Source organism: Vicugna pacos, chromosome 22 (assembly GCF_048564905.1).
Source record: "Vicugna pacos chromosome 22, VicPac4, whole genome shotgun sequence".
Classification (NCBI taxonomy): domain Eukaryota; kingdom Metazoa; phylum Chordata; class Mammalia; order Artiodactyla; family Camelidae; genus Vicugna; species Vicugna pacos.
The window spans coordinates 18,779,290-19,067,647 of record NC_133008.1 but is presented as its reverse complement, the minus strand read 5'-3'; the positions used below and the strand labels follow the sequence as shown (position 1 = coordinate 19,067,647).

General features: G+C 36.5%; 1 long non-coding RNA gene and 1 other non-coding gene across 2 annotated transcripts; both read right to left on the bottom strand.

The window, feature by feature from the left end:
* Window positions 1-78,708: 78,708 nt before the first annotated feature.
* Window positions 78,709-78,782, bottom strand: TRNAT-GGU (transfer RNA threonine (anticodon GGU)). Its single transcript has one exon. It is a non-coding gene; the product is annotated as a tRNA-Thr (tRNA).
* A 16,802-nt stretch (window positions 78,783-95,584) lies between these two features.
* On the bottom strand, window positions 95,585-208,548 carry LOC140688437 (uncharacterized). Its single transcript, XR_012063131.1, has 2 exons — window positions 208,487-208,548; window positions 95,585-95,806 (listed from the first exon to the last, which is right to left on the bottom strand). It is a non-coding gene; the product is annotated as an uncharacterized lncRNA (long non-coding RNA).
* Between the last annotated feature and the right edge of the window lie 79,810 nt (window positions 208,549-288,358).

Genomic DNA, 288,358 nt, shown 5'->3' with positions numbered 1-288,358 from the left:
TTGTACAGAAGCAAATTCAAATTCCGACTCTGCTAACTTATACCTGTGGGAACAAAGGCAAGATACTTAACTGAATCTCTGTTATCTCAGTGGTTAAGAGAAGATAATAGAAATGCTTAGTACCCATTGAATATTCACTATTTACAAAGCACTATATTAAACATATATTATTTAATTTTCAGAAAAACACAATAAAGCAAGTTCTAACATGCCCATTTTATAGAGGGGGAAATTAAGGCTTTTAAAGTTTGGGTGACTTACCCAAAGTCACAAAGTTGATAGATGAGAGAGTCATTTTTATACCCAACTGTCTGGTTCTAATGGCTGTATATTTAATAACTATCTTAAAATAAAAGAGGTCTCCCTACCTCTTTAAAATGATTATATATGTGTGTCTGTTATTATTATATATGTCACTGGTAATTATATATTTATCATTATATTTATATTTATCTTATATATAAATTACATATATTATATATTTAATGTCTTTCATAGGTTAGTAATAAATAGCCATTAATAAGTGGCTATTCTTGCTGTTGAACTCTTTTAAAAAGACATCATCAGATGGGATTAGCAGATACAAACTACTACGTACAGAATAGATAAACAACAAGGTCTAATGCACACCACAGGAAACTATATTCAACAGTTTGTAATAGCCTATAATGAAATCGAAAAATAAGAATATATATATACATAAAACTGAATCACTATGCTGTACACCAGAAACTAATCCAACATTGTAAATCAACTATACTTCAATTAAAAAAAAAGAATAAAAGTTGGTTTTTAATGCCCCACAACAAAAAAAAATCATAAAATATCTTAACAAATTTAATATTTATTATTTCGGATACTGAACTATGACTTTTTCCTTCATTTAACTTATTAAACTCAATGAAAAACATTTTGAAGCAAATATAATTACCAATTAATTAAACAGATCAATTTTTTAAAAAGAGAGCCCAGGCGACTGAGTATTTCCTCTGGGTTACACAGCTACTAAGTAGGAAAGCTGGGATTCAAAAGTGGTCTTCCAGCTTGAATGTGCAGACCTCCTCACTATCTCACACTGGGGATTGAACGTTGCTCCACACTTGATAAGTGTATTTTTGACAAACATTTTGCTATCAACCTATCAGGTTTTTTCTTCACCTCTTTAAAAAAAAATAACTTTTTCCATCATTCTTTGAACATACACCAGGAGTATGATTAACACACACCAGGGAAGACGGAAGAATATCTTAGTTATCAGCAAACGTTTTTGTATAAATCCAAGCACATTTTTAATTAGGGATATGACAACACTTGATAGACATTCCAGTTTTCAAGTGTCTATTACTGAAGATATCCTGTAATCATAATTTTCTCACCTTATTATTGCATAAAAGGACATGTGTATAATACAGATGAAGCTGCCACAATCTCTGATTGCTAATGCAACATCAAAGTAAATTGGTGTGATCCTACGTAGATGAAGGAGAGAAAGGCAGGAATACTGTACATCACAATACATTTTGAGCTACTGAACTCATCTGAAAGTCAACGCTGTTTTGATTTGTGCAGGTAAACTGACTGAGACAAAGAATCAGGAACACAAAGAGACATTTGTCTTTCATTGTACATAACCGCAGGTTTGTCTGCATTGGTAAATATGCCAGCAAAGGCAAGAATTTTTGAAGTGGTTATAGACCTGGGTTCAAATCTGATACCAATCCCTGTTTAACTGAGAAAGCATCCATCCTCATTAAATAACTTTCTTCACTCGGCTTTCCGAACACTACATACTCCTGGTATCCCCCTACCTTGCCCGTCACTCTTCCACCTTTGCTCATCTCACTTCATATTCTCAACCATTAAGCAAAGCTCAGTTCTAAGTTTTCTTTTCTAACCTTATCTATGCTCATTACCTTATGGATTTCATCTAGTCTTGTATTAAATCCAATCTATAGACTAATGCCTCCCAAATTTAGTATTCTAATCCAAACTCCTTCTACGAGCTTCACCTTTAAATGTTTAACTGTTTTATCTGATATCTCCAACTGGATGTCCAATAACAGACATTTCAAAATTATTCTATTACAACTGAGTTATTAATTTTACCCCCACCATCCCACCAAAATCTGCTCCTTTCATAACCTTACCCAGCTTGGTTCATGGGAATGCCATTCTTCCGGCTCCTAAGGCGTAAAGCCAGGCTCCTAAAACCTTTGGATTCATTCCTGATTTTCAATCAACCAGCAAATTCTATTGTGTCTACTTTTCAATATATTCAGAAAACTCATCACTGACATTACCACTCTGGTCCAAATTAACAATACCTCTTGCCTGAATCACTGCAATAGCTACATAATTGTTTCCCCATCTTTAGCTACTGTACAGTCTCTTAACAGTAGGTAATCCATTATTTACACAGCAGTCTGACGATCATTTAAAATGTATGTCAGAACGTATTTCCAAACCTTGCATAACTACTATTTCACTCAGAGGGAAAGCCGAAATCTATACAGTGCCTCACAAGACCCTACATGATTTAGCTACTCATTACCTCTCTGACACTCTCTCTTCCCCTTTTCTCCATCACTGTACTCCAGCAGCACTGACATCCTTGCTACGTCTTGATACCTAAGGGTTTTATGTTCATTCTTTCCTCTGCTGGGAATATTCTTCTCCAAAATATTTAACATCCATGTATCAATTCTACTCTTCATCTCATTCAGGTCTTAAATCAAATATCACTCTTTCTTTGAGCACTTTCCTGCCCCCTTTTCCTAGGTTACATTCCTTTATAACATTGATCACTACCTTTATCTCTGTCTATCTATCTACCTACCTACCTACTTACCTGCTAATTATTTGTTTTCATGAAGGCAGGAATTTCTTTTTGTCTGTTTTGTTTATCTACTGAATTTCCAGTACCTAGGAGAGTCTGGCACATGATAGACCCTAAATGGATATTTGTTTAATAACTCAGTAAATAAATGAATGGACCAGTTTTAGTAAAGTTAAAATGCCACAGAGTATTAAAGTAATAGTGATACAGCAAAATAATAATCTTACAAAATTACTTGGTATAAACTATCAATGTCACAGTACAGAATAGGGATTTTAAGTCAATACAAAGCTTGTGACATATGCAAAACAGAACTGTGTCGCTGCCCAGCTGGGCAACAAAAGACTCATATCACTCTGGCTGTCTTTTCATTACTGTCTCTCACAGTACCAGCGGTAAGCCAGATGGCTTTACACAGTGGCTGGACACAGCATTAAATAGTATTGAATCACATCATGAGAAATTTTTATGTCCTTTTTATTATATCATTCTTCCTTTTACAAATCTTGCTTAACTAAAAGAGAGAGGATTTCTGACTCAGAATTTTAAGGAAGTAACCACATTTACAGACAGAATTCAATAATGTTTTGGTTTTATTACACCTGCCTAGTACGTATTTTCTCTTCAGAGCAAACAATACTGCCTTCCACTCCTACTCGTGGCATAAAGTCCTCCTTTAACATACATTTATTTAGAGGTCTTGTCAAAATGGTAGAATAGTAGGACCTTAAGTTTACCTCCTCTCAAGAACAAAACAAAGCCAAAACCGATTGCTGAACCACCATTGACAAAAGACCGGAACCTACCAAAAAAGCTCTCCTTCAACTGGAGATGTAACGAGGGAGCCACAGTGGAATGGTAGGAGGGGCACACTCATGATATAATCAGGTCCCACACCCTCCAGGTAGGTGACCCACAAGCTGGAGAATAAATATACTGCAGAGATTCACCCAGAGGAGTCAGAGTTAAGGCCCTACATCAGGCTTCCCAGCCCAGGGGTCCTGTATTGGGAGAAGGAGCCCCCAGAGCATTTGGCTTTGAAGGCCAGGGGGGCTTAACTGTAGGGCTCTACAAAACTGGGAGCAACAGAGATTTCACTCTTAAAGAGTGAACACTGAATCTCATGTGCACCAGGACCACAAGCAGAAGCACTGATTTCACAGGAGCCTGGGCCAGACCTGCTTGCTGGTCGTGGAGGGTCTCCTGGGGAGGTAAGGGATGGCTATGCTCACTCTGGGGGCATAAAAGCTAGTGTTATGCATTCGGGGAGTATTCACATGCATGAACTTTTCTGGAGGCTGATAACACGCTTGGCTCATTAGCCTAAGGCCTGGCCCCACCCAACAGCCTGGAGGTTCTAGTGCTGGGACAACTCAAGGCAAACAACTAATTGGTTGGGAACACAGCCCCACTCCTCATACTTTCTGAGTCCACAGCTGCCTCTAGACATGTCCCTAGACACAGCTCTGCCCACCAGGGGCCAGGGCCCAGCTCCATCCACCAACAGGCAGGCTCTGGCATATCCCTCCAGGAAACCTACACAAGCCTTGAAACCAGCCTCACCCACCAGGGGGCAGATACCAGAAGCAAAAAAACAATGACTCCACAGCTGTGGAACAAGTCCACAAATGATGGCCAGACTCTGCTATGGCACCAGCTGGCCTCTGGTCCTTACTGAAATGGGCATGCACTGCTGGGATGCACAGAACATCTCCTATAGAGGGCACTTCTCCAAGGTTGAGAAACATAACTAACTAGCACATACATAAAGATACAAATAGAAATTTAGAAAAATGCAGCAGCCAAGGGATATGTTCCAGGCAAAGGAACAAGATAAAATCCCAAAAGAACTAAGTGAGGTAGACATAGACAATCTACCCAAGAAAGAGTTTAAAGTAATGATCGTGAAGATAATCAGAGAACTCTGGAGAATAGGTGGACAGAATAAGAAGTTAGAAACTTTTAACAAAGAGTTATAAAGAATAAACAAACAGAGCTGAAGACTACAATAACTGAAACAAACAAAAAAAACACACTAAAAGGAATCAGTAGTAGACTAAATGAGGCAGAAGGATGGATCAGTGAGCTAGAAGACAGAGTAGTGGAAATCACTACTTCAGAACAGAAAAAAGAATGAAAAGAATTAAGGACAATTTAAGATATCTCTGGTACAATATGAAGCACACTAACATTTGTAGTACAGGGGTGCCAGAAGGAGAGAGAGAAAGGGTCAAAAGAAATAATAGCTGAAAATGTCCCTAGCTTGGGAAAGGAAACAGTCACCCAAGTCGAGACAGCACTGAGAGTCCCATACAGGCTTAACCCTAAGAGGAGCACAGCTAGCCATGTTACAATTAAAATGACAAAACTTAAAGATAAAGAGAGAATATTAAAAGCAGCAGGGGAAAAGCAACAAGTAACATACAAGGGAATTTCCATAAGACTCTCAGCTAATTTTGCAGTAGGAACTCTAAGCCAGAAGGAAGGGGCACGATACATTTAAAGTGATGAAAGAGGAAAATCTACAACCAAGAATATACTATCCAGGAAGGCTCTTGTTCAGATTTCATGGAGAAATCAAAGGATTTACAGACAAGCAAAAACTAAGAGAATTCAGCCACCAAACCAGCTTTACAACAAATGCCAAAGAACTTCTCTATTTGGAAAGGAAAGGCCACAACTAGAAAAAAGAAAACTATAAAATGGAAAAACTCACCAGTAAAGGCAAACATACAAAAAGGCAGCAAATTACCCACACACAAACTTGGAGGATGGTTAAAAAACAAAAGTAGTTTAAATCATCTGCATCCAAAACAAGCAGTTAAGGAGTACACAAAAAGTTAAACATAGAACATGTTATCAAAAACAGTAATTATGAAGGAGAAGAGGACAACTGCAGGGTATTTTAAATGCATTTGAAATTAAGAGATCAGCAACTTAAAGCAATCATGTATACATAAACAGACTGCTATGCCAAAATCTCATGGTAACTGCAAACCAAAAATCTACAAGAGATACTCACACACAAAAGAAAAAGAAACCCAAATATAACATTAAAGATAGTCACCAAATCACAAGAGAAGAGAACAAAAGAAGGGGGAAAAACCTTCAAAAATCCAAAACAATGGCAATAAGAACATACACATCAAAAATTAACTTAGAAAATGTAAACCAACTAAATGCTTCAACCAAAAGACAGATGAACAGATACAAAAGCAAAACCCTATGTTTGCTGCCAATAAAAGACTCATTTCAGATCTAGAGACACATACAGACTCAAAGTGAGAGTGTGGAAAAAGGTATTCCACATAAATGGAAATTTTTTAAAAAGCCAGAGCAGCAATACTCATATCAGACAAAATAGACTTTAAAATAAAGACTGTTACAAGAGACAAAGAAGGACACCACAAAATGATCAAGGCATCAATCCAAGAAGAAGATGTAACAATTATAAATATATATGCACCGACATAGGAGCACCTCAATATATAAAGCAAATGCTAACAAACATAAGGGAGAAACTGACAGTAGAACAATACTAGGGGGACTTTAATACCCTACTCACATCAAAGGACAGACCATTCAGAGAGAAAATCAATAAGGAAACATAGGACTCAGATGATGGATTAGACCAGATGGATATAATGGATATTTATAGAATTCCAATATTCCATCTGAAAGCAGCAGAATACACATTCTTTTCAAATGCACATAAAACATTCTCCAGAACAGAACACATGCCAGGCCACAAAACAAGCCATGGTAAATTTAAGAAAACTTAAATCATATCAAGCATGTTTTCCAACCACAACACTATGAGATTAGAAATCAACCATAAAGAAAAAAAAACCTGCAAAAAAAACATAAACATAAATATGTGGAGACTAAACAACATGCTACTAAGAAACCAATGGATCACTGAAGAAATCTAAAAGGAAATTAAAAAAAAAAATACCCGGAAACAAATGAAAACAAAAACATGATGATCTAAAACTTAGGGATGCAGCGAAAGCAGTTCTAAGACAGAAGATTTACAGTGATACAAGTTTACCTCGGGAAATAAAAAATCTTAAGGAAACAACCTAACTTTACACCTAAAGCAATGAGAGAAAGAAGAACAAGCCAACGTTAGTAGAGGGAAAGAATTTATAAAGATGAGTGCAGAAATAAATGAAACAGAGACTAAAAAAAAAACAGAAAAAAAATCAATGAAACTATAAGCTGATTCTTCAAAAAATTAAACAAAATCATAGAAAACAAACTTCTAGTTACCAAAGGGGAAAGGGGAGGGAGGAGGGATAAATTAAGATTGGGGATTAACATATTTAAAATAGATAACCAACAAGGGCTTACTATATAGTACAGGGAACTACAGTCAATATCTTGGAATAATCTATAATGGAAAAGAATCTGAAAAAGGATAGATTTATATATGTATAAGTGTGTGTAACTGAATCATTTTGCTGTATGCCTGAAACATTGTAAATCAGCTATGCTTCAATTTAAAAAACACATCTAATAAACCAGAAAATTGATTTAATGAGAAATACGAAGTAATCAATAAGCTTTCGACATGTAAATATGGCAAAAATAAATAAGGTGACAAAAGAATAAGTGTATATTCAAAAACTTCAACTGGATAAGCAAACGACTTAAGTATCAGACAGTGGTGATGCTTTATCCATGCCAGACTGGAACATTTACAGAATGATACTGTTTGGGCCTACCATAAAATTTAAGAAAACTTGACAGACTGACATAAAATAAAACCTCTTTAACCTCTCCATCAATCCCCAAGGCACAGCAAGTGGTCTTTTGAGTTAGTTAATATATATATCTAATTAATGAGGCTTGATACTTGAACATCTGCATTTTGCTCTCCATTTATTCTCCTTCTCCAATTAAAAAAAAAACCCTTCTGAATAGTCAAATTATATATAACAGGGCCAATTAGTAGAGAAGGAGCCTGAACATCTTTAGAGATGGGAGAAGACATGGTTGGTTTAAGATTAAACCTAATTTTCTTCCTTCATTTGTTCTCATTTCTCTTTATCCCCTTAAAGTTTAAATACAGTACCCATAAATTTCAGATTTAAACAAAGGAAAAAGCCAAGGTAAAGTTATGACTAAGATAATAGCACTGTGTTTTACAGACCATTTACTTGATGCCAGCCCTGTCCTTATTGGGGTGGTCAGGAAGCTTGAACAAAATTTTCAGGAATTAAACACACTTCCAGATGTCTCCTCTGCCAAGCTCCCCTTGGAGATGGATGGTTGTCATTGTCTCCCATTTTTCAATATGATCATGCTTTCTATAATCCTTTTCTGATACCATTTCTCCTTTCTGAAATTGCCACCTCCATCGTTCTCCACCAATTTGTGCTTCAAATCCCACATAAAATCCCAGCTCCTCATGAAGTTGTCTTCTTCTAGCCACCATTAGCCTCTTATTGAGCTCTCTTTAATATCGTTTAGCAATCACAAAATTCGAATTTTGGCTATTTCCTATTGTACAAAATTAGCAATTTGTTACATACAGTCTTGCTCTCAACCATCATTTCATATATCTAATATGCCTTTTAATGACTATAAGTTATATTATGCTATCTTTGCCCTTACAGAGCTTAGTGTATATATATTCTGTCTACCTACAAAGTTCATGATTTTGTAACCCCATGTGGGACAGGAAATGTCAATAACCTACATGCCCTAGTTATATAAGAGAATGCCTGCATGTATTTTTGAAATTCCTCTCTTTGCTGATGAAATGCTTACATTTAATAAATACCCAGCTGTGACAGCTAAAATTAATACATCTTTCTGTAACATTAAGTAGAAAGCTCTGTAAGCCTGCACTGGAGTGGAGTGCAGTATTTGCCAATTTCAGAACCTCTAGGTAAACAAAGCACTTTTTAACACAATTGATGGATGCATCAGTGTCCCAAACATCATAGGCTTTATCTTCCTAAATCTGTGAGTATTGTATAAATATGATCATAATTATCAAAGTTACCACTTACTGGTATGTTTACTGGATTCCAGACACTTCAGATTTTCACATGTTGTATCATCCTCCTGACAACTTTACCAGATAGGTACAACTGTTACCCTTGTTTTACAAGTGAGGATGCTAAGACCGACACAACACATAGAAGACCCAGAAATAAACCTCAGTCTGGTTCATTCCAAAGTTCACGCATTAAAGAATTAAGACCTTAGTCGATTAAAACAACAATGAAGTAATCTCAGTGAATGAATGTAATTCAGAATCACCTATCATGCTCAAATCAGTTTTCACCCTACCTTAAGCAAGACTACCCCTACACACAGCCTCTATCATCAGGAAGCTATCAATAACAGGGACAGCCTCCTCCTCTCCCTTGTCCTGCTCTCTGTTTTGAATATGCTTGCTCTTCCTTGAAAGATCCTATTTCAGTTCTCTTGTCTAGTACTTGATTTGCTATAGCATTTCTTGATCCCATCTTCATCCTTCTTGGCTAGTTATCAGCTATACCTTAGTACCATTCCTTACTGACATATCTCAGGAACATTCCTACTAAGTACAGATCAGTGCCTCCATATTTACACTAGCCATCGTAACCCCTCAGCCCACCATTTTTCCATAGGGAGACGCCTACTCATTACCAGCCCAACAGGCAATCACCAGATTTCTTCTATATATAAATCATAGTCCCAGCAACAGTGACAGCCACAGGACTTCATGCTAGAGGTCCTGTCATCATGGAATCTATACTATGTATTTGGATTTATGAAGGAGTGTTAGTTTTCTATTACTGTTGTAACAAATTATTACAAATTTAGCAGCTGAAAACAACATTAGTTTATTATCTTACAATTCTGTAGAAGTCTAATACTAAATTCAAGACATAGTTAGGGCTGCATTCCTTTCTAGGGGCTAATCCATTTCCTTGCCTATTCCAGCTCCCAAAGGCTGCCCACATTCCTTGGTTCATAATCCCTTTCTTCCATTTTCAAAGTTATCAGCATTGCATCTCTCTATGCCTTTCTTCTACAGTCACATCTCTCTATGCCTCTCCCCTTCTGCATCGGTCTTTCACTTATGTATCTTTGTGATTATACTGGGATCTCCCTGATAATCCGAGATAATCTCCCTAGTTTAAGGTCAGCTGATTGGCAATCTTAATTCCATCTGCAACCTCAATTCTACTTTGCCGAGTAACCAAGGATACACATTGGTTCTAGGAATTAGGACAAAGCCATTTTTTAGGGGATGGCTCTATCCTGCTCATCAGGAAGGGAAGGGGGAACAGCATCTAAGAAAATGGGATCTATGAGAAGAAAAGTCCAGAAAAAAGGAAAACACAGATTATGTCCAGGGAACAGTCTTGGAAAGAAATCCCACCTTATGTTTCATTAAGACATCTTGCAGATAGTACAGAATAACTTACAAGATTGCAAGAGTAGTTTTTTGTATGGTAGCCTCAATTGATTTTTGCAACTAAGTTATAAAATGTTCATAAATAAATAACTATGACAAAGAAGGGAAAGGAGAGGGAAGGAGAAGGAATGAACACATGAGGTAAGTCTCAAATGCTGTTGAAGTCAACAGATTTACTTCAGCCTAAACTCTCAGTCCTGACCTTTCCACCTGTAGTTCCAACACACTAGTTCAACACTTAAAAGGCGAGCTGTCTTCAACCAACAGTCAAGGTGTGTGCGTGTGTGAGGTGGAGGGGCGGGTGTTGCCTAGGGAGATGCCAGCTTCAGCCCTCTTGATGCCCAGGCAGGGAACACTTATTTTAAGCACAGCTAAGGGCGTTTGGCTGGAGTCAAGACATAGAGCGTGAGGCTCTAAGATGAAGACTATGGAGTCATACTTGTCATGGGCCATATGTTCGCTGAGCACTTTTGGTGAGAGATTATATAATCACTATCAGATAGCGCTAAACAGCTTTAAGGACTCACTTCCCACTGTTCAGAAGAGAAAGAGGAGAGAAAGAACTCTTCGGTATTACTAAGAGTTTAATTTTCTTTTTTTTTTCCTCTCTCTTTGAACTAAAATCACCTAAATTCTCATCAAACCTGAAGAGTCAAGCAAGCGTTATCTCTTCAAGGTAACTTTCCAAACTCTATTTTTAGGTATATTGTCTATATCTTACTGTTTAGCATTTAATTGTACATCAATAGCTGTTATTCTGTAATTGTTTTGCAAGCTCAACATCTTCCCAATTCAATTACACACTTTTAAGACCATTTAAAAAAAAGTTTTCACGTTTCTAGACATACAGATTAGTACATAATGAACATAAGTGAATACAACTGAAAGGTTCAGGCCAAAAATACTTCCCTTCAGTCAATTTATATTACAAATACAATTATCATCCCAATGTGTCTGAACTGTTTCATTAGGTTTTTTTCTTTTTTTTGGTCACTGCCACTAATGCAGGTACTTATGATCATATATATTATGCTCACATATGTTTAAGTTTCCCATAATAATAGCAATAAAAAAGAAAACAAATAACAGTACCATTTGTTACATAATTATTATGTGCCAGAAACCATTAATTTCAAGTATTGTATGGGCATTATCTCACTGTATCTTCATCAAAAGCCTAGATGATAAATTGTGAAAATTAAATGAAGGCATTTAAATAAAGTCTTAAACACAGAATCTTACTAATGATCAGTGAAGGGCAGCAGAGTATACATCCCCAAAACGTGACTGCAGGGATTCAGGGCATGGTATCCCAAAATACAGCACTTTGGTATATTGACTATTTTGAGCTGTAAGCACTAGAAATTCAACATCGAAAGCAGGAAGAGGCTTTCTGTGAACTACCCTTATCTGCCTAAAGACATCCTCTAAAAGGAACTCGACTGTCACAGATCCCTCCCCTAGAGTTTCATCAACCAAGAAAGACTGACTCACCACAGGAGCAGAGACTAGAAACTGACATCACATCCACACAAGCTCTATCTCACACTGTTGTACCTCCCATCTATTCTTCTAAGGTCTTTTCAATTTTCCTAAAAATGATTTACTCCTCTCTAAAAGACCTATATTTCCCCTTTTCCCTATTAAGATTCTACTTAATCCTGAATTCTAAGCCATCTCAAGGAGTTACTTATTCTTCCCTGGGTAGCTCCCTTGTGTACATGAGGTATGCATGTTAATAAACTTGTTTGTTTTTTATCCTATTAACCCGTTTTTTTTATGACAGGGGGTCTCAGCTAAGAACTCAGAACAGAGAAAAATCAGCTCTTCCTCCCTTACAATCAGTTTTCAAAAACTGTCAGCTACTTTTAAGCGTTTATATTATCTCTTTCACTAAAACAACTGGAATTCAATAATTTCAGCAGCCCATTTTTTTGGCATTTAATAAAAATTAATAATCCTTCAATCACTCAGAAGACATCAACAACAGCATAATTATGTTATTCTGACCTAGGGTGGCACATTTTCTTGCCCTTGGATTCTTCCCAGGAGGCATAAGCATTTGCGACATTTACCAGTGGGAGTAGACAGCTTGCTTAATTTTGTTCCTACAGCATCAAAACTATTACATAACTAAAAATTTTAAGTGAAAGGCTTTGGGTGACTGAATTATAATGACCAGACATTTCAAAGTATCCACTAAAGCAATCTGAGCTCTCAGAATAGCTGAAAGCATTAATGAAATGGCCTCCCTGTGGAGAGGAATACAGAAAGAGTGTGAAAATAAAGCATCCAATTTGCAGGAGTCCAGAACATTAGAGAAAGATGTTACTCTTTGGTTTGGAGGATGGAACAACTGGGTAGTAGGAAGCTACCAACATACCTCAGGTGAGCGCATGTCAGAGAGACCTACTTCAGAGTTCTAGAAGGGTGCGTGACGCATGCAAAACCTGAGGCAAACAGCAAATGAGTTTGAATGTCTGAAAAAAACTCTGCATACTGTAGCAAAACTTGAAAGAAAATAGGCGGTTCTTTAATTTTTGGAATTAAGGACAGTAATTGCCATCATCAAAGCAAGCTTGTGGAACGGAGCTTGGGGTGCTGTTCTTCAAAGCGCTTCTCTGTTTCTCAGGAATTAGCATTGCCCTTCAGTCAACGTCCCCATAAAAGCCCCACCTGCTATTTTAGGGTAAACTTAAAATATTAATGATGCTGAAGAGCAATATTGCCTTTGGAAAGTCATCTATCATCTGCAACCAGACTTTATTGTCCAGGGAATTGAGATACCTCAATACTGAAACAGGAATCAGTGGAGGAGAGAGGGAAGATGTTCTACTCTTTTCCAATCCATGTTTTCATGAAAGGTGAACCGTCAAACTCCTCCAGCCCAGCTTCTGTTAAGATTCCTCAGGCTTCTCCCTGAAAGGTTTAATACTAGCTTCTCCAATAGATTGAGAAGTGATTTTGACAAGCTGCAAAATGCAAAATCATACCCTTTGAAACTTACTATTTGTCTAAATTGCATGACTTAGTATGACAGGAATAGTTATTATTTTTGATATTCTGCAACTGGAGATTACAACTAATATTAATAACAAATGTATTCCTTAAAATATTGTATTTTCTTGCATGCTTTAAAAACTGGTAAATATTTATCTGAATTATATTTTTATAATAAAAATTGCTGTTATCTCTGGAAATTAACTTAGTAGTTTCAAAAGGTGGAAACAGTTAAATAAGAAAGTCAACAGAAAGATGTGGTATATTTATACAATGGAATACTATTCAGCCACAGAAACCAACAACATAACGCCATTTGCAGCAACATGGATGCTGCTGGAGAATGTCATTCTAAGTGAAGTAAGCCAGAAAGAAAAAGAAAAATGCCATGTGAGATCGCTCATATGTGGAATCTAAAAAACAAAAACAAAAACAAAGCATAAATACAAAACAGAAATAGACTCATAGACATAGAATACAAACTTGTGGTTGCCAAGGGGGCAGAGGGTGGCAAGGGATAGACAGGATTTCAAAATTGGAGAATAGATAAACAAGATTATACTGTGTATAGCACAGGGAAATATATACAAGATCTTATGGTAGCTCACAGAGAAAAAACTGTGACAGTGAATTATGTGTATGTTCATGTATAACTGAAAAATTGTGCTCTACACTGGAATTTGACACAACATTGTAAAATTATTATAAATCAATAAAAAATGTTTAAAAAAAAAGTCAACAGAAGTAATCTAAGCTGCACAGGTGCTACAGAGGTGGAATATTCAGTGGAGAGAAATTCCTAGTGAAGCAAGAACCATAAGGCTCTTGGTTTCACCGTGTCAATAGTCATAGTTAAATAAAGCTGTGGCTAATGACCACATTGAGACAAGGAGATTAAAGTTCTACAAAGTAGCTCTGGGAGTCTTTTCTTTCTTTCTTTTTTTCCCCAAATGTTGACAAGAGAGATGAATGAGCTACCAAGTCCTGCCGATTGAATCAGTCATCTTTTCAGTTTATCTCCAGAAGATTAAATGTAGTTCCAGAAAGTTAATCACTTTATGCAATCTACACATCTACACGTTGCCAAAAACGTTTGATCAGCGTAGTTTCATGATGAATTTGGAAAAGACTAAACTAACGTCCTTTCCTGCCGATTACTGAACTTTGACTTACTTAAAACAAGCACTTAACCAGACATATGTGCCACTGTAATCAACTTAATGACCACATCATTTCCTGAGAGGAACAAATATCTCATCAACAAGAACTAGACAGAGAGTGTAAGCACCATGAGCAAGTATGGGATTCCCTTACAGTTGTGTTTCTGGCACTCTTAAAAACAGAAAGTGTTCCTCGTATCTCATGCCTTTTAAATTAACACTCATTCCATGTAACAGCTTGCTAAACAAGACTAGAAGCCAGAAGTTACTCACCAGTTCACCATCTGCGGTCACCATTCCTTTTCCTGTTAATTGCAGAGTTCAGTATTGCCGTTGCAGATACGTGCAACTTGTTTTGAAAACTCACAAGTACACTCTCGAACTCTAGCCCCTGTTCTCTGTGAAAGTACTTACCTTCAGGCTCCGTGAACTTGAAATCACCCTAAGAAACACTTGGTGAGGAGGTCATTGAGAGGAAGTGACCACTGGCTGACTCTCAAGCTGGATCCAGGCGTTTGGAGGCTCCTCCCCTCCTCCCCGCCTCCCCTGTCCTTGGAATCTGTGTTCTGCCTCCATTCCGACGCTAGGAGCTGTTTCAAGGACATATCCTTGAGAGAGTACGTTGTTGAGACCACCTGGATGGTGCAGGTGACTGAACTCCACTGAGGCCTCTACATGAACTTTTCAGATTCTAGAGGCGGGTGTGAAGATTTCCTTGTCTTGCGTTGCGGCTGCCCGAGACAAGCGCCGTATGTCAGTTCCCTTGCTTATTAAATCTGCTGTAAACACAAACTGGCCCCATCCTGGTTCTAACAAGACACTGAGCTGTTTTTCAGAGACAGCAGAACAAAACCGCGAGTCCTGCAGCCGAAGCATGTGCAGAGGAGAGAAGTTTGACCTCAATACCCGGAATCAAACCTTCTTCTCCCCCGGAACCAAAGGACTGGGGCACGACCGGAACCGACTGCCGGAACCCTTTCAGAAAGGTCAGGTCTGTGGTCCAGGAAGACGTGGTGCTGAAGCCGCCTTCCCACACCTTTACCACAAATGGCCAGGTTCCAGAGCCCTCCCACCAAAGCCAGCCCCGCTGGGGCTTCAGAGCCTTTGTCCCCTAACTCACAAAAGTTTGACAGATATGAGCCCGGCTGCCTGTCTCCTAGCCCCCTGACCTCACAATAAAGCTTTTTCGTCTCTCAAAAGCCAGTGCCATAGCATTGGCTTCAATGGATATCAGACAGCTGGGTAACACCACCACCCAGCAATCTGGAGGGCTCTTCCTCTTTCTTCACTCTCTCTCTTTTGTCTGCACATATGGAGGCCGGTTTTCGAACCAACATACTCTCACTAGCTGCCCTGTCTCTTCAGGGCTCATCCCAACCAGGCAAGTTCATCCAAGTTTCGTATCAGTCAGACAGAATGGGATCAACAGCTGATTCTCAAGAAACGAGTCAGGCGTGGTTGTGGGTAATGTATTATTATACTGCTGCAAAAAGAGAAAATTTTCAGAAGAAAGGGTGAAGAGTAACTTCATTTGCTTACTCATGCTATGAAGTGAAAAGAAAACAGGAAAAGTACTTGGCCTGCTTGAAGATCACCTGGCACAGCAGACTCTTGTACTAATCATGCCTTGTTACTCTGGTCCCACCTCTCTATCGAGCAAGCTACTATGCCTGAAATTGCTTCCCATCAGTGCTGGCCATTCTTCTGCAAAAATTCCATTATATTTTGAATTTGGAAAAATCCACTTAAAATATGTAATCCTTATACAAATGCAAACTGTGCTTTCACACCAAAGCCCCAATTCTCTTTTCTTTAGCCTCTGATTTTTAATCAGTAACTTTCTTCCTGATTCCAGGAGGAAGACCAAAACTCAAAAATCAAGTTTACGTTACACCTCCATAGCCGTAGGTGCATTATGTATAATAGGATTATGGGCTTCTCCCCTTCAGAATATTAACTTCCAAAAGTCAGATAATGTGAGTTATACTCTGCAGAAACAGTCCGGTTTTCACCCTGGTACACATACGTTCACCCTAAATAACTTCCCATTTAAAATATCTTGCCAGAATCATGTACCCGTAAGTGCAGACTCATACCTCCCTATCCCCAAAGAGGAATAAAGTAACTTGGTGTTTAGCAACCAGCTAAGAACACATTGTGGCATATTTCCAGTCGAGTATCTCTCTGGAAAACAATTCTTGTGGTTCGTAAATAATGGCGTCAAACAACTGCCACTAAAAAAAGGTAACACAGTGATTGATATTTTTTGTAGAGTGACCAGGGGAATGGCTTGACTATATTTGTGAGCATTAAAAACAAATTGCAAGCTCCCAGTCTGTCCTGTCCTTATAAAGCGTCAATAATGTTTTGTTGTCTCTCAGTACCCCATTTGGTGCATCTTAACCTGTTTTTTTTTTTATGTCTTAGTTTATTAAAATAAATGCTGTACATTCTTGGTGAGGCCAAAAATAAATGATGGCTCATATTGTGCGTAGGTTCTTGCTCTTGACAGTCCAGACTGCTAACAGATTGCTAATATGTTAACAGCTCTATTATAAGACTCTTAAGTATGCAATTTTTTGGTGCCACTTGTGAAGTCAGATTCTCCATGTTGAAGGAATGCTGCACAGGAACACTGGGATAGATGCCCATACTCTTTCTGCATGCAGATGTCCACGGAAGGTGTAACAGATCCAGATGGCTGAGCCTTTTACGGTAACATTCTTCAGGGTGTGCTTCTTATTCAGGTGTGCCCACTCTGGGAGCCAGAATACTGATCTGAAATACTCAGATAGGATCTTTGCATCCTGGTCCAGATCTACATATAATAAAATTATAGATTCTCTAAATGCAGAAGTTTCTGGGAAATGATGGAGGTTTAAAAAATTTAAGAATGGCTAGACTCAAATAGTAAAATTAGATACATTTTCAGTTCCTCCTTCCAAAGATACTGGTAAAAATCTTTAGGAAGATGTGATCCACAGGGTCTCTAGTTCTTGCATGATCCAGATTTGTAAAAATATATATTATGTGGTAATGTCCTTTTATGAATTTTATGTTGTTTGTCCCATGGAGTCTTGGTATTGATATCGTCAAGGGAGAGTCTGGCTTTAGCTTGGCACATGGATGGTAGCTAGGAGCATGAATATATATGATACATGGAGTGTGCCCCATAAATGCACCTCAGTGACATTTCTCAAGATCATTGGTTCTAACTTTTTCAAAATCATCTGTTCTGTTTCACAAAGGTGCTCGTTAGTGCTAGGAAAATATTCTGTAGAAGAGCATCATGGTCCCTCAATCTTCAGTGTGTAGTGTCAGTGAGGGTCAGCCATTGATGTAGACTGAGTCAGATAATACACAAATTCTATTGAGTACTTGATAGGCACTATAGCAAGTATGTACTTTATATGCACAAAATCCCTATAAGGAGAATATGAATATTATAATCTTACTCTGTGTATTCAGCACTATTTTTGCAAATAATAAAAAATGAGATTTATGTGTTCTTAAAATTGAAAAGGGGTGATTTGGCTTCAGGCAAGCAAGATTCAGATAACCCAACAATATTGTATGAATTCTCTTTTCTCTCCAGTTGTTTTCCACCATGCTGACTTTATTTGGAAGTAAATTCTTTAAAAACAAACAAACAACAACAACAACAAACATTTAACCATCCCTCTGGATTCGCCATCCCAGTAGATTTTGTAGTAATTTCAGCTATGATCCTGGGCTGTTGCCTGCTCATTGCTTCTCTGACTGTGGCTAAATCACGTGCCTATCTCTGAACCCACACAGCACATTTAGCATCCTCTGAAACACGGGCATTGAATCTAAGGGAGGGTAGTTCACAGGAGAAACTCAAGAAACTGTTATTAGAAAAGCGTTAGAAGGATGTTGTGCTGACTCAAACAATGTGCATCCACTATATCCTCACCTTACAGATAATTACACTGAAGCTTCGGTAATGGATCAAGTAAGTAAAACCAAAAATCACACTCAGGCTTAACTGGCCCCAAAGTTACTTTTGACAATTATCCCATATTGCCTATCAGTACTAACTGGATGAGCTCTGATATCAAACTTAGGGAGGACTGTTTATCAGAATTCATTCTCTAGAACTCAAATGACAGGAATGCAACACGTGAAAGGAGATTTGTTTTCTTCAAAAAATTTATGTCGATATAATATTTTTCTTAAAATTCAGGTTTATGTATGAATATGAAGCACTTCAGAGATCTATACCTCTAAGACCCTTTCCTCCTGTAAGGGCATATTATAAGGGCCTTTAAAATCTCAGAAAAGATGAGCTATTAGTCAAATAAACTATAATTTTTTGTTGTAGCTTGGAGGTGTTTTTATTATTTTAAATATGAGTAATGAACTCAAAACTGATTTTCTATGAGCATAGCTCTGAAACATGACAAAACAAAGAGCTTCAACAGACAAGGCTGAGGGTGATTCGAAGACTCTCCTTTCAGTCTTATTTTTAAAATCTCTGTCATTCCTCATCCTTTTTTAAACCATTGACAATCATTTTTAAAAAGGCTTTCTGAGATCGAAGAACAGATCAAGATTCATAGAAATGGATCTGTTCACATAGGAATGCAGTATTCAATCTGCGTTCTATGTCTTAGGCTCCAAGGCAGCTAACTAGCCTCTCACTATGACTTCTATTAAAAAAAATTCTCATTATACAACAGCATGCTTGGCAGAGCTCACGCTGCTTTACATAAAACATCTTCAAAAGTGAGGAGGCAAATACCCACTGCCTCACATGGGATTCGTGTTGATTATGATATTATCATTTTCAAGATGAGAAAACATAGAAAGGTTAAGTGACTGTGGAAGGTCACACATTTCCTCCGTGTGAAGGAGGGTGACAGTTTTGTCTGCAAAATTTGGAGAACTGGAAACAGCCTTATCTAAGCAGTCACAGATTGACAGTCACTGCACCCTCCGGGTGTAGCGTACCCTTAGACGTGCACCTACCCTCATACAGCAGGCGTCATGGTTGTCTTGCTCCTGTGTGAGTAATTAATTTTCACAGTAATGCCTAAGTTGCTATATGTTTTCAGTCTTCATTTAGTTTACCAACTTATTTAAAAATAATTCTCCTAAAACTCATGAAAAATTGGTATCTCTGGTATATCAGATAACTGAAACTCTATACCCTCCATTTTTTAGTAATTTAACATGAGAAAGCATTCAGATATCTAGGTGATTCAACTAAAATCCGGATCCTTTCAAATCACTTTGTTTTTTTTGTTTGTTTGTTTGTTTGTTTTTACTGATTTTTTTTCCCCATGGCACAAATCAGAATGTCATTAACAGCGAGCCTACCATATAAATCAACAGATGGGTTCATGTGAAGAGTGAACTTTTATGATTAGAAGCCCAGTCAACACTAATTCCTTGATGTAGACTTCCAACCTCAGGTGCTCTATCGTCACATCAACCATTTTTCTTTTCTTAACTGTCACACTGACAAATTTTGAACTTCTATTTTCTGATGCTTTACAGAATTCCAAAATTCCTAGAAGCTATTCCAGCTTTCTTAGTACATGGAGAAATCATCGTTAGAAATGAGTTGGTCAAAAACCCTGTTCATAGAACATAAAAGACTTCACTCAAGATTATAATTAAAAAAATAATTGTTTCTATTTAGAAAATATGTATTGCTTACAAATGAATTAAAAGGCATGGTGCTAACACAAAATAAATTGGACAAAGTTCCCAACTTTATGTTGTTTTCAAGCTAGTTGTGTTGGTGAAATGTGTACTAGGATGTAGTCTGTCATTCGAGAAATGCTATCTTGACCAAATTTTAGAATAGAAGTGGTCACTTTTATGTATGATTATATAAACAAGACAGAAAGAGATGATTCAGTGGAGCAGGAAACACCTGAAGAAGATCTCCAGGGATGGTTATAATTTTTAATGCCAAGATGAGAAGCAATGGGCATAGAGAGAAAAAGACACAAAGCTGCAAAGGCACATGGATTATTCAGGAAGAGATTGGAACCAGAGAACAAAATGGTCTGAACAGATGATTACAGAATTAAAATATTCTAGAGATCTTCATTCCCCATTCCTGGAGAACCTATTTAGTCCAGAATCCTGGAGGAGTACAGTTTGTATTATACATGACACTGGCTACAGCTGAGTTGACTAGGTTGAACAAAAGACCAAATTCAGAGTAACTACGTCTTCCCTTCTGTAAATTTGGGTTTTGGGAGGACAGGAATTCTGCATAGTCTTTGTGAGTCCTTGAATTTGCATAGCATATTGAACAAGGGTTAAATCAGACAGTTTTGAGGGTGGATGTATTTGAATTAGAAAAAGGCAGTCTGAGAAAAGAAAAAATTATGCAGACACAGAGAAAATAGACCATGCAACCTAAGAAGGAGAGAAAGATGAAACAGGAAAAGGTACCTTGTTTCCTGTGGATGTTCTAATTCCCAGCTGTGGTCCACCAAGAGCTTGTCTGCATGTTATGCACTTGCTATGTATGGATTATTCCTTTGTCCTCCTCTGTCAATCTTCATTGACAGCAAGTTAACAACAACAACAACAACAACAAAAGTTTCTGGCTAACCTAAGCAAAACCTGAAAATACTGGAGATAAATTAGGTAGCGTGGGTAATGACAGATGTCCCACAACCAGGAAAGAAACAAGGACAGGGCTGGAAACAGAAGCTGGGGTAGTTTTTGGTGTCTAAACTGCTGGAGTTGTAACCATTCTGACTGGATGTTGCCACCAGGTGTATTAAACTCTAATTTATCTCTTTTTCCATCTCTGTAGTCAAGATTCAAAGTCCTAAGAGACAGAGCCTAACTTGACTAACGAGATCATATATATTCAGTTAGAATGTTTAGACTCATCCATTGGCCAGAGGAGAGCAGGGCATTTTGATTTGCAGTCTACCAAAAAAGTGACATATATGAGAGAAAGGTAATTTCCGAAAGAAATTGGAGATAAGGTTGGGGAAGTGGATTGGGTCCAGATGGTCACGGAGCAATAGAGACCTACCACAATTTCCTATAAACTTACTTTCATAGCTTACACTAAGGTGAGTGAGATTTGATTTTCTGTAATATGATAAACCCTGGATAAGATCCCACACTAAACAATTTTAATTTCATTTGTTAGGCAATGAAGGGACGTTGACAAGTTTTAATAAGTGAGTGACATCAAAGCTGTATTTTTTGAAAGGTTGCTTTAGACAGAACAAATGGTGGGAGCAGAGGATGTTCTGAATACCTAAAAATAGAGCAGGATGAGATCATTCATCAGGTAACTGTATAGTCTACATGAGAAGTAATGGAAGGGTCAACTGAGAGAATGTAAGAGAGAAGTACGGATATTATCAAAACTGCTGGAGAAACTGACACAGTTCTACATTTGACTGATGGAGTGATATGTAAGTAAAACTGGTGCATATGGTAAGAGAAATTGTTACACACATGCATACATGCTCCATTTATATCACAGACTGAAAAACAATGTCACTGGCGCCACCATTCCTGAAGTAGGAAAGAGAAATAGTCTTTTATCTCACTGCCCGTCCCTAGGCAGAGAAGAAAAGGGTGCACAGCTTCTCAGTACTGCCTCAGACACACGTTAGGCTTAAAAGTCAGAGCCAGGGCCCTGTTAATAGCGTAAATAACATTTATTCAACATGAGGTAAGTTGTTTTGCTCAGATAAAATTTTATTTTAGAGATACCTGTTACTTAATGGTTCAAGTATTAAAGTTTCCAGCAAATCCATAGATTTTATCTGCTGGGAGCTTAAAACAGAACAGATGATTCTATTCATCCTCACTCTCAAGAGATATAAATCCATCCTCCTTCCTTCCCCTTCCCCTTCCCCTGTCAAAACAGGACAGAGAGAATATCAGGTACCTGGTTGAAGGATGAGGTGTTACTCAAGATTACAGAATGTATATGGATGCAAGGCAGACACCAGGAGGAAATCTCTCTCTGTGAAAGGAAGTTGTATGTTTTTCTGTGGGAAGAGATGAAGTAGTAAGTAGGTGAATTCTGGGGAAGGAGAGAGAGGCCAGCAGGAAATGGGGCTTCTACAGCAACAAAGCTCAACTTCTGTGCCATGAAATTAGCCAATAAAATTGGAAGAATAAGAACATGAAGATGCTTGGCTTGACTGCTGCTTACACTGATGAAGGCTTAGCTTGCTGGCAATCAACAGGCTAAATTGTTGAGATGAGCTTGAGCAACTAGACTAGCTGAGATGAGCTGAGAATCATTAGAAAAACTGTCCAAAATAGAAAAAGACTTATCATTTGAAGGCAACTGGGAGATTTCAAGGCAGTGAAGATCTGAGGGCCAAGATCATGGGGAGAAAGAAAGCACAGAAAAGTGAGCCCCATCTGCAGGGCCACTTCTCCACTGTGGAATTCAAAAATCAAAGCAGCAGCTTTGGGAATCTGATCAGAAAGCGAGGGCTCAAAGACTGAGAAGATGAGCAAAACTTTAAGCTTTATCACAGAGCTTGAGGGACAAACATCGGAATTCATAAAGCCAGACACGAAAATATATTCTTATGATTTCATTTAAATAAAGGCAAAACTAAGATGTTCCAGGGAGAGTTTTTTTTCTCTTTGATGAGTAGGGTAGGGAGAGAGATGTGGAAGCGTTAAGAATAGTTTTTAGTATGCTGGAAATATTCTACTTTTTGATCTGTAGGGTGCATTACAAAAGCATGTTCATGCTGTGATAATTCATACAGTTGTACAGTTATGATTTATACACTTATGCAACTACATTAAACTTGTATTAAGAGTGTGTTAAAAATAAAATAAATAATATAAAAAATTGACTGTATGCAGCCTTGATTTCTCTTACAGAAGCATGTTAATATACTCTAGAATGACAGTAAATTCTTAACTATATCTTTATTTAATAATTTCTCTTGTCTCTGAATAATTCAATACACTTTGTAATCTATGAACAGGCAGTTGCAAGCCACAAAAAGGATGTACTGTAAGCATTTGAAACAAGGGTAGGAAATATCACTTGTAGAAACAATAAAAATCTGCATAACAAGGGTCAGATTACCTATAACGAAGCTATTCACAACCAATAAATAATTTTTATCTAAGTCATTGATAAGCCTTCAATGGTTTTTAATATAGATGTCATTTAAAAATATTTCTCATTGAATTGTAAATCAATCAATCAATCAATCAATCAGTATTGCTTACAGCCTCAAAAAATAAGTAAAATATTTCTAATGGAAGAAATGGCCAAATTTAGAAAACTGTTAGTATTTCAGGTGGGATGAGTTATTACAGTGATTTTTTTTTAATGGCTAAGTGAAACAAAAGATGATAAAATATTAAGTAGAATTTCCAGTCGATAAGAGAGTGATTTGATTTTAATAATTGTAATATTCATCAGCAAGGTAGAAATTAACTCCCTATATTGGAAAAGAAACTATCAAATCCTTGTGGCAATGCACCGTCTCCTTATTCTTTCAGTAACTTTCTTTACTCATCCAAAAAAAAAAAAGCTATTTTGTTACTTGATTTCTTGAGTGGTCCTGCCTATATAGAGCAATGTCCTTCGTTAATAATTAATTTTTTCCAAATATCTATAACCTGCCAAATATAAAATTCATCACCTGTCATCCTGGATCATTAATTAGTGTTCTCTGAGCTAGTATTGATCTGACTAGAGTAGGCTATGGATAAAATTAGATAGCATTTTAAGCACACCCAGAAACACCTGGGACATTTCACTTGCTCATTAAAAGTTTGTCATTATACTAGAAATTAGAACTGATCACTACCCAGTAGAAGCTTACTGCTTTAATATCTTATTAGAGTGTCATAAGAAGGTGCTTCTTAGTGTCTTTGAAGTACACTGAATAAATCTGCCATGCAAAGCAAAAGTTAATGCTTATTAAAATATCATAACAACAATTATTACTCCTTTCATATTCTACAAATGTTTATTGAGTGCGTTTCATGTGCTGGGTTTGGGCAACTCAGTAGAGGTTAGGTCAAATATCATTTTTGCCTCATGGAGTTTAGTCTAGAAAGGCAAACAGGCAATCTCTAAATGTAAGTGGGATATGCACTGCCAAGTGTGTTGTGAAACTGCACAAGGAACTGAACCTAGTCTTGGGTTTCATCTGAGTATTCCAAAACTTAAAGGATGAGAATTAAACTGACAGTCTAATATGGAAGGAGAATGTCTCTTCTAGGCAAAGAGAATACCACATGCAAAGTTTACAAGGCAGGAGGAAGCTTCTCATGAGGCATAAAATTCCATGTAATTCAAGGAGCCACCAGAGAAGACTGAGAAGGTATAGCAGAGAAAGAAGAGTGGGTTACTGGTAAAGTTCCTGCATACATGCAGTATTGGGGAAATACTTATATACTAAAAACTATTCATTGCTTCTCTGAAATTCAAATGTAACTGAGAATCTTTTTTTTTTTAATCTGCTAAATCCGGCAATCCTTATTATCAGGGATGTCAAGAGTAGAAAATACTTCAAGGAAAGCACAACAATTATAAATCCTATTTATGGAGCATTGTGCCAACTGCTTTGCATGAATTATTTAATTTCACTTCCTTGACTCTGCCAGTTCCAGTGGCCACAGTTGGGTCTAGCGATGGTCTGATTTAAATTTCTTGGTACCCTGAATCTGTAGTAGGTGCCAGAATAGAACCAGAAAGGTTTAATACCTTTCTCCGTCTATCTCAAAACCCTTCCATATTAGACTAGCATTGTATGACCCCTACTTTGCTGACAGCAGAATTATTCGAGAACCACAATGCCTTTCTAGGACCAAGACCCTGCCCTCAAGCCTTGTCTAATTCGATTAGGCAAGTGCTAGTTCTTCCCTGAGTAACAGGGTCTCATTCTTCAAATTCCCTTAACCCTCAGAATTCTGAATCACAATTTGCTATCACCATCTTAATCAAAGTCGTTATAATATTGAACATTTGCTGAGTTCTTATTACATATCAGGCATCATCTCATCACATTTCACAACAGTTCAATAATGTTAATTTCATCAGTTATTCTGTATACACATGAAGAAACTGACATCTACAGTTAAGCCACTTGCCAGGAAGGGGAAAATGAGGCTCTCAAAAGTGACTTGTCCAAGTTCAAAGTGAAGTCCCTTGATCAAGATCACTCAGCTACTAAACTGCGGATTCAAGATTCAATTTATAATTGACTGTCAGCGAAGCCTCAGGCTCTCGATAAATATTCTATGCCCGCTTTCCACCTCCCCACATTCTCCCCCATCAACTTGCTTTGTCATTTTTAAAGCCTGACTTTGGCCTGTTGACTTGGCCATTTGCCCAAATGTCCCTGTAAGAAACAAGGAATTAGGTTTTTCACAGGGTGGTCCTTGTGTCAGAGCTCCCCCTTTCCTCACCCCATTCTACAAGCCTTGTATGCAAAGCAAGTCTCATTACCTCAGACTTCCCAGCTCTACTATACTCTAAAAACTTCTCATAACATTTGGGTTTAGGATTCTCCTTTGTATCTCAAACTGATTGTCGAATTAAGGGCAGTAAGATGGACCCTGTACCTGGACTGGATTGTGAATATACAGAAGCATTGGTTTGTTTCATTTTAAATTACAAATATAATTCAGCAGCTTTTTTGTTTCATCTCTTTAGATCTGTCTGTTAACTGCCAGGATAGGCTCTGCTTCACTAAACCTCCTCACTGTGATTATATTAGGACCTCCATTTCTGTTTCGGCTAGTTTATCAGATCAATAAAGTACAAAAAGAATTGCTGATGAAACTATTTGAAATGGCAGATCAAATAACCTGGAAGATTTATGGGAGATTATGTAGGCTCTAGGCAATCATTTAAGGGTGTTAAATCTCCAACGGCTTTAGAAAGATGCAAAAATTGCTTAACATTCTGGAATATCAGTTGAAGGACATAACAATGTTTAGAGAATAACCAAAAAAAGATAATGCTAAATATAAAATATCTATTGCAGGACAGCATAGAAACTGAAATAAAACTTTTTTCCCGGTAAAGAATTTTTTAACAATGATTTGGGGATAAACATAAAACTTCAATATAGCATATGCATTTATTCTGAGGTACTGTAAGTTCCAGATTAAAAAAAAAATAGGAAGCTGATAAAATGGGAGTATTTTCCTGTTATAACCAAGAAAAAATGGTTAAGTCAAACATAATGAAAAATTCTCAGCTTGGTTCATTAAGACTAAAGCTACCTTGACATGCTGTTGAAATTAACCTGAGAAGCCCTAGAAAAGGCTGATGGTTTAGATTCAGACCAAGAAAAGCTCCCATTAAACTTTACATTATTCAGGATGCTTTCATTGCAACAACGGACATCCCACTCAAGCTGACTTTAGGTAAAGCTTACTTTATGTAGCTCCTGTAACGGAAAGACATAGCTTGGGGTAGGACTTTGCCCAGAGGTTCAAACAATGTCTCTACGTGCTGGTAGTTTTCTCTTCGTCTTTAAGCTCTGCATTGTAGCTCACAACTAAGAGTAGTTCCTAGAATGAATTACAATGTCTTGCTTCTCTGAGTCTTTGCACAGGCCAGTTCTCACTGCCTGGACTCCCTACCTCGCCCTTATTCACTCGGGGTGCTCTTTCGCATTCTTGTTGCATGACCAACTTCATTAATTCCCCATTTAAATGTCAGTTCCTGAAAGAAGCCTTGGAGTAAAGGTCCAGAGACTTTGACGTACCCGTTGCCCTGTGAGATTCAAACCAAATGAAAGCCTCTGCCCCATGGCACATGAGAAAGCATTTGCATCAGTGGAGACCAGAAGCCCAGATCTCACGAATGTGCTATATTGCAGCATAACCAATATTCAATGAGAAATGTACTGAAAGTGGAGATGGGCAGAGAGGAATACAATCTGACAAGAGTGAGTTATTATGGCTGGAGGGCAATAAATAGGAAAGTTTGCTGGAGAGTGAAAAGTTAGAAAGGCAGTAACTCCACATTGGGTCTTTGTCTATTTTACAGTGTTCTATAGCTGCACAGAGCCAAGTATAAGTTGACATTTGAAAATTCAAAAAACCCAACAGCAATCGAACCATGACATCAAGAGTAACTATATAAATTAAAAACAACAAATTTAAGTTCAAACAACAATCTGATGACTATCTCTAAAATATCTTCTATTCTCTTTTAAGAAATAATTTTTTAAAAAAGAAAGAAATCAAAATGAGAGAAAAAAAAGCGATTTCAGGCTCCTTTCCTAACAGTTTCCAAACCATCACTGTTGGTTGTGTTTTGAAGTTTTTTAAATCTTTTTTTAATTGAGGTATAATAGACATGTAACATTACATTCATTTCAGGTATAAGACCCAATGATTTGACATTTGTATATGTTGCAAAATGATCACCACAATAAAGTCTAATTAACATCTGTCAACATAAAGAGGTAAAAAAAATTTAGTCTCCAACTATTTTTTGTAACTATTCATGGTGTTCTGAAATTCTCAACTAATAAAATATTCAGTGAAGGCAATGATTTAAAAACTTTTTGTTGTTGTTGTTCATTTCGGGATTTGTTGGCTGTTTTTAGAGAAAAGTTCTTTGCATAAAATAAAGGGGCTTCTGCTTTTGCTTTCTGGTGCACTTTTCTCCTTGTCTTTGTTTAAAAGATAACTTGTATCCCACTTCAGGTGTCATCTCAAATACCATTTTCTCTAAGAGAGGTTTTCCCTGAGCAATTTATCAAAATGTTGGTCCATCTACGATGCTCTCTTACAGCCTGTTGACTTTTCCTCACTTACCACATATTTTCACTCGGAGATGATTTGTTTTATGCCTGCCCGCCACCCCCACCCCTCAGGCCGTGAGTTCCTGATGGCAGTGTTCATGTCTGTCTTGCTCCCCCTCAGTGTTTCCAGAGTATAGCCTAGCTCCATAAAAGTCACTCCATAAATATTTGTGGAATGGATAAATCCAGCTCATCCTCAAGACTCAGCACAATTACCTCCTACTCCAGGTAGGCATCCTTGGTGCCACCAGCCTGTAGATGTCCTTGTTTGTATTTCCAGAGCAGTCCGTGTGTATACCAGTATCACAGCCCAGAGAACACTGTAGTGAATCCATCATCATTATTCTCCCTTGCCTTCTAGAGGGTGCACAGTCCCTGGAATACAAAGAATACGAGAGTGAACATTGCTGAGGAATGAATGCATAGAAGATCAAAATGCTGAGTGTGCCATACACCCACCAGTCAGCCTCCCAGGCAGCAAACTTGGCGTTACAACCTGGCTGAGCATCCAAGGAACGGCCATGGTGAACGCCTGTGAGGTGCACTCTTCCCTTGAGAAGGGTATTACCCAGAGAGAAAAGCAATCAGAACAGCCTCATCCTTCAAAAACAGCTTTAAAGGTAAGCATTCCATGTCCTCACTCCCTTACACGGTAAGAAAATATTTTTAGCCACTTCGTTCTGAAGTTTTTCAGTGTGACAATGTAACAGTATCATTAACTACACTTTTCATCATGTGGCTGAAGACTAACTAGCTGACACATCCCTCGTGAGGCAACGTGATTCCAGTATGATTCAGCTGCTTTCCACATCCATCAGGTGACAATGACTCACAGCACCTGAGCAGTGGCGTGACCCCTCTTGAAAAGAAATACCAATGGGATATCCAAATCCAGGAAGGCCTCCGGGTCCATTTCAAATGAAAGGGATGAGGCTATCTATTCGTAACTACCAGACTCTCTTTGCATTTGGGATTTAGAAGAGATTGCTCTAACTATGAATACAAGAGAATTTGCACAACCAATAAAATGCACTTTGATTAGCATCTAAGATACTACACATACACACATGATTGTGGTAAATGCCAATCTCGTATGTGGATATATGGCTTACATATACAATCTGTACATAAACAGCATATACGGACATAATACCCTATCTACCATTCAGCGGATATGAGCTGAACACCTATTATGTACCTTCCACTATTCTAGCTGCTAGAAGTTCAGTGGGGAACACAGCATAGAGAGTTCTTATCGGAGTTAACATTCTAGTAACAGAAGACATAATAAACAAATTTTAAAAATTGAATGTTTCACAAGGGCTTGAATAGGATAATATGGTAACTAAGGAGGGGGAGCCACATGAGATTTCATTTGTATTTGTATATATAAACATATGAGTAATTTACAAAATTTACAGAGTATCTTGGTAGAAATTCAGCACATTTTTTAACACAAGAGTATAATAACTTCATTTTTAAGGATATTGTAAATATTAAAGTTTGTTCCATGTTTAGGCATTTAAGAAGTCAAATATTTTCATGAACTCCGGTATACTAAAAAAAAAAAAAATTCAGATGATTGCTAAGTTCAAATTTTCCCAAAACTGCAGAATACTAAAGATGAGACCGCTATGAATGTGTTTTCAGAAGGTCATTCCCAAGTGTGGCTCTGAGAAGAATTATCCGAGGTGCTTTGTAAAATAGGGATTCTGACTGCCCATCTTAACATTCACATAATTACATTTTTACGGATGGAACCTGTGCCCACAAGTGTTTAAATGCTCTCAAGGTGATTTCGATAACAGCCAGGTTTGAGATCTGTTCACCCAAGATGTTCAGTGCATGCATATCAAGAAAATTTTCAAAACAGTACTTTCCAAATTCAGGGAGGTAAACTTGCCCAGTAAGGTAAAAATGCAGCCTACAGTTCCCAACCCAGGGATTCTGACTCACTAGATTTACAGAACTCTTTGTCCAGCTTTCAGCAAACTCCCTAGAGAACTGTGATGTGCAAATGCATTTTTAGAAATCACTGTTTTGAATAAAATACATTAGGCAGGAAAACTGCCTACAGGTACAAGTATGGTAATGCTTTAAACAGACCTGGGGCAGATAACCAGCAAAATTTCAAGTAACTTCTTCCTATGAGGAAATGCTATATAAACTATGTCAACAACTAATGTGGCTTCATAAGAAAATGCTGCTTAGGAAGAAACAAAAATAGATGTGTATGATAAATGAGAGAAAAGTGTGTCTGTCTGGTTTTCATGAGTACCTACTAGTTATTGTATTTAAATGAGAGCAAAGATTTTTATTTATGCATGAAAGAGGAGATTTCAGGATTTATCTGACATTATTCCTTCTGATAATTATTGAGCATGAAGACCATAGTCATGGCATTCATTCAGACAGGAAACTTAGTCTGCTTTAATTTTTTTTCAAGTCTGCTTTCCTATTATTTGGACAAAATAATTCTGCTCACCACCCCTTTTCTGGCCATTTCTTGTTCCCTATTGAATTTTTATTCTTCCAATTAATGACTCACATCTACTGGAACAAGACACTCTCATCCTGAGCTGGGAAGTATGGGAGAAGGAACAGGAATGAAAAGGCATTCTCATTAGACCGGGTCTAAGAAATGATGAAGGGAAAACGTACAGATGGTTAGGGAAGCTGTGGCTTCCTTACAGCACTCCAATGGAAGTGATCTGAGTGGGACTGTATTATCATAGTGGCTTATTGTGAATGTAAGTAGCTGTGTCACACTTTGGGTACCAGGCTTTGGAACAAGCAGGTGAGTGAAAGGGGTTCTATGAAGAAAGAGAGAGTGTAGTGCAGCCTATGTTCACTGAAAATTAAACATATTATAAACCCACAGTAATTTGAACTGTATGGCATTAAGAATTGACCTACAGCTTAATGAAAGAAAATAGAGCCTCTAGAAGAAGAAGCAACTCTGGGTGAAAATACAGGAAGCATTTCAATTCAACTTAACATAGAATGTTGTGAGCATCAGAAATTGGGTGACTAAAACATAGCAACACTCATCAAGCTGTTGCTATTATTAAAAATATTAGCAAACGTAACAAAAATATGCAATCAGCCCTGGGAGATGAACTTGGAGAAGAATTTGGAAACTGTGGGTCCTTATCCTATTCTTTCATCTTGGCTTTGGAAGTATACAACTTGAACTTGCCCAATAGTTCACATCTTTGATGTCATCCCCCTGCAATTAGCACTTTTTCTTCAGGCTTCCTTCTTTCTTCAAAGCTCCATCCTGGTAAGCTAAGAAGTCTCTACTCTGGGAAGCTCATTGGTTTCCTTGATACAGAACCAAAGAAGAGAAAACGACATAGACATTAAGGTACCATTTCTCATTACACATTTTCAGGGAAAAAAAGTTTGTATTGACAATTATTAATACAGCATATCTCAGATTGTAAATACACCCTACATTTGGTTAAAAAAAGTTTTTAAAAATTATTATGCACATGAAATCAGTTATCAAAAAGCCATTCCATAGATATCACCTGATAATATACAGCATGCTGGTTGATTTCTACCAACCACAGCGTCTTTAGTTTTGCCCTTACGCTGAGCACAAACTGAACTCGATGTTGCTTAGCTTAAAATAGTAGAAATTTCCTCGCATATCCAGTCATGTTGAGAATCATTTCATTTCTCGGACATAATTTTGCAAAATGGCAAGAGAATGATTTTTCTAAGGAAGATCCCTTTAAGTGGCTCTGAAGCAATCACTATTTCCAGTTTTGAACTGAAGGGAAGCCAAAAAATACAAGTTTATTATAGGCCTCTGCCAAATGAATAGCAGAAAATAATCCACTGCAGAAAATGAGGAAAACAAAGCCTCGTATTTGCTTATGTTCCTATCACATCCTATCAGTGTGTCAAGTGTGACACATTTAGATATAATGTTTTCAGCTGAGCGCTTACTCATTTCAGGCACCTATAAATATGTGTAAATAGATTAAAGGACAATATTTATCCTAAATTGTTTATTTTTGGCAGATGCAAATATAACAAGACTCTTTATAATTCATGTTCTTATTTCATTTATTATTTGATTAAAAAAAAAAGACTCTCTGTGGTTTGTTGCAGGACACTGCTGTGAATAATCAGCAGTTACTTAAAAAATTATTCAACCAGAATGTTTTTAAAAAGGTAATTATTAAATGAATCTATAATTGACTTTTCCCAAGTAGCTTAATGACAAAGGAGAACATTTTTACAATTAAATAAACTGTTGTTTTGAGAAGTATCCTTTCTTCCCAGCCTCATTTCTCTAGTCATAACAAAGATGTTTCTAGTGATAGTGTTCTACACAATTCAAGGTTGAACACATCATTCAAATATAATTTCAAACTACTGCCCTGTTCTATTTAATCCTCTCATTTTTCCGAATATAAAAGCTGAATATATTAACCACATAGTCCTTCTATCTGATAAATCCAACAAGTAGATCAATCTTTCTGAAAACCTCCTTACATATGAAAAAGGATCAAGCCTTTCTTTAATAAAAAATACTTTTTCAATTTCTACTTGGAAAACCTTGACAATTTTTAAAAAATTATTTTCTATTTGACTTTTTTCTCACTCCTTCGAAGCCCCCTAAAGCCCAAGAATGGAAAGTGGAAATCTACCACATTAACTTGTGTAACTCTCAGCTGTAACTGTCTATATGGAGGGACACTGCTTCATCTTTTTTTTTATCAAGTTTACAATGAATTGAACATTAATTGAAAAAGCATCTCAGAAGAAAGAAAGTGGCAAAAGGTCAAATAGATAGATAGTTTCATATTTTTTTATTGGAACAGATGCCCAATTCAGGAAAAGTTTTCTAGTGACTAAAGAACACAGAGAATTATTTATCTATGTAAAACCTGGCTATAGTGTGGAAAAATTAAATAAACCTTCTGTAGTTCCACTTTATTAAGGAGGTGAAGAAGCATTTGTGATGACAGCCTTCAAAGCCCTCTGCGTTAGCGTCATCTATTGTTTAAAGTGCACTTCGTAACATTCTTCGCTTACAGACTAGGACCTCCTCTACTCTTGTTTGCGTTTTTCTGTCTATTTTGCCTTTCTTCTCACCTCCATGTTCTAATATACTCCACATCTACTCACACCATCTCAAAGCCTTCCTCCCTCAGGGCACCGTCCCCAGTTAGCAATTCCAGGTGCACAGGAAAGAGCAGGTTACTGGAGCTCATACCGAATTCTCTGAGTAACGCTGAGCTCAGCTTCCATGAGACTGTCCGTGCTACCTGGGAAGTCTGAGACCCAGAGAAGCATTAAGGTGCTAAGGCAGCTTCCCCGGGTACTTTCCTTTCTGTGTCCTTGTCAGACATCCACGACAACAAAGACAATCTGGGCTTGTCTCATTTTGGAAACCACAAAGAGTCTAAGCAATGAAGTTATGAATTCCTTTTCTAAGCAGCATGTTTTCAAAGGCTGGAATATCTGCATGTTCATTAGCCTAGATGTCCTACAAAAGTATAGCCTAAGGATGCTGCACTTTTAAAATGGTGTTTCACAATTATATTTTCCAGGACGGATATCCGTGTATCATTAGTTGGAAAAAGATATCTCAGAACAAATGATAATCCGTGGATTCAGAAATGTTATGAATTGTGTTGCTCTTCTCACTTCCAAGCTTGTGTGTATGTGTGTGTTTATATCAGAAACTAGAACTGCTGTTTTCTCTTTTCACAAGAAAGCCCTCTTTATCTTTAAAAAGACAGCTTTGCAACTAAAAGGACCTAGAAGGACATGTGCTTCTTAGCATACTAATTGCTTCTGCCCTGAAGTAGGAGGAATACCTTGTAGCTGGCTTTGCATTTCCTAAGCTACATATGTAGATACCCCACATCCAGGAGGGAAATTCACTTAATGTGCTTTGTAACTTTCAGAAATGATTACACAGTGGACCTGCAGGTACCACTGTGCTTTCAGCGTGTAGCTTTGCATCTGCAGTAATTATTTTTATGATATGTGACTGACTGCTCAGTTGAAAAATACTGGGAGAAGGAAAAAGAATTCAAGGTTTATGGGCCATGGCAAGATAGAAAATTGATTAAAATTGTTTTTTTTTTAAAAAAACTTTTAATTAATAGTACTAGGTTTCTTCAAACATTCGGATAGAAATTATAGATGCCACGTCCTCATTAAAATGAGTCTAGTGGGATTGGAATACAAAGTTATCCACAATGGGAAAACCATTAAAAATTTAACACCTTACTTTTTCTTTGTTTATAAAAAGGATAGCACCAGCTTTAGGAAATCTTGAAGTTCTCCTCATACAGGACATTGCAATTGTCGACTGAAATAAAATCACACAACGTGAGACTTGTGGGCTAAGTTTTATTTGGGGCAAAATAAGGACTATAGCCTGGGAGACAGCATCCCAGAAAGCTCCAAAGGGGCAGAGGGGGAACTCGGTATTATATAGGATTTCAGTGAAGGGGGGCACGTGCAGTCGAGCATATATCTAGGCAGGGACTTGCTGCTCGTCACGAGGAGCAGATGTCACTGTAAATGATTTTAGTGCTTTTCTAGATATTGGAGATGCAAGAATTGGGGTCATAAAATCTTCTCCTGAAAATATCCTAAGTATCTGAAGGCCTCTTCTGCCAGTTTTCCCAGAGCAAAGAGTGCCTTATTCCTGATCTCCACCCTGAACTCCTTTCAGGGTGCGTTGGAAGTCGGCGGCTGCAGTGGTTTGTGATTTAATCCAAGCAGAGTTAGACGGCAAGTGCCAATGTGATCCGATCCTTGTAGAGGCAGATGGCAAGCACCAGACTTTCAGTTAGCAAAATCAAGAACACGGCTGGTGCTACCATCCTCAGGTAACTGATCTACCAATGCTGCCTGCTGTGAATGAAAATACTGCAACCATATCAGTAAAGAAAGAATGCTGAAACCAAGTCATCAGCAGCTGCCGCCACCCCCTAGTGAGGACAGGCCTGCAGCCCAGCCCCTGCCGCCACTCACAATGGTGCCCTCTGAGGGGACTCAGAATAAGAAAGGACAGGATTCTGGCCCTAGATAGCTAGGTGCTTGTCAAAGGAATGAATTCAATGAGCCCAAGCGTTTGCTTCCTCCCATACAAAGAAAAGCACTAAGTTCTTTAACTTGAGATGCCTGGTTTTCTTTAGATACCAAGTAATCTTTTATTGTTCCAACTACCTGGTCTTTGTTGTAAAGCTCCTAGATATCCTAGCTCCTCCCCCACCTCTTCGGAGCAGTCCCTCAGAGCCATCTGGAGGGCTGGCATCCCGGCTCCAGTCCTCCCGCCAAATAAACATGACTCTCAACTTTCAGGCTGCGCATTTATTTCAGTCATCACTGCACAGTACCATTCCCTCTGCTACTGGTCGTAGAGCTTTTTTTTTTTGAAAACTGTCTCCCTGACCCTCAGTTCATGTAATTTAATTTCTCTGGCAGAACCTCTTGTTCGAGGAGACAGTATGTGACCAGGGCTTGTAAATCAGAGCAGCAGTGATCCCCCAGTATAAATGGTTAGTCCAGGTATAGAAACATAATGCAACTCAGACTAATGAAGCTCAATTACAAGGCATCTGTTGCCATAAAGAAGAGAGACTCCATGATACCTAAAGCTGGGAGAATGATCTGACTGCAAGTGAAGCCAAAAGACAGAGACAGAAATGGCCCTTGATAGCACCTGAGCCCCTAGCTCCAGCTACTACTGGACTGGCTGGGGTTTTTCAGTGTCTATAGGCAATAAATCTCCCCATTTTGCTGAAGTCAGTTTGATTTCAGTTTTAATCACTTTTATTTGTGTTTCAGTTATATGCAATAAAAAATTCTGGCCGATAAAACTATGATGACTACCATGCTTTTTCAGTAGGATCTGAAATGAACATGCTCCATGTCAGTCAACGTCTGGAAAAGGCCCATTGCTGTTGCTAAGGCTGATTTCCCTTTTGGATTGCCCTACATGGTCCACCTCCCGTTTCTCTTTCATTCATGCATGGAGGAAATGTCTGAAGTTCACCGTGTGCTAGGTTCTTACGCTATCACAAGTGGGATAAGCCTGTGAACATCTAAAGTCCTGACCCTCATACAGTTTTATGTCTAGTGAGGGAGGCAGAATATGCGTCATGACAGATAAAATTAGACAGCAATTGGTGGTGTGGGAGCAGTGGCGCACACAGCAGACCACATAACTCAGATTGAGGGGCTCAGCCAAGGAGGAGGTACCACATAAGACCAAAGGGATGTGTACAAGGTGTCAGGAGGTGAAGATGGACTTAGCAACTGTATGCATGAGACAGTTTCACGGAAGGAGAAGACAGGAAAGGAGCAGCAGGTTTAGGGGGTGGGGAGGCAGGGAAGGAATAATGATATAGAAAGATATCTAAGAGTAAACAGTAGGGATTTGGCTCCAGAGTCCTAGAGATGAAGATTTGGGATCAGCATGTCTTTGGAATTTGAGGCCATGAGAGCAAAGGAGTTTTCCTAGAAAGGGTTGAGACTGGAAAACAGTAGGCTTAGTGCTGACCACAGAGGAAGACTAATTAACATGGTCAAAGGGCTCTGAAAAGGACACAGAGAATTATCCACAGCAGGAGATAGAAGAACAGGGAGTCTAGTGTCACAAGGGAAGAACATGTGTCAAGTAGGAAGTCACTGTTCTCAACAGTGACAAACAGCGTAGAGAACTCAAATAAGACCTGAAAAGTGGCCACTGCATTTAACATCTAGAGAATGGTTCATATCTTGGTTGAGATCAGTTTCTATGGAGTGGTAAATACAGAAGATAAATGATTATGTGCCAAATGTTTGCTGAATAGGAGGTGAACAAGAAAAGACATTCTTTCAAATAACTTGACCCTAAAAAGGAAGAATGGGAGATTCCTGATGTGGGTATCATATTGGGAAAATTAAATACGGATATATATTTGTATGAGTTGATAGATATTTGAGGATCTTTAAATTCTTCTTTTAGGAAGGGTTCAGCCGAAGGAAAGGTTTAAGATCCAGAACAGGAGAAAAATAGTAGATAATTAGGCACAGAGAACACTAGACGAAGATACATGGAAACTAGTTTACCTTTTTCTTTGTATTGAAAAATAAAAATCAAGGCATTGCCAAGAGCAGTATTAAATCTTCGTATATCTAAATGTTCTAGGTCAGTTCAGGTAACTGTCCCTTCCATGTATTTTTTGTCTGCAAAATTCCTGAAGGATTCCAGAATTAGATGTTGGAATAGTCATGCATTGAATGGTTTTACTTGTTACATTAAAAGTAAAAAAAAAAAATCTAGGTAAACATACATGCGACTTTCTCATCATACTTTTAGAATTCATACAGACACATCTCCTTTCTATAGAAAAATAAGTGAGGCAACGTGCAGTTCCAAATTGCATGATTTTTTTCAACTTTGTAAATTACTGTGAAAATACATACACACACCACACAAAAACTTTCTCCCTCTTTTTTTTAATCTACTCTATTTACCAGTCTTTCCAACTAACATCTACCTTCATCCACTTATTTTCTCCTTCTGATAAGAAAATTAAACTCTCTAATGCCTCTGTATTTAATATGTGTATCTTGTGCTTCTTCAGTAAATCTATATTCCATATATTAAAAATAAAAATGTGGAAATATTTCTTCAGTTAAAAAGAGACGGTCAGGAATGAATCCATCCACAGATCCTTAAAAATATATTTGAAGAAGTTACTCTGTTAAAAATATAAATAGGCAGATGTCCTCTGTAAATACAAGTATTCGACTGATTTTAGATATAAACTTTACTCTCTAGGCAAAAACATTTGGGTTCTGAATTAAAGCATTCAAGTACAGATGGATTAAATTCAGCAGATAATTGATTAGCTCTTGATACAACTATCTCATATTCCAATCCACAAAAAATTATACAGTGTACAATGAACATTTAATTTATGAATAGCTCATTAATTCCATTGCTATTTTAACCAGTGCTCAAAGAGAATATTTAAGACATTGCTACAGTATGGCTTAAAGCCAGAGGAATCTTCCACATTCAATCTAAAAGACATTTTATGACAGATGGAAACAAAAATGACATGGATTTACAGCAATCTGAAAATGGCCTTATAGTTTGGTACATTTATAAGCTATTCCCACTTAAAACAAGGAACTTTTAAAAAGTAATAAAGACATTATTAAATTTCTTCATATATCTTTCCTTGGGCAGATGGAAGAAAGCCAAATAATTACTAACAATCCATCAACCATATAATGGAATTTGTGCTTTAACAAATGGACTAAATAATGGCTCACATTTAGGAAAATGGACATTTTAAATGGCCTATTTATTGTCTTCATTTATATTTTAAAGATACTTCTTTCAAAGGTTTTAAACACTGTATAATTGGTTGGATAGGTAATGCATTATATCATGCTTTTGCTTTAGGCAAACACAGCGAACATCCCAACTAGTTTAGGAACAAGAACTCCCAAGAAGAGTGAGAAAGGAGGAGACTGGTACACTTCCTAGAAACAAAGTGAATCTGGCATATTCCGGCCTCAGGCAGCCAAAGAAGCCATACAGAAAATCAGCAACGCTGAGGACAGGTGGAACTCAGCTGCATAATGACTACAACTCCACCTACTTCGAGGGGAATGTAAGTTAAACTTTTGTCCTCACAGGCAAAAGTAAAAGGCATTGCAAAAGCAGCCAACAACCTCTTCAGGCTCAACCATATTATTGGATTCTGGGAGGCACTATGTCCATGAAACTACCCACTCACAGAAATGGAGAAATGAGACTCAGTATGGCAGGAAATGTGTCCGTGGAAAGGAAATTAGAACATATGGTAGTAGCCAACCCTACTATTCTGGAAAATGAAAGTTTGTTTTGATTACGAGTTAATCTAACCCTCTACCTTTACCATCAAAGAAATACAGTGACTTAAGGCTTGTTTCATCCCTCGTGGCACATTAAGTCAGAGAAAACAAAGCACAAATCCTGTATTTTAAAAATAAGTTTTACATAAACCATATAAATTATTACAATCATCTTCCACTTTGCTTTTGAAGGTGGAGACTGACCTTCCTGTAGTAGATTTTGGTTTGGTTTCACTCTCAGCAGCTGCCACTTTGTAAATGACTTACCAGGCACATCATTTATCGTAACAGTTGTTCAAAAACAGCCTTGGCCTTAATGATCAAGGGTACAACTCAGTAGCACATGTAGTAATTTTTCTAGAAATTAAGGTTTGACATCAACTAAAGTAGAAAAATCATCAGCATTAGGTCAGCCAGATTCACAAGTTAGCAAAACAAAAGACGAATTTTCTTTTCACAAATAGGCGTTGACATAAGTAATCGATAAAGAATCAATAACCATTTTTCAGTAATAATTTTTATATCCATACAGATTTTACTCTAAACTAATATTATAAAGCTTTATGTATATGAAGCTTAAAAAAAAGTCAATAATACGAATAGGACAGAATTTTACTGGAGCTAAACTGAGGACTAGCCCATAAGACCACTTCCTAGATTATTCTCAACCACTGCTCTGGAGAAGCATGGTTTCAAGCACAGTTTTGTAACTTGTCAGAAGAAACATTAATAAATCAGGGATACAGCTCTTCAAGTTTTCAAAAAAATAAAAAATAGAAGTAAAGACCACCACCTCCACGCTACAAGACGAGTCAGTGTGGCCGTGGCACCTGAGAAGGGAGTCTTATCATCTAGGGAGGAACAGCACTGGCGTCCTGGGAAAAGGGACATTTAATCTTTGTTTTTAACATAGACATTCTTTACTTCTGGTCAACGTGCCCTTTTCCTTAATAATTAAAGCATATGGACAATGTAGGCCACAAACAGGCTGTTTTAGTTTAAATTCAAGTTAATTCATGTATAAGCCAGAATGACTCTGTATCTCAATATGTGAAAATTTCTTTTATCATAGGTCATCTTCCAGAATTAAATGCTTTCTGTGATTGTGCAAAAGTAATCCATGTATTCATTTGTTTATCAATTTTTGTTTGTTTGTTTTGAGGCAAAGGGATTGAGAAACCAGTGATGTTTCTTCAACATGGCTTATGCTTATGTACCATGCCCACATTTGGGGAGACATTATAGAAGGGTTGTTGGGTAACTATCAGTAGAAAGCAACTCTAGCAAGGTAAAGTAAACTGACACAGGGAATTAAAAAAAGAAAAAGAAAATGAAGCATCAAACGTTACAAAGGGCAGGCACAAGAAAACCTTGAGGAATCTGGGGAGCAGAAACAATTGGATAATCGCTTTAGGCTATCCTTCCATGAACTGCTCAAGATTCAATTTCTCAGGAGAAAAACCTGATCTTGGGTTTCATGTCCATCGCTTGGCTGGTCGAGCAGGGGGTACTTTATCTAGAAGTCCCCCAGTGAATACACATAATGAAGAGAAGCAGCAGGGGAGAGAACTTATAATTGGTTATCTGGTCTGTAACTAACAGACATTCTTGGATAAATTTATTCTCTACTAAATCATCCACAGTTTCTTTTCCTTGAAATTTCAAAGACAACAATCAACATTCACACTAGTACGCCTATATTGTGCTTGCCTACAATGTAATACAAAATATAAACTGAAAATTAAAAATTAAATCAAATTAGGTTGTTAAACTCAAGGCACTGCTAATATAAACAGGTAAGGCAACTAAGTTTACGGCACAGTAAGAGCTATGCTAGATGCATATGGTTAACAGGAATTTTTGATGAAGCAATTTGTGATATTCTACAAGAAAGGGCAAACAGACCTTTAGGCAAATGTTATGGGGCCACCATGCATGCCAGTTGGACTGTTCACGATGGAAGGCAGTGGTAACTGTGAGCTGACCATGAATTCAAATTTAAGCTTGGCTACCTTGTACTGTCATAATATTCTTGGTGCACTCACTCCTCCTGTCCTGTCAGATTATTCCTCCATCCACTGCACAAGAGAAAATCACTTTATTGCTAAAACATGGAGGAAACAACAACAAACTTGAACTTAGAGGACACTGACGAACTCCCTAAGGTGCAATGGTACGTGTGTGTGTGTGCGGTGCATGAAGGGGTATCTTCTCCCATGTGTCAACAGACACTCTGAGATGTCCCTGAAATAATCTAGCTATGCAATGCCTCTAAATGTTTGAAAAACAAAGTAGTTACAAACTCATGAAACATTTGAAAATGGATTTCTGGGTTACATGCTATGAGCAAGTATTTAGATCCTTAAAGAAGTAATATTTTGATATTTATAGTGCAATAAAGGAATCCACAGTCTATTAAACTTCAAAACTTGCCTCCAATCCAGGGCATCCCCTGTGACTTTTTAAATAAATTTTAATGTATATTTGTGATTAAGAGTAATAAAGTATCAGAGCTTATTTAAAACACAATAAAAGGCTTATTAAACGTTGGTAAATTGCTTGGGATTCTTCAGGGAGATTTCTTTTCCTTCTCCTGAAAGAGTGCTCTCCTTCTTGGCAGAGTTTCACAAGCTTTATACACCTTGAGTGGGATTAGAATTCCTACTGCTACAGTAGGGAGCTACTCTCAAAGTGTTTTTCCATAAATGGCTAGTATCCCAATAGAATAAATTGAAAAGGTCACTGAGAAACCTTTAGAATCCTAGGAGAGCATAGCAGAAGTGAGGCAGCGAATTCCTAAGAAGAATTTGACCATTTTGTGTCCATGCTGTTTTTCATCCATTCTATCAGGAAAATTAACATGGCAACAATATTTTTTTTTCTTGGAGGCTCTTACAACTCCTCTCCCCAGGAGAAACACGTATTTTCCTCCTGAGGAAGCCAGTTTGTTAATCAGCCAAGGTGCACGGAAAAGTCAAGTGCAATCAGGTATTAAGAGACAGGTGATTAGGGAAACTATTTAAGAATCAAAAGCAGAAGTCATATTAAATGTTAATGCTTCTGTTTCTAAACTTAGAAAGTTTTGCTTTGTGACATTTAATTTCTGTTCTCGCCTATATTACCCATCTGCTTTTCTACTGAACATTTTGCATTCACTCCCAGTATCAGCCTCTCCTATTGGTTTATATCAATAGGAAGCTGATTCCTCTCCAGCAAAGTAAGTCTTGAAACAGTTTTAGCGAATCAAAGTGGAGTCTAAAGAGATTTAGACTCTAGTCTATGCTTTTTGTTCAGTTTCTTGATTATACAAAGAAAACAGCACTTTTAAACACATGACTTTTTAATATGGTCAAATCAAGGCATATTTCATGTGAACTGATCTATGTTCCAGTAATTTTTCATGCCAATGCGTGGTAATAATGATTAAGGCAGACATATTCAAAGACTATTCTGTTACTGACCCATAGGAACTAAACCTGGATCATATTCAGAGACATTAAAGATTCTTCCAAACAGAGTATCATAGGTTTAAGATGGGCATTCATCGTACAGACTTTCCTCTGCTTTGTATCTGACAGTGTAAAGTGTAGAGAAATAGAATTCATCAACACTGGGAAAGATTTCAGAATTACAAAGCTAAATGAAATATGTTTTCCCCTAATACAGTGTTCCTCAATCATAGTAAAATATTATTTAAAAGTGAGAATTTTTTAAGAGTACTCATCTTCAGACCCAACCCAAACAAACAAACAAAAGTTAAGGTTTTCTGGAGATGAACTCCAGACACCAGTATGTTCTCAAAGCTCCCCAGGTGCTACCAGCATGCTGCTAGGACTGAGATTCACTACCCTAGAAAGTACAGACAGACAGACACACACACACACACACACACACACACACACACACACACACACACAGAAAGTAGTATTTTCAAGTTTCCAGTCAAAGGGATTTAAATTGTTTTCCTGATTTTCTAAGAATAATAGATATAGATGTACCAAAAATTATAGCGAACTTTCTCATCAACATTCTGTCGAATAAGAAATGCTTACTGATTTTCCAAGATGCATTAAGTGGCTCACATACAAAGATGAAAAAGTCTCTTTCTTCACAGAGGACAGAGTAAGCACAAGCATTCCTCAGTTTAGGACTGCTGGGGGAAATCCTGGTAGGCCCTTGAGAACCAAGAAATTTGTGTAGCAGAAATATATTCTTTAATATTATGGTTCCTCATATTTTTTCTTAACATTTTCCAAACATTTCTCAAAATGCTACTTGAAAACAAAGCGTTATATTCTTGGAGGACATTGGAAATATGTTAAAAATAAAGTTATTCTTTCATGGAAAGGAATTAGGATATTAGCTTTTACTTGTTATTCTTGTTGGGTTTTTTCCTTCCATCATGAATTTGTTATCAAATTAAAGATTGTCCTGGATGTAATTTTTCTATTAGCTGAGTTCATTCTTCATCAACTTAGAAAACCTTTTTCAGTTCTCTCTCTCTCCTTTCTCATGACTGTACTTTGTATAACATTGTCACTTGAGTCTGTGGTCTTTCCATTCACTATTCCCCCAATTCCCTTCCAGAATCTCAAGTCCTCTCCTATTGATCTGTGTTGGGATCTTTTGTGCTTCTTGGTTTGGGTCAGGAAAACAGGAGTGGTTCAGATTATTCATGGCAGACCTGCCAAAAATGAATGTCTAATGTTGTTCAAATACTAATGGAGACGATGGGCCCCAAGTGGCCCAGGTTGACATAATTCACAGTAAAGAAAGTCACAGGTATCAATGTGAAGATAAGAATGCAACTAATTAATCATTATACTTTTTTGCTCCTGTATTATCTTACTGTCCCCCATATCCTATCTAAGCTCTTGAACACACTAACCGATTTCTACTGGCTCTGAACCCCCTTTCACATTCATGGGAAACAGAATTCCTTGCAAAATCCCTCCAAAGTAATTTTTGAGGTTTCCATATAATTATATTCACTGAAAAATGGTTTTTGGATTTTGATGCTGCTGATGCCCCTCATTCTCATATTCCACAACAATTCAACAATCTCTCATTAAACAAAGATGCTCTTCATCTCCTCCCACAGTGAAGTGGTCAGGGCACCAACGTGTCCCTGGATGATTAAGATCTTTTAACTAAGAATCTCTATTTTCCTCACAAGATGAAAAAACACTTATCATTTTTGTTAATCAGAGCAGTATCAGTCACCATAACATAGCCCAAAACTCTGCTAGCTTCTGAAGATAATGTTCTGTTGTGCAATCTAGTTGAGGCAGACCACACGTTCTCTGATGTCTCCTTTGCCATATGAACAGCATGGTCTCCCCTCTCCCTTATCCCCAGTACAACAGTTAAACCCATATCTGCTGAAAACCTGGTCACTGCCACAGTTTGAGTGGTTGTCTTCACAGAAGTCAGTGGATACAAATCACTATGAGAGCGTTTGGAGGGTTTGGCTGGCTCCACTTTTGAGTTACATAAATCTGCATCATAGTACAAGAAGTGCTACGTGTGATTTTCTCCCACGCACAACAGGAACTTCTTGAGAAGAAGGATTAGATCCCCAAAGCTTGGCTCCGTACTGCAATTCAATAAAGATGTATGGGATAGCAAATGGAATATTATGGGGTTACTCAGAGGTGGGAAAAGGTTAGGTCTATCTGACACATGCTTTTCTATATTCTATAGCATTTGTTTTCATTGAGAACCTGGGTCTTCCACTAGTCGAAAAAAAGGCCGAAGATATTTTTTAAAATCTATAAAGTCCTCTTTACTGCCCACAAATTACCTCAGCCAACAGAGTGGGCAGTGACACTCTTGTCCCCTTGGAAGAGCATTTCCCTTCACTTATCCCAGTAATAAAGGGAACTCGGTCTCAAGGGGCAGCAATTCTGCATAAGTAGGGCCATACTGAGCGATGCCTTACTGCGCAACAGTTATCTGGGTCAGAAGAACACGGGAGGTGTTGAGGTGACTGTTTTGTTCAGACTGATTTCTGGATGCTAAAGCTGATACCCTGAAAAGTACAGCCTCTCTTCTGAGCAAAAGTATGATTCCTGAAACCACATTCAAGCTCCATTCAGTTGGATTTATTCTTATGTATTTTTTAAGGGGGAGGGGGAAATGGTATCTTTCTGGTATTATGGCAAAGACAAAATTGGTTTTTCACTTCTTAATATGCTTTGCAGTGGCGGGTTTCCACTTCACACTCAGCCAGAGTCATTAATCTTTTAAAATGCAGGGCCTAGCCTAGCACAGGGCCCTGCACATCTACGTTTTCTTTTATTCAGTAAATATTTATTGAGTTTCTACTAAGTGCTCCATGAATATTTATGGTATAACTCAAAGTGGGAAAGAAGATAAAGACTGAGAAGGATAAATGAAGGATAACATCACTCAAGATGAGCTCCTTCAGGGCAAGGACCATCTTTAAGTACCTGGCAAGGTGGCTGTACTCAAAAACATATTTGCAGAAGTGAATTGTGAAGCAATCAGAAAATAGGACCTAAACTAAGAAATTAAGAGAGCAAACTTAATTTTGTTTGGAAATAAGTAAAAAGTAGTTAAGGAATAGAAACCTTTAAAGATGGATATGGAAGACCCAACTGGAATCATGTGCTTTCTCTTCTTGGAATCCTGCATCAACGTGAGGAACTATGTCCCTCCTTTTGCCCATCTTACAGTCTAGTCATAGGAGCAAGACATAAGGAAGAGTCTGCTTTAGTTAAACAGTGAGCATATTTGCATAGGGCACAACTGGAGAATTTAAGACTCAGTGTCACATAAAAAATGCAGGCATTGTTAAGTACATCGGATTGTTTCACAAAGATGATTAAGACTTGAGTTATTATCATTTAATAAATTATCTAGGTGTTTCTCCTAAATATAGGTTCCTGAGAAACTTCCAATTCAAACACAAATAAAACATTCCCCGTGAAAGACATCAACTCTGCGTGTGTGTCTGTGTATGTGTGTTTCAGAAGCACCGAATATATTTTATGTGTTGATCAGAATTTATTTGCCAAGCTGTGAAATGTTTTACACAAGTATATGCTTGTTAAAAATCATTGCTTTAAATATCTTGACACAAATTGACTTGTAATATAGTTGGTAACTTCTAGAAGAAGCCCTAATAATGCTAATCACTCAGATTTATTTCACCTGTAATTATTTTGTGACCACAGCTATATTGTAAAATATCTGAATAGTGACAATATTGTTAGATCCTTCTGGCTTCCACAACAGTCCCTCGCATGATGCTTAGGGATTTACTAATTTACTTAAAGACATTAATTGCTGGAGAATCTGAAGCCATATGATATGATTTCTAGGTAAGCAGATATTAAGAAACCTATCTAGAAAATTTGGAAAAGGGAATGTTTAGTTTTCTATAATTAAAATTTCAAAGAATATTTATTCATAAGTTGACTCTGAAAAGATTCTAAAAATGTAAAGCTTCTGCTGACCTGGAAAACAACAAAAAGTTAGAAATAGGTATTATTCAGTATTCTCATATGCTTGAAATTTATTAGATTATTTCAAACTCTGCTTTTAGCAATTAGGCCTTTGAGCTTACAAATACATAGAAAATTCAGACAATTGGAGGAATGAATTTTTTTAATGCTTTAAATGTGGTTGAAGTAAGCAATACTGAATTGATCTGCTTCATGACCTTGGGGGAAAATAATTTTAAATAAAAGGGCTAGGATTAAGCACTGGGAGAGTTAGATGAGTCACACAGGACTTAGTTAAGTCAGCACAGAAGTCAAAATCAATTATTTAAAAATTGCCCTTAAATTACCTGTGAAATATAGTACACACAATTCTGCGTACCCAATTGAATTCAGAAAAGCGTTTGCACACTAGAATTTAGGAAACACTGAAGCAGAGCAAGGAAAGAACAACAACAAAAAGTTCTATATATCATTCTGCTTTAAACGCAAAGATGAATTCTCTAGAGGTAAGCTGGGGTGAGCGGGGACTGTAAAATGTTTGTCCTTTCATGTCAGTTTAACCAATTTTAACATTAAGCCCTTAGATCTTAATTTATTTTAAGAGATTTATTAGTTTTGAGAGGTTAGATTCTAAAGTTAGCACATAATATAAATACACCCTAATTTATGACTCCACTGATCTTAAAAGGGCCTCCTGCCCTCAAACTCTCTCTTCCTGCCACTCCAGTGTGCCTGACTAACTCACAGGTCTTACCAAGGTAGAAGATGTTTTGAAGACCAGTCAAAATGCAAATGCTTTATGGAAACGGTAACGGCATGCTCTCTGGCAAGGTACCTAACTTTTCCAGATGGCTTAATTCACACTGTCCAGGGAGTTCCATCAAGGATACTGTTATCCACCTGCACCGTCCAATATTGAAGCCACTAGCTACATGTGGCTGTTTCAATTAAAATTAACTACAGGTAAATAATATTTAAAATTCAGTTCCTCAGTCATCCTAGTCACATTTCAAGCGCTCAACAGCCACATGCATGTAGTGGTTGCCACATTGGACAATACAGATATAGGACATTTCCATCATCACTGTAACTTTTACTAGGTAGCACTGGTATAACTGTGTATCTAATTGCCTCATGATATTAATTCTATAGAAAACTCCACAAGTAACTGGGCTAAGTATTGTACTATAACCAACAGACTAATAATTTAATTATCTATAACAGATTTAATTACCTATCATTTACTTTGAACTACTTGTCTTTATGAACAAGATACCCATTTACAATGAATAATTCCATTTTGCTGATGAAAGAAATGTCTTACTTGTAGTCCAGAAACAGAAATACTGTGCTCTAACATTATGGAAATTTCAAGATACATCTAGCATATTACATGTTATAAAACATTTATTTCTATTCTTTATATACTCTTTTGGGAACAGGAGATATTTTCTATGTAATGCATTACTCTAAAATTGACCAGAGTATTTGAGCCAAAAATAAAATTAAGTATGGTGTCTGCTACTGATGGAAATTACACGGCCCTTTATCCTTCACCCTTGGTTGTTGTTCATTTCTCGGAAAGTGAATTTGGGTACAAATGTCAAAAAACATGCTAATCTCTACTGTAGAGAATTTATTTTCAAACACAAAGCTTTCTTGTTTGATTTTCATATTGAATGTTTGGGTTCAAGGAGATAGAACTACACAAGGCAGGCAGTCGATTGCCTCTTTCCCAGCCAATAACATTTCCACAGTGTTCTGTGGCTCCCTTAGTTGGCTGGTTCCCCACTTATAACCAAAGCAGAAACATAAATTTATAAAAGCAGAAAAATAAATACTAAGAAATGGACTTAAGTCAACTTTTCATGCTGGTTTCCTTAATTTTTATTCCAAATTGTGTTCATTCATTCAACAATTATGTCTGGGCACATACTGTATGCCAGACACTGTTGTATGCAGAAGGTGGAAACAGCCCCTGCCCCTCATGGCATTTTGAGTCTATGGAGCTTGAGTAAGTGAAAGGTAAGAAAGATGGGAAAAATTTTTAAATAAATGCATAACTAAGATAATTTCAAATAGTCACAGATTCTATTAAGAAATTAGAACCAGTTAATGCGAGAAAAGTAATTACTACAGAGGGCTGCTTTAGGTAGGGTGCTCAAAAAAGTCCTTCATGGGGGGTGATGATTGAGGTGACAACTAAATGATGAATAGATATGAGTTGTGCAAAGACCCAGAAGAGAATTCCAAGAAGACAAAACAGCATGTAAAACCCTTGAAGCAGAAAAAGCCTCGGTGTGCTTAAGAAATAATAAATCTTTTTTTCAAGTCCAGGATTGCTAGAGTACAGGGGACAGGGGGAGAAGAGTAGAAGGTGAGTTTATGCACAGGTAGAAGGAAGACACTGGAATCTTGCAGGCATGGTAATAAGCTAGGAATTTATTCTTATTGCAATGTGGAGCCATTTGAATCATTTTAATCAGGGAAGTGATATCTTCTGATTTCTATTTTTAAAAGATCATGAAAACAACTTTGTGGTACTATCAGAAAATGGTAACATGACTAAAATGGTAACAGGGGAGATAAGGAAATATAGATCCAGGGTGTATTTTGGGTGTAGTGTAGACATAACTTGTTAATAGCTATGGGAAATAAGAGGGGAAAAGGTGCTTACTGATGAACTCAGTTTTTGCCCTGAGCAAGTGGGTGGATGATGGTTCCATTTAATACAAATGCAGTTGCCATAAACTGTGCTACCCAATTAATCCTACATGGGAGATGACTAGCAATATCCACTCGGCTCAGCAAGCCAAGGAGGTAGGCATTTCTGAGTCACCAATATGGCCATGGCTTTTGCACCTTCTGACCAGAGATGAAACTCCTTGTCAGGATTGATGCAGTTGCTAATATATGACATAAAACCACCACATGATACACAGTCTCATTCAGTCTATCATGATAATATTAACATGTGCATAAACTAATATGTATACTCTTAAGATCTCAATACTCAGAATGGAAAGAGATGGTAAATATAGGCCACCTCTATATCCCACAGACCTCAGTTCAAATTCTTGCTTTGGCACTCTGTAATCTGAAACAAGTCACTTAATTGCTTTGAGTCTCACCTGAAAATGGAGGAAAAAGGATTTGTGTGAAGATTACATGAGATACTGTATGTAAAATTCTTCATATAGTGCCTGGGGATATAACAGATGTTAATAAAGAAGAGAGTCCCTCTTTCATTTCTTCTTACTCTTCCACTTCCAATACTTGCCAGGCTGTCACTTAACCTCATATATCCCATCAATTTAGCAACCTTAGCATAAAAGTAGTGTCTCTCTCCTGGTAGTTCCAGCAAAAGTTCCAGATTTATCTATCTTCATGTGTGCCTACCAGTCCTAAGTTCTGATGGCTGAGAGGTACAATATGTTAACTGGCCAGATATGTCTCACCTGACCCTTCTTGGAACAAGCAGGTGGGCTCAGAATTCCCCAAGCCCTGTCTAGTGAACATGAGAGAATGGTGGTCCCGCAATGGAAAATCAAAATGAGGTTACCAGAGAGTAATGAATGCTTATCAGAAGATCATCCACTACAATGTATATACATTCATTTCTTGAAAAATACTTAGAACTATTAATAATCATTGCCCCTATTCTATTTTTAAAATGTTAACTCTTTCAAGCCCCTCTCACCACTGAACTTCTCAAAGGAGTCACTATCATATGGTAGGATTGGTTGTAGACACAAAGTTACTAGTGTATTTCTACTCCTACCATTGTTCCTATAGGCTCGCGAAGTCCAGGCCATAGAAGATTTTGTTCACTGCACTCTCAGGATGAGAAAACAGCAAACTTTGAGTTTAAACAGATTCCTTTCAGGCATCTTCCCTTTAAAATAGAGAATGACATGGGAGTCTCATGCTTTAGTTTACCCAGCTCTAAGCTCACCTAGTATAACTTTCATTTGACTATTATTATTGTTGTTGTTGTTGTTGTTGTTGTTGTTGTTGTTATATTGGGGGAATCAAACTTCTACAGGCAACGTGGAGTGGAAATTAAAATGAATTCAGTTGAATTCATTCTTAAGCCTTCTCTAATACTGTTATTTTAAAAGGATCATTACCAGTTTTGAATGCTTATTGACATTTGAAAGAACATCCTTAAAAGTACTCAGAATCAAATAGGCTGGAAGATTAGATTCTATCTCAGCTCAGCTACTTGCTTGTGCAACTTTAGGCAGGTCACTTTACTTTTCTCAGGCTTGTCTTCTCCAGCAGCAGATGGAAAATGATTCTGGAGTCACAAGTATGATGGTTAGACAAGACTATTTTGGAAGGTACTCTCTAAGCTCTGAAGGTGTATGCACGTGTGGCAGACGCTCTCATTCATCTACTGAACAGACATCCCACCTATCTTCTTTGCTGAGAGAATCTTAGTTATGTTCTGCAAGGCAACATGCCCAGTTCTAGGAAACAAATTACTACTGATCTAATCTGGCCATGGATAGAAACTAATTTCCTAGCATTGCTTGCCCCCAAGGATTTTCATGTTACTCTCTTCTGACTAAACAAACAGAACAGGAAGTCTGCTGGGGTGTTAATGGGAAGGAACTTGGCTCTCTAACATGAAGTGAAAGAAGATAAGGTCCTTACTTTCATAGCCAAACATTGTTTCCTATCTTTGAATGAAGCCATACAGCCCAAAGTCAAAAAAGGGAGAGAAGTTAGTTGATAGGGGTTGTGTCTTGGGTAAAGTCATCGGGGAACTGAAGAAATGCCAGTGATTTCCAACATCTACAATTAGATTTAAGTGAGAAGGACAAAACCATATTCAGGTGATCCAGTATTAGTTGAGATTTCTATTATCTACTGCCAAATACATTCTAACTGATAAAACAAGCGTTACTATGAGTAGCCTTGTATCCGCTTTAGGAATGAGAAAATGGAGGCAATAATACCCCTATGCCAAGGAATTTTAACCAAGAATGCATGAATCTCTAGGTCTATGAACTCTGTGGAACTGTACGCTAACTTGCATATGCATAGGTGTATGTTACAGGAAATTGTTGAGTTAATATTCAAATAGGTATGTTAATCAAAACAGATTACTATCTTCTTCCATCTGCTACATTGGCTGTGCCACCACACAGAAGATACTCAAGATTAAGTATTTGATGACTAAATGAATGAATAAATGAATAATATCAACATTTTGCCTTTTATGTGCTGGCCAGATGCTAAGATCTGAGATTTCAGTACTGCCAAGTCATACTCCCTCTCCTCAAAAAGCTTGCATTCTAGAGGAGAAAAAAAAGAATGAAATAATTTTTTTTTTTGTAGTGGCACTTGAGATAGATCGGTGCAAAGATGCTATAGAGACAGGGCTCCGTCCCCTCACACAAAAAAGCACAGTATACTTCATATGCTCTGGACTTTTTCAGTGGTAAGAAGAAATCCACTTCCGAGAAATGACAAGAGGCTGAGTTTTGTTGAACTCTGAAGAAGAATCCAATACACAATGTAGTAGTTTGAACGATGTCCCACAAATTCATGTACACCGGAAACCCCATAATATGGCCTTATTTGTAATTAGTTCAGATGAGGTCGTATTGGGTTAGAATAAGTCCTCATTTCAATGACTGGTGTCCTCATAAAGAGAAGTGAGGACACAGAGAAACGCACAGCAAAGAAGGCATTAGAGTGGCAAGGATCAGATTAATGCAGCTATAAACCAAGCAATGCCAAGGATTACTGGCAACCACCAGAAGCTAGGAGGGAGGAATATGGCAGATTTTCAAAGGCTCCAGAAAGAACTAACCCTGCTGGCATCTTGATTTCAGACTTCTATGCTCCTGAACTGTGAAAGAATAAATTTCTGTTGTTTTAGGCCACTCGGTTTGCAGCAATTTGTTATGGCAGGCCTAGGAAACTGATATAGATGTAGGGCCAACAGGGAGGTTTGGTAAAGCCCTTGTAAAGAAAAAAAAAAATGTAAACTCAATTTAGAAGTTATTTTTAGATGTTTGTATTGGTTCATTAAAAAAAATCTAAAATAATACTTCATACCACTTTATATACGCTACACTTTTCCAATGGTCATAAGAAATCCACACCAGAGTCAAAAACTAAAACAAAAACAAATATTGTCAGGGTTTGAGTTTGTTAAACTATGAGGGAAGAGCTGAATACCACGTGTGTCCACTGTTGCTGCTCACTGTTGCTGCTGAAGTACAAATTCACTACTCAAACTGATACAACTGCTACGAATTTATTAAAAAGCAAATGTTGTGCCTTCTCTTGTTCTCAATTCAGTAAACCTCAAAACCAGCCAATGAGTTCAAATAGCTAACAAGATCTGGGAACTCACGGAAGAAAAATACTCATCTCACTAAGAGTAACATAGCATATATATCTAGGTAAGAAAGTTTGTTTTCCACATGGTTTAACTTTCTATTAATAGCCAAGAACATCCCATTCTTAGTGACATGCACATTATATTTCACATTAATTTCTATTTTTACATTTGAATATGAAAAAGTTAATTTATATACAAACATACCCTATATAATAATTACAAAATGAACATAAGGAATATAATCATTGAGCATTACATGTTATGTACAATATTTTCAATAATAAGCTCCTGGATCGTGTACACAGTGAAACAATTACATGCCAGATTTTAAATTTAACAAGATATTTTAAACAAAAATGCTCAATATCACTAATTATCAGAGAAACGCAAATCAAAACTACAATGAGTTATCACCTCACAACAGACAGAATAGCCATCATTCAAAAGGCCACAAATGATAAATGCTGGAGAGGATGTGAAGAAAAGGGAATCCTCCTACACTGCTGGTGGGAATGTAGTTTGGTGCAGCCATTGTGGAAAACAGTACGGAGATTCCTCAAAAAAATAAAAATAGACTTACCACATGATCCAGCAATCCCACTCCTGGGTATATACCCAGAGGGAACTTCAATTCAGAAAGATACGTGTACCCCAATGTTAACAGCAGCACTATATACAATAGCCAAGACCTGGAAACAAACTAAATGTCCATTGACAGATGACTGGATAAAGAAGTTGTGGTGTATTTGTACAATGGAATACTGCTAAGCCATAGAAACGAATAAAATAGTACCATTTGCAGCAACATGGGTGGACATGTAGATTACCATTCTAAGTGAAGTAAGCCAGAAAGAGAAAGAAAAATATAACTCGTATGTGAAATCTAAAACAAGTAAAAAAGAGGACACTAATGAACTCATCTACAAAATAGAAACTGACTCACAGACATAGTAAATAATCGTATGGTTACTGGCAGGGAAAGGGGGTGGGAAGGGATAATACATTTGGGAGTTCAAGATTTACAAATATTAACTATATAAAAATAGGTAAAATGACAAATTCCCCCTCTATAGCACAGGGAACTATATTCAATATCTTGGAATAACCTTTAATGAAAAAGAATATGAAAATGAGTCTATGTATGTATATGCATGACTGGGACATTATGCTGTACTCCAGAGCTTGACACATTGTAACTGACCATACTTCAAAAAAAAAAAAAAAAAACTGTGAAAAGAGCCATTTTAAGACATTTAATGGGCTACTTTTCCTCTAGAAGTCCTGCATTCTGTCCTGGAAGGTGAAATTTAGTTCACCTTTGTAATTTACAGAAGTTACCACTAAGTGGCCAAATTGCCTACCTTTCTGCATTCTGATATGTAATTATCCATATTCAACTAAAATAAACAAACAAAACCCTATGGAATAGCAAAAGCACCAGCCTGCAGTGCCCAAACCAATATGAAGTGACATTATAGATGGTTTAACTTACTTACATTGGAATTTTTCCAGAAACTTATACGCTTACAAACTAAAAGAACTATGGCATTTAAATAGCCCTGGAAGGCTATGTTCTATCAGCAAGACAAACAAACCAAAACTTATAAACATCAAAAGCTTTTATTATAGCCTTTTTCTCTTAACTTCTGGTTATATTCATATGCTGTAATGAATATATATGTTGTATGTATTCATATGCTGTAATGAATACATATGAATATATACATGTAATGTTATAGCTATGTCAAATTGCTCTAGTGTTGCCCTTAGGGGGCACAAATGAGATGAGTTGTTAAATATATTTGTTTCATACCCAACAATTATACCCACACATATTTTCTATGCTAACTATACTTATTTTTTATTCTCGTTAGAAAGTTTGAAAGTAACTTTTTCTGCCTTTTTCTGACTTAAGGACTTTAATTCAGGTCTTCTCAAGTGGCCTATTTTTCTTCATGTGCTGTACAGATTTCTTTAATCATTAAAGTTATTTCTTTTGCAAATGATGTCTAAGAAGTTCAGTCTTTAAATACAAATAAAACAAACAACTTCTCTTATTCTGAAGATGAGGAAACATTGAATGTTCACAGAGAAATTATCTTACACCTGAATTTTATAGGCAATTAGCTTCCAGAAGATATTGCTGAAAGTCTTTCAATGATGTAAAACAGTAGTAATAGGTAATTTAATATAGCCATTTGCTTTGTTTATTGTCTGAAGTTAATTTTATTCTGTCAATGCTGTTTTAATTAAATTTACACCGCAAGTAGGTCAGTGTTGTTAGAAGTTGGGTCAATACAGTTATGAGCCAGTTTTATATTTATACTGACTCTCTCGTTCCTTTCTAGCAAAATTTAATGAACTATAAATTAAAACATAACTGAATCGCCTCTTAAAAATAGGACAAAGAATTCTTTTCAAAAAAATGAATATTCAAAGTACGTTAACACCCATGTGTGGCACTGTGAGCTGGTTTATCTCATATATATTTAACATGTGTGTACATGTGTATATGGATATGTCCCGTGTTTATGTATGTATTCATACCACCAAGCTAACCTAAGTTAGATGAAGTCAGAAAAAGAAATGTCCTACAGAACGTCCCAGGCTTATGTTTTCCCACATCAAGAGTAAACATCATCAGAGGTGACAGGCACTTGGCGTTAACAATAATGAGTTGAAAAAGGAAATCCTCAACAGCCACCAAAGTTGTAGATGAGTCTCAAAACCATTATTTCACTGCAGTGGCCTGGACCCTCTCGTAGGTCCAGAGATAGTGTCTCCAGATAAAACCTTGAGGTTCCACCAATTAGAAGGTACTATCAACTCAACCATCATATTTTAATCATACAACTGAATATTTGACAGACATGTAGAAATATTCAGTCAATCATATTATGACTTCATATTTTTGATCATTCAGGAAAAAAAATGTGCCTGAGACATACGAAAGGATGGTTCTGCCATGTAGGGCAGAACCTGAGTATCTCCTTGGCTACTCATAATAAAAGATACTCTCTTAAGATTCCCAAGTGACAATAAAATGGGTAGATTTAGATTTTCTTTATCAAAATTAAAACCAATGTCTTTCTGGGATATCGTAAACAATAAAAGACAGCCTCTTCCTGCACAAATCCCTTTTATGAAATGTAAAACTGACTTTTAGATCTATTGAATCATCCTTTTGTATCACAGGTTTCTATTTGAATAAATGCAACTAGGATATCTCATGAATTATCTAATCATCATCTAAAATATATCATGATGTCTAAAATTCTAGGAAACAAAGTTCTTGAAATTTGTTTATTTACTAAGCACATTCTGCAGCCCTACACTCTATCAGGTATTGAGAAGAGTTGCAGGGAACACAGTAGAAATAATCCAGCGCATTTAAAACAGACATGTCTTGCTTTCATGGAACTATCGGTCTAGTGAGGAAGAAAAGAGATACATGAAAACAACTGTGATATAAAGATACAAATGTTCAAAATTAACAGAAAGTGGTCACAGTGCAATACAAATTTAGGTCATATAAAAGGCATTTCTACTAACTTTAAAGTGCCCACATATGCCCCAGGCATCCATCACAAATATTTTGTACATTCACATTTTGGTATGTAAGTCAAATATGTTTTACCTTGTGATACACAAAATTTTTAAAATGTTACTGTTCTGACCAAGGAAGAGAATAGTATGAAGAGAAGGAAGATTAAGCCAGTTGTCTGTTTTTTAAGGGCCCCAACCCAGAGGAAAAAAAAGGATACTCTACAAATATTAGTTACTATGTTTATTATTATTACTATTTCTAATATTATTAAGAACCATTCCTTAAACCTGTACCAAGTTATAAATGAGACCTCTATATTCTGAATATAGGTCAACATTTCCCAAAATTGTATTTCTCAGAATACTAATTCTGTGAAACATTTGTGTCAGTGTGGTATTTAAAAAGAAAAGTTTCTTCCAGCATCAAACATATTTCTAAAACACTAGGTTAGTCCTTCAGGGAAAAATCTGCAGGACTTTTCTGAGCCTTTAATGTGATTCCCCAAGAGGACACAGCCATTGCCTAACTTATTAGAGCATAGAATTATTTTTCTCTCAGTTCATTGAAAAATAATCTTTCCAAGGTATGCAATTTGAATTCCAAGGGACTTATGTTAAGTCTAAGACTGGCTAGAATTCACTCTATTACCATGCCTGGACAAGTCTATTTTAAGCCAGTAACTAACTAACTAACTGATAAGGAGTCCAAAGTCATTCTGCTCACTACACAATAGGCCAATAACTCAGAAGATGAGGTGGTGTGGCAAGGAATAACTACTTTATTCAGAAAGCCAGCCTACTGAGAAGATGGTAGAATAATGTCCTGGAGAATCATCTTACCCAAGTCAGAATTCAGGCTCCTCCTATACTAAAAAGAGGAGGGGGTGTGGTTGGTTGTTGCAAACTTCTTGGTGTCAGAATCCTTTGTTCTCGCAGCTGTCCACGGGGGTCAGGTCATGATGTTCCTGTAAGCCTCCAACAAAACAAATGCTATTCTCTGTTCTGCATCTTTTTTATCTCTATGTGAATGGAAAAGTGTTATACCCTTAAAAGATCAGAGCCTTGAGAATGGGCTCTCCTGTATATTTCAGGCTATAGGCAACATTCTTTTATAAAAGGTGCAGAAGCAGCATGATTAAGCACAGGAAACAGCATAGGGTCAGAGCTAAAGGAATGGATCTAATATGGAGTCAGATTTGTTCTTCCCTATTATATAACTAACTAACTGCCTGCCTTCCTTCCTTCCTATATTCCTGGCCAAGTCTATTTTAAGCCAATAACTAACTTTCCCTTCCCTTCCGTTCTCTTTCTTTCCTTTCCCCTTCCTCTTCCCTTCCCTTCCCTCCTTCTTATATTGCTCTGTTTATAAAACACATGGGAAAGGCAGATGGCATAGAACCAGGTTGCTTGAAGTTAGGACAGTTAGAGTTTTTCCAGAAGATCCAGTATTTTGGGCATTAATGTCATTTTTCTTAGGACAGGCATGGTCTGAGATGATGATCGGTGTTCTGAAGAGGAGAGAAGAGGACTAAAGGAAGATACGAATTGTGGATTATGTTTAGATCCAACATGACCCCCTTTAGTTTGTTATTCTCTCTGAAATAAGAAATTAATCCAGTGCACTTTATACAACACATATAAAGAAATACATGATCAAGGTAGTAGTGTGTACTTCTTGAAGGAGAGAGAGCAGCATTCCAAACAGGCTGGAAGCATAACTTATTGCGCTATATTTCATTATATATCAGACTAAGCATTCTGCACAGCTGGAGTCTCTACTGGTGATAGTCTCTCTGAGTATTGACTCTATCTTCTATGCCCCTGTCTTTCTACCTTATCCCTCTTTTTCTTCTGTTGCGGTGACTCAACAGGATTTTGGTTTGAGTAACTATCAGGATTGGGATCAGAGTGAGGAGAGTGAGGTACTAGCCTTAGGGACAGAACTCAAGTAGATGGCAAAAAACAAAGCAGTAATCAAGATAAATAATATTTTAGTGAATACTTTAAACCAAAATTAATGTCAAAAATCCATGATGAACAAAACATCAAAATTCTAAATAAAGACAGAATCATAATACTGAATTTTTCTGTAACCCTGGGCCCCATATGACTCTGCATGGCACCGGTAGATGCCTCTTTAATCAGAATTCCCCTCGGTTTGCACTTTGTCACTCTTGCACATGAGGACAGAGTTTGCAATAGTTGATTTTTACATAACCCATATGAATAAGCACATTTAAACACAAATGGATTAATTCCATCACTTAAGATATTTTTGTCAAAAATCATTCAGTACGTAGTAGCTAGATTAAACTGACTGTTTTTCTTTTTCTCTAAACTTATTTGTGAACAAACATACCCTCTGTGACAAGATCAATGGAAAAACATAAATATTGCTTATTAGAGTTCTGATGGAGACTTCAAAGCCCAGGGAAGTTAACACAAGGTCAAAGACAGAAATGCTGGATTCTGATCACCTCCAAGCTGCCTTTTCCTCTCTCAGGAAAAAAAAAAACCAACACATTATTTTTGGCAAACAGAAAGCAAAAATCATGACTAACTTGCCTTCTTTTATAAACATGTTAGAACTATTTTGATCATTTTTCTAGAGGTTAGAATGAAGGATTTGGTTACTTTGGGCTAAAATAAATTTATGAACCATTATTCTACTGCCCTCTATTGTTAAAAAGTGAGTAATAGTGTCCTTGAACAGGGTGAAATATAGAGTGAAACAGCTTTTACAAAGCAGTCATATATAATCTGTCTTCTATTTATTGATAACCTAGAGTATTCTCTAGAAGGCAAAACTTTTGTACTTTGTCTCTGGAAATCCAAAATCGATTAGGAAAAGTTTTTATTTCGGCTTGTATAATTCAGTACATAATAGAATATATTATTAAGTTTTATTAAAATTAACTTATTTATTTCAATAAAAATAATACACACATTTAAATATAACTGTGCGATGTAGGAATGTTCAAAGAGGAGAATAAGTCTCCCCAGTTCTATAAATACTACAGATAAATACTAGTGACAGCTGATACACTGCTTCTAGAGTTTGCTGTACACAATTCTACTTACAAAAAAAAAATCACAAGTATCCTAAATAACCTTTTGCTTTGACTCAATGTAAAAGGCATTTTATCTTCTTCTTGATTGGTTCTTTTTAACATCTTGAGACTTCAATTGCTTGAGCACGTCACCCATGAAGATTCAATGAGGACTGGTATAAAGATGGTACCCAGTAACCTTGAGGAACATGTGACAAGCACACATGAAGCCACCAGCTACAGAACATGAATGCAGCATAATGTTGTAAGAATAAGTTACAGCTAAAGAAACGAAATGCAGAGCGGTCAACGCAGAGGCGCTCATGTCTGTATGAGAACGGTTATGGGAGGTTTCTCCATTCTGGAGAAAGCGTAAAATGTAGAGGGGACAGAATGACATTAATGCAGACGTCAAAGGAAGGCTGAGTAAAGGTCATGGTGGGTTGTACCACAATGAGAAAAAGCACGAGTCTTACAGAGGATGGTGAAGCAAACAAGCAATAAAACAACAACAAAAGCTGACCTGGCTCACTCCAGACTGTGAGCTCCTTAAGTGCAGTAACTATTCCATAGAGTTTGCAGCACGCTCAGATCAAGATGGCAGTAGACAGTAAACAATAACAAATTTTAAAGAGACAGAGGAATAATATAGGAAAGGAGAGGGGGAGGGAGGGATGAAAGTACTACAGGAGGGATGAGGGAGAGAGAAGGATGGGGAAAGCAGAGAAGAGAGAAAAAGTAAGGAACAAAGAAGAAAGGAGGAAGGGAGGGAGGAAGGATGGAAGGAGGAGGGAGAATCATAGGCAATCCTGGAATACTAAGTATAGGATTCTTATGTTCACATATGTGTGTGTTGCTTTATTGGATAAAGAGCACAGCTAATACAGATGCCATAAATGCAAAAAATAAAACTACAAATTCAATCATTAACACAAGCAGGCAGACACTGAATTCTGAGCAGGTGAATGATAGGATGAAAATATAATTTGGCCTTGGGTGCTATGTGCAGGTGCACAATACATAAATGTTGCCATTACCTGATCATACAGAATGGTATTTGTAATAACATATTATTGCTAATGATAATCTTTCTGTAATTGTAATGTATGGGCTAATATTTCCAACACTCCCTAGCCTGCTTCATCTGGCTGCTATTCATTCATCCATTTATTCATAGAAGAAACATCTATTGTATGTATTATGTGTGAGGGGCATTGTTCCAGATCTAACAAGAAAGTGAAGATTATTTCTTAATATAGGTACTTGTGCTTCACCTTATTCCAAAAAGGATTTAAGGCAACATTATGTGATTTATATATGATTACTTCTCTTAGGAAGTATATAATCTCAGTAGTGATTACATGCACACATAATAAAATAAAGCAAAGTAAATTAATCATTCTAGGAAAGCTCAAAGGAGGCTAAGATGAATGGTGAATTGCTGGATTGGGGAAGTCTTCATGAAAGATATGGTGTAAGAGTGGAGACATGAAGGATGCATCGAATTTTAACAGGCAGAGGAGACATCCACACACTCGGAACTGCCCATATAAAGTAAGGTAGTTCACCAGAAATGATGATTGAAGGAACAAAACATAGGATGAGGCTACAGTCCAGGTAGACTGTAGGGAAGTAGGCAGTAGTGGTGCTGTATTTGCAGGTCTGGAAGGTGTTGGAAAAATCAGAGAGATTCAAATTACTGACAGTTAAGAATATTGTGTAAGAGTTGGATTTTCTTTTCTGTGAAAGTAGGGTTTCTATTCAAGCTGGGGGAGAAGAATTAACCAGATTTTATAAAGTAGAGCTGACAAGAGTTCAAAAATGAATTACAGAAATAATGAACGCCAGACCACAGAATACTGTAATATTCCAAAATATCCATCATCAAGGTGTTAGTTGAAGTTTTTGTGATGGAAAAAATGCAGAATTTAAAGAATCCACTAGATTTAGTGACAAATTTCATGAGGGAGAGTGAGTATAAGGAGGTGGTAAAATAAGATGGTTCTAGCTTTAGTGACCAAGAGGTCAGTGATTTCAGAAGAATCTTAGATTTCAGAAGAACCACACAATTAAATTGTTTTGGATATGGTGATTGTTTTGGACCAGAGAGAAATTGAAAAGAAGATATTACACACAGAACTGTAAATAGAGATAAAAAGATATCAGGACTGTTGGTATGGATTTAGAAGTAATCTTCAGCAAGGAGATTTTAGGTCAAGCAACTGGACTGAAAGAGATTTCCCTGGGAGAGGATACTAAGCTGGACAAAATTAAGATGAACATACAACCTGGAGAATACCTATACTTTAAAACCAAAACAGAGGAAACAAAGGCATGAAGAAGATTAAAAAAAGGTATGGTCAGCCATGCAGGAGGTACAATTATGATATATTGCTGATCTATCCTGCATGTTATTAAAGGAGACATTTTATTATATTAGACATATGTATTAGATTATTCTATTAGGAACAAATGTGACCCTGAGTAGCTAGCTATATTTTATCTGTAGGCACTATTATATTCCTTGTCCAAGGGAAGATTCAGAGGCAAAATTATGGCTTAACCTTCTAGATGTGAATGTTTTTTAAATTATTATATTTATTAAGCTATCATGCAATAAAATTGACTTTTGGGTATATATTTCTATGTATTTTAAAGTATGTATGTGTGTAAGCATCACCATAGTCAAGATACAGAACAGTTTCATCATCCAGAAAACTTCCTCGTGCTACCTCACTTTGTAATCAAATCTTTCCTCCACCCCAACCTCCAGCAGCCACTAATCTGCTCTCCATCACAACAGTCTTCTAAGTCAAACCATCCATTGCAGAACCTTTGAGGACCGGCTTCCTTCACTCAGTATAATCCCTCTGAGATACACTCCTGATTCTGTATGCCTCAGTAGTCCATTCCTTTTTATTTCCGAGCAGTATTCCACTGTATAGATATACCACATTTTACCTGTTCACTTACTGAAGAATTCTTGGATTTTTCCAGTTTTTGGCAATCACAAATGGAGTTGCTATGACCAAGCATGTACAGGATTTTGTGTGCTTATAACTTCATTTCCCTAGGGTACACACCAAGAATGGACTCACTGGGTTGTAAGATAAATGTATACTTAAGTGTGTAAGAAACTGTGCAGCTGTTTTTTGGTGACAGTTTGCATTCCCACCAGAAATGTGAAAGTGCCAGTTGCTCTACATTTTCATGGATATCAGATATTGGCTATTTCAGACATTTTAATGAGTATGAAATGGTATGGCATCATGGTCTTAAGTTTTATTTCCGTAATGGCTAATGGAGTCAAATATCTTTTCATTTGCTTATTTGTCATGTATGTATATTCTTTGGTGAAGTCAGGTGTGAGGTTAAAGGGCATTTATTTTACACAGTTTTTAAATACCTGGTTTTATGTAATTTCCATATCTTTTTTTTTGCCTCATTTTTTAGCCTGGTTTAAATGTATTCATTCTTTATTATATGCCCTTTAATAAGCCACCTTAAATATTTGTAGAATAGGTTTGGGGAGTTGGATGAAAGAAAGGAAAAAAAGAGTTACATATAAATAGTGAAATATGAAAGAAATAGAATCCTCCTGGGATTGAAAACTAGGAAAAATATTTAATTCTCTCAAGGGCATTTCTAGTTTATCAGATCAGATTTGTAATTACGTAGTCATATGAAGGGAGCTTGGGTGAGAGTTAGTCAGGAACAGAAGAGGTCCTGTTATTTTTCCTCTCTACCTTTTGATTGATAGAATTATTCTGATGAGTATCAAGGCAAAAATGAAATCTAGAATATGTTAATCAATGAAATTCACATTTGTACAAAAGTGCTATAAATTCAAACAGAATGCTTGGTTTTCCTTTCTAGGACAAATCTGGTTTCCTGATTTTATTAAGGAGACCTGAAAGCCTTAGGTTAAGAGGTGCCTTGTAAATAAATATTACTATTCCCCCAGGCTCTGAAGAGAGGTTCTGGAACATCAGCCAGAGTTTAATTAAAGAGTCTCAGCACTGCCTACTGTCCCTAGCAGCTTTCAAGGGTCGCTTGAAGAACTGTCCAGCAAATGAACTGCTGAAAACCAACATGGCATTTATGCTGTAATTAGCTCAAATAAACCTGTAATAACTACGGCAGACCTTATGACTTCCACTTCACATTTTGCTTCATAACACTGACTAATCCAGAGCAATGAAAATTTTCCAAAAAGATGATAAATACTAAATTCCAAAGGCATGTCTTTTTTATTTCCTCAAACTGACATTATGTATCTTAAATCCTAAAAATCAGGCACCTCAATCTATAAAGACAGTATTTTCTACAGAGCTAATCAGATAATAGCTTTGGAAATTATGTAACAGTAAGTGCTATAATTTCGAGGGACAAAATAAAATACAGGTCAGAGAACTGGACTGGAATCATGAAATATTTCTTAGTCAAATTTTGATAGGTTTCCAACTCTTTCATGTGTAATTTAAGCAGAATTTTTATCACAGTTTCATCTTGTCTTTATGCAGAGAGAGGCTTTTAAGAAAAAAAATATTGTAGTCAAAATTTAAAACATAATGATAAAAATTTGTCTTTACAAATAAAAATATTGTCTTTATTGTGTCTATGTTTTTGTGAAAAATAATGTATTTTGTTGAATTTATTTAAATTATCTTTATGTGGAAAAACATTTCTGGTGGCTTTAAATAAAACTTTAATTTGGCATCTATAAAGTACACATTTTAAAATTGCTTGGTGACATTAACTTCTTACATCAACTAACTGCTTAATTTCCTTTAAAATACCTTATTAATCAATATTTAAATGAAAATGCCATTTCACATTAATATCTTGCCTGTGGCTAAAATTCCAATTCTCATTACCCATGTTATTATTTGCTGGAGATAATTAGAGGAAGAACGAGGTATCATATAGTCCTTCTTAAAATTCACAATGCACTTTACAATAATGACTTCAATGTTTTTCCTTGCACTAGAAAGCTTATGCAGCAATTATTCAGTCTCCTCCATTTTCTGGTGATGCTTCATCATTGCAAAATGGAAAGAAAAGGGAACACAATTTGGGCAAGAAGGTAAGGCTTTGCATGCTTAAAAAAAAAAAAAAAAGAGAGAGAGAGAGAACAAGAAAGGAAAAAGAAGTTCTGGGCTCTGAGCTATTGTGAGGGAAACCAAACCAGGCAAGTCAGAATGAATGATCTCAAGGGCAAACTTGATGCTTGCAAAATGTCAGAAGGCAGTGAGCAAGGGACATGACATGAGACTTAAGAGTCTGGGGTGATTGTAATCCATGAGATCTGATTCAGTGACAGCACTTCTTCCCTTTCCTCCTTTCCTTTCTTTAAGGCAATAGGTAGGTAGGTAGGTAGGTAGATAGATAATCATACATAAATATATAAAATTTGGATAATAAAATGAGCAATAATTACACATGTATGAACTCCATACTCACAATTGCTAGGTGATTTCCTAAAAACCAAACCGTAAGTGCCAGACAAGTAGGAGAATTAGATAGCTTGAATATTTCCTAAGAGTTAGCACTAGCCTTTCAGTATCATCTCTTTTTTAAAAAACTGAAGTATAGTCAGTTACAATGTGTCAATTTCTGGTGTACAGCATAATGTTTCAGTCATCCATATATTCGTTTTCATACTCTTTTTCATGATAGGTTTCTATAAGATACTGAATATAGTTTCCTGTGCTATACAGAAGATATTTGTTTTTTATCTGTTTTATATAGAATAGATAGTAGTTAATATTTTCAAATCTTGAATTTCCAATTCATCCCATAATGTAGAAAATATCCACAAAACATAGAAGAAAAATGTACTATGTACATAGCTTTATGGCTTAAAAAAGGAAGCATTTACTCCATTCACCTCAAGCTAATGGATATCTCTCCCCACAAACTACAGCAATAAAATGCTTGACTGAAAAAAAAAAATTAGCCCATACATTCTGTGATTAAATACATTTATTACTATAGGTCAGTTCTCAAAGTGTAGTTCCTACACCAGTGGCATCAGCATCAGGAACACCTGGGAACTTAGAACTGCAAATTCTCAGACTTCATCTCAGATCAATTGAATCAGAAACTTTGCACTGAGGAGTTAATCCACCTTCACTTTCACAAGCCCTTCAGGGCTTTCTGATGCACCCTAAAATTTGAGAACCACTGTTCTAGATAAAACTATGGCATACTGGTATAGTCTACAGATACCTGTCATTCATTTGGCCATCGGTCTTTTGGACATCTAAAATTGTCAGGCACTAGGGATATGAACAATGTAACATGGTCCCTAACCTTGCAAAGTTTATAATCTAGAGACAGTAGACAAACAAAAAGTAAGGAAATAAAACTATTAAAGTTGTGATATAATGGCTATTAAGAAATCAAGCAGGGTATTGGAATAGGAATATCAGGAAGAGAACTACTTTACGAGAATGGTGATGGAAGATCTTTCTAAGGAGGTGACATAATGCCTGCTTGTCAAAATATGATCTGTGGATCCACAATGTCAGCATTACTTAGGAGCTTCTTTGAAATACAGAATCTCAGGGTGAACCCCAGACTTAATGAATCAGAATCCACCTTCGAACAAAGTCTCCAAATACGAAACTTCATTAGTATAGTGAGAAGCATTTATGACAAGTAAAAAAGAAAATCTAAGTGGAAGGATTGCTTGCTCCAGTCAGGTACATTTTCATGGGCAGAGGCCCTGTAACCAGAAAAAAAATTAAGCGTTGATTTTGGAGACTTCATGGAATTTAAACACTTACTTCCATGCAACCAGATTTAGTCCCATCAGAAGCAGACAAAAAAAGCTACTATGTCACATTATTATTAACATGGCCCGTCCTCATTTAATTTTTTCCAGTGAATTCCAGAATATCTGTTACAAGAAATATCTGTAAAGAAATTTAATTTTCTGATCTTTATTGACAGCAGGTGTGGCCACATGCTGATTAGCTTTGTGACTTAACTTATATATGATCATTCATAATTAGACTGACTTGTGATAAGAAAAAAAATTACATGATTCAATTAAACCGTTTTTAAGTTAATTTAAATAATTCATTTGACTTGAAATTTTGATGCTGCAATAACTGTTAGTGTGATAAATTTTATTCCCATAGTAGAGCCTAACCCGACTCAGAGACAGAGGTTGGTGAACTCCAAGGAGTGAGGCTTTTTCTAGTTCACTTAATGTGATATTCAATTTTTGATATAAACATTGCCAATATGAGACATGGAAATTAGAAAGAGAAGGAAGAGCTGGAAAGTCATACTACTAATTGCTCTACCTACTTATGACTACTGTGTGTCCTACTGAATAAGCACTATACATATATTTACACATATAATAAAAAAAATCCTGTAAGATTTGTATTCTCAGATCCCATTTTTTAGGTGTAAATACTAAGAAATTTATGATTTCCTGAGATTATACAGCAGAACAAAATGGTAAGGACAGGTCACAGGGAGTGAGGGGGGTGTTGGACAGAGTGACAGAATTTAAACTCAAAGTTGTAAGATTCCAAAAAACCCATTGAAATAGAGTGTTTTCCAAGCTTTCTGTATGTTTGTACCTCTACTGGGATACTGTTCTACCCAACTGTAACTTATGTCACTATAATTCTACTTACATAAATGCATTTCACTTTATATCACTCCCATAAAAATTTTTATTGATAGAATATATACTAAAATTTTTTAAAGTACTGCTTAACTCTATCTAGACACTGTTATTTACCTGATGCTGATAACCACAAATTAGGAAGACCACTCTAAAAAGTAAAAATCATCTTGTGTTCAAGAAGTTAGAGCGATGATCACCAGACTCATGCTTTCTCCTGGAGATAATTCTGGTTGAACAAGAGTGGAAAATGGAGTAACTCTCCCACCTTCAAAGTTATTTAATGCCAGTTCCATAAACCACTTAAAACTATCTTCTTTGGTCAGAGTTAAACATCCTATATGCTAAGAACTATTAGAGAATATCTTATGTTCAAATGTTGGGGGGAAAAAAGCATGTTTCTCACTAAATTGCAAGGAATAGGCTTACTATTCATCATACTATATCTGGGCAGTATTTCACAGAGGTTGAGAATGGAGTCCTGAGATTAGTCCTGGCCTGCCACATGTTAGTGGGGTGACCTTGGATAAGTAACTAATTTAAGCCACAGTTTCCTAAGGATAACTGAAGATATAAAAATACATAATTGATAATATTACTGAAAATTACTACTAAATGAATAATAACAGGTGAGATTTACTATGGTGACTAGCCTGTGATAAACGCCCAATAAATACTGCCGTAAACGTAAGTGTCATTATTACCTGCTAACAGTAGGAAAACAGGCAGGAAGCTCCAAATTTTTGAGTGTGTGCTACTATTCATCTGAATATTAAGCTATAAAATGACAAGTAAGGACATGTTTTTGCTGCAGATTTTAAACGTGATTTCCATCAGAAAGGTCACTGTATGGAAATGGGTTATTTAACAAATGCATGCTGAATTTTTGGAGTGAATTTGGACTCAGATCAGTTTCAAGGATACTTAAGAGTTATCCGACTGTCTCAACCTAGGCTACTGTTTTCTTGTTTGGATTTCTGCTCCCTGCCTTCGCAGTGACTCTCTGCCACTGTCATCAGAAGGAGACATTGCTTAGGTTGATCATCATGATGATGTGGCTCAAAATTTGTCAGCTGTATTTTTAAAAAGTATTTCTAGTGCTTGGGACATGCTCAGCCAAGCAGAAAAAGAGATTCATTTTGATGAATATCATAAATCTCAAAAAAAATTTTTTTTGGTCATTAATAAGACTATATGTAAGATCTACATTATATAAAAAAAATTATAAAATTTCCTTACTAGATATGATTCAAATTATAACCATTCAAATGGGGTCTTGAGTAACCCAAATAACATATCCTGAGCATCTGTCTTCTATGTTCTGAGCTCTAGTCTTGGGGATAAATAACATATTGGGGGAATTTTTTTTAATACATATTTATATCATGACATTAATAGAAAATGGCAACAGAAGGAGTGACTTGCACCATTTCACTCAGTGATGTAATAGCTAACATTAAATCAATACGGTGCACTTGGGCTCTGTTCTAAGCTCTGTTGTATGTATTAATTCATTTAATCCTCTCAGGAAGCCTATGAAGCAGGTAATCTGATTATTGCTTTGTTATAGATGAAACAGATACAAAGAAGTAAGTCACATAGCTAGTAAGTGGTGGTACACGGTTTAAACTCAGATATTCTGGTTTTAGTGGCTGCACTCCTATTGCTCTCGTGATCTTCAATAATGGCAGTAGCAATACTTTTCAAGTTTTCCTTTGGAAATTGGATGTAAATGTAGTATCAAATTTTACAAACAAACTTGTTATTTTTGTCCTATTAATCCTGTAAGTCATATATATTATAACGGATGGAAAAGCTGGAAACAATGGAAGACCTTCCTAAAATTTATTCTCAAAACTTATCTACTCCAGACCTGACTATTGAGTCTAGCCTGTGTTCACTGTGATAAAGCTTTTTTCTATCCAGAGTATTTAGTTATCAGGATTCATGCTCCTCAAAGCAAATTTCTTCTAGATTCATTCAACTCAAAGTACCCCTACTTTAGTCTATACTCAAGACAAGTGACTTCTCTGAAGTCTACTTGGGTGTCTTCCTAAACTGAAACCCATCTGTATTTTTTCACATGGGAGTTTCTGTGCTTTCTTCCTGACCATCTTGACTGACTGATGCTATCCTAATATCCATTCCTTTCAATACCACCACCAGTAGAACTACGGGCTCTGGAACTAAACCACCAAGTGTCATCACACCTAGGTCAGCGCCTGCTGTATTTTTAGTTACATGTAAGCCGAAATACACCATATCATCAATTACCAGTAATATTCCGTGAAGGTGTCAGTGGAAATGGCACAACACTTGGGGATGACCACAGCACTGGGTTCCATTGCCCTCTTTCTTCTCCGTGAACTCGTCCCTGCTAAAGGAGGTCTGTTACCTGATTCCTCTGCCAAAGTCCTCTGACCATTTCTAAAATTGTGTACATTTCATAAAATAATCTTCTCTAAAATAAAATGTGAAAATAACTAGAAGTAATGATGGAATAGTCAAGGAAACAAGAGAGCAAGTGAAACTGAAGAAAAAGAAAACACTGCATTTAGTATTTTCTATACGCCACTCACTAGGAAAAATACTTCTGAAGTATTATTTCATTTAATCCTCACAAAATCCCTACTCCATGAATACCATTAGTGTGTTTATTCTACAAATTAGAAAAGTGAAGTTATTTAAGTTGAGGGCCTAATGCAATACATTTTGTGAATATCCAGACTGAGATACAAACACAGGCCTGTCTGATTCAAGAATAAATTATTTTAACTCTGCAGCGAGTAAATAACAGAACTGAATGCCTATAAAAGTAACAGCTCACAAGACTCAGATATAAATTCGGTTTGTTTTTTTTAAAGTTATGCCATATATTAAAATTAATAGATTAAAGTTACAGTCGTATCAGTACTATGTTCTATGTCATAAAAAAAGTCAATGGAAAATTACACTCATGATCAAGAAATTCAAATTATACCTGGCAGAGCGATGTGAGGTTGAATGCAAATGAGCCTCACTTTGCGAAGTGTCTACTGAAGAACTCAGTGTCAGCAAAGTGAGATGCTCATCATCGATTAGAAAAGATCTTAACGTTTGTTTTGGATAAAAATAAGTTATCAGCCAGGGATGAGGTCAGTGCTATGAAGTAAGCTATTTTCTCCTACTAGGGTGAGAAGTCAAAGCAACTTAAAAAGTTAGCTGAGCAAGTATGCAAAGTTCATCACATTTTTCACGTTCAGGATGATGGTGGCTGGTAACTAAAATCCAGCCCATACTTGGGAAACGTATTTCATTAGCAATGATGTATAAATTCTAGTATTCATTAACGCAGCTGTAGTTAGGTGAGTACTACGTGCTGTGTCCATGGGACGCTGTCCTTGCGTGGTTGCTACTATTTTTTTAACTTATTTTATTTATTTATTTTTGGTGGGGGGGGTAATTAGGTTTACTTATTTATTTATTTTTAGAGGAGGCACTAGGGATTGAACCCAGGACCTTGTGTATGCTAAGCATGTGCTCTACCACTCGAGCTATACCCTCCCCTGGGAGGTTGCTACTATTAATAAGATACGTGTGCAAAGTGCTTAGCACATTGTTCAGTGAACACGAGCTATTAGCATTATCGACTCTATTTCTCCATTTCCGTTCAAAATACTTGGGTGCTCTTTAGCAAACAACATGAAAGGTGATTTGACTTGTTTTTGAGGAAGCTGACTCACCTGGTTAAATCTGTCAAAATAATTTGTGGCTGTAGATTCAGTCTAAGTTGCATATACCCTAATATTTGGTCTCAGTTAGGCCAGATAATTAGATTTTCTGACAGCTGCCCCACTGGGCTATTTAAGATTAATGGCTTAATAGCCTTATTCTCACCTTAACACCCTTCTTCAGGAGAACTAACTCTTGCAGGAAACTCCAATGGCACTCTGTTAAGTAAAAGAGATCTTTGCAAATTCTTCTAAGTAAAGGCCTAGTATAAGTAGCACTTTTTACTTCTACTCCATTCTTTGCTTCTAGTTTCTACTGGCGTGTTAATGTATCTCTGAGTAACAAATCTTCTCAAAGCTTCAGACCACCAGCACAGAACATTAATATCTCATTACAACTGGATTTCAAACTATTTTCTTACTTTCAAGCCCTTGTTCATCTGTCTTGAGATATAATTATTAGAAACAGTCAAGTCATAATCACAATGAAGCTATTTAAGTGATCATTCTCGGCAGGGATGCTATAGCAGATTTTGAGCAAAAAGGGAGGAAAAAGAGCTGAAATCCAGCAGACAACTCATGCAATCTTCCTGATTCTCTCAGTGAAGCATATGTGAGCTCTTCAAATCATAACTTCTTTTTTTTATTTTATTTTATTGAGTTATAGTCAGTTTACAATCATAACTTATTTTCATACTAAGAATTGTTCCTGTCTAAGAACAGAATTGCCCAAGGGAACTTCTTGAAGACATTACCTGGCATAGAAGAACAGTCAGTCACATTCATATTCAATTTACTTCTGTCTCAGGACACAAATACAACCATGGCCAGTTACAAAGTCAGAGGTCACTGTCTTCAAAGTCTGCAAGGTCAGACAGGAAAGTAACTTCTAACCTACAGTTGCCACCTGCCATGGAGGAATAGAGTCTGGTGCTGCAGTATTTTGCCTTTTTCTTTCACAAGAAGAAAGAAATCTGGACTAATTGAATTTCTTTTAACTATCAGCAATGAATTCACACGTTTAAAATATATTTTGTGTGTCACACAGAACTTTCAGGCAAGACCCAGCAAATGAGCTGCTGGATTAAGACTTCTGTGTTAGGTCCTGAATGATTGCCTAATTTCATTCATTCAAAGATATCCTAATCCTGCATAAAATAGTGCTAGAGATAGTATGATACTACATCATTTCACAGCTACCAAAGGCAGTATGTGTGCAGCTGATCACAGTTCTTCTGTTTTTATTAACCATTGGCTTCATGGAATCCATTGTAGGGAGGCCACTGTGAGCCAAAGGAACTGAGCTATTTCTCCCCATTGGTTGAAAAGTACACTCTTTGCTAATGCCATGACAATGAGCCAAAGAGCCATCATCCTTTAAGGTCTCCCCTTGATCTCTCTCCTTTAATTGCTCATAATAGGATGATAAATCCTTCTAGAGGGGGGGTTTAAATGTCTCTTTCTGTGATTCCATTTCATATTATTATAGACCTGCAAGTATCATAAAGAACTATCACTGATAAGTGTTTGAACCTTTATCATAGTTCTATCTTATTATATTAGGGTTTTCTCCTCATCCTAAGAATAAATTACCAGCTCCTGATAATCTTCCTGGAAATTATTAATCAAGAACAATGGTTATCCAATCACTTTTCAAAATGAGTAACTTTTTTCAAAGTAAATGTTTCACAGAAATCCAGTGTGTCCAAAGACAGAAAGAACTACTCTCGATGAAGACAAAATTCTCTCTTCTTTCCAGTATATCTTTGGGTATTCACAGAGTCCTAGAGCACAACAAAGAACAATTCGAACCTTGAACATCTCTGTATAGAACGTTATTATATCACTTGCTTGAATTTATGACTAAACTCAGAATGTACAAATGTCCATATGTGTTTACTTATCAAGTTGGTTATTATTTATATGTAATATTTTAGCTGAACTGACAAGTTCCTCTTCATATTGCTCTTTTCTTCTTAATGTGTCTTCCTTTAGGATTTACTTTTTACTTCTCTTTTTGCTTAGAAATAGAAATGTTCTTTATGCTAGTTTCTCTCTTTTACAGTTTTCTCCTAGAACTTGTACATTATACCCCCAGAACTTATTCATTTTAGAACTAGAAGTTTGTATTCCTTGTACACCTTCATCCATTTTCCCCTCCCATCCCCTCCAGAGAAAGGGATAAAGAGTTTATTTAAACCTATTTCAGCAACACTTTTAGACAAATAAATATATCTTATAATGCATTTATAAAGCCAACTAAAAAGGGTTGTTTGTGGCAGGAAAGACATTAAAAAGTATTCATTTTTTTCACACCTTTAGAAAAATAAGTAACATTTCCATTTCACATTGTTTGGAGTTATATTAAGGGCTTTGGCCAAGTCATAGCTTTATTCATTTTATACAAAAGCCATGATATTAAAAGGGAAATAATATCAAGCTAGAAGAATAGGAAATGAAATGTGAAGTTTCTGGGCCTGAAGGAAGCAGATAACATACTATAATGAGGCTCTTGCTGTTGACTGGGCAATGCTAATCTAAACAAGAATCTATTTTGAAAGCAAATGGAAAGTGCACAGGGATAGGTGGAAGAAAGAGAATTTAAAACTGTGAAATATGGGGGCTGTGTGCATGCTACCAAGATCTTGAGGAAAACCAAAACCTTCAGAATATTAGAATGCAATGCATTATTTGAAACATAAGAATAAGGAAAGCTGAAGACACAGAGAGAGTTTGACCCTGGGGTTAAGTTTTCAGTTAAGGCTGAGATGCATATGAACATTCACAATTTCCTTGCAGTATACCACTCACCACCTCTGTACAGTAAGGAAATAAATAATTACAGAGTCAAATGTATTCCAGTCAGAATTACCTTGGGGGAGAGTTTGAGCAAGTATCTGGGAACAATTAGTTCCTCAAAGTGAGACTATGAGAGAAAGAAGATTAAAAAAACATTTAAAGTGAGCACCTGGGGTAGTATCAAACTATTTTTTTCCAGTATACTTGGCCGTATCAGTGGTTAAGATCATACAGTTGTATTTCTTCACTGCCTCATTCTTTTACTTGTCATTATTTTAGGAATATGTTTGAGAAAAGGTGTATTCATCTGGATGAAAATCACACTAAAGCTAATTCTATCATCATAAATGATGATATTTAACTCTTTCATAATATATTTACTTATTATTTAATTTTCTTGTCTCATTACATAGGCTAGCATTTTGAAAACAGTTTTCCATAACATATTAATAGTTGGCATCTTTATCTTAGTACTTATGTTAGTAGAAATATCTCTAGGGTTTCATTGTAATAGTTAATGTTTTCATTTGACTTAAAATAGAAAACTACTTATTAACCTTAAAAATGTCCTTCTGGAGTGAGTTTAATAGGTGTATGTATTTTTCAGCCATTTGTATTTAATTCTCTCTAATGATTTGTAGTAGCTCCAAGGTAATTTTGTTCTGTTTATTGATGTGATTCAACAGACAGATGTAAACCAACCTGACGTTCCTGAGATGAAATCAACTAAGTCACAAAGAGTTATGTCTTATACTATTAAATACCCTTTGAAAATAACACATCCAGTATACCAGTATCCATATTCAAAAGTGAGCTTATTCTTAATTTTACATTTCAGTGTTGCTTTATTTCTGATTATGCTTCATTTACTTTTTTTTTTTAACTATACTCCTTTCTATTTCTAAGATTGATAGTATTTTAAAACCAGAGGGGGGAAAATGCAGCAAAAATGACAACCAAGAAACGGGATGCTAAAGACAGAAAACGTGCTGTCACTGAGAGAAAGTGTTCATGCAAAGATACAGGGGACATCTTTCATTAAACCTCCAGAATAAGAATTACCCATTAGGCAGCATGGTCTGACAGTATGTCTATTTTTGTATCTATGTACTATCACTAATGAAATGAATGTATGAACCAAACTTAGTTAAGAACAGGTGAATATTAAATTTAAATTCTACTTTATTTTTAAACTTGTTACTTGTCACTTTAGCATACAGCTTCAAATGTCTGAGTGGTCTGTTTTATGATATTTTAAAGGGAAAAAGTACCTAACGTGAATTTCTTTATCCTCAACATATGCATTTAATAATTAATCTAGCAATCTAGATATGTTCACCCTAAAAATTTGGGGCTTATTCAAATACTGTGCTTTTCTAAAGAAAGGGAAAGTTAAGGAAGAAACTAAAATTTTCTTTAAAGATCATAAATCTATTAAAAATGTCAAAACATCTTATAAAGTTTAATTGTTTAAGCTTCACTGCAGCTCAATAGGTAGAAATCTTCTTCTGTTTAAATAACTGCGGTTTGTCACTTTATAGACAACCATAATTAGAGATTATATAGTAATTACAATGCTGAACTTTTTAAATGTAATGCAATTACTTTCAAATGAATTAAAAATACACACATATAACTATTTACAATAGCCAAGACATGGAAACAACCTAAATGTCCATCAGCAGAGGACTGGATAAAGAAGCTGTGGTATATTTATACCATGGAATACTACTCAGCCATAAGAAAGAATAAAATAATGCCATTTGCAGCAACATAGATGAATCTGGAGATCATTATTCTAAGAAGAAGTAAGCCAGAAAGAGAAAGAAAAATACCATATTATATCACTCATATATGGAATCTAAAAAAAGAAAGAAAGAGAGAGAGAGAGAAAGAAAGAAAGGAAAGAAAGGAAAGAAAGAAAGAAAGAAAGAAAGAAAGAAAGAAAGAAAGAAAGAAAGAAAGAAAGAAAGAAAGAAAGAAAGAAAGAAAGGAAGAAAGGAAGGAAGGAAGGAAGGAAGGAAGGAAGGAAGGAAGGAAGGAAGGAGATACTAATGAACTTATCTACAAAACAGAAACAGATTCACAAACATAGTAAACAAACTTATGGTTACCGAGGGGGAAAGGGGGTGGGAAGGGATAAATTGGGAGTTTGAGATTTGCAAATATTAACTACTATATATAAAATAGATAAAAACCCAAATTTTTTCTGTATAGCACAGGGAACTATATTCAATATCTTATAATAACCTATAATGAAAAAGAATGAAAACATATGCATGTATATGTATGACTGAAACATTATGCTATCCATGAAATTGACACATTGTAACTGACTGTATTTCAATTAAAAAAAATACATGCATATAAAGCGACAATATCTATTTGGCAAGAACATAAATAAACCAAAAGAAACTCATTAAATGTATCAGAACAGATGTCTATCATGAAAGAGAAAAGAGGTAGAGTATAGGTATAGAAGACAGAAAAAAAGGAATTATGTAAAAGCTTTTCATTATTAAGCTACCTGAAGTAAGTAAACCAGATTTTTTGAGTGCTACCTGAAGCTTTTAGAGCTTAGTTAGATGTTGACTAAAACAGTTTTCTAGTTGTCCTAGGGCAATACAACCTCTAAAATTAGCTGGTTAAAAAACCAGGGAAAGATGAACATGCTTGGGTAAAATGACCCATTATTTTTGTCTGATTAGGGATATTAGATAGTTCTGATTCAGAAATATAGAAGGTATGCATCATGGAAAAATCTCCTCAACCTCCTGTATCCACATTCTTTTCTCCAATAAGATAGTGAGTTCACTTTCTACCTAAATAAAACTGTCTACATAGAGTTTACCAAGTGCCAAAGACTGTGGGTCCTACTGAGTCCATTTAAATTAAAAATAGAATTACTATATGGTCTAGCAACCCCCTTCTGGGTATATTTCTACAAGAACTGAAATCAGGATCTTAAAGATATTTATACGCTATTATGCTTATCACAGCTTATTCATAATAGCCAAAATGTGGAAACAGCCCAGATACCCATCAATGAATGAATAGATAAAGAAAATGTGGTATACACACACAAGAGGGTATTACTCAGCCTTGAAAAGAGAAGAAAATTCTGCCATTGTAGCAACATAGACAAAACTGGAGATAACACATGAAGTGAAATAAGCCAGTCACAAAAGGACAAACAGTATATGATTCCACTAACATGAGGTATCTAGAAGAGCCAAACTCACAGAAACAGAGAGTGAAATGGTGGTTGCCTGTGGCTGAGAGACAGGAAATGGGGAGTTGCTATCCAATGGGTACAAAGTTTCAGCTACGTGAGATGAACAAGTTCTGGACACCTGCTGCACAGCATTGTGCCTGTAGTTAACAGCATGGTATTGTGCACTTAAAATTCTGTTAATAGGGAACATCTCGTATTAAGTGTCCTTACCACAAAAAAAGTTTTTTTTTAAGAAATTATAGATGAAAAACTCAATTTCTAGCCTCCTTTGTGGGAAGAGTGGGAGCTACAACACTGTCAACTTCACATTACATATGGCCACATTTGGCAGGTGTGGAGAGCAGGCTCTGCCCGCCCCCCTCACCGGGACCGTTTCCTGCCATTAAGACAAGACAGCACTTCAGTTGCCACAATCTCTCTCTCTGCTTCCTAACACTGAGATGGAGGTTCTGTTCATAGTCATCATTGTGCTTGCATTGCTGTTTTCCCAGAACCAGAAAAAAATGGCATGCATTATCTGTTCCCATGTCCCTGTCAAAGGTGGAAAATTAATTATAAACTGAAAGGTCTACTTCAGTATAACTGGAAGAAAACAATTTTCTGCATAGAAATGAAGATTCCATTTGACCAGCTTCATCAAGTTACCAGCCTGGACCATTAATGTATTTGAGTTTGGAATCCCTGCTCTATGAAACTGAGGTACAGCAGATAACTAAAGTTAACTACTAGAAGAATTAAGACTTTCTATTTTTCAAGATGGAATGGATGGCTGACCACTACTTCGTAAAGGTTCCTAAGCTATAATATTACCCATTTTCTTTAGTTTTTTGTAAATTGACTGAATTATGCAACTAGGAATAAAATTCTAGGAAAGAAATATTATTAGCCTTTATAGATCACTGTCCCACACTTCAAATTCAGAAACTATTCTGACTGCCTTATCTCCAGGGGCGCAAAATGTATGGTATATTTAGTCATTTTCATAAAACTTCAGTAAAGCTTAATAGTGTTCACTGTGTATATTAAACATTCTTTTTTGTTACTACTGTTGAAAGTTTCCGTGGATTAATTAGGAGCATTATATAGATCTGAGGATCTCAAACTTTTTCATCAAAATCACCTGGGAAGACTTACTAAAACACACATTCTTAGCCCCATCCCCAAAGTTTCTGATTCAGTCAACCTGGGATGGGGTCTGAGAACTTTTATTTCTTAAAAGTTCCCAGGTAATGCCATTGTTACATGGTTCACATATTAAGAACCATCAAAATCATAATGCAATTGTGATGTAATATATTAAATTAAATTCAAATATTATTAAGAAAATTTTTGTCATGGTAAATACTTATACCTTCAAGTAACATTTTTATATGAAAGTTAATAGCATAGACCTATGCATTAGCACTTCCTAATGGATAAAAACCTCTCTCTAAGGATTTTTTCAATACTTTTATATGCATAAGTAACATCTAGTTAGCATACAAAATAGACTTCCATGGCAAATATCATTTTTTGATATATCTTTAGAAAAAATATGGAGGAAAAAATATTAATACCTCAAAACTCTGCAAAAAGGAATGATATCTAGCTCAGAATTTTATGCACATTTATTGATTTTTTAAAAACTGGTCGATATTCAGGATTATAAAAAGCATGAAATTTTTTTTTAAATTGCAAAGGTAAGCTGTCTTACTGAAAATAAACCTTTAAAAAATTAAACACACACATATTCTCTAATATCCATTAATATTCATATTCAAAGTTATATATACATATTTTGGGAGGGCAAAGGTAATTAGGTGTATTTATTTAATTATTTCTTAATGGCAATACTGGGGATTGAACCCAGGATCTCATGCACACCAAGCATGTGCTCTACCACGTGAGCTATACCTTCCCCCAAAGTTATATATTTCATGCAAGTCTATGTACTATATTATAACATTTTGTACTATATTGTAACATTTTGAAGAATTAATATATTCAGCATGCATTTGAAAATATTCATGCACATTAACATGTCCATAAGCTGAACTTATATCTTCTATGGGATAAAAATAACTTAGGTATCATTTCCACAACAAATTTTCATTACTATTTAGCTATTTAAACAACCCTTATATCTTTTACAAAAAGTATAGCTATCAATAATTCTAAAAAATAAAATTAGGAGAACTACTTCTATTAGAATATTTCATTAAAATACCTTATTTTTGTAAGTTTTAACACTTAATGGGCTCAAATAATTTATTATTACCAACTTGCACATTCTTATTAGTCACTCACATATGAAAATAAACAAAGACCACCCAAATGAGAACAGAGGCTATTCAGAGCTTGCAATAGCAAAGAAAGTCAGTATTCATCACTTGCACTTAGCAGAGACCCAAAGGCAGGCAGAGAAATGAGAAAGCTTTACAATGAAAAAAGTAGGGCTTCAGATATATTCACACTGGAAATAGTTGGCAGGGAGAAGCCAATTGTAGGCTCCCTAAAAGCCAAGTACCTTATGTGAGTGGTTTCAAAAGCTTGTTTGGCTTTTCTGGCTGGTCCTGAGTTGGAATAAGCACAAAATATAGGGAAACTATTGAACAAATCCTGACCATTCTGCACTGATTGCTACACAAGACATGGTTTGGCTTCCTAAGCCAGTTGCTGCAGAAATGTGTTGTCATATACTGTCTGGCCATTGTCTATTTGCATATTCAATAACTCATCCATAAAATATTAAAAAAAAAAAACAGGAATCGTACATCTTCACGTAAACCTGCCATTAGTAATAGATGAACTCGGTGTGAACTCAAAGCAAATAACATTTTATCTGTTGATATTCCACAATGTAAATTCTACTTAAATAAATAAGGTAAAGAGATGTCCAAATAATTATTTTTAATCCAACATCATATGGTCATTATATCTGCTGTACACACACCACACTGATCTGAAAAAAAGAAGTTTTTGTTCACTCAGCAAACATTCATTGAAATCTATAGTGCTTGGTTGTCAAATCCCAAGAAACCTGAAGAACTTCCGTAACATTTCCTTCACCTTCCCTTGGGGTCCCCTGAAATTCTCTCAATTGGTGGCTGTTTCAGTTGCCATATCCTAGACCTGGAGGTGGGGTAACTCATCACTTTGCCTCCCACTGCTGCATTCAAACCACTATTCCTCCCTTCTCCCTAGTGAACACCCCCAGATCTTAGCGTCAAACTGCGCCATGTTTCCCAATCTGTGCCGTCATCAACAGACTGATCTCATTCCTTCAAGATTTTAACACCTTGCTCATACTTTTCTGCATCCTCAATTCCTATCATTTTTTATTTGTGATTTTACAACCCAAAGAAACAATGCATCCAATGCCTTAATTTTCTTGCTTCAAATGACATCAAGTAATTCCTATGTGCAGCTAAGCTTGCAAACCAGTCTCATAAACCAGTGGGTCTCCATATCAACAACACCTGGGAATGTTTTTTTTAAACTTCAGCATTCTAGTTCTACAGCCCACACCAATTAATGTCATAATTTCAGAGAATAGAGTCCGGAAATAGTCTTTAAAATAAAGAATGGAAGCTGGCAAGCAAGCAAGAAAGAATACATAGATGGATGGATTAAAAAAAAAACAGACAAATTTTCTGAGGGATAACAATAAGTTAGAGTTTCATTACTAATAGCGCCCCTGCCTTTGAAATTCTTTTTTGTTTTTATTAACTGTACCTCTAAAATCCCATTTCCCTCAAATAGCCTGACATTATCAATTCCTCAACCACAGACACTTCTGATATGTTGACCTTCCTCCCTTATATTCACATACCCCTCCCTAACCAATGTAGATTCCAAACTTATCATTTTAATCACAACTTTACAAAAATTCTCAAATCACTTTTCCCATTCTCTTTCCCTGCGGTAACAATCAATCAGTCTTCCTCACTTCTTTGTACCATCCCTCTTTGCTCACCATAGAACATTATTCATCCAGTTGTCTGCTCTATCTCAGTCACCACTAATGTCTCTTTCACCAGATCATTTCCATCATCAAAAACATTTTTATGATAATTCTGCATTTAACAGTAATCTCTGATTTCATATTCCTCTTCAGTTAGCACCGGTTCATCTTCTTTTTAGGGCATAACTCTTTGAAATGCTAGTCTCCATTTATTATCTTTTCAACCCACTCCAATCATCAAATCCATTCTTGTCAAGGTCAGTAATGACCTCTACATGAAGGAATACAATGGCTAATTTTTAGTTCTTGTATTATTCAACTTATTAACTAGCATCTGATGTAGATAATCACTCCTTTCTTCTCGTCATTTGATTTATATAATATCATATTTCTTTCTTGCCTCCTACCTCACTCCTGCCTCCTACTTCATTGTCTTCTTTGCTGAATTTTTATATCTTCCCAAGCTCTAAATAAGAGAGTACACAAGGATGGTCTGTCCTTGGATATCTTCTTTGACCTATGTACACTCAGTCTCTAGGTGACCTTAGTCTGTTTCACTGTTTATATGCCATCTTTATACTGATGACTCACAATTTAATTTCTTCAGCCTTGGCTTTCTTCTGAACTTCAGACTCCTAGGTTCATCTGCCTCCTTAATTTATCCTCTTGAGTGCGTAATAGAAGCCTCAAATTTAACACATCCAAAACCAAACCCTTGATGTTTCTCCCCAGCTTTTTCCTCGCCCTCCCTCACCTTAATGAATGACAACCACATTCTTCCAGTTCTCAGGATAAACACCTGGCATCTTGCTGTTACTCCCTTCAGAATATATCCCATCTTGACCACTCTTACAGATAGTATTACTCCAACCCAGGACACCAACATCTCTCACGTGTTCTATTCCTGCAGCCCTACTGTCAGTCTCCTCTCCACACATCAGCCAGACTGATTCTTGTACAATATACATCAAATCAACCATTATTCTCTCATGCTAAAAAGAAGTGAAAACCTCTCCTTACAAATAAAATTGCAGAGTTTTACTTGGTCCCCAAACATCTCATCTCCTACCATTTTAATTTGCAATCTCTTCTACAGGCTCACGTGGAGCTGGCTGGCACTCTCTGGAGTCATAAAACCCCCAGCTTGTGGGCTCTCCATGTGCCTGGAGCCATAACACCTTAACCCCCAATCCCCACTGCTGGACCTACGCATACCTGCGTTTCTGCAAGATAAAATCGTGTGTTGATGTTTACCCTAACAAACTCATCGCCCCAAGAGATAGCCCATCTCACAATACCTTAGGCATCCTGCCCTTATCAAAGTCATAAAACCTATTGTTCAGAGAAGTCCTCAAAAGATCTTACAACCATCAGGTACCCATGCACAAACTGATCATGTAGCCCCCTACTCCACGTATGCATAGCCGTCTCCCCCATAAAAGACCCTACACACCCACGCTCAGTGCTCACATGGGCACCTCTTGTCTCCGTGGCCTGCTGCTGCCTATAGGAGCATCCCTATTAAACTTTCCAAAACTCTTCTCGGTCTTTGGTAATTCTTGTACCAATCCGTGTCACCAACACGGACAACGACCCCGACACCGTGGTGTGCCCACCACAGCTTACTGAACTTTTTCCTGTTATCGGCACAGGCTAAAACCAGTACTACTTAAGCGATTATGCACACGATTCCCTCTGCCTGCAAGGCTCTTCTCCCTGATGTCGCAATGATTTCTCTCTCACTTAATTCACAGCTCTGCTACAATATCACCTCCCCAGAGAAACTGTATCTGACCACCACATCTAGAAGAGCACCTTCCATCACTCTCTGATCTCTCCCTATTTTTTTTAATTTTCTATTTTTCTTATTATTCTATTTATTTACTCTTGACATGCATTATTTGTCTTCCCCTCATGAAAATTTAAAATTTAAAGAGCAAGGACTTTGTCTATTTTTTTTTTTCCACTGGAGTATTTTGGAGTCCAAACCACGCCTGGCACATAGTGAATGTTAAATGGATGAGTGAATATTTACTGTAAGCCAGGGTTGTTTTTTTTTTTCTTTTTTCTTTTTTTTTCTTTTGGTCCTGCCTTCAGGCAGAAAATAAACAAACAGAAAATAATCAAACAACCAAAACAAAACCAGATAATTACAGACGGTAATAAGTGCCCTGAGAGAAATACATGCAATGATGTGTTGTATGGCAACTCAGACTACCTTAAGCCAGGAAGGCTTTTCTGAGGAAGTGATATTTAACTCAATACCGATAGGCCGAGCAGAAGCTAACCTTTGAAAAAGCTAGAGGCAAAACACTCCAGTAGAAGAAACTGCAAATATTACGTTGCTGTATTAAAAGAAAAATGCTATGTAACTGACAGAAGGGAATAAGAACACCAAAAAGGAGCTGTCTGAATAAATGCATGAGTAAATCAGTGAGTCGAACAGCAAGAAAAGAGACGTTACTTAAGAGGATTTGTATAATAACCTGGGTTGACAGTAAGATTTAGTTTTCTGATGACCTGCAGCATGACCAATGCCCTGTGGCCTACATATAACCCCTGAGCAATGTCTCAACAATAGCTAATCTCCCTGCATCCCATGGGCTAAGCTATTTCACACCCATTCTAATCAGCATCATACATGTTGTCATTCTTTCAGAATACAAAAATATACAGCCTGATATCTATTTAAACAACATACGACTTTTTTTTAAAAAAATGATTACATCTGTAGCAAAGACAGAAAAATAAATTTCAGTTCCAGCTCTAGCAGCAGCTTAGAAGGGAGAGTTACATTGGCGACGGCAAGTTTCTATCTCTGCATAATAATGAGGTTTGACTAGATCATTGGTTGTCAAATTGTGTGCAGAGGAACTGACACAGGGGTCCCCTCAGGGAAGGGCTAGCCAGAGCAAGTGGACCTCTGGGCACTGAGCTCTAGTGTGACCAGAGAATTGTTGAGTTTATCTACTTGAGGAAATGTCAGGGTTCCACGAAAGATTAAATTCTAAAGTGGATGTTTCTGCATCAGTGATAGAGTTGTGATTAGAAAAGTGTAGTTAAATTTTAACAGTGCACTCTGGATGCTGTGAATAGGGTGTTCACCGTGAAGTTATTTCAGGTTTTCTCTACATTTAAACATGTTCCTGATAAAATGCTGCCAAAATGGGTTCCACTATAAAAAAAAATAAAGTTATAGAAACTTTAGGACGACTTAATCAAAGCTTTATTAACTCTTATATCCTATGAATTAATAAAGATGCAATCTAGCCTTTGGATTTAAGGAGTAACTTTCAACATACTACTGTCACATCAATGTTTGTGCTGTTGAGAAATCACTGAATCTACATAATCTTCTAGATTGTATGTGGCTTTGAGGCAGAAGTGCTACTTTTCTAGGTTTGCAGGTACTAGAATAGGGGCAAGCTCATTGGAGACTCATAAATGTGCGTGTGTCTGTCTGTGTGTGTGTGTATGCATGTGTGTGTGATATTTAGTGAAAGAATAAAGAGACGGCATAATAGCTCAGCAGTCATTCTGCTAAATAATCTGAGTTCATTTTACTATGTGCCAAAACTGGTTTGTAGAGCTGAGTTTACAAGGTGGATTTTGTATAGGGGCAATATTTCTTCCTTTCCCTTCTTCGGCATATGTTAAAAAAAATAATACAAAGCAAACAGACTAAAGAAGTCTGAGTTCAGCAAAGCACCTCCCATAAAAGGCCCTGTGGGCTTTTTCAGCTATCATTTCAGCAAAGGAAAAAAACTAACTGGCATCATATTGCCCGAACACCTCGCAATAATTAGCAAATCCCTCTTTCCCCGATGCCCAGCGAAGAAACAGCCTTTTCTTCTTTCCTTTTTCAAAACATTATAGATTTCACTCAATCTCACCACGTCAAGCCTTTGAAGACAGACTTCAGGTTGTCTAGTTTGAACTTTTACTACAAACAACTAATTTCCTTGCATTTACTCAGCACAGAGTTTGGGATATTAACTCCTTCGTAGGCAGCTCTTAAGCACATCTTAGAGAAACCATACAAAACAGAACAAGCAATAAATACAAAGCTGACGCTCTAATATTCATACAGGAGAAAACAAATTATAAAATATACAAAGGACTTTCACACCAGCTCACAGGTTGTGACTCCAAGCACTCAGAGATTTCAATGAATGTTGACTACATTTTAGGAGGTACAGTTTCATTTGCGATCTGCTGACACGTTAGTAAGTTAAGTGCTTCTCCCCAGATGTCTTCCACTAAGTGAGTAAACACACAGAGAATTTTACTTGGGGTCAAACGGAATTTTTCTCCCATACTGAAATGAATTTTAAATGGTGTGTGCTCATTTTACTTGTTAATTACAGTCATGTGCACGCCGAAGCTGATGAAAATCTAATTCACTTGAATTAGGACTGAGTGGTATATTTCCAAATGTCTTCACTAATGAGAAGGTAGTCCACCAACAGAGCAAATTAAACAGTTTCAAACAGCCATCTGGGGAAGGTTATGCCCTGAATTGCTATGGCTTAGAAGTCATTACCTAGTGTGTTCCAATAAGAAAATAAAGAATGACAATCTGGATGCTCATTTTGCACCAGGAAGTACAATAAACGTTTCGACGGCGTAATCCCTGGCAGTCTTCGGAAGGAGACCATCTGATCTTCATTTCAAAGATGAGGAAACTGAGGATTGGTGAGGGGAATTACTCAAGATCACACAGCTGGTCAGTGATGAAGCTGTGACTCAGTTCGATTTGATTCTAAGGCCCAGATGCTTAACCACTGCTTTTGATGGCCCTTGTTCAATGACACCTCACTGTGGCCCAGCACCCCGACTGGATTGCATGAAACTAATTTTCACCCAGAGCTCTTTTGTTTGCATAACAATTCTAGCCTGTGAATAGAGAATATCGAGGTGTCAACTCTTATAGACATGTCCTTTCTGAATTCTCTTCTCAGCATGGTGAAAGTGAAAATTGAAATGTAAAATTAATAAATAAATAAATCAAATAAAAGCTTCCAGAACATTGAAGAGTACATTTTGGCAAGGAATTGTTTGAAAATTACATATGAAAATATGTAATGACTAGTAAAAGTAAAAAAGAGTAAGTTAAATAAACTTCACTTTAACTTATATTTTAATTTGCCAATCAAAGTGATGACCTGACATTGATTATCTATTTTGTTAATACTTATTCTTTATTTACAACCTCTAAAGGAAGACTGGGCTTTGAAATACTATGATCAATATTATTACTCACAAATATTTGCTATTTTGACCTATCAAATATGATTAAATGATTAATATCCTGTTTTATCAACTTGTGTCTCTCAAGGAAGTATCTCTCGTAAAATTACATTTTGTCAGAGTTCAAGGAATGATTTCATTGTTTGAGCACAGTCAGTATCAATTTTTCCCTTTTGCTAATTGGTGTCTTGGTTTTCTTCTGGTGTGCCCACTCACCTCATGCTCAGACAATGTGATTAAAGGTGACTGAGAATAGTCCAGGGGTTGAAAGATTGCCATATGTACTCAGAGCTATATATCATGGTTCAAATATGGTCCAACGATCTGATACACACCAATGGATTCAAGTCTAGGACTCTGGGGTTTTCTTTGGTCAAATTGGGAAGGAGAGTATCCCTCAAAGAGGGTTACTAAGCTGGTAAAATGTGAGTCTAGATCTCTTGGTAGTCCTTCTCCTACCTTACTGAACAGGTTACCAGAGACTAAAGTCAACTTTTAGGAAAGTATATCCAAGAAAAGGAAAGAAAAAAATTCCTGAAGACATTCTGAAATACCTGGATCCAGCCATGCCAGAAGATTAGAACTTTCCAGGCAGACTTTCATTTCCTGAGCCCATAAATTCCTTATTTTGTGCAATCTGTGTGAACTTTTTATACTCCCAAAAGTCCTAATACTTTTGACCCCTGAAAAAGAAATATTAACAAAGATGTGTCAACATGCAAAATTGGGAGCAGTGTTTACTTCTGATTAAAAATAGCCTTCCTAGAGAATTTCTGTTCTCTGTGGTAGAAGACAATTAGGCAAAGTATGGAAGTTGTATGAAATGGATTTCTAGCCTTAGTCCTCAAAATTGCCACATAAACCCAATATAACACAGCTAAATATATCCACTTAATCTACAGTTAACTCCAAAGTTCTATAAATTCTTTTTGATTATGAAAGTATAGCAGTATTAACTGAAAAGACATAGCTTCCTTACAAGGCAAGGAGATAACTGTCAAACAGGAGACAATGTGTAAAGGTGAAGATGTATCAACAAATCTGGTTCTAAATCTCTATGACCTTTTCCTCTCTGGTTGTCAATTTTCTCATCTATAAAAATGAGGATAATAAAATATTTTCTGTGTACTACTCAGCTTTATTGATAATATAACAGAATATCTACATATAACCAACTAGAATGCATAACCCACATAAAGAGCAAAGCTTTATTGTCTGGACTAGTTTAATCACTAAAACCTATTTCATAACAGAATGCTGACTTTATATCATAAACCTAGATCAGTTTTTACCATCCCAACAGAAACATCTTTTGTGACAACTTTTTAAAATGCATTTTACTTGTATAAGTCATGCCTCCTTAGTTTATCGAACACTTGAGGCTTAAAAACAGGGATAAAATTAAGCATATCTGTCTTCTATGTGTTGGGAATCATGCCTTTCTGAGCCTCTAGAAGCAGATGTCCCAGATTCCAGTCTTGAGGTTGACTACTGATGTTTTTCCAATGATTCCTGCCATATTCTTATAGGTTACTATAGTTGTCCTCTGTAAAAGCTATTGACAGTTCACCTCCATGCCTGACAGATGTGGCTCCCTTCTGTTGTCCCACTGATACTGTCACTTCTCCACATGTGCTTTAGCAGCAATTGAACTGACAATGCCCTTTATCCCCAAATGATCTCTTATGCTTTGCCCATAGTCTGGGAAACTAAAGGCCAAAAGCTACCCCACTGACCACCAGAGGCAGTCTGCCCGAGCTTTTCAAAAGAGATTATGAAGAATACTTGATTTCACTGCGATACACAAATCATCCTTCTCACACCTCCTGCTGTGTGGCTGACAGCACAGGGTGCTATGTTCATAAACTGACATTAATTAGAAAATGTAACCAAGGGTGATTATAATTAATTACATAATTATGAACATTTCAAGTTTAATCCCACCAAAATTACTTCATGAACAATATTATGAATGATGCCTGGCTAAAAGTAAATTGATATGAACACCTTTAAGTCATAAATAGGCAGAATTTTGATTACGCTCTCCATTACTGATAAAATATTAACATCTCTAGTTTTCCAAAGACACAGTTTGAGCTTCATGTTGACTTTGGCATTCAGTATTGCTTTGCGAACTCTTAAATAGAGTCACATCCCATAGTGGTATAAGTTGCTCTGGTTAAGCCAAAAATAAGCTCTCTCTCCATAAAAGATACACTTCCTTCCTCCCTGGCTCCTTTATTTCTCTCTCTCCCTTTCTTTATTCCCTTCTTCTTTTCTTTACTCCTTCCTTCCTCAGTCTTCACTGAGGTCTTTCTACTTTTGAGACATCATACTATTATGCAAAGGATATAATACTGAGCAAGACAGAAGCTCATTTTTCTTCAAGGATACTAAAATCCAGCAGGAGATAGTAAACTGGAATAATGAATAGATTAAGAGAAATGATGAATAGATATGATAATGTAAATATAGCAAAATATTAATTGTGAAATATAGGTGGTAGAGTTAATAGTGATGCTCACTTGCAATTGCTTCCATTTTTCTGTGTGTTTGAAAATCTTCACAGTAAAACTTTGGAGAAAAATTCAGTAGAAGAGACAGAAAATAAAACAAGCAATTTTGTAAGTATAATAATTGCTATAAAGAGAGATGTACAAAATACTGTAGGAGTTAATCTTGTCTAAGAAATAAAGGAAGATGTCAACGATCTCTGGATGAAGATCATAAGGCATTAAGACTATGACTCCAGCAACCATTGTGTAAGAGCCATGTGGTTTGTGGAGGTGAACTCCATCCTCCAGTTCAAGACTGTATTTTTTCATCTAACTAAGGCCTAAACCAGGGAGAGAGCAAGAAATGTGCATGTGACTCAGTTGGAGCTAAAGCACAAACAGTGGGTATCTTCTAGCGAGACGGAGAAATTTCTTTACTTGTACTTCTGAAAAGTAATACCAGAAGTCATTATGTCTCTCTTTCTGAATAGTGTGATATGATTTGTTTGCCCACTAGGACTGCTACATTCATTTTTCTATGACAGAAATAAGACTTAAGTGAGGTTGACAACTTTGTCCTTGATGACATCTTATAACCAGCAATGCAAACCAAATATAAGGCCACCTTTACCCCTAGATTTTCAAATTATGGGAGCCAATAAACTCCCCTTATTTTAAAGTTATTTTCAAGTTTTGTTTGCAATGACTGCAGCACAGAATCCAAGCTTGATGAGAGGACTAGTTTTGTTGCTCACTTGTTTGTTTTGTTTCTAATATATACGGTTCCTACTTTCTCAATTTTAAATGACCAGTTTTTCCAGGCTGTTGCAACCCTTAATATGCTGCCTCAGGTGGTGAGTCAAAATATAATACAAATAAAAATACATTGTTATACTAAAATCCTACCTCTAGACCAAGGAACATATGGGAACAAGGCTGGTACATCTTGATCCTCCCTCCATGGCTCCAGCTTGCTTATTAGCTGTTGTCAACCCAGGTACCCTAATCTAACTTATCCCCAATATTCCAAAACTGTCCATTTAGTCATATATTAAAATGAACAACAAACTTCTGATAACTGTTAGATTCACTGGCCCAGAATTCTTTATCTTCTTATCACAGGTAGTTTTTAAAAAGTCTTTTTGGAAGAAAAACTCAACCATCTGTAAGTATTTTGTTTCTGTGTTTAAACCAAAACCTTCTCATGTTTATAATCACAGAAAGATAAACAAATAAAAACAAATGTTGGCATTGTTAAAAAAAAATTCAGTGTTTGGGAAATGAAGAATTTCTCTCTATGCATTAATTGAGTATATGACACTGCCTTACTTTTTATGCCCATGCCTGCATATTCATTGAGAGGAAAATTCTAAAAAAAAATTCTGAGTGTATTTTGAGGTTTATGGATCAGTGCAACATATTTCATCCAAAATATTGGACTCACACAGTCTACACAGGGATGCTTCCACATAAATACAGCCCTTATGACCACAGTAGATAACTGTTTCCTGTAAATTCGCAGAGACAGAGAAATTTCAGTAAAATGAAAAACCAGAGGATCTTCTCCCAATTAGAAGAACAAGAGAAAACCTCTGAAAGAACAATGAAGCAGATCTCTCTACAAGACACCGAGTTCAAAAAGGAGGTAACAAAAATGCTAAAGGAATTAAGAAAGATTATCTATCTATCTATCTGGTCTATCACCTACAAAATGAAACAATGTTACTTTTTCCTTTTCAATTTGAGTATCTTTTATTTCACTTTCTTGCCTAATTGCTATGGCTAGGACTCCCAGTACTATACTGAACAGAAGTGGCAAGAATGGGCATCCTTGTTTTGTTTCTAATTTTTGAAGAAAAACTTTTAGTCTTTTAATGTTAAATACTATGCTAGCTGTGGGCTTGTCATATGTGGCCTTTAATATGTTGAAATATATTCCTTCTATATCTAGAAAAGCAATAGAAAAAAGCAACAAAGAGAAGATCTGGTTTTTTGAAAAGATAAACAACATTGACAAACCTTTAGCTAAACTAAACAAAGTAAAAAGAGGAAAGACTCAAATAAAATTAGAAAATAAAAAAAACTCTACAACTGATATCAAAGAAATACAAAGGATTATGAGACTATGAACAATTATACACTAAAAAATTATATAACATAGAAGAAATGAATAAATTCCTGGAAATAAATAACCTACTAACACTGAATCATGAGGGAATAGAAAATCTGAACAGATCAATAACCAGTAAAGATATTCAAATAGTAATCAAAAACTTCCTAACAGCAACAAAAAGACCAGGATTAAATGATGCAATTGGTGAATTTTACTAAATATTTAAAGAAGAACTGGGGTGCATCTATCTTTCTGAATTAGAATTACCTCTGGATATATGCCCAGGAGTGGGATTGCTGGATCATATGGTAAGTCTATTTCTAGTTTTTTGAGAAATCTCCATACTGTTTTCCATAGTGGTTGCACAAAATTACATTCCCACTGACAGAGTAGGAGGGTCCCCTTTTCTCCACACCCTTTCTAGCACTTATCATTTGTGGACTTTTGAATGATGGTCATTCTGACTGGTGTGATGTGATACCTCCTTATAGTTTTGATTTGCATTTCTCTGATAATTCACAGTATTGAGCATTTTTTCATGTGTCTATTGGCCATTTGTATGTATTCACTGGAGAATTGCTTGTTTAGGTCTTCTGCCCATTTTTGGATTGGGGTGTTTTTTTAATTAATAATTTGTATGAGCTATTTATATATTCTGGAAATTAAGCCCTTGTCAGTTGCATTATTTTCAAGTATTTTCCCAATTCCATAGATTGTCTTTTCATCTTGTTGATGGTTTCGTTTGCTGTGCAAAAAGCTCATAAGTTTAATTAGGCCCCATTTGTTTATTTTTGCTTTTTCCCGTTTCTAATTATAGTAAATGTGATACAACACATTAACACAATGAAGGATAAAAATTATATGACCAGTTCAGTAGATGCATAAAAAGTATTTAACAAAACTCAAAACATTTTCATGATAAAGATGCTCAACAACTTAGATTAATATTTAGTTGTAAAGTAAGGGGATGTTTATCTGGAGAATAAATAATCTTTAGAATTTTGACTACGCAGCTCCTCCATTCTTCAAAATGTAGTTGTCATAGATTTTATTCTGTAAACTAGGATAAAGAACTTAAATTTTACTGAAGATTAATTGTTGTATGAGCTTGATAGAACCCTTCTTCCAAATCTGAGTTTAATATACACCATCAAGATATTCACTTTAGATAATAGAAAGGTTGATAGGAGAAATTTCTTCAGGTTCACTGAAGCATGTCATAAAATATTTTATCTATAGTTATAGTTCTATTTTCTGTCTTCCTGTGAATACCCTGAGGGTGATAAATTCTGTATTCCAGTTTTTAGTTACTGAACTTCTTTTCAATGTTTAGGGAGTTCCTCATCTTATGAATGAGTGCTTCCCAAAATAAAAGCTAGAAAATGCCAGATACTCATTTTCCTAGGCTTCAATGCTATGACCCAGTCATGTGACCTAGATTCAGCCTGTTAACTGCATCAGGACTACTGATCAAATCAGCAAGGGTGGTAAGGACCTCTCTTCTCAAAGCAATAGTAATAGCTTCTGAAAATAAGAGGTCCTACAAAAACTGCCAGTTTTATTAACAGACTAGCTCTACGATTTAGTTTTAAACATAGTTTCTGGCTGCATACCCTTAAGTCTCGTCTTCCAGCACCCCAACAATTTTATGAACTCTCAATATTCTTATAACAAACTCTTTTTCTGCTAACTCAGCTAAAGTGTGCTATAGCTGTTTTCAACCAAGAGGAATGAACAGTACAGACAACATCAAATGTGCTAATGGAGATTCTGAAGGAGCTAATGGCACTTCACAGGAGACCCGGTTTACTGTGAACCATGGGTCAGATTCTGAGAGAGTGGAATACAACCTCACCCCTGATGCACTTTTCCCACTCATTCAAGGATTTTCATTTGAAAGAACTATGCATTTGGAAATTGCCAATTTAATTCCTACTTTGTTTTTGTTTTGATATCAAGTCACTTTTTTTCTCTGTTTACATGACTAAGTGTTCAATGAGTTATAAGCAAAACAAAAACTGTCAATTTTGACACATTTGCATAAGAAATTAGTATAATGATTTTAAATTTCATTCCAGTGAAATAAATTCATAGTCAGAGTAATTCAGATGGAAAACCATGCATATTTTTCCTTTAATGAAAAATGAAGTCTTTCATTTAGAAGACTAAAATTGAACTCTGTATTTTCTTAAGCCTTGAAGGTAATTTCAAACAAGAACAACAGAAACAATAAAAAGTCAGAGTTAAAACTTATATCTAGCCTAAATGGTGCATTTGGCCAAACCATGCATTTTTTAATTCTTCAATTTCTCACTCTTTCTTCTTTTGCTATAGATCACTGGGAGCTAAAGAGAGCTCAAATATATAATTGTGGCAACTTCTCCAAAAATGTGAATGAGTAAAACTGGAGATAGACATCTCTTATAAGTGAATGCCAATGAAAAACAGGAAAAAAAAAACACATCAATATTTACTGTTCATTGATACAACTTCCATTGTATTTTAGATAATGGCTAGAAAAGTAAATAGTCAAGTTATCTAGAATACATTTTTGCACTCTCTATCCTACCTTAAAACAAAGCCTGGTTCTGAGTCTGGATGGCAGAGGTAACTGACTTGATTCTCCTTACGTATACTTGGTTTATTATGAGATACAGTTTTAAAGGTCATGTTAATACTAACAAATTCTTTAAAGCGTGACATTTTTATGAATTATGATTCTTCCCCGGCCTTTTCAAAAGAAGCTTTTCACCAGAAGCACTATTCATTTTCTGTCAATTTAATATTCATAGAAAATAGATTCCAGGACTCCCTCTATAAGCTGTGACTAGCTTTAACAAGTCTTTGTTAGTAAGTCATTCCAGATGACTGTTTTGCTAAATTAGATTCATTTAATCGTACCCATCTTGATTGCAATAATGAGCAAGTATTTTCTGAGCACTAAGTGTATATGTTTCAGGGTGTGTGTGTGTGTACATCTGTGTGCCTGTGCGTGTATCCAGTGTTCAGTGCCCCTCCTCCTTGAGAGGACTCCTACAAGGCAAATACAATTGCTGGGGTACTTTACGTCACATCCCTCTAACAAAGGTTGGTCAGGAGAGGGCTGCAGAATCTTTAACCCTTATTCCGCCCACTTTGCCGGCAGCCATATGCAAGTACATGGACTAGGTCACCAATCACAAGTTCCCGGCTTACTCCTATCCACTGGAATGTGAGGTGAAGAGAAAGAGCACCTGCCTCCTTAAGCATGGCGTATGCTTCCTACCATCATATCAGCTTTCTTTTATACCTCCTGCCCACATGCACACTTTACAAGTCTGGTTCTCCAGCCTTTATTCTACTCTGTGAATTCCAAAAAGCTTTGTGTTAAAATTTTCCCCCCTTCAGGATATCTAGAGATGGTTTCAATTGTTTGCAATAAGGTTATTAAAATCTCAAGAGCCCTGACAGATACACCATCAGATATAGAGGGTGGTACCGACTACTCATAACAGTGTCAGGTGTTCAGAAAAAGCAATTGTATGTGTAAGTAAAAGGGATGGAAAAGAATATTGATGCTGGGTTTGCAAACACTAACTGATTATCTTAAATCCCCTGCTTTTCCATCCCCCTTTTTTAATAGCATTAGAATGACCATATGAAAATACTAAGTATTCTTCTTTCCACATAAGATCATCCCATTTTTTAAGGTTAAAAAATGTCAAGTTTGAAGCATTCATTTAGCAAATACATACTTTTTTTAAAAAAAAAGTAAAATAAAAAAGTAAACAAATGTTTTAAAAATCAGCTTTGACTGCCATCACTATTACATACACAATTTCAGAACACTGACTATGCTTGTATCCCCTCCCTGCTACAATTGAGCTTACATACTTTCACTCTCTACATTTTATTTGACATAAATGAGAAGGGAAGTAAGTAAAAGTCTCTTTAACAAGATCTGCAACAAGCATCATTGTGCTAGGGTTGCAGACAACCAACTCAGACTCACGAGCTTGCCTTCAGATTTCATCCTAGATGTCCTTTCTCTCCTGAACATGTGAATAAATAGGAAAATGATTTCTGCTAGCTAGATCTCTAGTTTAAGCAGAAATGCAATCATCATGATTCCTAAGTGTTGTGTGTACACTCTCTAACTCAATTTTCTCAGCATTATTTAGACACACTCACTGCTTAAACCTGATAGGAAGCCTTCCCACCCATACCAATTAACCTAACCCTGCAATTTAGTTTTACCCAGTTGTCCTTGAATCCTCCCTTGTTCTTCTTTGTGTTGCTTATTTGAATTGGTTTGAATACTTTCCCAGAAAGTGTTTGTAATCTAAAAATTGTCTTAATCTCTTCGGTCCAATTTCTCCTGCTCTTTAATTTCCTGCAGGGCCCAAGTGGATTTCCAAACTTTTCCACATATCACATGGAACACTGTTTTTCAAGTACATTTTTTGTGTGTGTTTTGCCCATGGAAAATGGCACTCTAAAAGCAGGTCATTGGCCAAACCACAAGAAAGAGCTTCTCTTCCTCCAACTGTCATAGGATTTCTAGATGCTTCTCTCAGTAGGATCCAGGAAGGAAAGAAGAGACAAAAATGTGCTTTAACTGTCAAGCTAATGCCACTTTCAACAGGTTAGGCATTGGAAACCATAAATCATTTGAGAGCTACAGAGTCAACTGCGCCCTCAGAATTACTAACTGGGACTAGATTAACATAAATAAATAAAACTTAAAGACATCTCCAATTCGGCTCAAATAGAAAATTAGTTATTTAACTCCGTATCATTCAGCATCATAAAAGTAAGATATAGTCATTAGAGGGATAAGTACTCTGAAGGTTTCATTTAAAACTTGATTCTTTAAGGTTCTCCCCTTTAGATCTTCTGTGATTACCCATGAAATGACAATACGAGTTTATGAATTTAATTGGCTTAGTTGAATGCATAAATTCATGATTTTCTACAAAAACACTGATAAATATTCATGTCACTCATCACGTGTTCACATTTTTCTTATATTTCTCCAGGTGGGAATTTTTTTCTCCATTCAGTAAACAAATTGAGCCCCATAATAATATGTTGTAACAAACTGGTTGACTTTGGATCTACCATCTCCACAAAACAGATTTCCTATAAAAACAATAAAAAAGTAACATTAGATATATGTCTTAATGGTTTTAAATGGCATCTCCATAGAATTACACATGTTAAGGAAAACTAGTTTAAATAAAGAAAATTCCCAGAACTCTTTACTTCCTCTGTTTCCTCAAATAAGCTCCTCCTTGAATGTTTTTCTCAGCAAAATATGGAACAAAGACTCTAAAAATAATAACTTATATGCTAGACATTATATGTGCTCATTTCAACTTGTCCTCAAAATAACACGCCAGGGATTCACATTACTTCAGTTTTACAGATGGCGTGACTGAGGCTCAGGAAGAATTGTTATCTGCTCAGAGCTGCATAGCGAGCAGCTTGCAGTGCCAGAATTTGAACACAGGACTACGTGGCTAAGTAGTACAAATTCTTAAGCACATCTTCTCTCCATGGAGAGCCAACAAATGTTTATATCACACATGCAAATCATACAAACTACAATTCTGAGATTAAATCTGTGCTTGGTAGGGACAACTGTACTGTGCTATCTATTGTCAGCAGTGGGAGGAGAAGCCATTCTCATATATGCCAGAATTTTTCCATGTGTGCGATAATGATCTGAATTTCTCTTTAAAAGAGTAGAGAAGAGTTGAAATTTACTCCAAAGAACATGACATGAATACCAACCTATACAGAGCTTTTTGCTTAACCTGCAATTATACTAATCTTTGTGTCCAAAAGTTCTAACTATTAAGACCAAACATACTTGTCAAGAGTGCGCCAGTGATTTTGTCTTTGTCTAGAGTTATACAATGGACCAGGACAGCACATATCCTAGATACACAGGAGGGGGGAGTGGTTCACTTGGCTTGTTTTAGCATGCACATGAATTTGTGTGGGAGTTTGCATATGGTGGACAAAGAGAAAAAGGAGAGTACTCAAAACCATCTAGTCTCACAGGTTTATTTTAAGAGCCACAAATGATATACGTCTTCAAAACATAGAATATTTTTAATCACTTATTTAAAAGATCCCATGAATCCTGTAATTCATGCATTAGTTGAATTTTCTTTACTATTCTGAACATTTTTATTCTTTAAAAGTATGTAGCCAAAACTATCTACTCTGAAATTGTCTTTCTTGAGTTTGATTTACTGCTCTGATGCTTACTAATTAGAAATATACCAGAAAAGGCTAAAATAAATAGATAACCACATTACAGCTAAGCTCTCATAAGCCTAAAGCTGTATATACTTTGTATCACCACGTGTTAGTAGTTTTTAGATTAAAGACAATTTATAAAATAACATTTTCCCCCCTCAGGACATTTCACCAAGAAACACTTTTTTCTTTATTTATATTCTAATATAATAGAAAGGAAAAAAGTAAGCCTGGTATGTGTGTGCGTTATAAATCAGAGACCACACAATTAAATCCCACAGGCTTCTGTTAGTCCACAGAAAGGTTTTACGTGAGTATAAATATGAAAATACAGACTCTGGATGTTAGCACTCTTCCATGTAAAATACAATTTTTGGACAAGGTGATCTCTGAGCTCTTCTTATTTGAAACCATCTGAAATGCTGAATGCTAAAAATTGCTACCTGCCATTTTAAACTGAGAGGCAGACTGCCAATTCCCATTAAAGCAATCACTTTCCACTAAGGTGAGACAGCTGGAGAGGTGGTTGGTAGGCGTGGATTGCAATGTTGTTTCTAACTTTCTGAGGTAGTGCTTTTCAAACTTTACAGTGTGGAAGAATCACCCGAAAACCTGAGATAATGCAAATTCTTGAGTGATACCCCCAGAGATTCTGACTCTAGGTCTGAAGAGGAAACCTGAGTATTTACGTTTCTAACAAGCTTCCAGGTGATGCCGATTTTGCTGGACCTCAGACATATTTTGAAGAATAGTCACTGACCTGAAGAAGAATCTCAATCATTCAATAAAGCATTCAACTCACAAAAATCAGCAAAAATCAGCTCAAAATGGAGTCAAAGACCTAAAGGTGAGAGCTATTTAAAAAAAAAAAAAAGCTGGAAAATCTTAGAAGATATTAAAAAAAATCTTAGAATAAAATGTAGGCATAAATCTTCATGACCTTGAATTATGCACCAGAAACAACAAAAACATACATAAATAGACATCATCAAAATTAAAAGTTTTGCCTCAAAGAACATCAGTAAGAAAGTGAAAAGACAATTCATGGAATAGGAGAAGAATTTTGCAAAGCATGTATATGATGAGGGATTCTTACAATACACCACCACACAGAAACTTGCATGTAAATGTTCATAGCATCATTATTCATAATAGCCAAAAAAGTGATGTAACCCAATATCCATCAGATGAAGAATGGATAAATAAAACATGTTCTTTCCATGCAATGGAATACTATTTGGCAGTAAAAAGGAATGAAGCAGTGATACATGCCGCAACACTGATGAACTCTGAAACATTACGCTAAGCAAAGAGAATTCAGTTACAAAGGAGCACGTGTTGTATGATTGTATTTATATAAACTGTCCAAAATAGGCAAATCTATAGAGACAAAAAGTTGCCTACCACTGTAGGTCGGGGAATATAAGGACTGTGCGGGTGTCTGCTAATGAGTGTGAGTTTTCTGGGGGGAGTAATAAAAAATGTTCTAAAATTGGTAGTTGTGATAAGTGTATAACTATGAGAATATATTAAAAACTATTGAGCTGTACACTTTAAACGGGTGAACTGCATGCAATGTGAATTATATCTCAACAAAGCTCTTTTTTTAAAGGCATTAAAATATTTACTGAGTAACCACTACACTTTTGAGCACTGTTGTCTTCCTCTTTTTAACTTCCAAAGTATCAGATTACATAGCAATTTCTCTGGAAAATGTTTCTAACCTTCACTTCTCCCAATAACTTGATTTGATGCTTTGACTAAGTGCTTTCAACACACCCCCTACTTCCCCTCAGAGCACGTATGACACTTTAATGTGACACAGTATTTAACGTTCTGTCATGTTTCTCAGATTCTAAATGCTAGCAGCCATGAATGCTTTGTGTGCTATGCTATCTTCATAACACAGTTTTTGGTAGAGCTGTCGCTTAATGAATTATTCTGTAATAACTAATGAAGTGCTCCTATGGGACAGTAAATCTTGTTTACAGTCTCATAGTACTCCAGTAACAGGAGGTGAAGAGAAAGGTAGGCACTCCCTAGGCTATTTGCAGCACACAAGCATCATTACTGCGGAGACAAAGCAACTTTTGTTACAATCAAAGAATAAACCAACTGAATAGTTTTAAAAGTAGTTATCAGATTACAGCAGATTTAGATTAAAATCTTGACCATGTTTTTTGTTATTGATGGTGTTTTTGTTTTTAAGCTGTGCGGCTCTGGGCAAGATGCCTCACCCAGCTAAACTTCAGTTTGCTCATCACTAAAGCACTGATAAAGATAATGATGAACTTATTTACAAAACAGAAACAGACTCACAGACATGGAAAACAAACTTAGGGTTACCAGGGGAAAAGAGGGTAGGAAGGGGTAAATTGGGAGTTCGAGATTTGCAGATACTGACTGGTATATGTAAAACAGATAAGCAAGTTTATACTGTATGGCACAGGGAACTATATTCAATATCTTGTAGTAGCATATGGTGAAAAAATATGAAAACGAATATATGTATGTTCATGTATGACTGAAGCATTGCGCTGTACACTAGAAATTGACACAACATTGTAAACTGACTATAGTTCAATAAAAAATAGAAAAAAAAGAAAAAATGAAAATTAAAAGACAATTCTTTCCTCTGTGGGTGGTTTTGAAGAACAAAGATAACTCACATGTTAACCCCTTGCAAAGTTGTGAAACTATACAAATACTGTTTGCTAATGGTGTAGCGTTAAGAGTAAAGAATTAAAAATATAACAACTAAAGAAGGACATTGTTTAGATCGGAACCAAGTAGCAGACATTCTTGTCTACACAGGAGCCATTTCTCCTTCCTTCCTTGGTAAAAGAATTCCAATATTGTTTGGGCAGCCATGTGCCCTCCTTAGGAAATAAATTATAATTGGTCTGAGCAAATCATTAAAATTGTATTTCCCTTACCTAAAATTGGTCTTGGGACAGACATTAATTCATTTCTGGCCAATGAAAAGTAAGGTGAATCTATTCTGTGCTCCAGAAAAAGAGTTCCCTCCTTGCAAAGAGGCACACAAGAGAAAATCCTTTTACATCCACCCATCTGACTACCTGTGTGACATCATGTCCTGTCAGAACCTCAGGCAGAGCTCTGCTGCTGTCAACTATCAGCCACAAATGAAGAGTCAAGACAGTCATGGGGACACTGCACCAAAAGCTGCCACCTCCCACCAGACTTTTTCACCATGTGATTAGAACAACTACCTTTAATATGGAAGCCACTCTTAGTGAGCTTTTTAAATAGTTGTGTTTGAAAGCATTCTAACCAATACTGAGCTCTTTGGGGAAGTACTGAGGCATGGTGATGGGCAAAGACTAGGAATCTATCCACAGGACTTCCTTTGTAAAGCAGTGACAGTCCAATGTCTCTTTTTTGCTACATTAGAGCTGTAACAATAGGCAATTAAATTTCTGAAAACTGGAAAACTTGCTCCTGAAATTAAGCAGGTTAATTGAAATGATAAAAGGTATTTTAAAATGTTCATGTCTAAGTACTTGTCACACTTTAATTTTGATAAAAGAAGAGAAGACAAAGCATAGGAGAAAAGAGGGTGAGTTTCTTTAAGCCTGATGGATCTGCTGATCTCCAACGTACATTCCTATGGGTTCATGACACTGTTTTAAACAAGGCACGATGTATAGTTGAAGACTACTTATGCAATTTTCCGCATGGCTTTTGTAGCCTTTCTGTTTCAGCCAACATCTGTCTCTTTTATTAGTGTAACTATGCTGAAGCAGCTGTGAGGCCCAGGAATGCATAAGCCAAAACACACACACACACACACACTCTCTCTCTCTCTCACACAATTATTTATGACAATTCTTCTTTTTTCTCATTGAATTAAATGAGAGTTAATTTCTACCCACTTAGATTTCTTTTGGGGGTATTTTCACTGAAAATGCACAAGTGCTAACTCTTAGTTAAATCAATCATCTAGTGGAACCCAGACAATGGATCTTAATGCTTCTTAACACTTTGTCTGAAAGGAATGCCTGTTGACACATATTTTTCAATGAATTTATGCCTCTTCCCTTCAAAGATAAACCCAAGGCCTTGGCAAAGTATGGACAAAGCTGAATGATTCTAAGATACGGTAACAAGTCATTTGTCTGACAAGCTCATTAAGAGTGAGGCCCTTTGCCTTACTCATTATTGTGTTCCCAATGCTGGGCAAAGTGTCTGGCACGAAGAAGTGGAATAACTGCTTGAATGAATGAATGAATAAGTAATTCCCCAAATTTTACCACTATGTTGCCCTTTCATTCATTTTCTAGATCATGGACACTGTTTTTTGTAAAATATCTTTCAAACTCTACGTATCATGAGTTTTTTGAACCATGAGGACATACATGGCACTACATAATTTAGATTATCATGAGCTAGAGTGAGGATGGCTGTATTTTAGTTTTATAAATGTTATGCATTTATAAACTGAGAGTGGGTAATATGTGGTTTCCAGTAGGGATTCAGGACACTGGAAATATCTCACAGACCCTGTGATACTTGAGAAGTCCACTAGGTTTATGGTCATCGGTGCGATCAGGGCCTGTCCTAGAGAATATATTTTGACCCAAAAAATGATACTCTTGCATTTGTAAGGGTGTCCTTTTCACACAAGCCCACAGCTTCAAGTAAGACTCCTAGGAAGTCATAAAAGGGGATTTCACCCGTCTAGACAGACAGTACAGCTTACTCAGTCCTGGGATGGAAGATCTGTACCCAAAATGACCTCGGGTCTCACCCTCTCCAGAGAAAGAAAGTGACCTAAACAACCTCAAATACAACCTCCCAGACCAACTACATTGCTGCTCTATTTGATACTGCCCTTCACACACACCCTGCTCATTCCTGCTTCTAATTTCCTAGGTCACCATGACCTCGAGTATCCTCCTCAGCTCTCCTGTGCTCACTGTAATGCCCTTCCACTCTATTACAACGTATGCAATCAGTCCATTCTGAAGTAATCTTCTTTTCTGAATTCCTAAACCATGTATAACCTGCCCTGTATCATTTACCTATGCGTGGTCTGTCCTATATTATTTCACTATGTATATCCAATTCCATAGCATTTCAGCATACGTAGTCTGTCCTTATCATTTCATCATGATCACTACTATTTTTTTAACAACAGATACGTGTGTGTGCGCACGCGTACATAAATATAGTGGGTTAGGTGCTAAATATGTGTCAGGGTTATAGCTCAGGTATCTCCTGAGAACAGTCTTCCCCTTCTCGCAGCCTATGTCAAAGTAGAAACAAAGATTCAAAAAAGATGCTGGCATCAGCATACATTCTTGACTAAAAAGTAACTGTGTCTCCCCTTGAGTACCACACAAAGCACTCATCCCTATGCTTCCCTTTCATTTCCTTTCTTGATCATGGACTCTGTGCTTTTATAAAAGCAGGGTTTGCAGAAAGGTCAGGAGAAAGAGGAAAAAAAAAAGTAGAGTGTTCTGAGTAAACCAAAGAAAAATGTTTACATTCTGGAGGCCCAGGAAGTAGAGTAGAAAGGATTCTCCCAAATGTTCTGCAGAATGGAGGACCCACTGTCTAAGGACAACCGACTATCCGAGCAGTCCCAGTCACTTGTAAGTCCCCGAACTAAGGGTCTCCCAAGTTTAAGAATTGTTATGTAGTTTTTCCCACTTGCTCTGAATTGGGAAGCCTTGGTCTATATGATATTTGGAAGTCTCATGAAAGCTATTACCATGTCTATATATCCTATAATTTCACCTTGATTATAAACCTCTAAAGGATGAGGACCGTATTTAATTCACCCTGAGGGTACAGTATTATTCTATTAATCAATATACTCAATTACTCAAGATGTTCTATTCATCAAAAACATACTTCATAAATGGAAGTTCGTTTAGATAAGAGAAAGCACCGGCTTCTGAAAGTCCAGTAAACATCCAGCAGAGCAGTAAGATTAAGAAACGTTTACAATCCATTTCTGTCCTCTGCCATCAAAGCAAACATCAAACTCAAACTATCATCCTTTTGATCCTAAATCATATAAAATGCTAACATGGCTAATGACTTTAAAACCTAAACAAAGCACAAAGCGCATCTGCTGTTAGGGAGTGAGACAGACCCAGAAACGTAGGCCTTTCTTATTAGTTAACCTGAAGAACTGAAAAATGATTTCTATCATTTTTACCCCTCCCTCTAAAACATAAAGTACTAGTTTAAAAGTGTGTCAGGCTTGCCTACCACATAATGTGTGACTTTATTAATCATGAAGGAATTGATTACTTTTGCCACCCAATTAGTGAAACAAACCTCCACTTAGCACCTTATGCTGAAAACGTGTCAGTTCATCATTACACAGATACTGGAAGCTGCAATCTTGCTGCTATGGTAACAAAGATCCCGTGGGGATTTTTGTGTTTAGCTGACATATCTAGATCAGACAGAACACGATTAAAAGGTAAGAGTCTAACTTGGAGCACTTTGGTACTCAAAACACTGCAAAATTGTTTTTGAAACTGCCAATTTCAAATAAAATGATTGCATAAGTCTCCATAGAAATGAAGAAACTTCTCTCTTGTATTTCATTATCCTTGGACCTGTATTTCTTTTCCCCTTTGAAGAAAAAAATCATTACTGTAGAAACACTCAGACCATAACCCCCATTGTTTCAAGATTGTAATGATTATAATAATGTATAAATCACGTTTGAAGTCACAGAGTTAAGCCGAAGCAAAGAAGACATAAGATGTGTAGCCTTAAAACAACAAATAAATCAGAAACAGAGATTGCTTTATGTTAATATGATTCTGTGACAGTAATTGGCAGGGAAGCTTGTTAAAAAGCCAATTCATTAAAAGTTATAGCTTTGGTTGGATGCCAGATTTCCCCCCTATTTATCCTTTACGCTGTGCCTCTGCCATCATGTGCAATGCTTGATTTGTACAATCTGACATATACATTATTCTGGAGCTCTTGGGTCAATGTTAAAATATAGAAAATATTCCAGTCAGCAAATAATTATTGAGCTCTCACTCATTACAAAGTAAATAAAGCACTTTATAATTTTTATACTTTAATCCTTCTTTTACAATGTTGGTTGATCTCAAAGTATGCAATACCTGACTTACACTACCCAATTCATCGCCTAAACAAAGAACAACCCTGCATAGCCTTTGATAATCAGGACCTGTTTCTGTCAAGACTAAGGTGCCATTATTGACAGAGAAGGCAAGACCCAAGAGACTAAGAGAGGACGAGTGTGGGCATGGCCTGTGCTTAACACGTGGACTCAAGAGCCAGTAGCAACAGCAAAGTGTAACAAGAAGAAAAGTTGCTTGACAGTTGGAGCCCCAAGTGGTCAGTGCCCAGGAAGTCTCTTAGCAACAAACAGAATTTGAGATTTAATTGCAGCAAAGATCTCACCACTGGAAAACGTAAGATATTGGGCAGGAAATCAACACATTAGCAAACCTGCAACCTAGTTTGGGAAGCTGTTTTAAGAAGTAATTTTTGCTGATGTAGAGTCAACAGGAGGCAACAAGTCATTACTAAAGTCCCACGTGACACAGAATAGCTAGCTTTGCCCTGGACATGCAAGTTTGAAAATAGAAGTGATAACTCTTTTGAGAATCTAACCATATAGTACAGTACGTTATATTGGTGAACATTGACTCAAAAGAGTCTTGAAATAAATATAAAAGGGTGTTCACAGAAAATCTTTATACAGAAATCATTTTGCTAGTCTGAATAATGAATTAGCAGGATTATAAAGACTGGAAGATCCTATTCACACAACTTCAACAGCCGTGAGCAAAGCCTTTAGCATAAATTAGCTAGTTGACCTCAACTTCCCTGGAAGCACAAATGGTAAACAGTCTTCTATAAAATAAAAACAGGAAACCAATTTTTTATAACCTATATCCCATTTACTCAAGGTAAAATAACATATATTAAATTTTCTATATTTCTGTATAATTCTTAGTTATTTTAAGTCAGTAGTAGCCAGGTATATTGGGTATAATATGTCTTTAGGGCTACTTTGAGTGTCAAATTGATGGCTTCACTTTTTGTTGTCTTTATGCTAGCTGCTAGCTACAACCTCTGTGAGCATTATACTGAGCTCTCAACTCCGTGATTGGAGCTGTCATACACAGGCTTACAGCTGTGGAGAAGATTTAAGTTTTGTGCATGATTTATAAATAAGTGTCTGTGCTTTAAACATTATTGTTAGATATTTATTGAGTCAATTTCTACTTATCACTTTGGAAGATGGATGACTATGAGTTACACAAGAATTTTCAAACGTCAGTCTACAGACAAAGATGAAAGGATACATTGCTTCTTTTCTGTTTGTTTTCTATAGACAAATATGTAAGGATACACTGTATTTTCTGTTTTATAATTAAACCTTTTTATGAAGTAATTTTAAATTCACGTACAGTTTTAAGAAGTAATATAAGATCCTGTGTACCTTTATCCAGTTTCACCCAATGGAAACATCTTATAAAACTATAGTACAATATCCAAATTAGGATATTAGTACTGATTCCATCAAGTTACAAAATATATCCATCACCAAGTAGCCCACGTGTTGCTTTTTTACAACCATATCCACTTCAATCACAGCCCTAGCCCCTCTTTAGTTCCCGGTAGTCACTAATCTGTTCTCTGTGTCTGTAACCTTTTTCATTTCAAGAACATTATGTAAAGAGAATCATACAGTATTTAATCTTTGGAGATTGGCTTATTTCACTCAATATAATTCTCTGGAGATTCATTCAGGTTGCATGTATCAAGAGTTTGTTCCTTTTTATTGCTGAGTAGTACTTCACAACCATTCATTCACTGAAGGACATCTGGATTGTTCCCTGTCTTTAGCTAGTATGAATACAGCTGCTATAAATATTCATATGCAGATTTTGGGTGAATGTGTTTTCATTTGCCTGTGACAAAGCCCAAGGAATGCAATTAATAAGTCATATGGTAGTTGCATGTTTAGTTATTTAAGAAACTGCCAAACTGTTTTCCAGAATAGCTGTAGCATGTAACATTTCCAAAAGTGCTCCAGTTTCTTGGCATTCTTGTCAGCATTTGGTGTTGTTACTATTTTTTATTTTGGCCAATAAGGACCAAGATATGGTCCACACTGTTATACGTTCCACTGGCACTAGAAAAGAATGTGTATTCTGTTGCTTCTGGTGCCCTTGATCTTGAAGTGTCACCCAGCAGATGGTCTCCCAAATTAAGCTGGTCCATCAAAAACAGGGTAAAGTCCTCTGGCCATGCTGAGTTCTCAAGGAGAGATAAGGAAGCAGTAAGAAGCTGGTAAGGACCTGGAGAGACCTCTGGAATGGGTACCCAATTAAATATGATGAAGAAACACTGATGGACTGCCCCAGCCCAAGTAATGTGCCTTGGAGGTGAGGTGTGATTCTGAATCAGAGGATCTCAAAGGGAGTGAAAAAGCTGCATGGAAACCTCTTTGATGTCACAAGATGAGGAACACCAGATTCAGCAATAATGAAGTTGGTAACAGAGGTCCAGAAGGGTGCCAAGCACAGGAGCTTCTATCCCCATGGAATGTGGAGCACACCACCCTCCTGGCACATGGATTCATGTTCATGAACCCAGAAACTCTTCAAACCCCTTTGGTTAGGATTTTTAATGAAGGTTTCATTACCTGGGCATGAGTAATATATATATTCCTCTATCACAATATATATATATATATTCCTCTATCACAATATCATACTTAGAAAGACCCAAAAGATCTGATCAGAATTATCTTCATTTCTTCAGAGATAGTATTCTCTTGAATCAAGCATATTTTTGGTTAATTATAATAATTTTTGGCTAAGTTGCTGGTGATTAAGTTTGTATTACCACTTATAATAATTTCCAAATAAACCTGACCTGACAGGGATAGAAAAGATCATATAATCAGTCCCAAAAAAGAAGAATCAGTTAGTGTTTTTGAACAAGAGACAGCTCAATTTATTGATCCATTAAATAAAATTTTAATATCTATTATATTGAAAGTCTAATACTAGCTGCTAAAAATCAACAATAATTAAAACAGACTGTACTTGTTTTCTTGGAGTACATAGTGTGGTGGGGAAAGATACAGTGGGCTGTGTACCCACTTCAGATTATACACATCATATAAAATGACAGAATATTAAACTTGGGATGAAAAAAAATCTAGTATTTCTTACTCATTAAGAATTTGAGGACATACACGTTTTTACTAAGAAATTATTATTTGAGAAACAATTAAAAATTGATTGCCGAATAGACACTTCTCCAAAGAAGATACACAAATGCCCCCAAAGCACATCATTAGCCATCAGAGAAATGCAAATCAAAATACAATGAGATGCCACTTTGTACCCACTAGGATAGCTATAATTAAAAAGACAGATAATAACAAGTGTTCTTGAGGATGTGGAGAAACTGGAACGATCATACACTACTGGTAGGATTGTAAAATGGTACAGCCACATTGGAAAACAATCTAACAGTGTCTCAAAATGGTAAACATAGAGTTATTTGACCTAACAATTCCACCGCCACCGGTATACCCCAAAGAAATAAAAACATGTTCACACACACACAAAAATAACTTGTACAAAAATGTCACAGAAGCATTATTCATAATAGCTGAAGGGTGAGGAAAACCCAAAAGCCCATCACCTGATGATCTGATAAGCAACATGTGGTATATACATATAATGGAACATTACTCAGCAATAAAAAGAAGTGAAGTATTGATGCATGCTACAACTTGGACCAGCCTTGAAAGCATTATGCTAAATGAAAAAAGTCAGTTACGAAAGACTACCTGTTGTATGGTGCTATTTACATGAAATGTCTGAAACAAGCAAATCAATAGATATAAAAAGTTGATTAATGGTTTCCCAAGACTAGAACGTGGGAGTCAGCGAAGTTGGTGGGTAACAGGGATTCAAAGCTAATGGAAACAAAGTTTCTTCTTGGGGTGATGAAAATGTTCTAAAACCATGTTGATGGTTGCACAATTCTGTGAATATGCTAAAAAAAATATTGAATGGTACACTTTAAATTGGTAAGTAGCATGTTATGTGGATTATAACTCAAAGCTATTGTTTAAAAAATGTCAGTTGCTATTATTTTCTGTACAGACTTCTTGTCAATATGATTGTAAACAAAATGAAAAAATAGGCACTAAAGTATAACAACCATTAGTGATATAAGGTGATCAGCCAGACGAGATTATGCTTTTATTCTTTACAATTTTTATCAAGATAATGGATCAGCACTGGCCAAGTCAGGTAAGGAATTGCATTCCTCTAATGCTCAATGTTCTTCCTATTGTATCACTGTTTTATCATTTTCCCCTGATGTGGTGCACAAATTCAAATGGTGCTACTGACAAGAAAGTACAATGAATGGCACCCCTTGGAGTTGTGCAGTGCACCACATGAACAGCAGTACACAGTGATCCTGATTGAACCACTACTCCAAAGAGTAACAGATAAGTATAAAAACTATTAAGTATATGAACTTCCCAAAGGTAACACACCCTGATTTATTTACTGAGATTTACCATGCATTTTCCATGCTATCATCCTTACCCAGAACCATGAAATCAGCACTAGGAAAAGCAAGGCATTCACTGACATCTGAAAGATAGCTCTCTGAAAAGGAAGCAGTATGCTGGTAGGAGTCACGGCTGCTGCCTAGGTGAGCAATCTCGTCTCGGTGATTTTCTACAGTAAAGCAACCTTCAAAACAAAACCTGAATCATTTTAGCTTTAGAGGAATGTATAAAAAGACTGACATAGAATAGAATTTGGCAATTTAATTTGTTTCCCTTAATTTAATTTTCACATGCCAAAAGTGCAGACTGAAGAGATGTTAAAATGCAGGGAAGAACTTTATAGCATTATCCTTGCTCCCTGTAAGAGGTTATGGAGATGACACTGGTAAGCATTTCCCTGAACCACTCAATTTTAACGCACGGTTGATTTGGGCATTTTGAGATGAAGGGTGTAAAGGGCTGATTTCCTTGAGATTTCACTGTGTGCAGAGATCATAAATGCACATCCTTGATATTTCCCTAAGGTTGTGTGATGTCTGGAAGGCAGTACATTATACAACTGAAATGCTGTGGTCAAGACCACTCTGTGCAGATGGCAACTAAAATTTTTCTAGAAATGTTGATTCTTCTTGAAAAGGTACAATGAGTTGATGAAGAAATACTTTTAAATGACAGATTGAAACACATATGTCTAAGAAATGGTTTGAAGAGAAGGTAAGGAAACATGTCTTTCCTCAAAAATACAGATAAAATTATAAAGAATGTTACCTTATTCCTTAAAGAAAAGGTTGGACAAAGAGAATGTTTTTAATACCTCATGAACTGCCATCATAAAACAATAGTCAGAATCATGGAGAATCTGCTCTCTGAATTGAAACAAAACAAAACAACACACACAAACAGTTGAAAATCCACATTGTACTATCTCTGCCTCAAAGACAAAGGAATTGAGAATCTCTCTAGGGAAACAAACAAAAATGTTTTGGGAAAATGGCACTTCTCCTGTAAAATTAGTCAATGTTGAAGGCAGAATATGATCCAGGTTTTTTTTCACTCCAAGAATTATCATTTTAACTGCTCTACTTAAAAAAAAAGAATATTGTTATCCTTGTATTTTTTTAAAGAGCTTTACTTACAAAAATAAACCTCTAAATAATAGAATACTCAAAGGATTCGTTTTCAAGCATAAACGATTCCTCTGCTTTTCTTCCTAGCAAATTGCCTGTTTCCACTACACTTATTCACTTCACTCATTCCTCACATGTCAGTTCTTACCAAAGTGGTTTTCTCAGATTTTATTAATCCTTATTAACCCTCCAATTTGAGGGACAATTTGAAACTTTCCATTAGTGATATCTGATGGAAACAGAAAGACCAAATTAATTCTCATGATTAAATATTAACCAAAGCAATGATCACTTGAGAAGAAAATGTATTTAACTACAAAATATTTATTTTTTAAACTTTAAACCTGTAAAGTTAAGGAAAACACAGAGCTGTCTAGTTCACCAGATATTATCATTTGGGTAACATGGAGCATATAGTCCGTGAAAGTCTAGTATCCCTGCTGAGTAAGTTCTGTTGTGGTTTTATTGTTATTGTTTTTTAATACTCACTTCTTTCTCCCACCACTAGATCTCAGGGTAGTATGCTCCTCAATGTCTCGTTCCCTTTGACATTTGTTTTCCCTATTTCTGGAATTACTTTTCTTTCTCTTTTGCAAGTTATGACTTGTCAGTCTCTAATACTCAGATCATATGATGCATACACCAGCACTCTGCCTCAAAGAATTATGTGTTTATAGAACTACATACTTCTTGATTTTAGTACTTGCCGCAATATTTTCTGTCCCCAAACACTGTGACTTCCTTGAAGCAAGAGACCATACCCTATTCAACTCTGAAATCTTCCTTTCCCCCAAAACCCATCACAGTTCCTGTCTGAGAAATGAGTGAACAATGTTTGGAAGAGAATGAGTACAAAAATTCATAACTCTCAACTCCCTGAAAATTATTCCTCTCCCTCCAGCCCTACATCTGTTAATACCCATACGAATATAACAAGCAAGCTCTGACTTGGTACGTTAACCTCTATATAGTTCCGGGAAGTCTATGTCTTGCAGGATGCTACAGCATGGAAGGATTGATTCGTGATGACTCGTTCTGATCCCTGTTAAGCAGGACAACAAAATGTATAAACCTTTCGCATTCTCAGAGTCTAGCTCTTACATGATTTACTGGAACAGAGATGTGGTTTTTTACAAGAAAATCAAATTGGCCAGCCAGCTCTTTGGCTATTTGATAACTCCACTCACAAGGGGAAATATTTTGATTCAGTCATTCAAATTCGTGACACACATCTATGTGTAAGAAAGAAAATTACTGACAAAATTTTAAACTTAAAAGCTTAGGAATATCTTCTTCTTAGTTACTGGAATTGACTTTATAGAAAGTAGACATAACAAGGTATTCAGATGGTCTGCTGATTTAAACCATCTACATCATGTTAGCTTTAGAATCACTTTTATATGATTCTTCAATGCTCTTTGTTTCATTCCAGAAAGAAATTTGATCCATTAACTTGGTGCCAGTCACCCTTGCTCTAGGTAAGGAAGAAAGCCAAACAGAGCATCATCCTTGTGAGCCTTTATTAGAAAATGCCTGGCAGAAGGTTTTAAGGAGTGTCTAACTTGTGCTGTGAGGCATTAGCAGGAGGAGGCTGGCCACAATTCAGGCATTTGTGGGAACAGTGGATGCAAGGTGGTTCTGGGGAAAAGGAGGAATTTTCCTTGTAAATTACCATTCAATGATTGGACAATGTGGATTTTATCAAGAGGGATACAGAAGAACAGTAAGAAGATAAAGTCCTTGCAAGAGGGAGTGAAAACAGCTGCAAGGGACAAGGACATGCATTTTAATGCCCAGCGATGAGGATATGAGGCACTACAGAAGACATATTTTTGTCACCAGCAATGCCGAAACAGACTACTCATCCGGAAAACACGAAGCACACGAATGCCCCCCCTTCAATCCTGACACATAAATAATAACAGTATAAAAAAGCATAGTTAAAAGTTGTGTTCATCACATGAAAGGTATCAGAGATTTTTTTTCCTTCCATCTTACAGTATCTAGGGGAAAAGCTTCACTTTAGTCTCACATCCAGAAAAATGTTGTGTTCCTTCTAATGCACTATTTTATTTTTATTACATAAAAAATTATTATATGAAAATTGAATATGTAATTGATCACCATTCCCTCTTTATGCCGATCATTAAAAAACTCAGGACCTAGTTTAAAATCCTTGTAATGCAAATGTTGAGACCTTAAAGGGTATAATTTTGTTATAGATACCATCCCTGCATTTATCATATTTTTCTTGCACTGCTGGGATATCTTGATTATAATTAAAAACATATCATATGTATTTTTGCAAATGACCTTAAATTATCCTTAGAGATTTGAGGAATGAATGAATAAACAAATGAAAAGTGAATGAATAATAAATAAATACAATCTACTGCTCTAGAACATTTTTATAACTGGCAAATGCAAGTTCCATATAACACTGCATTAAGTTGAACACTAAAAACAAAATTGGCTATTACTTAAAATTTGATGTTGGGCATTCTCCCAGCACACATTTTTCCACACCAGAAAGTAAGAGTTTTACTGGCCTTAATTCCTGTCTCTAAACTCATTTCATATCCAAACAAGCTGTTTTATTCAATAAATATTTATAAAGCTCTCTCCTGTCATGCATTCAAAGTTGTTCTGTCAAAGAGAAAAGGTTAGCAAAGCTCAATTAGACCAAATGGAATGCTTGACAGAACAGAACTGTCTTTGGCATTTTTTGAACATGAATACTGAGTTAGTCGATTCTATGTCCTTGGACAAGGAATTCTGTAGCTCTGGGCTACAGTTGACAAATCTGTCAGTAGTACACCTGCCCACACCAATCTCTATAAATGGGGATGGGTAATAAGCCATCACATCAGGGTTAACATGATAGTATAAAGAAAAAAAATATTTTCAGGTAAGCATTTCCCAGCTGTTTCATGATCTTAAATGAGAGGCTGTGCTGTTGCTTTGAGACTGATAAAGAGGCACTCTATTCCACCTCAGGGGATGGTACCATTTAATACCGAAATAGCTGCAGAAGAGACAACCAAGCAATAGATTTTGGGAATCTTCTGGGGAAAAAAAGGAGATGCTACACTCAACTCACTGAAATTCTATTTTCTCCTCTTTTAATTGTGCTTCTTAAGTAAAAGTTAAAATATGCAGTAATTCCCAGCTTGGTCACCAGAGAATCCTCATTTAAACACTGGATGCGAACAGTTAAAATTGCGATTCAGACTGAGCAAATATTGGGTTTAGTAAGACAGGCACATGTTATGGCTGTAGATTTGGAAAGAACCACGTGGATCTAAAATGTAACGCCTATGTCCCTAGGGGACAGAGCAGGAGCAAATGCCGATCTTTTCTGTTCCATGACTGATTTGTGTAACTGGATGGAGGAGAATTTTACAGTTAATTAAGGAGGTATAGGAAAAACAAAGGAATCTGACAAGAATAAAGTAAAAAATGGGAAATGGATTAAATAGCGGCAGTTTTATGTCTCTTCTCAACTAAGTGGTACCAACAGAGGTTATCACGTAAGTGCATTTTTAAGTCATTAAGTCAACGTTAGACATTTTCTCACCAAATTAAAAACGCATAAGTTCTGCTACTTAACTTTGTCACAAAACTTGCCATTTGAGTTTAGGCAAGGTTCTCTGTAAGACACCATTTTTTATCAATAAAAATGAAACTAATAATACAGTTTCTCCCCATCTCCCAAGATCATTGTAAGGTTAAAGTGAGAGTGTAGCTAATTGTAAAGTTTGGCGTTACTGTTCAAAATAAATCAACGGTCCAAATACAGGATAGGAGAAAATATACTTAAAACTATGCTGTTACAATTAAAAAAAGAAAAACTATACTGTTAAAATAAGATTATAATCTCCCGTGAATGGACATTTCAATTGACTGACTGCTGAAAAGCTACTGAAATCCCAAGACCACAAGAACAGAACCATTGTCTGTTTCAAAGGACAGAATGGTCACATCAAGAAGACACTGCTTAGAACTTTGAGGGCCTCCTAAGAAGGGATGGGTGAAGAGTTTGGGAAGTATGCCATAGGAACAAACTTTGAAACCATCAGGGATGATTACCCAAGACAAGTAAGTTCTCAGAAGGGTTGTCGATAGAACATTCCACTAGAAAAAGGAACCTGAGCTGACATATGCTCAGCAATTAGAGCTGTCCATCAATGAAAATACTCTCTGGAATACAGTGAACTTTCCGTCCCTAGGAAGGTTCAAGCATAGGCTGGGAAATCAATCAGCTGTCAGCGAGCTACACAGAAGACAGTGCTAGACATGCTCTGAAGTCTCTTCCAACTAATTATTTTAAAATTTTGAATATAAGCAGTGTTCTTTCCTACTGCATGGAATTATTTTCAGTTCAGCACTTGAGGGCTAACCAGAAAAGAAACATAGATAAGAGTTATTGCCAGGACATCAGCACATTCAGAAGAGATTGAAAGCACGGCGTCTTTTGTTTGCAGGACTGGGATTGGGATTCGGACACCTGAAGAATTAGAAACAGAATGTCGACAGTGTTGTCCTGCTGGAATTGTGTAAGTATTAAGAAGATGGATGTAGTTTTGAGTCGGAAGATGTAAAGAACCTGGCACTTTGCCCTTTTCCATACATGTGAGGAGTGGGAAAGAAGAAATGAGAGGAGGAGGAACAAAGGTAAGGTCAGGAGTTCAGACACAAGGCACACACAGCAGTTTTGGAGGTGAGCCAGGTTACCAAAGTTCACTGCAGTCCTATTATGAGATGGCACTTTCTCTACACCCAGTGACAGCAGCCTCTCACCTGGGGAGTGAAGAGCTATATCAGGTTCCGACATTCACAGCAGACCTCTCCACTACCCACAACGCGCCCCTTCCATAGCATCTCCCTCCTTTGGAACCAGGCAGTGGCATCTGGCACCTCCCTGGTCCTGGGGAGTCAGGGCAGAAAAAGAAACATTCCAACGAAGATAAAGCAAAAAAGAAAAAAAATTTCCTTTTTCTATGGCTAAATCAAAGAAGTTACTCAAAGGAGAGTATCTAAAGATGCATTTATATGATAAGAGTGCAGACTGGTTCCCTTGTTCATGAGAGAAAATGAAACAGCATTTAATTAAGTACCTACAGCATCTTGTATGAACACTAACTTGTGCTGTTTATTGTTTTTATCCTTGCACTGGCTTTCCCAACTTTATTGTAAGACCCATGGGGCAGCATTACTATCACTTGCCTCCAAATATCTCCCGCACTGTGTACAGTGAGTTACAAACAGTATATGCTTGATGAATGTTTGTTGCTGATAATCAGAACTTGTGAATATAATAACAGTTTTTAAATTAACAATATTATGCAAAGGAGAGACATTGTTATCTTGTGGAAATAGGTTCCTCCAATGGAAAAATCACTGAGTAATATGCTAATATAGCATTACTCTGAAGATGATGGTTCTGAATGGTAAAAAAGGAGAGAAAAAAACAATTAGCTTTTATTCACCGTTTTCACAGTGAATGCTTATGATTTAGATGCTACTGTCAACTGCATGATTAAAAACATACGTTTCCTCTAGATATATGCCCAGGAGTGGGATTGCTGGATCATATGGTAATACACGCAACCCAATGTTCATTCCAGCACTATATACAATAGCCAAGTCATGGAAGCAACCTAAATGTCCATCAACTGGTAAAGAAGTTTTCATATATTTATACAATGGAATATTACTCAGCCATAAAAAGAATAAAATAATGCCATTTGCAGCTACATGGATGGACCTGGAGATCATCATTCTAAGTGAAGTAAGCCAGAAAGAGAAAGAAAAATACCATATGATATCACTTATATGTGGAATCTAAAGAAAAAAAGAGGACACTAATGAACTCATCTACAAAACAGAAATAGACTTGCAGACATAGTAAACAATTTTATGGTTACTGGGGGAAAGGGAGTGGGAAAGGGTAAATTTGGGAGTTTGAGATTTGCAAAGGTTAACCACTATATATAAAAATAGATAAAAAACATATTTCTCCTGTATAGCACAGGGAACTATATTCAATACCTTTAATGAAAAAGAATATGAAAACGAATATGTATACACATACACACATATACACACACACACACACACACACACACACACACGACTGGGATATTATACTGTACACCAAAAATTGACACACTGTAACTGACTATACTTCAATTAAAAAAAAAACTTTCTAACCTGAACATGCAACTTGTCTATTATCTCTATTAACAGAGGCATGATTTGATTCTACTTTGAAAATAAACTTAAAAATAATTCTTCTCAGAAATAACTTGAAAAGAGAAAAACTGATTTTATTGAGAGTTAATACTAGGAAAACAATATTGAGATGTATTATAAAGATGAAAACAGTTTCATTAAATAAGGTATGGTCCAATATGAAATGACTTGAGTGTGTTTTTTTATTTAAAACCCTCTTACTCATTCAGCCTGAAACTGCTGGCATAAATTTAGGTAAGTTTTCAGAATGTATAATTTTCCATGAGCTATGTTGAAAAGTGTCTTGTTTACATTTTCCTGAGGTTACACAGAAACACATTTTTGTAGACATATCTGGGGAAATTGGAAATTCATTCTAAAATCATACTTGAGTATATGATAAAATTAAATATATAATTTGGTCCCCTAGTCCTTTTGCTATTCACTTACATTGAGTAAGCTCAAATGGGGTTAGCTGGCCCACTACAAACCTACATAGTTAGAGTCAGAAGATTTTGAGACCATAGCTATCCCCAGGGAATACCTCCCGAAAGAAACACAGAATCAACTGTCTTCAAGGACCAGGCAGGTAATAGAAAGGTAAGACATCGGAGAGTGACAGAGTTTGTGAAGGACGGCAGACTACTCCCAGACAAAATGCATCAGATCAGATTCAATGTATAAAAAATAGATGAAGATGAAACAAGCATTTGTCTGCACTAGATCTGACTCAGAGTCACCTAGGTGAAACTCCAGGTCTAATGTTCAGCCGTCTTATTTAATAGATAGAAAACTGCAGTGGATATTAGGTTAAGGAAGTGACTTAAAGTCATTATAATAAGTTGTGTCAAAGCTAGATCTAGATTCTAAGTGCTCTTTTGGTTGTAATAACTTGCTCATCATACAATTGATTCTATTTCCAATATCCAGAGCCTATCAATCTGGCCTTTAAAATATTTTCATGTATATAAAAATTGTGTTTAATTGTGCACTGATGCCTTCTGTATTCCTAATTTTCTGTTCTTTGTTCTTTTCCTATTAGCAAAAGATTTAATGTGAAGTCAAATATAGAGAACAAACCTTATAGACATATTTAGGTTTTGGTGGGAAAGTCAAACTACTTTGTTAAGTTATAACGAACCAAAATTTCCTATTCTCAGAGGCAGACTTAACTAATAATAAAAACTGAGCTCACCATAGTCCTTATTCATATATAGTACTGCTGGATTTGCATAGATATTTCCTGGGAGAGAACAATAAACCGTTTTATAATCCCCTCTGCAGTCGGCCTGGCATGGGTCTTCACAGTCTGCTATTAATAAAAGAAAGTTTGTTAGGACAAAGCAAAGAATAATGAATGTTTGCTTTCTCTAGAAGACATTAGCAAATAGACTTTTTTTTTTTTTTTGTATAGCCTAACCATGTGTCATTGCATCTTGGGAAAGATTTGTTTTTGCTTATATGAGACAAGGCAGGCAACTGAAGCGCTCGGTCTGGCGATCTGCAAGGATGACATCGTGCCAGGAATGATCACCATATTTACGCTGGTTATGTCCATCAGGACATTAAGCAATTGTTGCTCCTAAGTAGGCCGGAGAAGAAGAACAAAAAACCTAATGAGTATCATTATTGAAGTGGCTCCAATCTCTTGAGTACAAATTACACTTATTATTTGCCTCTAAGACTTCCGATTATACAGGAATTCTTCAGTAACAATTTATCTCTTCTAGAAATTTTCGTTCTTAAAATAGAAGCATAGCTCTACCTTGAACACAATGATGAAAGATGAGAGAATGCAGCCCAATCTATGTGTATGAATGAGTTGGTTTGATTTCCTTTTTGGCAATGGCAAACTCAAGCATTAGGGTTAAATGTGTTCATTTAACAAAAAATGTGTCTTGTTTGATTGAAGAATGCTCTTATCCAAGGAAAAGAGTGTTAGAAAAATGGAAAAAATTTGTGAGGAAGTGAATAAGACATTTTTATCATAATGGAAATAAAACAAATCACTGGAATTTGGTTAAAGACATACTTAGACATTCTCATCTAGAATATAAGAATGATATACAGCTCTTTTCACTGACCCTTAGTTGCAAAACAGCGATAGTTATTCAGTTATTCCCTGGTCACAAGACTGTTTATCCAGTCTCCAGTATTAGCACCAGCCTCCATTATCCTCTGTCAGTTAGGATTTGGGTGGTTGTAATCGACAGAAATCAACACTGAATAACTACAGACAGTATTAACTACAAGGCTGTTATGTAGCACAGAGATACAAAGATAATACTACTGAGCCAGACTCAAAAAAAAAAAAAAAAAAAGACAAGAGTCTGAGAAGCTAATCGAATCCCTAAAGGAAAGTATGTGATTGGTCTTATTTGGGCATTCTGCCAAGGGAAGGCACAATGCTTCCATTGGCTATCCCAACAAAATGCATAGAGAAAAGGTGATTCCTGGAAAGGAAAAGGGGATGCTATCATCCAATGGGAGAGAAACATGTTCAGGGGAATACATTTGAACTGAACTGCCCTTCACATCTTGGCATGGATCAGGATAAGACTGAAAAGGCAGACTGCAACAGAGGCCGAGAACATCAGTACCGGTTTCTGCCCATGCCTCTCTATTTCTGTCTTCATATGACTCTAGTCTTGCTATCTGACTGCAGATATATTTTCAATACTGCTGATTTGGGACCAGGTCTGCACATGGGGAACTCTTGCTGTTTTGCCCTTCTTATTGCAAAAAGGAAACTCAACCACCTGCCAAAGACCCTTCCAGCAGGAATCAAGTTGAAAATTCATGAGGTTCTATTTTGTTTCACTTTTTTGTAGAAAACATTACTGCTTATTGCCAGTAGTGCCTGGGTATTACTACATATCAGTCTATGAGTTTAGCATAAAAGAAGCAGCATTAAAGAAGGAAAAAAAAAATCAGTTTTATGTAAATCAGAGGTAGGTAACCAAATTCTTTTCTGCAGATTAAAAATCTTTCAAACTTCATGTGGAAATAAGAATTGAGCGAATATTTATTTATTTACCAAGAACACCTAAAAACAGTTGTACAGGCCCTGTATGCCACAGTGAGCATTCTGATTGATGAATATTTTATTACGGCTTAGTAGGCCTAAATGAAATCCTTGTAATTAGCAGCAGTAGCAGTGGCATCAATTGCTACAATTTGCTCTTTCATCTCAGTGATGGATGCTTTGCAAACAAGTCACCGATGCTTACAGCCCCTTGTGAGAATGGTACTATTTCTATGGTATAGATAAAGATGCTAAATCTTAGACCGGTTAAGCAACATACTTAAAATCACTTAACTAGCAAATGCATCGAACTGGTGGTTAAGGTTTCTTGGACCTCCGTTTTTATCCACTATGTCATAAATCTCCAAAAATCACCAGGCAGCTTTGAATATTCTTTAAGAAAAATAAATCTAATTTATCCTTATCAAGGGTACTTAATTTAATTGAGTTGACTCGGTCACGGATGGTGCCTATAAAATTTAATAAAAATTTAAAAGGAGGTAGAATTCAGTATAGACAGTGTCAAGAACACCTGTAACACTCAAAATTCACATTGTCAAAACAAATTATAGTAATGCTCTAATGACTTAGCTAATTCCTTTTTACAAAATTGTCCATTATTTAGACCTTCCTAGGAAGTAGACATTACTAGAGACACAGTTTAACCATATGATTAAAAAAAGCATAGCTGACACTTCTTGGGTGTTCACTGTGTGATTAACATTGGGTATGAAAATATGCCCACTTCTTGCCCTGGCTTGTACATGGCAGGCTGTTTAAAATGATCCTTGGCCTCAACCCACTGCATGCCGGTAGCATGGCTTCCCCAGTTCTGACAACCAAAACTATATCCAGGGAGGTGTGGGAGGAGAGGGTAAAATCACTCACAGTCGATAACCACTGCTCTAGAGTTATTCCCTTCTGTACCTGTTTCTTTTACTCATCCTTGCCATTCTTTTTTTTTTTTTTAAGAATCTTACCTTTTCTCTCCCAAATCTTTAAACTCTCTCTTTTAAATAGATTACTTCCATTGACTTTTTTTGGGTTTTTCGTTTGTTTGTTTTGGGGAGGAGGTAATGAAGTTTATTTATGTTTATTGGAGGTACTGGGGATTGAACCCAGGACCTCATGCATGCTATCACGGAGTTATGCCCTCCCCTACTCCCATTTACTTTAAATACACAAACCACCCCCTTTTAAGAATGCTAATTAATTAATTTAAAAAATTCCTCTGGCCCCTATTGGTTGTCCTAACCCTGTCCTGTCTCCCTCCTCCACTTCGTAAGCCAAGCTTCTCGGAAGAGCCATCTGTTCTTGCTGAGCCATTTATTCACTCTCCTTCCCTTCCTTACTCCACCTGTGGCTTCTATCAGTCCCTCTCTTTCTTGGATTCTGTGCATAACAACCTCCCACTTTTCCTTCCTTCCTAGAAATTTCTCTGTCTCTCACTCTCTTATTCTCCACTACCTGGTCATAAAATGGCACTGCTTCTCAAGGGAGATTCCTAATTTACCATTACTTTTTGCTCAAGACCCTTTGCCTCAGTGATCCCATGGCTTTCATAGCCATATACATGGTGAGCGCTCACAAAATTCCCAGGTCTCTCCTCAGAGAACCAACCGCCTGTGTCCACCTGATCATTTGACATTTCCTTGTGCAGGTACCAGAGCACCGCAAAATCCACGCGTCCAAATCAAACCTGTGACCATGGCATCTCTAACCTATGTCTGTCCACTTCTCTGCACAGGAACTGGATCTTTGACTTATCCTGTTGTGCTGTTGAGAAACCTAAATGCTGTTCTTGAAACCTCCATTTCTTTTGCCTCTATATCCATTTAGTCACAAAATTATGTAAATGTTGCCTGTGTCACTCAATTCTACCCACTTTTGTCATATTCATCAATTCCAGCCTAGTACATGCTACTTTTTTCTCCTGCTCAGAGTGATGACAGTGGTCTCCCAGTAAATCTACCTGAGTCCACTCTGGCCTGCTCCAGGCAGAGTATATTTTAAATGGAGATCACTGATTTCACTATTCTCCATGAATTTGAAAAGTTTAAATGACTCCTCAATGTGATGTGAAGCACACATTAAAGTTTATACTACAGGCAAATTACTGTTCAAAGCACTGTAGCTAACTCCTCATTAAGCCATACAGCAGTGAAGTCTATAACACAATAGTAACAACAATAACAAAACAGCAACCAAAACATAAAACCTTGATTATGAACCATGTACTATTCTAAGAAATTTATGTACATTGAATAATTTCATCCTCACCATAGTCCTAAGAGAGAATTATTTGTATGCCCATTTCATAGATGAAAATACTGAGTCACAAAGAGTCAGAAGTGATCTGGAAAGGTCACACAACTATGAAAGTTCAGAGGCAGGATTAAAATCCATACAGTCTGGTTCCCAGTTCACACCAGGCCTTAGACAATCATACTATTTTTTCTTTCAATATTGTAAGAGTTTTAACTACTTCACAGAATACTTCACCAGGACTTTCATTTAACTGAACTTTCCTTGCCACTTTTATAGTGATAACTACTGTAAATTGGAGGAGAAAAATGGTATTCAATTGCTACCATTTAAGAAACATTTCGTTCTTTTCAATCAAATGTGTATGACAGTAATGTCCCCTTACAAAGAGCTTGGACAGGAGAGGAAATGGGATCACCTGGCTAACTACGAAACAAGGCATCAGGGAAGAGCATGAGAGAGCCTAGCCAACAATATAAAATGCTCTCAGTGACACAAAGCTGGATTAAATGCATTACAACTTCTAAAGGAAAAGAGGGTGCTAATCAGAAGAAAAGGGGAAATTCACCAAGGTATACACTTGCCATCAACAGCCACCACTAAGAACATGGGAAGGATTGATATTTACTGAACATTTGTTATACGCAAAAAAAAAAAAAAAAAATTTGAGTAGAACCCTTTATACGCAGTAACTCATATATTCCTCATAGTAACTGTAATGAATATTATTACCTGTAATTTACAGGTGAGTCAACTGAGACTCAAGACCACAGAACTAGAAAACCTCAGGGCTGGAATTGGAACCCAACCTAGTCTAACTTTAGTGACCACAAAAAAACCCCAAAACCACTTCTTATAGAGAAAAATAAAATAATAAAGCATGCTCATGCTTGGCATGCCTTGCCAAGAAATGACGGAGAAATGTCTGTGAAAACCTCTTGTGGCTTGAGGAAAAGGAGCCGGTTTCCTCATGCACCTGCCCCCCTGGCCTGCTCAGCTTCTGCTCAGCTCTGCGAGTTCGATAATTGGTTTTTAAAGGGAAAGCTGTTCTCTAGCAAAAGGCTTTTGGTCCAGCCTTTAGGTAGATTAATTTCCTAAGCTTTCACAGCTCGTTCTTCAAACACGACTCTCCAGCACTGCCGGAGGACGGCGGTAGCTGAAGGCTGCGGACACACAGCCAGCACTGCAGAGTGAAACTGGCTGAACAACAGATGACTAAATTCGAACAAAAGCTGAAAGTTGCCCTTTGTTCCCCTGACCTCTGGAGAACCTGCCTGAAAATAACTTCTCTTAACATGTGCTCAGAATGCCTGAATCAGAGACTGCCCTTCTGATGTACACAAAGCAGAAGAGGTTGAATCTTGCCCAAAGACTCCTTGAAGTGACAGACCTCCTAATACAAGGTTTCACGTAGAATTCCTTTCAGGATCTGCCTGACCAGAAGCTTCTCTCTCGGAGACATCTGTAGTAGTGAGATAGCTTTTATGCATTATGAAAAATTAAATTTCCAAAGACCGATAGGAATTTTAAAAGAACAAAATTATCTGGTTGTGAAAGAAAACATGTTGGCTAGTATTAGGGGACATGTGTAAAAAGAAGTGTCTTTTCCTTCAGGTGGATCCACTGAAAAGCACATCTCAGGCTCAGTGATTAAGCACATGCCAAGACTTTAATAAACATCCATTCATTACACCATGGACCATAACATGATAAAGAAGAGTGTGATCAAAATTTCCTCTGCTCTTTGAAGCAGAAAACAGTCTGAGTTGAGGATGCGGGCCACACTTCACAACCCAAACCTAAATCCACACCGTAAGAGAACTTAAGATGATTTCTACGTAGCTTGCAAGAATATCTAAGTCTCTGAGCATGTTCTATGAAAGATAATACAGAATGTTATTCCACTATGACTATTTTAAAATAGAACCCACTTTACTGATGTAGAAATGCTAGTAATGTCAGACTAAAACACTCTGAACACAAACCCCAAACTCTAATGTTGCAAGCACAACAGTTGCTCATTTCTTTCTCAGGGCCAAGCAGGGGATGTTGGCAGGTGGCGCTTCTCTGTGATGAGAAGTGATCTGGGGCCCCTAGTTCTTCCACTCTGTCACATACAGAACCCTGTTTGTGCCCGCTCCTCACCAGTCGAAGGGGTTAAGAGCACATCTGCTTGTTAAAGGCCATAACCAAGAAGAGGCACCCAGCAACTCCACTCCACATTTCATTAATGAAAACTACGTGTATGGCCTCTAGATGCCGAAGGGGCTGAAAACTGTGGTCCCTGTCTGGGTAACCACCATATGTGGCTTCTACTGACAAAGAAAAGGAGAAAGGGTTTGGGTTGTCACTTAGCCATCTCCACCGCAACTCAACAAGAGGACACGCGAGTCCAGCTTGACTGACAACAGGATTTCAAAGGCAGAATATTACTAGTTCAGATACTGAGGACCAATTATTCAAAACCAATGTAAACATATCAGAAAAACAGCAAAACAGCAACGTAAAAATATACCCGGGAAATAGCAAGTTTTAAAATAGAATCAAAATGTTGTAGGAGAACTCAAAATGCTTCCTTAGGCTGTTTTATTTCAGAAAGACAATAACGGGAGAGTCAGACAGAGCTGGCTTAAATTAAGGCTCTGTGTATTTCTACCTGTGTGAGCTTAGGAGAGTCAGTTAAGTTCTCTGATTCTGTTTCGTGATCTCTAAAATGGAATTAACACCATCTACTCATAAAAGTTTTAGCAATTAATTAATATATAAAAATAACTTAGAGTTTACAGTGCAAACAAATACGAAAGGCAGTCAATGAGGCATAGATTTGACTATTATCAATAATGGGATATTAAAAATACCTAGAAAAATCATATAAACCCTAGGTATAAGTAAACACTTACTGCCATGGATAATAGATTTAATAACAGATCACAGAAGCACTGGGCAAATGAGAAAATCCTCAAGCTGAAAAACAGCCTTAAAAAGAATTCCTTAGATTCAGAATTTAGTGTTAGCAGATGACCAAATAAACTATCTAGCACCAAGATACAGAAAACCCTAAGAATCCTAAGGAACATACCTTCAGGAAAACAGAGGGAGAAAAAGTAAAACTTGAATCTATGTGTGTAAAGTCAGAAGAAGATGGAAAAAAAAAAAAGAATCTCTAGGGTCTTCAGTTTGATGGTTGTGGAAGTGGTAAGGATTTGTCTCCAAATGAATAGCCAAAGGGATCCGATCCCCTTGACCAGGTTTCTGTTGCAAAGTGGGCTTTATAGATTTCACTGTGATGGTATGGCCATTATACTAAAAGTAGGACAATATTAATAAAATCCTCTTTAACTGCATGTGCACTGAGACCATCAAAACGTGGTGAAGGCCTGACAGCACCATCTGTTTATCTTTTTCCTGATCCTTGAACTAATGTGTTTTATTCATGCAGCAGTTACCTAATGAGCATCCTATCATTTAAATCATAAATTGGTCTTTTTTACCCTAGTTGGTTTTTTTTTGGAACTGCATGTTCCCATCAAACAATAAGGTGTATTTTAATTTTTACTGCATGACATGATACATTCAGCTCCAATGACTTGTGTTGAGTCACTCAAATGATAAACAGCAGTTCCAAAGCAAAAATACAAACTAGGTCTGGTCATGTTTCTGTAGTTTAAAACACAGGGGGAAAAATAGCAATTGGAACAACCACTGTTCGGTGTCTTGCAGAGCTTTGTTTTTAGGCAATGCCACAAACTGAACCACAGATTCAGCACGGTTCCTTTTAAACCAAGTGATCAACAGCTTACCATAAAGACACTATCATAGTGCTGGTAGACTCAGTAAGCTGCGTATTATAATTTCCAATTTTTTGGAACCTCAGCACTTTCTAGCTCGTTTTTACAGAGTTGACTTTAATATGCATCAAAGGAGGCAGCCCTGCAGTTCTGTTCCCTCTCGAGTCTGTGCTCATCAGAATATCAATCTGAATAGCAGAAATCAGAAATGGAAGAAAGAAAGTGTAAGAAACCTGTCTAAGAAAAGGCAAAAGACAGGGTTGCTTGGGTTGATTTCCTCCCTTCAGCTGCGATGCTCTGAAGTGCCAAATTAAGGGGCAAGTATCATCGAAGCACATTTATGTGGTGCAGGACTTTGGAATGGACATACTCTGCCAGGCAGGCCTACCAGGCAAACCCCCACGGTGCCAAATCACAGGGCTGAAATCCACTAAGTAAGCCCAGGTTCGGGGAAATTGTAGAAAGAGTCCCACATCCTTTAGTGATGCAAAGAACAGGTGCCTGGAAATCATCAAGGGAGGCGTCAAAAGTAAGAATGAAGTATCATTTATATAGACACACCAGTCACAAAAAAAACTCAGTGTAACCCAGATGTCTCAAAGTCCTCTGGCCTCTGAGGGTCTCACTTGCAATATCCAGATAAGGTTAATCCATTCCATGCACAGCAGGAAAACATCCGATATCTTTCTGGTCTCCCAAGGGGCTTTCATTCCTCTTGATCCATTTATAACATAGTCTAATTTCTACTATTACTCTCATCTTATTTCTCTTTCATGACTTATTTCCTCATTCAAGGATAGAGTGAGCAGAGTAACATATGGAGGAAAAAAAGGTTGAGAGAAGATCAGGGTTCAAATATCTGCTCTGTGACTTAACAAAATTCAAAGGATTAAATGTTGATTAAAATTGATAAAGGTTTTAATGTCCTGGCAGGAAGTTCCTCATAACTTGGTATTATTAGCTGTCTTAGGATTTCTGAAGTATGAGTTTTATTAGCAATTGTCTTATCTAATTTTATCAAACAAAAAATGCAGCATTATTGCAATTTTTTATTTGTTTAACTCATGAGCTACCTAAGAGGTATCCAAAATTTTCAGAAGGCCTCCAAGGAAATATCAGAGTGCATATTTAAAAGCACTATCTACTTTTCTAGCACTAGCAATTAGCTTGTCCCGTTTTAGAAACGTGGAAACTTAAAAAAAAAAAAAAGGCATGTTAAGTATCGATCTCCAAGTCACAGATGGAAGTGGGAGCCCATTTTAAAAACGTGCTCTTCTGACCAGTCGACTGTTTCTTTGCTGCACAGAGGGCCCCAGCGTTCGGAACCAGCCTTGAGACCTCCACCTTCCTCCCAGAATTTACATTTCACTGAAGTCTTTCAGATTCTTCTTGATCTCTAGGACACTGATTCCCAGTCAGACGAAAGCCAGCCAGGGGACCAACGCAGAAGCCTCTTCAGAGGAGTGTCTCCTCATCGTGCCTGGGCACAACGGAGTGCCATCTTGACTTTCAGCCCTATGACCTTTCTACCGAGAATTAAATGCATGTGGGGACACTATAAGGACAGGTTGCTTCCAAGATGGCAGGGCTTCCTAGCAAGTATCACTTTTACACCAAAATATTGAGATTTCATTCTTTTACTGCTATGGGGGCTAAAAAAAAAAAAAAAACCTGGAAATTTCTTGGTGCAAAGAGAAGACAGGCTTTACAATTATTCTTGTTGTTATTGTTCTTGTTGCTATTTCAGAGTTTTCAAAAAAGTAAAGCTGACTCATGTCCTCAAATCTGAGTGGCAAAAAGTATTTTAAAACAGTTACATTACCAAGATATGTCACCAGTTTAGAAGTCAAACTTTTGTGTGTGTGTATATGTTTGTGCGTATGTGTATGTGTCTATTAGATAAACTATGATATATTGATCTTTCATTGTGGTAAAGAATACATAACATGAGAGCTACACGCTCAACAAAGTTCAGTGTTGTCACTACAAGCACAAAGTTGCACAGCAGATGCCTAGAACCTTTTCATTTTCCATGACTGAAACTTTACACCCGTTGTACAGCAAATCCCCATTTTCCCCTCTTCCCAGTATATTTATCTATTTTCAATTTCAATTTCTCCCCCTCCTCTCCCAATGAAGGAATATCTACTTATTTATTTATTTGTTTGTTTATTATTGAAGTCTAGTCAGTTTACAAATGTTGTCAATTTCTAGTGTACAGAGTAATGTTTCAGTCATACATGTACATACATATATTCATTTTCACATCCTTTTTCATAAGTTACTATATAAGATATTGAATATAGCTCCCTGTGCTATACAGTAGAAACTTGTTTATCTATTTTATATATATTAGTTAGTACCTGCAAATCTTGAAATTCCAATTTATCCTTTCCCATCCCCTTCCCCATGATAACCATAAGTTTGTTTTCTGTGTCTTTGAGTCTGTTTCTGTTTTGTAAGTAAGTTCATTTGTGAGTTTTGTTTGTTTGTTTGTTTGTTTCAGATTCCAAACATGAGTGATATCATAAGTATTTTTCTTTCTCTTTCTGGTTTAATTCACTTAGAATGACAATCTCCAGGCCCATCTATGTTACTGCAGACGGCATTGTTTTATTCTTTCTTATGGTCACAGAAAGCTCAGAAACTTTGCAGGGTAAATGAATAGCAGGTATGGGATTATTAGGAATGTAACCTAACGTCTTTGGTTCAATTAACTAATGGTAATAATAGTCACTGTTTTTTGAGTGTTTCCTATTTGCTAAATTGTGCCCTAACTACTTTACATCAATTATCTTTAATTCTTACAATTTTTTGAGAGATGAGCTTAATAAGATGTTTTTGGATAAAAAATGTAATAGTGTCAGTCTAGCATGACCCCTCCCTTCCTATAGTTCTCTTGGGATATCCTTCCTATACTCCGTGTGGTCCTCTGGATGTGTTCAGTCATGGTGCCCTACCATCTTCAACCAAAGGGAGGAGTACAAACCCTAAACTGGCCATCGAGAATACCTTCATTTGCTTGACCACAAGAATAAGCCAAGCAGATCCAAACAGATAACTGCCTAGACCTCTGTGAGCAACAGTTCCTCTGGGCTTTCTATTGTGGTGATAGAAGTGGAGATGAGAGAGGCCTTCTCTCCTGATCCAGAGAAATTATGAGATGAAGCTGAGCAGAGAACAAGCAAGCCAAGAGGTGAAAAGAGAAACACTATCTCAGTAACATCTTTTGAAGCCAGAAGTACCCTTGGATTTTGATTAGATGACCAACCAATCCCCCTTTCTGGCCAATGTAGTTGGAGCTGGATTCCTGACATGAGTAGCCAAAAGAGGCCGGACTAAACTTTATGAGTGGAACCCATTTTACAGATGAGAAAACAGAGTCTCTGAGATGTCAAGTAAATTACTCAAGGCCACTTAATTAAGTGGTGAAACTGAGGGTTAAAAATAGGTCTCTAGACTCTACAACGCATGTGCTAGAAGTTGGTATCAGAGTCTGTTGTTTGCTGTCCTTGAAGGCATCATATACTTAAGAGTTTTTGTTCTAGTTGGAGATAATCTGTCAGTTGTACTCTAAGTCTCAATCCTCCTTATCACTCATGGAGCACAGTTCTGAGAGGGTGGCTGAGACCAGCACAATGAAATTAAATGGTTACCAATACCCAATTTGTAACACTGTATTAAACAATGGATGGTTGGCTTTATCCCTTTGATAACTATGTAAGTTTAAAACGCTAAAGCTCTAATCTGTTCTTAGAAACAACGATCAGCACATATATTTAAACTAAAAAAAAAGTGTAGCATATTGTATATATGTATTTACATGCAATATAATGTATATGTGCAAGCAAACTGTAATAATTCTAATAAAACTGAAAAAGAAAAAATAAAAACAGAAACAATGAATGGAAGGGAGTATACGGATAATGGAGAAAAATCCTGCCCCCAAGGAGAAGTGAATTAAAGAAAGTGCAAAGAGACAGATGAGTAAGTGATGGCAATATAATATTCTAAGTATTAGAGTTCTTTATGCAGTGAGCTATGAGGGCAAGAAAAAAACATGAAAAGATAAGTAGAGGACGTGAGATTTCCCAAAGGGATACTGCTTAGACTGAGAATTAAAAGAAGAATAGAAACTTGACCACGAGAGAAGATAGAATGTTCCTGACCAACAACATATTTTCAAAGACCCACAGAGCTAGTCACTTATAGTTAGAAAACGGATTTTGATAAGCATCAAATCCATGAATCTAACTTCATTAGGGCTGTTCTTACATTTCCTTTTGAACTGACTAAATCAGTCCTTGAATTCCAGTGCTTTGGTTACTTTTCTAGGATATTTTATGGTAAACGTATTTCATTCAGTTCAACAAATTTTTATTGAGCACTTTTCATATCCAGGTTCTATGCTAGAGTAGATGCGTGTGAGCAGGAGTGGAGCATAAGCAGGAGGAGTTACTGGGGAACAGAGCTGGGTGTGAAGGATACATTCAAAACAGTCAGGTTCTTCAAGGAGTTCATCCAGAGATGGAGATACAAATAGAAAAGTCGCAATACAATGGGATAAGTACTGATCTTTTGCTGTAAGAGCACAAAGAAAGGGCTCACTGGAAGCTACCTGGAGGTTATGACATTTGACCTGAATCTTGAAGGAAGAATTAGAATGAGATTGATTGAAAAAAGGGTGAGAAGGGCACTCCAGGTAGGAGTAATGTAAGCAAATACACAGAGGAGTAAAACTATGCAGAGTATGCAAAGAATTCAAGATAACGTAGTATTATTTCAGCAGAAAAATGGCCAAGAAGTACATGGAGACTGGGACACAGAAGACTGAAAGATCTAAACCTTCATTCCATAGGCAATAAGGAACCACCCAAATGTTTCAGGCAGAAGTGTGACAGTTCCATTCTTGTTTTAGCTGCAACATGGAGACTGGAGCTAAGCAGGGGAGAACTGAAGATCAAGTTGTCAGTAAGAAGGCTAGTGTAAAATGTACACCTCCTGGATGCATTTTTTAATCCAGTTTGGACAACAGCTGTAATTCAGGAGCATTCAGATCCCATTCTCGATTAGCCAAGGCATTGGAGCAAAACTCCTTTGGCCTCTTCAGATTATCAAAGCAATGTAATTGCACAGTTGGCTGTGCAGAATGCAGAGGAAAGCCATATTTAAGGTTAGCTGTTAAAAGACACCTCTCCATCCTTTAAATAAATTCCTCTACCCAAAAAAGGGATCTTACTGAGTTCATCCTTTGGCAAGCCTAACCAAACGAAATATTGTTGGCAGGGAAACAAATTACATGGTTCACTGCTGAAATCAATGCAATAAAATCAACTTGTTTGGATGGCCTTTTGTTTATTCTAAAGTCACATTGTAGCTCTTATCATAAGGGGTAAATTCCAAACACAGATCACTTCAGGACTGGGCTGGAAGAGATGAAAAAAGTACATTTAGACATTAATCCTAGGTTTTCTTTATAATACGATTTTTTTTTCTAGAAGTGTGAAGTTTCAGCACGCAATCCATAATCACCACTACATTAAACAAGAAAATTAATCCAAAGATGGTATTCTTCGCAGTTACAATATGCAAACTAACTGGCATTTTTCAGAGTTAATATAAGCTAGGAAGTGGTGAGGAACTGGCTTTTTGGAGTATTTGAAATGTTTAGAAATTTTAGAAGAAGCCCCATATAAATTCTGTATTTTGAAGGCAATCTGTGTTCATGTGGTACAGTCATTTTCTGAGATTCTTCTACATCCTAAAGCTTATGAAGTGAGAACCAGTAGTACTTAACATTAGAGCATATTCATCTAAATTGATGAGTTTTAATTTGAGAATTCAGAGTTCGGACTTAGGTTAGTCTGTCACGTTGACAGTGACTAGAAGTCAATTGCATTTTTTTCACATTTGAAGAATATTGGTATATCCTATAAAATCCAAAGAAAACAGAACTAGGTATAGAAGATACAGACGATGTGGAATTACTGGTGGATCAGACAGGTGCTAATTTTACTATCCCTCTTCTATTCTGTAAACAGAACATCTATTAAATGTCAGATTTGTGAAAACCGACTCCTTTCTTTTCACCCCAGACATGGTGATCTGATAATAAGCCTCCTCTCCAAGAAAAGTTCTGTGCCCTGTGGCTCAACTACTCAGCATACTTTATTCTTTCTACAGCAGTGATTTGTTCAAGGATGGAATTGTGGCTTGTAACAATTATAACCATAAAAACTCACATCCAGGAGTTTTTTCTGAACTATTAGTGAAGCTGACTATCCAAAAACCTAGGGTAGATTATGCTCTATATCGGCGAGGGGCCTCTGCCTCATGGAGTGTCTGCAGGACTCAGGTGGATGGAAGCGCCACCTTTACATGATCACACAGCTGGGAGAGAGAGAATTTGGCAGAAAGCATATGTCTCTTCCCCTTTCAATTTATTGACCAAAAGAAACCACGTGAGTTCTAATTTGCACTTGTAATGCAAAGCCCATCTCAGTGTTATCTTTTACCCAATGGAAGTGAGACTCAACTTCCAATCAATCCTCTTCTAACCCTGAAATTCTGAAGTCCTAGATTCTTTCCTGTCCCTTTTATTCAGGCTTGCACACTCACCAATGATTTTCTGAGTTATCTGCTTTTTTTTGCAGCTCCCTGTTAAAGGCAAGCAATAATAAATAAACATCCTAATAACATTCTGTTTGCTAACTCTTCACCTAGAACCCATGATCATTAGGCACATTAGATGTCTAATAACAAATGATAAATAAATATCTACTAAGTAATAAACACTGACTAAATTAAAACTTTGAACTATTTAAGCATTTTATCATTGGATATAATCATAATTAAGTAACCTCCATTAAACAATTTAAACTATATTGTACATTTGATGTATTTATTTTTGGTACAGCAAATTACCATAGCACTTTAAAAAACACAAATACATTCTCTTTCGGTTTTGACAGTAAGAACTCCTGACACCGGCTTCACTGAGCAAGATCAAGTTGTCAGCAGTGCTATGTTCCTTTCTGGAGTCTATCAGGGAGGGTCTGTTTCCTCTCCATTTCCAGCTTTTAGAGGATGCCCACATTCTGTGTCCCATGGCTATCTTTAGAACCAGCAGTACTGCACCTCTCTGCCTCTTGTTACGTAGTCACATCTCCCTCTGACCACAGCAGGAAAATGTCCTCTCATCTTAAGGACATGACTGGTTTGAGCTCCTCCATATAATACAGGATATTCCTCCAATCTCAAGGTCTTTATCTTAAGATCACATCTGCAAAATCCCCTTTTCTGTGTAAGGTAATATATTCACGTGTTCTGAGGGTTAGGAAGTGACATTTTGGGGGCAGGGGGGCATTATTCTACCTGCCACTGTGTACCTGATTCTTTTGGATGCTTCAAACCTTATAAAGTAGACAAAACCACACAAATACAAGTATATACACGTTAGCTCTACACTAAGACAAACCTAAAGATAGCAGCAAAGGTTTAAGAAATTTGTCTCTATTTTAAACCAGTTTTATGTGATCCAGAAATAATACATAGGCTTAATTTGAGATCTCTATCAGGAAAATCATTGTGAAACCCTTTTGTAAGGGTAAGATGGGCTTTTAAAGCCCAACTTTCAAAGTTTGCATGACATAATGCATTGTTCTGTCAGTTTGCTATACTGACCTGATCTGTTAGAATTATTCAGAAGTTGACCTGATCTGTCAGAATTATTTAGAAGTTGATGTGGCTCTTATTAACATAACATTGTAATTAGCAGGGCCACGTAGAGGTTTCATCTCCTAGAAAGTAAGAGATTGAGTCTATGCAGGTAGCTGTCTTTTTTGAGAAATTTGCCTAATTTATTATCCAGGGACAGGCTGTATAACTTTTGCTACTTGATAATTGTGTAGGAACTTCTCATTTCTTCCCATACAATAGAGTTCTTAGATTTCACGGACTCCTATTTTACAGCTCTCTGTATTCATTCTTCACTGCTTATACAGACAGAAAAATAATTTTGTTATACATAATATACAGACAAATATCTAATGAATATAATGTTTTAAAAATATATGTATACACACATATACATACATGTGTGTAATTTATATACATGTATGAATAATTCATTATATATATAAAATGTATCTGTATCTCCCAATTCATGAAAATAAATTTGAAACAAGGGATATTATTTAAAATTTAGCAATTGGAAGAGTTCAAATGCCAATTCATCAAAACAGATGCCAGTCCCAAAAGAATGGATGCCGGCTATAAAGAACCAATGGGCCCTCCATAAGAAGTCATACTGTTTGAACCTTTTTAATACTATGTAACTTTTTTATATTCTATATTTTCTTTTCTGTTTGAAGTATTGTTATGAACATATGAACCTTACACTAAAATTATTTCAATGAGTCATAATAGCTATGGTGTTTTTTGTTGTTATTTTTTAACTGACATTGAGCTCAAGTATCTTGGTCAATGGTAACCCTTTAAGTTAGCTCTTTTTTCTTCCAGCACTGTCCCTTAAGGAATTCTGACCCCTCTTGTTAGAGAAGAGTTTTGGACACTCATATCAATGGGTGAGAAGCATGAGAGTTGGTGGTGCTCAAAATTGCCTCTGTAGTTGGGCCACACTTGTGAAAGAACTGTAAAAAATATATATATTTTAAAGTCATTCATTATTCCAAGTATTCCGATAACATAGTGTGATGTTTTATCGTATTATTTTTAAAGAATAAGGTTCCATACTTTAAGAACTTTCTACTCCGTAAAAAGCTCAGAAACATGACTCACTCCAACTCTTCACTCCATTTCTTGGGGAAATAATTCTTATTTTCTTCCAAACGTTTTAACAACCACACAAATCTTTTAAATTTGAGAAGTGTGAGAACTGCAAACTTACACATTTATTAAAATACGTATTACTAACACTAAGGGTGTTTGGTATTCATTTTAGTTAGGTGATTGGAGACACATCACAAAAATGGGGTGAACTGTGCTGAATACCCATCCAACCTGGTAGACAAGTCATGACATTTACGAACAATGGAATTATGAAAATACCCACTTAAGTGAAATAATCATTTTTTCCTGTTTTTCAAAAGTCATATAGAAAAAAATCAGGTCAACAGTCATCAGAGGCTTAAAAGATTAATAAATGGCATGACTTAGGTTTAAAAATGCATAACCCTCTTTCAAAGTTCATGTATTTAGCCTCCGTATTTTTCAGAATTTAAAAGTTCTCATGACAACTACATTTACCATTATGGCCAGTCATTGAGAATAATATATTTTGAAAATATATTCTCCAAAATGATTATGTCTTTCGGAGAATCCCCTAGTTGGGGAAAAGTGTTTTTCTTCTCTTCTCTTGCTAACATGACTATGTGGCTATTAAAAATTGCAGGTGTACTAATTATTCTCTATTTAGGAGAGTTTATGCCCCTCCATTTGGCCTTGGATTCTTGAAATTTACCTGCCCACAGCCAACAGAAATGTATCTATCATTTGTTGTTCTAAGTACTGGGAACAAAATAACGAAGAAAACAAACGCACTTTTCCTGAAATCCTGTTTCGTCTTTTGCTCTCCCACCCCAGCCCGTTCCTCCTCAATGTTTCTTATCAACACTTAAGAACTCTGCTTAGGTGTCCTATTTTCTGGAAAACCTATCTTGGTTCCCCAAGGCTGAAAGATGCTCTTTCCACATGCTTCCGTAATGCTCTCTATTTAGTTCTTTTGTAACATTTTTATCTCGGACAGTTATTGGCTATTTTCTTGTCTGGACTGTCCCTGCCCCTCCGTGTCCTACAAGCAATCACTGTGGCATTCACCGTTGTGTTCCGTTTGCCTAAAACGTGCTTAAGACAATCAGATTTCCATAAATATGTACTAATTAACTTAATGTGAGCTAATGCGGGGTGGTATCCCTACCTTCCAAACATTTATTCTTAAATGAGTCTAGTAAACAGATTTAGGTACCGCAGGAATATAAATGCACCATTGTAGTAGTTACAGAGTGTGATGAAAGCATGAAGGAGGGGCAATTAATTGGGACTTGGTGACCCATGGTCATCTCAAGGGAAAGATGACATCTACAGCTGTCTGCATCTAAAGGGCTGCGTAACATGCAAAGGAAACTTGATCCCTGCATGTCCAGACCAATTGCTTTTTCTTTTTGAACCTTGCCAAAGCTATAAATAGCTTTTTCCTGCTTATCTTTACCCCCCAAAATATCATGCAATGCCTTACTCTGAAAGACAGATGAGAACAGAGTGTCTCTCCATTTCGGGTTAATCAATGTTTTCCTGTGAATTGAATGAGTAAGTAGGCAAATATTCCACACCAACAGCTAAATGACGTAAAGACATAAGCTTATCTACTGTCACTTCCACCAAACCGCCCTAATTTCACACTCTGGCACTTTTCCTATTATGAAAGGGAGAAGGTACCAAGGTGGAATTGCAATCAAGAGGACTGCAGACTGAAATGAAATTGGTTTTCATAACCTGTCGTCAAAACAGATAACTAAAGGCAATGATTAGAAATTCACATTAAAACAGAGAGAGAATGACATCTACTGGTTGAGAGAATTTGGCCTACTAAACAGCCAGCAATAGTTTTCCCTATAAAGTTTAAATAGTTTCCTGTCTTCTTACACATAAAATTCCACTTAGTGATAGTGGGAATTATCTACATACAATGGAGGAGGAATTGACCTGTTACCTGTGCAGGTCTAATAATAATGAAAGAAAATCAATCCTTAATTGGCTAGTGTTGCAACTGGAAATAATTTACAAATGCCCTTTAAATGCCTTTGACTTTATTTCTGTACATTATAGAAACAGTATTTCATGACCATCTCTGGTACAAAAGTAAAAGTCATCATTTTTCTTATTAATAAAATATAGGGACTTGAGTGAGAATTAGAAAAAATCATGTATTATAGTTATCATAGGAGCTTCCTGCACTAAAAATTATTTGCACTCTTAAAAATAACCATCAGGAGGAAATCTGTGTGACCTCAGGTTTAGCAATGCATTCTTAGGTACAGAACCAAGGAAAAATTTCTGCGAAGTATTTGATAAAATGGATTCATTAAAATTAAAAACTATTATGTGAAGGAATATAAAGACATGTCACAGACTGAGAGAAAGTATTTGAAAATCAAATATCTGATAAAAGGCCTAAAACTCAACCACAAAACAAATTTTAAAATAGCCAAGAAAATTTTAAAAATAGCCAAAATTTCTGAACAGAAAGCTCCCCAAAGAAGATAGATAGATAGTAAATAACATGAAAAAAAATCTGATATATTTGTCTTTAGGAAAGTGCAAAGTAAAACAGTAATTGGATACCACAACACACATATTATAATAACAAAAATCCCAAACACTAACACTACCAATGCGCACAGAGCAAGAGAAACTCTTATTCTTTCCTGGTGAGAATGAAAACGCTACAGCCACTTTTGAAGTGTAGCAATCTCTCTAAAGCTAAATAAAGCCTTACCATACAACCTAGCAATCATGCTTTTAGGTATTTACCCAAAAGAGTTGAAATTTATGTCCACGCAAAACCTTCATAAGAGTGTTTAGAGCATTATCATCAAAAATAGGAAGCAACCAAGACGTCCTTCAACAGGTGAAAGGACAGACAAACTTGATGTGTTCATACAATGGAGTGCTATTCAGCAACAATATGGAATGAGCTATTCAACCATGGCAAAGACAACGAGGAATCCTGCATACGCACTGCTAAGTGAAAGAAGCCAGTCTGAAAGGGCTACATTCCATACATTTCCATTTGTAAATGAGCATTTTGGAAAAGACAGAACTGTAACAATGGTGTAGTTGGTGGGCGCCTGAATATCGGGTGAAGCACAGGGGATTTTTTAGGGCTGTGAAATTATTCTGTATAGCAATGTAGTGTTGGACACGTGATGCTATGCATTTGTAATACTCAAAGAGTCTTAGAGTACAAAGAATGAACCTTAACAATGCAATTAAAAAATCAGTTAGGAGACTGAGGAGCCCAAGTTGCAACACAGACACTGGCAAAAGTATCTAACAATGTAAAAATGTATACACAACACATGAAGTAGGTGGGATGAAGAGTGCTGCCCAAGTAACACTGGAAACAATGTTAGACTAAAGACAAAAGGAATTGTAGGTAAGCACTGTAATGCACTGTAGTTGGTGAAGTCGTTTCCCACAGGCATACGGATTAACAATTCTAAAATCATAGTACACGTGTACTGGAATTAAAGAATTAGCAAATGGAAGACAGATGGTAGGGGCCAGGGTTCTCACTGCTGGAGTGAAAGGTTACAGATAAGCAAAGGAGGAAGACTAGAGTAATCCCTGTAGTACTGGATAAAAGTCAGAGACATCAGAATGAATACATATTTAGCTTAACATTGGCACAGATGAATATTAGATTATCAATAATTATATAAATATACATATAACCGCTGTTATGTGTGCACACACCAGTTAGTATACACACATCTATTTCTTAGCTCTATCTTCTGAGAGGGCATAGAAGCAAGGATATTCCATAGCAAAAAGGTCCTTTTGGCCCTAAATTCCACATTACTTAGGACTTATCATCACATCGTGTCCCATTTAGTCACGTGTGTGTTTTACAATCTGTCTCTGACTTCACGACTATACAAAGAGGATCCATAACTCTGCTAACGAGCAGCGTCAGTGGGATGGTTAAAGGCATCACACGTAGTTATAACCCAGGGGGAAACTCCCTATGACATTAAACTTAAGAATTTAGAGTTACACACATTATTCATCTATTCAGGCCTTCTGCAAACTTTTAATGAGTGCCTACTATATTCTGGCAAATTTAGTAAGTACTGGAGGTACACAAAAGAACAAGAATAAAGCTTCTCTCACTGGGACATTGGTTTCAAGAGACAAAAAAAAAAAAACCCAAGTAAAATGGACTATACTTCAATTAAAAACACATTAATAAATTTTTAAAAAACAAGGAAAATGTAATAATACCAAGAATATTAAACTTGTGACAAATGTTAAAAAGCAAATTAGTCAGGGTGATGTACAGAAAGAACCTGGGTTCGGTCTCCTTTCGATGAGGAAACGTCTCTCTGAGATGACATTTGAATCGGAGACGGAAGGAGGTAAATGACTGACATTTATTCTATTGTTAACAGCTGAAAAGTTCAGAAGAGAGATTGACAGAAAGAAGGAAAAGCAGGTCCAAAGGAGCTGTTCGGTGAACAGAGAGGACCAGTGTGGCAGGGGGCATAATTCCAGAGGGAGAGCCAGGGTGGCATCAGCTGTGACCGCAGGGGAAGGCAGTGCAGGGGCCCGCAGGTCGTGGTAAGAGAAAGCACTGAAGGGGTTTGACACTGGGGATAATTTGATTTCTGTTTTAATACCACTACTCGGGCTGCTCTGTGTAAAATGAATTGTGGTAGATCAAAACTGGAATCAATTAGCATGCTACTTTAATAAATAGTCAAGAGATGACTACGCAAAGTTTGATCAGCATAGGACTCTAAAAACAAGCAGCCCCTAGCTCTCATTTAGCCTTCTAGTAGGGAGATACCATAATTACCCCTTTTTTGAAAACCTCTAAATTCTTCATTTTACCCAGTTAGCCTTCTGGGAAAGCCAGTTCCAATTCAACTCAGCTCTAAGAACACAGACTGACACCTTCCATACTTTGGCAGACGTGTATGACCCGAGGTGTAGGAACCGATCCCTGCCCACAAGGTCTAACAGAGGAAAATGACTTGGGTACAAATTAAGTCAGGGAATCCGCTATCTGCTGCATGAAACACGATCTCTAATTGCTTCTCTTAAAACCACCTCCTTCACACTTCAGAGGATGTTTCCAGGATTTGATAATCAAGTCCTAACAGTTAAGATTTTTCTCTCTCCTTTCTAAACTCTAGCCACCTCTTTTTTTTCCCAAGTGAAAACCTATTTTTACCTTCAATCCAAAGAGAGCTGAGCCTTCCAATGGCATTTAGATATACCCTTGGGAAGTCATAGCTAAAGGCAAGGATGCAATCTAAGCAGGCTGTTTAATTATTTTTATGTATAAAAGATTCAGATTAGAAGCAAAACACTCAGAGACTAACAGTTATTCTCTCAGCTAGGAGAGAGACGTGATGGAAGCAAATTCATTTGAGTAGATACTTTGCTTTAAATATTTCAGAGCAATTTCATCTCAGGATAAAGTGGACTCCTCCATATGCAGGTGATATTATAATCAACTTAACCATTTAATTTTGACCTTTCCAGCACTTGCTTTCTTCTCATAAATAATACTTAAGGACACCTATTCGAATCAGTAGTGCCGCCTTCACCTAAATAAATCTAAGTAAAGCATCACTGCACCCCGACTAATCCCCACTTTCTCTCATTAATTCTACATGTTTCAGGTATTAGAATTACACTTCTTTAGTACTTACTTTCTTCAAAAGTCACTTGGGAAAAATAAACACAATCTTTTAAAAATCACAGCAGAATAAGAACACATAAACTAACTGGATGTGGTTAGAAGAAAGAAGTCTTAGTCCTCTCATAATCATATTTGCAAGATATTTGACTTATGGGAAATGATATGAATCTTCTTAAGCAGCAGTATGTTCACAAAAGAAAAAAACTTATCCTGAATTCAAGTATGTAAACAGAGACATGGACGACAAAAGGACTAATTAGAAAAGTGAACTATACCACAACAGATTTAGAATCTAGATTTCAAGCAGAAAGAAGAAAACTTAACATGAAAAAAAATTTAACTTGTAATGTGGAGGATAAATACAAAGCTCTCCAGTCATAAAGGTATGAGGGGGCTTTCTGCTTTCGGTATCTTGATGGATTAGATTCCCTGAAGTGGTTTGTAACTAACGTATAACTAGATCCTTGAAGAAACGGAACGCATTTCCAACGCAGGGAGGGGAACACAGGAAGAGAAAGCTGATACCTGTGAGCCATGAATAATCCAAGAGCCAAGTGCGAGGCAATGCCAACGCCAGGACAAAGATAAGAAGACGAAGCCTTAAGTTGCACAACAGAAGAATGCAGAACCAGAGACTCCCCTTAAGAGAACTGCAGGGGTCCCAGGGTGTTAGTAGTTCCTGACAACCAAAAGAACAATTACAAATCCCAACAATAAAAATTGTTCCTAATTTAGACACTTGGGATTCTCACGGATTCAACTCAGCATGTAAACTAACATTAAAAAATAATGTACAAGGAAACAAAAGTCTCTGCATGAGACTGACACCAAACTGAATGTATAAGCGCTAACACAGAAATACGTATTGAGGGGATGGAATAACAAGCAATAGAAGACGATTAAGAATGACCAGCCATAGCTAAAAAAAAAATTCAAAGACGTTTTCTATCACTTAAAAATATAATTATTGAAACAAAAAATCTCAGCGGACAGATTAAAGAGTAGACTAGAAATCAACTAAAGAGAAAATAATTGCCAAAATATGCATCTAAATAAATTGTTCAAAGTAAAGCACAGAGAGACAAATGAGAAATATGAGTTATTAAGGGAATATATAGAATGTGGGGGAGGGTGTAGCTCAGTGGTAGAGAACATGCTCAGCATGCACAAGGTCGTGGGTTCAATCCCCAGTCCCTTCATTAAAAAATAAACCCAATTATCTTCCACCTCTCCCCCCAAAAAAGAATTAAGAAATAATAAAAGAGAAATTTTTTTTAAGAAAGAGAATATATAGAATAAGGTTGAACATATACAATTAGTGTTCCATCAAGAAAGAACAGAGAGGGTGGAGGGGAAATAAATTAAACGAATAACGGCTAGGAATTTTTCAGATGAGGAAGGACATAAAAGTAAATTATATACTGAATACTATAAATTAAACGAGAACCCAAATTAGAGCCACTATAGTGACACTAAAGAGGACAAAAAAAGATATTAAACAGAAGCAGAAAAAAGGATTCCTTGAGTGGGAGCAAAAACAGTAATATCAGATCTTTTAACAGCAAAAATGAAAACAATGAATACAATAACATAATATGTTCAAACAGCTGGGAGAAGGAAGAAGTCATCCTAAAACTATATTTCCAGCAAAACGACCTTCCAAGGACAAGGGTGAAATAAATGTATTTTTGGATAAACAAAAAAAGTGATTAATTTTACCACCTTATAAAACTTAACTACAGAAAATTCTATTAATATACTTAAAAAAAAAAAAGGAAATGACCTCAAAAGAAAGTCTCATGATCTAAGAAGGAAAATGAGAGTAAAATCACCCATGAAGACATATGTCGACCTAAACCAGTTGTTTTCAAACAGGAATGGTACTATCCCACTGTCCCTCTCCCAGGGCATCATCAGAAATGTGGGGGTGAGGGGAACATTTTTGACTGTCACAGTCATTAGTGACTGTGATTCTGGCAGTTAGCAGTGAGGCCAACAATACTGAGTATCTCTAAAGAGAAATGGCAAGGTTACTTTCAATGCATGTTGATAAATGAAGCATTTCAGTTAGTTACTACTATCCATATCTCACTATCTGAATCCCATTTTTTCCCAAGAAACATTTACTTTTATCTCTCTAAGCATAAAAGCTATTTGTCACTTGGAAAATATGTATGTCCATATATTTTAAAAAGGATACATAATCTCACCACACTGGAAAGAAAGAAAACTAACATATCAACATTTTAAAGGAAAACAATCCTAACATTTTCATTTTATGTGTATTTTCATACTTGAAAAAAGTTAAATTGTGGCTATATTACAAGTGCTAATTTTCATCCAGTTTATTTTTTTTAATCAGAATATATTTATAGTCATGGGTTTTTCTCCTAGGTCAATGTCACAGTTCCCTGTCTCTAAGGACGCTTAGCATTCCAGCGCTCCATGTATCACATTTTATCTAATCAAGTGTCTAGGGTCCAACATCTAGGCTCTTTCTGACGTTCACTGTTACAGCTGATACTGATGTCTCTTGCCCTCGCTGGTCCTTTTGGCCATGTGAACTGCATTTCCCTTGACTGTATCTTCTGCAAAATTTCAGAAGTCTTATAACTGGCTCAATTCCAATAGTGGTTACTTTTGCTTTTTTTTTTTTTTTTTTTTTAGTAACCAACATATCGGTTCAACCCATGTAGTTCTAATGTATGAAAGATGTTTTCCTATATGTATATGTTAACTGGTTTTAGTTCCCACTCTCTGTCATTTTCTACCACAACTTTCCCATGACAGAATGCATTTACTGAAATGTACTTCAGGTATTACAAATTTCACTCTTTTAAAGTTTACAACTTTGGGTTTTTAGTATATTTTACAGAGTTGTATAACCATTACCACTGTCTAATTTCAGAATACTACCATTTTCCACAAAAGAAACCCATACCCACAACCAGTTATTCCCTTTGCCCCCTCCCTGCAGTGCCTGAAAACCACTTATCTATTTTCTATTTCTCTCACATAAACAGAATCAAACAAGCAATAAAATATGTTGATTAAAGAAGCAATGCCATGCAATAAATATTTATGAAATTACTACACTGTATACTTATTTATTAATATAATCCTAGTTCTCTATGAGGCCTCAAAGATTATTTGCCTGTTTCGCTTTATAAGTAAGGAGAATTATGACTGGAAGGTGAGATGCTTGCCCCAGACCACCCAGAGCAAGGGGCAGGCCTAATCCTCTGATTCCTATTTGAAGTTTCCTTTTTCCATACTGAGCTACATGCACCTGATACTGAGACCACCAAAAGACACACCAGGACACTGCAGATACTGACCTAACTAGCTCTTTTGCTCGATGACAAAATTCATCAAAGAAGGCAGAATTAAGAACAGAGGAGTGGGAGTTGTATGCATGCCGGTAAACCCACCAACACTATTAAGAACCAAGATACTCAGAGTCACTAAAAATTATTGCCAAAACTCTCTATTTTATATCAAAATACTTTCTTTCCAGGTGCCTAGTATGTTTTATGTGCACTTACTATGTGGAATTCACTTTCACTTTTATTTCAGACACTTTCCTGTGTCTTTATTGGTTAAGAGGCAGCACATAGGGTGACAAGATCCCTGGCACTGCCACTTGTTGTTGGGAGAGGGTGGTGGTGAGGGCTTGAATGTCCATGCCCAGACAGAAAATTGCATCTTAGAGGATTCTATAAGCAACAAACACTGAAATATGAAAAAAAAATTTAAGCGGCAAGAAAAAGCCCTCTTGCTATAGATCTAAACTATTAAAAATTGCATATCAATTCATGCAGAATAAAGTCTCCCCAAATCTCCAGGCTTATATTAAAGACTAATTCCACTTTCATTGGCAGCCACAAGCAAGGTTTCTTTTGTATCCTTCTGAAAGGATTCATTAATTTTGTATTTCTAATTATAAGCTGACTTGTTCATTCCCTTCCCTTTCCATCTTTTCCATTGCCTTCCTTTCCATTTCCTTAACTTCCTTAATAATTAATTCTTAAATCCATTAAGTACAGCAAAGCAAGATAGGAATTCACACACTGGGAAAGGAAGAATGTGCTGGTCTAGAGAGATGCCTGAGACATCTCCACGGAGGATCACATAGTATGGGAAGGTCTTCCACAGGGTGGGGGAGGGAAGGGAGATGCAGTCAGGAGCTTTGGGTACCACTTGAGTGTAAGGAAAGGAAGGCATTCCCATGAGGGATGGTGGGAGCCCACGCAGGGTTGGTGGGAGCCCATGCAGGGTGAGAAGGGTGTCTACACAGTGTGAGCAGGCATCCAGGAGCAGGGAGTCAGAGCTGAGCAGAGTGAAGGGGGCATCAGCACACAGTAGGGGTGGCAATGGCCACAGAAGATGGGCTGCATAGAAGGTGTTTGTCAAATAAGTAAAAAATAAGGATAGAGCAAGCCAGTCTTTCTAGTGTCAGAAAACAGAGTTACAAAAATGCAAAAGGAGAATTCTATTATGACCCATGTGATGGGGAAGTGAAATTGACAGTATAGTGTGAATTCATGGCTTCCAACATGTATAGATAGATACAGCAATAAACATAAAAGCAAATGTGTATACACCTATGTGTGCATATACACATTGTGTTCACAGAGATGGTCTAGGGCCAGTGGTACCCCAGAAATAAACACACCTAATGCCCACCTCTCGGTAACTAAATATCATTCTTCAACAAAAGGAAGCAGGACTTTTTATAGAAATGACTGCTTCCAGAGCTGTGGCAGGGAAAGTAGAATGAGCCAGAGACATACTTTTTTTTACACCTAAAAGCAAACATGTAGTCACAGGATTATTAGATCATTTCAAAAAGGCATAAAGAACAGCATGGAGGGGCTCTTGTTGAGCAAAGCTGAGTATCAAAATAAATAAAGTAATAGATTATAAAGCACTGACAAAAATAGGGAACCATGAGTCCATAATTTGATGAGTAATGGTTAAAAAGTATGATCCCACAGATATTTATTCATTTCAAAAGAGAAAACAGTGACTGGCAGACACCAGCTTAATTGAGGAATCAAAGCAAACATCGCTAGTAACACCACACATCAAAACTGCGAGCCACCTGGCAGGATGTACAGAGAAAGACAAGCCATCACTTCTGCAATATTCCTCCTCAAAATGCAGAATTTAATATAATCATGAGTAAGCAAAAGACAAACACAAATTGAAGGACATTTGAGAAAAAGAACCATCTTCATCTTTAAATGGGTCAAGGTCTTGAATGTCAAGAAAAAAATTGAAAAAAAAATCATTCTGAAGTTCAGGAGAGGAAAGATCCGTGACAACTAAATGCAGTGAAAGGTTCTGAACCGGATTCTTTTGCTATAAAAGATATTATCAAGACAACTGGTATACCTCAAATAGGATTAGAGGATCAGATGAGAGTAATGGATCTGTGTTAGCATTCTGATTTTGGTAGTTTATCGTGATAACATAAGAGAAGTGGGAATGTATTGCACGTAGACCAATGTTCTGGTTGTTTCAAAGGGATAAAAGACAAATTTCAAAACCACAGATACCATAGGAAAAATTCTTATGTAATGTATTAAGAAAATACAGTAAACATACACTAAACCATTCAGTGTCTAGGAGGTATCTGGTCTGATCTCCTCGTCTCAAATGCTATGGTAACAAAAAGTTATCTGTAGTTTCCTAATTCCTAAAAATCTGACATTGTTTTGAAAAGATGTAGAATTCTAGTAAAAAAAAAAAAAGATCTGAATTTTAGACAAACATTAACATTCAAGTCTTTTAAGCATATATAGAAGCCAACATATGACAGCCCATTAGACTCAGCACAATTGTCATTTTTTATTTTTCACACTTATGAGAAACAAAACAGAACCACCAAAGAATCATGCCTTTTTGTCAGCTGAAGAAGAATATTTGCTGACTGAAACATGGTGTTCTTTGTGCTTCTTGCATACAATTTTGTCATGTATATTTGCCAAGTATCTCCTGAATTTAGAATCTAGTATATTATTTGGTGTACAGTATTAACAAACATTAGTAATCATCCTAGCAAACACTCCATATTGCTAATTATATATGAGGCACTGCTTTTAGCACATAATATCCATTAATTCATTTAATTCACATAGCAAGCCAATAAGATTGTGCTAAGATCATTCCCATTTTAAAAAATAGGACATCAATAAACAAAGAAATTAAGTCAATTACTCAAGGTCAGACAGCTAAGTAAATATCAAAGCTAGAATTTAAAGAGGGGTGGTGTATTTGACTCCAGAGTCACAGAAATAAATATTTGCTTACTAAAACGTAATACATTTCCTATCTTTAATGAAATAACTTGTAAAGGATGAAAAGGCTAATTCACTCACTGGATTGCTTTTTGACTTCACCCACGACATTATGTAGCTCTGGTTTCTTAAAAAAAAAAAAACAGGATCTAAGAGGAATAAAAACCATATATATCATATTTACATTTATATACACAGTATGAGTCATATCTCTAGTAGATCCATTCTTTTTCTGTTACTGTATAAAAGTCATCAGTTTTAAAATAAATAGGAATTTTTAAGTTGAAATATTTTATGCATATTCTTTTCTAAGGGTAAGCTCATAGATTGAACTAAACTATTCAAAACTAAAATTTTGAAAATGTCATGACATATTAATTCATTGCTTCAACAAATATTGAGCATACAGTATACGTCAACTCTGTTCTAGGCATTAGATAAATGATACCTAAGAGGAGAAAGCATCTAATTAAATTAATACGATTATATAAAGGTCTCACTAGTAAATCCAGTTTTTTAAAGTAAGATGCAAAATGTTTCCTTCCTTCATTCATTCATTCAAAATATACTTATTCTCTACTATGTTCCAGAATATAGTTGTAGGTATGATGACACAGGTAACAGGGGCAAACAAGAACAAGCTCAAGCAAGGCACTGAGAAAAAAATACCCAAATTGTTGTTACAAAATGAAAAAACCCAAAAAACCAGAAACAAACTATTTTAGCAACTACAAACAGGAACACTTAAAGTCCAAGTAAGAACAAGAGGGAGACAGAACCACTATATTAAGACAAAATAACAATAGCTAACATGTTTCCTATGTGTCCATGAAATTATATATTATTATATCCTTAACTCTTCACTTTGCCAAAATGGTAAGGTAGGCATTTAATGAGTCCTCCATCTCAAAGGAAGTAGAAATGTTCAACTCTGTGTCCGTGTGAACTGCAATAGAATTAGAAAGAACAGCGCCAATAGAAAAATTAACTGAAGTAAGGAAAGGTGACAAAAAAGCTGTTTTTTTAATTTTAAGTGGTTTTTCAAGCACAGGAAAACTGCTTTTCAAGCATGATTAATGTTACTGATATTGTCTGAGGAATCATGGAAAATTTAGAATGAACTGCATATAGTTCAATGTTCTGATTATTTCCAGAGGGATACAAAAGACAAATTTCAAAACAGAACTCCTAGAAAAGAAGTTCAGCCATTTACTATCCAGAAAATTTATGAGCATTTTAAAAGTAAACTAAATCAGTAGGTCACTAAAATAGTAACACAAGAGAAGCTGACATTCACTGAAGACTTATTATGTGCCAGGCATTATTCTAATGTCTACATAAAAACTGACACTTAACCCCGCAAATCTTCTATGGGATGTGTGTTATTAGTATCTGCATTTTACAAAGGGGAAACTGAGACTTACACAGATTCAAAGACTTCTCCAAAGTCTTACAAATAACAATTGGCAGTCAGAATTTAAACCTGACTGGCATAAATTCGCGTCTGCACTTTTCACCTACTTTTGTTAGGAACAGGGACAACTGAAATGCCACTGAGCAAAGTGCGGAGTTTACCTAGTTTACTCCAGACTTACCCTAGCATGGCGCCTGGCACATACTGAGAATGCAACAGATATATGTTGGGTGAATGAGTAAATAGCCTTCCAGATTATACCTGCCTCAGCATCTTTACACATGTCGTTCTCTCTGCCTAGAATATTTTCCCTTTTTTTTTTTTCAAGGGAGCTCTTTGTAAACAATTGGATCTCAGCTCCACATGGAGAACCCCCTGACTGCCCTTCCAAAAATACCAATAGAGATGCCAGCCACATATCCAGACATATATCTATAGACATCCAAGTATGTATCACTTTGAAACTATGGAACTTATCTACTTTAATTATTTACTTACAGTTTGATTTTTTTTTCTCAGTAGATTATCAGCTATAGGAGAATAGGGGCCCTGTCTGCCATGTTCATTACTCGGTTCACCTACTAGGCTTTCAATAAATGTTGGGTGAATAACTGGATATATAGATAGGTGGGTGGATGGATGGATGGATGGATGGACAATGTATCTGGATTGCAGCCAGGCATTTGGCCATGATTCTTTTGATGTCTAGGTGGGCTATATATATTTCCAGGTGGTTAAATGACTGGACTCCAAAAACCTTGATTTTACCAAAGTAATAATAGCCTGGAGAAGTTCTCTAATTGCATGATAGAGAGTATCATCTTTGATTTAACACTTTTCAGAGAGTTTTTTTTTTTTTTCGTCAAAAGCATGAACGTGAAATATATAAATTGTAAGTTTGGACACAAGCACTGCAAAATATTTGAGTCAATCATTTTACTTGATGTTCTAACATTAATAGACAACATATAGAATCATTTCCAGGCTCAAAAATATTACCATTTCAATGTACTACATAGTAAGTCCTCAGCTATACTTTTGTTGGTGGTGGAGGGTATGTGTGTATGTATGTGACTAAAAGATAAACAAAAAAAACATAATACACACATTTTCACAATTGTTTTGCAATAACCATGGAAGGCTAAGTTGTTACTTTATTAATAAACAAATCCAGAAACATTACTTAGGAGGATGTTGCAATTTAATACCATTTATTAATACACAGCAAACCCTACATATACAAAGGATTATAATATATCAGAGCTTCTGCTTAAAAATGCACACATCAAACAGATATTTAAAAGGAAGTTCATTCTTCCCTAAACACCAGAATGTCCTCTTAGGTATAGTCTCATAAGACCATAAGAATGTGAAGAAGCATGAAAATGTGGGTCTTTTCCTCTTTCCATTCCCTACTTTCACCATCACTTGGTATCCTTTCCCAAGGACAAGGCAGGACCCTGGGTCTCAAATCTTCTATTCTCATCTTCCAAACCACAGCACGCTCCCCTCCATACACACACACATTCAACATGTTTTTTCTGATACAAAGCCATTCCAATGGATTTAATGAATGGAATCATTTTTAAAGCAACAACTAACTAACCAGGCAATGTGAGTTCCCATTCAGAAAACAATTTCCAGGCAAAGATGATCTTTCAATTCCCCAACTCAAACTACCATGGACCCTTTCCCTGTGCCTAACACCAGCCCTGCCCCCTCTAAGCCTTGGTGTATTTCAGGTCCTGGGTTCAGTCAAAATGAAAAGACTGCCACCTACTGAATGACAGCAAAGGCATTTGGAATCATGAGGCATGTTTCATTTAACGCTCTGGAGTCAAGTCTATTCTCCACTGAACGTACCGCCTGTGCTAAGGCATCATGGGAAGAAGGCAAGGAGATGACTGGCACACGGGTGGTGACTGGCAGTTGATTGGGAACAGTTCCTACAAAAGCCACTCCCTGACTGACAAAATAAAGTGACAGCAAGGTAATTCTCAGCTCAATAAGAACTAGGATAACAAGTTCCATGGGATTTTTCCTAACATTAACACTGAGACTGTGTTTCCCTAGTTACTTTTTCTGCCTGCCAAGGTTGTTACCAACCTTTTCCTTGCTGAAACAGTAAAATCAAAACGGTCAGCTAAAGGGCTATAAAAACTACCAAATTAAAGGAGGACAAATCATAAAGATTTCTTTCGTCTTTCTGTGTTTCTATCTTCATTCAATGTCATCCCTACCTCTACAACTTCACAAATCTCATCCCATAGATAAAAGGGAGGAGTCTTCAAAATTCTGATTACAGCAAGCAAGTGACAACCATATCACTGACAGTGACAGGGATTGGTTTTTATGGTCCGCAATAGAAAAAAAAACACACTTTTTTTTCTCCACTAATCATAATTACTTTTGGTTTAAAGAAAAAATAATGTTAAGAAATCAAATATGAACTCATTAAGAGAAAACACTAGATCACCTTTAAATTCACTATTCATGAATGTTGGCCTTCATTAGCTAAAACAGAAAAAGCACAGATGCAGAAACCACATCATTTAGAGAAAGGTTACCTGAATGATGCCAAACACTCTCCAAATACAAATAAAAGCTTGATTAATGGCTTAACAGCCAATGAAACTCATTTAAATTCACTCATGGGGGAAAACGTAATTTTCAAAGTAAACTAATGAAAGTCTCACTGCTTCCTGAACTAAATTAATTTTATTAACTTCATTGCTTAAATTCATGATTACTTAACATTTAAAATGTTTTTACTGTTAAAAACTGAATAATTTATTTCATTATTTTAATTATTCATTAATCAAATACTAAAAAAAAATCTAAATTGTGTCTGTCAACTGTTAATGTGTGTTTATTTGGAAATAGCCTGATTCCTGAAGAGATAGATGTATATATACACATATACGTGTGTGTGTATATATGTATATGTATATATTTTTGCATATACATATGTTTTTCACTACTATTTTGACTTTTCAACAAGTACATAAATTTTGTATACAAATAACTCAGAATCCTCAAGTTACATCTGAAGAGCCAAAGTACTGTATTTGCTACCAAATCTTTAAGGATTATACTCTCTCAGAAAATGGGATACATATAGATATGGAAGTTCTCTTTTTGAAAGAAATACTAAGCTATTGAGATCTAGTAATCTTTTAGAAGATGAAGACCAAAGAATTTCAAGAGAAAGAATTACAAGTTACACAATTTATTTTTAATGGTTCAGCAAGTGAGAGAGACAGACAAAAGAAATATGTCAGAATATTTGCTGAACCACCACAATCATAAATAACAATAATTATTAACTCTAGATGTTATTATATATATGTTCATTTTAATATCCATCTAAATATTCTGTATGTTTGAAAGTTCTAATAGCATTTAGGGGACAGGAAATAGCAGATAGCTCAAAAATAGCAAAATTTTGTTTGATGTCTTTGAGCAATGCCCAGCCTCCAGGATGCCATTCTTGAGGGCTATTGATGAGTACCTCAGTCCAAACAAGTATCTTTGTCATCATGTTGTAATATCAGAATGATGACACCTACAGGATAGGTATGTGTCAACAAAGATTTGCTATCCATAGGTATTCTGGGGTCTTATTAATATTGCGAAGCCCAAACAGACTGAAAGTCTGGTGAATATGAGGCAAAGTAGAACATCAAAATGAATAAAGAAGACTGAAGAACAGATATTCAAATTACTAGTCAATGAGTTGAGTAAACATGTCCCTACTAAGGGAGCATTTTCATCCCTTTAAACTCATTCTAATCATTAGACCCTCAGGACTAAACCCTGGAAAATAAAATACAGGAGTCCCTCAGCACATTAATACACACGTAACCAGGCGAGGCTGGATGATCAATTTAAAAAGTGGTCTTGGGTCTCACTTTCAAAGTGGAAAAGGGAGGAGGTTCTCCACACAGACCTGCTCCTGAGGAAAACTGGAGGAAATTATTTGAAAAAATGATTTAAAGTCTCATGAAAAGATGCTCAATATCATTAATCAACAGGGAAATGCAAACCAAAACCACAATGAGATATCACCTCCCACGTGTCAGAATGGCTATCAGCTAAAAGAACACAAAAAACAAATGTTGGCGAGGATGTGGAGAAAAGGGAACCCTCATGTACTGCTGGTGGGAATGTAAACTGGTGCAGCCATTATGGGCAACAGTATGGAGATGCCTCAGAAAATTAAAAATAGAACTATCAAATGATAGAGCAATTCCACTACTGGGTATTTATCCAAAGAAAACGAAAACACTAACTCAAAAAGATTTAAGCATCCCTATCATGTTCATTGCAGCATTATTTATAATAGCCAAGACATGGAAACAACCTAAGTGTCAATGGATGAATGGATACAGAAAATATCACCCATATATATATATATATATATATATAAAATAAAGTGTTATATATGTGTGTGTATACATACAAAATGAAATCTTATTCAGTCATAAAAAGAAGGAAATCTTTTTGCTATTTGCAACAAATAGATGGACCTGCAGGGGATTATGCTAAATGAAATGTTAGACAGAAAAAAATATTTTGCTTATAGATAGAGAACATACTGATTGTTACCAGAGGCAGGTGGTTGGGGGAGTTGGGGGTGAGGAGGTGAAATGGGTGAAGGGGGTCTAAAAGTGCAAACTTCCACTTACAATATAGAAAAGTCACGAGGATATAATGTACAGCACGGTGTCTGTAGTTAATAATGTCTTGCATATTTGAAAGCTGCTAAGAGAGTAAATCTTGAAAGTGCTCATTTCAAGGAAAAAAATATTTTTGTAACTATGAACTATGCATGATAATGGATGTTAACTAGCCTTATTGTGGTGATCATTTCATAATGTATACACATATCAAATCATTATGTTGTACATCTGAAACTAACATAATGTTATATGCCAATTATATCTCAATTTAAAAAAAAGAAAAATACAAATTAGGCAAATTTATAGAAACAGAAAGCAGATGAGCAGTTGCCTCGGGGCTAGAGGGTTTACTATGTATAATATGTGTTGCTTACAGGGCAGAAATTCATGAAGCACTAGGAAAACTCGTTACTTGCAGTTTATATTCAATGTCTCTGAGATGCCATGTTCTCTTAATATCAAATGTTTGTATTTCATGTTCAAACCAAATCATCTGGTACCATTTCCTATATGCGTCTTATCACTATTACTTTTTAGGTTTTTTTTTCCTTCCTGTTAAATATAACTACCATGAAAACAGAAAAACTATCTTTCTTGTTCAGTGCTTCATTTTCAGCGCCTACAACAGTATATGAAACATGATAGTGATTAACAAAGCTATGTAGAATGAAAAGACACTGATTAATTCCCTATTAGTTCCCAACTTCATCTATCTGCTTGAGCTAAGAAATTTTGAGATTTTTTAAAATGTTTTTATTCTTACTTTTTATTGAAGGATAGTCAATATACAATGTTAGTTTCAGGGGTACAGCAAAACAATTCAGTTATACATATACATAGATTTTTTTTTCAGTTTCTTTTCCATTATGGTTCATTACAAGAAATTGAATATAGTTCCCTATGCTATACAGTATGTCCTTGTTGTTTATCTACTTTATACATAGTCATGTGTATCCATTAATCCCAAACACTTAATCTATTCCTCCCCCTATACTGCCCCCTGGTAAACACTGTTTTCTATATCCATGAGTCTATTTCTGGTTTGTAAATAAAATTTGTATCATTTTTTTTTTAGATTCCACATACAAGCAACATCTTATGCCTTTAATTTTGTGTGTGTGTGTGTGTGATATCTTCATCTGGTTTTGGTATCAGAGTGATGGTGGCCTCAGAATGAGTTTGGAACTATTCCTTCTTCTGAAATTTTCTGGAATAGTTTCAGGATAGGTGTTAACTCTTCTCTAAAAGAAAAATATCACATGATATCATTTATATGTGGAATAAAAAAAAGACAAATGAACTAATTTACAAAATAGAAACAGGCTCACAGACATAGAGAACAAACTTACAGTTACTGGGGGAAAGGAAGGGAGTGGGAAGAGTTATATTGGAAGTTTGAGATTTGCAGATACTATTATATATAAATAGAGAAACAACAAGTTTACACTGTATAGCACAGGGAACTATATTCAGTATCTTGTAACTTATGGTGAAAAAGAATACGAAAACGAATATATGTATGTTCATCTATGACTGAAACATTATGCTGTACACCAGAAATTGACACATGATAAACTGAATATACTCCAATAAATAGATATATATACCAAAAAAGGGAAAAAAAAGAGGCTACTATGAGCAACTATATGCCAACAAAAAGGATAACCTAGAAGAAATAGACAATTTCTTAGAAAGCTACAATCTGCCAAAACTGAACCAGGAAGAAATAGAAAATATGAATAGAGCAATTATCAGTACTGAAATCGAATCAGTAATTTAAAAACTCCCAACAAACAGAAGTCCAAGACCAGATGGCTTCACGGGTGAATTTACCAAACATTTTGAGATTATCTTGAATCTACAAACATTTACAAATACTTCCCGTGATGAAAGAGCAATTGGTGAAAGGGGAGGGGCCAGGAAAAGGTCAAGAGACTGATGCTTTCCTCACACCTTAGCTTTTTGAAAGATAGGTATTTTTCTTGAGAAAGCCAAGAACGTAACAGTGACTGTCTCTTCAGTCTGAAAGAGTGTCATCAAAGTACTGACCTTTGGAGCACGTGTCACATATAACTGATCTTCCCAGGTAAGCAAAAATCCAAAGCTTCATCTGGATTTTCTGTTTTCCTTGTAATATTTAGTTTTAAGAAACCTGACTTACATGGTTGCCATGGAAATCAGCACAATGGTGAAACATGAGCTTTTAGAAGGAAAAGTGCTGCATAAATGTAAGGAGGGATTATTTTTATTAACTTTTAAGTTGGCAAATCTCAAGGTTAAGGAAGATACTATAGAAAAAGAGAAGCACTGATTATTGTCGTTCTCACCCAGGTTATGTTCTGTAAATGCTGTGAAAAAATAAAGACATTGCTGCAATGAATCAAAGCAAGTACAAGATGACTACTTGTATATACTGATTTATTATTTTATAAGCATATCATAAATCATAAGCCCTCTGAACCAATAAAACCAACATAACAGTAATTCATTTATACGTGTATATGGGTTCTCTTGCCCAATCTCAGCCTCATAACGCATGTCCTCTTACTTTCCGCACGCAACTCTTTCTTTAAAGCCCAATATGGAATAAACAGTTAAATAAAAATTTTAAGTAGAATAATTAAATGGGCAACTGTGAAAATAAACCAGTTTTATTTTTTTAAAGCAGCTTTTGCTTCTGCTGCCTTATGATGTAAAAAGAGACAAGGACAGATGTATGAACTCACCTAAGGTAACTGTAGTGGGAGACTAAGTACCGAACAATTTCAGGACTACTGCATGAAATGTTTACTGACCAGCACTTGGTACAATGTAAAAAGCCTCAGGATATAATCAGACTTCCCAGATGGAAAATGAACATCAAGGAACAACAACAATAGATAGCCCTCACCTTTTCATAAGGTATTTTTAATTACATGTTCATTATTTTGGGCTTACTTAGAAATTTTCCTTATCAAATTAAATAATTTTAAATTGGCCTTATTCAGCATACATATAATAGCTTCAGTCAATCAGTGGAATGATTTCCCACCAGGATTAGTAAGGTAGTAGATTGTGTTTTTCTTGTCTCTCCTAATTTTAAACTAAATGGTCTATTTATTGTTTTTTATGGCTACTGCCATTTTTAAAGACTATTAGCATATCTGAATAGTGTTTACTGAGCATGTATGTTCTCCTCTTTTGTTTCAAAGCTAAATTTTGGAATTCTTTCGTCATTTAACAAATGGATGCAACCATGAGGTCTGGTAAGTGAAGGTGAAACTTAGCTACTATTTACTAGTTTCCTGTATATTCAGGGATATTTGCCAAATGGCATACTTCCCCTTAGGATGTCAAAGAATATAAAATAAAATCTCAGTTTAAATTTAAATTTTAAGTCCTGATAGTGTTCTGGAAGAACTTTCTATAAGAAATGGAATTTTTTTTTCTGCATGAAGTATAGGAGGATTTAAGAGTTAGCTTTAAGTTTCCTATAATTATAACACTTTTGAACTTAATTCCCACTTGCCCTCCCTAGAATATTAAAAGATCAATAAATAATACAAAGTACATTTGCCTGTTACGGAAGGTCAAAAAGTAATTCTCTTCTAGAGATAGGGAGAAATATTAGGAGATGAAGGTAATATTCAAAAGACCGTGTGTGGTTTTGAAGTTACCTGCCATGATAGAATAATCAGTAGCTAACTAGGAGGACCTTCATTTGATCATTCATGCCTCATTGCTAAGGAACATTATTAAATATTCTCTTGGTTTCTCACCAGGTTGTCTTTGAAGTTGCCACATGGAACATTTTTCTGCACAGAGAATTATAATTCAGAAAAATGTGATACTGATGTATAGCTACCAAATAAAAAGAGATATAAACTTGCACATAGTTCATCAATTGCTCCCTGACCTTGGGTTATAAGATTATTTTTATCAAAATATGTCTGTCTTCTTCTGAGAAGTCAGTTTTGCCAAATGGTCAGCCACATTCTGTGGACCATGTGTTCATATAAGACATGGGAAAAACATGTAGACCATGACTGTTACAGTATGTGTCAGAATTCCATAAAGAAGCAAGTCATCTCTCTCTCTTTTTTTAACATTTTTTATTGATTTATAATCATTTTACAATGTTGTGTCAAATTCCAGTGTTCAGCACAATTTTTCAGTCATTCATGGACATATACACACTCATTGTCACATTTTTTTCTCTGTGAGTTATCATAACATTTTGTGTATATTTCCCTGTGCTATACAGTGTAATCTCGTTTATCTATTCTACAATTTAAAAATCCCAGTCTATCCCTTCCCACCCTCTACCCCCCTGGTAACCACAAGTCTGTATTCTCTGTCTGTGAGTCTATTTCTGTCCTTTATTTATGCTTTGTTTTTGTTTGCTTGTTTGTTTTTGTTTTTGTTTTTTAGATTCCACATATGAGCGATCTCATATGGTATTTTTCTTTCTCTTTCTGGCTTACTTCACTTAGAATGACATTCTCCAGGAGCATCCATGTTGCTGCAAATGGCATTATGTTGTCGGTTTTTATGGCTGAGTAGTATTCCATCGTATAAATATACCACATCTTCTTTATCCAGTCACCTGTTGATGGACATTTAGGCTGTTTCCATGTTTTGGCTATTGTAAATAGTGCTGCTATGAACATTGGGGTGCAGGTGTCGTCCTGAAGTAGATTTCCTTCTGGGTACAAGCCCAGGAGTGGGATTCCTGGGTCATATGTTAAGTCTATTCCTAGTCTTTTGAGGAATCTCCACACTGTTTTCCATAGTGGCTGCACCAAACTGCATTCCCACCAGCAGTGTAGGAGGGTTCCCCTTTCTCCACAGCCTCTCCAGCATTTGTCATTTGTGGATTTTTGAATGACGGCCATTCTGACTGGTGTGAGGTGATACCTCATTCATCTCTCTTATCCTTATACTTTTTTAATCAAAAGTTAGTGTAAATTAAAATCATTTTCTTCAGGTGTGTGATATTTGCCAACAAAATTATTAATGAAAGCATTTGATGAGTCAAAATTAAAATTTAGAAACCCTGTGCAGTTAGTATTGATACTTTTCAAAATTCTAAATATGTAGCAAACATGAAGCAGAGCACAAGTGTTAGCCCACAAAGAGGGATTTTATGTACAACCACAAGGGAGATGTGACCAAAAGCATTGAAATGATTTATGTTTACAAAAATCCAAGACCCTACAGAAAATTCTGTCATTTCTGAAGGAGAACAAACCCTGAGGTATGAGTGGATTTAAACTAGCTTCATGCTCCCATATGTAAAACTCACATTCATTCATTTGGAAAGATCTCCAAGACTCATTCTAAGAATAGGAGTGAGATGAAGAGGAGTTACTATACAATCTCTCAATAATGGCAAATCTTTCACTCTAAAACAATGTTTCCTATTCAAAAGGCATTTATTAGAATCTACTACGGGCTAAGCCATGCAATAGGAGCTGAGAATACAAGGATAAATAAGCCACATTTCTTACTCTCAAACAATGCAGAAGCTAGGCACACAAACAGATTGCACTACCCTGTGGTAGAACCATGCTCAGAGGAAGTATGCCTGGTCTACCTGCGAATGTCAAAGAATGTCCATAGGGAAAGTGATATTTTAACTTACTCTTGAGGAATACATTTGCCATGCTAAGAAAATATCAGAAGACAATCCATGGAAAGAGCACAGATTGCGACAAGCATTAGAGTTTTGAAACTTATGGGTGATCTGGAAATTGTGAAAAATTCAGTGTTACCAGAGCAGAGGATTCAAAGGATGAGGCAGCTAATAGAGCTAAAGAAGGATTTGCTACCAAGTGTTGGTACTTTCAATAGTTAAAACAAGAGACAGCAGTTTGAATTCAGATTCAGTTATAGAAGGGATAACATTAAAGGGCCTAATCTATAAACTTTATAATTGATTACAGTGGAAGATGAGGGGAAAGGCAGAAGTTAAGGATAACATTAGTCTCTCTTGCATAGATTTAAAGTCAACAGTAATGTCATTAACCAAGACAGGAAATACAAACAAGGAACTAACAGAAAGATAGTGAATTTCAAGTTTGAATTTCCTGAGAAACATCTATTAGAAATGCAAAAAGTCTGCTACAAATGCAGAAGAGGATCTCAGGAGAGAGATCAGGTGCACAAGACACATAGTTGGAAATAAACTGCTCTAGATGGTACTTGAAATTTTGAAAGGAAATGTGATCACCCAGGGAGAAGAGGAAGAAAATGAAGAGAATCAAGGATAAGAACTCAGATAATGTCAAATGTTAAGGAATGAAGGAAAATTTTAGAGGAAATCTCAGAGCATGAAGGTAGGGGGAGTGGCTAATGGTGACACACATTTTCTGGAAGCCAAGAAAAGATTACATCAAGGAAGAAAGGCAGGAGCACTTTGTCAAGGTCAAGAAAAACTAAAGAAAGTTCAAAGAAGAAACTAAAATTAAAGTCATAGGATTCAGCAATTAGAAAATAAGCCACTGGACTTTGCAAGAATTTCTGTGTAGTAGAAATACAAGCCAAGTGTCAGTTGGCTGAAGAGCAGGAATGAGGGGATGAGATGGGAACAATAATTATATACTACCTGATCTAGAAGTTCCAGAAGGATGAAAGAGAGTGATAAAATAAAAGCCAGCTAAGAGCAATGAAAAGTATGAATGCACATTTGTTGCTGGTGTTTCATTTTATTTTTGCTCAGAGAGGGAGAAGCAAATTGTGTGCTTTTAAACAAAAGGGCTCTGAAATAAAGTGACCGAATAGAGAGGCAAAAACTAACACAGAAAGTCTAAAGAATTTGCAGTAGATAAGAGGCTTAATCTTCTTTAGAAAAGGTAAAATGCACCGCTTACCCTCAGATAAGACAGCTACAATGACACATAGACATTTTAAGGTATATTTAGCAACAGAAAGAAGAAAAGCAATAAATATTGTAAACTAATAGATTCTATTTTCCTTGGACTGTATACTTCTCATCTTCTGAAAGGTGCATATCAGAAGGGAAAGACTCTACAAATTATATTGCAGCAATAATTAATTTTGTGAATCTGGTGATTGGAAACACGGTGATAAACTGGCTATGAAATCTATCACATTCAAAAAATACACAATGTGTCCAAAATAGAGTGTCAATATCAATAAAAATGGATCATTTTTTACACCAGACATGTATAACCGTCCCATCACACACACATGTATTTAACTCATTTCTTTGCATATACTCAACAAAACAAAGGTGTCTGTGTTACAAACTCAGAACACAAAACCTCTCAAATCAGAAATGTAAGTTGGTTGAGGGCATTAACAGATCATCAAGCACTGTGTTGCATTTGTATTGAGTCATATCATACTTAAAATAATGAGCATATATAATGAAGAATTCCTAGCAAAACTAAGAGCTACAAATTTGTATATGGACTTAGTGGCCTTTTGAAAAATATTGTCATCTCACTCATTTTTGTTATTATTGTTTCACCTCAAAAAGCAAATTTGGAAAACTAGTTCATTCAAACTTTATTCCTTCAAAAAGCAGTTAAATCACTTATGTCAGGAAACACTGACCAAAACTTGGAAATGGGCAATAGATAGCTGGGTGTCTTTAAGGAGTATGCTCCATGTTTTTTAGTGTGCCCTCTGGGAATTATCTGATTCTATTAGCTGAACATCTTTGTCTGGCTTTCTATTGAGTAGGTTATTTTATCTCTCTCTAGTGGCAGAAGATAACTTGAAATCTGATAGGAATGCGAATTATCCTTACCCATAAAAATGCAAATGAGAATTGTCTAGTGGAGAACCAATTATCTGTGCCTTGTAGAACAGATAAACATATTGTTGTTTTATTGTCCTATGTGATATTAACCAGTTTTACATCTGTTAGCAACTTCATTTTACATTCTTACACATATATGTAAGCATACACGCATGCACATGGACACACAGAATCACATACATCAGTTCTTCAGTTTTTCCTTCAACCTAGTTTTAACATCTTATTGGTTCCCTCACTAATGAATCAAATAAAATTTTGAGTAAGAGTGCTTTTATATTTTTGAGAGAATCATGGCTTTACCTTTTTAAAATTGAGCTTTAGTACAAATTAATTAAGTGACCTGGATAACTACATTTAAGAAGTATCTGTCCAGAAGCTTGCCCTCCAGATCTGCCAAATAAACTTCATTACATCAACCTCACAGCATCAGTAAAATAATTTTAAAATCATAGTCTTCCATTTATATGGACTCACCACTTGAATATATTCATTTCTGCCAATGATAAATGAAGTAAAATATATCTAGTCAAATTAGAACTATACATATTTGTATAGTAATAGAACCTCTATCTTACCGAGAAAGAAATGTTACACAAAATAAGTATTAGCCAAAATGTTGAAGAGTATATCCTTAGTCACTTGTGGAGCTATTTTTGCAATAAAACCTGCACTTTGTCAAACAAGTCCCCTCAGGAATTCAGAGAAAAACATGTTGAAATGGTGAAAAAAATGCAGCTGGAAATTTTAGCCTAACAATTATATGGTCTAGCTTCACATCTTAGGGTAAATATTCACAGCATATTATTAATGCTCTAGACTTTCATGTAATAAAATAGAATAAATTATTCATTCCTTTAATTATATCTGTAAAATAAATTTCACATAAAAATGCATTATTTTCAAAAGTAGGTATAAATTAACAAAATGTGAACCATGATCCTTTTAAGAAAATAGGAATGGATTTACTGATTTTAATTCACCAATGCCATGGAAATGACTTATTTTATGAATTCCATTTACCGCAAAAAAAATTTTGTCACAACTAAGAGAATGCATTATTTTGATTACCCATAAGTGTTCACCTTATCTACTTAGTGATTCATACAGACACACTAACCTTTAAATACAAAGAAAAAGCCATTTGTATAATGACCATATTGAAAAAAGCAAACACACCAAGCCACACTATTATATTACTTTTAAGTACATGACTGTGCAGCTGGAATTTTCTAATTCAATCTTGTAAGAGACAACTCTGAGTATTAGGTCAACATGCTCCATATTTTTTAACACTGCGGATTTGGTCTCCATCTATGTTTTAGTATTTTACTATAGATTAAGTATTTGTAATTATGAAAAAGTAGCCAGAATATAATTTGAAATGAAAAATATTAGATAAAATGTCAAATGAGTAAAAATAGAAATAAATTATATACATGTTTTATACACACACACACTTACATAGGCATATATAAACTGGAAAGAAATCTCCTAAGCTGTTAATAGTAATATATTCTGAACCAGTTTATGGTTGATATATTGCCTCACCTTCTTCACAATTGATTGTTTTTAAATTTTTGACTGTGAAATAAAAAATGACTAAAAAAAATCCACACTTTTCCATTTGTCACACAACAAGGTACACATTTCCTTCTCTTTAAGGTTTTCACTTGTCATTTCTTCACTTAAGTGTTTCAAAAACTAAGAAGAATCTTGGCTCCCACATTTTTAAAACAGAAACAATTGTTTCTGTCTTGTTAACTGAGTTGGATTCACGGAATATGGTTCATAAGCTTCCAGCAGGTTTACTTGTTAACACCTTGCCCCTGATGCATATAAATGCTTTACATCCTTTTGTGCTCATTTTGAGTAAGTCACATGGCCCAACAACTTTGCTGTTACAGAAAGAATCCACTCTGAAGTCATACCCATGACTAACTAGAAGCATATTGCCTAGACATTTGCAAAGTCAGCATGGAGTTGATTATTTTCAAGGAATTAAACAGTATATTTTCAGGAGTAACTGAACTAGAGGCAAATAGCCTTGTCTTAACAGACATTTTAATTACTAGTTATTATGTTCCTTGAGTTCTATATGTTTACAAAATAAACATGTAAAATGAAAATGGCATTTTTAAAGGCAGTTTCTGTATACTCGAATGATCAAAAATTATTAGTTTCCTCTAGTAGCTACTAAAGTTCCACGGAAATGCAGTATCATTTCTGCAGCCCAGGGATTCTTGGAAGATGGTGACTTGAATGACTCTCACCTTGGTTAGCTTCTCCGTTCTCCCCTGTTCAGCTTTGCTAAGCAAGCAGCTACTGAGAAGAACAGGTAGGCAGAGCCAGGGAGGATAAAAGTGAGTTTCCAATTTTGTCTTCCTCCCGATAGAGACAGACAGTTTCTCTGAACCAGAGGTGAGTCTGGAGAACAGTATCAGAGAAGCATGAGACAGGAAACAGACTGCCAGAACAGGCCTGCTCTCCATGGAGCCCCAGCAGCTAGTATCTGCTGAAGAGGTCAATAGAGTCCAACCTGTCCACTGAATTAAAAAACTAAGAGAACAGGGAGCAGAGACATTTCCTCCTGTGCATCTAGAGGTGACTGACAACTTGTCAACTATTATAACATCAACCCTCGTGTACGCAGAGTCCTGCATCGTACAACGCTTATGGACTGTCAAGACTTAAGGTACCCAGCAACTGGCATGCAAACGAAGATTACCACAAGCTCAGTAGCATCCCATCACCATCAAAGAGGAAATGGACAAGCAAAATGAGCCCTTACAGATGTTAGAGACTCTGGAGGGGAAAGAGAACAACATGACCAAACCTAAAAAGAGCACAAGAGCACATCAATACATTTAAGAAAAGCACAAAATTAGGTTCTGAAAATAGAGCACATCAATTTCAAGCTAAACAAATGTTCTAAACTGAAAGAAAACTTATTGACGACATCTGAATTTAACAGAGCAACACGATGTGCTCAAAACTTCCAATGACTTCCCGTCTTGCTCAAAATACAACTGCAATTTCTTACCATGGCTGGTAAGGTCCACTCTGATCTTGCATTTCACTACTCTCTGACCTAGAATCTAACCTGACTCCCCTTACTGTAATCCAGACACATTTCCATTCCTCCTTAACACTGTCAGCATAATCATGCTCCCAGACTTTTGCACTTGCTATTCTGCCTCCTATAATATCATGTCTTGTTCCCTCATTTCATTCAGGTCTTTGTTCAACCATCTTCTCATCAGAATATCCCTGGTCACCATATCTAAAGCTCCTGCAGCCATATTCCCTCAAAATTCTTATTCACATTTATTTTCTTTATAGTATGCATCATCTGGCATATATTAATTATTCATTCTTAAAATATTGTATCTCTTCCCCAGTAAGAATATACTCCCCATAAGCATGTCTGTTTTATTCACTTCTGAAATTTTAGTGCTTAGAACAATACTTGGAACATGGCAGACACAATAAATTTGTTGAAACAGTGAACAAATAAATGAATGAATAATTGGTGAGAAAGTTCCAATTAAAAGGGGCCTCTCAATGGACTCAAAATTTTTAAATAGAAGTTTAAATTTAAAATACTATGTTAGTTGCAGGTGTACAACACAGTTGTTCAATATTTTTGTAGATTATATTCCATTTAAAGTTATTACAAACTAATGGCTACGTTCCCCTGTGCTGTACAATACATTCTTGTTCCCTATCTATATTTTTGCATTTAACAAATCAATTTTTTAATATATATATTTTTATTGAAGTACAGTCAGTTTACAATGTGTCAATTTCTGGCACACAACACAATGCTTCAGTCATACATGAACATACATGTATTTTATACACAGTAGTTTGTATCTCTTAATCTCATACTTTTATCTTGCCTATGCTTGCCTCTCCCCACTGGTAAACCAATAGTTTGCTCTCCATATCTATAAGTCAGTTTCTGTTTAGTTAAATACATTTATTTGTTTATTTTGATATTCCATATATAAATGATAACACTGAATATCTGCCTTCCACTGTCTGACATTTTACTAAATATAATACTCTCTAGGTCCATCCATGTTGATGCACCTGGCAGAATTTTATTCTTTTCTATGGCTAAGTAATATTCCATTGTATACATACACATCTTCTTTATCCATTCATCTGTTGATGGGCACTTAGGTTGCTTCCACATCTTGGCTATTGTACATAATGCAAACATTGGGGTGCATGTATCTTTTTGAATTAGCGTTTTTGTTTTCTTCGGACATATACCCAGTAGTGGAATTGCTGTATCATGTGATAGTTCTATTTTTAGTTTTTTGAGGAACCTCCATACTGTTTTCCCTCATGACTGCAATCAACTTACATTTCTACCAACAGTGAGTATGTAAGGGTTCCCTTTTCTCCACATCCTCACCGTTATTTATTAGTTGTCCTTTCATGATTGCCATTTTGACAGGTGAATGCATGAAAATACACAAAGAAAATGATAAATATGGAGGATGCACAAATCATATCTGAAGAAAAGTCCAAAAACGCACAAGAAAAAAAATATTCAGGATATAATAAAGCTCTCCTTGAAATCAAGAAAGATAATGAGATGTAGATTAAAAGAGCATCTCATATATTGATAGAGTATTCCAGTGATAAGTTGAGACATCATTACTGAACATCAAAAATGAGGAATGATTCTCATATGCATCTAAGCAAGGAAATTGAATAATAAAAATAAAAAACTAATAAAAAACTAACTGATCTCAGATTACTCTATGGCAATACCAAATGCCAAAATAAAGTGGATTCATGTGTGTAGTAGGTTGCATAATGGTCACCCAAAGATATCAAGTTCTAATCTCTGAAATCTGCAAATGTTACCTTTTTTTTTTTTTAGAAAACAAGGTGTTTGCAAGATTTGACTAAATTAAGATCTTGAGATGAGATTACCCAGGGTTATCCAGGTGGGTTGCCAGTGCGATTATAAGTGTCCTTGTAAAAGAGAGACAGAGGGAGCTTTTACACAGATATACAGAGAAGACAAAGGCAGGCAACCGAATGATAGAACCAGAAACCCAGGAATGCTAAGACAGCCATCAGAAGCTGAAAAAGGCAAGGAACAGATTCCACTCTACACCCCCTGGAGGGACTGATGTCTTGATGGATTTCAAGCTTCTACTCTGTGAGACAATAAATATCTGTTATTTTAAGTCACTAACTTTGTGGTAATTTGTTCAGGCAGCCACAGGAAACTATCACAATGCATAAGATACGCTGAGAGAAAGAATATTATGCCCCAACCAACATGTTCAAGTATGCAAGCAACTAGAAAATACAGTCTATCTTAGAAAATGAAACAATCCCCTGAAAACCCATTTGAGTATGAAATCCAACCAAGACATAAAATAAATAATTCAGAAACCGAAGGGACTGGGAAAGAAGAAGGAGAAGAAATAGTAAGTCACTTTGAATACAGAATCAAGTCTTTACAGCTGTAGGAATTATGGTTACAAACATTAAGATACATAGTAACACATGTATTTACAGACATAAACCTTAACAAGATAATAATAATATAACTAAGATGAACTGAGGGAAAGTAGAACAGGGGGAAATGGGGAAAATAAAACTGCACCAATATACTATCTTTTGTGAAAGGGATGAGAAAATAAGTAAAAATACGTATTACAAATACATAAGAATTTCACCTTATAATTTTCTTATAATCTTTGTCTTAAGTTTAGTATCACCTTTTAGGAGCACATAAAATGTGTCAACTTGGATAGGCACTGGCACACAACAGGAATTTAGTGCATTTTTTAAAACTGAAAGGAAAGAAGCGAGGAAGGGAGAAAAAAGGAAAGGAGAAAATATGCCAGTATGTTAAGAGAATTATCTAGTTATTAAATCAAACACTAATCTCAGTGTTGCTGTGAAAGTATTTTACAGAAATGGTTAACATGTATCATCAGTTGACGTGCAGTAAAGGAAATTACCCTCAGTGATCAGGAGATATTCCTCAAAGACTCTTTATCCCATCAGCTGAGGGCCTTATGAGCAAAGACTGAGATTTCCCAACAAAGAAGAAATTCTGCCTCAAGCCTGGAGCATCAATGCCCGTCTGAGTTTCCAGCCTGCTAATCTGCCCCACAGATATCAGACTTGCCAGTACTCAAAACTGGGTAAACCTATTCCTTGAAATCTCTCCCCCTCTCTCTTTTTTTCCCTCTCCCCCATCTACCCACCCACTGCTTGTTTCTCTGGAGAGACCTGACAGATACAGGAACTAGTTCCATTTTTCTTCAGATTCTTTTAAAAGAAAATTTAAATAAACCTTTAACTGAAAAATCTAGCCTGTATAATTAAACTATATTTGAAATGTTTTATTTTTTCCTTATACTTTTGTTTTCTTTTTCCCCTTCCTTCCTTCCATCTTTCCTATTTCTGCAGATCAATACGCACACAAGGAGAAATGACTACTAAAATGTTCACTAGCAGTTATGACAGTCATTTCCAGCTAGTGATATTTTTTTTTCATTTTCTTTATTGTACTTTTTGGTGTGCTTAGAAATGTAACAAGTGATCATACACGTTACTTTTTTTTTAGCATTCAAAAATAAGTAATCCTGATATAAACAATTATTTGGGAGAAAATAAAACTGAAACCCTTTCTCTCTTGCATACACATACATATATGGACACATATAAATACGAATTTTCAGTTCTTTAACTATTTAAATGTGACAAAATAAGTCAGTGTAAAAGAAAATAAATTAAGCCCTAATATGAAAAATAGAAACTACTTGTGGATAATTTACTAAATATCAGAGTGAGGTAGTACTTTCTCACATAAAATCAAGAAAAATTAATTACAAAGAGTATTTATCAGGGTTTCCAGGAGCAACAGAACCAACATGATATAGATATAGATATAGAAATAGAGAGAGAGATCTCATGCAACTCTGGGTCCTGGCAAGTTCAAAATGTGCAGGGTAAGCCAGCAGGCTGGAGACCCAGGGAAGAGCTGATGTTGCAGTTCAAGTCTGATGGCCATCTGCTGACAGAATCCCTCCTGCTCAGGGGGCTAACTGCATGAAGGGAAACTAATTGTTCTTCAACTGATTATATGAGGCCCACTCATATTCTGTCTGCCAAGTTGACACAAAAAATTATTTCATCACACAAAGAGAATTGCTTAAAGTAATAACATAATAGTAAAGGAGAAAAATAAAACCCAAATATGTCACGGAAAATTAAGTGGCAGACTATTTAAAAATGTATTTGTATATCTATTCCATCCATGAGGAAAAGGGGTACTTCTGTTTTGTCTAATTCTGGAACCTCCAATTCTTAGTACAGGCACTGGCATACAGCAGGAATTTAGTGCATTTTTTGAAACTGAAAGGAAAGAAGTGAGAAAGGGAGAAAAAAAGGAAAGGAGAAAATATACCAGAATGTTAAGAGAATTACATTGTCCTCTTTATTTTTTCTCTATTTCTTATCTTTTTTTATAGTGAATATTCTACTAAATATATAATATTTGTTTAAAAATAAATATTCTTTAAAAATTAAATAATATGGAATTAGATGCACTGACATATTCCTTCATTTCTAATAATCTCTTTAATAAAATGTGATCAAAATTATATATATATTTTATAACTTATCTTCAAAGGTAGCTTAAAATATGAATATTTATAAACTATGCCTCTGAAAAAATTTAGCTTTGGTCTTACAGAAAATGCAACTCTTTTAATTATCTGTCTTTGAAGAATTAAATTATAAACTCATGCTGATTATTATTCTAAGTATTAATACAAATTTTCCAGACCCACACTTAGTATAGTCCTCCCTCAGTATTCACAGAGGATTAATTCCAGCACCCCCAACAAATACTAAAATTTATGAATGCTCAAGTCCCTTATATAACTTACACACATCCTCCCATATACTTTAAGTCATCTGCAGATTACTTATAATACTTAACACAATGTAAATGCTATGTAAACAGTTATAAATACAATGTAATTGCTATGTAAATAGTTGCTTTGGGGAACTTACTGGATTTCATTTTAATATTTTTGATCTGTGGTTGGCTGAATTCACGGAGACAGAACTGCAGATGTGGAGGGCCTACTGTAGTTGTTGGACCCTGAGCAAGCATACGAAGTACTGGTCACAGTGTGCGGGGGGAAAAAAGGGCTCAATAAAAATGCATCTATTAAGCTGGATCTAAAGAAATTTTCAGTATAGAATGAAAGTATATCAGTGGAAGAACCATACCACAATAATAAAAGCAAATTCACACTATCAAAAATTATCTTATTGCCGTTGCAAAATATCCATTCATAGCCTCTGAAAATAAAATCTTTTTTGAATGACATTTTTCATAGATCTGGAAATTATTATTCTAACAGTGAGTGGATGAAACTGATAGTCTTTTTTGTGAATGTGCATTGTTATTATTTAAACTCACAGCTTCACAGGGTAAATTACTTCATCTCCCTTTATATGCCTAAACATAGATTTATTTTTACTTAGAGTAGTTTATATAGGAAAACCAAGGAAACAGGGATACTTGGCTCCAACCTAAGCAGTTTTATTACTATAATTACTACCTACTTACTTATATGAAATTGAACCTTTTCTTCAAAAAAAAAACTTAACTGATTCAAGTAAAATTTATGTCTTATAAGAGCCACATAATGAAGATAAAAGCCTGAAGGGAATTCCTGTAAATGAAGCCTATCCAAAGCCACTGAAAAGAAAACAAATAATTTCCCCTTTAAATACCTATGGCCACCTAAAACCTATCTAAGGCAAAAGAGTCAGTAGAAAGTAAATTTTTATCAGCTTCAAGTTCAACTCTACAAGTTTAAAGAATAACATAAGAACCACCTAAATACAGCAAGAAAAATCAACTTTCCTTCACCAGAAACAATTTCATAAATAAATATTCTGCTATTACAAAAATTATATCATTGCTCATAGTACGAATCTCTGTCTTCAGGATTTATTATACATATAATTATCATTCATTTTCATTTCCTACAGCTAACCTTGGAGTCTATAGCAGGAATAGTCATTCAAATTCTTATGAGTCAGCTGTAGTTTGTGGATACAATAATAGCGCTCTTTAAATAGAGAGACTTTAACAATCAAAACACTTACGGTACTTTACAAATAATATTATCTCTATAGATTAGGATAATGGGCAGGTTTAAGTAACTGAGATCTGTTTGGTGGCCAAGAATGCATAGTATTTGCTGAATCCCATCTCCTCCATGATACCTTCCCTGATCACTCTAGCTACACTGGTCATCTTTCCTTTCCCTATTATGCTCTTCATCATGGAGCCACAAAAGGATTAGCACCTACCTGCAAGGTGTGATTTGGTCTGGTTCCCCAGCCTGAGAAAAGCCCTGGAAATGAAAGCATCATGCTTTTGTTCCTTTAAACGCATCGTATTTCCTTTCCTGGTTCATTGTAAAAAGAGCTTGCTAAATGGCAAACACCTCCCTAGGAGATTTTACATGTAGTGCTTCATTTAAGGTGCACAAAGCCCTGTGAGATGTGCATTGTTATCATATGCATTTTCCCAAAAGAGGAAACAGAGTCACAATCAAACTAGAGTTTAATCCCAAATCATCTATTTCCTGAATCTTTCCTCATCTCATTATTGCTTACAACTACATAGTAGAGGTCCAATAAGCCCTTGGGAGTGGAAGGAAAAGACAAGCAATCTTAGATTCATATCCTAATGACTCAACGTTTCCTTATTCATAAAAAGTAATGGGTATAAAATAACTAAAAACATATAGAAGGGAGTGGAATTAAACTAATTCTAATCAAGTCTATGGAAGGTAAATTTAAATTCCTCTACCTGGCATTCACACTTCTTAGGAAAATATAAAAAACTTTAGGGGAATAATTTTAGACTCAGAGCAAGTTGAAAATACAAGACAGAGTGTCGATGGAAATAATCAATAAACAACCTATAATAGGAATAGGGAAGAGTTTTATTTGAGCCAAACTGAGGACTATAGCTTGGGAGACACAGATTCAGAAGCACTTGAATTGTGTTCTGCCAGACTACAGAAGGCGGGAGGCTGATGAAGGCAAAAACTGAGAAATTAGATAAGTTGTTTGTCAAGAATTATAACTGAAGCTGACAAGAAGCAGGGGTGCTTGTTAAATAAGGACTGGTCGGGTTCTAAAATGGTTCCCTAGTTTCAAGGAGAGACTATAAGATTGCACCTGGCAGCAGCTAGCAGATATTATTTTGAAAATAGCTGCTAGTGTCTTTGAGTCTGATGTAGTTCAGAAAATTCAAGTTCTCAGTGATGCAGGAACATGTCTGAAACCATGTCCACAGTGGCCACCCTACTCCACTTTGGATGCTGGAACCACAGTTACTCCATTGTGATTTTTGAATGCATTTTCTTTAATGATTAAAGCAGATGTCCATGCATATCAGCAGGCCACAAAACAGGCTGTTCTAGTTAGCATAAAGTGTAGGTTAAATCCTGTATAAGCCAGAATGACTTCCTCATACCTTAAAATGTGAGCATTTCTTTTATCAAGAGTTCTTCAAATGTGACAATGAGTGTGTATATGTCCATGAATGACTGAAAAATTGTGCTGAACACTGGAATTTGACACATTGTAAAGTGATTATTAATCAATAAAAAATGTTAAAATAAAACTAAAAAAAAAAAAAAGAATTCTTCAATAGCCTTCACTCAGCTTTCCCCAATGTTAACCTCTTACCAAACCACATTCATAAAATACTATGTTATTTCTGGATGTTATGGTTTTTGGAAATGTCATTTTCTAAAGTTGTTTTGAAATTTGTGGATGTGCCAAGCTTTTGCTAAGGAATCATTTCTTACAACCACTAGTAAAATTCATTCAAGAGAAAGAATAAGAGACTCACAAATACATTTTTGTTTTTGTCTTTGTAATTAGGCCACTGTAACTGAAGAGTTGTACAGCTGGAAAAAGACAAAGTGTCATACTCTTGCATCCGCAAACACGGAAATGCTCTTAAGGAATATTGAGTATAACCCTCATTTTACTAAATGTTGTAAGATGCTAGATTTGTTCAACATCACACAGTGAGTTAGTGATTCAGTCTGGATTAGAACTCATGTGCTTCCAAGCAGCATACTTTCCACTATACCTCACAGTTCTTTTACAAGCATAAAGAAAGATATATAGACTAACTCTGAAAAGGGGCAGAGTGCCCCAGAGGAATCTAGCTTCAAAATCAGACCAGGTTTAGATCAAACAGGGACTGATAACATTTAAAGATTAGTGAGAGGTCATGGTTACCAGGGGGTTAAGGAGGTGGGAAGGGATAAAATGGGAGTTCGAGATTTGCAGATTACTAACTACTAAATAGATTTTTTTCAAAGTTTATACAGTATAGCAAGGTAATTATATTCAGTATCTTGAAGTAACGCATAATGAAAAAGAATATATATACATGTATATGTATGACTGAAACATGCTGTACACCAGAAATGGCAGATTATAAACTGATTATACTTCAATTTTTAAAAAAATTAAAAAATAAAGATTAGTGAGAGAGTTGCCTCATCAAACATAATATTTAAAACTTCAATTTTTCATTTTAGATTTGATAACATTTAAATTAGCTGTTTTCATTAAAACTGATTTCTGATGAGTAAGCTGAGTTGCATTAACTAGATATGAAGTCTGATAATATTTAAACCACAGGGAATCACTGAAATGTGGTAGGTGGATATACAACATACTAAACCAATCATTTAAAGATTAATAAAATTCATGAAAATTACACGTGCAAATCTAAATTTATAAGAATCATCCCCTTTGACCCAAAAGTACAATTCTGAACCTGTTTCAGTTCCTGTTTTTCTCTTGTGCCTTGATTAGTTCATATTGATCTAAGTCATCTTTAATCTACCCTACGACTATTTATAATCTGTATCAAACAGTTTAATTACTGATTAAATCCTGTTATATTATTCTGCTCTATGTTTTCTCACTATGAGGAAGAGGCCTTTGGGAAGGCACTTCTGTTTAATGATTATCTTGTCTAGACTGTACACAGAATAAGTGTGCAGTAAATAAGTCCAAAATCATTTTGACAAAGATAATGCACAGAGGTTATGTGTTCAAGCATTGAGCACTTTATTCCATATAAACTGAAAATCTTCTTTGTATTAAGATACTGACAGACATGAAAATTAATATTCTGATAGGGTTGATAAAATAGGACTAAGTACCTGACAATGAATCATGAGTCATTTATGCAGAGAGCAGCTTCCTAAAAGTTACTGTGACTGCACACAGCGCTTTCCTTGAGAAGGTTGGGGAGGAAAGCTCTGGAGTAAACTTAAGAGAAATATGTTTCCAGCCTGGGCTATTCTTCCAGCAAGCTACATGACCTTGGGGAAGATACCTAACTTCACTGGGCCTCAATTAGGATTGATCCCTAAAGTACTTCTAGCTCTAAAATGTTATGATTTCATTTACGTTCTAAAAGCATCTTTTGTTTATATAGAGTTTAAGAGGAATGTAACTCATAGCTGAGCTTAGAAAATCAAATGTTTTGCATTATCTCTGTTTCAATATCACATAGCTCTTATTTTGAGTTAATTTGTGAAAAGTTACTTCAGACACAAAAACTAACTAGGAAGAATTCTGAGGGTTTCAAAAACATAAAAACTGTTGCCCGCTAACTGGAAGTTGAAACCCTGATTGACCCTTATTAGTTATTAGAACTTTAGGATGCTGTTTTACTCTGTTTATTTTCTTATCTTTAAACAGATTCAGGTGCTGGTGGCAGTGGAGGGGGGATGTTATTACAATCAAATCCTCTCTAAAGACCTTTCCACATTTTTCACTATACCATAGGGAGAATGGTGTGACATTTAACCACCACTATATAAAGAAAGGAGGCTAAAGAAAGCAGAGAATTAAATAGTATGGTAAAAGGAAAGAGTGTGGTTGGAATCAGTCACAATTCCAAATGGAAAGGGTGGGGGGTGGAGGTGTTCTATGGTCCCAAGAGAAGAGAAGTTTGAGGGCAAAGCTGGAAATGCCAGAGAGCCAGGTCACAGGAAGGAGATGGAAGGCACTCCTAAGAGGTCAATCTTTGCAATAAATGTCAACTTAGCTCTTGCTGTAAACTGAGTACAGGTTTTTCCCCGATTCATATTTGCAGCTCTAATCCCTACTATGATGGTGTTTGGATGTGAGGCCTTTGGGAGGAAACATGGTCATAAGGGTGGAGCTCTCATGATGGAATTTGTTCCCTTATCAGAGAGAGAGAGAGAGAGATTGTGAGAGACAGAGAGACACAGCAAGACACACACACACACAGAGATCTTCTCACCATGGAAAGATACAGCAAGAGGGCAGCTGTCTGAAAGACAGCCCCTACCAGGAACCAAATCAGCCAGCATGTTAGCTGGCCTTGAGATGAGTTAAGGCCATGGGACCCAAGGCCATGATCAGAGCATGTTTGTAGTGTGCAGTAAATAATGGCTGTACACATATGTCAATTATGTAAGATTTGGACAAAGAAAACAAGTACGCATGAGCTAGAGATATGCTATAAGCCTAATGAACAAAGAAATTCAAATTGCACATGTGCTGGTAGAGAACAGATAAAAGCAGGACAGGTGCATCACCCTGTGGCAATAGAATAAAGTGTTGTTAACCCCATGGTGTCTCCTGCTGAAGTCTGTCCGGTGGTATGGCAACTCCTCATGCATTTTTTTGTTTGGGGCACTCACCTTCTAAAACCCCACATCAGACCCCTCGGCTAACACAACACCTTGAGCTTGGTCTTCGCAGCCTCCAGAACTCTGAGAAATAAATGTTTCCTGTTTGAGCCACACACTCCATAGTATTTTGTTAAGGCAGTCTAAGCTGACAAAGCCACTCCTCCACAGAAACAGCCAATTATTATTTTTTTTAATCTAACACCTCCAAATCTAGCCTAGACTTGGATCCATATGCCTATTTTCACTTAGCTGTCTTACAGCCATTTCAATCCCAACATGTCCCAAATCAGGGTGACTTGATTTGTCCTTTCAAAGTTATTCTTCTAGTGTTACAATTCACCCAGGTGCTCAAACCAGAAACTCCTGATTCCTCCTTTTTTCCTACCCACCCTCAACATCCAACCCACAACAGTCATCATAGCCCACTTCTAGGATGTCTTGAATGCATTCACTTTTCCCCATCATCACAGCTATTCTCTAGTCAAAGTCACTGTCCGCTCTTGCCTGGACTGTTCTAGTAGACAGCTTCCATTTCTTCTTTACCCAAACCACAATCCATTCTTACTCTCCAGCAGTCAGAATAAACTTTAAAAAATAAGCAGGAGTGTCATTATTATGATTAAACCCTCCATCCGACTCCCAGTGCAGACTGTTTACCACACTCTGCAGAACTCTTTACGATTTATCATGGGCCTCACTCCACCTTCACCTGGCTGGCTCTACCCCCCAAACACTTCTTTCCCAGGAGCCCCAGATCCTGGAATAGACCAATCTCATTTCCCTCTTTAGGTTTTTGCAAAGCTGTCTCTAATTCTTCTGCCTGGTGTGCTTTTTCCTTTTCCCCCTCTTATACCTTAGCCCATTCCCCTTCATGTGGCTCGTTTGTTTTCCTCCTTGAGGCCTCACATTGGTGACAATAAGACAGAGAGGCTTTCCCTCAACACTCGACCAAAACCAGCTTCTCCTTAATTATTACCTAAGTCCCTTATTTGTTTCCTTCATGGCTCTGATTAGAATGTGCAATTATTTAACTCGTCCGTCTGTCTGTTTTCAATCTTTCTCCCCACCCCCATCAGAATATTAGCTATCTGAAGGTGGAAAACCTCATTCACCCGTTTCCTCAGTACTTAATATGACGTTTAGAATATGATAGGCACATGGTAAATATTTGTTATATAAATACATTGTGTGTTGAGAAATTTTCCCATCAGGAGACGTCAAGTTTTCTCATGGAAACCAATGATGAAATGACAGTCATTTTTCTCTAGTTTCCTTTTTGCCAGATTTATTCCACAAAGCAGGGGAAACCTGGAATGAGATACCTGAGAAACTGCTATTCAAGTGTTTTCTTGTCACATTGCTGATTGGAACTTGTATTTTATTTCTTAGGACTCAGCACTTTCTTAAAACTATTTCATCTAGATAGTAGACCATATTTTGTATTTAAAACTTCGGAAGTATCCAACATTAGCTTCCTCAGTACTCCTTGTTAATAAGTACTGGAGTTCAGAATTGCTGATTAATGTCACCTATTATACTGTGAAATCTCTGAGACTATTATTGGATACTCTGAACACAAATATATATATATATGGCATTACTAGACATATATAGGACCATGTACCATTAATATCTCACAGCACTTACCTTCTAACGTGCCATATAATTTACTTCTTTAGGATAAAAAAAATCAGTTTTCTAGGAAAACTGTGCAAATTAAACTTGCTTTAACTTAAATCTTAGGTGATTTTATATGACTCAACAGAATCATGTTTCCAGCAATAAAAAGTGGAATTTTATTAAGTAGTGCTTTGAATCAAGCTGTATCTGCATTTATAAGTTATCATAATCCTATCTTAGACAACTTTTATTTTCAATGGCTCCATTTTTGTACGAATCCTTCTGAAAATTAAAATCTAGTAGAAAAAAAAAGTGAGAAAAAATTTAGCCACTGGTCAAAGCAAGGAACTTTTGCTTGATCAGTATTTCTTTTGCGGCAGGGTTTCAAACCAGTCGATTGGATTTATATAACATTTTCACCTGAAACAAGAGCAGCTGGGGTCACATCAAATTCTATTGCATGAATTCCCTTTAAAAAAGAACCTAACATTAAAAAAAAATCTACCAGTTAAAACTAGTACTCAGAGCAACTTGCAAAAAACTGTTAAGAATTAATTAACTCCTATAGTTTAAGTAGGAACTGATTATGAACTGGAAAAACAGGGTAGAACGTGCAAAACCTTGCCTGAGGCATCTCAGAAAAAGAGTGTGAATAAGTAGTCAGAGAAAGTTTTCTTAAATTAGTCAATTTATATTTGGCTTTGGGGATGAGAAATTACAGTTACCATTGTTCTGAGTACCTTCACTATTTTAAAATAGAAAAAAGCCAACATGTTTTTAACCATATATTGTGAAAGGCTCAGAGGTAAATTTGATCATAGATATATGCAAAAAAAAAAAAAAAACATGAGATTCTAGAATGTAGCATAAGACTGGATATAATACAAGGTAGAAGGTACTCTTAGCACAGCAGCCAGAGCGATCTCTTTGAAACTGAGTCAGAGCTTGACACTCTTTCGCTCAAAATCTTGCCAAGGCTGCTCCTCACTCAGAGTCAAAGCCAAAATACTTGAAGGGAACTTCAAGGCCTCCTGTGAGCTGCTCCCCTACCACCTCTCCCCGCCGCTGACTGCACCTCCTTCTCTCTCCTCCCCTCTCATTCCCCACCAGCCTCCTTGCTATTATTCTTTGAATGTTGCAGGCATACTCTGACCTGAAAATCTTCGTATCAGCTGGTTCCTCTGCCTGGAACACTCTTCCTCCAATACTTACAAAACGAATCTCACACCTTCTTCACATCTTTGCTCATATGCCACCTTCTCAAGGAGGACCACCCTAACCTGCCCCCTACACTCTCAATTCCCATTTCTTGCTCTACTTTTTTCTTTTTATCTCCACGACAACATCTTTCAACAGGCTATATAAATTACTTCTTTATTGTATTCATTGTGTATTATCTCTCTTCCCTATTAGAATGTAAGCTTCATGAAGATAAGGATCTTTATCTGTCTTATTCCCAAAGATCCAGAAGAATGCCTAGTATGTAGTAGGCAAGCAGGGCATCTGTACTGAATGAATGAAATGGTAAGTCCATGATTCTTCTTCATTAGAAAATCAAATCTCTGGGAGAAGAACATAGGCTGAACCAGGACCAAAAGCCAAGGAGAACCAGAAAGGGCACAGAACCCTAGGAAAACCTAGACTAGGAAAAACTGGGCTTGGAGTGGCTGGACAAAGAAATTCTAAATTGAGGAAGTTCAAAGACTCTAAGCCCAAGTTGGGCTTTTTCTATAACTCCTTTAATTTATTACCTACATTCTATAGTAATCTTTTTGATGCCACAAAGTCTGCAGTAATATTTTTGACACCAAGAAAATTTTTCTGTGGAAGTATTCCAGACAGTTTTTTAGTAAGAGAACAAGAGGAAAGCGAGGTTATATCCACTTGGCAACAGACCAGCAGTCCAATGAACCATTGTGAATCTGTAGCATTTCCCTCAATACCCTGACTCTTGAGATTTCATTCACCATTTAAAAACAATATTCTTTCATCCAAATTGACAACTTATCCAGAATTGGGATTTTGTGTGAAGCTTTAAGACATTTTCTACCTCTCTTATTTCTTGAATTAGAATTGCTGCTTTATCCAAAAATTGACTTTAAATTTTGAAATTAGGATGGACTTAGAAGCTGAGATCTATAATATACTCTCAAGATGAAAACTGAAAATTTCTCTAATTTTTACCAATAAAGCTTAAGTTGTCTTTTTAAATCTCAATAATAAAAATGAGCTAAGGTCTCTAGAATCTCATGAAAAGATTACACAGGCAATATGAGGGGGAAAAAAGGCTAGTACACAGGAAAGATGCTACCACTGGTGATAAAAAAAAATGCAGCTATTCTGCTATTTTGAGAAATTATAGCTTCTTCTGCTCAAAATTCCATTCTCTCCTATCCCATTGTTGCTTAGTCTATGAATTCATTTATACAACTTCTTGCCTATAAATTTATTTACTTACTTGCTTTAGGCAGAAGTGTCTCAGGTGAGTTTCATACTATACAGATTCCAGAAAGTTTTTAGTCTTTGGATCCATGACTATGTCACTAACTAGGGCCAAACCTAACCAGAAAAGTGCTACCATCAGCTCATACTTTCAACTGATTTTTGTAAGAAATAAAAATTATGGCTCAAGTATATATAAAAATGATGTGTATTAACATAAACTATTCAAACCAGGTGAATACCCAGTAATCAGTAATTATTCTAGAAACTGGATGTGAATTTATCACAGATTTTTTATGGTAATTCTGATATTTAGAGAAAGCAGATGATGTAAACTGTTTACTCTTTTTCTTAGGGAATAATACCAAATGACATTTCAAACAACATGCAAAAGATTAAAAGTTAAATTCAGACAGTTGTTAATTCTCTTCCCTTCAGACTTCGTAACTGTTAGTAACCAAATGGGTTTACTGAGATTTATATACCTAATTTGGCACTACTGTTCAATAAGATATCATCTAAATTAGAAGGACAGTTGATTTCATTTGGTCAGACGGGTAATGGACATCAGAGCCTCTGACTAGCAATAGATAAATACTGAGCGTTTGTCTACGGGTATTTCTCAATGACTTTAACCTTATATTTATAAGAAATAGTGAAACAACTTGAATTAAAGATAGATTAAAATTAAGAGAAACTTTCCACCATTCATCTATTGGAATATCCTGAGGTCACTTAAAAAGACAACTTTGATGTTGATCTATTGACTGGGAAAGATATCCAGTGACATATTTTAGTAAAGAAAGTGAATAGCAATACCCCATTAATACCAGTTGCCGTGTTGAATTACCAAACACTTTTTATGTGCATTACCTCACAATTCCTTCTAATAAGCCTATTAAGTAGGCTCCATTAAAAACTCTTATTTTATAAATGAAGACACTAAAGCCAGAAAGATGAAACAACTTGCCTGTCTTCACTCAGAAAGGCAATGGTAGAGCTTGAACTCTAACCCTGGATCAGATCAAATTCAGAGCCTGTGTAAGAAATCCAGGCTTGAAATGTGCCAAATACCAGTAAAGGTTCTATCTGAGGAGTTAGAATTAAGTAAGGAGTAGCGGAGAAGAGGCAATTTTCTACCATTTCAATTATTAAAATTTTTATAATACATATATACTATTTTTAAATGGAAAATAAGTATATACATACTTGAAAATTAATTTTAAGAAACGGCTCTTATGTAAACTTTTTTTCAACTGTCCTTTTTGTCCTGGAAAAGGGACATTAGCTGTTCTTCAATCCTTAGAAATGGACTTCTTCTAGGATTAACTTTAAGAACTCTTCTTCAAGGAAAGGGATCTGTCTCAAACTACAAGCTTGCTTCTACTCTGAGTTGAAAATGAACTGACATATGTGGTCATGAGCAACATCAGATTGTGTGGAAGATCAGAAACCAAACTGCAACCAGCGAAACAGACTGGTAGATAAAATATGAGATCAACAAAGATTCAAGGCACATAGAAATTAAGACAGCAGAGACACACTGAAGCTGGAAAGAGGTCCAAAGTTTCTGCAAACAGCAGCCAGAAAGATTTTAAGAAGAGTCCAAATTGCCAGTCAACTTGGCTACTTGAAGATTCTGAGGAGCAATGCTTCAACACAATTGAATGATTGGCACCCACAATAAGATGGCTTGTAGACCATCAATAATTACTTTTATTCCTTTACTTTCTCGGCATCCTATATGTGACACTATCAGTCTGCTATTTAACAGGATACGAAACAGACTCAGTTCTCTGACAAGGCATTCCTCTAACGTGGATAAATGTGGGAAGTTGAATTCTTTCAACTTCTTGGACAAACGGCTGCTGAATCATGCTTAGACTTAAATGTTTTGTCTCTAACTTTTTGCAATGTCATGATTCAGAATTAGATATTCCACCAAATTCCATCCACACAAATGACAACTAATGAAGATATCTGTCATTCAACAAAGAATTATTGAAAGCTTATAATAATATAAAATGTGGATCAAGATATAGGCTTTACCATCAGAAAGCTTCTATGTATAGTGAGAAAGAGACTAATCAAATTACTAAATAAATAAATGCTAAATTTCAGCTGCAGAACGTGGTAAAACAGAGACATACATAGGAACTATGAGAGTATGTAAGTGATGATTAAGCTTTAGTAGCATCTCCAATCAAGGGAACAAGAAGCATCCAAATATGTAAGGTTTGGGATTCCTATAATGATTTCTCAGGCCAATGTTTGTTTCACAATTTAGACTTGTTTCTTGCAAGTGCAAACTAATTCTACACAAGAACAAGATTTATTTATTTACTCTTTCTAAATAATCTAGTGCCCTGTCCTTATATGTAGCAACTATAATTAAATTTAAAATATTGGAGCAGTGCCTTTACTTGGATTCTGCAGCAAAAACATTTGTCCAACATGGTTCAATAAATGGAGAAGGGAAACTCCATAGCAACTGAGGCTACGAGAGAAATCTGATAAAAGAATTGCATGATGACAGTTGTTCCTGAAAATCATGTGTGAAAAGGAAGGGTTATGTTTCTACAGCAACCAACTTTATTGGGTCCACTGAGCTCTATTAAAAATGAAGAAAGAGACAGAGATGAGAATGAAAGACAGTGGGGTCTAACGTGAATTAGCATATTAGGTAAAAATTAGGTCTGCTGAAGTCAAGGTCATTAGGTGGGATGGAAAAACCCGCAAGCTGACCATGGGTGTTCCTATCTAGTTCTGTCCCTTCTAACTTTCAGATCAGTGGTTGAAAAAAACAAATGCCAAAAAGGAAAATGAGTAAAGAATGTCAGGTGGTAACTTGTATAAACAAATCACAACCAAGGCTTCCACCAAATGGAGCCTCTCCTATCCAACTCTAATCCAGGGTGGCCAAATAAAAACTATACTCAGACACATGAATTTCTACATGAAATATCTCAGTATTAGTTTCTTTTCACTGTCATAAAAAATTACCCTGAATTTAGGTGCTTAAAACACCACTCTTATTATCCCACAGTTCTGTAGGTCAGAAATCCAGCTACAGCGTAACTCAACGGGGCCCTCTGCTTAGAGTTTCTCAAGGCTGAAATCACGGTGTCAGCAGCTTTAAGGTACTTTCTAGAGGTTCTAGGAATGAACTGGCTTCTAAGCTCAACCGAATTTGGCCAAATTCAAATCCCCATGGTTGTAGAAGTGAAGTCCCATTTCTCTGCGGCTAGAGGCTGCCCACATTCCTCCTCATGCTTTCCATGTGGTCTTCCTCAGGCAACAATGAGTTGAGTCTCTCCAAAGCTTTAAGTATCTCAGAGATTCCCTACTGTCACATCACTCTGCCTTCCAGGTGGAGAAAAGTTCTTTGTTTTTAAGAGGTTATTTGCATAGATAAGGTCCACCTGAGCAATGCAGGCCACTCTTTACGGTCTGGTCCATAACCTTAATTATATCTGCAAAGTCCTCTGTGCTGTGTAGTGAAACATACTCACGTATCGTAAGGAACTGGACATGGACATCTTTGGGGAGGTATTGGTCTGCTGACAACAACCCCAAATGCAAAATGTTGATGAGTAATTATGAACACCACTTGGGTCAAAGCATGTCTGTGGTCCACATGTTGACTTGAGGACACACTCTGTGATCTCTAACAGATACATGTTATCAACCAGACCAATATTGTGTATAGCTTTTAAAAAAGAATGTTCTTAAGTGAACTGGCATGAAGATAAACATCATTAAAAAGAAAATGGATATGTAGTCCTTTGTTAGGACTACATACAGGTCAAGATCCTTCAGCATATACTGTGTTAATATTTGAATTATTAATAATCAATATTTGTTTATAACCTTCCTCTCTTTTGCAACACTATTTGAGTCATTAATATTATGTGCGCTGGCTTGAAGGCAGTTTAAATAAGTTATTTTATCACTGGGTTTGATTTATATAACCTAACAGATATTTTTCACTGGGTCAAGAGACAGAATTAATATTAACCCAAAGAGTAATTTGTCATTTCTGTATTCTCATTAATTTTATGATAAAATGAACCATGGAACTATATTAAAGTATGTGTGCATTAAAAGCTTTCCTTAACATTTCATTTATATTTTATATCTTCAAACAAAATTTCAGTGCAATTTTAAATGCTGATAATTTAAAAAGGAAAACAAGCAGATGAACTGGGGAAGGCCACGGCAAGAGAACTGCAATTCCTCTTTACCAATCTGCCCTCACCACAGGCAGTTGTCTTTTTCTCACTTTTTTGGGGGTTGTATTTATTTTCTTTTTTATTGAAGTATAGTTGATTTACAACATTATATTAGTTTCAGGTGTACAGCATTACTTTAAACATCTCATTTAATGGGAGGCAACGGTCTAGGCTTGGGAAACAGACCTGGATTGGAGTCCAGGGTAAAGCACTTCCTAGTCAGTTAACTTGGGACAAACTGCCAAACACACCGACGTTCAGTTCTCTCCTCTATAAAATGATTTGAAAAACAATGTTACCTATTACTCAGAGATGTTGTGAGGAGCACAAAGGAATAATAAGCCATGGTATCAGAGATGGACTTACAGACACCTAATCCAAACTTCTCTAAGTTCAAGATGACAGAAGACCATCCAGATGTTGGTGAAAACCAGTGATGGTGATCTCACAATTTCCAGGTTTGGTTCATTCCTGTTTGATTCTTGTCTTTTTAGCAATTCTTTTTCTAAGGACATGGCATTACAAATAATGTAGCAAGGAGAGTAAAGATTTAAGACTTGCTCAACAATTAACTTCTGAGTTCTTACTATGTGATAAACACTGGAGTTAAAGCAAAAACAAATATGTAAGCTCTGAAAAGTAAACATAGACATACGCCTATACTCATGGAACTTGCAAGCCGGTAAGTTATGTATTATCTATTTATGAATATATGTATCCATGAAATAGTCACAAATATAAACCTATGATCACAAACTTCAATCAATTCTATGAACGAAAAATCACACAGCATCATGAGAGCACAAAAAAAGGGACCCAACTTATTCTGAGTCATAAAGGGTGAAAGAGGGAGGTGGCAAGGATGACAAACACATTTCTGCTTTGCCCAGCTTGGTAGATTAGATAATTATTTGCTGAATAAGGACACTGGACAAAGACCTGGTTGGGGGAGTGAAAGGAATGAGGGAAAGACGCCATGCATTCAATTTCAGGATATCTGGAGTTAAAGGTATCAAGGTGACTTCCACACAACAAAAATGAACATGGATGCCAAGAATCTTTGAAGGAGTATCTCTATAGAAAAATCTAAAGAGATGGAGCTGGGAATGACAGCATATTCACTCAGCTGGAGGCACCGACCCTCCCTGCCCATTCATTTTCAAGTCACTGGCAACAGAGGCAGATGGCTGTGGCTGAAGTCCAGCAGCCGCCCCTCCTGTCCCCTCTTCTCTGACATTTGCCAGATGGTGTCATTCTGTGGGTGATCTTTATTAGGGAGCAACCCTGTCGGTGCAGATCTTAAAGGACTGCCTGAGTCAGGAGGTGGAAGTGGTTGACCTTTTAATTCAGACCCATCTCCTGCCATCCCTTAGGTCAGGTGTGTCTCAGCGCTTAATAAAGTGCTCCCCTCTGAAGTAAGAATCCACCAAAGCATTATAATGACATCCCGCATCAGCTGCAATACAAGCGTAGTCATTCTGAAGGTCCCCACTCAGCTAGCGTTACTTGTCAATCCCTTATGATTTGGTTTTTAAAGAAAAAATTACTTTAAATGGCTCACAGTTAGAAAACCAAGGAGACCATCAGTGGCCTCTGGAATCTGAATCAATAGAGAGGCAAAAACTTGAGAATCAAATACACCAACAATCTGGGTTATAGAAGCCACTGTGGGGCTCTGACCAAGTGATATAATCACTCTGGGTCTCAGTGCTACTGTCTATAAAATTGGACTAATATCCAATTTGGGGTTGCTGTGATGACTCTAATTAAAATAAGGGCTTATTTATTATGGCACTTGGAAGCTTAATACATTTATAATCCATATTATTTTATACACTGATTTGTTTCTGCCTAACAATATAAAAAATAATAGCCACCATTTACTAAATACATACTGTGTACCAGGCACTTTCTTAAATGCTCTATGAATATCAGTTTATTTAACAGCCACAAAAATCTGTGAGGTATTTACTATTAATAACCTGTTTTGTTTTTGTTTTTCAGATGAGAACACTGAAGCAGAGGGCTGCTCACTCAAGGTTATGTAGATTATAAATGAGGGCAGTGGGATTTGAACCAAAGCAATCAGCCTTCAGAGTCCATATTCACACCCACTAAGCTAGGATAACAAGGATCAAAGAATGGAGTGTAATTAAAAAGCAGACCTAGCTCTGTATTGCACATCTCTCTTTTGGGGGGCAATATTAATACTTGACACTGTTTCTATAAAATTGCAAGGGTGTCCTTCCTCAGCTGGGCTGGACAGGGAGAAAGCCGGGTCAGAGTGAACATGGAATTTGTGAGGCAAGGGTTTGTGGGGGATTGCTGTACACGCTGACTAGCTAAAGACAATCTGATGGCTTTAAGGTGTAGCTGGAAGCCACTGAACTAGAAGCCAGGAGACCTGTGCACGGGTTTCAGCTCTGTCACTAACAAGGGGTCCCACATTTCTCCGCACATAACCTGTCACACTACCTTAATGTCCTCATCTACAATGAGGTTGGGTGTCGTGTTAGCCCAAACTGATTTAGACTGAGAGTCTCTAAAGATCACCTCGGTTCTAATTTTAGTGTATTAAAACCCAGAAATGTCATCTTCAGCCATGAAGATCATCAGCAATATCTTCTAATCTTAGCAATAGGGTTTCTTAATTAAAGTTTTCATTTAATTTAAGGAATGCAGGTTACACTGCTTGACTCAAGAAACCGGAATAGATATCGTTTTGACAGAGGAAATGAGTACCTGTGTTTTGGACTGTGACATGTCACTAGATGTACAGCTCTTGGGCCAGCTTATGCTTGACTGTAAATCTCAGGGTCTTGACAAAAAAAAGGAGTCATTAGTACATTCTCTTCCTGATAAAGCATCATTCATGGTCCAGTTTTAACCAAGTGAATAAACTCTTAGAAACATGTTTGTTATATCCATTTTACTGCTTATGAAAAGCATCTTTAAAAAAATGCGCTGTTTTCTGAAGATACTCAGCTCTAAGGATCTTCAGCTGGTGACACTATGTAGCACAAACCTGCCCTTCACAGACAGAAAGCCTCTTGCTGGTGCTTTTTTTCTAAAGGCATGTGGTTAAGTGGTGGCTGAAAGTTCCAGAGTGTAGCCTCCAGACTTTCTGACTTGTCTGAGTAAGAAACTATCCACTACTAGTAATTAGTACCCTCTAGACATCTGTTTCCCTGGGAGGAAAAAAAATACGTAAGCCACAGAAAGATTATATCTAATTATTATGATTTCCATTTCTGGGGCAAGGCCTTTTCATAAATAATTATGTCATAGTGCAAAACTGGCAAATTTTAAGCATTGGCCCTATCATTTATAATAATGATTAGATTTATGACCCTCTAACTCATTAGCTACAGAAGGCTAATTAGGACTTTAACCAAAAACACCACTATGTGAACTGCTCACTGAGGCAATCACATCATTTTGGCTTTGAAAACACCCACTTTTCCCCAAGTGAACCCCATATCCAGATCCCAGGGCAACAGTGAAAGTGACTACAGTTCCAGGAACGAGGGGTTTACAGCTCTTTAGGAAGAGACCCTCAGACAGAGGCAGGCTGCTGTATTCCCAGGGATGTATGTACCTGAAACACGTGCGAGTGGAAATCATGACAGAATAAAACGCTAGAAAGAGCAGTGGAGAGACATGAGAAAGACTTCAGGTCTAATGCTGACTGAAATACTGCCCATTTTCTCAGCTTCCTCTCTTTCCATTTAACATGAGAACACTGAACTAAATACACTCCAAAGTCCCTTTCTTGGAAAAGAATTAAGGCAGAGGCCCATTTCACCTATTGGTTCTCAAGATGCACTCATTCCATTACATTTTATTTTATTTACTTTATACACACACTCCACTTATTTGTGCCAGGCCCTGCTGTAAACGTCTTACAGGTGTCATCTCATTTAGTTATCAGAGAAATGTCTTAGAGGAAGGAGTACGATCCTACCTTAAAGACAGGGAAACTGGACCATAGAGAAAGGTGAAATAATTGGCCCAAGGTCATCCAGCTAGTGGTTCTCAATCCATGTTGTCACAGCACGCTGGGGGGCCACAGGTTCTTCACAGTCCAATGCCAATCAAGGTTGTAATTTAATTATAGTTCACATAGTGGGGAAGGTATAGGTCAAGTGGTAGAGTGCATGCTTAGCATACACGAGGTCCTGGGTTCAATCCCCAGTACCTCCTCTAAAAATAAATAAACCTAATTACCCACCCACCCCCACTGCCAAAATAAAATAAGTAGATAATACAATAATAAATTGAAAACATTTTTTAAAAAAAACAGTTCATATGTACTTTTACTGAAATGTCTGCCACAAGGAGTTACTTGTGTGTCTTCTGTGATGAGACTTTTCATTTTTTAAAGGAAATGATCAATATATGAAATTATATTTTTGATTATTTTTTCACTTTTTAATTTTCCACCTCTTGCCACTAAGTCTAAACTCCATGGAGACAGTATTTTCTCTGTCTTATAAAGTATTCTATCTCTAGAACCTAGAAGGAATAAATAAACGGATGAACAAATGAGTAAATGAATGACTGAGAAGCTCTTTTCTCAGTGATTTAATAGTAGATTGTATTTGAAGAAATACATGATGAGGAAGAAAGTTTGGAAATAATTCTAAGGACATTGCCAAAATATCTATATTATAAAAAGTCATAAAAATTTAAGCCACATCTCTTTCAACAAAGAAATCTACATATACAAATTAATTCTCATCAACCCTAACATAAACTGTCTTCATTAATCAGAATTCAAATACTTTAACATCTTTCTATCACTTTAATAATGTATGTTATTTGCAATACTGCTTATTATGTTTGACTACCCCACATTGACTCCAGTCCTAATGATTCCTCCAAGCTAATCATGGTAAGCCCATCCCTCTTCCAATAATTGGCTCAAGAACAGACTTGTCATAAATGCTCTTCATACGTGAGTAGGAGCCTGCTGGCCGGGACTCTAGGAAATACCTCCTCTGTATTTATTGACTGCTGTAGGAAGACACATTGTCTCTTCTTACCTTGTCCAGATGTGAGGCCTGGAATTGCTGCCACCATTTTGCAGTGGGAATGGTAGAACAGAGGGATGCAAAGAAAAGGATCCTGGATGATACCACTGAGCCACTGAACACACTGAGACACTGAACAAACATCCCCTGCAGACTAACTACTCCTACCTCAGGACTTCCAGTTATGACAGATAAGAAATTTTCATATTGTTTAAAGCAGTGGTAGTTGAGTTTTTTGAATATGCAGCCAAATTTCTTCAGACATCCCTACAAAAGATTATTCTTTTAATTACCATGTATCCAACACACTCTTTACTATGATAAAAGATAAGTTCAAAAGAACGAAACAACTGGTGGCAACAGAACTACGTCCCTAACCCGAGCTGTCCTCTGTAACTTTCACCATTAACTCCACTTCGTGGAGGCGTGAATCTTTGATACTTTCCCATCAAACACCAAGGAGTCTTGCTTCTCTGTTCTCATCAATCCAGTGTTTGTAGATGGTCCTTAAATCCCAATACTTTGAATTCTCTTTGACCAGCTGATACAACTCTGATCTTTACCACATTAATACTACTTCACTCACCAAGGATAGTGTTGGTATCTGATGCTGACTAGCAGTATCTCAAATTTTATTTGTATATTGGCTATAAATGCTACAGTTGCTTCTTTGATGCTCTCGGTATGTCTCAGTGGCCCTAAATTGGACATGATAGGAAATCAGAGGTGAAAGGGCAAGATGGCATTACATAACTAGGTCAAAAAAAGTGAAAAGAAATTAAAAATATTGTTCTTTTTTTATTATTAATTAAGGAGGTTCTGCACTCACTATATTCATCGCAAACTAAGCAATTTAGTCAAACTTACCAATGTGGCAGAAGCCAAACACTTCACTCTAAACTTCAAAGCTTTCCACTAAAAGTAATTTTTCTCTTTATTTCCTCTTCATAAGAAACTTACTTGTTATTACATGTCAAAGCTATTTCTGAGTCTACCAAGCCCACCTCTCTTCTAATTCTTACTACCTCCTGTGTCATTTAACATGCTTTTCTTTCCAACTAGAAAACATTCTCTTATCTTTGCATAAGTCCAGGATATACTCCTCTCTCCCAATCCAACTGATGACTAATGAGATAAAATAAAGGAATGTGAACAATACTGGAATACTGAAAATACGAATATGTCCAACATATGAGATTAGCTAGCTATGGAATATATATATTTTGAAGTAACATGCAAGCAGCAAAGGCCTACTACAGAAAAGTACACACAATAAATTAATATGTAAAAAAAGAGAGGTGCAAACATCATAAATTCATTTACGGACACTAGTTAACAGGCTCCCTCTAAATGCCACCCACTTGTCATACAGTGATGAGTGAATTGCACACACTGCCTACCTTTCACGGTCTGGTGAGAATGACAAATATTGGCCAGATAATTACATGCTATAAAGGACTAAGTGTAATAAGGATACTTGACCCAACTGAAGGTCCAAAGACTAAGCAGAGATATGAAGGATGGCTTGAGGTTAGCTTGGTAAAGAGGGAATGGAAGAACATTTCAGGAAGAAAAAAGAATAGAAGTAAAAGACCTTATGGCAGGAAGGGAAGGACGCATTGGAGAACACAAAAGAGGGCCAGAAGAGTTGGAGAGCAAAAGGAGTGTGGAGAGTGGTGTCGCCTCATGCGGATGTGTAAACTATGATATTACATAAGCTAGGGGCCTTCTCCACACAGACTAAAATGTGTAAGTGCTTCCTAGAGTTGTACAGTACGCAACATTCACAACTACACTTGGCAGCCCAGGCTTGCATGACACAAGAGGATGCTAAAAAAAAAAAAAAAAAAGGGTAAGAGATGTTGCAGAGTCTTAAATTCTGTAATAGAAAGCTTTTTCTTTATCTAAAGTGTAACAGGAAGCCAGTGAATGGTTTAAGGATCAAATGTGCAGTTCACAAAGATCAATACAGTGATGGAAAACAGGTTGGAGGGAGAAGTGTGGATGGGAATTAGACCAACTGCAAGGTTGCTGTAGTGGTCCAGGTGAAATTGGATGGTAAGTTGACCACAGATAGACACAGCTGGACTATGGCTAAAAATAACTCTCTGGATCTGGGAGATATTTTCTCAGTAAAATCACCAGGATTGGGGTGGACTGGATATGAAGAGAGAGGGGAATGATGTTAAAAATGACTGCTTGTATAACTAGAACCTACTAGATGAAGGCGTTGCATTCGCACAGATGGGAAAGAGCTGAAGAGGAGCAGGCTTGGGGTTGAGAGATGATACCATCTCATCACATCTGTAGGTCATCACATACCACAGGGTCCTATTTTTACAAAAGAACCAAGAGCACATGTTCAGAGAAGGACAAGCTTTTGAAGGAAATAAAGCTTAATATTAACATTTGTTAAATGTGCACAGTGATAACCGAGAAGACTCTCATATTATTGTTTGAGCAACGTATTTTAAATGTTTCATAGCTTTTTAAAAGGCTTTTTTAAAACATGTCATTCTAGCCTTTGTGTTATACTCAGGCTACCAATTATTACTCTGACTTCCCCTCTGATAATTACGTACTCTGCTTTAGAAGAATTTATAAATTCTACACTTTCTAATGTTTTGAGCGTCATTGGTGTCCTAATGCGCTGCAAGCCCTGGTGGGGAAAAACCAGTCTCTTCTGGCTTCTTGCAGTCTCCCCCTCAGAGCCCAGCTCAGAGCCTGCCATTCAGAAGAACTCCATGCACAATGCAAACTGACCTTGTATCTAGTTCCACAGTTACAATGAGAGCATTAGTGAGGGATTGTTCTACCTCCATCAAGGGAGCAGCCATTGCAGTTTAATTTAGTGTATCATAAAGTACTCTGCAAAAACAAAAGAGAAAGAGAGAAACTAACAAATGAGGCTTTGGCTGCAGAGAGGACAAGCTTATAATTTGTGATGTGCTCCCAACCAGAATAATGGCATGGAGACCAGTAAAGTACCATTCACTCACTGTGTCCTGCCCAGCTCGGAGCAGTCTGATAACCTACCCGCTTTCATTCAGCTTTCCAGTATAATTTGGTAAATCAGCAATAAGGTCTGGCTTAAGTGCATTTCACATGTAGTCAGCTATAATAACGCATATGTTATGCTTCATTTACACAATCTGTTACACTTATTTCCACTGGTAGACTTTACCTCTTATTATTGTTTCAATGTTATTTCAGGACCTAAGATGAACTGATGCCTTAGCAATCCCATTCAATGGCTCATATACTTCCTGTGCATGCCTCCTTGAATGTCCCTTGGACCAAAGGAAATAATCCTTACCCCCCAACCTGCTCCTTGCAGTAACCATTTCACCATACACAGTAAAATCTGCCAGGTGTTTTCAGGATTTTAAAGCAAGCTGAAAAAATTAAAATAAAACCAAAAGAAAAATGAGATTTTGGGTGCCTCCAAAATTTGTTCCAAAGTTAGTAACATAATCCTAGCATCTCCCCTTCTCCTCAAACCTAAAATGTTGGCCTTTGTGCAGCTCCAGGACTCTGACAGAAGTTAAGGCATGGCTCTTCCAAAAGATGGTTCTTTCTCACATTCTGTCCTGAGAAAAAGACATGTTGGTAAACTTCTATTTCAGAAAAGGTATCTCCAGAAAAAAGATGCAATCAGATGTGCTATTAATTTTCAGGAGACCACACAGAAGACCTATTCTCAAAATGCTTGGTCTGATAATCCTACACCCTTAAAAATTATTGAAGACCCCTAAAAGCCTTTATTTATATGGGTCTTATCTAGAGTTAGCAGATTTCAAAACAAAAACTGAGAAATTTTAAAATATTTGCTCATTTATTTTATTTAAATAACAGTGACAAAGCTATTTTTATAATACATAATTTAAAGTAATTTTAAAATAATTTAATAGAAACTACAGCATTATTTCCCAGTTTTGCAAAACTCTTTAATGCCTGGTTTTGCAGAAGACAGCAGAGTTCTGTTTCCTTGCTGTGATTTGTTGTGGTGGTTCGAGTATGTGTAGGAAATTCAGCCTCACACAGATAAGGGAGTTGGAAAAATGGTACTTCATGTGAAAAACAGCTAGTGCAACTTGCAACTCAAGCAACCACCACACTTAAGTAGGCAGCAGAAGTGTTTTATGTGTACATCCTAATGGGTCACACAGAATGTTAAAAAGATGTGTTCTCAAAGGTTGACATTTATTAAAATTATTTTTATGGTCCCTTATGGATGTGAACTCAGCCTTGTTTCTTAAGAATTTATTATTTGTTTAAAGCAGTTTTAGGTTCATACCAAAACTAAAAGGAAGGTGATGAGATTTCCCATATACTCTCTGCCCTTACACATGCCCAGGGCTCCCTAACCCCCACCCCATTATCAACAGCCTCTACCAGAATGGCATATTTATTACCATCAATGAACCTACATTGGTACATCATGATAAAGGGTTTACTCTTGGTATTAACACATTCTGTGAGTTTGGGACAGTATATAATGACATGTATCCATCACTACATTATCACTCAGAGTATTTTCACAGCTCTCAACAACCTGTGTCCTGTCTGCTAATCTCTCCCCCCCATACTCAGCCCCTGGAAACCAATGATCTTTTCACTATCTCCATAGTTTTTCAACTATGTTCATGAGAGATACTTGTCTGTAATTTCCTCGTAAAGTTTTTGTCTGGTTTTGGCATTAGGGCAATACGGCCCTCATTGAATGAGTTAGGGAGTATATATACCATCTGCTTCTATCCTCTGAAAGACACTGTAGGGAACTGGTATCATTTTTTCCTTAAATGTTTGATAGAATTCACTTGTAAAACCACCTAGGCTCAATACTGTTTTGGAAGGTTATTAATAATTCATTTAATTTCTTTAATAGATATAGATTTACTTAGTTTGGCTATTTTATCTTGTGTGAGTTTTGGCAAATTGTGTTTTTCTAGAATTGGCCTATTTTATCTAGGCCATCAAAATGTGAGCCAAGAGTTATTCATAGTACTCTTTCATTATCCTTTTCATGTTCATAAGATCTGTAGTGATGTTCCCTCTTTCATTTCTGTTTTAGTCATTTGTGTCCTCTCTCTTTTTTCTTAGTTAGCTTGGCTAGAGTCTTATCAATGTTACAGCTCTTTGCAAAGAACCAGCTCTTGGTTTCATTTACTTTCTCTGTTGGTTTTATGTTTTCGATTTCATTCATTTCTGTTCTAATACTTATTTCTTTACTTCTCCTTATTTTGAATTTAATTTGCTCTTCTATTTCTAGTTTCCTGGGTGGAAATTTAGATTACTGATTCTAGATTTTTTTCTCCTCTTCTAACATATGTATTCAGTGTTATCAGTTTCCCTCTCAGCACTGTTTTCATTGCATTCCCACAAATTTTGATTAGGTGTGTTTTCATTTTCATTTTGGTTCAAAATATTTTTACGTTTCTTGATATTTCTTCTTTGAGATCCATATGTTATTTAGAAGTGTGGTGTTTAAATGTCCATGTATTTTAGAAATTTCCAGTTATTTTAGTCATTGATTACACATTTAGCTTCATTATGATTTGGAAGCAGATCCTGTATGGTTTATAATCTTTTAAATTTATCAAAGTGTGTTTTATGGCCCAGACTGTCATCTATCCTGATGAATACTGCAAATGAGCTTAAGTAGCATGTGTGCTCTGCTGCTGATGGATAAAGTAGTCTGCAGATGTCAACTGTATCCAGCTGATTCACAGTGTTGTTAAGTTCAACTCTGTCCTTACTGACTTTCTGCCTGCTGGATATGTCCATTTCTGACAGAAGGGTGTTGAAGTCTCCAACTACAAAAGTGGATTCACCTATATATCTTCACAGTTGGATTAGCTTTTGCCTTACATAGTTAGATGTTCTGTTGTTAGGTGCAAATACTTTAAGGAATGTTATGTCTTCTTGGAGAACTAATCCCTTTATAATTGTATAATGCCCCCCCCCCTTTTTTAAATCCCTGATAACTTTCTTTGCTCTGAAGTCTTCTCTAACTGGAATTAATACAGGTATACCTTGGAGATATGGCAGGTTCAGTTTCAGTCTACCACAATAAAGCAAATATCACTATAAAGTGCGTCACATAAACTTGGGGGTTTCCCAGTGCCTATAAAAGTTATGTTTATACTACACTGTAGTTTATTGTGTGCAACAGCATTACATTGAAGAAATGTATATACCTTAATTAAAAAATACTTTACTGCTAAAAAAGAAATGCTAACCATTATCTGACAGTGCAAGGTTGCCACAAACCTTCAATTTGTAACAAACGCATACCTGTGAGGTGCAATAAAGCAAAGTGTAATAAAACAAGGTATGCCTGTGTAGCTTTTCCCACTATCCTTTCATGAGTGTTGGCATGGTATATTTTTCTCCATCCACTTTTTTTTTATCCACTTACTTTTAACATAGATGTATTTTTATATTTATGGTTATATGGGTTTCTTATAGACAATATATAGTTGGCTGTTATTTTTTGAGTGACTCTGACAATCTGTCTCTTAATTGATGCATTTAGACTACTGATGGTCAGAGTGACTACTGACAGAGCTGGACTGATGCCTACAGTATTTGTTACTATTGTCTATTTGTTGCCCTTGTTCTTTGTTCTTACTTTTATCTTTTACTCTTTTCCCACCTTTTGTGGTGTTAATGGAACATTTTATATGATTCCATTTTCTCTCTTTTCTTAGCATACCAATTATATTTTTTTCCCATTGTTTAATGCTTGCCCTAAAGTTTGCAACACATGTTTAAAACTAAACCAAATCCACTTTCAAATAACTCTGTATCACTTCACAGGTATGTAGTAACAAAATAATCCTAATTTCTCTCTCCTGTTCCTTGCATCATTGCTGTCATTATTTCTTTCCTCTGGCTTCTTTAGAGATTTTTCTCTTTATCTTTGATTTTCTGTAGTTTAATAATGATATGTCTATGTGTCATTTGTTTGTTTTGTGGGGTGGCATTTACCTCTTGGTGTTCTCTGAACTTCCTGGATCTGTGGCTTGGTGTCTGACATTAGTTTGGGAAATTTCTCAGTCATTATTGCTTCAATTATTTCTTCTGTTTCCTTCTCTCTTTCTTCTTCTGGCATTCTCATTGTATGTTGTACCTTTTGTAGTTGTCCTACAACATTTAAATATTCTGGGTTTTTTTCTCCAGTATTTGTCCTCTTTGCTTTTCAGTCTGCAAGGTTTCTCATGACATATCTTCAAGCTCAGAGATTTTTTTTCTAACTGTGCCCAGTCTGCGAATAAGTGCATCAAAGGCATTCTTTATTTCTCTTCTGATATTTTTGTCTCCAACATTTCTTTTCTTCTTTGATTTCTAGAAATAGGAATAGGATTCCCACCCCTCTGTTTACATGGCACATCTGTGCTTGCATGCTGTCTACTTTATCCATTAGAGGCCTTAGGATATTAATCACAGTTGCTTTAAATTCCTGGTCGAGTAATTCCAACATCCCTACTATATCTGGTTCTGATGCTCACTTTGTCCCCTTAAACTGTGGGTTCTGCTTTTTAGTATGCCTTGTAATTTTTTCATGGTAGCTGGACATAATTTACCAGGTAAAAGGAACTGCTGTAAATAGGCCACCAGTAATGCGGTGGTGAGATGCCGGAGAAGGGGAAGCAATCTGTAATTCAATGATTAGGACTCAGTCTTTTAGTGAGCTTGGGCCTCTGAACTGTGAACATCACAAATATTTCTCAATTTCTTTCTTTTTTTTTCCCCCCTACCTTCTTAGGTAGGAGAGGGTGGCTAGAGTAAGCTGGAATTTGATATTTCCTTTCTTTTACTGTGAAAAGCTTGAGGGGGCTGGAGATGGGAACTTCCCTTCCCCAGGTCAGTTAGGCTGTAATAATATCCCAGCAGGTTAGGCTCTGGTTACCTAGTATCTCCAGAAGGCAGCCCTTGTTAAGAAAAACAGAACATTCTACATATTCCAAAACGGTTCCTTTTCCCATACTCCTGCCAGAAGCATGAGTAGATTTTTTTTCCCTCTGATATTTACTGTGACAACCTCTTTGAGCTCCTTGTGGCAAGTCTCACAGCACTGCAGGGCCCCTTTCTGCATGGGTTCTTCTGGAGATCTTAGCTCTCAGAGTTGCCCACTCTGAGCCTCCAGCACCTCCTCAATTACGGTTCAGGTTTTCCGAACTAGTTTCTGCTCCTGAGTCTCTGCTCCAGTAAGACATGACTCTGTATCTACCTGTCTCTCCCTTCTTGGGGCCAGCAGTTTTCCCTGAGTCCTCCCCTCTCTTATAGATCCAAGAAGTGTTGTGGATGTTTTAGTTAAGCTTTTTACTTGCTAAGACGAGCGGCTACTTCTAAGTTCCTCATATGTAAAACCAGAGCATTTTTTTAAACTGTGAGTGCATGCTGAAGAACACAACGGCTAGTGCAGTTTGCTGCCACTGAATCTCTTTGCACTGAAGCAGGTTTACCTGCTTCTGTGTGATTACGGCAAATTTAAAACACTACAATAGCAAATAAGGTCTTAGTATTATTATAAAAATACTTTTGACCTGTGGATCCCTGGAAGAATCTCAGGATTCCCTAGGGGTCCTCGGATTCGACTTTGAGAACCACTGTTTTAGATTTCAGCGCATATGAAAACTCTCCTTTTGGATGCTACATTAAAATTACATACAAAAGCGGAATGGTTCATGGTCTGTATATTGTTTCCTTTAAAACTGTCTTTGCTCAACAGCTCTTTTTTTTTTTTCCCCCTAAGAACAAAAACAACACTTCAGGGCACTCACCCCTTCCAGCACAGGTGATCTTTTGCTATCACAGAAATGAAACTACAAGTCATCAACAAAACTGCTTAATCTGGGCTTTTACACATGAGGAAATCGAGACCAAGAGAGGAAAAATTCACCAGTGTAAGGCTGCTATTTTAAGTCTCCTGATTTCCAGCTAAATCATGTTTTATGTTTGTATAAATTACTTTATTCAACCATTGAATTCTTCTCTCTTTATCATGTTTATTTCCCTTTCCGTCTGTTTCCCTTCTTTTAATCAGACACACTCCTTATCATACAGAGTAATGTTTCTCGTTTATGTTTTGCTACTTCAAGCTAAAAGATCTTTAAAATATAATCTCTGGGTGGTTTGGCTGCATTTAAAAGCTGTGTTCTAGCCCAAAGCAATTAAAAACGGTTTAGTATAAATCTCTGAATGATAAAGTTTACTGAGAAAACAGAATATAACTCCTAATTATCTTTGCATGAATTTGAAATCTTTCCGGAGGACAAAATATTGTTTAAAGGTAAATAATTGCAGTGGATAGGGAAATGAGTTCACCCTGGAATGCTGTCTCTGAAGATAGCCATTTACTCCACCCTTCAGTAACCTTGCCTAAATTAAATATAACGAGTAAGAAACTACTGGAAAAGGAAAGCAGAAAGTGCAAGAGGAGAAAAATGCAATCGATATTTTCAGTCCTAAATTACAGGTTGACTAATCTAGCTGTACCATATTGCAGATGTTTTTTGATCCATTATAAGTGAACCACAGCAAATTTCCTCCTACACAGAATAAAATTGTTAATATAACCCCCCAAAAAGGTGATGTGCAATGATGTGAGCACCAAGCATTGAATAACAGCTTTAAAAACGTTCCTATCTAAAAATCTATGATGCCTTTAGCTATTAAAGTGGTTAATAATTCTCATGTCAGTCATTTAAGGGCTATTTAGGTCTTGTTAATTGAATTTAAAAGAACACTTTATCATAGAGAAAGGACAGACTGGGTTTGAATATCTTTCCCAAAATAAATTGTTAAAGGGCCTTTCTATGTTCAATGTATGGAACATGCTGATGGCCTATTTAAAATAGAAATATCTAAAAACTGAGGTGCCACATTGCTTTTAAGATCTCTATATAATAATCTGAGTGCCAAGGACCCTACTAGAAATGAATACAAAGCTGAATTCCCTTATAGAGCTTAAAATGTAAGTTTTTATACTTACATTTGAGAATCATACTTTATTTCTTTCTAGGTTCTGTGTAATACAGACCTAAAGATGGCTCTAGCTTAACCAACTGAGCATATCACTCAAGAGACAGTTCTGACTTTGGCTACAACAAGCAAACACGGTGAGATGCAAGTTTCTTTACTGCCCCAAATTCAGTGAGAATGGTGCTGTGGATTCTGTGTGTTCTGTTACAAAGGCATGTTAACTCGGCATCCATGGCTATAAGTTTAATATATTATCCAGCATTCAGATGTTAGCCATAACAAATTGTTAAAAATTGGAATGCATTTTTGTACCATATGTTATAAATGGTAAAGGGTTACCTAAAATGTCAGTTTATTTCTGAAACACTGACTCAAATAGGTTTTGTGGCACCCTCCTCTGATCCAACAGTCTTACAGACAATATTTGTCTAAGCTTAGCATTCTAAAATCTACAAGGAAAAACAAACTGTGGGTGTCTGCCCTGTGGGTCTCTCAATAAGTTAGTGTCACTTCAAGGCACTGAAACCAGACCTGAACTCCCTTCCCCCTGTGGGTGTGGGCTGAACAGCTCTGAGACGATGTCAGAGGGATTCCTGATGATTAGTTCTTCCAAGCCAGTTTCATTTCATTCCCTTCTTCACTGTGGACAGAACAGACTACTAGCCAGTAATTTCCAATGAGCTACGGTAAGAGGTCAAGCAAAGCCAAGTTTGATGATTCTGTATACAAAAATGATGACTCTGAACTCAAGAGAAGGGCCAACCAGAACAAATGTGCACGTTTGAATATTCTGCTTTGCTGACTACAAACTGAGAACATCACCCTAGAAACACGACTCCACTCTCAGCTATAAACTTGGGCGAAATTAAAAGTGGAAAAGAGAAAACATGACACTTTACCTCTATTTTACAATGAGTAAATCGTCTTTGGTTCAGCTGTCAGAGTGACAAAAGCCAGAGTGTTTTGAGGTGAGACTGGCTCAAAGAAGCAGAAAAGTGAAAGGAAGAGAGGAAGAGTTCAAATTTATGCTCTATATGTTCTAGGTACATTCCAGAACATCAGGAAACTGTGAATAACAGTAGTGGCCACATTTATTGAGCATTTGCTATAAGCATGATTCTAACCTCTGCGTGCCAAAATGAAACAAAAGCAAGGCAGATTTTAAAATGTTCCTTTTACAAGGATGGAAAAGAATAAATATAAGAGATACAAGAACCCAAAAATAAAAAAGTCACCGGTGCAAAATGCATTGCTCAACTCTGCAACACTCCAAACTCAGACTTCACTTGCTAGTTTCTTAACCAAATTGTCATGCCAAGGTTAACACTCTGAATGTCATCAAAATTTACATATATATATATGTGTGTAAAATATTTGATGTTAAATAAGTTTATATATCTACATATATAGAGAGATAAGTTTATGTACATACATACAAATACATGCATTATTTATATAGCAGTATATGAACAGATATGCATATATTAATGTGTATATGTACATATACAGAGATAGGAAGGGACTGAAAAAAAGGGGGTGGGGAGACAGAGAGAGAGAGGCAAATAGACAGAAAAGGTTTTGTAAATCTTTAAACTCATCCCATAGTTCAACCACTTGAGTCAGGGGAAAAGAAACTGGGCCACAGTTCCCTTTCATTAAAATTGCATTTGAACTATTATATTTGGCCTAAATATGATTATCCTCTTTTGTCAAATGAATTTGGTCCTTTTGAAAAAAGTATGGATTGTCAGCACTGGATCACCACCTCAACTTTGAGTCCATCCTGAGCACACTTTATCAAGAAAAAAGTATTAACTATGTCTGCAGGAAATGTAAAGATGTTATATGCTTCTACAAATATAAGAATAAAATTTAGATTTTGTGCCAATAGAAGGGCAGTAAGGAGGAGGGTGTGGAGACGTCTCTGTAACATCAAACACTGTAGTTCTTAATCACTAATGAATGTACACACACACAGAAATGGGGCTACAGGGAACCAGACTAACTAGAGGCTTCCTGTTTAAGCAAAATAAACCAGGCCCAAGTTATAACAAAATTCCCTAAGTAAGGCTGTATAATGACACTTAAAAGCAATTTGAAGTGAAGTAAGTTAGACAGAGAAAGACAAATACCGTACGGTCTCACTTATATGTAAAATCTAAACAAACCAAATGCATAGAAACCGAGAACAGATTGGCAGCTGCCATTGGCAACGGAGTTGGGGGTGACACGTCCAGCATGGTGACTGTAATGAACGATACTGCACTGTATGTTGGAAAGTTGCTAAGAGAGCAGATCTTAAAAGATCTCATCACAAGAAAAAAAAATATGTAGCTATGTGAGGTGACGGATGTTAACTAAACTTACTGTGGTAATCATTTCATAATATATACATATATCAAATCATGAGGGAAAAATTATAAGGTAGATCAGTATAAAACTGCATAAAAAGCTCACAGTGTGACTTCAAATTCCCTATTGCAACTAAGCTAAGAGACCATCACATGCTGAATTTTGCTACAGTGTAAAGGAAGAAAATCCACAATTATTTGAAAGAACTATTTAAATATTTCTTCATATTCCACTATTTAAAAACAAAACAATTTGAACACATATCAATTTGAGAGGAAATGACTAGAAATAAATTGGAACTCATTCAAGTGCTGGAGGCTTGTGAGATTTAGGAAGTTCTTGAAATAGGAAGGAAAGACTGTCTCTGACAGGTGTTTGAAGTAAAGCAGAAACCCATTCAAGTCTCACACCTACTGAAACTCTCACTAGTAAGTTGTATTCATAACCTCCATGAGTCTGGTATGATCACTCTGATCTTGGTAGGAAAATTTGCTGCATCAATCTCTGGATTAAATGGAATAGTTTTAAACTAAAAATAACTCTACGTATAAAAGTAATTACAGGTGTGGTGAATTGTTCCATCGTAAGTATTGGGGGGAGTGATTTTTGTTTTAACATATATTCAAATCTATCAGAAAATTATTTTATAATTATATTTTAAATCAAAGCTGTTTATATCCAATTATGTTAATATCTTATTTCAAAAAATGTATAAGAAAAACAATATCGAGATATCTAAAACCCGAAAGGGAAGGTATCCAAAGCGATTTTTCATTTTCTTTTGAAATAAGGTAAAAGGAGTCTTTTTTCCTCAAAGTTTTACCTCATCATTTGACAGCAATATCCAGAGACATCAATATACCCCAATCAAGCTCAGCAATAAGGAATATTCCCAGGTTTATGGAAAGAGGCATATTCGATAGAATGCTGTAACATCGGTGCTTAGGCAAATAATGTTACATATAAGAGCAACACTGATTGAAGAAATTTTTTAAAAAGTAAAACACTGGAAATGTAAAGAAGTAAAGTTCAGCACAAATATTGACGTTGCCTCCCACTTGAGACAACACTGCTATAATGGACAGTTTTGAACACTGATTATAAACCAAGACTGATTATTTTAATACCTTAAGCTTGTCAAATTCAGGGAGATGAAATAAATTATACTGCAAACAAAAATCATTTGTGAAAATAGGAGAAATATTGACCCAAAACATTGATTTTTGAAAAGTTTAGATAATCTTCTAGTGACAAACTGTAGGCTATCTTAGACATGGTTTTCTAAAAGTTAATTTCAGAGAGACATATTTCTATGATTTTGCCCTTGTGTCTGTCCGTGGGTGAAACAAGAGACTGAAGGAACTGTGTGTGTCTCTCAGTAAACTAAATTATACTCATCTATTTACACAGCAACTAATAGAGTACCAACTATGTATCAGGCAACTATGTGTCCTGCTGGTATTAAATAATACATGACACATGGTTAAATATGCAGGAGTTGCTATACTGTTTCAAAGTTAAAATAAGAATGTTAATATTAAGCATGAAGCAGAACATATCCTCATAAGGGTGAAGAATACAACATACAGTGAAGATACAGCGATAGTCTATCAATGGGCAAACTACTATAGTTAATATAGTATACTAATATGTATGTAGTGTCAAAACATCTGGGTCTGCTGGGATGGATAGGTACAAGTGTTTTAACACAGCTCTCATCCTTTATGTGAATAAAATAATCAAAAGTGGCATAAGAGAGCCAAACAAAGAAAAATTAATAAGAACTGAAGTTGAACCCAGTACTCAGGGGGAAAAAAAAAGGCACATTTCCTTCTCAAATATCCATGAAACATTCATTAAATTTTGATCACATATTTGGCCACAAAGAAAAAATAAATTATTTAAAATGAAAAGCATACAAATCACATTCAATGACAACAATCTAATTTTAAAAGAAAACAGAATCAAAAGTGAAAACTATATCCAGCCCCTCAGATATTTAAAAACACTCTCCTAAACTCTGAAGCAAAAAGGAAATAAAAATCTCAATTGCTGGAAAAAAGAAAAATCACTAAGAATAATCCGTTGTTTCACAATTCACGAGCTATGATCAAAGGGCACCCATCTGAAAGGATAAAACAGAATGAGATCAATCACTGTTTTGTTTTGTAATTGTTATCATCATTTTTAAAAAGAAGGGCAGATGGTGAAAGCAGAACCAGTCAGCGAGCCAACAAGAGGAAGCAGAGAAGTGGTCGGGGAAGACCCTGGTCATTATGTTGTCCTGTTGTAATGGAGGTAAGCTCATGTGCTCTGGGCTTAGAGCCTAGAATCAGATTCTTTCTCCCACGTTCTGAGTGACCATGGGCAAATTTCCACATCTTTAAAGTGGAAATAATAAATACTTACATGAGGCTTTCAGGAAGAGTAAATACGTTATCCAAGGCTACAGTAGTGCCTGGAACAAAGTAAATTCTCAATGGACATTAGCAAAACTCCAGTGGGGAGGAGAATCTAAGAACAGGGGGACAAAAGGTATCAAACATGACGGAAAGGGAAAGAGCATAACAGGTGAGACAATGTCTCTGGATTTGACTAGCTGAGTGCTACTTCAAATCACAAGAATGCAATTTGGGAAGAGCAAGGGAAGTTTAACATGATGGACTGCAGGAGCTTACATTATTACCACATAACATTTTTTGGGGAAAAAAATTCATCCAGGATGTCCATTAGGCATTTCTTAAAGATTAGAGTACGTGAATCTTTTTTCAAAGCTATTTCAAGACAGAAAGAAATGATCTCATTCCACTGGCTTTCTCTCTTGGATCCTCTGTTGGCAGCCTAAAGGTCCACTGGCAATTCTCACTCAGTCACAATCACTCCATAGTCTTTGTTCAGTATAATAATTCCTTAATGTGTTTAACAAATACCTATTGAGCACCTACGACAGTGCCAGCCTTTATGTTAGAATTTGGAAATCAATACATATCAGTCTCAGAAGGTAAAACAGATCTGATTTTGAAGACGAACCAAAAACCCAAATGTTCTATTTATGTAAAGCATACTGATTTTTAAGTGTTGGCTCAAAAATATTAAGACCATACAAATAAAATAAAAGGTTAAGTAGAGGCCATACTTAATCACTGTGACACTTTAGTTCTTGTCTATTCTCATTTTTAATCTCTTTCAGTGTTTCGTGTAAAATTCAGGTCTTTTTTTGGTGGAAAAAATGTCTCTAAAGGACAAGAGATTCAGAAATACAGGAAGTCAGAGAAGAGTACTGCATGTCCCCATGGCATTATTTCATGTCCTTGGGTCAGCCTATTTTATTTTCTTCTAGCTCTGGAAACACCATGTTGACCAGATTTCTGATTAAAGGTGGATCTGAGCTGAGCAGAAGGTTAGAGAACTATGTATCAGCTGACCAAAAGCCCTTTCAGAAGTGAAACTAAAGAAAGTACTCTTTCCTTTCAGGTATAATTCTCATAGGAGTGAAAGTATTTCTTCAGTAGTTAGCATTTCCCCCAATTTCTTAACTCCAGGTAATTCATAAAAGACTCTTTTTCAATCACATAATATATTAATTAATTATTATATGTCAGATATTAGACTAAAATGAATAATGGCATGAAGAAAGAACAATTATCCGTCCCATTTGCAAGTGAGAAATCATAAACTCACAGAAAGTAAACAACTTACAATAGGTCACACAGCTATAACCAGAAGGGCTGAGATTCAAACCCACAGTTACGTGGTAATTCCTCAAGGACCAACGGAGATAGCTAGACTGCAAACAACAAAAGACTATGGAATAAGGGACAAAACGACGAAAAAAGAGTAAAAGTGGCACACAGAAAGAAAAGGTAGTGGCCATAATAGATATAAAACCCCACCCCCAATAGTATGCCTCTATAGAATTCTACTTGGCATTTCATCCTGTACAGGAAACAGGAGAATATCTTTTGGAGGGTACCTGTTAATAAGAATGTCCTATAACCTGCCAAGGACAGCTGACAACAGAATCCAAAGCGATACTGCAAAAATGTCTGATCCTTCCTGCTTTATCTCTCACTTACTGAGTAGGAAAAAAAAGATGCTGCAAGAAGAAAACGGGGAAGACTTGCTCCAAATGGGGGAAGGGGAGGATGCATTCATACTTCCATTGACAGCATGCTCATACTTCCAAAACAGCTCTGGGTCTGTCTTTTTTGATGGAATTACAGCATTGTTATTTTTTTAATGAGGTTCATAACAGAAATCTTTGCCAGAGAAAAATTTAGACAAAAGGCAAAATATGTCACAGTGAAAGCTGGATGATTAGATATGAAAATAAGCTACACTATCGTTTATTTAAAAAGAGGTGAAGAAAGATGCTGATCATTTTTGTAATTACATTTCTTCATATTTGGAAGTAAAGGTATAATCTTTGGGCCTTAAAATACAAAAGAATCAATTAATTAGATTATTTCCTTGGGAATAAATGAGATGCCTTGTAAATCAATACTAAAGTGACATAAAAGTCAGGTAATAAAAAGAACAATATGGTTCTCTGTGGTTTTATTAGGCCGTAGTTGGGGTATCAATCCACCACTTGCCAAGGTTGTCTAGAATTCATATGAAAATGTTCATAATGAGTATCAGTTGAGGAAAGAGGAAATATCTGGCGTCCCCAGTACAGCCCACCAGGTCATTCTGTGAAGGGCAGAATGATTTAGCCAAGTATTTCTTGTATTGCCGAAAAAACTCCATCACCAATCGTCACAGGCTTAATTGCTGTTCTAATCTTTGGGCTGTAGAATTCGTCTGCTGCTGAGAAACTACTTTGCCATGTGTTTCTAAATCTTTTGACATTTAGCAGCGTTATGAAGATTGCCAATTTTACGATAAATAATGACCTTCAAAAGGAAAGGTATTTTTATTCATTTCTTAGGTGTACAAATGGTATACAGAAAATAATTATGTACCTGACAGCAATAATAGGAGTGAAGAAAATGTCTAACCAATTTTGTTATTTCCTATTTACTTCAATATTGGTAATTTAAGAAAGATTGTGTGGTCCTATGCTTTTAAATCTAATTCCTAATATATACTGCAGCCACACGGGTATAGTATAGGTTGTCCAAGCATTATAAACACAAATGTTTTTCAGGGTCTAGACACGTAAAGTCAAGGAGTAAAGTGAACCCAGCTGGCGAAAAATCACATGGCCATCTTGGTCTCCTTTTTTCTGTCATCAACCTTTTGATAGAGATACAGTGAGGATAAAAATTTATATACTACAGAAGTATGATGATGAATTGCAAATGATGTTCAACACTGGTGTCAGAGACAAGAGGGAATTATTTGGGCTTTGGCAAAGTGAAGACCCCACATCTCACCAATGGTGTCAGTTATTTGTCAGTCCGCTCTTATTACTGCCTTTGAGAATTTAGGTCCAGAACTGCCCGATCCTTCGACTTTTTATGTTTTTGGAAGTGTTTCTAAAATATCATGCTAACACAAACAAAATGTATCTATGGGTTATGTTTAGGTCACGAGTCTGGTCTAAGTCTGAAGAAGTATAGCATACAGATAAGATAAAAGTCAGGCAGTTGTATGTGAGTTAGTAAAGTTTGAGCAACACTCCCACCATGGTTCTATCTTGATGTCTGTTTCATTATCAAGTTCTTCAAGGTTGTGTGCTCAAAGGGGAGGGAGGGGAAGGAGTGAAAAGGGACACTTAGTCCAGGCTGCAGGAAGATGGGCAGAAGGGAAATACTGTAATCCACTGTGTATATGCGGGTGTTGGAATCAAATATGCTGTTAACTGGTTTTATGACACTGTCCAAGTCATTTAATGTCTCTGTGCCAGTATTTTTCCTCTTTCGAAGAGAATTAGATTAGCTAATGTTTAAAATCTCTTCACCTCCAAACAATCTAGAATAGAAGTAGGCAAACTATTTCACAGACTCTCTGTGACAACTAAGGAAGTCGTTAGTCATATTACACCAAGCCTATAATTTATCTTAATATTACTGAAAATGGATTAAATTCTCCAAACAAAGGCATAGTGGCTAATTGGTTTAAAAAAAAAAAGAAGACCCAACTATATACTGCCTGCAAAAGACTCATTTCAGCTTTAAGTGAAAAAAAAAAAAAAAAAGAACACACTTAGTTGCAAACTGAAGGGATAGAAAAAAAAATATTCTATGCAAGTGGAAAGCAAGAGAGTAGGGAGAGCTATACATGTATCAGATAAAGTAGATTTTAAACCAACAACCATAACAAGAGACAAAGAAGGTCATTATGAAATGATAAACAAGTAAATTCATCAAAAGGATATAACAATCATAAACAATGTATGTACCCAATATCCAAACACCTAAATATATAAAACAAACACTAGCAGATCTGAAGGGAGAAATAGACAACAATATAGTAATAGTAGACATCAATACCCCGCTTTCAAAAATGGATAGGAACTGAAAATCAAAGGGAAACTCTGGACTTGAACTATACTTTAGACCAAATTGACCTAACAGGTATATAAAGAACACTGAATCCAACAGCAGCAGAGTACACATTCTTCTCAAGCACACATGGAACATTCTGCAGGATACATTATATGATAGGTAACAAAACAGGTCTTAGCAAACTTAAGACTGAAATAATACTAAGTACCTTTTCCAACCATAATAGTATAAAACTAGAAATCAGTAAGAAGAGGAAAGTTTAAAAATTCACAAATATGTGGAAATTAAACAACACCCTCAACAACCAATGCATCAAAGAATACATCAAAAAGGAAATAAAAAATACTGAAACAAAGGAAAATGGAAACAAAACATACTAAAATATATGGAATGCTGCAAAAGCATTGCTAAGAGAGAAGTTTATAGTTATGAACACCTATATTAAGAGGCAAGACAGATTTCAAATTAACTTCACACCTCAATGAATTAGAAAAAGAAAAAAATGAAGCATGAAGTTAGTAGAAGGAAGGGAATAAAAATCAGAGCAGAAAGAAATGAAGCAGAGACTAAAAAAAATAGAAAAGATCAGTGAAACTAATAGATGGTTTTCTGAAACAAATAAAATTGACAAACCTTTAGCTAGATTTACCAAGAAAGAAAAATTAGAGGACTCAAATAAATAGAATCAGAAATGAAAGAAGAGACATTACAACTGCTACCACAGAAATATGAAGAATCATGAGATTATACTATAAACAATTACACACCAACATATTTGGCAACCTAGAAGAAATGGATAAATTCCTAGAGTCATACAACTGATCATAAATAAGTCATGAAGAAATAGAAAATACAAACAGCAAATAATGAGTAAGGAGATTAAATCAAAATCTGCCAAAAAGAAAATTCCAGGAACAGATGGTTTCCTCAGTAAGTTCTACCAAACATTTAAATAAGAATTAACATGAATGCTTCTCAAACTCTTCCAAAACATTAAAGAGGAGGCAACATTTTCAGTCTCAATTTATTAGGCTAGCATTACTTAACATCAAAGCCAGATAAGGGTGCTACACAAAGGGAAAAAAAAAAAAAAACCAAAAAACTACAGGTCGATATCCCTGACGAATATAGGTGCAAAAATTCTCAGAAAAATATTAGCAAACTGAATTCACAAACTAGATCATACACCATGATAAAGTGGGATTGAGTCCAGGGATGCAAGGATGGTTCAACATATGCAAATCAATAAATATGATATCCCCTATTAAAAGAAACAAAAACAAAAATCATATGCTCATCTCAATAGAAGCAGAAAAAGCATTTGACAAAATTCAACATTCTTTCATGATGAAAGCCCTCAACAAAGTGTGTATAAAAGAAATATATTTTATACCCCTCAACATAATAAAGGGCATACATGACAAACTTAGAGCTGGTATCATACTTAAAAATAAAAGGTTGAAAGTTTTTACTCTCAGATCAGGAAAAAGACAAGGATGCCCACTCTCACCCCTCTTATTCAACACAGTATTAAAGTCTTCACCAAGGAAACTGTGCAAGAGAGGGAAATAAAAGGCATCCAAACAGAGAGAAATAAAATGTCTTTGGTTGCTGATGATATGATATATAACATAGTATATAAAAATCTTAAAGATTGCACTAAAAACCTGTTAAAACAAATAAATAATTCAAAAGAGTTGCAGGATAGAAATCCCGCAGACAGAAATTAGTTGTGTTTCCATGAATTAACCACAAGATATGTGAAAAAAAAAGGAATGAAAAGAAACAGTCTCAGTCACAATAGCATCAAAAAGAATAAAATACTTAGTAGTAAATTTAATCAAGTATATTACACCTGTAAGAATGGCTATTATCAAAAAGACAAGTAATAACCGTGGGATGTGGAGAAGGGAACTTCCTTCCATGCACTACTGGTGGAAATATAAATTGGCACAGCCACAAGAAAAACAGTTTGGAAGTTCCTCAAAATTTAAAATAGAACTACCATATGATCCAGTCATTCCACTTCTGGGTACATACTGAAAGAAGAGGAAATCACTCTCTAGAAGACATGTCTGAACTCCTACATTCACTGCAGCATTACCACGTAGCCAAGATATGGAAACAACCTAAGTGTCCATTTAAGGATGAATGGATGAAGAAGAGGCAGTATATATATATATGCACACATACATACATATATACATTTATAATATAAATATATATAATGGAATACTATTCTGCCATGAGGAAGGAAATTATGCCATTTGCTGCAACTTGAGTGGAATTTGATGGTGTTATGCTTAGTGAAATAAGTCAGAGAGAGAAAAACAAATACTGGAAGATATCACTTGTATGTGGAATCTAAAAAAAGCTAAACTCACAAAAACAGAGGGTAGAATGGTGGTTCTCACTGGGGAATTAGAAGAAATGGAAGATGTTGGTCAAAAGGCACAAACTTTCAGTTCTAAGATGAATAATTTCTGAAAATTTAATATGCAATGTGGTAATTATAGTTAATAATACTGTATTATATATTTGAAATTTATGAAGGAAGTAGATCTAAATTTTCTCACCACAAAAAATGAACTGGTAGTTATGTGAAGTGATGGAGATGTTAACTGATTTTACTGTAGTGATCATTTTGCAATATATAAGTGTATCAAATCATCAGGTTGTACACCTTAAACTTACACAATGTTATATGTCAATTATGTCTCAGTGAAGTTTGAGGGGAAAAAAAGACATTCCTAGCACACACTTGGTGCTCCATAAAAAATCTCTTGAAGAAGGGAACAGGTAAAATAAAGGAACCATTCTTTTTGTGCGAAGAACTGTGGTCTGCGTTACTCACGCTGTAGATGAAGAAACTAAAAGCTTAATAAGCTGAGTAATTTTCCCAACCTCATTTTCAGTAACTTGATGCTGGAGCCAGGAATGAAGCCCACATTTTGTGACTCAGAGCTTCTACATGCTTGAAATACTATGTAATAATATGTCTGCAAAAATTTACTTCACCTCTCTCTGCATATCAAACTTCCTTCTTCCATAGCATGACCTCATTTGGAGATAGTGTTTCTGCAGAAAGGAAAATATTCCTAAGTTATTCTAGCACTTATTTTCAAATAGCAATGTGAGGCGATACTTTCAAAACATTCCCACTTTTTATGAAATGGAAAGGACACTCAAAAATGTATTTCTTTATCACAGATACATTGAAAAATGATGCCAGGTACCCATGATGTTATGCTGCATTATTCCTTTTTCTTTCCTAAAGCAAATGGTATTATCAGCCTCATGCCACACAAGTCTTACACCACTCTGCGCCGTGGGATTGAATTAACCTTTACCTGACATTTCTAGGTAATCATTTTGGGAACCATCCAACAAATCATTTAATAAAATGAAAACGGAATAACTTTGCAGAAGGAGTGTGTGCTCATTTTAAGTACTTCTAAATGGAGGCAACCTCACTCAACAACAAAAATAGCTCTTTGTATCACCAAACACAGATGAGTGGATTGGCCTTCCACAAAGGTAGCCAGGAAGTATCTGGCCACAAACAGAATAGGCTTCTTAAACACACGCTCAAACAAGGACAACTATGCCTGTGGGGATTTTCTTCCCTGCTCTGTCCCTGATTTGTGGCCACTGAACTTTTACAACTGATCAAAAAAGCAGATTGCTTTTTGCAAGGACATTGCATGACTGGGTGGTATAAAAACTGATACCTAAAACTCCTTACCATTCAGCTTAAGAGATCACTTGTCTTTTGGAGAGAGAAGGTGACATCTATTTTACAACAAGGAAATGGATTCAAAGTCACCTTGAAAATAACTTCGGTTCTTCCAACAGTCATTGGAATGACTTAGCTATGCCAATGTAAGAAGTGGGAGCCAGATGTTATGGTCTCGAGGGCCTTAGGAAATCATTCCTTGACACTCCATGTCGGTTTCTCAGAACGAATATAGACCATTATGCCTGAGGAAGCTAGAACTCCAAGGAGGGAAAGGAAATCCTTATCACTGAGATCTGAAGTTAGGAAATTAGAGGAGTGGTCCAGAATAGCTTCAACCAAAACCCAAAGGTAAGACAAGGAAATAAAATTTCTTTGAAAAATGAGGCTACTAAAATAAGCTGGCTAGCCTGTTTCAACGCAAGAGTCCATGAGATTGCAGGGGAGGGCAGGTACAACAGGAAGCAGTAGCTTATATAGTTGCTACTGCCTCTGAAATACTTCCTTTATTGAGCTCTCAGATAAAAAAGATTTGCTATTTCATCTCATACGGGATCTCTGAACACTCACGTAGCAAAGACCTTTCTGAGGATTTTAAATGATAACAACTGGCTTGAAAGGGGAGGGCAATTCATGTTTCTAACAGTAATTAAAAGGCACAAAATAGTGATCACTTAGGAGTTCCCCTTACAAACAATGAAATTAGGATACTTATCACTTAAAAAAAAATTAAAAAGACTGGCATTTGTTTGCATTCCAAAAAATAAGGAAATTTTGCATCTCTGCAAAGTATATTCCTATAGCTCAGAGGTTATCAACTAGGGGCAATTTTGCCCTCCCTCACGGGACATTTAGTAATGCCTAGAGACACTGCTGTTTGTCACAAGAGGGGGATGCTACTGACGTCTAATGGACAGAGGCCAGGGATGCTGTGACACATCCTACAATGCAGAGGACAGCCTCCCACAATAAAGAACTGTCTCTCCAAAGTGCTGAGGTGGAGAAATCCTGACATAAAACAAAAAGAATCATCTTAAATTCACCAAAAAAATACTCAGCTTTCATGACAATCTCCAAAAACATCAGTGAATTAGAAAACTGACAAAAACTTTGGCATCTTCCCATTTCTCAGATGCCTAATTAAGCTCTTTATCCCAGGGATGTACTGCATAAGGGCTACTTAAGGAAACTTCTTCATTCAATCTTTCCAGTATAATTCTAAATCTACATGGACATCCTGGAAGTACCTAAGGCAGGCTTTGAGAGTTTTATCTAAACACAGAGTGACAAGCAATGTTGCTATACAGCACATTATGGGGCATTTTGTGTACTTGGCAACGTAGGGAAAAAATTAACAATTTAACAAAATTTCAATAAAAAGCCAATGTAATATCTAGAAGCAGCTTGGGGCCACCTAAGATGACTTGTTCTCTGATTTGTAATTTAATATTAAGAAAGTGAAGTACAGCCAAACAAAACAAATTTCGAATCCCAGCTCCATTTTAACAAACCATTCTGTTGTAGAATCCAGACTCATATACCTCACCTGAAAATAATGACTGTACTTTTCTCAGGGGGTTATTGTGAAAGCTAAATTATGTGATGCATATCAAAATATTTAGGACATTAGCAGCTCAGCACTCAGCAAATGTGGGTAATAGTGACATGTTCCAAACTAACCTAGGTAAGTGTCACAGGATGAAACTCGATTGACAGAAGAGAATTCTGAAAACTTCCTATATTTAAAGTATCTCTTCTTCTGGAAGTTTTGACTTTCAGTAAGATGTCAATTTAAACCACTAAGATTCTGAAAGACAGGGAAAAGTTTATGTATTACTTCATGATGATTCTAAATCAGAGTAATTTGTTAATGTTGATATGAAGTGAAAATTCTGTCACAAAATAACAGAACAATGGTTACACAAGGTTTCCATAGTTTTATTATTATAGAACTTCAATTGTTGGATGACCAATTTAACTAATTAAAAATCTCACCTAAAGAAATAAATAAAATATGAGATAATAAAAACATGGAAAGTGAAATAGTTTCGTTGGAGATCACAAATTTATGCATTTAAACAAAACATACTAAAACAAAACAAAAATTTACGTAATTGTCAATTTAATGTTAGCCATATATGTTTTACAGGGGGATAACAATGAATTCCAACTTCTCAATGAAAATTTCTTAAGGCACACACCTATCTAGTATAGTAGAGAACATCCTACATACTAGATAATCCCAAGATATTTATCCCAAGGTGTCTACCCATGCTATAGCATTAATAGCATTTGACTCATAACCCTTCCAGCTTGAAACCAACTTCACACTTTGTCCACTTACACACCAGTGGCCCAAGATACACACATAATTAATTTTCCTGAGTAGCTACATCTATAGCCTTCAAATGATTTACACTTTCTTATGCCCAATCTGTTATACGTCATAATCTTAATATTAGAGATACAATTTTGGCCTAGGATTTTGGCCCTCCTGGATACTAATTAACTAGATAGAAGGTATAAAGGGAAAAAAAAGAAGCTTTGTGATAAAGTTTGTCCAATACACCTTTTAGGCTGCAATATTCCTTGTCAATAAACAAAAACTCATGTGCTTTTGAAAAGCTGTGCTTTATGTGATATCTTGGAAAGCATGAAATTCTCCATAGGTTCTCATCAAAAATTAAAGAGCAGCAAAAACAGGAGTAAGGTAGACATGGGAAGTAACTCTAACAAAGTGCCTAGAATATAATAGATAACCAACAGTGTTAACTGCATTTAATATTACTAAATGAAATCAAAGTACCAACATTTAAATTTACTCATTTCCTAGAACAAGAATACGGAGAGTTTAAAACAATTTACCCCACAAACTTTCAACCTCTATCCAAATATCTCCAAGAGACATTTAAATTATCTCATTATGTGGGAATTTACTTCAGGAAATTACTTTAGATACTTGTTTAACTGTATATGTGCTGTCAAAGTGAGCACAGTTTAACTATAGTTTGAAATAAGAGAAACATTAGTTGACAGTTGGAAAATTACACTAGAAGCAGAGTAATTTTATTTTAATTATATGACTAGAGAGGATACGTGTTATTTTATCCATTGTTCATCTCTTCCTTTTGGAAGATTTCTCTCCTCCACTCCATGAAATTTTGGGAACTGAAATTGAGAACCATTAGAATCCCATAAATATAGACCTTCATGGGGAATTTTAAGTTGCAGAGATTGCATCAGTTACTTATCTCTTTTTTTTTTTTTTTTAGTTGAAGTTTTAGTCAGTTTACAATGCTATGCCAATTTCTGGTGTGCAGCACAATGTTTCAGTCATACATATATTCCTTTTCATATTCTTTTTCATTATAGGTTACTATGCCATACTAATAGATTACAACAATGTATTTACTTTTATTGAAGTATTGTCAATATACAATGTGTTAATTTCTGGTGTACAGCATAATGATTCATTTATATATGTATGTGTATGTGTGTGTGTGTGAGAGATATATATATATATAACTCTTTTTCACTATAGGCCATTACAAGGTATTGAATATAGTTTCCTGTGCTATACAGAAGAAACTTGTTGTTTATCTATTTTATATATAGTAGTTAGAGTCTGCAAATCTTGAACTCCCAATTTATCCCTTCCCACCCCTTTTCCCCACTGGCAACCACAAGTTTGTTTTCTATGTCTGTGAATCTGTTTCTGTTTTGTAAATAAGTTCATTTGTGTCTTTCTTTTTTTAGCGTTCGCATATAAGTGATGTCATATGATATTTTTCTTTCCCTTTCTGGCTTGCTTCACTTAGAATGATGATCTCCAGGTCCATCCATGTTGCCGCAAATGGCATTATTTTATTCTTTTTTATGGCTGAGTAGCCTTTCTCTCTTTTAACTCCAATAAACAGAAGAGAATATAGTTCAGAATTTAGACCCAATAAATATTTGCTGAATGAATGAATGACCAACTGAATAACTGACAATAACTTGTATTGATCTGAGAAACATGGTTTCAATAGAAGTGCTGTCTCTCAATGTATGATGAATAGAAAGAAATCAAAGCAAATAATACATGGTTGAACACTCATTTATATCAATAACTTACACATTTACTAGCAGACTTTTTTCCCATGGCTATCAGTAAAGTAGACCATTTTTATCCTTCTTTTGCTCAACATTACACTTTCCAACAAACAGAAAATTAGCAGAAGCCATTAGAAATTGGAAGAGGGGAAAAGAGTTGGACAATGTATACGGCAAATTCTTTGGCTACTAAGTAAAAAAGTTGCCCACAATGAAATCTACATCCATGTCAAGATCTTAAAGCAAGCTTGAATATCTAATCTGATAGATTTTCATACATTTTCACTCACCCTCCAGTAAATTAGCTTGATAATACAGAAAAAGAATTTCTTTAAAAATAATTACAGCTCTAAATGAATTTTCAGCCCTTTCACTCACCACTGCTGAAATTCCAAAGATGGATGACTAAATTTTCTGAGGGTCTGAATACAATCTCAGCTCTTCTTTTTGATGCATGACCACAGGACCATTAATTTGTTCCTGGATTCATAATGAACCTCTCCCACTGGCTTAGTGAGATAAGGCACATCTAATTATTTACTTTCAGGTTCTGCAACCAGCATAGAATCAAATCAAGTTTTGACTGACTAAGCTCTCAAGTATTAGTGAGTCATACTCTAGAGAAGGTTGTATTTTGCATGCAGTGTTTAGATTGTTCCATAATATGACATTAATAAGTAATTTTGATTGTTTTACATAATTTGAATCTGTTTAGATTACAAGAAAATATTTCATCTCTATATTAGGAAATATATGCTATCCTCCTATTGTGTTTTTCTTTTAATAAATTTGGTTGTACATAGAAGTAATGTGGTGAATTCTTTTCACACTTCTCCCTGGGATAGTATGGTTTAGTTTATAAAAAGTCTCAAAGCAAAGTGGTAACATTACCTAACAAGTGGGAGGTATAGATTATAAATGCATTATGGGAACAGGACAGGAAGCCAGATTTGCTAAGTGTATTATTTCTATGTGCCTTATCTAGGTTCTAAAATGAGTTGGTTTCTGAAGTTGGAATAATTTCCAATTATTTTCATTGGTTAACATGACTATTATTCACTATAGTAGAATAATAATCTTAGCTTCTTTTTTTTTTCAGTTGTTACTTAACTACTTTTAGTTACTTAACTACTTCCTTATTATAGAGCTCTGAATTCAGTTAGCCAACATCCTTTTGAGATCTGGAGGGAAATTATTTTGACTGAGTTCCTTAAATCAAGAAGATAAATAAGTGTTTAAATAGATATGACTCGTGCCTTTGAGTAAATGTCCTGAGAAAATTATTGCCTTCTAATTAATTCCCTTTCTCAGAAGAAACAGCTATTTTTTTATATGTATGAAACTTAGGACATTGTATATACATTGTGCTATGGCTGTTTAGATCACAGATATGTCCCATTAAAATCACATTCCTGTATAAAGAGAAAGAAGTGACAGTTACCCAGTATTTCAATAAAGTCTTTACAATAACACAGAGTTTGGGAACAGATGAAGATAATTTGGTATTTCCAAACTTAGCCACATTCTGTTCTTCTTGTCCATGCTCTATGACCACTTGATAGGGGAAATGAATTAATTTAAATAATGTCTGAGTACTTCAGGAACTCCATGAATCCTTTAGAATAGAGTCAATTCTTTCTCACTTTCATAAATCTTTGAAAAATATTGTGTTTCCTTAATAAGCAGCTGATCTCTTTTTCTATTTTTTGCACTATGTTGAGCCATTTGCAAAAAAATAAGCACAATTTACATCTCTACAGTTCTCTGTGCCTTGTAAAGCATCTTTCACTACATTTCATTTAACCTGCATAATAATATGGTAAAGAACCTCTCTGGAAAACAGACCCAAGGGAGGTTGTTACTTGCCCAAGTTCCTGTAGAAAATGACAGAATTGGGACTTGACCTGGGATTTCTGACTACAGGTGCAGAGTGTTTTTCTGGAAGTATTATCAACAATGATTCCTTACTTTAAGAATATATGATTAATTGAAAATAAAATGCAAACAGACGTGGAAAAAGTTAAGCACCATATTAAGGAGGCAAGAGGAGTGATCCACATTAAATAAGTGACCTACACTGAATAATGTGTACTATAAAGTGAATGATGAAAGTAATGTTGGACCCTGGATGGCTTTCTTTTTAAAAAACACTAATAATTAGAGAAATCTAAACAATTTCAAGAATTTTTCTAAATAATCTTTTGAGAAGTTCAAGTATCTCAGAATTTTGCACAAAAACGGTTTCCCAGCTGCTTTCTTTCATAAAGGAAAAAAAAATAAAAAAATCTTCTCTATGACTAAATAAACTAAAAATAATGTACACCAGATGAGGCAGAAATGGCATCTTCCAATAGCTGTAGACATTTAAAATACCATTCAAAAATTTCCACGTAGATGGCAATTCTACAGAAATATTGTGTGTTTTGTTTTTTTATTTTTGATGATGCTTTGGAGCAATGTAGGGTGAATTAATATTTCGGGCTGTACACATTGAAGTGGAAACGAAGTTGAATCTCCTAGACATTTCCAAATGTGCAGATATTCCATATTTTGAAAGCAGTTCAACTATTATAGGTCTACACTCCTTAGTTTTCTTCTTAATGTTAACATTTAATGAAAGAATAATTCTTTTAAAACATGGATCAGAAAAAATTAAGTTTCATTAGATAGTCTAATTAATTTGATACAATGAGGAAATGAAATCATTTCTTATAGAGCATATGGAGAGCATTTTCCTGCTTTTGGCTCACAGTCCACTAAAACTATTAAAATTATAAAAACTGGACTGATACTACAAAAATTTGTACATTGGATAATACTGGTCCTTGCTGAGAAAGAAAGGGAAAAAAAAACCTGATAGGCTGTTGTTGAGAGAGAAAAATAAAGCACTTACTTTGAGGAAATCTACATTTTATGTGACTGTTTTTTTAAGCAAGTCCCAAAGCCATCAGAGCTACTAAGAGATTTTCCATGAAGTGAGTGGGCTGGATCAGAAATCCACTCTAAAATTCATTTCAGCTGTTAAAAATGTAGATGCTACTTTTCAAAAGTCTGATTCTTTTAGGAACTATTCTGATTGCAAGTAGCAAAACACATGTCAGACTAGCTTAAGCTAAGTAAATAAATAAGCTCAAAGGGGGTAAGACTAAATCAAAACTCAAAAACAGTTGAAAGAAAAAAATTAAAATATAATACAAAAGAGAGATGATGGTAGCCTCGACTAGTGTATCCGCAGAGATGGTTAGAAATGGAAACACGCAGGAGACACTTCTGACTGCAGAAACAGGACCTTTTGAATGATTGGATATTGAGGGTGAAAATGAAACAAATAACAAGGACAACTTGTTTTTGTTTTGTCATTGTTTTGTTTGTATGAACAACTGGGTAGAATTCAGGGTAGTTTGGGGCATGTTAAGTCTAAATACTTTCGCGTCGCCTGGGGGGAAAAGTAATATATAGAGTAGTGATACAGTTAAATCCAACATTTTTCCCTTTAGGATTTTTCCTTTGTGTGTCAAAAATATATTCCACCCAAGGTCACAAAGTTCCCTTATGTTTTCTTCTGTTCGTTTTACAATTTTATTTTTACGTTTAAATCTTTAATCCACAAAGAGTTTATAAATTGAAGGGTGAGTCATATAATACAATTTCTAAAAAGATTTTCCGACAGACTGAGGATAACTATGTGTCATGGACTGAGAAGCCTGATGATCTCAATTCTAAGCATCTGGGGGCTTAAAAACAAAATAGAATAAAACAACGTTTCCAATAGAGGGATTAAAAAATAGTCATTAAAAATGGTCTATATTTACATTCGTGGGCTTAAACCATATCCCAGTTAATTACACACTGGTGCTGAAAAGAGCCATGGAGATTATCTAGTAGTTCTACCAGTGTTTGGAATGAAGACATAGAAGCTCAAAAATTAATTAGCTAATATAATATTACAAGATGTAAGCAGAGCTGAGACCAGGACCCTATTTTCCTAGTACCTAACTGAGTTTTCTTACCCTCTTCCTTTTTATTGATTCATTGGTTATCTTGTCAGCACCTACTATATGCAAGGCATATGTTACATCCTACAGAGATGGAAGAGGACCTGGCCGCCATGGCCGAGGTTCTTAAAATATACTGGGAATACAGTAGTATGTACAGAAAAGCTGCAATACAAGAAAGCACATAAGGACCAGACAAGTGCTCAGATACAGCTTTTTGAGTTCAGAAAAGAAAATAAGTCTCAGTTAATATTTCTTTCCAGGCACTTTGCTAAATGCTTCACAGGTCTTCTCTCATTTAAGCCTTGACAGGCAATTCTATAAAACAGTTCCTATCAAACCCACTGTACAGATAGGGACATGCTGAGAGCTGTGGGGTGATGTGCACAAGGTAATGTAGCTGCTAAATGTTCAGACTCAGGCGGTGATTCCAACAACTACATCCCACTGCTCGTCCGTAACAGTGGGAAGGATGACAAAATTTTGGAGAGAATAGGAGATGTGCACTAGGTCAAAAAGTATACATAGTATTTCCAGTTATGAGAAAGAGGAGGAATATCACAGGCAGAGAGAACATACTGAAACTGTCAGCAAGAATGTGATATTGCAGAGATGGTAAAGTGCCTGAGTGCATGTAAAGCAGTATTAGAAAACTAAGATGGAGCAAAACAAACCGACAGCCTATGGAATGAGAGAAAATATTTGCAAATGATGTGACTGACAAAGGTTTAATTTCCAGAATATATAAACAGCTCATACAACTTAATAACAAAAAAACCAAATAATCCAATCCAAAAATGCAGAAGACCTAAACAAGCAATTCTCCAATGAAGACTTACAAATGGCCAACAGGCACATGAAAAAATGCTCAATATCACTAATTCTCAGAGAAATGTAAATCAAAACTACAATGAGTCAGAATGGACATTGTTTACAAATGATAAATGCTGGAGAGGATGTGGAGAAAAGGGAACCCTCCTACACTGCTGGTGGGAATGTAGTTTGGTGTAGCCATTATGGAAAACAGTATGGAGATTCCGCAAAAGACTAAAAATAGACTTACCATATGATCCAGCAATCCCACTCATGGGCATATATCCAGAGGGAACTCTAATTCAAAAAGATACATGCACCCCAATGTTCACAGAAGCACTATATACAATAGCCAAGACATGGAAACAACCTAAATGTCCATCAACAGATGACTGGATAATTAAGTTGTGGTATATTTACACAATGGAATACTACTCAGCCATAAAAAAGAAGAAAATAATGCCATCTGCAGCAACAATGGATGGACCTAGAGATCAACATTCTAAATGAAGAATCCAGAAAGAGAAAGACAAATACCATATGATATCACTCATATGTGGAATCTAAAAGAAAGAAAAGAAGAGGACACTAATGAACTCATCTAAAAACCAGAAACAGACTTGCAGACAGAGGAAACAATCTTATGGTTACTGGGGGGAAGGGGGTGGGAAGGGATAAATTTGCAAGTTTGAGATTCACAAATGTTAACCACTATATGTAAATATAGATTTTTAAAAAAAACAAGTTTCTTCTATATAGCTCAGGGAACTATATTCAATATCTTGTAATAACCTTTAATGAAAATGAACATATGCACGTATATGCTGTACATCAGAAATTGACACACTGTAACTGACTACATTTCAATTAAAAAAAAAAAAAGAAAACTAAGATGAAAAGTTAGGAAGGGGCCAAATAGTCAGTTTGAGTACTAAGCTAAAGGATTAGGCTTTATATTGCAGGCAGCGGGGGATTTAAATGAAACTTTCTGCACACAGGAGCAACAGATTCAAAACAGACTTTTACTAACATTAATCTGGCAGGAGTATTGAATTTAAAAAGAGAAAAAGAGCAGAAAGACTCAAAGGGAAATTGAAATATTTTGAAATCAAGGACAGAAACAGATACTAGAAATAATAACCAGCCAGATTTGTTTAATGAGTCCTCATCACCAAAAGCAACACGCCAGATTAGTTTCTTGCCAGCTCTTAAAAAAAATGCCTTCACTTTCAATGTTTGTTTTCACTCACTGGCACCATTTTCAATTATAAGTATGTGCAATAATATCTTAAATAATTGAAATGATGATTCTTAATTACCCAAAAGTTTTTGGTTTTGTTATAATATGAAATTATTGAGGACTTAACTCTGTTTATCAAAGAGTCCTCCGGTAAAATAGAATTAACTGGGCTATCCAACTAAAATCTGACCTAGATTATGTATGTTCCAAATGCTTCCCACTGCAAAGGACATTTCTGCATGCATATATCATTGAGAATTCAGCACGTCACTTATGATAAAGGATACTGTAATCAAGTGCCTGGTAGCCCATTTAAAAAAAACCAAGACGTTATTCTTATATAAGAATTCTTAATGCGAAGAATCTAAGTATCTGTGTGACTTCTTTTTAACAAGGCAGAAAAGAATATGAAGTGAAAAGAAACGTTCTAAAAAGTGAGGATTGGGAACGACAGACCTTTCTAAAGAGTCTCCTCCTCTGTCCAAAAAAATAGAACACCTATTCTGAGTGTTTCTCCCCAACTCTATTTTCAGTTACATTATGTTAGAAGCTAGAAACTGGTCATGCTGGGAGAATATACACCACAGAAATTAGGAAATGCTACAAATGTGGGCATCTCTTTGCAGAGAATTTATCTGCCAACAAATTTGCCAATTTGCTATCACTAATTATGCATGTTCCAAATATTTCCTACAGTAAAAAACGCTTACTCTTGTTAAAAAAAAAAAAAGTTTGAGAACTCGGCACCTGAAATAGAAATTTTAGAGAGGAATTTTGAAATAAATTCGGTATACTTTTGTCTTTTAAAGAACAGAAGTCTTCTAATATTTACAGCTTTCTCTTTGTTATAGCGTGATTCAATAACGTTTTGGCACTCACTAAGCATTTACCTTAAATATAATCGTCTAGTTCAGCTGTTCTTAAATATTAAAGTGCATCAGAATCACATAATAGGAAACTTATTAAAACACAAATTCCTGAGCCTTACCCTGAGAATTTCTGATTCTGTGGATTTGGGTTGTGGCTGAAGAATTAGCATTTCTAAGAAGTCCCAGACTGATGGCTACGTTCCTGGTCAGGTATCACACTGAAAATCATGGGCCTAGGTAAGTATATTTTATTACTAACTATAAAACTTACCATGAACAGTTTTAAACACTTTTAACTTTCTGATGAAAATTCTTCTAAAAGGGAGAGGTCTTAATTCTTACTTCACAATGCTTACCAGACATGATTTATTATTTCTCTAATAAAGGATTTCTCTGGATTAAGGCACCATTTGGACATTAGTTTTCACTAATTTTCACCATTTGGACACTAGTTTTCAGAATTTTAGAAAAGAATTGATGATCAGCATATATGCTATTGTGACCCCAGGATATAATGTCTCTGAAAGGTATCCTTGGTAATCACAGTTAAAATTACCCTTAGATGGTTTTCCTATGAGTTTCCTCCTTTCTCTAGGGTAAAAACATTCTGCTATAATTGAGAATTAGTTAAGATTATATTGTCTATATTTTTAAAGGCAACCGTAGCATTGAAAAGGCATAAAAATCCCACACATCTGAAAACTGACATCAGAAATGGCAATATTTCAAAATGTAGCCTTGATTGATTACTCTCAATTTCTCTCTCTCTCTACATACACACCCCCCCGACCATTTCCAAATCTATTTCCATACTTATTATTGTCCCGTTAAGTCTGAGCAGTCATCTACCTTTCCAATAATTTAACTTTTCTTCCCAAAAGTAGAAATATCAATGTCTCCTTCTTAGGGATGTTCTGTGAACCAAGTAACTAATGATGCTCTATGTTAGGCAATATTATTGACAATGTTCAAATATCCTAAGAGACGCTATGATAGTGAAACTGAAATACTGTGGAAAACAAATAGGGACGATAAAATAGCTAGCAAAATGTCAAGGGACTTCTTAAAATTAAATATCAAGAGTCCTATTTTAAATGGAGCATTACAAACATGTCTAAGAATGTCTATTAGTCAAATTTGCTGATATATGCGTTTGCTTGTTCCTTCATTAAATTAATATTGATTGTGTACCTACTATGTGTCAAGGACTATGCCCTGGGGACACAGTACTGAACACTATCAGACATGAAGCCTGCAATCATGGACCTTAGAGTCCACCAGGGCACAGAGATGTGAATGAAATGATCATGCTAATGAACACAGCATTCTAAATTCAGATAACTTATCCAAAGTAAAGAAAATGCTCTGAGTGCTTACAATGAAAAATGACTGACCTACATTTGGGAATCAAGGAAATATTCCACAAGGAAATGATAGTCTTGTGCTGAGATCTGGAGGATTAATAGGAATTAACTAGGCAAAAAGAGAACAGGGCTCCAGCGGAAGGAAGCAGCACACAGGTCCCTGGGCTAAGTAAGAGGATGCCGGAGCATTGGAGGACATGAAAGAAAGCAGCTTAGGCCTGGCCGTGGGAAGAAAGCGGAGAGGGAGACAGAGAGAGTGAGCATGGAAGGCTGGATAAATCATGGTAAGAATTTTAATTAACCTGGGAGCACTAGAAAGGCATGGGTGGGTTACAAGAAGCGAGGAGACATGAACAGGTTTGTGTGAAAGGTTGCTACTCTGGTTTCTTTGGATATATAGGATGAAATAAAATATAGCATAAGATTAATTTCACTTTTTTTGCTCATTTAATGTGTCTACTAGGAAATATAAAACTCTACAAATGGCTGCTATATTTCTCATGGCCAGCCCTATTCTAGCACTTAATTTTTCACTACTGCTTTGAGCTAAGCATTTGAGAAAAGCCAGCTGATAAGGGATCAGAATGCTTTTTCTTATCAGGTAAGCGTTCTTAAAAATTCTGAATACTACTAAACACTTAGGCATTGCATATTAAAGATGACGACCAAAAATGAAGATGTTAAATGCATAATCTCAAGGAACGTAACAAATCTGTGATAAAAAGAAAGGAACCAACTGACAAAGGCTTAATTTCTGGACTATATAAACAGATCATACAAATTAATAACAAAAAAAGAAACAACCCATTCCAAAAATGGGCAGAAGACCTAAACAAGCAATTCTCCAATTCAGACATACAAATGACCAATAGGCAAATGAAAAAATGCTCAATATCACTAAATCAAAACTACAGTGGGGGTGGGTGGGTGGGAAGGGACTGGGATTTCAAAATGTAGAATAGATAAACAAGACTGTACTGTGTAGCACAGGGAAATATATACAGGATCTTGTGGTAGCTCACAGTGAAAGAGAATGTGACAATGAATGCATGTATGTTCATGTATAACTGAAAAATTGTGCTCTACACTGGAATTTGACACAACATTGTAAAATGACTATAACTCAATTAAAAAATGTAAAATAAATAAATAAATAAAAGTAAAAAAAAAACTACAATGAGGTATCACCACCAGTCAGAATGGCCATCATTCAAAAGTCCACAAGCAATAAATGCTGGAGAGGATGTGGAGAAAAGGAAACCCTCCTCCACTGCTAGTGGGAATGAAGTTTGGTGCAGCCATTATGGAAAACAATATGTAGATTCCTCAGAAGACTGAAAATACATTTATCATACGATCTAGCAATCCCACTTCTAGTTATATATTAGAGGGGAGCTCTAATTTGAAAAGATACACACACCCCACTGTTCATAGAAGCACTACTTACCACAGCCAAGATATGGAAACAACCTAAATGTCCATCAACAGATAACTGGATAAAGAAGTTGAAGTATATTTATACAATGGAATACTACTCAGCCATAAAAAGGAAGAAAATAATGCCACCTGCAGGAACATGGATGGACCTAGCGATTGCCATTCTAAGTGAAGTAAGCCATAAAGGGAAAGAAAAATACCATATGATATCACTCATATGTGGAATCTAAAACAGAAAAGAAAAAAAAGGACACTATGAACTCATCTACAAAACAGAAACAGACTTGCAGACATAGTAAACAATCTTATGGTTACTAGGGAAAGGGGGTGGGAAGGGATAAATTTGAGAGTTTGAGATTTACAAATGTTAGCCACTATACATAAAAGATTTTTTAAAAAGTTTCTTCTGTATAGCACAGGGAACTATGTTCAATATCTTGCAATAACCTTTAATGAAAAAAATATGAAAATGAATATATGTATGTATATGCATGGCTGGGACATTGTACTGTTCACCAGAAATTGACACATTGTAACTGACTGTACTTCAATTAAAAAAAAAAGAAAGGAACCCTATTCAACAGAATTTTTAACTTCATAGGCAATACATTTAACTATTTCATTATAACTTCCTTTGGCTTCTTCTCACTGTGTTCCTTGGAAATGCAAATTTTCAGAAAACAGAAACAAAACATGACTTGGAAACCAAGAATGTTATACCTGGTTTGCTACTGAAGATAGCTTTACTTAACTATAGAAACTCAAATTCCAAGAACTTTAACATAGTACTAGATACAAGGATTGTTTTCTCCGCTTTGGTTTCTTCTCCCCTGCACTGGAATGGCAGCTCACGGTTGTCATTACCATCATTATTTTCATTACTCATGAAATGAGTTGTGTAGCATGCTCAGAAAGACGCCAAGGAGCTTGGTGCCAATTTCCACCCTATGATCAATTTGAAAGTGCTTGCTGTTTTGGTCCTGACAGAGAGAGATTAACAATATCCTAAGGTAAAATGCTATTGATTAATCTATTCTTAAAAAAAAAAAGCCCCATTCCCATGGAAATCTGTTATTTCTGATTTTCCAGATCCTTTTATTTGGCTTTTTAGTCTAACAACATTATTTTTATAGACACCCTTCCCCAGCAATGTCAGAGCATACAAACACCATAAGGATTTTATCACGCACATTTAATGGAGATGAGTGTGCCAAGGGAACGCTTTGTTTAATAATAATAAAAAAAAAAAAGCAAAAAGAATAAAATTTAGTCCCAATATCCCTATAAAAAATATCATTTCAAGGATAAATTTTCAGTTGTCATAACTTATGCCATGAGAAATGAATCAACAACAATCTTCATGTACAAAGAAATCTGATTTATCTTGTCTTTTTTTTCAACATTTTTTATTGAATTACAGTCATTTTACAATGTTGTGTCAAATTCCAGTGTAGAGCACAATTTTTCAGTTATACTATCTTGTCTTAATCTATGTAGCAAGAATGTCTAACCTGGAGAACACAGGCCGTGAAGGAGACCACGGGTTAAACTCAGGAGGCCCACAAACACAGATGAATAAAATTATATGCTTTGTTTCCCACCAACCTGCACCTCATTTAGCTTTTCCTTCAGTTATGAATGTAGGCAACAAACTGCAGTACTGTTAGTAGAATCTGCTGCTCTATCAGGAGAAATCAAGATATTTTCCTATTACATTACCATCGTTGCAAATAGTTCAAAATAGCATTTGTGTTCACCATGACGTCAAAATTCTGGTAACAACTGGATAATAACAGATCCTATTGCCAAACGTGTTTAACAAGTATGTCTATTACTATGTCACAAGTTTGTTTTTATATTTTGAGAAACATGATAGTTTCCGCTTAATCTTTGGTATTTGATTTTATACCTTTAAAAATATCACTCAAAAAAGGGGTCCAAAGGTTTTTACCATGTGCCACAGAAGGTCCATGGCCCAAAAAATGCTTAAGAATGTCTACTGACCAGAAATATATTCTCTGGTGGAAAATACTGTTGACCTTCTTAAGACAGAGAAAACAGCATCCGTTTAGGAGAATGAAATTTGGTGAGTCACTGACTGAAAACTCTGTGTGGGCAGCCCTTGGAAGAACTAAAATAAGCGGCATCTGGGGCAGCTCTCCTCTCTCTGAGCTGGATGCCTTCCCTCTGCCTGTGCCGAAGGTACCCAGGCCACCACCCTGCCCTGGACAGCCAGCAGTTTTCCTTCCTTTTCTGAAAGTTCCCAAATGTTGAGACTTTTCTCAGTACTCCATTAAAACCAGGTTTCTCCTACAAGTATAAAGGACTGCCAGATGTCAGTGTTTCAGGCCTCCGTGCAAAATAATGTTCACTTTAACAGAGGCTTTATGGAACCAGTGTCTCAACTGATTACACCAAATTCTCAAATGTGAAGAAAAGAGAGGAGGCATAGCATACAGTCAGGAGTTCACAAATTCAAGTGTCTCTATTTATCTGTATTTCAAAAAGCCAGGAAACCTCAAGTTCACAAACTGGGCTACATTTTAGGGCCAAATTCCCAAATTTGAGTTAGACTAGGAGAATGAATTCTACTCTCTGGTAGAATCAGAAAATAATATATTTTTTTTAAAGTACAACTTTTTTCTTCATACCTAATGAGAGACCCTCGGAAAGCACATATTTGCACCAGTATTTCAAAATCCAGATGTTTTTCAAAGTTCAACGTTATCTGTAGGTGAATTCAGCCTAGTTTAGCTGGTCCCATTTCATACCCTCTTCTTAGATCTAGATATGTGAATTAACATATGTTCATTTCTGGTAAGACTAGCAGCAATATGACACAAAATATCACAAGATAGCAAATGATTCCGTCAAGATTTTTTTCCCTCTCTCTGCATTCCTCTATAATCTAGGGCACCCGGTAGATGGGTAGAGGAACATTTTAAGACTTGAAATTTTAACTTGAAATTGGATTAGTTAAAAAAAATAGTGTATTCACATTTCTCTGCCAACCTCAAGGGAAATATACTAAGGGAGGGTCACACTGAAGGGAGGGTGTATTCAGACACTTCCTGGGTTTTTATATTTAACTTCCTTTACAGTCAAAGCAAGAGCACATGGAGCTCACCTCCATTTCATGGTCTGTTAGCACATTTTATAAAGGAGGGAAGAGATGATTGAACAGTTAGAATTTGTAGAAAGCCTGCTTATGTGGGATGCTGAGTAAGATTAGCAACAATTGACATGCGGGAAGCAGACAACATTCTCAAAAACAGACTTAAGTCTTGGCATCAGAGATTTAAGAGAGCAGGGCTCTTCCCAACTAACTTATTATAATAGGAGTATTTAAATTTAGTGCACAGTACAGAGCAAACCTGAAGATAGCTCAGTCTCTTTTGTCAGGGAATACATCTTTAACCTTTTTCTGAACTGAAAAACTTCAAGGGTATAAAACAAGAACCTCTTAAGTATGAGGTTCACAAAAACATTCCAATGCACTCGGCAATTAACAACTGAAATGTCATCTGTAGGAGGAATATGTTATTATCCCATGTGACCACATCCACGGCCCCTCTGCTTACATGTCACATCACTGTTAAGTTTCACATACATCTAGGATCAATAAACCTTAAGGAAGACGTGTTGGAAAAACATAAGTATCTTAATAGACAAGTAAATACCACTACAGACAGTAAAATCTTTGAAAAATACAAATTAATATGACCTACTTCTACAAGGAAAACAACAATTATTCACTTCACCTGGCTCGTTCATAGTTTCCTTTCTTATCCTCCCCAAATACCATTTATCTGCCAAATTCTATTTATTTAAAAGCTTTTGCACCATTTAAATGAAATTACACTTAAAACCTACTTGCAAGGTCAGAGGACAAGTCCTCAGATTTTGGCACGATCTCTGCCATTTGTTCAGTTAACTCACTGATGATCTGAAAGTAAATCTGGTATCACACAGGGGGAGTTACATAACATCAATCTATGTGACAAGCAGCTGAACTGGATCAGCTTCTCTCTGAGAAGGCAGGGAGGCAAAGCCCCAGTGAAACACAAGCCCCTACCTGGGGGTGGAACGGGGGTGGGGATTCAACAATTCAACAAAATTGCTGGTTAGTGGAAGGAAGGAAGGAAGGGAGGGAGGAAGGAAGGGGAAATAGATCTTCTTTCCCCCAAGCCAAACTGTATCCCGCTTTATTAAAGATACTTTTCATAAACAATCCTGGTATTTCAGACAGGACATGGGCAGATAATCATTAACAGTACACAACAAATTTCAAACTCCTCTTTCCAATGGACTACCAAAATCAGAAAGCCACTGTAAAGCCCAATGAAGTCTTCACGTGATGCCCTGAACAGGAAAGTCTAGAGCAAGGGTTGACATTTCACATTTAGCACGTTGTTTAACAAGCCGACCCGCAATTACTTGCTATGTAACCAAATGACTGACTGAATAAACAGAAGGCAAGTGGAGACAGGCAGGGATTTGGGAGTTGTCCTGTACTCTGGGCATTTTTCTTGAACTAAAAGAAAAACAAACAAACAAAAAAAAAACTAAATAAATAAAAGAAAAACAAGGCAGAAAGGAGAAAAATACCTGCATGGGGATTTACCCACCCACATAACTTACCATGTCACTTTTCCTCACAGAACACATTCTAACATCTTCAAATGATTTTATGTAGAAATATTGAATTTAGACTGAAATATTATTTTGCCCTAGATAATAGCAAATACTGCTATTTTCTCAGCTAGGTACATTTAAAACAAATGACAATTCAATTTCTTAACTTTTATAAACTTATATCTGTAAATTTCTGGTCCCCAATATTTTACTAGCCTACTCACCCAGAATACTACTAAATGAGCACAATCTATAGTCTTAAAAACTCAGAGTACTTTAACAGAAATTATATATGCACCTAAAATAGGAGCCAAAAAAAAAAACAAAAAACAAAAAAACAGGATACAAGTTTTACACTCTTCTACAGAAAGGATTGTGATATTTTTCTCTAGCAGAAAAGGTTATCTTTGGAATCAGCCTAAACAGAACCTGTTTAGGAAGCTGGAATACTGACAGGGATCGGCAGCAGACTTCTGATTGCAGAAAACACCAATGATTGTATCACACAGGTTGTCATCCTGCCGCTGTGAAAGGGAACTTTATGGTTTGTAGCCTTGAACTCATTTTTGTTTTTTATATGATACACAACTCCTGTGGGCCCATCAAAGCCTCACTCAATAGACACTCTCTGTTATCCCATTTATTACAGCAGTGATTATGATACGAAGACATATTTTGCTGCCAGCAAAGCCACATTGTAGGCTCAGTAGCTAACGTGGCAGAGCAGAATGGCCCACCAAGGTACAGTTTTTGAGAAAATACTGCTGCAGAATGTTCAGCTAGGGAAAAAAGAGACAGTTCCGCATGTTAGTTGAACATAGAATATAGTACTTTGGGGGATTGCTGGATGGTGTTTTGGAATTTGGGGGCTTCTATGAATGTGGCAAAATTTTCTGTTATGTTTTCTAGGAGCAAATACCTACTTTAAAGTGTAGTAACCAGGATGATAGACGTTAAGAAAAGGTGAACCCTCAGTCTTTTTTCACCCAGTCACAAACTCCCCGTTCCCAGTCTCATCAGCTTTGCCCCTTTCCCCACAGGTAGAATGACAAATGCTGTATGATATTTGTATGTGGAATCTAAAATACTAAGACAAATGAATGTATATGCAAAACAGAAACAAACTCACAGACACATGAAACAAATGTGTCATTACTAAAGGAGAGAGGAACAGGGGGAGGGACAAATTAAGGGTGAAATATTAATAGATACATATTACTACATAGAAAATAGACAAGCAACAAGTACCTACTGGACAGCACAGGGAATTATAGCCATTATCTTATAATAACCTACAATGGAGTTTAATCTACAAAAATACTGAATCACTATCCTAAAGATTTGAAACTAACAATATTGTATATCAACTGTACTTTAACTAAAAAAAAAGTGGAAGAGTGCAAGTGCAATACATTTCAAGCAGTGGCAACATGAGTTTAATGTACACCAGAAACTAGCAAGTAACAGGGGACGTGACTAAAACAGGTCTCTGATTCTTTCAGGCGATTTCTCTACGTAGCCTGAAGTACAAAACAATGTTTTCCACAGTGGAGCCTTGTACCACCTGCACAAAACCACTTAGAGCCTGTGTTTGGAGTGCTGCAGTCAGAAACCTGCTCCTCTCGGTCTCTCAAGTCTGCTTTCCTGTGTTGGCACCAACTTCAGGCAGGCTCTCTCCTGAGATGTCACAGGCAGCTCCAAGATTCCCTGCTCCTCACAGGTGGCAAACAAGAGCTCCTCTGTCCCAGCCTTAACTAGACTACATCCTACTGGCCTTCCTCGTGACACATCGCTGACTCCTGCACCAGCCTTTGTGGAAGGAGATGAAATATGGACAGGCCTGAGTTGTTTGCCCCACCATGGTGCCAACATAGGAGGCCAGTCTCCTCCAAACCTAACAGCGTGGGAGGGGTGGTTACTCCTCAAAATCAGACTGCAGCTACCAAAAGATAGGAAAATAGATACTGGCCTGGCAAAAACAAGAAATGCCTTTTACAAGACAGTTTATACATGTTCATTTAGTTACTTTTCAGATATTTATTTATTTATTGGTACCATTCTTGTTCCAAGAAGGACTTAAGATCAAACATCTGCTGTTTAAAAACCCATGCACAAAAAATTCAAAAAAAATTTTTTTAATTAAAAAATAAAATAAAATAAATAAAGATCCATGCACGACGGAAAGAGAGGAGATCTCCACACTACAGTTAACATTTTCACATTTTCCCACCTAGGTATTAAGTAGTGAAGCCTATTTGCTTTATTCTTTTTAGGCACTGTATTAAGATATGATTGACATGTAAAATATGTACATATTTACTATATACAACCCTATGAGTTTGGGGATAAGCATACACAGATGAAATCATCACCACCACCAAGGCCACAGACATACCCATCACCTCCCAAATTTTCATTCCCTTTGCTATTGTTACTATGTTTATTATCTGTGTGTGGTAAGAACACTTAACATAAGATCTACATGGATAGTTCTGGAGGACATGATGCTAAATGAAATGAGTTAGACACAAAGACAATTACTACACAGCATTACTTATATGTGGAATCTAAAACAGTCAAACTCTGAGAAGCAGAAAGTACAATGGTGGTTGCCAGGGGCTGAGGGGAGGGGAAAGGAGGTGATGCTCAAAGCTTACAAAGTTTCATTCCTGTGAGATAAATTCTGGAGGTCTACTTCACACAGCATAGTACCTATGGCTCACTGTGCTACATTGTATTATTTAGCATTTGCTACCATGGTTGCTCGCGGGGTTACTGTATTAATGAAAGTAGAAGCCCCCAGGGGCTACTTTTAAAATGCTTAATTGTTCTCATAATTTCTGCCCTTGCTCTGCATTTCTTTGTCTCCTTTAGTTCTACACCACTCTCTCATTTTTGCCGTGTGTAGTTTGTCCTTCCCACCATCTTCCCACGAGCTTACACTGGTTTAGTGGAAAGCAGCCTAATAACATACAACAAACTGTTAAGAATGTCACATGAAATTGGAATTGCATTCAGCTGCTTAAACCTGAAATAACCATTATTTGAGCAAGATAAAGTTTTATTCTCTCTTAGCATAGAAGCCTAGAAGAGGCAAGCCAACCAGGACTGATATGGAAGATGGATCATATTCTCATCGTCCTAAGCCTCTTCCATCTCACCGTCCTGTTGTCTTTAACACGTGGCTTTCATTCGCAAAGTTGTCTCAGTGAAAACAAAGCAGACGCAGCTGCAGCCATCACGTTCCCATGGAGGCGGGAAGAAGGGAAAAGGGGGACAGATAGACAGGGTGCATCTCCCCACCAAGGTGATCCCTTTACAGATTTTTCCTGGAATCTCTACCAAATGACTTCTGCTTACATGTCAGTCATTTTTATCTGTAGGAGAGGCTGGAAATTGCAGGAGTTTGATTTTGGTTTTGTTTCTTGAGCAGGGCACACTGCTTCCCTTCCCTGTCTCCACAATTCATGGGAATGTTACTGATGAAGAAAGAGAAGATAAACATGAAGCAGACAATTTACAATCTTCACCACACGCGAGGGTCCGTGGGTTCTTGAGACTCTGCAAAGTTAAACCTCAAACTCTAGAGAAACTTACTGTTTCTTTAAGAGACTTCCCAAGAAAAATCTTGATAAGGCCTCCCACAAATTAAAATGAAAATCAATTTGATTTTAATTTCATCCAGCTTTGATTAGACAATAAACATTAAGGAGTAATTTGATGAATAAAAGTGCCCATATTTTAGAAGATAATGGTACCATAAAGTAGAGCCACTATGAGCAATACAAATGAGCAATACAAATGAGCAATATGTATTTCTAATTTCTCCAGGGTAAAAGGTTTATTAGCCCAAATCCCAGCCAGAGGTAACACTGTCTTGTTATTGGAAACTATGTCATTTAGTTCTCCGCTACCAGACAAGAAACCTAAGGAAGATCTTTCATTTATACAACAGCACGGATACTTCATTCCCCTAATTTGCTCTTCATTTCACCTCACTGGACCCGGGGGCGTATTCTTTACCTAGGCCCACCAAATCGTGTTTGTGTTTTCTGGTCAACAGAGGCAAGGGAACTTCTTGTTAATTTGAGGGACCATTAAGAGTGTAATAAAACACGGTGAATCAACCATTCCCTTGGCATAAACATCCATCTAATGAAGAACAAACTGTAGACTCAGTCATTTAACTCCTACGAATCACTCTAGCCCAAAGTGCCCTATTCACTAATGCTCTCCAGACTGATCACGGTTCTTCTGCTTTTGCCCCCTGTGCAAACTAGTTTAGTTGGAGAGTTACTAACATCACCATTTTTAATATTGTAAATGAGTTGTCCAGAGAAGTAATGTCATTTTAAATGGGGAGCCAGGCAACGCATCCCTGCCACGAGTGCTGTGGTAACGTATTTTCACAATCTGCTTTGTTTGTCTGTAGTTTAGTGCTATCCCAGCATCAGTTTCCTATTTTTTTTTTTTTGTCACAGGACTGTGATTTTACTTTGAATATAAATTTAGTGGGAAAACAGAGCAAGGCCCCCCCCCATCAGCTCCTGGCCAAGGGTGGGCAAGAGGCCAGATGCTCTCTCTTCCAGGAACTTGAATCTTCAGCAGAAAAACCCCCAGATTAAAAGAAGTTCAAGTTCATTCACCCAACAGACGTGCCTCTAAAGAACATCCATGTCTGCTCCCTGGATTTTCAGCATGACCGCGGTCATTTTTAAAGTTTTCATCTTTATCCCCTTATTCAACAATTCTCTGAACTGCTCCATATCCTTCCAACAATTATCTTCTTTGCTTAGGCTTATCAGAGTTCACCTTATTTGCTTGCAACTTAAGAACCTTAATTGATAGGAAGGGTGAAGACCAAAGATGATAATAATACAAGCACCCAAAGTCCCTTTACATTCCTGAGAGCTGCGCTTCTAAAGCAAAGCGGGGGAGATGATCTCTCCAATTCCTGAAACAAAAATGTAGGTTAACTCTGCAGAAAAAGTGCTACCTGTCTCCAAAAGCTTGACTTTTAACTCAGCTTCTGCATTTCACACCCATGTCTTGCCATGATTTAACTCTAGAAGGTGTCTTATGCATGTAAGGAAGGAAATTAAAACATTTGAATCAATACATCATTTTTTCTAAACTATAATTTTTTAATATTTTTTAACTAGAGGATTTAGTATTAGAAAGAATTAGATATCCTGACCTGAACCACAATAAGAGGGAGAAAAAATACTCAGTAGAAGTAAGTTTGTTTCTAGATTCCAACTAGCTTCAATCTTTACCACTCTTTATATTATATATGGCACTTTGCAGACAGCCAGAAAAATAGGCCTTTTCCCTAAATGGCCCTTATCTTTGGTCTTCTTCTGCTGTCAGCTCTAAATTATAATTATTTGGGAAATTAGAAGTGGCATTAGTTGAAGGTTATGCCCTTCAAATAGGTGGATAGAAGTTCTTTCTTACTTAATGGACAAAATGCTTGGGCATTATCAAAGAATAAGAAGGAAACAGCCATGGAGAACAGAAAAGAATATTTAGGAAAAAATAGAACGTTATGCACATAAATTTCTATTGTTTTCCTTTACTACACATTTCCTCTCCCAACCTTCAATTTCATGCACTTATAATAAAATTTTTTCTAGCTCATCTCCATAAAAAAGAATAAATTAGAAACGCAAAATACCCTTTATAGATTGTCACTTGTCAATGTTCTGAAGGGCTTTCAAAGCATGTAACAAGACAAAAAAAGGTTTTCTTTGGTAAATAAAGAAGTCCATAAAGGTATCTTGACAATAACGATTTACATTTTACTGACTTAGCTGCACAATTACCTGTATTCAAACATGAAACTAGTATTTCTTTCACCAAATTTTAAAGCCCTAAAACAGGACGTAAAATGATAAATGCGAAATAAACTGCTCTGCTGTAAAAGGGTTTTACGGATGCTTAAAGGAAGAAATAAAGAGATAGAATCAATTTGAATTGTACCAGCAAGGGGAAAGTGAATGCTTTCTGTTTGCACTGTGGAAGTGCAGCACCATGGTATAAGCAAGATTCGTGCTTTATTCACTTTTCAATTGTGAACTATTTTATACATAGCAAAGTTTTAAGTTTGTTAGGTGTATGATTTAAATAATGATAAAAACACTCAGTACCCAGAACCCAGCTTAAGGAAGAGAGCTTTACAGATGTTTTGAAGATTCCTGGATGCCCCTCCCTACCCCCTGAGAGGTGACAGCTGTACTAAGTTTCTCTTAATCATCAATTGGCTTTCCTTAGACTTGTCCCACAGACACATCCCTAGCTGAAAAGCTTGCTCATATGTATTTTTAAGGTTTATGTAGATTTTCCCACAACTTTTATCTATTGATTGATTAGCATTATGCTTTTAAAATCCATCTGTATTTCACTATTAAATTGTGTGCACAAACTGAATTTGGTTACCCAATGTTTTTAATGACAGACATTTGGATTGTTTCCTCTATTAAGAAAAAAAGCTTGAGGGGGAGGAGGGTATAGCTCAAGTGGTAGAGTGTATGGTTAGTATTCATGAAGTCCTGGGTTCAATCCCCAGTACCTCCTCTAAATAATAGTAATAATAAATACACCTAATTACCTACCCCCAGGAGAAAGAAAAAAAGAAAAAAAGCTGTGAGATATACATATATAACTTATCACTAAGACAGGTCAGAGTTTATCCAAGGTATATGTCTGGGTGTACAATTGCTGGTTCTGAGGGTATGTGCATCTGCCAACTAATACTAACTTGTTTTCTCAAGTGACTATATAATTGACCTTTGAACAACATGGGTTCACTCATACAGGGATTTTTTAGAAATAAACATACTGGAAAACTTTTGGAGATGTCCAAAAGTGTGAAAAAACTCATAGACGAACCACGTAGCCTAGAAATACCAAAAAAATTACGAAAATGTTAGGTGTATCTTGAATGCATAAATTACACGTAGATACTAGTCTATTGTATCATTTTCCACCATACAATATACAGAAATCTATTATAAAACATTAAAATTTATCAAAACTTATGCAACAAACTGCCCACGGCGCCATTTGCAGTTGAGAGAAACAAAAACAAACGTAAAGATGCAGAATTAAGACATAACTGAATAAAATTAACGGTAGCACATACCGTGCAGCAGTCACTGTGGTAATTTCGTGCCCACCTCCTAAGGCTACGCGAGAAGCTCCAGGGCTGTGAGGATCCGCTTGAGACGCCAATGATGCTAATCGTTTCCGCCTGAGCAGCAGTAAGTCTCCTATCGCGGTAACGCGAGCTCTCTGGGCTCTCGCGGCTCTCACGGTTCTCGCGGTTCTCGCGGTTCTCGCGTGGTTTCCCTCGTGTTTAGCGAAATACCGGAAACCCTGAATAACCCAGGGGACCCACACAACGTGCCTCTAGTGGTTCTGGAAGTGCGCCCAAGAAGCAGAGAAAAGTCCTGACAATGTTAGGTAGTTCAGATAGAAATGAGCACTGGGCAGGGGGAGAGGAAGGAGAAAAGGACAACCCAAGAAATGGCAGTGTGTCTGCATTCAGAAAAAGGGACTCCCGAAATTTTTACTTTCCCTAAACGAGGGCCAGTAAAAGAAGCCAGTTAAAATCAAAGCGCTGCAGCTGTGCAAGGGAGCAGGACCTGGTGTAACTTGACCCAATGAACCTGCCTAAAAGGGGCTGGGCGTGCCAGAGTGCAGGGAATCTGAGGTGTCCATCAATCAATCAATCGCGAAACTAGGATACAACAGGAAAAAAACAAAGGAAAGGCGCCATTTTTTTCTCTCTTGGATTGGCCGGTCCCAATTCTCGGAAGTGTACTATCTTTCACTTTTTTTTTTTTCAGATGATTAAGAACTGAGGTAATTCTTATTTCCCTTTTCCAGTAACAACACTACAAGCAAAAGCTGAATTGCTTGGTATGTACCATACAGTGAGGTCTGCACCCGTAGTTGTCACCAATTCAAGATAAGCGAATCTGGTGTAAAAACCATTGTTAAAAAAAAAAAAGGAAAGGAAATTAATGAAGCTGTCCCTGCAGCTGCACCAGCAGGTATGAAAACCTTGAACTTTTGAAGTCATATTGAAGATACAGCTTTTATGTGGGTGCAGCATTGCTATAAGAAAGGATACCTGCAGACTCGAATATTGGAGAAAAAGTGAAGTCAGTACATGACAGCTTAAAACAAAAGGAAGGTGAAGGATCTAAAGCTGGAGAATTAAATGGCAGCAAAAGATGGTTTGGTAATTTTAGAAAGAGGTTTGACTTTTAAAATGTCAAGATGATGGGAGAAGCAGCTTCTGCTGACCAAGAGGCAGCAGCAGAGTTCCCAGCCATCATTAAGGAAATCATTGAGGAGAAAGACTATCAGCCTAAATAGGTTTTGAATGCAGAGGAAATTACCCTATTCTGGAAAACAAAACAAACACCACAAAGGACATTTATTAGTAAGAAAGAAGAGTGAGCACCAGGATTTAAGGCAGGAAGGGATAGGCTTACTGTTTTGTGCATATGCAGCTGGGTTTATGATCGGGACTGACCTTATCTATAAAGCTGCGAACCCTCGAGCCTTTAAGGGAAAAGATAAACACTAGCTGTCAGGCTTTTTGTTGAACAAAAAGAAGGGCTGGACAATGAGAACCCTTTTTCTGGATTGATTCCATCAATCCTTTGTCCCTAACGTTAGGAACTACCTTGCCAGTAAGAGTCTGCTTTTTAATGTTCCTTTGAGACTGGACAATGTCCTTGGCCATCCAGAATTCCCACAAGTTCAATACTGAAAACGTCAAAGTGGTCTTCTTGTCCCCAAACAAAATGTCTCTAATTCAGCTTCTAGATCAGAGGGTCATAAAGCTCATTACACACAGTACTCATTGGAAAGGGTTGTCAATGCTATGGAAGAGAACCTTCATAGAAAGAACATCATTAAAGTCTGGAAGGATTACATCAGTGAAGATGCCATCATTCTTACCACAGAAAATCCATGAAAATCATGAAATCTAAGACAATCAATTCCTGCTGGATAAAACTGTCCAGATGTTGTGCATGACTTCACAGGATTTATGATAGAGCCAATCAAGAAAATCATGAAAGAGACTGTGGAGATGGCAAAAAAAGAAAGAAAAGGAAAGGAAAGAAAGAAACAAAGAAAGAAAGAGAGGAAGAGAGGAAGGAAGGAAGGAAGGAAGGAAGGAAGGAAGGAAGAAAAGGAAAAAAAGGTGGAGGTGAAGGGTTTCAAGATAAGGATCTTGGAGAAATTCAAGATCTAAAAGACACCACACCAGGGGAATTAATGGAAGACAACTTGATGGAGATGAGCTCTTCCAAACCGGTACCAAATGATGAGGAAGAAGATAAAGAAGAAGCAGTGCCAAAAAACAGATTGACATTACACAATGTGGCAGAAGGGTTCCAATTATTCAAGATTGCTTATGACTTCTTCTATGATATGGACCCTTACATGATACTGGCAGTGAAACTAAAGCAAATGGTAGAAGGGTGGAAGAAGGATCAGGACCATATAAAAACATTTTTAGAGAAATTAAAAAGTCAGCCAGAAATTACCATGTATTTCCATACATTTCACCAAGTGTGCCTGCCTCTCTTGCCTCCTCTTCCACCTTCCCACCTCTTCAGCCTCTGCCACCCCTGAGTCAGCAAGAATAACCCTTCCTCCTGCTCCTTAGCCTACTCAATGTGAGAATGACAAGGATGAAGATCTTTATAATGACCCATTTCCATTTAATATAGTAAATAATCATTATGGTATGCAGTTAATAATAAACTTATCTGTTGTGGATGTATGTGTCTTAGTGTGAAAATCTAATAACTGTATGGCAAGAAATGTTTGAGATGTTTTAGGGTCATCATCATCATCTAAGAACTCATCATGAGAACATCACGTGCAAGACAACCTGGCTATTAATCCTATGACAGTCATAAGTGTTACAAATATATCAGAGTTTTAGTTTGCATTTTCATGATTTAAAGTCTTTTGATAAACACAAGGTCTTACCTTTAATGTAGTTATTAATTTTCTCCTATATAATTTGAGGTGTTATGCCATGTTTAATAACATAATAAAGAATATTTTTCTCTGAAAATATAGAATTACATCTTTTTTATTTAATGTCACCAGAAACTGATACTTGTGTGTGGGTCTGTGGAGGTGAAGTGGGGTTCAATTTCATATCTTTCTATGTAAACAAATGTGTGTCCAAGAACTTTTTTATTGCTGCTTTTCCAGTTATCTGTACACTTCTGTAATATAATGTTTTCATAGGTATATATGAAATAATTGGATATGTGGATATATTCCTAAGATTTCGAATATTCCATTGATTAGTTTATCTGTCAGCAAACCTTCTTTGCTCTGCCGTTGCCTCTACTTGGAAAGTATCTCAGGTGGGTCTTTTCTTAGCTTAATCTTCCCTCCAGTTAGTCCTTTACTCAAAGACTTCTCTGATCACCGTAACATAAAACAGTCCCCAATCTCCCATTTCTTATCCCATGTCATGTTGTAATCGTTATACCCTTCCCCACCGCCTTTGGAATACTTGGAAGACAGTAGGCATTTAATGAAATGCTGTTCAAGGAATCAATGCAGAAGTTGGTATAAAATTTGCTCTGTCATTTATGAGGTGAGGAATCTTTGACAAGTTACTTAATCATTCTGAGGGGCCCTTCTAAAATGTCAATATTTATTTCCTTATTTGCAGACTAAGTCTTAGGGATAATGTTTGTAACGTGCCCACCATGGTGCCTGGCACACAGAAAGTGCTCTGTAAATGGTATGTAATGTTATATACAGTCCACTGATGAGAAGAAACATGCAACTTGCCATCCAGAAAACCCCAAATATAAAGATACGAAATATCAAATGAAACATTTTGTACTCATTACAGAAGAGTGAAAGAAAGACTTTAAAAAGAACCCTCCTGAACTACTTTCAACAAAAGAAGGACTCCATTAGAAGATGATAGTGGTATATCTCACAGACACAAGACTGAAAGTAGGGAGCCTGGGAATCCTCCTTGTCCCTTTCTCACTGCTGTTTTCCTCTGCAATGAATATGTCTTCTTCATTGCAACTAGTTTTCTCTGTTTTTGAGTTTATATGGCAGCCATAGGTTACTGAGTTTATCTGTTACATATTCAGCCAATCATAAAGAGGCTCATCTTATGTTTTCAGTCCCAATTCCAAATGTTCGTGGAGAGGACTGACTTGATTGTTTTGGTTTATATACCCACCACTCAACAAGTCAGTTGTGTTTACAGAGCAAGCGTCAGAGTGAGGGTCATACTGTACAACAGCAATGCCCTCTGATCCACGTACATAGAGAGAGCAATGACCTAACCCCCTAAAGGAAGGAATCCTCTGTAAGTTAAGGGGTCTGGGAAGACCACAGATAGGCATCCATTCTCACTATATTTTTTAAAATGTTAATAGTGTCTGATCTTCAAGCATCAGCTCAAAAAAGAACTACAATAGAAGGGCATAATACAGTGAAAAGGCCACTACTTTGAAAGTTAAAAGACCTTGATTTCCAGTTTCTAGTTAACCAGCCAGAATTCAGAGACATCACTGTACAGTAAAAGGGTTAAATTAAATAGCTATTATTTTTTCTTGCTTTAAAATTTTATAATTCAATCCTTTCAATGATAAGCTAAATTCCAGGATATGTTGATAGCTATAAATAAAATTTTTCTTTTCTTGGCTTCTTAATCCATGTGTTTTTTTTCTAGATCCCTTATCTAATGCTGCAATTATATGATTCTATAATGAATGACTAGGTGCAAATCCAAATCCCTTGTGTAGAGAGACCCTAAAAAGGAGAGTTTATTTTTCTCCAACGTTAAAGAAAGATAGATATTGAGACTTGACTTTCCTATCATGAAACTTATTTTACCTGACATGTTGAACGGCTCCAAAAGGGCAAAGCACGCTGAGAAAGATGGGTGTTTCTTCCCTCATTTGACCTAACATTCCTCTGGAGGGATCACTCCCATGGTGACAGCATCTGGCAAATGTGACAGTACCATCACCAATTAAAGTGCCTCCTTTCCCTCACAGCCAGTGCCCATTTTATTCGAGATGTGTAATTTGGCATCTTTCTGTCACAAATCTTCTCTCCTCAATGCAGTTTGAGGAAACGAACTCCGCTGCTTGATTTCCCTCCTACGACGGGAAGTTCAGCCCCTGAAACCTCACCCACGTGGCTCTAATTAGTTTCCCCTTCACAGCCCTCAGATTCAAACGGGCACTACCCACAGGCCCATGAAGGCAAAGCCAAGTAGCTAATCGCTTGCAAATGACACAGACAGCAAAGCCATTAATGCAAAAAGAATAACATAGTGTGTTAACAACTGTACTACCGTGATGAATGCCAGAGTCATACATGGAAAGAATGATTAGGGAAGTGAAGGCTTCTTTTTCTGAGCAACTACCAGGTACCAGGTGTTAAGCTAAGATGTTTAAACAGGTTACCTCATTTAATCCAATCATAAAATCTCCTATCTTAAAGTGAGAAAAAGAAGGCTTGGAGAAGAACCTGCCAAAATTACACAGAACAAACAAAACAAAACAAAAAAAGTATTGTTTAGTGCAAGTTTTCCAAACTCAAATGCTCGCAGGAGCCAAGCTGGTAAAATAAATGAATAAATTAGATGTGGCACTTGCATATTAGACAAGAAATGTTCTCTGCCTCTACAATTAAGAGAACACTCTCTCCCAGCAACTTGCAAGTATGTAATACAGTATTGACTATAATCGCAAATGTTCTCACCACAAAAAAAAAATAAAATAAAATGGTAATTATGTGATGTGAAGGAGGTGTAAGCTAAGGCTATGGTGATAATCATTTTTTAGAATGTAAGTTTATCAAATCGACACATTGTACATCTTAAACTTTGACAATATTATATCTCAATTATATCTCAAATAAGTCTGGAAGGAAAAAGTACACTATCTCCTTTTCCTTGAAAATCCTTACCCTCCAGATCAATCCTGCATTTTTAAAGCTCAGACAAATATTTCTCAATTTTAAGAACAGCAACAATGTGAAAGAAATGGTCACTGCTTATTGTCACAGCTTTGAAGTCAGGGCAACAATACAGAAGGATAGAAACTATGGCAAACTGTAGAAGGCATGTCTTGGCTAAATGGAGCAGACATAGTAACTCTCCAGTTCCCCTGGGAATACAGACACATTTTTCAGGGGAAGATGCAAGTCTGGATTTTTACATGAAATCCTACAATTTTTAAATGCAAGCTCAAACAATTAAAAACCGTAATACAGAGTCTAAGTAAAATACACCTTGGAACCACCGCTTTTCAAGTAAAAATGAAGAATCTGAATAGTGCACACCTGGGTTTGAAAACTATGCCACGTAACAACTACGTCCTTACTTTCTCTAATTATCAGTTTTCTTACTTGTAAAATGAAGATTCTAAATAGTATCAGTCATACACAATCATTAAAAGGATTACATGAGAACTTAAAGCACTCGGTACACAGTAAGTGGTCGATAAATGTTAGCTAATGTTTATGCAAAGTAAATGAGTCAGGATTTAAACTTAAAGTTTACCTTCCTCCAAAGCTCATGCTTTTTCCATTGTATCACCTTTCTCTTTAACCAGCTGAGGATTCTTCATGGTGATTCAAGGATCTCCCCAAATTTTGTTCCATTATATAGTTGCTTTGACCACGATTTAATTGTGATTAATCTCATGAACTTCCTTTACCCAGCATATTTAAAAAGCTAAATATTGGCTGTGGTTACAATTAAAGAAATACATAAAACATTTAGGCTCCATTGTATCACAAAGTTGTGTGTGCATGTGTATGTGTATATGTGTGTGTTTCATCTCTCACTCTGCATGCCAAGATGTTTACATATTCCTAAAACTGACTTATATTGTGATCCCAAGATGGCTGCTAATACCTTGGGATTCTGTGCTTCCTTATCCACCTATAGCAGGAAAAAGAGATCATCTTTACTCCAGAATTCTTAGCAAAACCCTGAATTTCCCTCTGATTGGACTGAAGGTGACATGAGAATGGGATGGCAGCCACAGAATCAACTGTTATAACCAACCCACAGTTAGACACTGGTAATTGTCAGGAAAGGACTGAGGAGAGGGTTATCAAAGAAAACACGAAATGTCCACTAAACTGGTTTTGAAATTTTGTTTGGAGAATTGAAGGGTAATACAAGCAGTAAGGTTTATTACCAGGTGCTGTTGAGATAGCCATGGACTGCACCAGTCATGCTCAGTGATAATTTTACATTAAACAACAGTCACTCTTTAACATGAAACAAAATGATACTTAGTATCATGGACTCTCAAAGCTTAAAAACTAGAGGAAGTCTTAGCAGCTAATGCTATATATACATATGTTTGATAGATAAATAAAATAGTTCCTGGATAGCATAAATAACATGCTTAATATCAAACTTAAAAGTTAATTGTAACTGGAATCCATATTTATCTACCTATAATAGATGAAAAGAGAAAGGAGAAGAAACAGGGAAAGAGGATGGGAAAAGAAAAGAAAGGAAGAGAAAGAAATAATTACTAGACCTTGTATTTTGTCAAAGGCAACTCTTCTTCAAGATTTTCAGATTTTAAAAAAATTATAGTATTCTCTGATTCTGTCTCTGGCAATTTCAATAGCAGAACATTGCCAGAAGTGGCAAGCAGTGCCATAATAATGTAGATAGTATTTTTTGTTTGTTTGTTTAGGGATAACAATATTAGTATAATGAACTACCTGCCTAACTTGCAAGTTAAGGCATTGTGTTTTCATAGCTTTCAAAGAGATTCCATAACTGTACCCTCTAAAAAGTAAACAATCGGTGCAAATCCAATGCAAGAAGAAAAATGACTGAAGATCTCAAAACGACTTTTCCCAAAACATACATTTCTCAGTCTCACTATCCCCCTGATATTTTTCCAACATAAATGTATGATTTATAGCCTAGCCGTTTGATGGAATAATAATTCTAATGTTAGGGTTAACTACGGTCTGGATAAAACTGTTGTGTCAAACAACAGAAAATAGGTTGAAAAGAGCCAATTTTTGTGTTTGAATTAAAAATGAAAGATTGAAAAAAAAAGTCTTTATTTCTCTGGAAATAATAGCCTTCTTGGATTATGTAATTGTCATTAGGTGTCCCTAACTCACTGGTAAACAAAGATTTACAGAGTATACATATGGCTGCACAGTGAATAATCTTTGAACTACTTTTACCATTATTCATCACTGTATCATAGCACCTACACTTCAGGGAAAAAAATACTTGAGGCACTGAGAAAATTATTTCTTGAACAGATAACAACAGATTTCTTTTTTTGGAGGAAACCAATCTGATGTAGGAAAATGCATTGATAAGAAAGTGAGTTAGATAAAGTTCAAGTGGTTATAGATTGGCAAAAGCAAAGACAACAGAAGAAATAATTAAAATTCTCTGCACTAAAAAGAAACAGTATTCTCTTTTGTTTGCCCTTAATTATGTGTTGTACATACAGAGAATCAAAGCAGGGAAGGTATGAGAACAAAGAATAGAGAAGAGGGGACAGGGAGGACCACGAAACACAATGAGGGCGCCTGGAGCTCAGCTTCTGGAAATAGCTCTAGGACTTCTAAAACAGGCACATCTCACAGTGAATTTTAAGTTATATGTGTTTCTTCACGGCAAAACTCTCCACACACTCAAAAATTCAGGAAAACGTGGGCACAAAATCCCTTTAAAAAGTGGTTTGGTGAAAAACGAGGGGAAAGGCTAAATTCTGCTTCTGGGTCCATGTGGTTTGAAACAGAAACAGAGGCAGAATGGACAGACAGTCCCAAAACTGACCTTATTCATCAGAAAACAATGACTTCTTCATCACTCATCTTAAGGACTTTAACAGTGCCCAGCATGTAGTAGGTGTTTGAATAAACATGTGTTGGTTGAAGGCATGAATGTACTAATTAACTAATTAGTTAATGAAGAATCTGAAAGGCAGGAGTGACTTTGAGACAGTGAGCCCCTTGTGAACTATGCAAATCTTGGAGAGGTGGCCATACTGCTATGTATGAAATAAAGATTCCAGTCATCTTATCAAAATCTTATAGGTCAATAAAACCCTGGTTAACATCTAGTTTACATCTAGGTTAATATCTAGTTTACATCTAGGTTAATATCTAAGACTTAAAAATCAAAATTTCAAGAATAAATACTACCACAAAGGTTTTTTTTTTTTAACCTTAAAATATCTTCTTTTGCTTGCCTTTAATTACCTATTGCACAGAGAATCAGAAAGTTTTTAAATGGGGGAGGGTATAGCTCAGTGGTAGAGTGCATGCTTAGTATGCACAGAGTCCTGGGTTCAATCCCGAGCACCTCCATTAGAATAAATAAATAAATAAATAACCTAATTACCTCCCCCCCAAAAAACAAATGATTTTTTTTAATAAAAGGTTTTTTAGGTCACTACTAAAAGTAACTCTAGAGCATAATTTATAACTACTGGAAGAAAAGCATCATAAATATAGCTTTGTAGACACTCTAGTTAACCCAACTTCTCCATTATGCTTATTTCAAAGTATTAAAGGGGCAAGCCTAACAAATTACCTTAAAATTAGTGGTTTAAAATAGCAATACGTATGTATTACCTCCTAGTTTCTATGGATTGAAATCTAAAAGCTACTCAGCCCAGTGACCCTGGCTTGGAGTGTCACAAGAGGCTGCAGCCATGATGTTGGCCACGGCTCAGTTTTCTGAAGGTCTGAACAGGGCTGGATGATTTCCTTCCAAGATGGTTCATTCAAGTAGCTAGCAAGTCAGTGCTGTTTCTTGGCAGAAGACTTCATTTCCTCATCACAGGGACCTCACCATCGGGCTGCTTGAGTATCCTCACAACAAGGCAGCCAGCTTCCATCAAAGCAACTGATTCACAAGAAAGGAAGGAAGAAGTTGCAATATCTTTTGAGACCACTCTTGGAAGTGGCACACCCTCACTTCCACCACATTTGACTTCTTAGAGGAGAGGCAGGAAGCACAGCCCACAGTCAAGAGGAGGAAAATTAGGTTCTACCTTTTGTAGAAAGGAGTGTCAAAGATCTGGGGGGTGTATTCTAAAACCACCACAATGACTATGAGTTGAAGAATTTTAAGTATTCAGTGAAAAAGCTGTATTTTACATACGGGTTGTACTTCAATAATACAGTGCAATTTAACAATTTGATGACCTATTTTTAATATTACTGTCATAAGTCATCCTTGGGCCTAGTCAAAGGTATTTTCTTAGGGAAGAAGGAGAAGGAGGTCAAAGAGGAGAAGAAGAAAAGGAAGGTCCTCCTACAGCTCCCGTGTGTGGTTTCCTTACATAGTTTCTTACGGTTCTAATGGGGACAAGGGCCATCCCTGATCCAATCACTGTGGACAAGGGAATGTTATGTCTGGACAGACCTGAGGTTCATGTCCATCCCTGGACACGTCAACACCTTAGGGGCATGTGGACCGCAAGTGAAAAAGTGATGATATGATCAGAAGCATGGTTACACAAGGGAAAAAAGAGGTCCTGGGTAGCCAGAAAATGATGCCCACTAATGGACATCATTTAATTTTTCCTCTTTCAAGTAGGTCAGTATTTCTATTATAACAGCATCCTTTTTATAACTTGATGGGATTCTTGAATGATTTAAAGACTAGTGAGAAGCACACTCAAAAATGTTTAAGTTTTCTACATCTTGGTAGCAGCTCTGAAAATAGAGACGTATATTATAGAATGTCAGTGCTAATGAAAATACTCTGAGTTATTCTAAAATTAAACAGCAGCATTGTTTCTGCATTTCACTGGCTTCTCTTTTAGCAAATTAGAAATGCATTGTTTAGCAATTAGAAAGAAACTAGTCAGTAAAGAACGTTCTTTTACGGTGTCACACTATTGAAGAATGTTGTTAACATTGGATCTTAAACACAACTCCTTTAACACCAAATCAGCAAGGTCTGCCAGGTTGATGCATTTTTCTCCCCTTTTCCCATTTTTATTCATTACTTCTAACACTTTCATTTAATTAAAACTTGGTCTTCTCCAAAAGAACTTGAAAATAGTTTTTAAAGACAGACATTAACGCTTTGCATTCTAACAAAAGACAATGTTTGAATAGTTTTATGCATGTATTTGCAGAGAATGTGTAGGTATTTATAGGCATTGCAGTGTACCAGAATGAAACTGATAATTCATTAAAATCACTTTAAAGAGCTGCCCTTGGCCATTGGGTATGAGGATGAACTTCTAGCTCACTACATTTTCTTTTAAAGGAATTGCTTTAAGAACACAAGTTATTTTAACTTTAATGTACACAACAACAAGATATAAAAACACTGTCATAATAAAAACATTCAGCTGAAGAATTGCTTCCCTTAGGTAAGACAGAAAATGTTACCACCAGGTTTTATAAAACCATAAATATTTGATACATTTTAGGGACCACTACTAAAGTGTTTTTATGAATGATGATATTAGATCTTGACTCCTATGCTTATTTGAGCTTTTAACTAGTCACTTATTAATTTTAATAACAAAAGGTCATGGGGATTGTTGACATACAAGAGAGAAAATTAACATTAAATATTAGAGATCTTTCTTAAATAATGCATTGTTGGAATAACCAGACTCGTTTTAATTAGCATTTTCCATTGCATATTTATATATATCAGACAAGGGAATAATTCATGTACAGACTATTGAACCTATTTTCTGCAAAGTTCAGAGAAACAATAGACACCTGAATTAACCAGAATTGAAAAAAACATGATTGCTATGTTTCTGATAATGGTCATATTTTACTCTAAAATTGTGGGTCAAAATTACAATGTTCACCTCCTTACTTCATTTTAAAACTGTATTATAATATTTTCCCATGTGGTGTAATTCCCTCAAGGAGCTTATGAATATCACTGGAGAAATTAGATCAGTGTACATAAAAGGGTCCCAGAATTCAGTTTAAGCAGTATATGAAGAAATACTGTGTTCTAATGATTATGTATCAGAGATCACACAATGCTAACATTGAATGCATCTCCCGTATATGAAGAACATGATTCCTGTTAGAAATGGAAGTTATCAACAGACCTGTAAAAGGTTGTAAGGGCAATATAATTAGTTACAATATAATATATATAACCCATCAATAGTCTACCATTCAACTGCTCATATACAAATTTTAATATTAATGAGCATCTCTTCCTTAAAGCAAGTCATAGATAAGACATGTTCCAAAAGGAGGACTCCATGTGTATCTAGACCAAGCCAGGAAAAAAAAAATCTAGTGTTGTATTTGCAAGTCTTAATAACTAGAATCTTGCTGATTTAACCTGTTTTCAACATATTTGTCACTCATCACTAACACAGTGTAGTCAAATTTGATCTTTTACATTGTAATTGACAGGCATATTTAATAATATACATTTAAGGTAGCCACAGAAAAAAAATCACGCAACACTGAACCATCATAATTCATGAATAATATTTTCTTACTAGATTTTTCTTTTCTTTTTTTATTTTTATGGGGGGAGGTAATTAGGTTTCTTTGTTAGTTTATTTAATGGAGGTACTGGAGAATGAACCTAGAACCTCGTGCATGCTGAGCAGGCACTCTACCACTGAGCTATACCCTCCCCAACCTGATTAATATTTTCTTAAAAAGAAAAAGAGACATTGCATTATATGCTATTATAGTGACATGCTTATTCATACTAATGCAAGAAGGAATATCAACATAATCACCTACTTTCACAAAGATTTCTATATTTATGATAGCTAATAATCTTCCTAATATTAACAAACCTACAAAAATCTAGAGGGATTCAGTTGCTCGACTGTAAACTAAACATTCTCAAATAAAAATCAGAGCTGGGCTGTAGTTAAAGAGATACAACAGATTTTACTCAGGACTATTGCAATAAGGGGAGAGTGACCCAAACAAGGCTTAAGTGCAAATACATGGGAAGTGCGAATTTATAGCCAAGTGGGGGGAGCGGGGCTGGGGGGTGGAGAGGTAGTAAATGGAAAATTACTAAGGGGAACATCAAAGCTAAGGAGAATTTCAGCTAAACTGACCTAACAGCATTTTTTACTGAAGACAGGCCAGGGTGATCAGACGTTATGTGGGAGATGATAGAGGATGAAGAACCTGATCAGATGCAGAGGGAGATCAGATGTTGAGGATCAGGGACTCTTGCTAAACTGACTTGCCAGGGTTCCTGCTAAAACTGGGTTTTAGAAAGACGTATACAGGTGGGCCCAGGAGAAGGTTCGGGAGCCTAACTAACATATAGTCAAGGTAGCCAAGAATCTATCAACATAAACATAGATGATCTTAGGACAGACACTGCAGTGATGTCCAATCACTACATGATTATTTTCATAATCAATGTCTAGTTTCAAAAAGTCCTAAGTGTGAACACACTTATCAGTCAAGTTTAAAAAAAGAAACTACAGTTGTCCCTCAGTATCCATGGGAGATTGGTTCCAGGATCCCCCGCAGATACCAAAATTGGAGGATGCACAAGCCCCTCACATAAAACGGCACGGCGTTTGCATGTAATCTACGTGCATCCTCCCATATATTTTAAACCATCTCTAGATTACTTATAATACCTATTACAATGTAAATTCTATGTAAATAGTTGTAAATACAATGTAAATGGTATGTAAATAGTTGCCAGCATGCTGCAAATTGAAGGGTTTTTTTGGGAACTTTCTGGAATATTTTTTAAAATATATTTTTAATCCACAGTTGGTTGAACCTGTGGATGCAGAACTTGCAGATACAGAGGGCCAGCTGTATTTTTTATGGAAAATATGGAATATGGAAAATATGGAACATTTTCCATACTTACAGAAAATATGGAAAAAAATTTTTATGGAAAGTCATTCTAAAAACTATTTTCAAAGTTGAAAACTGTAAAGAAAGAGGCTGAAAGATTTAAAAACATAAACATTTTAGGAATTCGAATAATAAAATAATATTATCAATGTTTAAAAATGTACACTGGCCTCAGTACTAGTCTCTTAATCCACTAAGAAGCCTGCATCCTAGTAGAGTCCCTTGCATTTGCTATTCCTCCTACTAGGAACTCGCTTGCTTGGGTCTCCAGATGTCCCTGTTTCTCTCACTTCCTTCAGGTTTCCATTCGACTGCCACCTTCTCAGAGGGGACTTTCATGACCACTTCACATGAAATAAATGACACACCTCCTCAAAGGAAGCAGATCTTCTTACCCCCTCACCCTGCTTTAGTTTGTCCAGCTTTAGCCCTCATCTGTTGACTTATTTATTTTCTGTCTCCATTCTGCTCCAAATAAAAGTATGATCAGTGAGGTTAGGGGTTTTATTTTGTCACTGCCATGTTCCCAGTATAACTAGAATGGGGGCTCCTCCATCATCTGTGCTCAACAGATTTTCATTAAGAGAATTAATAAAGGAAATTCTGCTCAGTGCTGCCAGATGATCTTCCCAAAACGTCGCAGCAATCACCACTATTCTGCACCGTGTAGGAATGATTGCAACTGCTTCCTCACACTTTCCCCAACACTCGACGTCACCAATCTATTTATTTTTTATTTATTTCTTATCAAAAGGAGAGGTTTAGCTTTCACCAGATGAAGTCAGATCTCATTTATAACCCGAAGTACATATTTTATTTTTGTTGATAAAGTCCTATGTAACACACTATAAGGAATGCAAATAGAAACAATGCAGATAAAGTTTCAGAGTTACTATCCTCAGTATTTCATCCTAGTGCTCTCTTAGCTCTAAGATTTAAGATGCAAATAAAAATACATCTTCAAGGGAACCTGTTGAAGGCAGTAATCTCTCCATTTCAAGAAAGCATCCCTCAGCCAGCACCATCCTTCTGTGAAATATGCAGCTTCTCTGGCAGGTCTCAAAGAAAGAATGAGAAAAATGAGAGGATCACTCATTATAACTGCCCTCCTGGAGTCCTTTCAAAGAATAGGCATTTGTGACAGATAAAGAAAATTCAGAGACTAAGAGGCACTCCACTAAGACTCACAAGAGGCTTTGGCATAGATCCACATGTAAGATAAATAAAAATGTTCAAAGGAAAGAGGGGTGTGGTGGTGGTAAAGACATCCTCCATGTGACATGGAAGACCCCAAGGAGCAGTGATTCTGGGGATGCAAACTCAACCTGTTGAACAGTTTTTGAGAATGACAGTCTAAAACAACATCAAACAATTAGAAGACCTATAGGGGAACTGGCTTAGAATCTGAAACTGGACAGTCTGCATGCTGAAATTTGTAAGGCAAAAATTATCTTTAAAGTGTTTCAAGTGTTCAAAGATCACTGTCATTCCCAATGTAGAAATTACAAAGATGGGCCACTCTTTGGGTAGTTCTGAGTTAATAAAAGTAACAGCTAAACCAAAATTAAAACAACACTCTGCCATTCTCTTCTTTTTAAGCTATTCTTTTCTCTCATATTTAATAGGACTTTAGAAAGTAAAATGGGTATCTTTCCAAATTGTGAACTATAGAAGTCTTATAAAAACCCAAAACAGTCAGGCCTGCTTCAAATATTAGCCAAATTCCCCATTTGAGAGAATTTAAGGTGGAGTTAAAGCCAAAAAAATTTTAAAAATAAGTACTGCCAGATAACAGAAGACTTGGATCATTTCAATGATGTTGCCAACAGATGACAAATGCAGGGCAAATGGAAGAAAATGTCAAAATAATCACTTCTCTAGCCAAGAGCCAAGCGAGGGGTCTGCTTTCTGAGAAACAGTGACTCTGCTCACTGCTCTGAACGAAGACATACACACACACAAATAGCAGGAGAAAACTAACCAAATCTATGGAAATTAAGAAAGAGCACTAAGGTAAAAAATATTCTAGTAGAGGCAAAGGAAGGAAGGAAGGACTATTTCAGATATGCCAATCACAATTAAGTTCCACTGGAGTAATTCAGCGGCAACAACGCCCACTGTTCTAAAGCAGGATGTGCTAGGATTAGTGTTGTGTCCTTTTGCAAGTGTATTCTCATCCAACCCACAGGAACGCTATGAGCTTGATTTTATTATTACCCACATTTTACAGATCATGAAACTGAGACATGAAGAAATTAATCTTCCTAAGGTCACACAACTTGTAAGTAACAGAGCCAAGGTTCATTGCCAGGCATTCTGATTCCAGAGACCCTACTCTTAGACATTACACTATGTATCAGGTTGTAGGTTACAGGTAAGCACCCAAAAGTCAGCTGAACTTTCTGTTTGAAGGCAGCCCAACTATATAAGCCTGACCATGACACTATGACAACATTACTCTGCTCACACAGAAGCCAAAGGTTCATTGATTCAAACATTTAATTAGCACTAACTAAAACACAAATATGCTATCAGGCATGAGAGAGATGACAATTTAATTCCAGCTCAGAAAGAGCTTATAGCCCAGCAGGAAATAAGACAGATATGTAAACAAATAATCATAATGTGACACAGGAATTGGCATCATAGGAAGTGAATTTAAAGTGTAAAACACTGTACACCTACCAAAATACTATTGCATTCTCATTTCAGGCAAGGAGGGGGATATGAGAAGAAAGGGATAAGAAAGAAAGAATGGCTGAAAACCTCTGGGGAGAGATATGGATATTCAAGTTCATGAAGCATATAGCTCATGTTAACATTTCAATTCAAACCAAGAAAGAGTGGGATAATATATTCAAAGCAGTGAAAGAAATAAATTGCCAACCCAGCATACTTTACCCAGAAAAACTGTCCTCCAGCAATGAAGAAGAGATAAAGACATTCCCAAACTTACAAAAGCAGGAGTTCATCACCACAAGACCTGCCTTAAAGGAAATGCAGAAATCAGTAACAGAGGGAAAACTGGAAATTTTGTAAAAATGTGGAAATTACACAAGATGCTACTGAACAGCCAACAGGTTGCAGAAGAAATTGAAAGGAAAAACAAAACGGAAAAAAAGCACCGTGAAACAAACAAAAATGGAAAAACATACTAAAACTTACAGGATGCTGCAGAAGCAGGGCTACAAGGGAAGTTCATAGCAATAAAAGCCTGTATTAGGAAAAAAGAAAGATCTCAAACACACGACCTAACTTTACACCTTACGAGACTAGAAACAGAAGAATAAACTAAGTCCAACGTTAGCAGAAGAAAGGATATTAAAGATCAGAACAGAAACAATAATGAGGTAGTGCTTCCCCCTTGTTAGAATGGGTGTTATCAAAAAGATAAGAAAAAGCAACTGTTGGAGAGGACGTAGAGAAGAAGGAACCCTTGTGCTCTGTTGGTGGGACTGTAAATTGGTATAGCCACAGCGGAAAATAGCAAGGATTTTCCTCAAAAAATCAAAAATAGAACTACCATCTAATCCAGAAATTCTACTCCTGTGTATGTAACTGAAGAAAATAAAAACACTAATTTGAAAAAAATATATGCACCACCCCTATGTTCACTGCAGCATTTTTTACAATAGTAAAGATATGAAAACAATCTAAGTGTCCATCAATAAATGAATGGATAAAGAAGACATGGTATATATACACAATGGAATACTTTTTTTCAGCCAGAAAAAAGAAAAAAAAGAAAAAGAATGAAATCTTGCCACTTGAAACAACATGGATGGAACTTAAAGGCATTATGTAGGTGAAATAAGTCAGACAGAGAAAGACAAATACCATTGGATCCTACTTATATGTAGAATTGAAAACAAACAAATAAAAACAAGCTCATAGATACAGAGAATAGATTGGTGGTTGTCAGAGGTCCCAGGTAGGGAATAGGCAAATGGTTAAAGGGAGTCAAAGGGGATAAACTTCCAGTTACAAAACAAATAAGTCATGGGGATGTAATGCACAGCATGGTGATTACAGTTAATAATACCATGCTGCATAGTTGCTAGGAGAGTAGACCTTAAAAGTCCTTACTACAAGAAAAAAACATTGTAACCATGTATGGTGATGGATGTTAACTAGACTTACTGTGGTGACCATTTTGCCATAAATACAAATATCAAATCATTATGCTATATACCTGCAACTAATATGATGTTATGTGTCAATTGTAATTATAATACCTCAATTCTTAAAAAAGCATTCACATATAAAATGCAGACTGTGACAAAAGAAAAGGCAAAAAAAAAAGAAAAGTTCCCTAAGCAGGACTCTAGTTGATAAAGTTGTTTTCCATGGGGGCTTAGATGAACAGCCCTAACAAGTATACAGGTACCTTGGAATTGAACAATAAAGCAAATGGATGGTGGATGGTAAAAGCAGGTTTTCACCATTTGAGCAGAAAATAGACAAGCAAGGGACAACACTAGAATGACCCATGTGGTTATGGATTAGAGTTGGAGACAGGAGCATAAACTCATATTTAGCTTAATATAGATTCAGCTGGAAATGTACAAAAATACTGACAGATATGTGCACACGTTAGTAGACATATATTTTCTTGTCCTGTCAGCTGTGAGGGCCTGAAAGAGACAACATGCCAGTTGCAACAAGCACACCTAAAGCCCAAATCTTGATTCCTAATAACATTCTCAAGAAAAGAAGACCAAAGCTACTTGGAGAAATGTCTTATTCTAGGACCGGAGCAGTAATTATTCAAGATGAATATGGAACATCGTGTATACAGAAATTTAAAAATATAAACCCAAATAGGTGAGTGTATATCAAAATGGCTCAGAAGCCAACTGCAAGAGCTCCCAAAAGCCAAAGCTGGAACAATTTGAGCAACAAATTATAAAGCGGTATGAGATTATAACACAAAGCATAAAATAAATATTCACAAATCCACCCTAATACAAATAACTGATTGAATAAATAAACAGATGAGATATAAAAATACAGAAATGTCTCATGCAGGAGAATTGCAAATAATTTATGGAAACACTCCACCCTCAAGGAGGTGAAATACAACAGCCAGTGCCCAAACTGTACACTGTGCACAGTGGCTTCCCTCCAAAGAGTGAAGATTGGAAAGGGGGAGAAAGAGGAACTTTACAGTGGAGAATCCTAACTCTACCTCAGGCAGGTGCCGCAGTTAACATCAACAGTGATGTTGATCAACATCATGTTGATAATATGTCCCCTTGAAATGACATGATGACAAGGGCACTTTACTTCTGTGGTCTTCCTCCCAAATACCCATAACACTAGTTTAATCATGAGAAAATCACAACGTATATCTGACCTGAAGAATATTCTACAAATGCATGAACAGTACTTTTCAAGGTCATCAAAATAAGGAACATCTAAGAAGCTATCACAGCCAAGAGGAGGCTAAGAAAACATGACAACTAAATGTAACGTAGTATTCTGGACGGGATCCTGGAACAGAAAAAGGACACTAGACAAGAACCAAAGAAACCTGAGTAAAATCTGGACTTTAGTGGCTGAGAATGTATCACTGTCCGTTCATCAACTGGGCTGAGTGTATCCCACCACTGTAAGTTGTTAATGCTACGGGAAACCAAGTGTGAGGCATTCTAGGAACTCTGTGTACTATCTTCACAACTTTTGTGTAAATCTAAAACTATTACAAAAATTTTAAGTTTATTAAAGATAAATATCACAATAAAAAGAATTTAAAGAATGTAAAAATGAAAATTGAATACTTTCACATTTATGCGTTTTTAAAAAGCATCCTACAGATATGTACCCCCAAATATTAAGAGGTTAAGTACCTTAAAAACTTACACATGGGGAAGATGGACATTTTCCTCAATATATAAGAATATTACAAGAATAGAGCAACTTTTTAGCAAATTCAAGAAGTAGGGCTTTTGAAAAAAATAAACAATTCAAGCAAAGAGTTGCAGAGCAAACTAATCTGATCTTCCTGAAGTGGCTGGAATTGTTATTATTAAAGGATAAGATTGTCTCCCTGAATGACTCTCCCTCAGTTCCCAGGAAGTTCTTTCTTATTTTTCTTACCAAAACATTCAAAAAGATGAGTTTGAAATAAACTGCCAAGAACTGAATGGACTGTGGTCAATTTTCACAGCAATTGAAAGAAAGAGGATCATGGAACCTTAGAGCTGGCAAAATTACCAGGGTCAACCCCTCATTTCTCACGTGAGGAGGATGAGATGCAGAGAGATGAGGGGTCTTGTCCTACAAACCATATGTAGCTGCTGACAGTGGCTTCTGGAGCCAAGTTTCCTCTATCTCCAGGGACATGCTTTTTCCAATGTGTAGCACCAGTGATGGCAAACAACTGCTCCCTGGTACCTTTTAGAGCCATTGCTTAACTAAGACACTCTCCTTCTCTCCCTCTCTTGTGATAGTAGATCCCCTTCTATCACAATACACTTAACTCACTGAACAGATACAGATTCAAATAGTTCTGTACGCAGTACCCTATGCATCCTCCACCCAGGATAAGAATTGACACTTAAGAGTAAATTTCTATTCCATCCCTGAAAGACAAGAAATTGTCCTAATATAAGGCATCTATGCCCTAAGGTGACAGATTCATATTGGAACTGGAGCAAATGGCCTCCTACCATAATAAAGCCAGAAACTTCATTAAAGTAATGCTTGCTTATTAAACTAGAACCAATTAAAAGTCATCAACAACAAAAAAGTGATCCATTTCTTCTAACATATTAATTTAATTTGGATGAGAATAAGCTACACCTCAAATTAATCACTTCAATGGGAGCTGGTTAAAATGGTTAGGTTTTCTAGATTATCAATTTTTGAACTAAAAGGGGAAAAAAAAACCACAAAAGCAGTTCAATTTAAATAAAAGTACTTTGAAGCTCTGAACTTGAAAATAATCAGATATCGAGCAGACACAGCTATTTTTCCAGCTTAGATTCTAATTAGTTGTCTTTGGTCTGAGGCTGATACGCATCCACTAAACTTGCAAAGTTAGCAATTATCTGTCAAAATATCTTTTCCTTTAAATAACTTGAGAGTTGTCTCTTGGGACTAAAAAGATGAGCAACAGATAGAGAAATGTTTAAAAATGAAGAATTTGCCTGGCAAAAATCTACTTAGAAATGTGAAGCATCTGTGCTTCAGTACGTTACCTCAAAATTGCATCACATGACCATGAACTGCAAACTTATTAAATTTTCAAAACCTCAAAGGCGGAAGGAAGATGTCAGCAGTTGACGGCAAGCAGGAGTAAAGTTTGTATTATGATAATGCTTCACAAACCACAAAATCTGAATCTCAGAGCAGAAAGAAACCTCAGCAAACACCTAATCCAAATTCTGCATTTCACATTTGTGCAACGCACTCGAGTCTGGGTCACTTTCCAGAAGGGACAAGGGTAATTGGGATTAAATCCTAGGGTGCTGCCTGCTCACTCAGGGCTTGCCATCCCTTCCCAAAAGAACATGCGGCCCTTGCCTTTCCTCTCTTCAGAGCCGGGTGGCTACCATGCTTTTGTAGTGTGAAACCTGCACTCCCTTATCCTCATCTGTGTTTTCTGGGTTCCACTTCACCCTAAGAGTCAAGACTACTTACTTTGGGACTGTATTTTCTCCTAGAGCACAAGATTTGACTGTCTGCTTTCTAGCCTGAAGCAACAGGTCTAAAATATAATAATAACATATATTCTTTTCTTTCCAAAACAGGGTTACAGAAAGTAAAATATATCTTTCAGGTCCAGGATAAGCAAAAAAGAAGTTATTAAAGTAAAGGCTAATTAAAGAATAAGCTTATTAAAGGACGCTCCCCTTAATGACTCAATACAACTGGTTTCGTGGCAAAGAGGCAGGCACTGGAATCAGAATTCCAGACTTCCAGGCTTCAAATCCTGCTTCTCCCACTGATTAGCTGTCAGACTCACAATGCTCTTTTCTCTCTCTCTCTCTCTTTCTCTTTTTTTTTTTGGAGGGGGTTGGTAATTAGGATTTTTTTTAAGAGACAGCCCTGGAGATTGAACCCAGGACCTTGTGCATCCTAAGCATGTGGTCTACCACTTGTGCTATGCCCTCCCCCTGACAATGCTCTTACCACTACATCCTTACTGCTTTTATAATTCAAAAAAAGGAAATACAAAATACATGTATTTCTATATTTAAAATTATAAAAATACATAAATATATATAGAATTACATATAGTATTTCCCTGGAGTACTTCCCATGATTACTGCCTCAATGCTTCTTTTTAAAATATTAAAAAACACATATTGCACTACTTTTCTCTTTTAGGAGTTATCTCTGCTGTACTAAACATGTGTCAGCCAGCCTATTCTGTAACCCAGGAGCTACCTACACAAGTTCCATAAAATTTCTTTAATCTCAGGTTTCTTCATCTATAATTCTTACAGAATTAAAGGAGATAGTAAGTATTCTGCTATGTGTTAACTGTAGAGATTTGGCAGATTTTCACCCCTTTCTAGGCTTTTCCCTTTGTAACAGAGAATCTTAGGAACTGTATTTCTCAGACTCTTTTGTCAACATGATTCTGGGTACAGTTTGGTTTCTACCAATTTGGGGGAGTTTGGGGAGAGAGAAGACAGCCCCAGCACAGTACTCTGTCTCTGGGGTTGGCAGGCGACCATGTGACCTTTGACAGACGTGTCTCACAGGGCCTCTGGGTACTTCCTCCATGTTTCCTATCTTCATGCTACACGTTTTCTGTGTTTCCCTAAAATGGCAAAGGCAGCAACTTCTTAATCCTCTAAAAATCTATAGCCGACAGAAAGTCAGTGACAGCTTTTCTAAGCCTTCACTCTTCAAGCCCATCCAAGAATTCTGTAGTCACTTAATCCCTTGTATTAAATTCCTCTCTTCACAAAATACTCAAAATGGTGAACTGACAGATAAACTAGAAACTACTCATCACAATGCGTGGCACACAGTAGGCACTTAATAAAGGTAACTTGTAGTAGTGGTAGCTGTAGCCCCAGCAGGAGGAGTAGTCGAGGCAGTAAACTAAATACCCACATTTTCAAACAAAACAAGGGCAAAATACCACGCACATGAGGGGATGTTCTGGAGTACGGGAATCGTAAAAGAAATGCTACCTTAGTTTTTGGAATTAGATGCAACCATCCAATTCCACTGTTACACTACGTTGTCAAACAATATATGTCAAACAGTTGCAAGCATTGTTTGTGTGTTTCAGGTCCATGTGATTTGGAGGAATGATCTCTAGACCAGAAACCAGCAAATCTGGATTCATATCTCACTCAACCATTTTTTAACTGTGATCTTGCACAAATCAGCTTTCAGGGCTTCAGTTTTTAAACCTGCAAAATGAAGTAGATGAACCAAATGCTCACTGAGGGCCTATTCAGCTGTTTAATGTTATGCTTTTATAACTAAGCATGTAAAGGGCTTTAAGGTCCTTGAAGAGTATTGCCCAAAGTCATTTAAATGTTCCCCTGAAATCAAATATATATGATTAATTTTCCTAAGAAGAAATCATTTGCATATCAAAAGGTATTTTTCATTTTAACACAGCCTAGCTCCTGTCCCAATTACCACCAAATTTTTATTAATAAAGTAATGCTGTCTCATTTCAACCAATTTGCAGTCAAGAGAAAAGAGACAGGCCTGAAAGGATTCATTCTTTCCAACTACATCTCACTATCTCAGAGAGCAATTATGCACTGGTCTTTTCAATCATCAAATCCAAACAAACAAGTAGCTCCTAGCCAAAAAAAGGCAAAAAAGGAAAGGAAAAAAATAAAGGAGAGAGAGGTGCAGAGAACCAGAGATAGACACAGAGAGAAAGACAGAGACACAGAGAGACAGAAACACAGCGATGGAGAGACAAAGAGTATGGAAACATTTTGAAAAGTACAAGGCACTAAATATGTGTAAATAAAGGCAGCTTCAACCACCTACTGGAGAATTGTGAACCAATAAGTATATTCTATTTCTTTACGTTGCTTGAAAATTTAAATTACCTAAGGCAGTCCAACAGACCCCGATAAGAGCATGAGCTGTGAGTCCAGGCCGACACAGAATTGAGAGCCAGATGCAGTAATTACTAGCTGTTTGTACGCAACTGAACCTTCATGTGCCTTAGTTTCTCATTATTAAAATGAGAATAACAGTAATCTCACAGGACTGTCGTGTGGATGAACTGACAAAATACACATGCATACATGTATAACACTCAGCAAAGTATTTAATACAGAGTAAATGCTCCCTCCCTGTGAGTCATTGGTAGAAACTGACCCTGCCATATGTTGTTCCAGGAACTCTCCTTAGCTACCCTATCAGTGCTCTTTGCAGCAACGTCATTATTCTAAGCTCAGCTCTGTAGGGCTAAAATGATTTCAATCTACCCCACCTTGGACAGGTGAAGACACGCTAGAAGGAAAAACCAGAACAAATCAGAAAGTAAATTCCACTTATTAAGTTGAAACTTACAAAGTATGATTTTTTTTAGTGATTAAGAATACACTATTCAAAAAATAATTAATTAAAAAAGGCCACTATGAACTCATCCACAAAACAGAAATAGACTCGCAGACCTAGTAAACGATCTCATAGTTACCAGGGAAAGGGGGTGGGAAGGGATAAAATAGGAGCTTGAGACTTGCAGATACTAACTACTATATATAAAACAGTTAAACAACAAGTTTATACTGCATAGCACAGGGAACTATATTCAGTATCTTGTAACCTATAATGAAAAAGAATACTAAAAGAATATATATATAATATAATATATATAAAATATACATGTAAGACTGAAACATCATGCTGTACACCAGAAATTAACACAACATTGTAAACGAACTACACTTCAATTTTTAAAAAACAGAAGAAAAATTATATTTGGTTTGGAGTATGTTACTTCTTTATTGGCCTATTAAGAGACATTACCCTGAATGCTGCTGGCTCGTGAAATTATTATAATTCACACACTGAATGTGTGTTAAATAAACTATTGGCAAAAGCAGTCTCAGTCTCTGAGTATAATTCTCCTTGATAAAAAAAAAAGACTAATCCTTTTAATCTTTGATAATAATATGAGGATAATAAATGAGTCTTCCTGAGTTCTATGATCCATTCTAGCAAAAAACAAAATCTGAGGAAGGGTTCATGTGGGTCCTCGATTCACAGTCGGTTGGCCAGAAATATGGAGGGCCTAGAACTTGCAATTGGCATCTAAAATAAGGAGCAGTCGTAAAGGACAGAGCCCTCAACCTCTGGTGTCTGTGCTAATGCCAGGTAGTCAGTGTCAGAACTGAACTGGAAAGTAAGACACTTGGTGTCTGGAGAGTTGGAAAATTGGTTGGTGTAGGGGGAAAAAAAACACAAAACATTTGGTGTCACAAATGTTGCGATTAGAAATAGATCAAAATCTTTTAGGCAAAATCAGCACTTGGATATAGAACGCCTCATGCTGCATTCCAAACTGTTTTGTATTCAATAAATAATAAATTCAGTGAAGAATAAATCACACCATTTAATTTTCTTCCATCTATTCCTCTCTTCTATTCCTAGAACACAGAAAGCATCCAGTAAACATTTGTTGAAAGTTTTAAACTAAGGCTTTGTTATTATCAGTCTATTCCTTAGATATTTCTCCCACAGCTGTCATTTAAACATTCTAATGTAAATGGCACCCATTGAAGGACGGAATACAATGTGAATAGTGCCTCCGGAGTTTTGCAATGCACTGGCCCTGTCTTTCCTTGGGTTTCTTCTTAAACAGCGATATAGTAGTTTATTTGGGCAGTGATACTAGGAAGCACTTTGAAGGAATACAAAAGTGAGAGAGGGAAGGGAGGAAAAGTTAATACAGGGAACACGAATGCGCAAGTTACTACAGCAGACACCTGATATCAATCCTGCTAAAGACCCTCTGAGAGTCTCTGTGGAACACACACCAGGATTCCCCTCCCTCACTGGTTAAAAGATCCTCTAGGAAGATTAACTCTCTGGTACTTCGGGCCTTCCCCTTGATGAACACATCCTCTCAGCCAGAGAAAGCCCTTGGGCAAAGAAGCCCGGAAGGCTGCAGGCACTAAGGGAACCATGTGCCTTGTCCTAGGGCATGCTGAGGAGATAGTGAAGTGGGAGGAAAAGGGGCAGGGCACAACCACTGAAGAAATGACACAGCCATTGAGGATGGGACAAAATGGTTAGAAGCAAGTTGGCAGGAGATTCGACTTCCAGTAAACCTTGAGCCTCATGGCACACCCATAGGCACCATGGCAGTTCCCAGGCTGACCATAAAAGGTCAAAAAGTGGGGGGCACATTTCCTAGAAATCCTCACCCCTTTCTCAAAGCAGTTGGAATAATCCTCTTACTCATTGGCATATGAAATTACCCAGCCCGTGAAACCTAACAACTCTGCACCTCGTGGTCGCTCTCGCTTGCTCTGTCGCGCTCTCGCTCTGTCCTGCTCACCTTCTGAGGCGGCCCGCACTCTGTCTATGGAGTGTGTATCTCTCTAAATAAACTTACTTTCACTTTACCATGACTTGCACTTGAACTCTTTCCGGCATGAGGCAAGAACCTATTCTCCCCCAACAACAGGACTGACAGAATCTACAATCAATCCTGACATGCGTCCATGCCTGAAGCTGCTAGAGTGCAGTTACTTCCCCACGCTGTGTCTGCTGTGTGCTAGGCATTTTTCTAGATGTAAAAGATACAAAGTTGAAAACAACAGATCAAAATCTCTGCCATTTTGAAACCTGTAGACTAGTGAAGATGATAGATAGTAACTAAAATATTACACAAATATATGGAGAATGTTTTATGAAGTTCAGGAAGAAGAAATGTTTTAAATGATGATTATACACATGATTTGGTCTTGTCTGGGAGACTAAAAAAAGCTTCATAGAAAAAGTGAGGTTGAGATGAGGAGTGAAAGATGAGTAAGAATGTACTAAGAAATACTTATAATAAATTGAAAAAGAGAAGTATGGATGGAGTGCAGAGATAAAAGGGGGAAGAGTAGCAGGAGGTAAGTCTAACAAGACAAGCAGGGACCAGGTCATTCTGGGCCTTAAGGGCCATGTTAAAAAAAAAATCAGTCCTTAAAATAAGACTGATGTTGTTTAAGGGCACAAAGTTGCAACCAGTAGAAAATAAGCCATAGACACCTAATGCACAGTGTAATGAGTATAGACAACAATGCTGCACTATAGTTACATAATGTGATAAGTATCACAATGGCAATCCTATTACAATATTTAAATACATCAAAGCAACATTTGCATGCCTTAAATTTACACAATGTTGTACGTTGAATTTATTCAATAAATAAGGTCAATAAAAAACCACTGAAAGGTTTCAAGAAAGGAGTGTTTGTGTGGCAAGAAAAGTCTGTGTGTTTTGAGAAGATTACGATGCCTATCTTGTAGAGATAGGTCTAGAAAAGTGCAGAATAGGTATAAGAAGTACCCTTGAGACCACACATAGCACAGTGGAGCAAAAATTGGTTAGCTTGGACTAGAAACAGAGTGAAAAAATAGATTAACAGATTTAAATTGGCAGGACTTGATGCTGACTATGGGAGAAGGAGTATCCATGAACATATTTCTCTTTCTACTTGTGGACCATAGAATATGTCTTAAAGTAGTAATATTAATAATAATAATAAATTGTTATTTACAGTTATGTTTGGACAAATTTTGGATAAATATTAGGGAAGGAGCAAATTTAGATCAGGGAAGATTATTTCACTTTGGACATGCATTTGAGACATCCAAGTGGAGATGCTGAGTAAGCATTTGGAATAGAGAGTCATTAGACCACAGGAGGGTCCAGTGTGGAGAAGCAAATTGGAATAGTCACATATACTTGTTAACTGAGGCCCTGGCCATACTTGAGACAGCCAGGGGAGAGAATTTAGTGTGAGAAGAAACCTTTGAGGAACTTGATTTTCCATATATTAAACCTAATGTATAACCACAAGACAATTTCTCCATTCAAAGTTTATGTAAATATTCATGTCATGTTGATATAAATAAATTGGAGTGACAACAGTTTTTAGTGTTGCTTTTTTGCTTTGTTTTGTTCTGTTTTTTGCATTGCCTTGATTTCTTATTCTCTTCGAGGTAATTTTGTTTTTTCTCGGATGTAATTTTCCTCCAGACACAAACACACAAGTGCGTCTCACATTTTAAAAGTCTGTGATAAAGCTTAACACAGCTTGAACTATTATAAATAAGAAAGTCATTCAACAGTGTTCTCAAATAGCTCTCTTTAGCCTCTAAGTTTTCTAAAATGCAGAGTTAATTACTTAGTGGGACATAATGGCAAATAAAATTAAATGGAAAGGAGGCACAGACTTGTCAATAGAATCCCAGAGATAAAACCACTGCTTACTGGTAAGGTCGATAAAGCAAAGGGGGAAAAAAAACCTCTTTCTAAATTTTTTTCAACAGAAACAGAACATACACATCATATGAATAGTTTTTATCTTATGTCCAAGAATGCCATAAATAGATAAAAACGCATGTGATCTCTGGGATCTTGCAACCATACACCAACCAAAAGAGCAGCAGTTAAATGATATTTACAGCACTGGAAACAAAGCCAAATAACCTGGAACTTGAGAAAATTCTACTTATTTTAAAGCTTGCTTCAGTTTAGATTTTCCTTGAATGTTTGTTTAAGCTCCACACACTAAAGACAGAAAATTAACATAAGTGAGGGTAAATGATATCCGCCAAGTCACGAAAAGTTAACAAAGAACAGATCTGGGATTCAGATCAAAGTGTGTCTTAGACCAGGGCACTCTTCATCCAAACACACTTTTTCATTTTTACCTCCTGTGAGTTCCTGTATTAAAACAAATCTCTTCTCCATCATGTAGATTAATCCAAAGGTCATTATTCGAAATAAGCAAGAGAAGTGGAATAGGAAGCTTACATGTGAATTTTACTGAGTCATCATCACCTGCTGATCAGTGAATTGAAAAAGGAAACTAAGACTAAGTGGGCTCCCAGTTACATCCAAGGGTGAATCTGTTCATTAAGTGATATCAACCTTTAGTTTTTCAGGGTGACTTGACCTCAACCAAGACTGGGTGGCTGCCCAGCTGTGAGTACAACTATAACTGGTTCTTCATCCTGTTTCTGGGGTTATATCCATAAAATGTCAAGAATCAGATTCACACAATTTTAGATTTTGGAAAGATTATTGGACCTGAATGAGGAAAATATAGTTTTCAAAATCTGACAGAAAGTAAAATTAGATGTATAAATGGACTTGCCTCCATGAAATCAAAACTTAGCAGGAAATACTTCCTATATATGATTAGACTCTGTTTACTATAGTTTCTCAAATATTTAATCTAATGTAGAGGTGCCCCAAGTGAAAAGCTCCAGGTTCTGCCTTTCTTCTGACTTCCAGACTCATACCCACTCCATACTGACTTTTTCACTACGTTACTCCACAGAGATCTCTAAAATTTGATTATGGATTGAAATCTCCTCCCTCCAAATATGTCCACTCTTTGGGTTTCCTTATGACACTAAATTGTGTTCAAACTACCCAGTTTAAGTCAAAAACATGAGAGTCATCCTATTCCTTCACATCCTACGTAAAATTTATCAGCAAATTCTACTGTTACCATATCTAAAATTTGAATGGAAGCCATGCAGGAGTCTCCAACTCTGCCACCACTAGTACTGTCAAAACCACCATCAATCCTCTTCTGCATAAACTGCCTTAGCCCCCTGCCCAATCTCCCTGCTTCTAAATCCCCCCCCCAAGTTACAAGTGGCCTCAGCAACATTAGAAAAACATTAACATGATCACGTCATTTCCCTGCTTAAAGTCTTTCTCTAGCATCCAGATGAAACCCAAACCCCTTTCCACGGCCAAAGGTGAAGCCCTGCAGACTGAGCTTTGCCTGCCTCTCCCACCTACTCCCTTATCACTCCCCATGTATCCACTGCCACCCAGCCACAGGGCCAAGTCAGCAGCTGGTCAAATGCACTGAGCTCTTTCCTATTTTAGCATTTCTGCATGTGCTGTCCCTTTTACCTGGAATTTTCTTCTTTCTGCTTATCCTTTACTTTTCTTTTTCTATTCTGGACTCAGCATAAATGACATCATCTCAAAGAGTCCTTCCAGAGTCTCTCAGCTTGAAAAGAAACATTCACCCCACCCCACCCCAAAACCCGTATTCTCCACCCAGCAGCCTGGTCTTTGCTTTCTTCACACCACTTGTGGCAACAGGTAATTAGATACTGATTATTTTGTTTTCTTGCTTATTTCTCATTTCCCCCACAACACTGTGAGTTCTGTGAGGGCTGGGCTTTGTATTATTCACTAATTTATATCTAGCATCTGAAACGTTGTAGATACATATTTGCTGAACGAATGAATGATGCAGTGAAGTGGTAAGTTCTCCTCCTCGGAGAATCACTGAGTGTGTCTTCAAACACCAGCCTGGCTGATTGTTGAAGGAGACCATCAACAGGATGTGACCTCCAGCTGACCTTCAGCTGGACCTGGGGAACTGGAGGCTCCTCACCTCCTTCTCTGTCTTTGGAATGTATGTTTTGCCACTGTTCCCAAGAGGGAACTGTTTTCAAGAACACAGCCTTGAGAGAGCAATGTGCTGTGGAGACCATCTGGACAGTATACATGAATGAATCCCGTTACGGCCTTAACATAAACTTAAGATTCTGGTGGGTGGATGTGGAGATCTCAATTTGCAGCCGCCCAAGACAAGCCTTGCTTGTTAAGTTCCCTCCCTTATTGAAACTGCCACCCAGCCACCTGCAGTGGTCTGCCTCTTTGGTCTTTCCTTGTCCTCCGTGTATGGGAGCCAGTTGGAGAATCAACACTAATAATCTATTGAATTCAGAACCTACTATGAGAAAAAAAGCAAAAACTGAAACCACAATCTGGCAGCTTTTTCTGCAGAAAGAGATTTTTCCTCTCTCATTTGATAGACTAACCATAGACTGTGCCATGGATGGCTCCAATATCGCAACTCTTCAAAGATCTTGGATTTTATTTTTAACCGTTTTCCCAGTTTCAAATGAGTGTTTGTTTCAGTCAGCATTAATAGGTATAACAAATTGATTTCAGAGAATTGAAATGAAAATGTAAGACTTTATTTCCAGAAAGACAATTATTTTACATGTTATAAGAAGCCAAAGGCTCACGTTTCTAATGGTAATCAGCAGTTCCCCCAAAACTTTTTTAATAAAAAAAATGTTCCAAGAAATGATGATATGTTACATGAAGACAGACATACACACCTAGGTACATACATACTACATACATTTATATACATACACACAAGGCATTTATATAGTCAAATAAATATAGGAAATACTGGATTAGACAAGGTTAAATAGACCTTATAAGTGTTGATCTTCTCAGAGCCTTTATTAATATGCAAATATGATCACGAATTTCCAAAGTAGAATAAAGTACTCAGCATTTCCAATTTTACTTGACCCCGAAGTCCTTGTCGTCTGTTATCATCTTATAAAAGTACTGTTCTACAGAAAAAAAGTATAGAAAATGCTTTTCTAGAGAGACTAATTAAATTCTAATTCAAGAATTTTTAAATTGTAGAACCAGAAGAAATTTCAAGAGATCATCTCACTCAGCGTCTTAACCAGATGTCACAAACTCAAATGCAGGACTAACGCATGCTGAAATGCATGTATCAAATACAGATGGGGAAGTGATGCCTTAGCTTCAGTTCTAATCCAGAATCAATGTCCCAGATTATTTGATTTTCCAAAAGAAGCCAGAAACTTCGAGTCTGTATTAAAACTTCCCATTTTTAGATATCGGTAGCTATTTCAAAATGATGTTTTTCAAACACTACACAGACTAAATAAAAATACAGAGGAGACCATATTTACTGAACAATCCTCCAGGTTGCAATCTGATTTAAACTAACCTAATTTGTCTATTCTGCTTTTCAAAATTTGTATTTAATGTCTCATCCTAACATTGTTGTACTTGTAAATATCTTTGATTTACTTTCCTTTATGGTCCCCTGTGAATCCTCCAATTTGGCAAATCTTTTAATTGGAAGGTATAAATAACATCAGAATAGTCAAAATTTCCTTCACACACAACATTAAGAAACAGCCAGATAATAAACTAGAATGGATGTCCTCCAAGATAAGCATATTTATTCTGTGGAAGAGATCTGTTTACTGCCTTATGTTCTATAATGTCCTATTCTACTCAAATAGAAATATTTAAAATAACTCATTAAAGACTTTCACTTGGAAAAATACCAAAAATTTTCAAAGGGAAACTTGTATAGCTCCTAGAAATAATAATTTTAATATCATTAGGACCTAGGCATTAATCTATAAAGTAGGGAAAGAAAAATTTGCAGCATAGATGAGAGGCCAGGCTTTGGCATCAAATAAGCCTGTGTTACAATCCCAACTCATCTCTCACTGGCCAGCTGATTTTAGCAAGGCAGCCCCCTAAAGTCTTGGTGTCTTGGAGTCTTAGGTTCAAATGGAGAAAAGAATTGTACCTGCTTCAAAAGGTTGCTGATGGTTCCAGTTATAACAACTGAAAAGGGATCAGTGTTTATCAGTGGTAAAGCAGGGATGTGTGACTAGTAAGGGATAACTTTAGAAAGAAACCTCTTTGTGATGGTGGAATAGCTCCATACCTTGATTGTGGTCATGGTTACATGGATAGATGCATGTGGTAAAATTTCATAAAACTATATACACTGAAAAAAATGCATGTAAAATGGATATAATCTGAATGCGGTCTGAGTTCAAGTTAATATTTTACTAATGTCAGTGTCCTGGCTCTGATGATGGACTACAGTTATGTAAGAAATTACACTGATGGAAGCTGGGTTTTGGGTACACAAGAACTCTTTGTATTATTCTACAAACTCTAATGAGTCTTAAAGTCTTTTGAAATAAAAAGTCCAAAGAAAAAGAAAATAAAAAGCTTACTGAGAGGATTATATGTGACAGTGATGCAAAAAACTTGGCACAATATTTGGCACATTATAAATGCTCTCTAGATGGTGGAGATCATTTTTTATTATTAAGTCTAGGAATTGAAACTTAAGAATAGTGAAAGTGGAATATATATCATTGAGAAATGAAATAAAGTTTATCATTTATCTAAGGAGGTAATTCAAATTGAGTTCTGAATATTAAAACCAATGAAAGGGCAAAAGATGAAGAGATAATATCATTAAGGATGTATCAGCTCAAACTCACTTCTCATTGCCCACTTGTCCTCATTTAAGTCACTTAACATTACACCCAGGAATCATTAACACATCACTAAAATAAGTCTTTTGCATAATTTATTGTAAAGGCACAGTAAACTTCTCCATCTGTATTCCATCTGTATGATGATTTGAATATTTAGAGCTTACTAATAGCTTTAACACATTCTAAGTAGTTTATAACCTAATTACCTATTTTAATTAATAGTAGGGCTTAATCAGTAGGCAAGAAAAAATTGTGATAAATCTTTATAGACAAGTTAAACTGACTTTCTGACAAGTATAAATAACTGTTCCCTCCTCTTGAAATAAACTTAGAAAATAATCAGAATATTAATGTATATGAATCTTTACTTTCTCTTTTCCAGGTGCACAGTTGTTTTAGAAATACTCACAGATGAATGTTGCTGTTTTAATGAAGAATTATGAAAAACATGTTCTAGTCACTATTTAATTGATAAATGTCTAAAACAATCTATAACCATACAAATATTCTGATTAAGGTATAATAAAAAGAGCATGTGATTTGGGGTCGGCTCTGTCATTGATACATTTACTTACCAGATTTGACTAAGCTCATACTATGTGCTAGCCATTTTTCTAGGCACTAGGTATAGAGCAGGAAGCAAGACAAAGTCTTGCTATGGGGCTTATAGTCCAGTAGGGAAGACAGACAATCAAACAACAAACAGACAAACAAAGGAGAGCATTTCTTCTTATAAAGAAAAATCATGTGGATCCATAATCAAAAGTGAAGGAGGTGGAGAGAGGTGGGACTCTAACATGCAGTGCTCAGGAAGGCTCTTCAATGAAAAAGCACCTAAAATGAATGAAGGGAGGAAGTAAGCCGTTGGAAGATCTCACAGAAGAGTACTCCCAGGAGAGGGAGCAGCAGGCACGAATGTTCTAAAGAAGGGCACGCTTGGCAGGTCCAAGGGACAAGAGACAGTCACTGAGACTAGACTAAGTTAGCCATGTAGAAGCCGAGGTAGGCAATACAGCAATAGACAGGTTCATAGTAAGGCATGTGGTGTGACTGAGTGTGATCAGACGCTTCCAGGAGGTTTGAGCAAGTGTGTGTCATCATCCGACTTAGGTTTTTTAAAAGCTCAGTCTAACCGCTGGCTGGGGAACTGACAGTAGGTGGGGCAGAGCGAACAGGGAGGTCCAGCGTAGTAACAGCCTTCCAAGAAGTGATGGTGCCCCTTCTCAGCACCGTGAACACATTCCTTAGTCTCTGTACCTTCTGCTTCCTCATTTATGGCTGTGAGCTGTGAGCTTTCAGCAAGCTCTTTTTACAAGTAACTTAAACTCTACCTTGAAAGGCAAACACGCTTGGATGGCTGACCACAGATTCTGCATCTGAAATAATCCTCAGGTTCCAGTCCTACCCTGGGCAAAACTAAGAGATGACGTTCACAGAATTTATTTCATATGTATTGTATGAATTTTGGAAAAGACCCTCAAAATATAAAGAACAACATAAAAAGTCTACAGCAATCCTACCATGTAAAAATGATGATCCAGAACATGTTGTATTTTCCTGCTTTTTTCCACAGAAGCATCTCGTATACCTCAAATCATTAAATATCCTTCAAAAACATAAACTTTTGATTTATTTGCATAAATCTCTACCATTGCACATTTTACCTGTTTCCAGGCCTACATAAATATAAACAATGCTGCAATAAACATGCCAGTATGTAAATTTTTACTTGCATAGCTGGTTCTTTCTCTAGTGCAACCTCTGTAAAGTAGAGACTCTGAACAATCAAACTGTGTATCAGAATGTAATGCATTTAATAGACAGTACCAAACTTCCCTCTGGGAACTTATGCCAATTGCCCTTTCAACAAGCACCCAGCCACATATTTTTGAGCCTTCCAGGGCTGTTCTGAAACCTCTACAGTCCTCTTTATTACTCATCTTATGAGGCTCCTTGTACCTACTGCAGTTTCCAACTCTGTGTGTTCCTCTTAGGAGTCCTTGCTCCAGACTTCTCTTCCTCCTGATCTAACCCCACAGAAGTCTGCACACTTGAAGCCTCCCAGTGTGTCGTAGCACACACTGTCGAATCCTTGCACAGCTGCCTTTCCACCCTTCTTCCTGGCTAACAGTGACACACTCCCGTTCAGGTATCAGATTTACCAGCAATAGACTTGAGGAAAGTAGGCTTCTCGTCCAACTCTGGAGGCAGGGGATGAATAGTGATCTTTTTCTAACTCATTGCTAGGGGATATAGTTCCTTTTATTTTTTTTTCTAATTTCATTGCCTTTGCCACTAATTAGCAGCATGTGAACTATGCCTAGTGAATAAAACATAAGGGGAAATGCGCTGGGGGCTTCTGCCATAGCAATCTATCCTTCTCAGGTAAAAGGAGAGAAGTAGTTCTCTAGTTGCCCTGGCCACTGTCCTACTTCTTACTTTAGAATGGAAACGTGATGCATGGATATTTAGCAGCCATTATGTAGCCATTAGTAAGTTTCAGGATAAAAAAAAAAAAACAGGTCAATCATAGTAGAGCAAAAGAATAGTGTCTGGCTTCTCGACATTACTTTGACATGGAACAGATCTTAAAGGCCATCTGTCTTTAAAAATTGGCATTTTTCGAAGTTAGCTCCTCCTCTCCCACAAAGACTGGGGGACAGGTTCTCCAACTTTTTTTTGATGGTTACTATTCAAAGGAATGGCTCCTAGGTTTTTAAGGAACACACTCTTGGGTTGCAAAACTGGTAGGAAACAGGAAAAAGATTTATATCTCAAAGGGGCAGAGAAAGAATTTATAGTTCTAAGTTTTCTAAAGTAAATACTCTAAGAAAAGGAATCTCAGTGGCCTCTAGTTAGGAAGAAAACTGTCTAATGTTACTGATGCTGAGAGGAACATTGAAGCCATCTTTGTGAATGAACATGTTGCTTCTCCTTCAAAGTTCTCCTCATCACTCCCCATTGTGAAAACCTGTGCTGAGGAATTAAGAGAGCCTCTCATGATCTTGCAGAAAATTCCCTTTGACTACACTGGCCAGAGTCATTTGCAACCAAAGTCCCTCTGACCAATCAAGATTACATTTCTTACATTTCTTTGTTTTGAAAATTAGGAAATGAAATTACATTTCCCACTGAAAGTAGAGCAGACCAGATATGGTGGGGAAAAAAAAAAAAAAAAAAGGCACTGGGCTTAGAGACCAGAGACCTAGACTCTAGTTTTACTTTGGTCTAGCTTTACGTTTGGCATCTGAAGCTCATTTTTCTCAAGCTGATAAATGAGAAGTTTGGACCAGAAGATTCTGAGGTCTCTTTCAAACCTTTATATTCCAAAACTCCTTGATAATTTTGACCAGTTAAACAAATGTATCTTTAGAAATGAGAAACAAAAGAAAAATCATTTCCTTACTTCTAAATTTTCATTACCTGGAGAGGATAAAGATTACTATGCCAAACCTGTCCATGGTTAAAAAGAAGCAAAATCACAGTCAGAATTTCAAACAGCAAGTTTTGATTAGAAGGAGTTCAAAGCAGTCATAATTGACTTGCTCCTCAAAGAAGCTCTTAGCATAGACCTGCACAAATCACCCAACATAAAGTGGTTGGCAGCTACAAAGTAAAAGATAAGAACTATATTGATCAGATAAAGAATTATCTTAGATACTAGATGATACTTTAGAACAGTAACTTGCAAAAGGAGGAACACGACAAACTGGGTGTTATAGAGTAAGTTCATTTTTCGAGCAATCTGAAAACAGCAATCCAGAGCAATGAAATAAAATCAGCAAATCTCACCGCACAGGGGCAGCTAAAGTTATAGTCTCCACAAAAGAAGTATAAATGGAATGTGTCACAGGGGATTAGGTGTTTAAGGGAGTAGAAAGTTCTTATAACAGCTGCTACTTGTAATAGATCTCAAGAATGTTTTGAAATGAGTAGGTAAAGTACAGAAATTCTTGCATTTTGCTTGGGCTCAATCCTTTGGGAAAGGGAATAAAGTAAGAAACAAGAGCTGGAATTTGTTGCTAAAATTACACTGAACAAAATTTTAAATATAAGGTTTTTCTCATTTAAATTGTGATTCATGCTCATCTTAGGAAAATTGCAAAAGAACATATACAAAAGAAAATTAGGAGAACATATATTTCCATTACTCATCTAGACACAACTCTACTTCCTTGTTTTCCCTAGAACAAGATCTCAAATATTCCAATAGGGGAATTACTTCTTACATCACCAGCCACATACCTAGAAGGAGTGTGTTCAAACTGGAGGACCAAACAGAGGTGGTCTGTTGCCTTCCTGTCTTTCCACCTCTAACCACAAACACAATTCCATAGATACTACTTAAAGAGCCTAGGAATGTTGTAGGCTTAACTTGGTTTGCCCAAGCAACTAGGTTAGGCTACTAGGAAACTATTCACTTCTACTGGTGAAACTAGCTTTCCTATGAGACAGGCATGATTCATGGATAAAGACAGAAAGGGTTCCCATGTATTAAGTTTCTCTCCAAATGGACTTATTCCCTGCATTAATCGCACAGGTTCTCCTCCTATATGCCAGCATTATTCAGTCATTGCTCATGGTGAGTAATGCATATTGGGGTACAGACACTGTCTACCATCAGCACCTATTATCTCTAAGTCCCACCCACTCAGGGGAGCAGAAGTGTTTTAGCAAGTAGCTCCACTCTTATCCTCCTGTGACCTGTGTGCCGCTTGAAGAGGATTTAGAAACACTGTGTGGCAATTTTAGGCTCCCAGATGCAGGATAGTTCATCTTTCTAGCCTGGGTAATAGGGGAACAGACCACACTGAATGGCATGAACGTCTCTGTCAAAGGGACGAGTGGGGATTTCCATCTGGTGCTACAGCTGTGGTCAAAAAAGCATTCGACTTTTCATTTAAAGTCAGAAACTATTCCCTGGGGTAGAGGCAGAGCCAATCACTTACACATTTCAAAAGTAACCCCCTCCCCAGCCAATCCAATACTTTAAAACATTTTAAATTCTTTCTAGTGGGTGGGCAGTTCAAGCTGTGCAGCCAACACCACTTCAAACAAAGGCAACAAAAGAAACAAAACTCATTATCTTTGAGCATTCAAACCCTGACAACACACCACATAATTTATCACTTCAAAAGAATGTGTTAACGATGATTTGACTTCCCCACACTAAGCACCTACAGAAGCATTACAAAGTATGTTGATTGATTGACTGTGCCAGGGGCAACCTATCCTTTTAATAGGATGTCCCAGATGTTAGAATTTGTCATTTACTGAGAATATGTGTGCACGAGCTCTCTGCTGGGACTAGGTGTTGGAAAACACGGCATTCACAAAGAAAGAGGGCTTGGGGTGGCTTTCTGCAGATTCTTGGGTAAAGATCTCAGGATTCCCTCTCTTACTTCTCAGTCCATCTGTGAAAATTAGAAAAGAACCCTGAGGTGAAGTATGGAAATGAAAATAATTTTGAGAAAATTTCTAGAAATTTCCAGAATCCAAAAATTTCTCTCCCAAAATTTTAAGGGAGCAGAAAGTTTTCCCAAAGTTCCCTGAGTTAGCCTTTATTTGCTGGTCGGAAGTAACTTTGGATAGATAGTTAAAAATCCAAAATCAATGTAAATAACTGCTGGCTGCTGACTGATGGTTAAGTTGTGTTATTGACACTGTACCGGCATATCACTATGTGATGTGATACAGACTATGACTAGATGCAGTAGCTTAGGACCAGTGACACACCAAAGGCAGGGGTGTTTCTAACTCTCTCAGTTGAAAATATTACCTGACTCAACCATTCTAGGAAAAATGCAGGCGCTTTGTTCTGTGATATTGTTATCTCTATTTCAAAGAAAGGAGAGAACTATCATGAAGCAGATAAATTATGCCAAGAAGTAAGTATAATCTCCTTACTCAACTTTGCACTCACTTTCCTCTAGAAATGTTCTTCCTTAACCCAGTTGTCACAGGGGTGACTCCTTATTTGGGTTTCAGCTCAAATATTACCTTTTCAGAGAAATGTTCTTAACTGACCAATCTGAGGTAACCCCATACCCTAGGTAAAGCTTTATGTTTGTCATGGTTCTTATTCCTATTTGAAATTATCTAGATCACTTGTTGATTGTCTTTTAGTCCCTCTAAGAATATGGGGATAGGAAACTTGTATATCATGTGTATGGTTAGATTCCCATTTTCTACAAGAATGTCTAGAATATTTGTTAAGGAATGAATGAGTGAAGAGTACAGTGGTTTCCCAAGGAATAAAAATTAGAGACAGATTTTGTTTCTTCAGTATTGATATGTGCCTAGTACAGTACTTGACCACATCATGAACGTTTTCTTAGAACAGGATATAAAACACAATTTAACCAAATGCTTATCACTGTACTTAAAGAGAAGTTTAAATGCCTCTGGTGTCCTTAATGCATTACTGCTGTTCACGTGGCATGAATAAAATGAAAGGCAGATGTAGTATATTTCTACATTTTTCAGTGGGAGTTATATATCTTTGTTGACAACTGGCTCCCAGCACTTAATTTAATGCTATACTGAGGTATGTTTTAGCCTTTTTGTACTCATCTATCTCTAATCAAATTGAACCAAGTCTACCTTATTAGGCAAATGCTGCACTGACCCTAAGTTTAAATTCACTGTTGGGATCCTTCTGGGAAGATGATCTATGTTACAACATAGTTTTCAACTTCTCTTCAACACTAAGCGTCATTTTTATGCCAGGATGTGACTCTCGGCCATTCCTACAAGAGACGTGACCCTTTTTTCATATTAGGTCCAATAATATATTTGGGAGCTCCATCAAGCATAGGAATGAGTTGTGCAAATAAACATCAGTCCCAGAGTTAATGATTATCTTTTCAAACAATAATCTGTCCTCTAACCTCCTAAAGAACTTTCCTGGAAAATAATTTAAACATTGATAAATGATTAAAACCCAATCTGTCTCCACTCCAACCTCTGCCCACTCTCACTACCCCTGCATTAAAGTAATTCCATCAAAGCAAAAAGTAAGTTGAACTTTTAAAGATTCCAACACCTTCTTATTTGAGGTCCCACCAGGTCACTGCTAGCTTGTTTGGAATCTGGCTGCTTCATCATTGCTTTCAGCCGATTTAATATCAACTGCCTATTTGTTGCCAACATCAATGCCTTTAAAATTCTTTGACTGGGTCCCTAATGGAAAGACATTAGATGATAAGGCAAGTGATTTCTCTGTCTTCCTTTCTGGTGTCTGACATCATTAACGTGATTAATGAGGTGACCAGGGAATCCAAATCACTTGCCACCATTAGACTGCTAATACAACAGCCAAAGCTCGAAGGTGAGGAAGGGACGAGAACAAAAGTCTTCTCTTATCTCTGGTCTCTACTTTATCAAAGAGACAACAACCTACCTTGTGTGAAGGTAGGTTGTAATAGTAAATATTTCATAATGGTAAATGCTAAGAAAAGATCAAATGTGTTTATTTGGTTCCAAATTATTTGTGATGACTGGAAAATTATTTTACCTTAAAGCCTAACAGTACATTCTAGATGACTGAATACTACTTATAAAATGGAAAACAAATAGCTGGATCAGTGCCCTTAAAAAAGAGTAAAGGAAGACACACTCATCAACGGAAGTGATGGGCTCAGGGTAGTAAAAAGTCCAGCAGAAGCTCCTGCTTCAGGCACAGCTGGATCTGTCTTGCCCCTCCTGTTCCTTTCATCTCTCTCCACTTCCCCTTTATCCCTCCACCTCTTTGCTATAATTTTCTTCTCTCATTTTCAAAATCCTTGAGAATAACAGAGAGAAAGAGAGAGGCTGAGAGAAAGAGAGAACTTCTTTTTTCTCATTGTAGTAAAATCCCCAAATTCACCCACACTTGGCTTGGGTTACTTGCTCAGTCTTAGAGGGTGAGAATGTGCATAATGATGTGTTCATATGAGTCCAGGCCTGGAGGAGGGGGACATAGTTCACCTCAATGTGAAACACACTCACAAGAGTGGGAAATCACAATGCTTTTTCACCCATGACAGGAAAAATCAATCCTGAGCAGCCAAACACTAAAAATAAACTAGCTACCACAGAAGGAACGAATGGTTTTTAAAGAGAAACTGGGTTTCCATTTGGTCATGCAAACTAAAGGCCCTATGTAATGTTTCATTACATAAAAATTAAGCACCTTTCATGGCAAATATACCGTAAACCGAGTTAAAGAGAAATGAGAAACTGGGGAAAATATTTTCAATCCCTATGTCAGATAAAGGGTTAATACTCACGCAAAAAGATCTTCAGAAATAATTAAGAAAAAGAGAAGTAACTGAAGGGAAAATGGACAAAGTGGCAAAGACAGAAGAAGAAATCTTAATGGCCAGTAAGGACACAAAAATTCTCTTAACTTCTCTAGGGCTTAGAGGAATGCAAGTTAAAACAACAATAAAATGTCCTTTTTTTCATTTATCTCACATAGAAATAATCATATAGTGACAATACAGCCCTGATCAGAAAACAGGGATATATAATTGCCAATCAGTAATAATTCATGAATTGCAATGACCCCTCTCGGAAAGTAACCAAGCTATTAAAACTGTAAATGCTTACCACCTTTGACCTATTAGTCTCAGTTTGGGAATTTATCCTTTAGAAATAAAAATCCTTGTGTTCTATGAACAAAGATGTCTACTGCAACACTATTTTATGGTAGCAGAATAAAAGAAAAAATCAAGGGATACCAATAGGGGAAACGGCTGGATAAAACACCACACATTTACTCCACTACTAGTCCACAGCCATCAAAAGGAACAGGTTGGATCAGTGATTCTCAAAGTGGGACCCCCGGATTGGCAGCCTCAGTATCACCCAGGAACTTGCTAGAAAAGCATGTTCTCTGGCCCCATCCCAGGCCTACAGAATAGGAATCTCTGAGGATGGGGCCCGGTAATCTGTCCTTTAACAAGTCATCCAGGTACTGCTGATAAATGGTTAGATCTATCTCAATTGTCTTGAGACGTCTATTCATCTTGTTAAATGAGAAAATTAAATATCAGAATAGTATATTTAATGTGATACATTTTTATAAAAAAAACACATAAAGTATACATGTTTTTGACATGTACTCATACTTTTGCACATGAACGCAGGGAGTCGTGGAATGATGACATTAACGTTTTTTAAGGTAGGAAAGGAGAAGGGTGGGAGAAATAACCTCTCTCGGTGCACCTTTGCTTCATTTTTCACTGGAAACAGTGAGCATAGATTACTACTTTCCTACTTGTGAAAAAAGACATTTAAATAATGAATTAAAGAAAAAATAGTCATTGAACATACATTGTCACCTGACGTAGGTCAAACAGACCCCAAGCCATTTGAACATCACCTGGTAAGATCTTCTTTTCACCAAATCTTAATTGGCCTTAAGATCTAGCTGGTGGTGGCCTTGGAATAACTGCCTTCTAAGCAAACTATTAAACAGGGATCCAAGTTTTATCCCAGGTAGTCACAAAAGCTAATGATACGGGTCAGAATATTCATGGAGATTAGGTAAATTTAACTCGTGGTGTTGATTTCTTCCTTTTAGTTACTTAGCTTTTGAATATAGTCAATAGTCTGATGAGCTCTGATTATGGAGAACTCAGCTAAAAATATTGTGAATTAATAATCACCTGCAATGTGACATTTAAAATTCTAAAATTTTAGTTCCCCCCTCCACCCACTCTTTTTCCGTGGGACAACTTGAGGGCTATAACTGAAATGACTCTCTAATCATTAGTGCCCCAGTTGTTTGATTTTTGCATATTGCTGAAAAATTAAGAAACATATTTACTCGCTCTTTAAAAATCTGTATTCCACTGAAAGGAATCTAGATTTAAAATTCCCACAAGCCTGGAAGAAATACTTTCATAACTTAATATGCCATGGTGGTCTAAATGAGAATTTTCCAATTCAATCTCATAAAAAGAAACCTTTGCCACCAGACTTAAAATAGATCAGACATATAATTTCATTAAGTTAACAAAGTCCACTGCAACCCTTTAGAAGTGAATCTCTTTTAATCTTCCAAGTTTATAGGCTTCATTACTTCTGCAAAGAATTTCTAACCCATGATTACATCTGTGCCTTTCTGCAGAGCCACTCAAGAGTCCTGAGAAAAACCTGACTAATCGTATTACATGCTTTAGTTCTCAGCCGATTCCCAACAAAGAGAGAGAATCCTTTCTGCCTTGTATCTCAAATGTTTGCTCTTCATTAACATATTTCACCAGTGTAAATAAATAAGCCTTTCTTCTTTCAAGCAAATATTTGAGAACCTACTAGGTGCCGGTCCTTGCCAAGCACTTCAAGTGCATAAGGAAAATCAAGACAAGGATTTGACACAAGCAGCTGACATTACAGTTCTCTAAAAGGATTCCTTACATATTTTTTGCTAATTCAATAATTATTACTTAATCAGATAATTGATTTAACACCCATGCTACTTGCTACCCTATTAATAACTGATTAATTCATTTTACTATGTTGCTTTAAATGTTTTACCAGCTTCCAAGGGAAATAGTTGGATATTTCCCTTCATTGAGGCCAGATGGTTATGGGCACCCAACCAAGGAACAGATCCTATATTCCTTCCAAAATTATTTGATTTTATATGTATAATATAACACCCTTTCTTTCATCAAAGAGTATTCTGAAATGCTAGAATTGATAATACTTTTAGTTAAATATTAGGAAATTGTACCTGCATAATTCCAAGCACAATATCTTATCCTGAAAGGATGTGTATGCTGTGCTGAGGGAATGTATCAGTTTTATTTGTGGTGGTAATAGAAGTTCAAGTTGTTAAACCAGATTCAGATATCATATTCATGGTTCGTATTAACAAGAAAACAAGCAGACAGTTGAAGAGACTCAGAAACTGCATGATCAAGGCAATGAGCATATAAGTGTGAAGAGAAAAATAACGTAGTTTTAGTAAAGAGTCTTTCTAGTTTAAAGCCTCATCCATGACCATAGGATTTTTTTTTTCCTCATTAAATCTTTTTTTTTTCTTTAGTCCTAAGAAGACTTTTCAGTAGAGGGAGGAAGAGATCCAACTTTGCAGAATTCACGTTACTAAAACTCCCACCAGCTGATAACGTCCCTCTATAGCCATGGTCAGACTCTACAGGCGAGAGAATCTAGTCCCTTCTCCAAAGTTCATCCTGTTAACCACAGGAACGACAGAACCTTGGGGCTGAAAGGAGTTCAGCTTCACCACCTCCACCAGATACTAAATCTCCCACATTTGTAGTAGGTGATTGTCCAAAAGATACATCTATGCATTTGCAACAACAAAATTTTCAAAAGTTTGATGCCAGACAGTAGGAGTTGTTCTCACACTAGAATTCTTAGAAGGGAGATTTATAGACCCCCAACATTGGGGTTTCCCATTAGAACTATAACCCAAAAAATAAATAAATAAGAGCTGCCATCTCCAGCCAATGGTTAGGAAGGAAGATGCTGGAGTTGAATTCCTGGGGTGGAGTCCCAGCTGTGCAATCTTGCACACATTACGTGCTCCCTCTAATCTCTCTCAGCCTCAGCTTCCTCACAGGTCAAATGAGGATAAAAGCAGTGCCCATCTCAAAGGGGTCTGTGAAGATTTAATGAAATGAGATGCTAACTAGCTACTCTGGTCATTTTCAATATTTTTACTCTCATTTTTCTTGATAGACTTTAAGGGGTAACAATGTCACTGCCATTTTCAAAGAACCAGATTAACATTTATCTTCTCTAGCATTTTTTAAATTTTTGCTTTCTTTTTCATAAATAACTTTTATTTCTATTTTTCTCTTCTTGCTTTCTTTGTCCTTCTTTTTTCTAACTTCTTAATTCCTTTCTTTTTGCCTTCTTTCCTAAAGTAAGCAGTAGGACTCTGATTACAGCTTATAATCCATAGTTTTGTGTATGATACGTCTCATTAAGTTGCTTTCTAAAGAGTCTGAAACGTTCACTGTTTTCTCTTGGATTCAAGAATAATCTGGGAGTGAATTTCTTAACTTCTGTATGATTGGGATTCTTTTTGGTCATCTTCTAGCTTTTGGATTATTCTGTTTGAGAATACTTTTTAATTTAGTGTCATGTATACGAAAAAAAAACAGATTTTTGTCTTAACAGTTAAACATTCATTATCACCTAAGGAAATTTGTTCTTATTCAGGAATTCTAGTAGTCCTTCAAGAATTCCCAAGAAAAATTTGACAGGCTCTGTAGCCTCAATGCTGAGACTCATGCAACAATGAGTAAAATCAAAAGAAAGTTCATATTTAAATGTCTGGGTCTTCAATCTACATTGCTTTATTATAAACCTTCAATATCTAGTAGGAATCAAGATGGGAGAAAACAAATTTAAAGTATTCCCATTTGCTTATACACTTTACTCTTCTCAGTTTTAATAACAAGTCTTTAGAGTAGAAGCCAGTCCAGGGAATTTGCTGGAAGTAAAATTAATGAGAACTCAAGCATCAAAGCAGACTGCTGAAGGTAAAATGGGGCCAGCAGACCAGGTGCAAGGAGGATGTGGATAATGAAAGCTAAGCCTACGTTTATAAAAAGAACAATAAGTACAGCATCTGAACCGCACATAAGAGTCACTGGAACAAGGAAGCCCCATCATGGTGGTGCTTCTGCCTCAAGGACAAAAGCCGCCCCGGGAACAGGTGGTTTCATTTCCAAGACACAGCCAACAACTCAAGATGCAGAGACCTTCATTCTAGAAGTTTATAATCTAATCTTCAGTCCCAGAAAAAAAAAAACTTTACCCCAGAACCAGAGTTCGCTTCAGTTTTATGTAGGGTTATAGGAAGAAAAGACTATTTTCACAACTCTAAGCAAATGATTGTTGCTGACCCTTAGTTTCCTCGTCTGCTAAACAGCTACCAGGTGGTAGCAAGTGGCCTGATTACATAATCGCTATGGTTATTTTTAGCTCTAGCATTTTATAATTCCACAAGTGGGTTAACATATGTCTACTCTTCACATTAGAAATGTATAAAGAAGTTCCAGTCACAAATAGCACGACCATAATAGACCTTCCTAAAACAGTTTTGATCCGATAAACAATGCCCCGAAGTATTACTTGATAAGACTGATTTTGAACTAATCCTGTTATTGATAAATTAAATATCAGAGGTATGAAGATGAATCAAGTCCAAAGTTATTTGGTGATGCAGAAATTTTATTTACCAAAAAGAATAGGAAGAAAGTAAACTTCTGAGTGCTTAAAATGGGCCAAGAAATATGTGCTAAGTGCTTCGCACGTGCCAAGTGGCTGGAAATCATGAAAATAAAAATTGTGGACTGTCGGTCTGCAGCAGATACTGCTGGTCCCCTGCCCACGTTCCTTGGGTCTTCTCACTTCAGTTTGCTCCTGCACAAATACCCTCTGCCTGTGTCTGCATCTCTTTACTCAGGAGACTTTGAAGACTTGGAAGGCCGCCGTGCCTGCACCCTGCAGACCTCCGGTGCCAGGGACTTAACACCTCTACCCTAGAGAGCAGTCTAAAGCAATGGCTGAATGGAGCTGCTATGTTCCTAAATGCCCTGCTTGCTTACCCCGCAGGCAAGGTGTGGGTTTTACACCGTTTTTCAAAATTTCCCAGCGGTGTTAAGATCTGGTTACCAGTAGCAGTGGCTGCCTTGATAGTGCTTCCCGCACTGGCTCCCTCACCTTCCTTGCGCTCCTTCCCCACTTCCCTGCTTGCGTTTCCTGCACCTGCCAAGCAAACTACTTGCACTCAAGTCCTTCCCTCATCTCAGGATCCGCTTCTAGGGGGACCCAAACTAAGACTGACGACCAGAAACAGATCGATCTCACTGTGCAAGTACATCTTCAAGTAAGTTACAGTTTGGTCCTTCACCAACCCACTTACCTATGCCCTCATGCCCTTTGCCCAAGATTAGGAACAAACTGGGCAGGTGTCTTCCATATGCAATCAAGAAAGTGATACCCACTTAGAAAATAAAAATAAATACGGAGGTGAAACTTAACACCCATATTGGGAGGAAAAAAGATGAGAGGAAATGTTTTCACAAGCGAAGATAGTATAGGACGGAGGAACGGAAGGAAGAGGATTAGCCCTTTGATTACCATGTTCCCTATTCTCGGGAGAATTTTGAACATAAAAACTTGGACAAGCATATTTCAGCAGAGTAGACACGAGTTAAGGGTTCGTTCTGCTGAACACTGGTTCTGAGTCTAAAAGCAAAACTGCGGCAGAGACACGGAACCTGTACCCACACAGTGGATGGAACACAGTAGGAGCTCAGCATCTGCCTTGGGAGTTCAAGATTTGCAGATACTAACAACTATATATAAATAAATACACAACAAGGTCCTCCTGTATAGCACAGGGAACTATATTCAATACCTTGCAGTCACCTATAATGAAAAAGAATATGAAAACGAATATATGTATGTTCCTATATGACTGAATTATTATGCTGCACACCAGAAATTGGCACAACATTGTAAACTGACTATACTTCAATTAAAAAAAAACAGTACCTGTAAATATATAGTGAGAACCAAGATGGACTGGGCAGGCCTTAAAGGCTAAGAAAGAGGAAATTAACCCTCTATAACTAGCTGAAGACTCTAGGAAGAAAAATGTAAAAGTCATCCCATTTCAGCTCATCAAGTTAGGAAGGAAACCTGCTTGCTCAAAAGCTCCACTGTGACATAAATGACATAAAAAGGGGTAGACATTCTCCAGAAGAAAGAAAGGGAAACTTTCATCAACTCCATTATGTTTTCAGTATAAACTCCAAGCCAAAGGCAAACTTAAAATATTATCTTCAGAATCACGAATCAGAATAATTAATTACTATAGTAATATCTTGGTTCTTATGTGTGACAGTAAAAATTACACTTTCTCAAAGGTCTGTTTTCACATCTCTGAATCACTCATGAACACACTACCGGTTACAGGCATGCTGTTTTTATCTGGCTTGACCATTACAAAGCCCCTCATATTAACAGGCATGATCCTAGGTACGAATATTCTGACGGAGACAAAAAAGGTTTAAATTATGACTGATCCTAGTCTTCTTAGTCACCTCCACTTATAAAGAATTTGGTCTTTTCTGCTCATTCTCTTTCCCTTTCTTCTTCTCTACCGTCTTGGTAAACTCAGTCCCCAGGATTTTGCTCTGAATTTGGACAATAGGCATAGTGATGCCTGACTGGAGGACAGAGGATGCTTCAAAAAACATTACACACATGGTCTGGGGCTTGGTAAGGCAGGAAGTAAGGGGAGAGAATGCAATATTCAGGGATACTATGGTTTGTGAAAATTGAGAGAGGAAAGGGGACTGTATAAAGTGTTGCTGTTGAATTACAGAGCTGTGATTAGAACATAAATCACTCACATACTTGTCTGGAATCATAAGCTTAAAGTGGAGTGGAGCATCGTCTGGAATGTTAAGCTAAGCTGCCTCTCCTACCCCTTTTCCATCCTGAAGCTATATACCATGATGTTGAAGGGTCCTCAGAGCACTAGAAAGACAATTTTGAAATAATTTATTAGAAAACCAAACCACTAAAGAGGCATTAAGCTCTCATCTTTCCATCAACCACACTCTCCTGTCTCTGAAAGGCAGATGTTTAGAGTGAAAATGTGCATATTCTATCCAGGAAAAAGTGGGAATTTTATGTCAGCTTTCTGTGCATCATTAGGTTGCTGGAAATCATGGAAACCTGAATTGCATATGCAACCATTTCATGCACTGAGACCTCTTGTAGAAAGAAGGCAGCAATCTGATCAGTCAGCTCAAATCATCCTCAACATTAACAAGGTGGCTGTAGAGTCATTTGAAGAAATGACTTTCTGCTCCTGTTAGCAGACTGATTATACTCTAGCTTCTGTTCCAGAAGTACATCACCAAACTAGGCTCCCAAAATGTATATTAAAATGATACTGTTTCTTTGCCAGTGTTTATATTCAAGTCAAAGTTTTTTTTTTTTAAAGAACAGGAGTACAAAAAAACGTGAAGCCGTGGCAGTTTGCACCCCTCCAGCAAAAGCAATCTTCAAGGCAAATATTTATTGTTTGAGTTGTTGAACATAGACGTGTGGCCAGAAGTTTAATGTCCATGCAATCTGTTTCCAGTGCATTAGCCATCACATTACAAATCAACAAACAAGGTTCTTTCTTATTTAAAATGTGTCCCACATGCTCAGAATCAATCTTGATCAACAGACTGTGGTATAATTTGGCAGTTCAGAGATGAGAAGATTATGGACACATTTCAATTAAAAAATAAATTCAGAGAAGACAACTCACATGCATGATGTATCTAAAAATGCTTCTGAAAGACATTTAGGAATCTGCCACGTCAACTCTGAACAAAGTTCTTGGTCTACTTTGTCAGACGATATAATGTAGATGAATTATTTATGAAAAAGCTACAGGCAACCTTCCATTTTTTTATACAACAAATTCCTGAGATATATTCAAAAGTTGAATGTGAAAAATAAAACGGTCTGTGTGAACCCTAGCTCCACCAACTACTAGATAAGAGAACTTAAATTATTTAACATCGGTGGGGGGAGGTTATAGCTCAGTGGTAGAGCACATACTTAGCATGTATGAGGTGCTGGGTTCAATCCCCAGGTAAATCTCTCAACGCTCTAAGCAGAGAAATAATTGGAAATCTATTCAGAGCAATTTGAATTGATGTTTCTTCCAACTCAGGGCCAGAAAGAAGCATCAAAACTGTTTGGATGACTCTCGTCAAAGAGTTATACTCAGTAAATAGAACGGATCTGTTGCAAATAGATTCCAAGAAAGCTACTAATAGGGCTCCCTGCTGGCTGAGCAAGATTACTGAAACAAAATAAAGCAAGGTGGAAGGTATTATTGCCTACTTAAGTTGTCTGGCATAAAAATTAATGTGGTAGCTGCGCTTCAGTGGAAAAATAAACAGATCATGCTTAAAATATCACGAGAGGCAAAGTACCTCATCTCCCTCCCAGTCTATCATGACAGGTGTACAGCAGGCATAAGTGGGACAAAGATCGGAGAAGGATTTATGATTTGACCTCCCAGAGAACCTTCAAAGTGCAGGGTCTCATTTCACACACAGCCCAAGGAACAGTATATTGTATCTTTCATTTTTATATCATTTTATGTACTTTATTCCCATTGAAAGCATTTACTGATTACCTATTATGTGCAAGGAGCTGTGGAAAACAGAAAATTGTGTAAGACATGGTCCTTGTCACCCAAAAAACCTACATTACATTAAAGGGACACAAGGCACAGACTATTATTTCACTGAACATATAAGATGTCATCAGCTGGAGTTAAATTAAAATAAAAATTCTATAGGAAAAAAGAAAATCAATAAATGCACATAGAGTTTTTAATGTAAGCCCCAACTTCAGAAACATGAACATTTGAAAGAAATGAATACCTATATATATATAATATATGCAATTAAGTATATAGGTATCTACACTGAGAGGAAGCATAGGACAAAAGTCAAAGATGGTTTCTGAAATAACTGGATGCTACAGGAGCACAAAGGAAAGAGGTTTCACTACTGGGTCAGAGCGAGATCCAAATGATGTTAACATTTCAGCTGGGCTTTAAAAAAACATGGAAAGTCTATAAAGGAAATGATGGGTTAAAAAAAAAAAAGCATTCCAGACAAATAGAAATAGTGGGTGAGAAATGCATTCCAGGCAGATGAAATAGCACGTACAGAGGAAAAATTACTTTGCACAGAGGAGCAGAGCCATAAATTCAGATTGACTGAAGGAGGTTAATACTGGGACCCAGATGTAAGGGGTTTTAAATGCTAAATAAAGTATTGTAAACAACCGCCCTGTCAGAAACCGGGAAGTTTTAAGAGCTGAGAAGGTGCATGGTTTAGGAAGCAGCCCACAGTGAACTGGAGGGAGGCTGGGCTGCAGAGAGAGCAGGAAGGAATCTTCCTTAATACTCCAGGCAAGACATACCAAACCAGACCAGGGGGGTGAAGAGGTGGGTTGAAGAGAGATGGATGTGTCTCTCCCTTTACAGTGCTCTGACTTACATGCGCATAACTGATACATGCTAATGCGACATCAAAAGAATAAGAACTATTACTTATATTTTAAAGAGGAAGAAGCCAAGAGAGAAAATTTGTGACTTGACTTTTTAACTTAATATCTAGTATTAAAAGATCAACTGAATCATATTTAAAATTTTAAGAGTTTATTTGAGCAAAAGTCTATTGGAATCAGGCATTATCAAACCTTCAGTGGTCAAGAGCCCTCTGCCAAGAAGAACCAGGGAAAGACTTACACAGAGGAAGTGCAGAAGCAAAGCAAAGAAGTTATTGCTTGTCTATAGTGTAAAGCCCAGTTGGCTCTCTGTGATTGGTTGTTTAGCGTTTTGATTTTGGCACCTTGAGGCATTGACAGGCTTAGGTTTTGCTTTGCTTACTTAGGCCACGGTATGAGAGCCTTCTCAGTCTAAGGGCCTCCTTGTTTACTTAATTTAACACCAGGCAGTGACAGAATCAGCCCCAGAAAACAGTTCTTCTGCCCCTGAGCGCAGATCTGTTGTTCTCTTCACAGCTTATCACTAACTTTCACAGGCTTCTGGTCAGAAATTAAAGAATGAATGCTTTAAGATGAATTGGATGTTACAACTTGAATGATAAAACCACTAAGAGAATAAAGTACACAGCGCGTCACCAAACGAAGATGGCGCCAGTGACTCAGGAGTTCAACTTCACACAACTGTTGACGGTTTCCACGGCTAGGACGGTTTGTGAAGGCGTTACCTCCGTGCCCAGCCTGCAGCTCTGTAATCAGAAAACTCAGACAGATGGCTGGGCGACTGCATGGGATGAGAGGTGAATCAAAATCCTGGCTGCTTCAGTAGCAAGACAAGAGTTCAGGGTGATCAGCTAGTTACACACTCCTATTTCTAAGGATAAAATATTCCTGAAAGAGATTGGACATACACACGTCATCAAAAGAAATTTCATTTAATGATACTGGACCACTCAAAATAGACTAAATGCCCCAAGCATCACTTACATGATGAACATTGGGTCTCAATTTTCAAAGAATTTCTTAGATACTTGGTAGAGTTCAAAAATAATGGTTTTGGGGACAATTCTATCAGAGTCCCCTTGCGTGAACCATAGTTCAGATTATAAATCAGGTGGAATAGAGTCAGGTTTGGAAATGTGTGGCAATTAGATTTGGAAAACATTGCTCCAAGGGACACCAAGACCAACCGATAGTTTACACTGAATCCATGAGACGAGACTAGTGGTTTTCCTCTACATGCCATATCTTACATCTTCAAATACATTCCAAGCTATACTCTTTTGCAAGCAACTGATTTTTATCTTTCAAAATAACTATATTAATATTGATACTAAGCGCATATAAGAACCATGCATTCTTTTGAGTCCTGCATCTTTTAAGATGGTCCATGTTACTAGTGTGTTTAAGCAATTTTTTTTTGCTGAGTATAATAAGAAGGTTGGGAAGGAGGAGCAATTCTGATCACAAGTGGGATTTGTCAATCATGAAAATTATTCTTAATTAGTAAATACTTCTACATACATGCACATATACACGTACGCTTTCATGTATATGCACACTACAAAGTTCATCTGTGGTTTCAAGATTATTCTATTTGTAGCCACTCAGTTTGTGATGATATTTTATTGGTTTGGGGCAACCTCTGTTTATATAATGTCCCCCAAAAGTGTTTTGTGCAATAAAGAAGAGAACATGAATATCTCATTTTTGCCAACTTCTTTGCAGGATGGACCTGATAATTACTGCATTAGTGATGGATCTACCCTACTGTTCTAGTCAAAGACCTTGGTGGGTTCATGATTATTCCAATGAACAAAACACAAATGTTTCATGGGAATTTTGTATACATTCTTAAAAAAAGTCATCACGGGATGTCCTAGAAAAAAATATTCTAAAGCAAGTCTCCACAAACTTCTTCCATAAAAAGCCAGATGGTAAATAGTTTAGGGTTTGTGGGTCATATAGTATATTGTATATCTCAATGACTCAGCTCTGCCATAATAGCATGAAAACAGCCACAGACAATAGGTACATGAACAAGCACACTTGTGTTCCAATAAAATTTTACTTACAAAAACAGGAAATTACCAGCACCTATTAGAATGGCCAAAATCCAAAACACTGGCAACATTAACTTTTGGCAAGAGATGTGGAGCAGTAACAATTCTCATTTATTGTTGGTGGGAATGCAAAACAGTAGCTAGTTTGGAAGACAGTTTGTTGGTTTATTACAAAAGGGAACACACTATTACCATGTATTCCAGCAATGATGCTCCTTGGTATTTACTCAAGGGAGCTGACAACTTACATCCACACAAAAGCCTGCTCATAGATATTTATAGCAGCTTTATGTATAACTGCCCCAAATTCAAAGCAATCAAGATGTCCATCTATAGGTGAATCGCTAAACAAACTGTGGCACATCCATACAATGGAATATTACTCAGCAATTAAAAGAAATGAG